General features: G+C 43.0%; 8 protein-coding genes and 2 long non-coding RNA genes across 37 annotated transcripts; 5 read left to right on the top strand and 5 right to left on the bottom strand.

Moving 5' to 3' along the window:
- Positions 1 to 71,081: 71,081 nt before the first annotated feature.
- LOC146766405 (uncharacterized) lies at positions 71,082 to 159,694 on the bottom strand. 2 transcript variants are annotated; one of them, XR_014957848.1, is made up of 3 exons: positions 159,418 to 159,694; positions 146,215 to 151,667; positions 71,082 to 86,359 (listed from the first exon to the last, which is right to left on the bottom strand). It is a non-coding gene; the product is annotated as an uncharacterized LOC146766405 (long non-coding RNA). The 2 variants fall into 2 exon arrangements; XR_014957847.1 differs by lacking the exon at positions 71,082 to 86,359 and adding an exon at positions 111,250 to 122,865.
- On the top strand, positions 158,923 to 179,185 carry VSTM2B (V-set and transmembrane domain containing 2B). Its single transcript, XM_031505856.3, has 5 exons — positions 158,923 to 159,454; positions 160,077 to 160,261; positions 161,814 to 161,843; positions 162,688 to 163,096; positions 178,488 to 179,185. The coding sequence occupies exons 1-5, from the start codon at positions 159,382 to 159,384 to the stop codon at positions 178,574 to 178,576; spliced, it is 786 nt and encodes a 261-aa protein (XP_031361716.1). The 5' UTR covers positions 158,923 to 159,381; the 3' UTR covers positions 178,577 to 179,185.
- A 17,446-nt stretch (positions 179,186 to 196,631) lies between these two features.
- Positions 196,632 to 201,186, top strand: POP4 (POP4 ribonuclease P/MRP subunit). Of its 3 annotated transcripts, none has more exons than XM_085589529.1 (7): positions 196,632 to 197,234; positions 198,115 to 198,162; positions 198,547 to 198,770; positions 199,405 to 199,482; positions 199,705 to 199,766; positions 200,094 to 200,195; positions 200,595 to 201,186. In XM_085589529.1, exons 1-7 carry the CDS (start codon positions 196,647 to 196,649, stop codon positions 200,729 to 200,731), a joined length of 1,239 nt encoding a protein of 412 aa, XP_085445655.1. In that variant the 5' UTR covers positions 196,632 to 196,646; the 3' UTR covers positions 200,732 to 201,186. The 3 variants fall into 3 exon arrangements, with proteins under 3 accessions (XP_085445655.1, XP_085445656.1, XP_077642433.1); XM_077786307.2 differs by having other exon boundaries at positions 197,195 to 197,234; positions 198,110 to 198,162; XM_085589530.1 differs by lacking the exon at positions 198,115 to 198,162.
- A 140-nt stretch (positions 201,187 to 201,326) lies between these two features.
- On the bottom strand, positions 201,327 to 216,284 carry LOC146766404 (uncharacterized). Its single transcript, XR_014957849.1, has 3 exons — positions 212,733 to 216,284; positions 209,932 to 210,073; positions 201,327 to 202,242 (listed from the first exon to the last, which is right to left on the bottom strand). It is a non-coding gene; the product is annotated as an uncharacterized LOC146766404 (long non-coding RNA).
- Positions 216,285 to 217,535: 1,251 nt separating this feature from the next.
- On the top strand, positions 217,536 to 225,026 carry LOC110476258 (pleckstrin homology domain-containing family F member 1). 6 transcript variants are annotated; one of them, XM_085589505.1, is made up of 3 exons: positions 219,882 to 220,021; positions 220,841 to 220,886; positions 222,743 to 225,026. In XM_085589505.1, the coding sequence occupies exon 3, from the start codon at positions 222,755 to 222,757 to the stop codon at positions 223,574 to 223,576; it is 822 nt and encodes a 273-aa protein (XP_085445631.1). In that variant the 5' UTR covers positions 219,882 to 220,021; positions 220,841 to 220,886; positions 222,743 to 222,754; the 3' UTR covers positions 223,577 to 225,026. The 6 variants fall into 6 exon arrangements, with proteins under 6 accessions (XP_021396743.1, XP_085445633.1, XP_085445632.1 ...); XM_021541068.3 differs by lacking the exons at positions 219,882 to 220,021; positions 220,841 to 220,886 and adding an exon at positions 217,536 to 217,608; XM_085589507.1 differs by lacking the exons at positions 219,882 to 220,021; positions 220,841 to 220,886 and adding an exon at positions 217,647 to 217,779.
- On the top strand, positions 219,883 to 247,396 carry LOC144247084 (pleckstrin homology domain-containing family F member 1-like). The gene is made up of 3 exons (XM_085589509.1): positions 219,883 to 220,021; positions 245,906 to 246,008; positions 246,593 to 247,396. The coding sequence occupies exons 2-3, from the start codon at positions 245,991 to 245,993 to the stop codon at positions 247,181 to 247,183; spliced, it is 609 nt and encodes a 202-aa protein (XP_085445635.1). The 5' UTR covers positions 219,883 to 220,021; positions 245,906 to 245,990; the 3' UTR covers positions 247,184 to 247,396.
- Positions 237,024 to 266,314, bottom strand: LOC144247096 (protein C19orf12 homolog). Of its 8 annotated transcripts, none has more exons than XM_085589520.1 (6): positions 265,965 to 266,314; positions 265,621 to 265,677; positions 254,298 to 255,250; positions 243,095 to 243,226; positions 240,423 to 240,605; positions 237,024 to 238,096 (listed from the first exon to the last, which is right to left on the bottom strand). In XM_085589520.1, exons 4-6 carry the CDS (start codon positions 243,111 to 243,113, stop codon positions 237,834 to 237,836), a joined length of 465 nt encoding a protein of 154 aa, XP_085445646.1. In that variant the 5' UTR covers positions 243,114 to 243,226; positions 254,298 to 255,250; positions 265,621 to 265,677; positions 265,965 to 266,314; the 3' UTR covers positions 237,024 to 237,833. The 8 variants fall into 8 exon arrangements, with proteins under 8 accessions (XP_085445646.1, XP_085445648.1, XP_085445647.1 ...); XM_085589522.1 differs by having other exon boundaries at positions 266,286 to 266,314; XM_085589521.1 differs by lacking the exon at positions 265,621 to 265,677.
- On the bottom strand, positions 247,400 to 254,227 carry LOC110484713 (protein C19orf12 homolog). 2 transcript variants are annotated; one of them, XM_085589528.1, is made up of 3 exons: positions 253,957 to 254,227; positions 250,653 to 250,866; positions 247,400 to 248,325 (listed from the first exon to the last, which is right to left on the bottom strand). In XM_085589528.1, exons 2-3 carry the CDS (start codon positions 250,810 to 250,812, stop codon positions 248,063 to 248,065), a joined length of 423 nt encoding a protein of 140 aa, XP_085445654.1. In that variant the 5' UTR covers positions 250,813 to 250,866; positions 253,957 to 254,227; the 3' UTR covers positions 247,400 to 248,062. The 2 variants fall into 2 exon arrangements, with proteins under 2 accessions (XP_085445654.1, XP_031361718.3); XM_031505858.3 differs by having other exon boundaries at positions 250,653 to 250,848; positions 253,957 to 254,219.
- On the top strand, positions 256,789 to 258,155 carry PLEKHF1 (pleckstrin homology and FYVE domain containing 1). The gene is given in 2 exon segments (XM_077786440.2): positions 256,789 to 256,893; positions 257,478 to 258,155. Coding segments are annotated over 2 exon segments (681 nt in total). The 5' UTR covers positions 256,789 to 256,875; the 3' UTR covers positions 258,141 to 258,155.
- On the bottom strand, positions 258,268 to 266,314 carry C11H19orf12 (chromosome 11 C19orf12 homolog). 12 transcript variants are annotated; one of them, XM_085589512.1, is made up of 6 exons: positions 265,965 to 266,314; positions 265,621 to 265,677; positions 264,666 to 264,693; positions 264,265 to 264,571; positions 260,533 to 260,709; positions 258,268 to 259,351 (listed from the first exon to the last, which is right to left on the bottom strand). In XM_085589512.1, the coding sequence occupies exons 4-6, from the start codon at positions 264,293 to 264,295 to the stop codon at positions 259,089 to 259,091; spliced, it is 471 nt and encodes a 156-aa protein (XP_085445638.1). In that variant the 5' UTR covers positions 264,296 to 264,571; positions 264,666 to 264,693; positions 265,621 to 265,677; positions 265,965 to 266,314; the 3' UTR covers positions 258,268 to 259,088. The 12 variants fall into 12 exon arrangements, with proteins under 12 accessions (XP_085445638.1, XP_085445643.1, XP_085445640.1 ...); XM_085589517.1 differs by lacking the exon at positions 265,621 to 265,677 and having other exon boundaries at positions 264,265 to 264,372; positions 264,488 to 264,571; XM_085589514.1 differs by having other exon boundaries at positions 266,286 to 266,314.
- Positions 266,315 to 287,375: the final 21,061 nt, after the last annotated feature.

The following is a 287,375-nucleotide window of genomic DNA, read 5'->3' as shown; positions in this document are numbered from 1 at the left end:
AAATCCATTTACAGCTTTTCTTTTACATAACAGTTGCAGTGCCCTTAAGAGCCCCTGGTTGTTTCCATATTCTCTTCTCCAGTTGTCCTGCAGTATAGCTGCAATGAAAAGCCTGTTTATGGAGAGCTGCTGCTCTGCAGAGTGTCTCTCAGCAAACCTTACAGGTCAAAAGCATGTGTTTGTCATCTTTGGAAGGATTCTCAGATAATAATACAGAGGTTGTACTTCTTTCAGTACAAGAGTTATTAATCTAAGTGCAGGTGCCTTTTACAGCATCAGTCTTGCTGTAAGCACTTGGATGAAGACAAAAACAGTGAGTGGGGATGGATTTAACTTGTAATTGCCATATCCCTGATTGGCACAGTCTGTGTCTGGGGAGATGCTCATCCCTGTGCTCAGTGCCCTCCCTGATGAGGGATGGGCAGCACCCTCTGCACAGCTGGGATGCATTCCTGGGCTGTCTCTCTGTGTTAGCTCAGCTCCTGTGACTCCTTCACATTCAATCTCTTTTTTCTTTACCTGTGTGCCCAGTGACCAGATTGTTGCATACAACAACAATCTCATATCTAATGTGCTTAGAGACCTTCTCTTTGTTCAGATCTGCCATTTCCTCATCAGTGCTGTGCCTGCCCCTCTTGCTGAGATTCACGCTTGGTTCCCCCTGTTCAGCAGGCTGGGGGACTCCATGTGGTTTTTTCCTTATTCTGCTCTGATCCTACACCAAAGAGAAGCTTGTTTAATATCTCCTCCATCTTAACCCCTATTCACTGGCAGACCTGTTGATGCAGTTTCCCCTTGTGTCTTTTCCACCCTGATCAGCCATTTGTTTATCCCTAAGCACTTTCAAATGCTGTCATCTCTGCTAATATTTTTTTTATCACCTTCCCCAAAGGAAATTGCAAAACCTATTAAATTGTCTTCTGTCATCAGTAATTTTGTTTATACTACTGAGCTCAACATGATCTTAAAGCAGAGAACTGGAGTCAAGCCTTACACGGGTAAGTGCAGCAAAGGAAACTCTCAGATAATAGAGAATATTTGGCCTGGCAGCTGGTCAGCAAAAACAGATCTGAATATGTGGACAAAATGCAGTTCTGTTAACAAAATTGTGGGGAAAATGAGCTATTTTTAGTTTGGGATGTCTTAAATGGAATTTTGCATCTAACATGAGAGAGGGACATTGTTTTTTGTGGGATTTTTGAGCATTCAGCTAGGGCATGGATGCAATCCTGAGTTTCACCCTTTATGACAGACATACAAAAATGAGAGAAATATGGAAGGAAAAAATAGAAATGAGAAGTTCAGCAGATCTAACCTCTGAGGGAAGGTTGAGGAAATTAGATTATTTTGCTCTAGGAAAAAAGTCTGAAGAAAACCACAGTAATAAATATCTAATCTGTAAAAGATGCTACAAAGAGGACTGATTTCTTTGTTTCTGTATTCTCTGAGGCTAGAACAAGAAGTAATCAGCTTTAATTGTAGGAAAGAAGATACAACACAGGTATTTGAAAACTCCAAACTTTGCCACTGTAAAAAGAGTGGAGCAGGAGAAACAGGCACCTGGGTGTGTGATAGGGCATCCCTAGAGAGTTTTTCTTAAGGAACTATTAAGAAAACATCTGTCAGGGGTTGTCTTGGGTATTCTTGCTTTTCAATAGCACAGGAGATGGAGCAGATGATTTATGGAGATTTTTGTCAGACTATTTGTATGTTCCTGCCATAGACTGTAGCCTCTCATTTTTACTGTGTTTTGATTGCTATAATACAAAATTGAAATAGTTCAACCGAACTCTTCCATGAGCTGTAATAAGATCTCACAATGAGAAATGTGGTGGATATTGCAGGAAATTCATTTTATGTGCCATAGAGCAGGTGTTGTACATCTTAGAACAGGGGCTATTGTGTCTTGTAATAATGGCATTATGAGTTTGGGAGCTCTCCCAAAGTGGTGTTTCCCACACTTGCTGGTTTGTCAGGCTACTGCTTTTTTTTTTTCTTCCCTAGAAGTCCAGCCTGAATATATTTCTTTTTATAACAGTGTAAAAGTACTTGTTGTACTCCTCTGGGAAATGGATTTGCCCCCGCCACCAGAGACCCCTGTAGCTGTAACCATGTTAGTTTAACCTTTCCTTCCTTTCTTGACCTAATTGGCTGAGAGCCAATTATCTTTTCCTGAGCAGGAGGCTAGATAAGGCTCTGTTCTTCCTTGTTCGTGCTCTTTCCCATCTGGAAACATTTGAGAATAAATGTCTTGGACTACATCAGGGGTTAGAGCCTCTTTTGGAATCTCCTGCCTTGCCCCTGAAATATTCCCCCAAAGCCCTCTCAGATCTGGACTAGTCTAGTAACTCTGGGGGGCTGCAGGGTAAATATTTCAGTACTTTTGCCATTTCAGCTTGTTCTATCTACTCCAGAAAGGAGAGAGGCAGAGGAGACAAAACAATCAGTAAAACAAGCCCCAATGCAGTTTTAAATGCAAAAAAGTGACATTCAAAGACATTTTCAACCTTTTTTTGAGGTCAAAAGGCTCCTGTTAGATTATCTCATTTGGCTTTGGCTTGCTTTAGTTTATTAGCAATATTAATACAGGTGCCAAAATAGTTTCTGGTGATGACACAGAAATATGTTTGTATTCAAGAGCCAGCATATCTTCACATGCCACCTGAGGCTGTTGTGTGTGTGCTCCTGTGGATATGCACACATTCTTATTGAGGCATTTATTTGCATCAGTGAGATATTGGCTCTTCTCTATCGTTAACAATTCTATTCCATTTGTACAGTTCTCTTGCTTTCTGAGCACATTCCTGAGTATTTACCAGAGTGCAGGTTGCTGGGAAGCAAACCTTTCATATTGTGTTAAGAAATGTATGATCAAGTTTGCAAATGTAACAGTTTAATAATTGTTTTAATACATTTTATTTGATGGAATAGATAATTTTCTAAAGCCTTGGTTTAGGTTTTCCTTAAAGTGCATTTCCACAGCATTTAAACTTTGTGAACCTGCAACTTCAACTTCTTGTGAGCACTTCATATTTAACGTATCTCACCTGTAGATAAATGACAGCTTTCATCCTGATGAAATATATGAATATATTTCTCACCAATTAGAAAATACTTGCTATAGAGACTGAGAAGTTATTGGAACAGTCACTACTGATGGCTATGTAGGAGGAAAGTTCATAAAAACCTCCAAGTAAATAATTTGTCCCTTTTTAGGAGACTTTAATATGATACAATAATTATGAAATTTTATATTATTTTCTTGGAGTTTATATGTGGTTTTTTTTAATCAGCTGCCTTTTTTCTTATTACATAAGGAAGTAGGAACACCTTTTTCTTGAGTTGTGTAAACTTAACACCATGCCCCCTTCCTCAGACTGATGGGTGATTTCTAATACAATTAAAAATAGTTCCTTAGAATTCTGATGTAACAGGATAATTAAGCATGTGCTGAAATCTCAAATGACATTATAAAACAAATTTGAGCACTGAAGAATGGAGGTATTTCAATGGCTGTTAACTGTTTAATATGAATAGATCAAAAGACAATTCCACTATTAATTCCTTATTTATTTCACAAGCATTCTCAAAGTACATTTGATAAATATTCCTGTCCTGAGGTCTTTGCAGGAGTCATGTCAAGTTTGCAGAGTCAAGGCCTGAATAGTGTCATTGTTACATACCAAAGCAGCCTCTTGTTATCAATCTTTTTTCAACTCTTTGTGAGTTTATTGTTTTCAACAACTGAAAAGGGGTGGATTAGCACAGAGAAGCCAAAATAGATCACCATGAATTGCAGGAATTCTGCCTGGACCCTGTGAGTCTTTCTAGCACAAATAGGATTTTTTTTCAGAATCTTATTATGACTTTATAGTCAAGTTTGGAGTGTTTGGAGTGGCTCTGTTAAAGAGCCTTGAAATGAGGTGCTGTGAGAAGGGACTTTGATTGGAAAGGTAGAGAGCAGTGAAATCCACCTGAGCAGTGACTCGTGGGTACCACTATATTATCAAAGGAATAGAATTAGTACAGCCCAGAAGAAAAGGGAGTGCACAGTATGACAATAGCCCCAGGCACATCTGAGAGGAATTAGTAAAATGAAATTATGTGCAGTACACAGTGCAGACACTATGGACAGTAATGGGAGAAAACAGAAGAGAGAAAACAGGTGTAAAAGCAGCAGCAAACATTCTGCAAAGACACCAGTTAGGCACTTGGGAACTGCTGTTTGTTGTGCATGGGCATGGTCAGCTACCACGGCAAGTTACTCAAGGAACACGGATTTTCCAAAAGCAGCAAAGCCACCCCATGAAAGTAATGCTGTGCTTTGCCTTCACAATTGCCATTAGAGGTTAGGAATGAAAATAAGTGGGAAAAACAGCAGAGTACCAAGAAAAAGGGTACTGAAGGCATGGATGTTGCCTGTAACAACAAATGAGAAAAACAAATGTGCTGCATATAACACAATACAGAGAAGTATTCTGGATTTGTGAATGACTTGAGCTGGGAGGAGTTTTGTGACTTATAACTAAGCTGGAAAAGTTTCAAATCTCAGCTCTGTGAAACTGCAGTCAAAATCTGCAGTACCTACTCAGATAAATTGCCATAGTTTTCTTTATTCTAAGACTTTCAGCTTCTACAGATAGGATCTTCCAAAAGCAGCAAAGCCACCCTGCAGTAGTAGGATGACTCACTCCAACTGCTATTACCAAGGAACAAGTTGCTCAATTACATTATGTGACATCACATCTACTACTTAATATTTTCCCCTAAAGCTTCCTCTGGCCTTTGTTATATCACTGTTCTTCTGTTCCTAATGTGGAAATAAAATGTGATGTGTGAGTTTGTGCCTTATTTCCTCTTGTTCTCTGGTACTTATTCCTCGAGAAGCTCTTTAAAACAACTGGCCATCACTGCAGGTTCTGCAGGCAGTGCTCTCTGCAGCCCCTGGGTTCTTTCATTCAAACCTTGTTTTAGGCCATATGTATCCTAATTTTACTGGACTGAAAATGTTTAGTAGACATTTATCCACATCAAAGCAGAAGCTGGTGTATTTATTTTGGAGTTCATAATCATGATTGAAGATAATAATTATCTAGAGCTTATTTCTACATTCAGCAATACTGAATTATTCTACCCTTCTAGCCAAAGCCATTTCAGGACCGAGCAGGAGTGCAGAGTATAATTTACAAGTTGTGCTGAGGTAAAATGAGACATTCCTGTTAAGTCATGCTCCCCAGATTTTACAAGACCTATAATTTAAGTGCTGTAGATGCTGTTGCCTGCCTGTGTTTGACAAGAAAGTCAGAGTTGGTGGACATTGATTTGCCACTGGGAACTGAAACCATTAATTGAAGCCGTGGCTGCAAATCCATTTCTTAGCTCTGCTTCGTGGATCCTGACTTAACAGTTTTTGCTACAATCAAAAATTCATTCATGCAAATACACCTTTTGTGATCAAAGTAATCAATTTTTCTGGCTTGTAGTTGACAGCCTCAGGATTCTAAAGAGGCATCCACGTGTCACTGAATTCTCCAAAGGAGCCAAGTGCTCCCAGGGTGGGATTTGTGCTCCTGGGTCTGCAGGGATATGACACCAAAGCAAACCTGAGCATGAAGTACTCAAAATGCTGCCAGCTCTGACATGGTGTGAGATAAGACACTTGAATATAGATCTTTGAAATGAACATATTGGGTTTGGGGTGTTTGTTTGTTTTCTGGTTTATAACCACTCTATATTGAGTGTACCAGAGAAGCTGTAAACACAATAGTGAGGATTATTTTTTTGTCTGTTTGTTTGTTTTTGTACTTGCAGACTTGAGCTCTGGAAACTTTGTCTAGTTCTTTCAGAGTTTTATTTTTTTCATCTTTTACTTCTTGTGGTGGAGGGAAAGAAAGCATTTACTCAGGAAAGGTTTGAAGAGGAGGCTTTTAATCTAATACATGTAAAGTACAGTGAAACACTGCTAATGGAAGCCTCGTGAATAGATATATTTTTATTAGTTGGTATTTGGGGAATTATCTGAACATCCCAGTAAAAAATCTTTTATCACTTATTGATAGCACTAGCACTGATGTAAATCAGAAATATCTGTGCTGCCAGGTTCACATTGGCCTAATTGAGATTAGCAAATAGCCTTCCCCATCCCTACAGTTCCTGTGGGTGAATAAATATACAACTTTAATGCTACATTAACTGACAAGTGCATGAGATTCTTTATGTTTTGCTGTTGTCTTTTCTTAGCCTTATTGTACTGAGGTGTCTCAAAAGCTTAGTTCAGCTTTGGGATGTTGGAAGCTGCAGGTTTTTGTGACTCATGATGTTTTAAGTCTGTGTAAAATTCATAGGTGTAAATAAAGTGAGTGTAAAATTCATAGGTGAAAAATTAAGAGGATCTTTGGGAGATATTAGGGTAAAATGTTTATTCTTGGTCCTCTTTTTACTCCACATGTTGGTCTGCACATATCCTATAGTTTTAGTGAAAATCTCAATGAAGCTGCTGTTAGGATTTTAAGAGTCATTGTTTGGCTAAAATAGTTTAATTTATGGACAGAAAGGAATTGGAGGAGAAAAACTCTAGCCCTTATTATATAGAACTCTGCAATAAATGTGTACCCTAAATTTTCATAATTAAGGAAATTTCTCATAATTTCTGATCATTAAGCAATGGTGTAATGCCCTTGGTCCTGATATTTTCTCAAACTAGTAAATTATAGATAATTGGGGTTAGAAAAGGGCCATAAAATATATAGGCTGATGTAAATGTCCTATTTATAATATAGACTATCTTGCATAACTGTGGGGTCTCAGGTTGATTTTTTAGCTTTATAGTAATTAACAGAGATAAAATAAACTTGCATGTCCTTGGTTAAGACCAAGAGCAGTGTTAAATACTACAATGACAACAGCATGTGCCTAATTTCTCAGCATTCCCTTCAGAAGAAATCTCTAAGCCTGTTGTACTGTTAATTAGCAAAGCCATATTACTTTGCTGAACTGCAGTCACAATTTTCATTTAATAGTTTTCACTGTAAAGTCTCCATAATTGCTTATCATTGCTCACACACGTGTGGGTACAGCTGATACAGCACTGGCTGAAGGAGAGGAAAAGATGCCCTCAGTGTGAGGAAGCCACTGAACCATGTTAAACCATTGTGGGAATAACTCTTATTTTCATGACTTTTGCACATGTAACGCTGAACCATGAAACTCTATTCAGATAGATTTGTCTGGTTTAATACACCAGCACTGTAACTTTGTTAAGGTCAATTGCAGGAGACTTTTGCCTTTTCGTTTGCTGCCTTGGAGGGCATGCTTTGGTTTTCATTTGTCTTTGTCAAGTTACAGCATTTTATCTTGTTTAACATTAGCATCAGGAATGCCATATCTGGTGGATGTTTTTTTTTTTCCTGAAAAGCATCAAATATATTACTTGAAGTTCTCAGATGTTAGCTGGAGTGGCAGAAGTATTGCTTTATTCACGTTTCCTGGGGTTCCAAAGCTTAAAAGAAATCAGTGTGTTATATAGATGCTGAAAATAGAACAGTTTAAGAAATTATGAAATCCTGAAAATGGCATTTCTGAGCCTTCTTAATATCACAAATAACAGAATATCATAAAATCAGTGTAACTGAAAACAAAACACAAGTTTGGAAGTAGGGAAGTTTTCATAGGGATTTACCCTTTAAATAATTTATTTTCTTGACCTTTGTAAGAAAGGAGTTAAAATCCTTCAATCAAGGACTGTTCTTCTTTGTTAGGGTTGGTATTCTGGATTTTTAGGTATCCAGTGTGGATCACTTAGAATGTGTGGAAAAAGAGAACATCTGAGGGTCACAGCAGCGTGACCGTAGGTCATGGAGTTCTCCAGAGCCAGTTTTTTTTGGGTGAATTTTCCTACACCAATCATTCTTTTTGTATGTTCACTGTGTATATTGATTGTTTTTGAATTCACATTGAAATTAGGCAATTTTTTGTAAAACCCTTAAAATCCATGCATGAAATTAATTTCAAAAGGAAATTCTGCAAATGGTTTCTGACCTGCTCTCTTCTTTCTTCATTTAATATTTATATTGTGTGTGCAATAAATGCTATGCAGTGCTTTCCAGGAACTTCAGTGTCTGGCCTGCTTCCAGCATGTTTTCTCTAGCCAATGTTCTGGAATAGCTGGTGACTATTTACCTGTATAAGTGATTAAAAACATTCTCATTACAAGTGAAGCTTAACGAGGTTGTTCCTTGTGATCCAGGGCAACACGTTCCTCATCGGTGTTCTTTAATAACTTATCTATTTCTCCTTCTCTTCCATTTCTTTTCTCTTCAGGCCATTTTCTGACTCTGCTGACCACGTTAATCTCCAGTAGTACCCAAGGGGTTTTGCTTGTCTGCTCCTTTGGCACAGTCCTAAATTAGCTCTGTTCACATTTGTTCAGGATATAGCACTGAACATACACTATAGTATGGAATCGGACAATCTCTGCTCTTCTCTTGGATTATTAATATTCCAAGCTAGTCTTTCCTGTGACTGGTGATTTCAAATCAGAACATTTGTTGGCATGATATTAGTTTTTTCTTCCTTGCTACCAAAGCACAGAACATTTTGTCAGCCAAGGCAGCAGTTTGACTCTGCTCATCCTGCCCTGACAGATAGAAGTGTTAGATTCCATTTTCCTCAGCAAAGCACAGGCTAAACAAATAATTCAATTCCCATATTGATGCTGGGCCCCTTCCACATTTTATCCAGGCTGGGCAGATGTAACTTTTTAAAGATAACTCAGTGGAGCTTTTTGTTTGTTTTGGTTCTGCTTTTATTCCTTCCCAGTGCACTCTTGTGAGCACATCATTTGGAAGATGATGGTGGTTACTTATTACCACATTTAAATTAAATCCCCAGTCATGTTTCTTCAGGGTTTCATGCCATCATACTTGCAGTCATACCTGATGAATTCCAGTCCTCAACTCCTGGAAAAAAACCTCTGGGTAGCCAAATATGCAAGGATGGACTTGCTCACTCACTGACAGGTTGGGGATTTATTGAGCTACTGTCCTGTACATCCCATCACTGTAAGAAATTGGACTGAATGTTGAAATAGTTCATCTCTAGGTTGGGTTTTGTTTTGTTTTGTTTTGTTTTCTGCTTACTGTTCCTGTTCTTTCCCATCCCACAAAGATTCAATGATGCAGCAACTATCAGGAGACTCTACAGTATTGAATAGGGGAAAAAAATGTTTATGTGCCTGTAGGTCCACAGTGTGCCAGAATTTAGTTTTTTCAGAGAAAAAGCATCCATATTTATGTTTCAGGATGATATTTTACTATGTATGGTTGAAATGCTAAGTTGAAATGTAGGTTTCTTTCAGCATGTTCTCTTTTTCTCTAAGGAATGGTGGAATGATTAGAACTAGAGAAACTACTGAAGGACTCCTTGTGACAGCTTTTTAATGCAACAATGAATGCTTGTTTGTTCAATGTTGCTTTCAATTCCAGTCTCTCATTCATAAAGGAAGAGAGAACAAAAACTAGAAGACAAAAATCTAATTAATCTAAGAGTATTGAATGCTTGTTAAAATTCACCTGTCCCAGGATGTCCATTTATCATGATTATGACTGAACAACCAAGCTAGGAAAGGTGCTGCTTCTTCATTTGATGCAAAATCATGATTTATTACCCTGTTTTTTAGTAATGGTTAAATCTAATGAACGTTTCTGCATGACAAATCATTTGTCTTCAGAGTAAAATTAGACATGTTATTCTTTCATGTAGAACATTACACAGCAATTCATGGGATACAGAAATCTTGTATCACTAAATTATTACCAAGGCACTGGGTGCATATATAAAGAGCCTGTGGGCATTAATGTTTTAATGTGATATAGTCTCCCTTTTGTAAAGTTATGTAAATATTTTCATTTGACTGAATCAGTTTGAAAACTACATTTTCCTTCATGCTTATAAATTATTTGTCATAGATCTGAAAAATACATATCTTGATGAATAATGGTCTCCTCTGTCCATTCACTATATGTACATATAGAAGTAGTATGTTCAATTTTTATTTAGTGGATTCTATATTTAATAATGGTACTTCCTAACTGAACAGTGCAGCTACTATTTTTTCTTTTTTTTTTCTTTTTTTTTTCTTTTTTTTCTTTTCGGAGGAGATATTTTAATATTACTGCTGCTCATTTGCTTCCAGACTGCTCTTTATAGAGATCCTCCTGAGTAATTTTACAGTACAGGCAGCTGTCAGGTTGGGGTCTTGATGCTGCTCCTTTAACTGAAGCTCCAAGGATTTCATAAAGGATAATCATTCTTTAAATGTTCTAGTAGCAAAAAGATGATGTAAATTATTCCACAGACTTCTGTGAAAGTCTGCCTGCTTTATTATTCTACCACTGCTGTAGCACCATATGTTTCAACCTGCTTCTAGGCTCTTTGAGTCATCAGAAAAACTTCAGGCAGACAGTGTTCTAATTAAACCTAAAAAAACCTTAAAATTTGCTGGAAATGGAGCCAAATTGATGATTGTGAGATTAGATTTTGCTAGAACTGGGGCTTACAGTAGACCTCATGCTTCAAATCTTTGTACTCCCCCTGTGCACAGTGATTTATTGTTAGCACCATACATTTAAATAAGCACTATAAGGGTAGAGTTAGCAGGTCAGCCCTGGGTTCTGTTTTACTGAGTGCTGTACCACAAGAGGGTCCCTGAACCCCTGAGAAGCTGCTCAGAGTCTCTCTTAGTGGTCTTGGAGAGCAGAGAGTGCAGGAATCAGGGCTGGTTCTGGATGGGGAAGGGGACGGTGCTGCAGGGCTCTTAGCTCCACCTGAGAAGCAACATCTGTGAAATGAAGCAGTTAACCTCACAGGAGATTAAATTAAAAAAAAGTACTTTCTGTACTTTCAGTATTTTTCAGCATTTGGTATTATTTCATATATATATATATATATATATATATATATATATTCAACATTCTGTGAATTGATATAATTATTTTCCATTAGTCTCAGGTCAAGAGCTTAGAAACCCAGTGAAAGTGCAGTAATACTTTTTTGTTCTTTGAAGCTATTGAATTAATTTGGTTAACACATTCCAGTCTTTGCAGTCAACAAGGTGGTGATTTTAAATGGAAATTGGGAATATTATGCCACTATTTCATTGTTAGTGCTTGATTGAAAGTCCCAATTATGGCAAAATTCATAATAAAACATGAAAACAAAACGGCAGCTGAAATGAGAGGCTGGAAAGATAGATGAAAAGTAGGTAAAATAATTAGCTGTCTCACAGTTGATGTGGTAAAAAAGCATCTCAGAATAACAAATAGCCACTACTGAAAGCAATCCATTATGTGCAAGGAAAGGTAAGACAATTACTAAGTAATAGTTGTTGCAGCATCCCTCACAGTTTGGATATAAACATGATTTTAGTGTCTGCATCTGTTACAGAGGGATGTTTTCCTGCTGGAATGCACCAACTTCTCCCAAACCCATTTTTCCCCCCTATTTTCCCTCTTTTTACCTAGGAGGTAACCTGGTGCTTCATCTTAATTAACTGTGTTGTTTCAATTCTTTGGAGATACAAATGCCTTTGTCAGACCAGGTGGTGACATCTGCATTAGCCTACTTTAAATCTCTGTACAGAAACAAACTTAGCTGCTCCTTCCCCCTTGGCTTGATATTGTGCATGTTGCAGCATGAATTGTTCTGTCCACTGAACATTCATATTTTATACCACAAAACATTATGATGCAGGGACAGAATACTCAACCTTTCACATCTGCTGATGTTTCCCCTATGTTCATTCCTTTTAGGAAAGTAAAAAAACATCCCAGGATAGATGAAATGTCAGTATACTCTCTGTTACCTGAGAGAGGCTGAAATTTTGGGCTGTGCTTTTCCTCTCCAGTGCAGGGAACAGGGAGGGATAACAGCCAGTGCTTCTGGAGGCTGTGTTTTAGGACAAGCTATTGTATTTTAAGGCAATTAAAAAAAAAATGCCCAACCAAACCCAGCCTTCCAGCTTTGAAAATAATAATTAATCATTCTTTTATTTATTTTTTCTTAAAGTTTATTTTTTTATTAAACAGTGCCTGAGAAACAGTGCCTGAGCCTTTTTGCCCTCAGTAGCAGTTTTTAGCTGTGACATCTTGTTGAATTTACAGGGAAGATATGGAAGGCATGGTATTAATAAGAGAAATAATCTATACCTCATAGCAAACATGGTTCTAGAAGAGATTTGAAAGCCTCTATGCTCTCTCTGTAGCAATGGTCAAGTGTATGTACTTAGAATTTTTTGGCCCTTGGATGAGTGGTTGAAGCATTAATTTTGCTTTTCATCTGATCCTCTGTGGGTACTTTGTTATCCCATAGGTGCAGAAGTTTCCTGTAGAGATCTTCTGTCAGTGGTGATGGGAGTGCACACAATAGTGCAGGTCAGTATTTCCATGACTAAAGCCTTTTTTTCCTTTTTAGCTATAGATAGTTTCTGTTTGTGACCACAAAATTCACGCAGCAGTACAGAATTGCATTTGAGATGTTTCAGCACTTTGCATTTCCCGTCCTGAGTGAGCTCTGGTTATTTTTTTCAGCATAAGTCATAAGTAGGAAATGATGTTACACTGTGTAAGAGTAGGGAAATTTGGAATTCATAGACTTCTAGTTTGTAACAAATATGCCTAGCAGGACTGGACCACTCCTCTGATTGCTGATAACTTCCTGCCCTTCTGAAGAACATCTTGGCTTAGTGTCACAGCTGTGGGCAATCTTCTGAGCAGACAGTGTGAGTTTTCTGAGCAAAAAGGTGAAAATATTGCAAAATACACTTTTTAGATTCTCAGGTTAAGAGCTCATTTTCAGACATGATGGAATTTTATTTCCAAACTGTGGAGGTGAATGACTGTTGGATTTGCCTGTGGGAGGAAAATTTTATAGTTTCTTGTATTTGTTATCTAGACACCAGGTTCAGTTATGACTTCTGAAGAAGGAAACTCAAGGTTTAGTACAAAAACTGGAAGAGACAGTAATACACAAGGTTTTGGTTTTGATGTTGGTTGCATCAACAGGGGAAAAATTAATTATGTATTTCATAAGATTTGAAGATGTGACCAATAAATCATCACCTCCTAAAAGGCTTCCCTGTTTTTAACTGAACTATTTATCAGAGTAGGTAAAGCCTTTGGGACAAGAGAAGGTCACTTGCTTCTCTGTAAAATGCAGGGATGGGTAAACAGTTCTGAGAAGTGATAATGTGCCTGTCTGTTTGCTGTCTGTTTTTCCTGGAGTCACAAAGGATGTGGAGCTCCCAGGGGATTCCAGAGCACCTCCTGCTGCTGTGTGAGAGATCCTCTGTGTTGGCATCCTCCTCTCCTTTCACAGGGAGATCCTGTGTGTTTGCCATGCTTATGTGGACTTTCACATTGTAATTTGAATATTTTTACACAGTTTTATTTTAAATAGAAAGAAAAGCATCACTGGAAGTAGATGATGGAACAGACATTTCAAGCAAAGTCCCCTAAGCATAGAACAGGCAACAGAAAGATTAGAGATTTCTCCAAAACAAAGTAATCTCCAAGAATCCTCCTTGTTCCTTAAGAGCCCACCATATTAACTCAACAAAACTTAACCCTTAAGCAGGGTATCATTTCTCTGTTTTCAGGAGTTCAGATCCTCTTTCCCCCTCCCTTAGTGCCCTTTTGATATTGAATAACATTTGCAAACTTCGAAGGGGACAAAGTGTCACTTTTCAGAATTCTGACAGGATACCTCAGTGGTCACTCAGTAGAGCAATGCCCTAAAGGCATGTCTCAAAATCCCACATTTTGATTTACATTCCCAGGAAACAGATTGAAAAAAAAAAAATATACAAAATATTCTGTGTATGTGCTCATGTAAATGAACAAACTCTTCTGAAAATAGTGGTGTGTCACAGGGGGAAAAATGAGATGATGAGAGAAAAATTAGGCTAAGCTGTGTTTTAAAACTGAAATGCATATCTTGATACATGTCAGAAACCAGTCTTAACTTTTATGTGGTATTTTATCAGAACTCTGGATTTGGTGTTTTCATTCTGCCACAGAGATCCCTAGCTTGTAGAGGAATTTATCTAAGAGGATTTGGGGCTTACAATTCAGGCCTAAAGCTATGCTTGTCCATCAATAGACTGTCACTATCTCTGCACTTCTAGTTCTGCAGAAGTTAACCAGTTAATTAGCTGGGTTTTTTAAGGGTTCAGGGGGTCTTGTGCTATTTTTATTGGTCTCTCTGCTTAAAAGTAATAAAATGTTGTAAAAGAGTTTTAGAAATGGTAATGTTTTGATAGATAGGGCATCTAAAACAGCAATACTAATTTGTATTTTCCCTATTTGCTGAGAACTTGAATTAAATTTTTGTCTCATAATCATTTAATATGCTGAGTTTTAAACATTCACAGCTCAATTCTCCCTCCTGCACCCAAGGTTGCCAATGTTATATTTTTCCAAATTGAGTTCTATATCTTTTTAGTTTAATGACAGTGGGTTTTGATCTCTGATCTCATGCAATTTTATGGATTTCTTCCACTGATACTCTGTAAAATACTGCTTATTTATTCATATTGAGGCTGCATGCTTTACTTCCATAGATTCCTTTTCCTTTCTTTTCTGGCTTTTCTTTGGGGCTGCATTATCACTGATTGAATACATGCCAGGCGTGGCTCAGAAGGGTGCAGGCAGCTCCACTGCACAGCTCAGTGCTTCAGTGTGCTGCAGAATTTGTGTTGGTGCAGCTGTGCATTGTCAAAGTTCACTCCAAAGGTCAGCATTTGGTGTGAGTGAGTGAGAAATCTTCATCCACCCCCGAATTCAGGACAGTCACAGTCCAGGCTGAAATTCCAGCCCTCCCAGCCCCTCGGGTTCTAAAGGACCCTGCTGGGCAGGCTGGCCCAAGCATCCCCTCAGCACAGAGGTAACCCTGGTGCTTGCTGTACATTTGTGATTTTCATACACAACTGCTTTTTGAAGACAAGTAGAATGCTTTATAGTAAGAGATTTATAGAGGCTGAAGATGCTTTATAGAGACAGATTTTCTTCCTCTCCATTTTGTCCTCGTTATCAACACTTCCCTGGTAGTGATTCACAAATGCATTAAAACGTCTTTATCCAAACCTGATGCATAGCCACCAAAAATGAGACTCAAATGAAATTTTTCAAAACTGTGTATAGTAAGCAAGAAAAACATCTTGTTAAAAATGTGTATGTTTATTTACCAGTTAGCCTTAGACACCGTGATGTAGAAGAGCTTTCATTTACTAGGCTTAGTTGCTTTGTCAATGCTGCTTCATTTAGCTGAATTCTTCCTAGTGAAAAATGGGTAATGGCACATTACAATTTAGTCTTATTATTTTTCTGGTATGAAGAGGGAAAGGAACAATGTCCTAAATGCAAATACCAAAGACCTTGCCTCGATGACAACTACTTTCTATTAAATGCATTAGATTCAAAGCAATAAATTAAAAGGCTTATTGAAATTCTAAGCATTATTTACATTCTCGTTTTACCTTAATCTATGAAATGGGCTCACTCTTGATAAAGCTCCAAGAAATTTTTAGTGCCTGCCTGTTGCTATTGCAAGTGGTTTGGCCCTTTATTTTATTTTACTGCTCTGAATTGAGTAGCATTGCTGAGGAGCACTTTCTTTTCATCCTCTCTCCCTTACTACTTCCTTTGGCTGCATCAATGGATGGAAACTCTAATTTTATGATGGATGCAGCCTCAAAATGGGATCTCATATTAAGACTCAGAATAGGGGGAGAACTGTGTGGGTGCTGCCTTTTCCTTTCTTTCCTCAGGCTGTTGCAAGTCAGAACAGTCAGACTCATGGGTTAAGACAGGGTATTGTGCAGCTGGGTTGTAATACAAATATGCAGAGGAGCTGGAAACATTATGGTGCAAAAGAAATTAATACTTCTTTATATATTTAATATATTTGAGAAGATGAGTAGGAATGCTATAGGGAACCATTAGCAGGGAAACTCCCGTTAAATCAACTTTGCTTCTGAGCTTCTGATATACAAAAAGATCATGTTACCTGTTACAAGAGCAAATACTTAAATTCTTTAGATTTCATGATTGTTGTATAGATTAAAAATGCAGGGTAGTATCGACATGGCAATTCCTCACTTAGATGGTTTCTGTTAGGGTTAAAGACATTTTGCAACTCAGGATCTGTACTGTTTCTGAATATATAAATTATTTTTTTCTCACTGCATATCATGTAGCACATTTGTCTGACTCAGTGCAGGTAAATCTAATGAAACACTCCTTACAAATTAACCCAGGGAGTGCTTTTATAAATTGTATTATGAACTTGCACTCCACCTGTGCTGTAATAGGCTGCGAAAATGTTGCAGATTGACCGAATGATGGACCTCGCTGGTCTTTCTGCTTTTCTTACACACGGAAGCTTTGACTCCCATCTCTCAGTTACTGAAGTGCTACTCAAAGGTGCTACTTTCATGACTCATAAAATGAGTAACAGCTGCAGCCTTCAGCAGCATATTAGCAGCTCATTCTGTGACCCTGGGTCCAATAATTGCTCTGCCCAATGCATCACTGAAAATAAAGTATTGGAAGAACGGCCATTATTAGCTGAGGATTCCTCCTCTTAACCATCCTTCATGTGCAAACTTTCACCATCTTCTGTTTTCATAAAAGGAATCAGCAAGACTGGTGCTCAGAATTGCTCACTCCAAGTTTGGAGGTTCTTCCAAGGCTAAATGAACTGCATCAAGCTCACTTGGAAATTGGAGTTTTCCTTTTGCCAGGTAAAATTCAGTCCCAGGTCCTGCTCCTGTCAAGTGCAGTTAAAGGAACAGAACATCTCCTTGCTCTGTCAGCGTGAGGCTTCTCTTCTGCTTAGTGCTCCAAGGGCAGATTTCCAGTGGATCCCTGCCAGTTCTCTGGCTTTGCATGGAAGACTTGCAAATGTTCTGATTCAAACATCTAATTGCCCTTCTTGGAGCTACAGCATCCTTACAGTGATTAGCTGAGCAGGTCAATATCTCCCTTCTAGAACTGACATGCCCGATATTGGGTGGTTGAAATTTCCAAACAGTTAATTAAAAGATACTGCTGAAATCTCATCCAGTAGCTGAAAACAACTTTATGTCCTGTAAGAGGCACTGGTGGATTAACCTGGTAATTTCAGTAAGTTTTATAAATATGGTAGCAAGCATGCAGCATATGACTGCTGTGTAATAATGAGATTTGGGCATATTTTTTTTCTCAAAATATAGTGCCCTTGGGGAAAAAAAATACTAAAGGCATCTCTAGCAACTAATTTTTAATTTCCACAAAGATCCAGCTGTGATGGGATCATTTGGGCATGATGCAGGCACTAGCATCTTTCATCTGGCTGTGTGAACATGGAAAACCTTGCTCAGGGCATATAAACCCTCAAGCAATGTTGTTCTTTGATGGAGATGAAATCCTATTCTAAAAGGATTAATGGAAAGCTGGTCTGGCATCTCTGCTGGATCTCTTAAATGCTGAAGAAGAGGATCTGATTTGGAAGATCTTTATTCACACTATCTTGCACATCACAGTCTGGAATAAAAAAGTGTGTGTTCTAACCTACTTTGTAACTGCCTCTGGTGTGGATTGTGTTTCCAAGCTCCCATTCCCAGGCAGTGGTCACAGCTCCATGGCCACAATCCAGGGCTGCTGTTTCTTGTAGAACTGAAGCTGCAGTTGTGGAGTCATTTCACCTGGAAAACAGGTAAAATGGAAACTTTCTCCCCTGATGGCATTTTATCAAGTTGCTGTGGATGTTATCATCCTTCAGCTGTTTGACTTAGTAGAAATCAATGATAAGTTCATATCCTCAGCTGGAAAAAAATAAATCAATTAATAGCCAAAAAAGGGCAAAATCAATACAATGTATAAAACAGTGTTGGTCTAATTAAAATGTCCTGTGCACCTCAAAATTACTTAATGCTTAAAACTACTGAACAGCAATTCCCAGTCTGCCAGAGGAAGAAAAAAACAATGACTAAAAAATGCAGACTCCCATCATTTGCAATGCCAATTTTAAAAGGAGCTTCCTTTTCGATTAGGAGTTGAGAACATGTAACCACAGTGAGCTTCAGAGTTTGCCTTTCCCGAAGTGTTTAGCCCAAATCCTGCTGACCTTTGTTTCAGTGTTTCCCTCTGTGTGAGGCCTTCTTGAACAATTATCCTGATATGTCAGTCTAGAGCAGGTTTTCCATTCATTTTGCTCAGCCTTCATTTCCAGCCTGCTGTTTATCTTCCTTCAGAGCACACCTATTTAAATGTTGCTTTTATAACAAAACCCTGCTTCCTCAGATATGCTCTAGAATAGCCCTGGGCAGTGATGCAGAATTTGGAGCTGATACTTCCTCACACCTCTTTGTTTTACTTGTGAGGAAGACACCTCTGGATTTTATCTCTGTTCTCTTAACTCTTAATTTAGAATTGTTCATACTGATAACTCTGGATATTTTGTGAGAAAAGGAAAAATAAGGTAGCAAATATGAAAAAAGGAGTCAAGCAGTAATGCAGTGATTATCATTAGTGTCCACTGTACTGTTCTGATGGTAACAAATGAAATGATGCCATAAATGTAGCTGTGCTGTAGGATATATTATTTTATTATTTTTTCCCTTTGTGTTCATTGTTGAGAAAACAGTGTGTCAAAGTCGGTGTTTCTTCCATCTTCTGCCTGCTAAGGTAAACAGTAACACTAAATAAATTTTGCATCAGCTGGGCTGTTCTACCTGGTTTAGATTTGATTTGTTTTTCCTGAAGTACACTTATAGTGATAGCTTCAGGAAAAGACTAATGGATGAGTTATCTCAATGTATAAGTGACTTTTATCAGCATGGTTATTCTTATTTTGATAGAACATCTTTTCCACTCTTTAGTTTGCAGGAAGATAAGCAAATTGCTACAGTTTTCTAGCATGGACAAGAGCTCCGTTTGGCAAGTTCTAACATGAGTGAGATTCCTAAAACAGACAGCTATTACCAAATGAAATTTAGTAAGGCTAAAAAAAGGAACTCAAAGTGAGATGCAAAGTCGTTACCCTGCCATGGTTTTAAAATGGGTGGGATTTGTTTTAAGTTCCTTTTAGGCTCTGGTCTAAGAAAAATTCACTACGAGAGGAAATAATTAGACACTACTTCATTGAAATGTCTGCCTGGACAGATTTGCCCATTCTGTGGTGACATGAGAATTGGAAATGTTATGATCTAATAGCACTATTGCTGCTTCTCTGTAGGTATCAGTGTGGTGGAGGTTTGGTGGAAATGTTCTGCCAGGCCAAGTGTGCACTGGTGGTTCAGGGCAGTCAGATGGAAGTGAAAAATACAATTTTAAATCCTTACACCAAATCAGTGATCCCTGATAGTCAGAGGTGGCACAGCTGACTGTTCTGGTCAGAGTACACCTCATTCCTTCCTGCTCAGCACACTTCTGCCCTGGCTCACCAAAGAGTGACTTCAGATTGGTAGCCCCATAATGTACAATACATTGTTATTATTACAGCATTCAACAGTTAATATTGATTGAAGTAAATATTTGATACTACAATAATGGTGTTATATCATCCTGTAATATCTGTATTAAATTCACTGCTTTTCTGATTACACTGAAAACTGGTTTTCATTTTAGGAGTTAAGACCCACTGAGTTAGCATATGATCCCCAAGTCACTTGAGTTGATCTGAATTATTTGGTTTATTTTGGCAGTGATAACATATGCAGATGTAGGTTTGTTTTTTGGATTTTTTTAGGGTTTTGTTTTGTTTTTGTTGTTTTTTGTTGTGTTGGGTGTTTTTTTTTTCGTTTAGTGTTTTATTTTCAGTATTGCAAACCAAATAACCACATCCAGTTACAGAATCTGCTTATAAGTGACTATTACTCTTCTAGTCTTCAAACACTTGTTGATAATTGCTAGCAAAGGGGACTATTTAAGGCACTGTGGAAAACAAAAAGCAAATAAACACAATAAAAATATGCAAGTAAAAATTAATGTCTCTCCTTTGATACTGTAGACTAAGAAGTCCATCTGGTCTGTAATTGGTAATAATTCAGACTACCTAGTTCAGCTTTTGGTAGGGTTTTGGGATAATTTTATGTTGTTTTGTTTGTTTTCTGAACAAAAGAAAAAAAGTATTCTGAATGTGTCAGGGCTTTCACAGGATGGGACAGATGGATTCTCAGGGTTGAGTATCTGGGGGCTGTAGCAAAAGGCTTGTGTCTACATGACAAGAGCAGAGCATTTATCAGAATATTGGTGCTCTGGGATCAGTAATTTTACCTGAGTAACACAGGAGAGTGATGGGGAGGATTTCTGTGACGTCCTTTCTCTTTTTTTTTTTTTTTTTGACTGTGCAAAGAGGTGTGCAGGCTGTAAAGATGATAGTTTCATTCTATTCCTATTAATGCTTCTCCAGCTCCTAAAGGCTCTTCTTTTCAATATATTAAACATATTTATTCCTTTAATTTTCCCTTAGTTTATTAGAAACCTTTTTCTTTCATGATAAATGCATTAGTGTTGCTGTGTGGGGCCCTCTGCTCTCCCAGCTAAGCTGTGCCTGCTTGGTCCAGTTTCCAGCCCAGCAAATGCAGCAGCAAAAGCACAGCTTTTTCACCCAGCTGGGAAATGGGTAAATGCACTTATCCAGAAAGTGGCAGCACTGATCTTTGCAAAAAGTTGTGAGCATCATGAATGCAGAGCTGTAGCATGTGTGTGTTTCTCATTTTGTCTTTCAAAAACTTCAAGTAGATTATTGAGTGGGTTCCTGAAAATCATTGAGGTATTGTCTCTTTTTGATATTCATTGAAATGCATTAATCACTGGTTTTTGGGGAGCCCTATTTTCCTGGTTAGTATGTTTACACATATTTCCCATTCCCTTCTTTCAGGGATTGCAACTTTATCAGTGTAATTATGTACTTGCAGAATAGCACAGAAAGTTTCAGTGGGGTAAAACATTCCTGTCAAGAGCAAGGCTGTGTTGTTTACTTATAAAAATTAGACTATTGACAGTGTTAATAGTGTTTAAAGTAGACATTTAGAGATGCCACTGTTTGTGTGGAAATGTTTTATAATTAATTGGAAGTACACTTGAGGAAAGCTAAGCTGATGGGATCATAACCATAAGGCTGGTTTGTTGTCCTGATTGGTACATTGTGTGTCTAATTGTTTGTTGATCTGGCGTGGCTCACAGATGCATTTAATGATTCCCACTTGGGTTGCCTCGGTTTGCATTGATCTTCCCAGACACATGGGAGCCTGAAATGTGAAGGATGTGGTTTAGTTAGGCTACAGTTTTATTAATGTAGCTCATCTGGGAGCTCTTCAGCAATAACTTCTAAAGCACAGGTCACGATGGCTTGTGTTGCTGCCAGCTGGGAGAAGTTTGCATTTGCCTCCCCAGGCTTGGGCTGGGCACCTGCTGCAGCCCCATGTGTGAGGATTAAAGTGCTTGAGGTCCCTTAGTGTGGTAAGTAAGTACATTTACTAATGTTAGATTATATCCTTATACTTTACTTTCTAGCTCTTTCTCAGCTGTCTCTTAATTAGTGATCTGCACTGTGCAGCTGATGGAGGGGAATCAGTTATTGATTTATTTGTCCTTCCCAAGGTTTCTGGACTGCTAATAGTTAATAGCTTTTACAAAATCAGTTCCTTGAGGAGCAGGAACTTGCTCCAAAAGGGCTCAAATCAGATATGATTATGGCAAGTAGTCACTGATTTTCATTGATGCTTTTCTTGTCTCTAATTTACAGATCTTTTGGTTCTGTACCTCTGTTAAGGGCTGAGTTCTCCACTGCAATATTTCAGATCAGTTTATAGTCAGTATTATAGAAAGGGCCCATGTCTGTCACCAGTGTTTGTGTGAGAGTTCATACAGTACTCCCACCCACCTATCCAAATAATCCCTTCATCTGCCTGCTTTTCACTACTGGAAATTTTAAAAGGGGCAGAAGTGGCCTCGGTGCCATCCTATTTTGTCATTCTTCTGTTCTGAACTGCAGTGAAATGAAATCAGACTTGTGGGTCTTCTGTACCCAGCCACACCTGCTCAGTGCTGATGCCACCTTGTGAGGAGTTCCTGTGCTCCAGGAGGAAAAAAGCAAAGATTAGCAGGAGCAGGCATGTGTGAACAGCAAGTGTTTAGTTGTTTTGTTTCTCTGATGGAGATTGGTTTGGAAAAATTGTGTTGTGGTCCTACCCATGGCTCCTGGCTTGCTATGCATGTGTTTTTTTTGGTTGGTGGTTTTTTTTTTTTTTTTTTTTTTTGTTTTGTTTTGGTTTTTTTTTTTTTCCTTTTTAAAACATTTAAGAAGTTAAGATACTGTCTGGTTGCCTTTTCCCTCTCCAGGACTCATGGACACAGGGGTGGCAGGTCTGGCTCTCCCTCCCTGGTGTGAGCAGCTGTCCTGCACAGCAGCTGTAAATCTTTCTGGGCAGGTTGTGCTTGGTTTGATGGATGTGACCTGTCCTGCAGCACTGCCAGTGACTAAGTAATTCAGCACAGGAGCTGTGACTGTTCTGATCATGGGGAATGGGGAAAGCTGAAGGCTGTAAGGTCCACACAGCACTGCAGGATGCAGAAGAGCCAGTGATTGCTGAGCATTGCTGCTTCCCTGCCCTCGTGCCCTGCAGCCATTCTTGTCATCCCAGCAGTTAAATCCTACTCAGTTTTTCCTCTTAATCCAGATATAGCCCAAAGCCCTGCCTTTGAGGCAGGAGGAGTGTGGTTTAGGATCCATTTTTAACATGTGCTATGGTATTCTGTTTTTCTGGATGCACAGCAGCTTGAACAGGTTTCATTTCAGGAAAACACAAAGTTTTTGACATGATATTTTAAATTATTACATATTCCCATTGAGTGTAGCAATTCCTGGTTGTTCTATTTCTTCCAGAAGGATGCTGTTGGTGACTTTTAAATTTATTTATATTGAACTATGTAAACTTGTATAGCTGGAAAACATATTGCCTTAGATGGATTCTGTGTTCAGTTCTGAGGCAGGTCTTCTTATGTGAGCATGGGGAGGTATTTCGATGAAAGGCACATCTGATGTCTGGATATGTCTATAAAGCATATGAAAGATGGTGCAAATAGATGGTTACTTCTTCATAAGCACAAAAGCTTTGCCACTAATCCTTCTATTTTTACAGTACCAAAAGCAACACTGTAGATTGGTTTTAGCATTTATATGCTGTTATTATACAAATGTTTAGGAAAGCAAATTGGATTACCTAATTATGAAGGTAAGTTTAAACCAGTCCTGGTTCTTCTGCTGTGCTTCCAAATTCTGTTGTCTCTGTAACTTTGGCTTGGTAGAAGCATAATTTGCATGCTAACTTGTTTAGTGCAGTGCTGCTGCTTGTTGTAGTGTGTATGGTTAATTAGGAATCTGGAATTGTATGCAGCTAATGCCTTGTTTGTTCTCAGCTGGCCTGTGCTTGCATAAACTGCTACAAAATGCTGCACAAGCACAATTCCTTTGGAATTAGGTTATAGTTAAATTGTAAATAATTTAGTCTTTTAGCCTTTTTGAGATAAAGATCTCCAGCTGTGAATTTGTAGGTGACAAGCATCCCATTGGAAAGACAGGGGGGAGTTTCTTCTCTGTAATTTAAAAAACAAATAAATAAATGCTATGAATAAAAATTATCATAAGGAAATCCTGCACTGCTCTACTTTGGTTTTATTCTTTGTCTACTTGTATTAAAAGGTTTTGCTTTGTAATAAATAGTAGTGAAATTATGGCTGCTGTTGCATATGTTTGCAATGTGTCAGGAACATTTCTGGAGTCATAATTATTTTTTCAGAGAGCACCAATATTGTTAGCAGTCATAAGGAGCAGTGAGACATGATCTCTCACAAACAGCTTTGCTCTGTTGCAGTTTTCCCATTTAATGATGTAACAGTTTGGTGAGCAGCTTGCTGCATTAAATAATTTTCCCTTTAGACCCCTTTGTTGCTCTGTGGCCTTTGTTAGCTTTGGTAGGTTTTAAGAGCATCTTCTACAAGTGTAGACTGAATAATTTCCAACTAGAGCAGCCAGTTTCTGATGTCTTTGAATCTGTTTTGCCTTGCTCTGGGAAACTGGTGGATTTAATTTGGGGAATGTGTATGTGTGTCATTGTCCCACATGACTGTTGTAGTCTGTCAAAAATTTCCTTAACCGTGCTTTAACCCACTATCTATATTAAAAGGCAAATAACTTTTGAATTATGAAAGTGTTGTTTCAAGGGAAGAAATTCTGCCTTTCACAGAAAGGGGAATGAAGAGCTAAAGAGAAAATACAGCCAGACTCCTCTTGGAGATGTGCAGGAAAAGGAGAAGAGACAAAAGACACAAGTTTCAGTGAGAGCAGTTTAAAGGAGATGTCAGCAAAAAGTTCTGCACACTGAGCGTGGTCAAGCACAGCCAGTGGCTGCAGTGCAGCTTCCTGCAATCTTGGGGGACTGGGAAAGGCCCTTATCCCTTCCTGATCTCAAATCTGGCCCTCCTAGAAGGGCCCTCTTGTGTGGGACAGGGCTGGGTAACTCTGGTTTGTTTTGGGACGCAGCTGATGGCTCCTCTCAGCCAATGGATGGAAGTGGTGCATGAGCCAAAGTCCTGGTCCGAGCTGTCGCCTCTCTCTCTTTGGACACAGCTGTTAACAGCCCTTCCCTTGGTGCAATAAGATAATCTAGAAGACAATTGTGAGAAGCAAATAAGGCATCTCATGATTAACCTGTATTGTACCACACTGCAGGCCTCTGACTGTAGTTGCTCAGTTCAGTCTTTGCAAAGACAACATTAGATTTTCAGCTATAAGCACTGATATCCTATCTAGAGATCTGCTTTGACATGGAAGGGAAAAAAATATATAGATTTTTTTTTTTCCTCTTAGCTGGCTTTGTCATTTGGTTGGTTTTCTTTTTAATTGAAATGGAAATTTTGTTGTCAGAGAGCCTGAAGCATATGAATTCTCAAGTCTTATTTCTAATAGAAGTATTTAGGTAGTGAGAAATAATTTTGAATAGTAGGGTTTTTCAAAAGTACCTGAAGAAAAATTTAGACTATTAGCGTTTTAGATTTCTGGAATACTCCCCTAAAAGCACACTAAAAATACCCTTTATGCATCTGCATTAAAGTCCTAGCAAATATGTGCTTTTATTGGTGATATAATAATGCAAAAATGGTCTTAAGACTTAGCAAACATAAATTAATAAAAATGTACTGTACCCAGAAATCTATAAGCACTATGAAGTATTTAACATATGTCTGTGAATGTTCCTCTTAAAATGATGGGATCTTATTGATCATCTTGGTGTTGAAAGAGACGCTTGTGCATCATAAATATTGAAAATACTTGTACGTTGGAAACAATGCAGATTTTTTGCCATTAGACATGTACATATAAAACCTGCTCTTCTTAGGCCCAGCTGAGGAAGCAGTGGGCTCAGTGCAGGCACATTTTTGTGCATGGAACAGACGAAAGAACCCAGACCCAGATTTTCAGGTGTCTGGAGACCAAGGACAAAAGGCTCATCATTACCTTAAATCTAAAGCAGCAACAAAAATAGAACAAATTGGTTCAGGGGATGGGGAGAGATGATGTCTGGCTAAGGAATGGAGTGGAGGGAATTATAGAGGCACCCATGAGAACACACTTCAAATAAGCTTGGGGAGCAAGCAGACATTATTTGGTCTGCAGCTGTACACGCTACATGACTGAGCAATTAACTATCAGTCACTGACTTTTACAGATTGGAAGTAAAGCAGGATATATTTTTATCTAAAAAGTGGTAAGAGTTGACAGCAGCAGCAGCCTAACTGTGTAAGCATATTTAGGGAAATCCATTTTTCAGAAAATAGAAGCAATTGTCTAAAAAAAATAAAAGGAAAAGAAAGAAAAGAAAAGTTAGGCTGTGTTGTTTAGAATTTCAGCTTCTTCAAAGTCCCAGATGCTGTTTATTGAGGCTTAAACCCAGGTTCAACTCTTTATTTAAGGTCAAAAGTTGATCATCATTAAAGATGGAAGTGGTAAAGTCTGGAGATTTGTTTGAGCCTAACCCGACTGAAAACTCTTGAGTCTCTTCAGTGATGTGTGATCTCAGTAATACAACTGTGCAGCAAAATAGGCAACAAAAGAATATGAATACTAAATAAACCTAAGATGAGCCAGAGTTACAGTAATACTTTACAGTTAGTTTGTATTTCCCTATTTTAGGGCTCAGAAAGCCATACAGTCATATTAAATGATATGAGTTTTCTCTTTTGGAAGGATTTGTAAGAGGAAATTCTTCAATCATTAAAATTGGCTCAGAAGATTTTGTCCAAGATTTATTTAGTAATTAAATCTGGCAGCTTGGATTCAAATTTCAAATCTCATTTGTAGAGGGTTATTGTAACATACAGTAAAAAGCTCTTTAAAATTTATAGCTGAAGATGTTATTTTTTTTCCATTCATATGATATTTCACAACAGTTCTCCCCTTCATTTGATAGTTTTTTTAATAGCAAGGTCTCTGAATGGTAGATATTTATTCTAATGCACTAACTTTATTTAAAAGATAGTGAAAAGCTCTTATCTTCTCCCCAGAGACTGGGTTTCTTTCTACTGTAGATGTGTTTTTTCTTGAATGCTAAAACAGTTGAAATCTTTCCAAATATCAAACTGGCACCTGGACCAAGAGAGGAGTGGAAACTGATGCTGGGGCTCTTCTTGTAGGTTGAAATTCAACAGTAAATCTGGCTGGCTGTGCAAACAGTTAATTTCTGTGTGGTTTCTGCTTTTGAAAGAGATTGTGTGTGGGAAGATGTGATGGGTTACCTTACTACTTGCTGTAAAATTTAAGATCTTTTCAGAGAGGTGTCATAGACCTCACTAGAGATATTTTATTGGGAAGAATTAAATATAAAACAGCTCTAAGGTAATAAGTAACATTTTTGTTGTCAAATTACTTTTATTCATTTAATATTCAATATTTACAACAATGATTTGAAGTAGCTGAACTGATTTGGGGCCCTGAGATTTGAATCTTTTTAAATGTTCATATGTCAGACTATTGTATTATCTTGAGACTTATTTCCAAAGCAATTGCTGGAACACTTTATTTGCAGTGACTGGATGTGTGCTCTGTATATTCATTCCAACAGCCCCATTAGAACTTGTTCACCACACTGCACTTCCCTCCTTTGGAAATGTAGCTTTAAGAACTGAGTATTTTGTATTGTAACCATCCCTTAATGGAATGTAATGGATCTGGAGTCATTTGGGGTTTGATGAGTGCTAGCAGCAGACACCTGTGTGAAACTCCATGGCAGATAAAGCATCATCTTTAATTTGGACTTCCTCAAAGTTCATGTGTAAAGGAATATAGAGGAAACAAGTGATGTCATTTAATGCTAGTCACCTTTGTGGTTTCCTCAGCTACCAAAGAGCAGGAAAACTAGTTTCAGGGAAAAGAAAGCCCTGGGGCAGTGATAGATTAAAAGCCATGACTGATCAGCTCTGTGCTGTGCCTGGCTGGGGTGGAAGATGCTGCTCTGTGCAGGGTCTGGCCAGGGGAGCACCAAAGGCTGCTCTCTTCTGTTTGCTTCAGTGCTTTGGTTTATTGTAATTTAAGATAATCTTGCACAGATTCTTCTGCCTCTGCAGGCTGTGGCAGGAATTCTGCTTCTGAAATTGCTGTGACATGCTGATGACCAGAGGACACTCCTAGAGGACTGGAACAAACATAATCCCTTAATGTGCAGGAGAGGAAGTGGCTTCAGCCAGAGCTTCTGCACAGACAGGTACGTGTACCTTGTACAGACAGGTACATTTCTAAAGATTCCATCACGCAGAAGAGATGATGCAGGTTGGAGCTGTTTTTAAATAATCAGTACACATTCTTTTTCTAATGTTTCTGTAAACACAGCAGGGAGCAATGCCATCCTATTAGCCTCAGGCCAAAGAAACTGTTTTACAGCAGTACCTGGCTGCCTGGACAGTGACTGTAAAACAGAGGTAAAAACACTTGATATTGTGCTCTGTGAATACGAAGCCTTAATCCTGTGTTAGGGTGAAACAATTTTTGCAAATACTTAAAAGTAGAGGAAATTACAAGTTTAAGTGTCTATTCATTCTAGTTTTAGAAGGCTTTAGATTTGTTGACTTCTCTAATATGTGCTGGGGGTATATAATGCTTCTGGGCCCAGAATGTGATGCTGTTTCACACAAGCTGGAGTTGAGAAACCCTGTGGTTTTTGTATGTCAGTGCTTCAGTTTCCCCTGTGGATTCCTCATATCACACTAGAAATTCTGGTTGTCTGACAGTTTATCTCAGGATGAAAAAGATAAAAAAGGTCTAAGTACTTGTCTCCCTTCGTGCTAAGTCTGTGTTTGTTCAGTTTTGTTTCTTGAGAAACTTGAGGTCTCATTTGCATGCCATGAATTAGGAGAAAATTGAAATGCTGGAATAATGGAAACTAGTGGAATACAATGATGGAAAATGTGCTGTTTGCAGACTCTGAGCAAGCATGATGTGACAGCACAATCAATCTGGAGTCCAAATGGACAGAATCCAGGGGACAGCCACAAAAACCCCCACAAATCTGGAAAAATAATTGACAAACATTGACAGTTGTGTCCCCTCAGTTTGCTCTTAGTGATTGCCCAGGGAAGGGATTCCATCCTCCTTCTTTAGACAGGGGAGATAATGTTGGTTTAACTTTGGAGTGCTGGGAAATATTCCCTGATCTGGAGCAGGGTCCTGGCCTGTCTGAGGTTGTGTCAGGGGTGCAGCAGATCTGCTCCTGCCCCCTGGGCATCCACATTCCAGCATGGGGGAAAGCTGTGAGGGATGGAGGGAGGAGAATGCAGAGCTGGTGGTGACCACTGCTGTCCTTCTGCCTGGGTATTCCATGGGAAAGAAGACACAGGTGGGAAAAATCACCAGAGAGCCCTGGTTCAACTGACTGGGGCTTTTAGATCCTGTGGAAATAAGAAAAAGATGCAAAGCTTTTTATATCTGAGATTTCAGCTGAAGGTCATTACTTGTCCTCAGTCATTAGAGAATACTACAGTCACAGTACACTTGAAAAAAAAACCTAAAATGCAACAAGTCCTCAGTTTTCAACTTAATATTTTATTTGGTTGGGTAATCTCGATTCTTTTAAGTTCCCTGCAATGTGGAACCCTAAAATCTGAGATTCTGAAATCTGAATAAAAAATTAGCTGTGTTGGTAATGGTACAGTGAGAAAGTTTCTCCAAAGTGCCTTTCACTGGAGTCAACTTTTAAAGCCTCAGCCTGTTTTTTCTGATTTTGCATTATGCAATTCACTTAATAGGATTGTTAAGGGATTTTTTTTTTAAAAATGGCTGGTTTTGGTTTTTTCTTGCACAGTTCTCACAGGCAATAAATTGATGCTATTGCCTAATATAATGGATGCAGGAAAGAGATTGGGAGCTAGAAAACCTGATAAATTAAAATTTGTGAGAATATGGTAACCTGTGAAAGACAGTAACAGCAAGAAAAGTTGATGTTTACCTCAGAAACAGTAGCACAGAAGTATTATATTTTATAGTGGTTTTTATTCTTGTCCATCTGTGTCTGTGTTGAAAAATCATGTAAGAATTCATCAACTTGCTTTCTGTCAGCTTGACTTGTTCCTTTTGACCTGAGCTGAGCTGTGTGGCTGGAATTGTAGGACTTGAATTACAGCCTCAAAGACTGTAGGTTCAATAATAGTCATTTTCTGAAGTGCTTTAGAAAAACATTCCATATTGTTCATACAGCTTAATTGTTCTAAAGTTGTGTAGTTCAAAGCTATTGTTTGTTTTCTCTGCCAGAAGTTCAAAATGTGGTGTGGGGTTAGTGGGGGTGGTGTTGATTACCTTGAACACAGAAACAAACCCAATGCTAACATATTCCTTTTTAAGTGTAGTTGTGTCTGTGGTGTGAAATGCTTTGGATAGTACATTTTAAATTTATATTTATTATAAATTGAGGATTTGAGAAAGTATTTACCTAATTCTTTCTACCCTTCTACCAAGAGAAATGAACTAAAAATGAAATTAAAATCTCCAAGAGAAAAAAAAAAAACAACAACACTGTAAAAATATTTCAGAAAGGTACTTAATTATTGCATCCCAATAACATCTTCAAGTTTTGAATTTGGACTGTCAAACATCAGTGTTTTGGGACTGTCAAACTTAGCTGTGACAATGTGCTGGGGTTTTTTATTGGGTTTTATTGCTTAGACAATTAAACAATCATTTTATCCCAACCATTTTGCCCCAAAGTTTTTTTCTGGCAGGTGAGATGAGATAATTGATTCCACGTGAACTTATGGAGGAAGGAAGAAACCAAAAGCAAGGTTTCAGTACGAGGTAGTCAGGAGTTTGTGTGTGTATTGATCAGTGTGAAGATATCCACATGCATTCAGCAGTTATTTTGTTTGCTATCTTTGTCAAGTGAATGGGATTTGCCTGCTCAGTAATTCATCCCAGCAGTGATGCAGGGTGATGGGAGGTGGATGAGGCTGCATGAGATCTTTTATCGGGAGAGAAAAGAATCAGCATTCAGTGAATAAACAGCAACAAATTCATGGCAGCATCCAGACAGCTGCTGTTGTGCTTCTAGTCTTCCCCAGATGTGAGAGAGAACTGTAAGCAGCATTCTTCTCATTCATAATTAGTCATGTAAGTACAAATTAGTTACAATAACTATCTGCTGTAAAGCCTACCATAATTATTGCCAAAAATGGAACAAATGTTTCAGAAAACAAAGCTCTGCACTGGAAGCAAAGCTAGCCCAAATGTCTCTTGTCAGATTTTGGTTTTGCTTACATCAGCAAGAGCAAGGCCAGCAAACTTAATAAATCAGTAATTCCTGACTAATATCAGGAATTAGTTATGCAGACATAGCGGATAAATTATTTTTATAAATTTATTCTTGATTTTAATCCAGTCATTGATATGGAAACAGTTGAGTTTTGCTTATCATCTGGGCAAATGATTCTTAAGAAAAAAATTAGAACATTCAAAGAACTCTCCAAGAAAGTGCTCAACTTCCCCAAGCTCTTGGAAACTGTAGCTCGATGTTCCCCTTACCTATTGGCAACTATTGTCACTCTTTCTGTCACTATTTCTGTGACTATTGGCAACTGCCAGTATTAGGTTTTATTTCTGAGTCTTCTGAACTCTGATTTTTGTTGCATTGTGTGGATCTGCTTTCCACAGAGAGTTCAACACAAGGTTCTTGTAGTGGGGCAGATATCAGAGTGTCCTTAGAAGCTCTTTCACAGAAAACCAAGGAGACCACAAACAAATCAGCTTCTTTATCTGTCAATGCTTTAGTGAAAAACCCAAACCAAACAAATGAACAAACAAAAAACCAACAAGCACTCAGTTGTGCCCTGTCCTGGTGAGCCTCCCTTGCTGATAGTGTTTGTTAAATTCTCTGCTTGCATCAATGTTAGCTTACAGCTCTGGAAAACTGAATGTGCTAGAGCATCACAGACTCTTCCAGCTACTTAGAAGTAACATGACTTTGCTATTTTCCTGTCATAACAAGATACAGAGATCGGGAAAAAGTCAGAATTTTGTTGTTTTGAATTAGGTTCCTTGATTATATTTTATCAATTTGCGTGCATACAAGCATATCAATTTACGTTCAAAGTACCTGACAAGTCCCAAAGACCACAAAAATCTCTGAGACTTGATCTCTTTGAGTTGCTAGTACAGATATACAGTTAGGTTCTTATTTTGTTTATTAGTTTTATTCTTGTGGGCTCTTCAGTAGCAGAGACCCATTCCAAAATGAAATGTGTAAGATTGATGCTTAAGATATTTTCAGTTTTATGTTTTCATGCCTTGCAGTTTTTAACTTTTTCTCTTTTGATGCCTAACAGGCATCCTTAAAAAACCTACAAGTTTCTATGAGCAACTGGGTTATTTCACTGAAGATGATTTCATGTAGGGTTTAATTGCTGCAGAATCTTAGGCAGACTTCCTGATTAAACTCTCATCATATTTGATATCAGAGCTTCCTGCATCAGATATCTGCTTTGTCAGGTCTGAGTAGGCTCATCTAAGCTTCTCTGGCAACAGGCAAATGTACAGAGAAATCCAGCTTAAGGCAGAAATCTGGAGCAATTGCACCTACAAACCTGAGTTCAGCTGAGGGATGAAGTGTTTCCTGACATAATTTCCCAGAAATCATGTAAATACAAGGCTGGAAGAGGTCTGAAGCACTTACCTCACCTGTGTCATCTTTAATAGGTACTTACCCAATATCTTCTTAAAATCTCCAACCTCTGAGAGCACCCAGCCCACCTTTCCCTGCCCCACTGTCCCTGCAGCTCCCTTTTGCAGAACTGGATTCATTTGCTCCTCACAGAAGTGGTCTTAGAAAACATCTCCCCTTTTCTTCTGCAGCAATCCTTCATGGATTCGAAGCACAACACTCATCTGCTCTGCTCCTTTCTGTGTTCAGCTCTCCTACTTTTTCCTTGTGACTCACATTTTCAGCCTGCTCATCTTATTGCTCTCATCTGCATTTTTTTTTCTGGTTGGGTCCCATCTTTTTATTTTTCTCCCAGAAACTGAACTCCGAGGAGCTGTCTGGCTTCTTTTTTTTTGTTGAGGGTCACATGTACAGGTAATTGAAAACAGTGAGAGCAATATTTCTGACCCCTTGAGTTATTTTGTTGTGAAAATGCTGACTGTGAGTGCAAAGGGATTAATTGGTTACCAATTTGGAATTCCTAAAGTTTGTGTTTGTGGTGTTGTTTTTGTCTGGTTGGATTTTTGTTTGTTAGGAATTCTTAATTTTTGTTTTGTATTTAAAAATAAAATTGTCTGTATCTATATGTCAAATGCAAGATTGTGCAAAACCAAGAAATAAAATACGGTGCTCTTTTAGTTAATAAGGTAACCCTTTTTCAGATTAGTTGTCTTTCAAACCATGCTGCAGGATTTTAGGATAAAACTTCCAACAAGAAATTCCCTGACAGGAAGGTCCAATTATTTTGTATTGTAACTAAAAATTGCTCAGAGTAGCACTTTTGTTGCAATGCCAAATACCTGATAGAGACCCAAAAAAAAAAAAAAAAAAAAAAAAAAAAAAAAAAAAAAAGCCAGTGGAAAAGCTTTTCGAATATTCCCTCACAGGTTTAGTGAGCTCACAACACAGTTTCTAGGCAAAGCCATATTCTGCTTTCAGTACAGGCTGCAGCTGAGATTTATGGATGCATTATGTAGAACTTAGGATAGAATTGTGGGAAATTATCTATTTCCATTAACATCATTGAATTTACTCAGTGCCATTAAATTGGTGCCTCTCCTTTGGAGTGATGCTCAGTAGAACTTTAGCTGCCTCTGCTTCTTCTGGGAGAGGTTCTGTGAGGAAAAGCTGACTGTGGGTTAGCTGGATTATGAGGAAACATTGACTGATGTCATTTATGTGCATCAATACTCATTGGAAACCAAAAAATGCACAAATGTGCCTTGAAATGGTGCACAGCATCGAGACAGTCTTTTGGCAGTGATACAATGAGATATTAAAAGGAATTATTGTACCTGAGGTGTGGGGATTTATGGCATCCCTTTGTACAGGCAATCTAAATGTTAATTGGTAACTATAACAGTTTTCATCTTTTATCTTGAAGCTTAGCATTAGCTATGTTGTCTTCCCTTGCTTTGCAGTTTTAGTTGCTTTGGTTTATGATTAAATACCTTGGATGTGAAGTTCCATAATATTTTGGTCTCTTAAACCACAGAAGCAATAAACTTGTCAAATTATCCACTAAACCCAATGCAAACACAGCACAACATTATTCATCATTTGTAATACCTGGAAATAGCCATTTGCCCAAAGCTTCCAGAGGCAATTGCTAATTTCAAGATCCAAACCAAATGCCATGAGTCTGCAGCCTTTTGGATTGTCTTCCTTCACATTTTCCTCTCTTTATTGCTCTTTGTTCCTTTCACGTTGGCTCTCCAGGATGGAGCTGCAGCCCTGCAGGGATGATGCAGCCTCTGAGCCTCCCATTTGCAGAGGCAGGTCCCAGAAGAGCACCCAAGGACATTCTGTGTGACATTACAGACAGAGGCTCAACCCCAGGGCCTGAGGGGATGCAGGGCTGTATTTCAAGAGAAAAAGAATTGTAGGGAAGAACAGGGCAAGGATGGTAATGATAAGAAGTCAGTTAGTGGTAGAGAAATTGTTCTAAGAGCCTCTTTTTTTTTTCAAATCCCACATTAATGAATATGTCAGGTTGTGTTTCCCACCTAATAGGGTGCTGCAGGATTTTATATGTGTAAAGAGAGTATCATCAACATTTTGCTAATAAAAAGGAAGAGACTCTCTCAGAGGTGATGTTATAGAAGTTAGACATAGTAGAGATGTGATGGGTCTGGAAAATTGCTTGTGTCAGAGGCTGGAATGTCAGGCAGCTGGTGATGATCTTGGGAGCCCAAGAATTTGGGGAATAGAAGTAAGACAGAAGAGATCAGTCACCATGTTTGGGCTCAGCAATAGCCTATATTGAATGAAGAGGAAAATGTGCTAGATAAATTCAGATTGAGGAGGGTGTGAGATGGGAGGCACTGTAGGAACAGATATAGAAGTAGAAGCCTATTCTCCAAAGTTCCTTTATGAAGGAATCGGAGGTGAAGTCAAAAAGGGCTTAAAATCTAAATGAAGTCTTCAACACCCTTACCCCATTCTTTTTCATTAGCTCCACAACTAATGAATTTGTTACCAACCCTCGAGTGTCATTCCAGGGCTGATAACCATGGCACAGCAGTGGCCAGTGAACTGACAGACCAGCTCTGCCTTTGCTGATATTTTTTGCTTTCTGAGGTTGTTTTGTTTGTTTCTTTATTGATTTCCTATATGAAACAATTTGAATGTTTCCCTCTCAGAGAAAACTGGAGCTGTTTGAGTCACTCCCCACACTTCACTTCATTCTGGCAAGTCCCTCAGGGATGTTGTGGCACAAATGGTGCCGTGTACAGGCAGCAGCTCCTGTCCCCAGGTGTGTGTGCAGCAGCAGGGGCATCTCCATGACTGAAGTAATCCGATTTCACTGCCTGAGTTGTCAGCAGCTGCAGTGGATTCTAAAAACTCTGCATCTCCAGACTCAGGCTGCTGCTGCCTGGTGTTAAAACATAAGTGACTTATTGCCAATCTAGCTCCTGGACAGGAGCAAACTGCCAAACTACTTTTCATAGAGGTTTTCTTATGTGCTACCTCTCTATCTTTTCTGCTTTCTGTAAGAGGAGGAAGCTAATTTTGCCTGTGTGCATCTCACTTTAGATTTTCTTTTCCCTGTCTTTCAACGTCTTCTGTTAGCCCAAGAGCTGCACAGACTCCCTGTCTTCCACAAACTGCAGCAAAATGGCTTAGGAAGGGCTAGAAATGGCAACAGATAACCTGAAAAAAAGGTGGAATCTTTAATTCTATTTATGTATTTCTTATTAAAATATCATGTCTGAAAACAAAGCCAGAATGTCTTGGCATTGATTTATGTTTATGCTAGAAGTATATAATGTTGATTGAATTGAATATTTTTGACAGAGGAGAAGCAGCAGCATGAAAATGTTGAGGGTGAATTCATGTTTTCCAGTCTGTTTTCCTTTCCATTTGAAGTTACCCATCCTGGCACTTCTTTCATTTTTCACCAAAAAAAAAAAAAAAAAAAAAAAAAAAAAAAAAAAAGCAGACCTGGGGATGATTTATCAACTCACTTCTGTATTTTTTTTTTTTTTTTAATGTAGGTCATTGAACTAAAGAAAAGTGCCTCTTAGGGAAAGCTTTTCTTTTTACCAACTAACACCACAGCAGGGCCACTTTTGTCCTTCCAGTTTTGTTACTGGCTGGGTGCTGTCCCTGCTGGAGGGGACACAGTGAGAGCTCAAAGCTGGAGAGTCCAAGTGAGGAGCTGGCAGTGACTGCAGCAGGGAGCATTCAGGGCAGGTGTCTGTGCACTGTAGAAAATCTCACATGGGAGTGGCCCAGGGTTTTTGCAGAGCAGAGCAGTGCAGTGAATGCCACTCCCTGGGAGAAACCTGTTTCCTAGGCATAGTAAAATTCATTCTCTCTCGAGTAACAAAAATCATAGGAAAACCTCATCAGCCTGCCAGCTTTTATGGCTTGATCTTAAACAGTGCACTGACAAGATACAGGCATGTGACTCCTGTAATGCTAATACAGAATTGTTTGATTTGTTTATTTTTTTTTTTTATTTCTATCTCAGTTTCAGCCCTGAGAGCTCTGTGTGAGCCAGGTGGGTGGCTGGATACACTCTGAGCATAACTTTGTTTCCTTGAGTGCCTATTTCAATAACCACCACTGTATATGGGATGTCAACAGACAGAGGAGGCGGGTGGCTGATTAGAATTAATTACCTGGGGACTCAGAATGTCATGTTTAAGTTCCTCTCACTTAAACCAAAAGAAACATAAACAAGAGCCTAAAGTGGTATTATTTGTTTCCAATTGCATCCTGAATCTGTGCTCAGAACCAAAACTGTTACAGCTGTTTTCCCTCGTCCAAAGAATGCCACAAGATCTTGTTTATAAGTTAGTTTAATTTATCAGACTAGGATCTTTGAAACTTGTCATTATAATTTTTTTTTAAATAACCATCATGCTTTTCCAGTTTATATTTTGTGAAAACCAGATTGAGAGTTTCTAGAACTAAGTTAGTGGAAGACTTTCCCTGATTTGAAGCAAAGAGGTTGTAAACACATTGTTGGTATAGAAAGTGAAGAATTTCTTGAAGGGCCATGGATGGTTCAGTTTTGAGTACTGGATTTACGAAGGGGTGAAGATAAACGGGATCAGGAAGGGGAGGGATAGGGAGGGGAAAAAGGTCCTCTGAATTCTGAAGTTTTATCCTAAATTTGGGAAATAAATGCACTTACAGGTCCTGACAAGTTAGCATTTTCTAAAGCAAGAACATTTAGGAAAATCTAATATAGTTCAGTGTTTAACAGCATAAACTCTTCATCCTCTGACTTTTTTTGTTTGTTTTAATTCTACTCAAATTTGCACAAAACTGGGGTCTTTTTTTTTTTCCTTTGTAGTTCAGTTAATCTTCAGCATAATATTTATCCCATTTGTGTTAAGTGGTTGGTGGTTGCTATGTAAATTAACATATTGTATAAGGTTGTAACTTCAGCAGGAGTATAGAGACTCAAAAAAAAATTCTAAACACTATCTTAATTTTTATGTAAATTTTGTGTTAAACAATATTGAAGAAAGGAATGAGGAAAATGAGGACTTGAGATTTTTTTTTTTCCTTTTCTCACGAAGGTGTTGTCCACCTGAACTTCAGCAAGGCCTTTGGTGCTGTCCCACAGCACATTCCTGAAAAGCTGCAGCCCATGGCTGGGCCAGGAGCGCTCTGTGCTGGGCTCAGAACTGGCTGCAGGGCAGGCCCAGAGAGTGGTGGTGAGGGTGCTGCACCCAGCTGGGGACAGGCACCAGTGGTGTCCCCCAGGGCTCTGTGCTGGGCCAGCTCTGTTCCAGGTTTTTATTGACCACATGGATGAGGGGGCTGAGTCCACGACCAGTAAATCTGCAGACGACACTAAGATGGGATTGTGTGTTGATCTTTTGGAAGGTAGGAGAGCTCTGCAGAGAGACCTGGATGGATGGGCAGAGTTCAATAGGATGAAGTTTTATAAGTCCACATGCTGAGTCCTGCCCATTGGCCACAACAACCCCTGCAGCGCTACCGACTGGGGACAGAGTGGTTGGCAGTGCCCAGGCAGAAAGGGACCTGGAGGTCCTGGTCAACAGCCAGCTGAACACGAGCCAGCAGTGTGCCCAGGTGGCCAGGAAGGCCAATGGCTCCTGGCCTGGATCAGGAATGGTGTGGCCAGCAGGAGCAGGGAGGTCTTTGGTACTGGTGAGGTCACACCTCGAGTGCTGTGTCCTGTTCTGGCCCCTCAGTTTAGGAAGGACATTGAGATGCTTGAACATGTCCAGAGAAGGCAACAAGGCTGGCGAGAGGCTTGGAACACAAGTGCTGTGAGGAACAACTGAGGGAGCTGGGGTTGATTAGTCTGGAGAAAAGGAGACTCAGGGGTGACCTTATCACTCTACAGCTCCCTGAAAGGTGGTTGTGCTCAGGTGGGGTTGGGCTCTTTCTCCAGGCAGCACTGACAGAACCAGAGGACAGAGTCTCAAGCTGTGCCAGGGGAAGTTTAGGTTTGACATTGGGAGAAAATTCTTCACTGAGTGACTGCACGCTGGAATCATCTTGTGCCCAGGGAGGTGGTGGAGTCGCCAACCCTGGACATGTTTAAAAAAGCCTGAACGTGGCACTCAGTGCCATGGTTTAGTTGATGAGGAGGTGATAGATCATAGGTTGGACTTGATGATCTCAAAGGTCTTTTCCAACCTAGTTCACTCTGTGATTCTGTGAATAAAACCTGTATTCTCATATATATGCACAGACAGAAGTTTTCGGTTGCTTTCTTCCTCCTTAAATCAAATTTTCTTTTTTTCTCTTGTTATGCAAATAAGAATGGGAAAGCATTTAGCCTGCAATAGGCACTGTGTAAGCATCTTGACTTCAGTCCCAGAGCACTCTTTATAGATAAAATGTACAAAATTAGGAGTAGTATTACATACTGGAGTGTATCAGAGTCAAGTAATAATGCTTCAAATTGAATTAAGTCACTGATGTTTTGATATTAAGTAATTTTTGTATGACTGGTAACTTTGTTCAGTGCCCTTCCTTTTCTTTTTGCATGACATTTTGCAAATAAAACTGTAGAGATCTAATTATACAGCAGCTCTAATAAAATACCAGTCTCCATGCAATTTCTTTCCTCCCAACTTTAATCAGAAGCCACACAATGAAAATCCCTAAGAAAGGCAAATCCTTCCAAGTATGGGTTATGCTTGTGAACTCTCAACTGTTTTGGAGGTTTTGAGGTCAGTAACAGTTATGTGGGAAAAATTTTAAAAAGAAAACAAAAGGAAATTGATTTTAAAAGGAAATTATATTTTTGCTAAACCAACTTTGTACAAATGTCTCTTGAATTTGGCATTTATTTAAAAATTTATTTTTTAAATTGTTTGCTTAAAATTGCATTTTTAAACATTATTTTGAAATTACAATAAGCAAGAAAGTGGGTTATCTTTTATTAAGCACTTATGGACTCTTTGAGAAAGTGCTAAGTAATACCTACCTGCTTTTATCTTGTCCAGATTCACATTGAAAACAGATGCTGAACTTTATAAAATAACAAGAAAAATCCAAGTTTCAATAACTCATCAGTACTTCTTGTGTTTGGTTACTCTTAGAGGAGAGATTTATCAGAGACTTGCAAAACTTCAAATGATGAGTACAGTAACCACTGTAACTTTCATTTTTCAGACATGTTCTGATAATTATGTTTTTTAAAATATGTACTTATTCTCTTATGGAAAACCATACCTGCAGCAGGTTGTGTGCATTCTCTTCACCACCCTGGTGTGTGCATCTCCCTGTGGAGACCTGAGATTTCTTTAAGGGACTGTTTAAGGACCTGTGGCTTTTTTAGCAGTTAGAGGAACTCAGTCAATACCTCTTAGCTCCTGAACATTTGTGAAACATCTGTGAAATGCGTCTGAAAAGGGAGTAGAACAAGTATCTAAAATGTTCTCTAAAGATATGGAGAAGATATACTTCAAAATGATACTGTAATGCAGAACTCACTGTTTGGTTGGTTTTTTTTTTTTTTTTGGGGGGGGGGGGTGGAATGTAAGAGAAGTCAGTTCTTCTATATGTTGTCAAGCTGCATAAAAATAGACTTTCAAGTGTATTTGACCTGAATCACAAGTTGCAGTGTTTGTGTAACAGCGTGTTGCAGTGTGCCTCTAAATTGCAGAAGTAATGTTTGAACTGCCTTCAGATGTTCTGAGTGGTGTGTCAGAGAGGCAGACGTGGCATCTACAGGGAAATTTTTGCCTGCTTTTCAGAGGGCAAAACAGGGCCCGAAAGTACCTAGAAAACATTTAAGACACAGATGTATTGTCAAACTGGAACAGAATCTGTCATTTTTGTGGGGAGCTTGCTTTATTTAGAGGACTGGAGGAATGACAATTTATATTTTTGAGCTTTGGCCTTGTTCAATTTGAGATAGCAAAGCTATCAGCTCCTGGAAAAGCGTGGTTCTAGCAGGACATGCCAGAGTGTCAGCTCATCTTGCTTTGCAAAGACAGGGGTCTGCTAAGGAAGGCAGGAGCCTCCCCTGAAATGGAAGGGGGAATAGACGCCCTCCCTCCAAATTGTTATAAATTTGAAATTAAGGGGCTCTCAGGCAAAAATATGGGAGCAGGAATAACAGTTCTTTATTAGGGAAGAAAATAAAAAGATAAAATAAACAATGCAGTGAACCAAAACAACAATGACAGAGTCAGAATACAACTTCACACTCTGTTGGTCAGGGTGTTGGCAGTGGTGCAATTGGGAATTATGGCTGCAACCCTCCTGGAGTGTCAGGTGTGGTTCTGTTGGAGCCGTGATCCTGTAGAAAATGGTGCAGTCTTCCTGCAGTGAAAGAGGCAGCTGTTCCTCTGGGAAATCCAGTGCAGAAAAAGCCATGCTGGTGTTCCAGAAACTCAAGATTATATCCAGGTAGGAATGCTTGGCTCCTCCCTCTGGGCAGAGCATCTCACAGTGGGATGTTACAGTTCTTATCAGTCACACAGTGGCATTCAATGGCCCATTATCAGCAGATGGCTCCCTGGGGGAGAGGAGTGGTTTGTGGAAGAGATAAAGAAAACCGCCCAATTAACAGAAGATAACGGCCACACCTCCAACAGATGGCAACTGAATACATCTTGCCTTGCAATCTAGGACACAGCTCTAATGCCACCACACTGCAGCTGGCAGGGACAGCAGAGATGGATGAGTGTCTTGGCTGGCAGGCACAGCTCGCCTCAGAAAAAGGCTGGCACGCCCAGGGGTGGCTGCAGGCAGACTGATGGGGACGGTCACCAAACTGCAGCACAGGACTCTGCTCTTCAGTGAGCCAGCAGCTTGAACTGGGATCTGAAATACAACATTGAGAATAAACACCTTGTGTCCTATTGCAGCAAAAAGCTGCAGGATCCAGGCATGCAGGGGAGTGTTCTCAGCCTGTTTTCTGGCCCTGTAGAGAGAAGTTTAGGGAAGTCTCTGTTCTGCTGACCCAAGCATTGAGGCAGCTGTACTTTGCCTCCAGTAGTGACTGAACGCTGGGTTTGCTGCACAAAGTTGTCTTAAATATCCTGTGGGAAAACAAAAGGCAGACTTTAAATCTTCTGCCCCTCTCATCTGGCTGGTGACACGTAACTTCAGTGCAAAGTGAGTGGGGACCTCTGTGCATCAGGTGCAGGGAAGCTGCCACACATTCAGCTGTGGAGCTGTGTTTTAGCAGCAGTGTTTTAGCAGAATATAATAAATTGCTTTACCGTGTGAGCAGCAGCCTCAGCAGAGGTGATGGTTCCAGGGAATAGTGATGTGTTTCAAGAATTGTGTCAGAGAAAATTATTAATGTTTCCTAATGACCCTATTCTCATGCAGGATTTGCAAGAAGATCTGTAATACTAGCAGTGTTGAACAGTACTAGTAGTTAACTCTTTTTTGGCCATTATTTTTCTTCTTATTACTTTAAGAAGTTCATTAATACCATATTTTTCCTTTCATATTTGAGACGGGATTAGCCATTGTCCAGGCAGTCCAGAAAAAACCTGTATGTCAGAAAAAATATTTCATGTACAAATACATTCTTGCCTTTCTCTTCAGCACTTGTACACCTGTATGCATATTCATTGTAATTAAAAAAAAAAAAAAAAAAAAAAAACTAAAATAAAAAAGTGAAACATGTTACATGGTCATACAGGGGCTTTTTGAAGAATGTCTGTTCTTACATAAGCCACAAACTTGACCTCTCTTGTGCCTCTAAATCTAATAAGTACAAGGAGAAAGAGCAAAACTTTTTGTTTTACTGCTTCAACAAAATAATGGTCTATGTGAGCATCCTTGTAATGTGGGAGAAATAATCTTTACAACAACAGTTTTATTTTATCTTAACATTGCATACAAAAGAAGTATATAGCTAGTGTATGATTACTCATTAGTTAATGATTTAAATCTGTGTTCCATAATGATATCCTTTGGGGATCCAACAGGTTTCAGCTTGTTTCCTTTTCAAAAATCTGTGTTTTCCTTGAGATTCTCTGAATCACTGTTGAGCTTCCTTTGGTACTTGCACATAAACCATGATCCCAGTAGTAAGTTGTGCTCATCATATTCTCTTCAGAACTTATTCCTGCCCCAGGAAACGTGATTAGCCAGAGCAGGTTGGGTAACTGACCCTGCAGATGCCATTCAGCCATAAGGAGCTGTGCTTTACATTTTGCAGTCACAGAGGATCTTGTGTCAGCCTCTTCCTTTAGTTTGTTGCTCATTATCAGTTTCTCCTTGTTGTCACAAAGAAATATCTGTGCTTTAGGAGTTTGGCACTAGATAGCTTATTTTAATGAGGTTATTAAACCTACCTTGGCTTTATCTGCATCTGGCAATTCCTTTTTCTGCTATGTATTAGGAAAACACTCTTAGTCAATTTATTATTGATATTAATTTTTAATGTTTGCTGTAATATGTGCTGGGTAGTGTTATGAACTGTTTCTGTAACCTCAGGAATTACTTAGGGGGTGCTTCAGCAGTTCCCTGCTGCTGGCACGTGGGCTCCTGCTCTGGTTGTGCCCCAGCCCCTGTCACCTGCAGCCCTGTGCCCTGGGTGCAGTGCTGAGCTCCTGGGCTGGAGCCAGCCTGGCAGAGAGAAGAGGAACCATGAGCAGTCTGACAGCTCAGGTGTGTGGAGTTAAGGAGAAGGAGGCAAAATACACTAAGTGCAGGTCATGGAACTGGCTTCAGAAAGGGGTTTGTGTGTAAGGGAAAACAAGGTTCATGTTTGCACTGAAATTTGATGAAAAATTAATTTTCAATTTTCCTCATCTCCCAGAGATGTTTCGTGGTGGTTTCCTGCAGGGTGAACAAATACATTAGTCCATGTGATCTCAAAGCAGGCTTCTTCTGTTTGGTAATCTCTGTGCTCACACGTTGTAATCTTTAAAAGTGGGAAATGTACTGGCTTTTCTGCATTCATTAGAATACTCTCAGATCCAAATCTTGTATCACTTTTTTTTTTTTTTTTGCATTGATGTGTTATTTATTCTGTTTAATTTAACACAATGAAATAACTTATGTGCTACATGAAAGCCCATCTCTTTTCCAGTTACTCAAAAAAAAAAAAAAACGGAAAATTAGCTGTTGAATATTTCTCCTAGTGTACAGAGCCCTTTTAATTCCATTAACAATGCATGATTATGGAAGTAAAATGGCACAGCCAGTGAATCCTGGTTGTAGATAAAAATAGATCAAGGAAGTTGTCCTTTTGATGTGTTGAAACAGAAGAACCTGCTCCAATAAGGTTTCCTTCTAAATCACAGAGCCTGTGCTTTGCCATAGGTCTCAAGACAGGGGCCCAGCTTCCAAAAATCCAGCTTTTTCCTTTTAATAATCAAATCTGCATCAATAAGAACCTCCAACAGAGTGCTCAGAGATCCATGGCTCTGCTAATGTGTTATGAAAATGAAGCAGACTCTTCTAAATAGAATACAGGTGTTCACCCAGAGTGCTGTCAAACTCTGTTACTGAGGGTAATGGGCTTCCCAATGAAAATGACAGTGGCACAAGGATCATATTCCCATTTTTATTCCAGCCATCATGGAAAGGCCCATGGCTGTAAATCAGTTAAGATGGCTCTTGGGGTTGAGATTTTCCAGGGCCAGAGTCCACCAGAGCAATAAATGTCATGTCTTCGTTAATAAATATCAAATGCTTCTTATGTAACCCTGAAAACAGTTCAATTCCCAAATGAAAATTTGAATTTGCATCAGGTGTAACCAGTATGAGCCATGTTTGATCTCCTAGGAAAGGAAAGCAGCATTTATAGCCTGCATTCCTCATACTAGTGAGGATCCCTTGTGTGAGGGGGAGATGTAGAATCAGGTTTGATGTAAGGAAACAAATAATCTGTACACTGCATAAAAGTGAAATGGGTTCCATTGTCCATGCTCCAGGCACAGAGCACAGTGCAAGTGCAGTGTGTTTCCAACACACACGGATGAAAGGATGCCTAATGACAAGCCAAAAATGCCCAAATGTTTGCCAGCAGTCCTTAATCAGCACTGTGGATGTGATTGACCATTCAATAGGGAGTTAATTTCTCAGTGACCATCTCCCTTCTATTTCTGGGCCAAAATCTTAAAAACAGCAAGATGAAGGCCATTTTAAGGTCACTGGAATTTCAGAGGAAGGGACTAAGATAGGAGAGAATTCCACCTCTTTCTCCACTCTAAAAGATGAAGAATGTGAAATTTTTGAGGCCCATGTGCACTTTTCATGTGCTTATGTTCAAAATTCACCTGTGCCTCATCTCTGCAGGTGTCGAATTCTCTTTTTCTTTTGAGTTGGCTCTAAAATAATTTCAGAAATGACACCCTTCTATGCCATCTTCCTCATTTTTCCTCAGCTCCTACCTTAAGAACTTGAAATAGCAGTAAGATTGCTAAAAGGGAGGTGAAAACTTTTCTTTCTGGTGCCATCTGCTATCTGGTTATGTCTCATTTTGACTCCATCAAAATTAATATGGTGTGTAACTTTATTGGTAGCCATAAAAGAAATCACATTAGTTAAATACAACAAACATGGACCATTAAGAGATTATAATGTCTGGTAGACCCAAGATTCAGTACATCTAAGCAAAATAGCTGCTCCTATCTTGTGCACTGAGAAATGTTTTAAAGATTATCTGTAGTGTAATTCAGGGTTGTTTTCCCCCCACTTCATGCCCCCCTTCTTGTTGCCTTTGTAGTTGGACAAGTTGTCAAATACAAGAAAAAAATGGTCAACATAATGGCTGCAGAGAGGGACAAAACTGCTGTGGCATTAACTACTTGTGTAAAAAAGAAATCATGTTGATAAAGTAAACTTGAACTTCCTTTCTTGCTGACACCCTCTGTGTTGTATTTTATTCCATTCTTGTTTTAGGGTAGCCTAAAGATGGCTGTGATTTAAAATATTTTCAAGTTAATTGCACAGAATGCACATGATGCATAAATATACACTTACCCCTTGAAACTAGGTTCACTTGCCATATGCCTCCTGGTTTATAGTTGAAGTGCTGTTTTCTTCATTGAATTTCTCTGTGTTTGGTGACCTCAGCAGACTGTTAAAATGCTGCTAAAATTCACTTATTTGTCATCAAGTGAAGGGGAAGTGATTCAAAAGCAAGTTTTGCAAGGTATAATTTGTCTTCATAAGCTGAATTTTGTTCTTTATATAAATTGCTTCATTCATACACTGAAGAATAGATTTTTATAAAATGAATTTAAAAGTTGATTTATTTACACAGATAAGACAATATCTAAAGATATAAAATTGGCAAAATAGTACAGATATAGTACAAACATATGGATGTTGCAGTATAATTATAAAGCAAAATCTATAGAAAAATTAAGGTGATATATTTGTTTGTTATTATTGTGAAGACTTGGAGGTATTTCAATGCTCTTTCTGTCCTGGGATAAAAATGACTGCTTGAATTTATATCTGTAGAAAATGTTCACTTCATTCTGTATAAAATTACTGTGGGTTGTGTGTGTCTCAGAGGGGCCTGGCATCTTGGTGATGCTCTGCATCTGATGGTGGGACACATGAAATTTCTTATTTATAGTCTGCTTTTTAAATTTGAAGGATTTTTTGTGCACTATATATCTTTTTATGGCACAGAATACCTTGGAGGAGTATCTGTGGCTCCACAGTTCACTTCTGGATGTTTAATAACAGCAAACAATAAAATTTATTTAGTGATGGTGAAACAGAGGAACAGAAATTCCTGCGAGGGCTCAGTTCTGATACATTTACTCAGCTGAAGTTGCAGGAAATAAGTAGCAATGAAATATGAGTAAAACACTATGACTAAACAAACGTGCGAGTTGTTTCAATCTCTGAATCTCTGACTTCCTTTGGGCTATTGAGAGACCTTAAAATCCCAAAAGATCTTGGATTTCAGATGGAAATGGATTAGCAAGGTGCAATTCTTATGAATAGTTGGTATGGAAAAAAACCGAGCGCCGTTTTCCAGTCATTTTTCTGAAACAACGTTCATATTTGGTCCTTGAGCTGTTGGAAATTTTCAGGAGAGATGAGCAGAGCACAGATCTGTGCTGGGTATTCCCAGCACAGCCAGGGGCAGAAATCCCCACTGCTGCTGCAGGCTGTGCACAGCCCCTGCTCTGTGCTGGGCTCCACGTGCAGTCCAGATTTCTGCCCTCTGCACACACCCAGCTTAGCTTAAAAAGTGTGCATTTCATTGCTTATTTGCTAGCTGATGTTTATAACTTAACAGGCTTTTTGTGTGTCCCTTATAACTCAGCTGGGTTTAGAAATATTTAGTGTAGTGGTCAGGAAGTGAATTTCTATGTAAAAATTCTCCCATGGAGAGTAGTGGAATTGTAATCCAAAAAAACAAGAATTCTGTCAAGTAACAAGGTTTGTAATAAGTAACAAGATTTGGGATCTTTGAACTGCAACAAGTAGGGTGTTTGAAACTATTTCATGAAAAGTGAGGAATATTGGAAAGGAGTTAGTAACTGTGAGGTAGAGATAATGAATGTTGGATGATTTACGTACTGTGGGACCAGACTGATGGGATGACGTGGATTTAGTGGCTGGACACTTATGCAGGATTTAGGACATCTGAACTGGCATCCTTGCTTCATATTTCTTGACTAGCAATTCCCTCCCTGAGCTTGCAATTGATTTCTGAGAACAGCTTCTTCCTGAGGATGAGAATTTGCTGTAATAAAGTTCTAGTTTTGCTGTTAGCATTTGGTAATTGAGGAAAAAGTATTTAATTGTATCAACTCTGATGTGAACACAGGGATATCTTTTAGGAAAAAAAAAAAAAACAAACACAATCAATCAAAAGATTTTCAGCAATTAGCCCAAGTAGGAAACTGGAGATCTGAATGAGTCTTAGCTTTCAAAGAAATTGTCATGTGAGGCTTTCAAGTGTTTTACTGATGGCTTTTTCTCCTGTATTACCTGTGTAATTTGAGGCTTTTATTCTCTGTGGGTTTTGATCAAGAATTTTCATAAAATTTGTCTATGATCTTTCATGCAAATAAATATGAATGCATAGTTTTAGTTCTAATAGCCTGAAAAAATTAAAGGATTAAAAATAAAAAAGATATATACAGAAAAACAGACTTCCTAAGCTCACTCTCATCTTATGCAATAAAATACTCTTACCTAGGGCTGCTGGAAGGAGAGCCTTTTTATTATCACTTTATGTATCCTGTTCAAAGATAAAATTTCTGATGAGTTTCACTTTTGAATAATTAATGAAATACACATTTTCCTTAATGTTTGCACTGTTTCCTCCTTAGCAAAAATTATTGGGATGCCAAAAATAAAGTTTTCTATATTTGTGTTGAGCAACATAATTTCATTTCTTATTGGTCCTGCCCTGGTCATCAGGATAATTTTGGAAGGTACATCTCAAACCTTCTTTTCTGCAGCACTGGGTCTAAATTTGAACTTGATCTGCAGGGTTCTATGCAAGGGCTGGGCACTGCTACCCAGGCAGGATTTGGTGGTGGTGTCATTTTTTATAAATTATTTTTATTTCTTTCACACTGCCAAGGTGTTATTGCTAAGAAGCCAAAAGCAAAGCACACTCATAATATTTGTTTTTTCATATCTGGGCTGGGGGGAAAGGCAAAATATCTAAATGGGGATTAAAAAATCTGCTGTGGAAAAAGTGAATTCCCTAATTCCATGTTAAAGGTTGGCAGGAGAGGGCTGCTGTCTCACCCCCTGGCTCATGAGCAGCTCTGCTGAGGATCAGCCCAGGCCACCTGCCCAAGAGCCTGGAAGGAATCGGGTCAGGACAGAGATATTTCTGGTGCTGCTTCCCATAATTTCTCTGTAGAGAATTGTTTAACTCAAATCATTGTTACAGGCACAGATGAATGGAAAATGTAAAGGAAATAAATGTGTCAAATCTGTGGTTGCTGGTTTCACCCAGTTGAACTGTAGCACTGTTGGTTCTCTGCTGCCTCTGTTTCACTTGAGATGAATATGCAGCTGAAAGAGGAGATACTCCAAATCGTGCTGAGGGTTAATCTCTCACAGCCCAAAGAAATTTCCTAAGCTGACCCTCATCTGTGCTTTTGGAAATAAAGGAATCATTTGGCCAACGCTCTCTCCATTTGCAATTAAGCATGCTGGCAGCTCTCCAGTGGGAGCTCTGTAGGCAGGAATATTTAGCAGCACAGAGGATATAATTTCCATACACTGACCCAGGCTGTTGCCAGATGGAGTAGAGGGCTGTGGAATGAAAGTAAATCTACAAATATTTTTGTGAGCAAAGGAAACCACTTCTGATTTTGGGTAGGAGTGTGATAGTGAGATAAGGAAAGAAGCACAGATTTCTTCATTATTTTCAGGGGGTTTCTACCCTTTTGTTTTCATTTGTCTCATTTGTTTTCATCTTATCTTGAAAAAGAGACTACAAAGCTTCTTGCAAACTCTATTAAGTTTCACTTTGTGCCGAACTGTGGAGTGACAAGCAGCATGCTGCTCCATGCCAGCAGCTGGGAGTGCTGCTCTGAGCCCAGGAAGGGGGGAGCACCTGGGGAAACTGCAGCTCTTGGCGGATTCTGCTGGAAGTCCTGCCAGGCTCTGGTTCCAGTAGTGCTGCTGGGCAGAGGGGCTGCCAGGCTGGCCCGCCCAGCCCGCTCCTGTTCCTGCTGCCCAGCAGGGTCCTGCCCGCAGCGCGCTGTTCGTGCTCGCCAAGGGCAGAGGTGGCCTAGGGCTCAGCTTCTCCATTCTCCACTAAACCAGCCTCATGCCGTGGCTGTCATGTCGACAGATGACATTTAGCTTTGATTGTTTATGGTTTGTAATATTTTGGAGCCCAGATTTGATGGCGTAGGTTTGAAAAGTGATGAAGACTTCAAAAGAACGAGGCTTCAGCATTGAGCTGCTCACACCACGGGGAGGGCTGGGCAGGGAGGGTGAGCCTGGGTGTAGATGGCAACAAACTAGATGGGGGTTTCTTCTAGAAATTGGTTTTGTTGCTAAAACTAAAATCACTTCAGACAGATCTTGGCTGCACAAAGATTGCTGCATGTCTGTTTATAGTAATCATTTTTTAAAACTAATTAATCATCCAGTCAGGGATTTTTTGGGATGCTTAAGAATTGTCTTGTTTGAGCAGATTTTTCCTTGTCCATATTTAAAATAATCTAACTACCATATAGAAGCTGTTTTTAAAGCTGTAAGTCAGAGAACATAGTATGCATTACTTTCTTACTACAAGTTTCATCTGCGCATTTGTACTTTTGTAAGGTCACCAGGCTTTGATCTTTTTTCTGCTAAGCACCGTCTCCTTGCAATAATGAGTGTCTTGCTATAAGAGGATTTCAGCTGGACAGATGTACCTTAATGTCTTGCAGCAGGATTTACTGTTTTATAAGACTGATTCTGCATTATTGTGTTCATGGTTGGAATGTGGCAAATACTCAGGTTAAAGGAGCAGTGCTTGTGGCAAGGAAACCGGGACCTGTACAAATGCAGAGATCCTTGTACTACAAACAAAATACTTTAATTAAGTTCAGCTCTATAATTAACTGTTTTACTCAAACAAGCCTATGCTGTACTTCAGAAATAACAAATTTCAAGCAGGCTGGCTGAATCCTATTGTGCAGAAGCATAACTGCGATATTGTTCTAATTAAGTGCTGTGTTTGAAACTCTTAGTAATTGTTTATAGTTAAGTTTCTGAAATTTCCATTGTGCAAGTGGCTTTCCAGTACACATTGTGGAGAAAAATAATTTTGATGAAAGCTCCAATCTGTGACTTCCATACACAGTTTTATGAACAAGCCATCTGTTGGCCACAGGTGGTTTTTGGGAAGTGTTAAGACAGTTTCAGATGCCCAAGATCCTGTAGTGGAGAAACTCTGCCTGGAAGGCTTCATGTGCCCCAAGGGGGATGCCCTTGACCCTGCCCTGCCCTGTGGCAATCAATACAGTCTGGTAAAGAGGGATGATTGCACTTGGTAGAATTCCTGTCTATAAATTATTTTAGCCACATAGAGAATTATAAATCTGTTAGTGTACAGAGAGCAAATATTCAAAAAAATTATAGAAACAGGCTTATTCCTTATTCTTTTAGGGTTTCATGTGTTGGCTAAATCAAATTTATTTCACTGCCATCAAATCTTCTTGTCTGAATTTTTATATTATGGGGTTTTTACTGCTTTTAACTTGGTAGAATCATCCTAGTTGGGATTGAGCCCTACAGGATGTAGCTGCTCTTTAGTAGGTTCCTCAATGTCTCATTCACAGCTTTAGTTGTTCTAACTCAGCCTTACTTTGGCTGTTGTTTATTGCTGTCCTTGTTGTGCATCTCCTGGAAAAGCTGCTTTTTGCTTCAATGCTCAGCATTTCAGCAAGATGATGCTTTTGTTGGAAAATTAAGCACAGAGGGTATGGGAAAGATCCCAAGCAGTATAAAGTTTTCTGTTTCAGTGGCAGACTTCCAACTTATGTAAATGCTTACCTTCCTTTTTCCTAGCACATATAACTGGGGAGGGGGGTTGTTGACACTTTCACATGGGGAAAGATTGGCACAGAAGTTGAATGTTGGAGTTGAGAGCAATCCTTTTGTTCTTGCTTCTCAAAGACTCCTTCCTAATGCCTGTAATGTTCTTATGCTTTTGCAAATTTGCTTGTCTGAAGTACTGCTGCAAATTAATTTCTTTATCTAATTCTTTTTTATTTCCTTCTGAATGCTATTGGGGAATAAAATCAAATGTATACAATGTGCACCAAATGGGATTGCCTCTTCCTTTAAGGTCTAGTTATTGTAGACATTTGCTCTTGCTGTGCAGAAAAATAATGTTAACAGCTGCTTAATCTAGTTAGAAATGCATCTTGCTGTGTATTAAAAATTACTTCCACTTATCTTTTCTAGTGGTATAATTTGTTAAATCACATTTTAAAAACTGAAACAGTATAAATGTAGCCTTGTTCAATCTTTTTATGTGTTAACATACAGAGGGTGAGCATTTAAAAGGCCTTTGAGTATATGACAATTAAAATAGACACCTAAGAAATATCCACCTCCTAGGCACTAGAGTACTCCCAGAAATTTTACCCAAAGGGTGTGTAGTGGTGCTAGATTATTTCAATTAAAAAAAAAAAAAAAAAAAAAAAAAAGAAAGAAAGAAAAGAAATAATTCTGCTTCTTTTCAAATGGGATTTGCTATTTCTGGAAACTATTAAATGTTCAAATCGAGGACCCACCCTTTATAAATTAATGCAGCACAGAAGAGTAATTAAATTTGGTAATCTCATTAAAGCTTTTAATGGAATTGATCATTTCAGGGAGTTTTTTCTGGTTATTGGGATTTCTGAACAAAAGAGTCACTATTGGATTATTACTGCTCTTTTCCAGTAGCAGTTTATTTTCAGCTCCCAGGCAAGACAGCCATTCTGGGACCTCAGTTTGTTTCTGCTGAGGATGGGACCAGCATGCCATTCCCCCAGGAGATGAGAATCTCACTTGTAGTGTTCTCCCCTAGACTCTTGGCCATAAGTTACATAATTTTTTTCTAAAGCTGATTACAATCTTAGATATCTATTTTGAAAATGGTTGTTCATTAAAGAAAAAGGAAAAGCAGTAATGTTTTACTTTTTGTAACTGTATTTAGTGAAATGCAAATTATTTGTTCAAATCTACCTGATTTGATTCTCCAGTAAAGGATGCCTTGAAGGTTTCAGCAGTATATGGTTACTGTGAAATAAATAATTTTTCTTTTATTTTTTTTTCATTTAGAAACTGTTAAAATTGTACTGGTGCAGTATAATGAAACTGCAGTGTATCTATAAAATTGCTGTACTTACTTTTACAGAACTCTGCTCATTGTTTTTCAGTTTTAAACAAACCAATGTAAAGGGCAAGAATAACACTGAGCAATTCTGTTTACTATATTAGTGAGTCCTACACTGTGGATGTATTTATTTTCATTATTTGTGTATGCATATGTATTTAAACCTATTGCCTTGTTTTGATTAGCCCTTTCCCTGTGACATTCATGTCTTTTCATCCTCTCAACCTGAGAAATTCCACTAATTAATCTCTTTCTACATGTCCTTCTGTACCTTTCCTGCTCAGTGCTATCCATTCCTGAGAAAATCTGTACAGATGTGAGAGACAAGAACAGCATTGACTATTGAGGGTGAATGTTGATAGATGTAAAGGAAGTGAGAATACAGTGTAAATCCTTGTATATTCAGTATAAATCCTTGCTTTAAGAGGTAGAAATACGATTTGTGGACATGTAGCCAGTTTTCTTGCCATCCTGTACAATTTTGGTTCATCTACAGGTTAGAATCAGGACTGCAGGGTGAGTTTGCTTTCTGCATAGAACTAGAACAGTGACCAGGTGAATAGAACAGCACAGCAGAGAGAACCACTGTTTCCACGCCTAGAACAGCCCTTTTCAATTGTAGAAAAATAATCCTGTGCCCTCCTGTCTGTACATCCCTGCCCTCCCCTCCATCCTCATCCCAGCTGAAGGGGAGCCAGTGCTCTGCAGGCAGCAATGCCACTGCAGACACAGACTAAAGTTTGTTCTCAGGTATTAATTCTGTCTCAGCTTCTCTTGAGAGAGCAGATATCATGGTGGGCTTTGTGTAATTACAAAAATTTTCAACAATATTTACTGTTTTCATAGAGAAATGTACTGTAAGAACTTTTTTTTACATAAAATGACAATTAATGTCAGGCAAAAGTTTTTCATTTGTGCCTTACATTTAAAGTGAATCTTCAGAAACAAATTGTGGGGTTGCTTCAGACCTTTGTGAATGTTTTCTGTTAAAGATAACATTTGTTTTAATTTTACTGCGGAAAGATTTGTTGTAAGAAATGTTTATGAAAAGATTGATAGAGCCCATTTCAGAACCACCTGAAGGGGACTCGGACAGCTGATTTACAGGTACCAACTTCCAGGCTTTGTAAAATAAAAGAGTGAGGAAGACCAGAGCAGGAAGGAGGGAAGGCTCCTGCAGGTTTTCAGCTCCTTCTCTGCTGTGAGTGCCAATCCTCTCAAGCTTCATGTAGGAGACAACCAGATGCCAGTGCAAATGCTGACTGGCTTCCTTTTATGTTCCGTGGCTGGGGCAGAGGAGAGAGCCCAGCTCCTGCCCTGTGGAGATGGCTCAGTGTGCAAAGCAAAGGAGCTGCCGTGGGCACTCCTCTGCCTCCTGCTCCAGCACAAACCCCACAGGCTGTGAGATGCATCCTGGTGACACAAGCTGAGCTGATACTCCCTTCCTCATCCAAGATTCAGTCAGTGACAGCAAGGGGAAAAGATGGGGAAAAGATGCCTCTGACTCTGCAGTGCAAGGAGGGTGCTCACTGAAATTGCCCAAGTAAACCCACAGCACTGGGTCTGAACACTTGTAAATAGGGAGTCAGTTTTAACATCATGGCCACCTGCTTAATCATTTCTCTACTATCTCAAAATTCTCATTAAACTATTTTCAATATCATCACCATGATTAAAGTGCTAAAATACTCCAAGAGCTACTAAAATGGCATTAAACTTAATCTTAGCTTTGCTAATTATCAGTCTTATTCCTATGAAAGAAGAATATAGTTGACTTTGTGTTAATCTCTTTTATCAGGCAATACCAGTACTAGAATGAAAAAGGAAAATAATCCTGGTTTGAAAATAAATTAAGCAAAAAGGGAGATGAATTCTTGCAAGGTTTCCCCTGACAGCTGATTTTCATGTGTGTCTGGTGACTTCAGAAGATTGAAACATCGAAGGAAGGAGAGTCCACTGGTGAGAATTAGGACTCAGCCTCTTATGCTTTGACCTCAGTAATGCCCAAGGAACAGGGTTTCTATGTGCCTGAGGAAATATATAATTCTATCACTAATTTCTTTAAGTGAAACAATTTTTTTAAGATTTCTGGCTTCAGACTGTACTAAAACAGCTGCACTTTCTTGAGGAATGCTGTGGTATAACTGCAGTTTATCATCTTACAACAGAACTTCCTTACATGTAAAGCATTCCAAAATTACTCTGGAGGACTCTGAGTCTAATGAAGACTTATGTCTCTGTTAAGAAAGGCTTACCAACATAAAAGTTTGCCAACTAAGGGCTGGGCACTTGGGAAATCAGATAATGGACTTCATTATTTTTCTAAGAGGGTCAAACCAAAATATTTATTGTTCGAGGTACCACCACGTCCTCCTAAAAATAGGTCCCTCTGTTCTGGACTACGAGCTGCAGGCTGTGCCTTGCCAGCAATGTGAAAACAGGCTGGGTGGAGAGGGCATGGTTTATCTGAAAGGTGTCTGTAAATATTTCCATGTACAAGGGACAGTGGCAGTATAACAGAATACCTGTGAGATTATTTACTGAGAGAGGATTTACAAGAGTGTGTAGTGATAGGACAAGGTTGGGGAATGGCTTCAGACTGAGAGAGAGTAGGTTTGGGTCAGAGGTGAGGAAGAAGTTCTCGATGGTGGGGATGGCCTGGTACAGGTGTCCCATAGAAGCTGTGGCTGCCCCATCCCTGCAAGTGTCCAAGGCTGGAGAGAGCTCTGAGTAACCTGCTCTGGTGGAAGTCCCTGCCCAGGGAGAGGGATTGGAAATAAATGATCTTTAAGGTCCCTTCCAATCCAAACCATTCTATGATTATATGACTGCCTACAAAAAGCTACAGGATTATGCCTTGCCTTGTTTCATGTTGGCTGTTCATGCTGTGTGGAAGTGCATCTCATTTTCCTCCTGAATTACTTCTGGGATGCTTTGTGGACCTGTGCAAGAGACGAGGAGTCCTACAGGAGTACAGATGGGGATTTCCATACTGGGAAGCATGGTGCCATCATTTGAGATGGATTATGCAGTAGGCTTGTGTCTGAGAAAGGACTGGGGGGTGCTGGGATCAGCCTCCAGGTGAGCTGCTGATGGCTCTGGGCATTGCTCAGAGTATCCAGCTGATTACAAAGCCAGTTTAAAATGCAAAGAGAATAGAAACCATTCCTCAGTAGCATTAATTAGTGAATCAGAGTGGTCACTGTCAGTCTGCCCCACATGCCTCGTGTAACACGCAGCAGATTGTGGCATGTGGGGTTTTCATTGCTGCAATTTCTCCCCTCCCCAGGGCCTCAAGCACTTGCACTGGCTTTGATGTAAGGTATTGGCAGATGTTTTTGGATGTGCTGTAATATCCTGCATACGTGAGCTAACCATTTGGGTTTTCCAAATGGGCTTCATTTGCCTACTCAAAGCTGAATTTAGCTGAAATTCCCTGGATTCTTGGTGTTTGAGCATGGAGTCTGAGCTTCAGAAGGGAATTTTTTTTTCAAGGTATTTGATAAAATTAAGACCTTCTTTAATTCTTGAGGTTCTGTTTCCAGTGCTGCAATTCTAAAGCTGATATGGATTAGATTTGAGGTTCTTTTGTTTGAATTTGAGCAAGTAAATTTTCATGAGAAGTATTTTGTATGCTGCTTTTTACCTTATAGCACAAACAGTACTGATAAATGGCAAGTTTTGGCAGCTTTATGTAAAAAAGAGAATTTAATATCTATTTTTGATTATAAACTGTCCAAAATATTTTCTGTAAGCTAAATGTTGACTTAAGGTTTTCAGACCTTTCAGACCTATTTCAAAACAATTGCAAATGAAAACCTATCTTTTATGAGTCTTAACCTATAATGTTAAAATATTTTGGCATTTTCAGAAAGACAGAGCTTCAGAAGTTTTCAGATTATCTTACAGAAACCAGAATCATTCTCAATAGTACTTTTAAAAAACATGTTTTCATGCAATCCACAGTTGATATTAAGAACCATGCTTAAAGAAAAAATGTATTCTTTCAAAATTTAACACCTGAAATCTTTAAATGAAATGGGGAGCAGGTGATTCTTCCTTAATATCTTGCTGTACTGAGGACATTTCCAGCACCAGAGAGCACCTGCTCCTCCTGCTAAGGAGTGTGTGCATCTTTGTGTAGCTGGGCTTGTGCACCCTCTGATCATCACTGTCATCCTTGTTCTCAAAAACAGCCTGCTCTTCAGTGGACTGTGGGGACCTGTAAAAGTCACACATTTTTCAGGACAAATTAGGATTTGTTACTTAGCAGCTTTTGTGTGTATGTGTTGAATAAATAGCACATTGTTTTTATGACAAAATCTCTTTGCATATAGCTTAGAGTGGAAACTTGACATTGTGGCTTTAACGGTGCCAAAATAAATGTCTGGTAAATTAGCACAAATAAATGTTCTTGTGGTTTACTGTCTATGGGGAAAATTGGTTTTCACTTGAAAATGTTGGAGCTAGCAAATTGGGAATATTAATTTATCCCTGCTCATGCTCACAGGCATTTTATTCTCAGGTGTTTAGCACTTGTGATCAAAATGCCAGTCCTGCTTGGCCTCATCATAATTTGAAGTGAGAGTGTCCCCGGGCAGACCCCGTGTGGGTATTTGAAACCAGGCTGGAGCAGATGCAACTTTGGCTGACAGGAGGTGGCTCTGGGTCCCTCCTGGTCACACATCTGGATTTTCCAGTCCCCATGGACTGAGGGTCAGGGAGGATCCCTTTGGGACCTCCTAGATCTGGGCTGCAGAGAAGTGTGTGACGTCCCCTGCACGTGGGGTCAGCTGGCACTGCTGACACAAACCAGCAGGGATTCCAAGGCTTTGTCCTTGATGTCACCTCCTTTCTGAGCCCACAGCTCATGAATGGTACCAAAGTCAGCAGTGCTGCCTCAAGAGCTTGGGTGGAAAGCTAAGGCAAGAGCATCATAGCTCTAGGCCAGAAGGCACTTTATACATTCACAGCCAGAAATCATAAAGCCCAGGTCACACTGTTACTGGATTTGTCCAAAGCTAAGGGAAAGAAATAAATCTTGGAAGAAGCTGTTAAGGATTAATTTTGAAAAAGGTCAGCTCCTCAACATTTTCTGGATTCCAGAAGTACTTGTTCATTCAGTTGCAATGCTGTTGGCAGTTTAAAATATGGGTTTGGACTTGATGGGGATGGGGGTAATCTATTAATCAGCACTTCATCATTTACAGCTGCTTATCTTCTCTTTTCTGTAATTCTTCTTTTTAGCTGGACATCAGCATTGTCTACGTACTTTATATCATCCATCAGGAGGAATGAATGAAGTACACAGCAATATATCAGTTTGACTAAGCTCAATAAAGCAAGAGAGAAGCAGAAAATTATTGCAATAATCTTAAATCTTTAATGATAGAGGATTTAAATATATATCATTTTCTTTACTCATTACTGTAGTGATAAAGCCCTGCTCTACCACATAGTCCTAATTTGACATAGAAAGTTTCTTCTTATTCTATTAGGTAAAAACTACCCCTTCCCCTTTTCTAAAAAAAAAAAAAAACAACAAAAAACCAAAAAGCCTTTTGGTACAAATGGTGTCTGAACTGTTTAATACCACAGTTCAAATAGATTTGGCCAATACTTCTGGATTCTATATAAAAAAATAAATTGAGCTTTGGAAGGAATTAACTTCAATCCAACTGTGCCTCTTTCCTGTGTGTTTGACAACCAAAAAAATAAAGTATGTTAAGTTTTCAATGAGAGAGATTCAGCTGTTCCAAAGAATGAATGGCACTCATTTTTGTCTTGGTTAAAAATACTTGCAGATGTTTCATTAATAAACTGTAGTGTCCTCCTATGAGAAGAGATTAAATTTGATGGGAATGCAGGAAATGTTCTTGCTGCTATTTGCATGAAAGTTTTCCCAGCTTTGGCAGAGCTACAGGAAGCACAGAGCTTATTGGGCTTGGCCAACAAATGTTGAAATGTTCTGAGGATTCTGTGGCTGCCTGGTGAGCTCTGCCCCAGGGCTGGGGAAGGAGCTGAGCTCCCCCAGCACATCTGTCCTGGGACTGGGCTGGGACTAGACTGGACCTTAAAGCAAAACCAGAGATGCTCTTCCTGTCCTTGCTGCCATAAGAATGGGGAAAATCAGGGGAGAGAGGAGACAGAGAAGGATGGGGGGGATGTGAGAGTTGCAGTCTGGTGAGGCTGGAGTGGACTGGAGCTGACAGCTGGGACAGAGCAGGAGTGAAGACAACACTGCAAGACCCTGGGGAGGATGAGGGGAATGGAGGAGGGCTGTGAACAGGAGCAGGTGTTGGTGGTGGCTGCCCCACCAGAACTGGGGCAAAACCACAGATTTCTCTGCTGTCAGTGCTAATGGGTTCCCAGGAAATTTACAGGGATTTTCTAAGTTTATATCCCTTTGCTTGCTTTACACAATAATGTGCATTCAACTCTGCCTGTCAAACTTTGAGCATTAATATAAGGTTGGATCAAGAAGTGTTGCAGGGAACTGAAAGAACAGGTTCAGATTAATTTATTGTTTTCCTCCATTTCTCTTAGTCTAGGACATCTCTGCAAAAAAAAAAAAATATATATATATCAAGATTAAGCTTGTGAGACTTGACTTTGCAAGTTCAGAATTGTTGAAATTACCTGTACAGTGATGGATGGGGTTACACAGTAGAACCACAGTAATGTTTTGGCAGCCCATTTGCCAAATCTTGCAAGAGGCAAACTCAGAACACACTGCCTCAATCAGTGAGAAACTTTCCAAGTTGAGAGCAATCCATGCAATGAAAAACAAGCTCTTTTGGTGCAGAGGACAAAATATGAAGTCATTGCTTTTAATTAAACTGTTCTGAGTGAGACTGAACTTTGCAACTTCAAAGCATGTGTAATTGATGGATTTAGTGCTTTATATGTATCTCCATAGTCCCAAAAATTCTGGTCACGTTTTAGGTAAGTGGTGGTCATGAAAGCAATTTATGGATTAACATGGATTAAAGGGAGGTTCTTTCAAAGGAGTATTTCAGCAGTAAGAATGATAGGCCTAAATGGCACTTGTTGTAAAGTTTCTAAAAACTGCACTTGCTGCTGTGGACTAGACTTATAATCAAAGCTGTGATTTAAATTTTCCTTAATAACTTCATGTTATAACTTTTCCTTTCTGTGCCCTCTAAATTACTTTGTCTATTCTAGATAAATGGATCTCATCAAGAGTGAAAAGGACATCTTTTGTGAAGCATCAAATCTTTCTTGCTGGAATCTAGATTTATTAACTTCACATTATGAAGTTAATAAATGTTGTCCCTCTCTCCCTTCAGAGGCCTTTAAAGAGAGAATGGACTGAACACTTAAAGGTTTAGAACATTTATGTGTAATGAGGAGGCCTTAAAAATGAATTGCATCTTTATCCTTAGGGGTTGACACCTAATATTTGGGAAAAGCACCTTCTAAAGAGTTTGCTGGTGTTGGTTGTTTTTTTCTTTTTTGTCGTTTGAAGAAATCAATTTGTGGCCTTCTAATCTGTTCTCTCAGACATTCTGTATTTATTAAGATGTTCAACTCTCTTCAGCCTCCAAATGCAGAATTAATGAAATGAATAGTTTTACAGTGCCAATCTAACCATAATTATAGAAGAATTTGTTACTGGTGTTGCAGCTTTGAGCTGCACAGCACCTTACAGGGATCATTCCCAGCAGTACAAAAGGATGCAGAGCAATCCAGCAGCCCAGACTGTGTAGCACAGGCACACACAAGAGACAGAAGAATGGCACAAACACTGATGTACAGATTTCAGAGGCAATGTCATCCCTTTGTGCTCCTGAAGATGCCTCCGGAAAAACTGGGTGATCTTTTTAAGTGCTGGAGATGTCTGCTGATAACTACTATTCCAGCAAAGGACAAGCTTTCAGTTATCATCTGTAGTTATTCAACCTATAGAACACACTTCCTTACATATGCAACCTATTTTTGATCATAGCAGATTTTTATTTAGAACATTTAAGATATACTACAAACATTTGGACCCAAGAATGAGATTTATTTCTTACAAAGATGTAAGTATCTATGTGAAAAAGCACTCAAAAATCTGGAAACATCAATGTTCTATTTGTTGAAGAGGTACAATTCCAACAAAAGCAACATACCTTTGATTTGCATGAATAAGAACAATTTTTTCCTCTGTGAGCATTCTTTTGAAGAACCTAACCAAAGTACTTGTGACTTTCTCTGAAAGCTATAGTTAGCACTAATTTATCTAAAAGTATGTAATGAAGAATATTTTATCCAGCTGTAAGTATGTGATGATGAATTAGTGGGAATATATAGCCATTTGTTATGCTTATATAGCAGCTCATAGCTGTAATAATCCTGGATCACTTCACTCTTCTCTGTGAATTAGGCAATATTAATATCCATTTTTGTCAATGGAGATTGAGAGACAGAGGGACAGAGAGCTCTTACCATCTGCTCTTAATGGAGGCTTAAACTCTCATCTCTCTCCACCCATGCAGATAAACTCAGGAAACTTTAGAGATACTTTATTTTTAAAGTTCACGTATCTCCTAGGACCACGTTGCCACAGGTTTGAACTTTTGAGCAGAATACCTTTGTTTTGGATCACACCTAGAGGAAAGGCAGTGCTACAAGGTCTCCCAGATAATTTCCATAATTTCAGCCTAAGGGAATCAGAATCACAGGATGGTCTTGATTGGAGGGGACCTTAAAGATCATCTCATTCCAGCCCCTGCCATGGGCAGGACACCTCCTGCTGGCATTCAGGAGCACACATAATCACAGGATATGATTATCTGCAGGTTCTTTTATTGAGAGCTCTGGGAATCAGGGGTCCAGACCCAAATCTGACTCCGACGTGGCTTTCGAGCTGAACATATTTTATATTCTATCATTACATAACTTACATATTAATTATTAAACTTATATTTTTCTATTGTATACATTGAATTTATTCAAGCACAAGTTTCTGAGTTTCTCGTGATCCTTCTTAGGCCCCTGACCACAGTTTCTCATGATTATTCTTACGATTAAACAGTAATTAAATATAATTACTAAACAATCATCACATCTAACAATTATATCATTTATCATGTACTAGCTACACAGGTGCAGTTCTAGCAAGGTACAAGGCCTTCATGTACCTAGGGTATTTATTTTTTTTCAGGGTCTACTAAGCTTAATTTTCCTTTTAATCCTAAATCCCCATGATTTTAAAACCCTTTTACTATCACTTCCGCCATCCCAGATTGTTCAGAGCCCTGTCCAGCCTGGCCTTGGACACTGCCAGGGATGGGGCAGCCACAGCTGCTCTGGGCAACCTGTGCCCAGGACTCATCACCCTCCCAGGGAAGAATTTATTCCTACCAGCTAATCTAAAGCTGCTCCCTGTCACTTTGAAATCATTCCAATTGAATTCAGTAACACCGTGACTGAAGCACCCTGGAAGGTGAAGCAGTGTGGGGGGCTTTGCTGTGGGCATGCCTGTATGCAGATTTACCTGATCTGGGTTCCTGTGCCTGGTTACCCAAGCTGTAAAGCCTGAACTTCAATGATTTGCCTGAAGCTACCTGACAATTCAGTTGTGTAGCAAATAATTTAAATTGCTATCTCCAAAGTCAGTACTCCCCATTCCTTCTGAGCAGCTGATGCAGTGCTCAGGAGCTGTCTGAGGCAGCAGGTTGGTGCTTTAACTCTGCCTGAGCTCCCCAGGGCTCTTTGGAGTGTGACAGTTCCAGCATGGTGCCTCTTTCCAGGCAATTTGCAGCTGCTGTGGAGCAGCGTGAGAGCTGCAGCTGTGCCACTTCCAGCCCAGCACTGCCAGGCATTCGCCTCTGCAGCCCCGAGGTCTTATGGACTGAGGAGAGGGATAGGGGAGAATTCTTTTCCTCTTCTTGGTTCTCCATATCCTTTTATACATATGGAAAAGTGTTTATTTATATGAAAAAAATACCCCAAAAACCAAAACAACCAAGTATCTGCCAAGGTCATCAGCGATTCTTTTTCCTCTCTCTTTAATTCTGTTATTTGGATCCATTTTCTGATAGCACTGTCTTATCTTATGTTAAGAGAAATCCTCATCTTACTACAGTACCTGCACTGAGTTCAAACATGCCAGGTTTTTATGAGTGCCTTTCTTTCATTTTGATATTATTGTTAATGCACTTTATTAAGAAATCTATAGAGCTCACAACACACTATTTCACAACATATTCCTAATCTTCTCCATAAAACTCACTCTGTGCATGTTTATCTTCTGGTAATTCAAACTTGCTTTCCTTTTCCAACTGTGTGTTTTTTGAATTACCATAATCTTGATTCAAATCTACTTGGTTATCAGTTGACACAAACAGGTTTATTGAAGTGGTTTATTCTCTCTGACAGATCTCATATTTAGTAACACATTTCACTTCTGCCTTATTGACCAAAAATTCCTTTTGTCATGCAGCTTTTTCTTCTAGTTTTCAGACCTTGTTTCTCAAATGATAGAACAGTTCATTTTATATGATTTGTAAGCAGAATCTCTTATGTTCTAACTTAGTTATAGGGGATACCCCAAAATTCCCTTCTAAACCAATCAGTATTTTCTGAGTAATAAATAGATCATTCAGTGTTGCTGTAAATGAATTTTCCCTCTCCTGAAGGTTTACAGGACTCTGCTATGACATTTTCTATTTGCTTTTAAGTATCAAGAAAACATCTACACTTTTTAAGACATACATTTTAGACCTGACTTCCCAATCAAGTATTTAGAAAGGCACTATATATAATATCTGAAATATCTACATCATCTGCAACATCTGTGTTCTATACAGATATGATGATAAAAAAAGCCAGAAATGAATCTTACCTGGACAAAGCTAAAGATAAGTAGCAACATTTCTGCAGCTATAATGAACTATGCATTTTTGTTCCTCATTCCCAGTGGAGCCTGCTTTTGCTTATTTAACTTATCCATATATTTATGTAAGAATGTATTGGTAAAATTGGCAGAAAGTGTTAATTTGTGAACGTGTGTTTATACAGATATGTATAAGTCATCTTGCGTGCTACAATACAGAAAATTAGGGTTAAATAACTTATACTGAATGCTGTTTCAGTAAAGATTTTGATTATTTTTTAATGTGAATTATGCCCTGATGTCCTCCAAACACAAAATATGATGTTCTTCTTGTTACCCTAATTAGAGTTTCCACATGCAAGTTAAGGGTCTGGTGTCAGTGTAACTCTGGTGCTGTGTTGTAAAGTTGCTGGCATGATGAGAGATCTGGAGAAATGTGCCTTCTACGTAACATCTCATAGTGAAAAACAGTTTCCACTCACTGTTTGAGGCACCTGCAGGCTTTGGCTGACTCCACAGAGCTCACCTGCACGCCATGAGACATCCATTAGATGTGGTAGTTTGTCTTTCTTTCCATGCCCTCCCAGTTGATGTAAATTGCTATGGCTGATAAAACACCAATAGTTTGGGATGTCTCACCCTAAAAGAGCCTCAGGTTGGGTGCTCTAAGAAGTGGTTTTGGGGAGTGGTTGTGATTGTTCTCCATAAATGGACTGAATGGAAAGTAGAAATGTTATTTGAGTCAATAGGCTGCATTGGCACCAGAACTGAAATAAACATTTCAAAAATGAATTAATTCCATAGTGGCAAGGTCACTAAACACTAGAGTGAAGAGGTTCTGGAGCAACTTTCCATTTAGGTAGTGGGAACAAGAAACCAAATTACTTCTAAGATGGAACTTTCTCACTTATGAAGCGTTTGTATTATGTGGTTGCCTTTGAGAACTGGGAATTGTGTTTTATGACCCAAGAGGTCCTTTCTCTTACTTCCTCTGCATATGCAAGGAAAATAGATAAAGCTTCTTGTGTGCTTCACCAGGTGCAAAATCCTTTCTGTAATAACCCTAGGAACTTAGCTGGAAATAATTAGTAGAATTGCCAGTTATAATCTGAAGATAGATAAAGCTGCAGTGACTCAAGGAGCAATGTGCAAAATCTCTTCCTCTCTAGATTTGGGTGGCTGAATTGTATATGATGCACTTCTTTGAAAGGGTAGTTGCTATTAAAGCAATTTTCTTTATGTCCTTTGCTTGCATTTACAACAGCACATCGTGTATGGAACCACGCGTTCCCTCTTCTATTGTGCTTCTGTTGTATCTCTGTGCATTTTTAGCTGCCCATCCAATGCTTCTGTGCTGTATATTTAAATAATTGGCAGTAGAAACTGCTGGCATTTACTTAATATCCAGAAGTAAGCTGTACAGTATTTCCTTCTCTAAGAAAACATGAACTCCCTGCTGCTGCAGCCATCAATGGTTCCCAAGTGACCTTCTGATCCTCAATTCCTGGATCATCCCTAGGATTCTGGGGCTGCTGCCTGGATTTCTGACCAGATCAGGCCAAACAGAGCAACACTGCTGGAAATCCAAATATTCCCTACAAGGCATCATCTAAATACTAACCACAAATCACAGGTCTGTATGCTGTGCTGCAAATCCTGTGATTCGGCATGTCAAAAAGCAACTATTAAGCTTCCAAATTGGGATAAAATAATCACAGGAAAATAGGCAGATCTGTCAAGTTGTTAAAAGATAATGCTGAAATATGCAACAATCTGCTCAGCAATAAGGCTGTCAAAGATGGTAAATATTAGTCTAGGAAATGGGAAAATAGACTTTTTTTACATTAGTGCTTGTGAAAATAACTTGGTTTTGACTTTGCATTTTAATATTTGCATCTTTAACCAACACTGAAAGGTTAGAGCCAAAAAATATGGATAAAGAAATTATGTTAAAAAGAAATACAAAACATAAACAAAAGAAAAAAACCCAAAAACCCTAAATCCAGGCTGCATGACCTTGCAGAAGAAAAATACAAAACAATGGTTCATATAAAAACTAAATTTACTTAGGCAAATTCAGTTGTTTAAACAAATCTTTAAGGCTCATTTACAGTACAAAATCCTAATGGCCCTAGAGACTTGAGAAGGAGAAATGGAAAGTTTTAGTTTCTTTTTGCAACATTGCAAAGTCACCTTTTCCATTATCAATTGCTAGAAATCTCCCCAGTGCACTTAGTGACCTAAAAGATAATAAAAATACTGGCTTGTGATGGTAAAGGGTCACTGGTCACAGGACACTTGGATAATTCCATACTCAAACTGTGCACAATATGCAAACACAAACTCTGTGTGTTCCATTCCTTAGGATCATGAGGTACTCCTCTGGAAAAATGATGTCTCTGCTTTTGTTGTTGCTGTTAATGGATCAGTGTCACAAATGAACATTAATGGTGTAGCATGGCTTCGGAGTGCAAGAAGGTGTTTTCAATCCACTGCAGGTGTCCACATTCCTCAACATTTTAGACATATAGCTTAGATAGGAAGGAACTTATTGTCCCCTTTAACTCCTCCAAGATCATGAAAAAGCGATGCACTTAACTATGCAGTGCTCTGCTGCCACTGTGCAGAGCAGAGAAATGAAGCTTGGAGGATGGGATGTAGGTGTAGCTGCTTGTGCTTGAGTTAAGGTTTGTTTCTGCTGAGCTGAGCTTTGTCAAACTGAAGTAGGCTTGGCTGCTGTGGGATGAATTTGAGACTTTGTCAGCAGAAATAATTGAGCTTCTTCTTGCAGGAGAATTATATTCTTAATTGTTGTCTGGAATGCTCTCACACTTCTGTGTTCAGAGCAGACATTTTGTCTAGAGGGTTGTTCTGTCAGTGGGGGTGAGCCTTTGTTGTTATTCTCTTGAGAATCCAGCTAAGTCTAGTCATGTCACTGAGTTTGATATTAATTGCATGTGCCTCATTAGAGGCTGAACGGGTGAGAAGACATCACTTTTCCTGGGCCTGCCCTGGCTCAGGGATTCATCCAGAGCCACAGCTGCTCTGTGCTCTGGGTAAGGCATCCTGACTTTGGGCAGTGCTGCACTGCTCTAGTGCTTCTGCTGGGATACTGTTGTAGGGTGACTCCCAAAGCCTAATAAAGAGCAAGGTCTGGAGCTCAGGACAGACACTTGGACAAAGGATGCTGGAAGCTGAAATAAGGAGTACTGAGGTGAGGAGTGACTTACAGTGGCTGGAGGAAGACTTGGCAAGGGAGTGCCTATGGGCTTAATCAAGCAAGATCCATAAGCACTGGAGTGGCTGGTGGATGCGTGGAGTAGCAGCAGCTCTGGGATCAGAGTACTTAGGGCTCCTGTCTCTGAGATTTACCCAGCCCATGATATTCCCAGGGCTGCAAAAAAGGATGCACTCATAGAAATATGCATGCACAGTGCTGCAATGTCTGCTTGAAGAAGCCAGATTAAGCTTAACTGGACTTGACTTTGCAAACTAAATAATCCTTTACAATATTGTTTTGCATGCAAGAGAGATATGTAAGCCTAGTTTCCACTGGATTTCTGGGTGGTTCAGTGCAGATGACTTATTTAAATGGTGCTCATTCACTGCACCCTCCAGTGAGCCCCCAGCCAGAGCAGTTTGTCCTTCTGCCTCTTACCAGCCACACTGTGCTGCAAGCTGGTATCCCTGCTGTAAATATGTTTAACGTGGTAGATGTGGTGGTAATGTGAGCTCCTGAATTTCTTTGTGTGTGTTTGTGGCAAACAGCTCTGCTGGTGTATGGCATTCTCAGTCTGTAGCAGATGTCCACCTATGTACCCTCTACAGATGCTGCTGACAGCTTAACAACTGATGTAGTCTAAAGATAATTAAATATTAAGTCTTGAATAGGCTCTAGTATCCTATCAGTAATTGAACTACGATAATATATTTGCCAATGTTTACTGCTGTGTGCTAAGCCAGATGCATTTCATCATTTTGATCCTTTTCACACAGCTTTTCTCCTATAATGCAGCCTCCTGTAAGCAGTTGTGCTAAGTAGCAGCCCTACATACTTTCCATCTGGCTTTGCCATGAGAACAAGCTACATGCAGTAAATGCATCTCTGTTCTGAAAACAAGGCAGAGCAGCTGCAGACACATTCTGTAGTCACCTATTGGGAAAAATCTGTCCAAGGTATTAATAATTCCTTTAAGGTTTCATGACTACTACTTACTGTCCTCCCTCCTCTCCTTCTCCAATGTGTTTCCTATCCCTGACTCTTTTCCCTTGCATCCTCTATGTAGTTATATTTATTGTTGCAAGATGGTATGATACTGCATGGTTTCCTGAAATTGTTCCACACTAAAACCTATGGCTCTGCTTTTACCAGAACCATACAAATATTGCAATGTGTCAGTTTTAGGGCCCCACCCAAGTTGTTCTCATGACTGCCTTGCTGGGGGAAAAGGTCAAGAGGAAGGCAATGATGCCTTTGCAATTTCTAGCTCTGTCTCTTGTCCTGGTTATGATAAAGAGCTGTGGCTCTGGATTTGCCTGATGGTAGTTAGTTAGCATGGAACTAAGGGCAGTGAGAGCAGCAGGAGCACCAGCAACCTGTGCCTTGGCCCCTTTTGGGAAGATGAGCCCCACAAGTACCTCAGGCTTTTCAGGGATCACCTCAGCACACTGTCTAGCACTCAAACACAAGATGTGACCTGCTGTGTTCAAATTCCTGCAGCACAGCAATAACCAAGTGGAGAAAGTAATTTTCATTTCCTTGCTTGTAGCACCATGGCCCTGCATTATGGCTGTGGTGCTTTGTGCTAGGGTGTTTCACCAGCTCTGTCTCAAGCATGGAGTGAATCTCTGCTGCAGCTGACAGTCCAGTCTCTTGCTACAAGAGTGCTCAGCAAAGCAGTCTCTTTCAGGAGAAAAAGAATTGTCAGCCAAAGATGTAAATGCAGGGTGCATGACAGAGAGCTAGATACAGAATATCATCTAAAATCTGTGGGCTTTTTCTTTTCATTTTTTGTCATTTTTGCCTTAAGGGGCAGAGCTCAGTTCTGCTGGTTCTTTGCCCCGCCCACTGGACAGCAGTGTCCAATAGTGTGCATTCATTATTCACTCTAAATTGAAAAGTTATTCTAATTAGACAGTGCTGTAATCCTCCTGCTGCTTTGGATCAGATGTCTTGTAGTGTAAACAAAAACCCATCAGACTTGAAGAAGTGGGTCAGATCAAGAGACATCACAGTGCATTATAGCCTAATCCAGTGGAATTGGTTCTAAAATGGTGGCTCTTGGTGGGGGAAGAGGACACTGGGCTGCAGCCTACACTGTCAAAAGGTCACTGCATTGGAAGACTAAAAATTGTTTCTTGATGTCATGAGGTTTTTTTTATTTTAGGGCATGTGATGCATTTACACAAGGAACTCCATGTCTTTCATGTGCCTCGCCCGTCAGTACTGCACAAAAAATTGAGTGAAATATCCTTTCAAAAGTCCATTTGCAGAGCAATGAAATGAAACCATCTTAATCCTACAGTATGTAAAAGTGTATAAATTTGGCAGTGACACATGGATGTATAATTGTACAGCTTATGTACTGCATTAATGAGGTATAAAACTTGCCTCAGAAATGCAGCTATGCAGTGCCTTTCATTCCACAAATCCATCAGAACAGCAGATCAATGATGAAAGCATGTTCTTTCCACAGTATTTGGAAGACATTTCTTAAGCATTAGCAGCAGCCGTCTCATGGTTCAGAGTCACTGTGAGGCCTGGGAGTGCTGCATTTGCCCTACCTGGACTTACTCACCTGAACTGTTAGCTGGTGCAATTTGATATTTCTGTCAAATGTCAGACTGCCCCACTGGAAGGACCGAAAGGAAGTCGGGTGCAGGCTTTGCTGTCTCCACATTTGTGGTTTGGAAGGAATAGGAAGGAGGTGCTGGAACAGGCAGGAGCACAGGGAAGCCCAAAGCACCCAAAGAGAACAGAAAAGTGCAGTGGTTCTGTTCTGCTGGCGGTGAGAATTCTGAGAAGAGTGACCTGCAGGGCTGCAGGCTGATTGCACAGCTCAGCTCTGGAGCTGGGGGATCCCTTTGCACACTCTGTTACAGCCCCACGAGGATGGGAGACAGTGAACAGCCCAGGGCTGGCGAGAGATGCATTCTTCTGCAGACAGCTGGGGCTCAAAGCTGAGGGAAACCAGCCACATCCACCTGGAGATTTACAGAGGTAACTGGGGGCATGCACAGCTCTCACTGAAGCTCAGAACTGTGGATAGACGAGCAGACCAGTAAGAAAAACTCAGAGTTGTAATAAGTTTGAAAATTAACTTTGCATGTTGCCTGAGTAGTTTATGAAAAAAAAAAAAAAGCCAAAACCAAAACAAACAAAAACTAAACCAAAAAAGCTCCAAAATAGAAACAAAAAAACTCCACCAAATGCTCCCCACCTCCTTGTTGCATTTCTTATTAAGTAACTTCAACCAAATTTTATTTGTACAGTTGTTAATGGCTTACCTAAATGCCGTGGAATGCCTTTCCAAAGCTGATCAGGGTTTTATTTTGCACTTGATCAGAGTGAAGTAGGTAATCTAAGCCTTTTCATTTCTGGGTACTCATCTGTGCTGAAGAGAGATCTGTTAATTATAGCCTTCCCTCAACATGGATTTTCTTTTTTCTGTGTGTATGTGAGTGGAATCAGTGTTTTAACAAAGCAACCAAGTAAGTCCATGTTAGATGCTCTGTGGCAGCGCTGGCTTTGCAGACACAGAATGCAAACCTGTTGCTTTTTCTGCTGAGGAGGAAGGCTCATCCCTTCTGTAGATGAGTTGAAGAGAAGAGCAGTTTCACACCTGATTTGCCAGTGTTCTAAGTCCTGTCTGATGTTGAGAAACCTGGTATTGTTTTTCCAAGCTGCATATTGAGAGAATGGATTGCAGAGGTTATATCAGCTGAGGATATCAGTATGATTAAACATACTGTATATAAGCTTTTGCATTGTCTTTTTGCCCTCCAGGAAACATGTGAGATATAAGAGAATTCAGGAATGCCATAAATGACCCCATTTTCAAATGGGTCCTGAGTAAAACTTTTAGTTCAAATACTTATCTAGGAGCATATCACTGCATTGTCATTATCAATATTATCTGTCTTTTAAGCAGGCAATGATTATAACTGTAAAGAGATGATGTGCAGATGTTACCTATAAAAAGGGAATAAAAGAGGAAATTTGAACATTCCTATCATTAAAAATCTCAAAAAAAACCCAGTGGTGATCAAACTAGAGGGACCAAAAGAAGTTTGTCTTAGCACAAATAAAAGCAGAACTATACAAAAGATTTGTAAGCATCTGCTCAAAATAATGGGAGACTTGGAAAGGAGATTGAAGTGATAGAAAAAGCAGGTGAAAAGTAATGCATGGATGATCCTACAATTGCCTATAAGATTTAATAGTTTATCACTATAATAACTTTTCCACAATGGACTAACAAAAACCAAGTTGAGAACTTTACTGATGTAATTAGAGAAAGTGATCGAAACATTGTAAAACCCTGTTATAACAACATGGAGTTTAGATTAATGAGTTAACTAGCTTTTGCACATTTTCAGATAGTGTACTTAAACCAAACTCTATAAAAACCCCCAGATTTTATGAGTAATCCTAGTAACAAGCAGTGCATGTTACTAGGTGGTGTTATGGTATTTGTATATAAAAAGATGTATTTTCCGTTCCTGTGCAAGTTCTTCAAATGCTAAAATTTATTATTTACACATTCCTTGGTTTATGTATTAGAATTTTACCCTTTTGACAACTCACATGAAATCTCTCACTGTAAGTGCTTGGCCATATTTCTTCGTTTTTAATTTCACTAAAATGATTCCATTGTTTATGTCAAGAGGATTAAAGAAAATCTTATTGCACTGCTCATTTTTTCCCTTATGGCTGGATTACTGAGAGAAGTCATCACCTTTAGGCAAAAGTGTATGCAGTGTTTTCTTGAACACTAGGGTCATGTCTTTTGGCTTGAAAATTCAAATTAATTTAATTTCAGGTCATGTCAAATTTAACACTGAGAACGGCAGTACAATACATGAGAGAAATACATGGAGCCTAACTGAAACACAGGGACCTCAGTGATGAATTATGGTTACATCCTTGCAGATAATCAGATCATGGTCAGCAAGCAATAACATTAATTCTTGCCATCTTGGTATACAATATATGATGTATATTGTAATAAAATACAACCTATATAAACATAAGATTTTTTGTTTTACTGTAAGGATAATCAAATAATAGAACAGGTTCCCTGGAAAGTCCCCATGCATAGAGTTAATCAAGTATCATTTGGGCACAGCTCTGAGCAACCTCACACAATTTAGATTTCCACAGGTCCTGTCTCAGCCTTTCCTTGATTTTATATTTGCAAGATTCTTGCTGTGATTTTGGCAGACTGAGACTTTCCATTCCCTGTAGTGCATTTTTATGGCAAAGTTTCAAGTCCAGTATAGGTTGTGGTGGAAAGGCTGACAAAACCTTTCCTACAATGGTACAAATGTGTCACTATTATATATAGCAATAACATGGAATAAGGTCTAGAATTAGGGATTGATCTACAACTCCTGCATGACAAAGCATTAGGAATGCTTTGTAATTAGCAATTATCAGTAGGAGTCTCCTACAATTTTCTACATCATATAGCTCTTTAATATCTGCTTTGAATTTCCTCTTAAATTAGCAGAACATCTATTTAATATAGAACATCTGTTTCATAATGTACTTGATATCATTTTCTTATGCTTTCAAAATGTATGAAAAGAACCAGCTGCACCTACTTTGATTTTTGTGATTCTATTGCATTTTATTATCTGTACAGGGATGAATTTTTGGAGAGAATGTCCTATGCAGTGTATCAGTTATTTCAAACTCTAATGAAGCTTAATTTTTGAACTTAGAGGCTTCTTTTGGTTTTGGTGGTGTTTTTTTTTTGCTTTTCCTCCTTCTCTTTAATGCTACACTTGTTGAGGTTTGGAGCAGGAAACTGTTTCAGAGGCAGATGTTCAAACCTGGTTTTCCCCTTCCCTTCCCTTCCCACTTGGGATGTGGTGCTGCATTTGAAGAATAAGGGGGAAAGATGTTCTTGTTCCTCTATATTTTATTCTGGGGGTGGTTAAATTTCTGCACTGACAAAGTGCCTGAGTGTTATAGAATGGACATAATTCTGCAAGCTGCAGTGCACTCATTTGCTATTAATTTTATCAGCAGCTGGGACCACTCAGCTCTTTGAAGCCAAGTTCTGCAAAGCCTGTTGGAAACCTTTCTGGAGGAGGGGAGGTGTTGTAAGGAATCTAACCTGTTTGCTCTCTTTAACTCAGTGACAGGCAAGTGGTCACAACAGGGAGTTGGAAAAGGACTGAATAGAAAAGGAAAGGCTCCTTGATTTAGGATTGCAAAACCAAACTTGTCCTCCTTGTAGATAGCTGAGAATTTAGTCTTCAAACAAAGGAAAAACATCTGACTCTGAAAACTGGAACCAGGAATCTGGCACAATCTGTGCCCATCAGTACAAAAATAACTTTCTGGTTATAGGGCTTCTTAATACTGTACTCCTTGGCATTATATTGTTATTAAGAGTTCACCTCCTGGAGTCATCACCCCAATTTCCTGCACAACAGGCTTTTTACCAAATACATATATTGAGAGTAAGTGTCACTTTACTTTTGCTGTTCAGGTTGGCAATTAAGCAGCACTCTTGGGGGCAGATGTGTCTGTGTGTGTGTTTATATATATCACATATCTATTCTCACCATGTAATATATATTTTTATATGACAGACAAAACACACACTTGCCTCTTTCTTTTTTTCAGTGAAATGCATGCATATTTGCAATCTATATTTAAATATTTCCTATTTTTGTTGGGTCCCCCTTGATCCCTATCAGTGTTGAATAATTTACTTCATCATTAAATCAATCTATTTAGGTTGATTTTTTAAAGTTTATGTATTTATATATTTTAGTAGTCTCTGACAAGGAAGCTTGCCAGTGCATTTTTATTAATGTCAGGCTGAAAATGGAAGTGATTTTAATATATGTTTTATGTTTTAATTGTGTGTAATTTATGAAATTTAAATTTAAAAATAAAAAGAAAAAAACAGCTTAGGAGGTAAATAAGGATAAGACTCTGTGGTAACTGTAAAATTAATCCCAAAATGCATCTTCTTTCTGATGAGGTTTGTAAGTAAAAGAAATGCCACTGCCAGTGCATCATGTTTCATTGGCTGAGGCACTAAGTGGGAAACTTCTGATAAAAGCCAAAGGGACTCTTTTTTTTTTTGCTTCCTGATTAGTAGAGAAAAACACCTTTAATTTTCTTTGCAGCTATCTGCTCCTAAATTTTAGTGCCAGGTATTGTAACAATCTGTTACATTGGTTCAAGAATATTTATCAGATTATTTAAATTGAACTGCACTTTCTAGGTGAAATCCTGAAGAATAATCTGTGATATCCCAATCGCTTGTGAGTGCAGAGTAAAAACCAGCTGGGCAATAGTGTTCCTCTCCAGTCTTTCAGGTTTTCTGTAGTGCAGCTCAGCAGTGGTTGAGGATTTAGTGCTCTCTAGATTGTCTGAGTTCTTATCAGCATGTCTGATAAATTACCCACTATATATATGCGTGAAAATTTGCAGTATCTCTGCAAATGACAGGAATATCAGAAGTGACAGATAATTTATTTGGTATGGTTGTTAACTGGACATGAAGTCACTATGAGCAATAACCAGAGCAGTTTCTTGTCTCTGACAGTGAAATACTGGCTTTAAACCTCATGAGCCTTCAAGGTTTCTGCCTATAATGCTCTGCAAAAACTAATTGTTTAATATTCTGTGGGACCCCTGGCAGCTGTGCTGGTCTGGTACAAAGTTGAGTTTTCTTTTATTCTCCATTGATTTCTGAACCTGTGTGATGGTGCAGAGTGGGGCTGAACAATTCCATGTGCTGGACTGCCCATATGAAGAAAGCCATTCCCACTGATGCCTTGTGAAGGCTGGCCTGAAACAGAGGCTGGACAGAGTTAAAGAATAAAGCAGGGATTGATTAAAAGGATTTCCTCCATGGATCCAACTTGGGCAGCACAAGAGCCCAGCCAGGGCTGCACCCAAGATGAACCAAAATGGTCACAAAATGCACGACTGGTCACAAGGTCTCTCACTTTTATAAGTTCTGCTCCACTTGCACTTTGGAGTTCATTGTCTCATTCCAGCTTCAGCCCATCAGTCCCACCCTGCTTGTTTTTCTCTCTCCAGCCAACGCTGTTTGTGCTCTTGGGCTGAGATTTGGGTCATTTGTCCTTGGTCCCCAGCTAGAGCAGGAATTGTTTTGTCTCCCTGCTCTGTGAAGAGAGCTCAGCATCCCCTCATGTGAAGCTCAGACTAACGCAGTGTACACATTAAAGCAGTACAGAATCTGAAAAATATAAAAGCTAAAACCTGAGGCATCACCCCTGGGTGCCCTCAGAGCAGCAAGAGGCTCCTGCTCTGGGCTGATGTGGCCACTGGAGAGATTCCCCTGAGCATTCCCAGCTTCCTCTGGTCCCGGCTGCAGCCCCTGGCTCACATCTGCTCCCGTGTGCTGTGTGAAACCAGTGGTAAAGGGGAAATTTTTGCAGCTGGTGGTGTTTGTGCACATTTAAGAAGTCCTTTTAAGCCGTGTCACTGCTGCACCACTGTCATTTGGCTGAAGAATTGTTAGTTCTTTTCAGTTCTTCACGTTGTCTACTGAAGTTGGAACCTGCTTCCTCACATTTAAAGGTGCTTTGAATGCTCTTGGAGAGCTAGCATGCCTGCTAGAGATGGCTGAGCTACTGTTGATGAGATACAGAGTGATATGCCCATGTAATTGATACATAAAAAATCAGAAGCAACATGCAGAAGCCCACTTGGAATGGATATTGGCTTGCTTTTTGACAAGGGTTTATATTTGCCTTCTACTTCACTGTTACAATTAAAATATTCGTTACTGTCAAATATACTTTCTTTGCAAATAGCAATTGAATTCTCTCTGGGGCAGTGAGGAACTTTGTTCTTTAAAGTCCAGCAAAGCTTGCACTTTTGGGGCCCTGTAAGCCTGGAGAAAAAACATTGTCATTCAGAAGTCAATTCTGCTCACCCATTAGGAAAGCACATTCACACTAATGGCTCTACAGTCAATCAGTGACAAAGACCTACAGGAAAATGTGCTTGTTTCACTGTTCACTGATCTTGCAATTTGATCAATATTATTTTGAATGAATCTTTTTTTTATTTCATCTGTAACATCTCTTTTTACAGCCAGACTGAGTGTGCACCATAAAACTGTATTGCAGATATTGCTAAAAGAACCAGCCATGTCTTTTACAGGTCGGAGTCAACTTAGAGGCTCAACTTATTTCAGCCACATGGTTTTATCTGTTTCCAAATGAGCTCCTATTATTCTGTGCTACCCTGAGGGAGTAATAATAGTGATCTCTTTGCTGACTCTGAGCTGTTGCTGTTCTCTCTAGCAGAATTTCTCGCCATGTACCACAGCTTTCTGTTTGTTTCCAAAGTGTTAGGGAAGCTATAATGCTTTTAAATTTTGCTGTTGTGTTCACAGAGTTTAAAAAAATAGACATATGACTCTGAGCTGAACTTTTACCTGTTGCAGGTGGCCTGTGCCTGTGGTTTTGAGGTGCATACCCTGTGGTCCCAGTGCAGGACCAGGGGCAGGGATCTCCCTGCAGAGCCTGTGCAGTCTGTGCAGAGGATGGTTTGATTTCCTGTGCCCACCTGTCTCTGGCTGGCTGAAGGGGTGGTTCAGTCCATGGGATCTGTGTGCATGCCACTCAGTTGCTTCTGTAAAGAAAAGCTTTTCCCACTGTTTCATTTTCTCTCTGCTTTTCACCACTGCGGCTAAACACAAACTAGATTTTCAAGGAAAGGGTAAGAATTTTAAATGAAAATACCTATAAATCTGTGTGTCAATTGTGTAAACAAGGAGCACAGTGGAGATCAGAGGCTTGTAGCAGAGCAGTTTTCTTATTTTCAGTGTCTTGCATTTCATGGATGCATGGCTTCCTGTAAGCTATGTATTAACAGCAACAAGAACATTTCTGCCCCAGGGAGGAAATTAGTGGATCTCTTTTACTGAGATTTCAGTTGAGGAGGAGTGCCAGAGATGACCAGATAATCCAGTTCAGATCTTACTCTTCTGCTATAATGAAATGGTTTGTAAGGTGTGGGTTTAGAGTGGGTCAAGTTAAGTACGGCACAGAGGAAACCATGTCTAGAAGATGCTCGAGAGCAATGTGAAAAGTGATTGACTAATTGATGCCTTCAACAGCTGAGAAAGTGGCACAGGGAAAGGTGACTGTTACAGCACAAGCATTAGTAGAGGCTACAGAAATATCTGGATATTGGCACAAACAGTTTTGTAGGGATTTTATAACAAAGAGGAAATCAGTTTCTGCAACACTGGGATCAAGATATGTCCACAAGCCACATACTCTGAAAGAGAGAGAAGAATTGCTGTTAGTTGTAAGCAGAATGCAAAACTGAAGCAATCTCTATAAAACGTGGTTAATACAGTTCTAATTGGAGAAAAAAAAAGTAAAAACCAAACCAAAACAGAACCAAAAAATTTGTGAGATTTCTGATGCATAAAGAGTAAGAGAATGATACAGTCTGGGCAAGCAGGATGGGAAAAATTGGCTGGATTTGACTCTTCTGGTCCAGAATTTTTCACTGACTTGCTGCATGGTTTTCCTGTCTGTAAAATGGTGTAGAATTGATGCCTATCTTCTGAGGGGCTATAGTATCTTAGCCTAGCAAATTCAATACATTCGTATGCTTAATGGCAAGCATAAGTAACTTCTCACTACTACATGTAAATAACTTATCAGAGGTGCCAGTAGGTTGTATCTGCTAAAATGTGTCTATTCCTTCCTGGGGTCGTGGCCAAAATGTTCAGGATCCAATTGACCCATAGCAGAACTAACTTCTACATTCAGATGCTATAAATAGCAGAATTATGGAAGAGTAAGAGCATAATTCTGAGAGAATTAAGCCAAATCATTAGAATAATTCTTGTGTGCTACTCTTCATTAACTACAGACAATCATCAGAAGGGCCATTTTTTTAATCTAACACAGATTGTGATGTATCTGCATTTTATAAAATATATCAGTGGGTTTTCAACAGAGATGTCCTGATTTTTTTTTTTATTTTCTCAGTCTCCTAGCAATGCAATTCCATTATAAACAGCAAGTATAATGAATGGAAAGTCATTTGTTTGAAAAGCATTTAATAAAATAAATGGTAGAACTATATTTGTAGTTCATATAACTGCTTACCATTGGTAGAGCCAAAAGTGCAATTTTTTTAATGTATAATTTTTTTTTGCATATAGGTTATATTTACTTTTTTTAATCACATAGGAGAGTGAAAGCAAACTTTGCAAAACCACAGACAAGATGCTCAACCATTTATAGACTTGCATTGTCAGCACACTCTGTTTTGCAGTCAATATTACTTGTCTCCTACACTTGAAGACAGAGCCTTGGTTCTTCTCCCTCTTTTGTTCCCAATCTGCTGAGATATTTGCACATATAAATACACTGGTATCTGATTAAAAATTATAGCATGAAATTTAAGAATAAAGTAAGTGTCCCTAACATGTCAATAAAATTAAATAACATCCTTCCCCTTCTAGATTTTCTTAAGCCCAGGATTTCCTGTGTTCTTTCAGCAGTGCTTTTAATGGGCTTTGAGTTCATCATGTTATATTGCACTGGGGATAATCTCCATATGGTGAAGATCTTGCCAGCCCTACCAGAAGGGCATTGCTATTCCTCAGTAGCTTGGATATTTTAGAATAGTGGGCAATGAATTTTAAAAATTACAACCATAATCAAGTCCCTGCTTCCAAAATGATGAACTTTTTCACAATTAAGGGCATTGCTTGCAGTGTATCATCATTTTTGAAGCTATTTTCAGCTATTACTCTCTTTGTCAAAATGAATCCTCCAGGGGATAATGTATTAAATGAGGGTGAAAATGGGCACCTTCAGCCTGAGTGTGCTGGAATTAAATTCATAACACATTACCACAATTGTAAAGATATCGCTGAAGAAGTTTTTATCATTTTGTATTTGAGGAGTACTTAAAAAAGTATAATTGAACCAACAACCATGGTATGATTTTAGGAATATATGAGAACCAAAGGTCTGATTTCATTCATCCAAAAGGATTCTACCCAAATCCCTGAAGGCCTAATGGAATAATGTCTGCCCAAATCATGCCATATCATCATGTTATAATGAGCCATAAACTATTCATAATGTTTTTTGTGGAGGGGAAGCCTCTTCAAACTTCAGGGATTTGTACCAGTATTTAGAAAAGTGCATTTTTAAAAAAATTGATACTTGGAATGGTTGCAGTGTTTTCCACATTTATCTTCCATTTCATTCATTTGTGCCATAGTGTTAACTTGATGATACTAGTGAGGTGTTCATAGTCTGACTCAAATATCTGTAGCTTGTTACTAAATGTTTACTCTTGTGATGACAAAGGCAGTCTTGGCATGAGCTACAGCTCTGGAGATCCTCAGGGAAGTTCCTGTCACCCTGCCAGGTGGGAGGGAGGTGGCGCATGGGGTCCAAAAAGCCCCTAATCCAACCACTTGAGAAAGGGAAAAAGATAAAACACTACCCAAAAAAAGAAGTGTTAAAGCTCTGCTCTGTGCTCACACATGGATGTGAGATTTTACACTAACAAGCAGCTCCATGGGCTGGAGGGAGAAGTGGGAGAAGGGAGAAGGGCTCAACCTGGCCTCCCTGTGCAGGGGGTCCAGGCTGGCCTCCCTAAGCCCTGCCTTGAAAACAGTCTAAGTACTGTGTAGTTCTCAGGATAAACCCCAAATTTTAAAGTTTTACTGTAGTTTCATATTTTAGTCAATAAAGGTGAACAGTATTATGACACTCCACAGGCATATTTTTTCAGCTTGTGGAATCTTTCCCTATAATGGTGTACATGAAAATACATTTCTTTGGCAGGCAATGAAAAGCATGGATAAAAAGAGGACTTCAGAACACCTACTGAGCAACCAGAAATCTCCCTTAGACTTTTTAACAGGGCTGTAATTTTACAATCTATGATATTAAAATGGAGTTTGGAAACTGTAGTATTTCTATGGGGAATGTCAGAATGGTAAAAGAAAAATGCTATGCTGAGAACCAAGAATTATCTCAGCTTTCTCAGTTTGGATCCAACTAAATCTATCAAGATAAGTGACAGGTGATTTATACTAACAAGGAATTGTCTGAGAGGAAAAGAGAACTGAAAGAGAATTGAATTGAGATAGACATGAGTGAGGAGAACAAGACACTTGAATTTCTCAGATGTGTCTAAGCATGTCATTGTATAGACAAGAGCTAAGGGAGCAAAAAGAAATCACTGATCAAGCACAGAGGCAACTACCAAACAGAAACCAGAAAAAAACCAAAACCTCTGGAGAAACTAATTTGAGTATTCTGGACAAAACTAGATAATGAGGAATGTACCTTAACACCAGTTTATTCCACCGACAGCCTTAAAATGTCACCTGTGTATTCACTAAAAGCATTTATCATCATACTTTTAAATGACAGCTAATGAAACTGCAGCTGGTGCAAGAGGAGCACGGCTGGCAGAGGGGCTGGAGCAGCACATCACTGGTGCTGTGTGGCCCCACTGAACTGAGCAGCCCAGCAGCTCTGAGCTCACACTGCCACTCTCTTCCCATATTTCTTGCCCTGTCCTTTTTTTGGGGGGTGGCAATGCTTACAGCATGCACGGTCTGGAGCACAGAACCCTTCCTGAGGGAAAATGCCAACATTGCCATAGATTTGATTTTTAACTTCTGCTGTTGCAAGAGGAGGTTTTATCCCGAGAAGAGCCTGCGGAGCTAATGGCTCAGGCCCCAGGAGAGCAGGAGCAGCTTCCCAGGGCTCCTGCAGGAGGGGGAGAACAGAGCAGAGGGGAGCCCATGGAGGCAGAATGGAGCTGCTGCAGCTCCACTGGGGCTGTCACCCTGGGAAAGGCATGGGCTGAGGGGACAGCCAGGCAGGGACGAGGCCACCTGGCCACCTACTGCCCCCAGGACAGCGAAGGGACAAAGGGACAGGGCAGTGTCCTTGGGCGAGCTCAGGGCTCTCAGCTGAGCTCACGGGGGTCAGGGGCTTTAGGCACGGGCTTGTCAACCTGAAGTGCACCAGGAAGGGGGATCTAACAATGAGATTTCCTTAGGTTTTCACACTTCCATTTATGAAAGGCAATGAATATTCTGCTTGTTGAGAGGTTAAATATAAAAGCTCGTCTCTGGTGCAGCTGCCATTATTCTGTTGCAGTGTACCTTTCTCTTTCTTGAAGTGAAAAATTCATTACTTCAGACCAACTGTTCCTTTTTTCCTTCTTAACCATTTTAAAAATAATCTTTGAAATTCTAGAATAAAAAGCTGGAAAGAAGTGTCAAAGCTGAACAGATCCAGCTCCTACACTGTGGTTCCAGCTTGCATAATTAGATCTTCTAGACTTAATTAAATCTTCTTTTAGTGCTGTTCAGACCTGTCTTCAGCTTTCCATTTGGTAATATAATAAACCTGTATCACTGTTTAATTACATCAACTATGTTGGTTGGCTGAGCTGAAATCAGGCTGCTTACTTGAACACACAGCATTTGAGAGAGCAAGCATTTATCCTCATTTTCTTCACTGCATGCTTCGATGTGTGTAGTGTTCACCTGTGCCTGTCTGTTCATTGTGTCTAAGTAATTGTTGCAGTTTAAGATCCATTTAATTATAACTTGTTATATTTATTTTATTAGTAAGTCAAAAGAGTATCTATTTCTTCAGTCAGTACAATGAATTCTTTTTATGGTAACAAGGGAAATTCTCTTTTCAGTAATGATGGCTACATTCTGGTAATTTATGTAGCCTAATTGGAATATTTCTTGTCGCAGTCTTTAAAAATAACTTTTTGGGTGCATTGCCAGTGCATTCTAATGCCAGTTACTCATACAATTTGTCTTATTGATGCCACTCTTCTGTGCCTCTATGAGTATTAAAAATTCTGACTGTCATTATATAGATGCTGTTAAATGTTAAAACCATCTGGGAATGTCTCAATCGATTAGTCTTGTGCAAACATTAGGTGCAGAACAACAGCAGTGAATTCCATCTTCAGCTTATGCTGTAACTACAAATGCTTTAGTCCTTAGGAAACTTCCTGAATTTTTTAAATGTTTAAAGTGATTATAAGGAAAGCTGACAGGTTTAGGTCTAGAAGTTGGTGCAAGTATCTATTTAACATTCATACTTAGGAAGTCTGTCTAAGAAATAGCAGTATTATGCAATTTGTACCCTTCTGCATTGCTTATTGTATCAAGGGTATGTTTTGCAAGTTGGAAAGGAAAGAGAAATCCATTTACTGCCTGGGTAGTTCCATTTTGTGTTTACATGTAGTTTACAGGGAAGGAAATGCATTTTTCTTCCCTCTGGAAGAGCTGACTCTCATATCCATTTGCAGGCTGTATGTTATCTGCTGAAGCTGGGAGACAGTAAATACTGCCTATGAAGTGTAGTTTCTATACTGAACTACAATAAATACTCAGATTCTGATGTTTTCCAAGGATTCCACTTAACTGAAGCATAGCAAGCAGCAGCTTGCTTCACACTCAGTTTCCCAACAGATTGTTTTCTTTTGAAGCTAATAATTTATCAGGGTGAGCATCTTCCTAATTCTCACCCAGAGGGGCTGGAGGTGTCTGGGCAGGGAAACAGCTGCACTCAGCACATGCTGCAGGGCTGCAAAGCTGGGGGACACCAGGGCACAGGGCAGCCAGGAGAGGGCTGTGCTTCCTTGCACTGCTGTCCCACCCTGCCATGCATGTCCCCAGACACAGGGGTCCTGCCTGGGCACAGCTGAGCCATATTTGGCTTCACGTGGTCATTCCTGATACATTTTTGGGGTTTGGTTTGTTCATTTTTGAGGGATGTCACTGAAAGCACTTCTTTGCTCCGGGTATTCTGTAGTCACTGAGGACCTTTATCCAGTTTGCCTTCAGACACTGAGACACATAAATGTCCCTTTATGGACAATAGGTCTTTTCTTCCCCAGTGGATTGTATTTATCAGTGTGCCACAAAGTCTGCACCAGCAGTGGGAGTGGGACCCTGTCCCAGTGTGCTCCTTCAGACCCCTCTTGGATCTGCCCCTGGCAGGTCCTTGGGGCCAAAGAGCTTCAGGGCTCACAGAGCACTCAGCATTCCACTGACAGCCTGTGCATTGTGTTCCCTCAGCTCTGCTGAGCCTGGCTTTGCTTCTGCCCAAACCAAACAGGAGGGGCAAACTGAAAAACTACATTTTCAAGTATGGCCATTTAAAGGCACTCTCTGTAGATTTTGCTCTAAGCACACGGAACAAAACCAGGTGGCTTTGAGTGGAGAGTTCGTGTCTCTTGACTTGCTGACTAGAAGACCAACTATTGTATTAGCCTTTTCTAATCTTTTTTCCCCTTCCCCCTTTCCCTTAATTTCAACCAAAAGTATAATCTATTTCCAATCAAGAACAGTGGGGCAAACCCCATAAATTACTGCTCCATCTGTGGCTGCCCCTGCTGATCCCTGAGTTGAGGAGCTGCTGGGGTGGGAGGCTGTGGCTCCACTTTGTGGAGGCAAGGATGGAGGAGGTTTGCTGCCAGGAGAGAAGGGATGTGCCAGCACAAAACCTGAAATGGCCCTTGAAAATAGCAGCATCTGCTGGAGTCATCAGGATTTATTTTTCTTAAAGGTGGAATGTTGCTTGCCATGACTCCAGCTCTGTTTCATTGACTGCAGCCCCTGTTTCAGGGGCTCAAAAGCACATTCCTGTGTTTGACCTGGCTCTGCCACTGTCTGTGACAAAATTAGAGAATGTAGTTGGAAATTATAGGCACAAATAATCTGCAGAGATCAAAAAAAAAAGTCCCTATACCACTGCATATTGTTGCTATCAAAACTGTGGATCACAGTGACTCTAAAAGAATTTGAATCAGCTTGTAACTTTATTTTTTAGTCTTATCTACTATTGTCTGCTGAAGAAATTACAGGGAAGCTCTGATAACACACACATGTACATGTAGCTTGAGCAAAGATCAAGGTAACTGCTGACTATTTGGCTGGCAATTATTCAAGCCTTAGGATACCATTTGCTTGAAAATACACACAAGGGAGAAATGAAAAAAAACCATAATAAATTATTAATTTTAAGGAAATTAATATGCTAGCTGCAAAAAATAATCACTCTGAAATGCAAATATGGCTAGAATAGTTTAGTTAGATATGTTATTTATGGAAGTATATGTTGTCATAAAAGTTTGCTTTGGATACACAGCTGCTTCTACTTTAATTCTACATGAATTAGGTAAATACAAATTGTGTTATTTCCTACAAACATTTTAGACTCTAATTTTATTTTTATTTTGACCTGAATGCTTTTTCTGTTTATATTTGTAATTCTCCAAGGTACAGCTATACAAATACAGTATTTGCTTATTGCTGAGAAGGAAACCTTTAAATATTTAACAAAATCATGTTATGCTTGCAGAAACAAAACATAAAAATTTTTGTAACTCAAAATGCTGAATAATGTGTTTTTAAGGAATGTGTGATGAATTATACCTTTTTCTCACATGTATATGCTTTGAGTATAATGGCCCTTTGCACCTCATTTATGCTACAGACTATAGGTAAATCAAGTCACTTTATTATTTTAATTTTCTTCTTTCTCAATGACTTCTCTGTGTTTAAAATGCTTGCCATTAAAAACTTGCATTTCAAACCATCCAGGCAATTATCTTTGACAAATTTTAGAACATAAATACTTACTTAGAACAACGTAAGGGTGTTTCTAATCATTAGAATTTATTGCACTAATAATCTTGTTCTGTGGGAGATGCCAGTGGGTGTCCCAGGGTGGCTCCTGTCAGTTCTGGAGGAACTCTGTGCCACTGGAAATAGGTGCAGCCTTCAAATGTGCCACCTTGTGACCCTTGCCTCCACAGAGACAGCAGCAAGACCCTTTTCAGATAAATTAGATATTTTGAAACCTGAGGGTAACCTTTTTTGCATCATTGGTAGATAAAGAAGCTACTGTTGGGTGGTAGTTTTATAGATTGTTGTCATCTGTGTAACAAACTAGCTGATGGTAATTAATTTGATCAGTGTTCTTTGGGAAAAGAGTATTCACCCATCTTTTATTTGTTTGAAATCTGGCTATTAGAATGGGAGAACTGGTTAAAGGTGTTTTGAGTCATGGGCTTTTCTTCAGACATATCAAAGTAAAAATGCAAATACCACAAAACTGAAGCCAGAAAAGGGAAGTTTTTCACAGCAGTGCTCTCAGAACTTGATCTTCTGGCAGTTCACCTGTAGATCTGTTTAACTTCTTGGCACAGGACTTGTTGGAGGGTTCTGGGTGGTTGGTGTTTCATTTGTTACCATGGAAATCACAGACACATAAAGGGCTCCTAGAGCATCTGAATTGGGTGGATTGACAATTAATCTGACTGAAAGCAAAAGAAATATTTCTTTTATTGCATAAGAAAGATACCATGTGTTTATAAACCTCCAACTTAGTACAAGGAGCCTTATTGAGTAATTTTCTTTGTTAAAATTCTGTGTGCTTTGATTGTGATGCTTATCTAAACCACTGTTTCTCCAGCTGTGGGGTGTCCCACTTCTTGAAGACTACAGAAGAATGCCAAAAGAACTGGAAATGAGCAGAAAAAGCTTTAAAGTGTTCAAAATAATCTACCAGCTATCTCAGAGTTTGCAGGCAGATGGAAATAGAGCTAAAAGTGAGGTTTATTTTCAATATGTCTGAGAAATACTGATGGAAGGAATTCTTAAGCAGCTCCTTTCCTCTTTATATTCAGATTGTTAAACAAGGATATTTGAACTTCTTTCTGTGCATGGAAAAACACAGAGGGAATGTGATGGATATTTCTATTTTAATTTGAAAGACTATAGTATATCAGGGGAACATGTGGGAAAGAAATATTATGAAAGTGTGTAATCTATTTTAAGCTAACCTACTGTAGTAAGTGAAAATGAGTGGAAAAATAATCGTGGCAGTCTCTGAATCACTTTAACACCAACACTGACTCACATGTTTTGAAATTGCATATTCTGCCTCATCCACATTCTGCCTCCTTGTTTGTCTGTAGCTGTACTGAATGTTTGCACCTATTGATGCAGATGATGGTACTGCCACTTTTACCTTTCAGTAATGTTCCCTTTCAAGCTGTGGTTGTGTTGATCCTTTGCTAAAATTCCTTCCTTTGGAATATTTAATACAGGAGATGCCAAATACTTGCCATTTTGCCTATGTTTCATTTCCCTGGGCTTATCCCATTTTGTTCTTGCAGGTAAATAATTCTGTGAATTATTGGGGGTGCAGGGGAAAACTGATGTTAATAAAATGCAAAATTTAGCCTTCCTTTGCTTTGAGCTACTGTTTTTTCATTTTAATTACATTTGTGGCAGACTTCTAGTTAAAATGAATATTCTTTTCTCTTATTTTGTGACAATCTCAGTAATTGCTTTTCTGGATTTGTGCTTTGGAAAGTTCTGTGTTTGGGTTTCTTTCTCTCACTGCCTCCTTCATAAGTTTCTGGTGCTCCTGGCTTCATCAGTGATAAATTTCTACCTACAATGTGTTTGAATCTGTCACTTCTGGCTCATTCATTGTCTTTTTTTATTGGGAATGAGGGACACACAAAGTGAACATTTTTGGGTGTCTGAGAAGACAGAAATCTGCACTTTAGTACAGTTAGCCTTTAAAAAAATCTGGGGGTGGAGGGGCAGGAGAGAGGGATTACTCTGGAAAGCCTCACAGATTATACATCTGCCCCTGTAATTCAAACTGGGATTTAACACAAAACTGGTGAAGTTGATTGAGTAACTTAATAGTGGCAGAATAATCTCCCTTTTTCACTGAAATGTGTCTTAGAAACCCTCCCTCACTAACCATCCCTTTCTCTTCAAATGTTTGAATGCTGCTTGCTGTACTTGCCAAATATAAAATTAAACACCTGCATGGTTGTTATGCACAGCTGCATCCATCTGCTGAGCATGCCACTTGCCATTTGCTTTGATTAAGAGCAGGTTAAGAGACTTTAATTAAATGAAGTCCATAATAGAGTGAAACATCCACCTCTGCAGCCTCTTGCCTTGATTATATGTTTCTCTGCTTTTCTCCTTGAAAAAGACAAGCTATTGACTCCAGAAGGGACAAAATTTAATGATAACAATAGATAAAGATTTTTCAGTTTAAATATAGAGCACACTGAGGCTGAAACATTGGCTGGGATTCTGTGAAGCCCTGGTTCTTTCTGAAAGGTGTGGGATGGGGCTGGCAAACTTCTTTGGAGAGGCAGATGCTGTCTGCTGGTTCTGCTGCCATCATGTACCATTGTCATATTGTACTGTCCCTAAAAAGACAAGAGAAAAGAGATACCTGGGTGAAACACAGCCCCCAGCCCTTTTTGTGATGTTCAGTATGGACACATGAACCCATCTGTTCTTTGTCTTAGCAGGTATCCCAAGACATAAATGAATATTTATTTTGGTTATGAAAGAAGACTTTTTATTTGGTTGGTTTTGGTTGGGTTTTTTGGTTTTGTTTTTTTTTGTTTGTTTGTTTTTGTTTTGTTTTGGGTTTTTTTTTTTTTTTTTTTTTTTTTGGTTGTTGTTGTTTTGGTTTTTTACTTTTCCTGAAACCATGGTTATCTGTGAGTAGAATAGGGAATATGTTAGGAATTATTCCATAGAAAAACACATAAACCAAGAAAATATTTCCTAGAACTCTGTCATAATAAGCACATTTCCCTTTGGATACAAAACAGCATTGCAGAGTTACAGCTCTAAATGGCTCTTGAGGGCACTGAGGAGAATGACCCCAGACCCATCCCAAATAAACATTAGAGCACCCAATCAGAACTTGCTCCTGAGTCACAAACTTTTTTCCTTCTAATTACTGTGACTCATTAGATTTGCATCTTAATGAGAATTAGCTATGTTGAAGTCAACAGTGATGAAATGCATGCAATAATTGCTGGGTACATTTAATACAGATATTCTGGTGTAGCACCTTTAGCCTGAGAGCAGCCATGCTGTGCACTTTGCAGTAAGAGGAGCAATCAGTGATACATTTAAACAAAGACAAAATTTATATTATGTGTGTATGTGGTTATGAAATCAGAGTGAGATATGGGGGCATGTAGTCTAGCTACCTGTCAACAGTCTGAATTTTACAAATGAAAAGAGAATGACAAATTAGTGACAATAATCTTCAAGTGATTCAGTTTGGTTCCTGGTGGTCGTTTTTCTTGAAGGGAAGCCCAGAGTACCTCTCTGGAATGAAACTGTGGAACTTATAAGCAACTGTTACTACACACTTCTGTTATTCAAAAAAATGTAAAATAAATTATTCTGGATTGCACCAGAAAATTGCTGAAAAGTAGTCATGGGTGAAATGAAACTTCAGTTGTTGTTTTGCTTGTTTGGGAAATACTAGGGAACATCTGTAGCTAAAAGGTATGTCCAGAGTAATTTTCTGGCTTTTTCGGTGCTGTTCATCCCATTTCTAAAGGCAATAAAGTGGAATAAAGAACTTCAGAAGGGCATTTAAACAGAACAAAATTGAACCTTTGCATTGAGACTGTACTTGGAAAAAAAAAAGGGTACAACATATTAATAGGAAAAAACCTTACCAGGATTAGAGAGAAAAGACAGACTTGCTTTTCACTCAAATGGCAGTTTTTGAATTAATGATCATGTTAAGAGAATATGTAACTTTAGATCTGAAATGCATTTATTTTTACCTCTTTGTCTTACAATATTTACTTTCCAACTTAGCTTGAGTGTCTTCTGAGCCTTTTTCCTTATTTTCCTCACATTTTCATATACAGGCCTAGCAGACATAAGGGACAAGTGAAAGTAGGAAAGAGCAGGTTTCAAAAGAATCCTCCTCTAGAACACAGGCAATTTACTGAGACCTCTAGCATTTTTATATCTATTAAAATTTTATCTAACCAGATCTTCTGCAGAAGTTTGGGACTGATATTGGGTGTATGAGAGATTGCTTTGTTCAAATCCTGCAATGAGCAATATAAAGAATGTCAGAATTTTTTTACAAGCATTATCTGTGGAGGTTGTAAATGAGCCTTTCCTAGGTAAGTCTTGATATCTTCCTAGAGTTTTAAACTGCAGTAAGGCTGTAATAAATGCTGTCTTTCTAACCTTCTCAGCTTATTGAAATAGTGCTTTTCTGAATGCATAATGTTTTTAACATTGATTGACATTTGGGAATGTGTGGCTTTGTCTCAAGATTCAATAAAAAATTAATTTTTTTTTTAAATCTTATGTCATAACCAAAAGAAAAGAGGAGGGTTTTTTCTCACTATTCATTTATGGCTTGGGATACCTGCTAAGACAAAGAACAGATAGGTTTATGTGTCCATTCTGGACAGCACAAAATGGGGTGAGGGCTGTGTTTCACCCAGGTATGTCTTTTCTTAAAAACACAGGGAATATGTGAGTATTCCCAGGTCTCATTCTGACTGGAAATTTTATCTTGGACATGAAAATATTTATATGCAAGATGACCCAGATTTATGGCCTTGTAAGAATGTGGTTTCAATAAATCTGCCTTTTCCAATGAAAGCATTTTGCCACAATCTTCTGTCGAGAGCCAGAGGATCTGGGCATGTTCCACTGCTGAGCAGCAAATTCAGAGCCACAGCCTGTGTTCAGCAGGAGCCCCACTGGATACACTCCCAGTACCTGGCCAGAGAGTTGGTTTTCTGGTGCAGCAGGAAGCCTCTCTGCATGGTTCCCTGGCTGGAAATATGCAACAAGGGTCCAAAATCCTGTGGGAGCATTTCAGGTTGTTGTTTGCCAGGTTCTCGGCCACCTTGCTGAAAGGCAAAGCTGATCCCTGAGTGGTGCCTCCATCCCCAGCCTGAGACACACCTTACCCCTGTGGCTCCTCTCAGGAAGGACTTTAGATCTGCCTCAAGGCAGATGGGGATGGCCATGGTCATTGTTTAGCACTTGCTGTGTACTTCAGCTTTCTCAGTAATTCAGAGAGAAAACTTCCACTGCCACCGCAAATGGCAACAACTATCAACAAAACCATTTATAAAAAAATGACACCAGGATATCAATCAAGTTGACAAGTTTTACAAAACTGACCTTTGTAAGCCAGAGAGAACTAGGTAGAAGTCACTTTGCATTCTGAATAATACCCATAAAGAGCAGAGCAGGTACTGCAGGCACTTTAACAGTGTGGGCACAAATGATCTGTGGTGAGATTTAGATGATAACAAGAAAAGTCTGTCTGTTCTATCTGGCCCTACAGCTCTATAGGCTGACCTCAGAACTGAGGTTTAAAAAGAATCTGTAACATTAGCACCAAATAATGTTGTGATGTTTGAATGTGTTCTTTGAAATAACATTGGAAGTTTATAGCACTCTATAGGGATTTCATATTATTTAGCATCAAAGATTATTAAAATAGAATTATAGGAAAAACCCAAAGGTTATGAGTGAGCCAGAGTCTGAATTTGCTGCTTTATCTTACTCCCAACCAGTAGCAAAATGCTGCCTTGGATTTTTGTTGGTTTAAATGCTTTTAAAAACAGCATTAATGATCCAGGTTAGGGAGGAAATCAGACCAGAATTTATCATAAGGTGCTGGTAGGACCCTGCCTAGCTAGGACCAGCAAGAGCGAGTTAATTAGACCATGTCCAGGGCTGATGATGTGAAACTGCAGACTGCAGCTGGGAGTTTATGCAATTCATCATCAGTTAACACAGTTGTACTGAGCTGCAGATAGAATCCAGAGCTGTGCTTGGCTGACTGAATTGGACTGACTTGAACCTGGAAGGAGCAGTTCAGTGAAGACAAGCTCCAGAAGAAGAGTGCTTAGTGTTTAGCCCAGTCCTTCTACCTCTATACTGTTTCCCAATGGATCCTTTCTACCTCAAATCAACTTTATTTCAATTGATAACCTACTGACCAAAAATAACTGATTTACCTGGTTCTCTGCATCTCACTGTGGTTTGCCAAAATTATTTTGAAATTTGATTTTTTTTCTGACAAGTCTATTGATAAAAAAAGCAAGCAGACTCAACAGCATGTATGTCCTCTAGCAAAACAAAAGTGCACATCTTCAGTATAGGAGGAAAATAAAGAAAAGGGGAATGTGGGGCAGCAATTGGACAGAAACTGTTATTCCAGGTATTTTTGCCTTAGTACTGTGGTTCAGCAAATCATCTGAGGCTCTCTAAACCATCTTCTGCTTGTGTTCTGAGATCTGCAGGTCCAGAATTATCTGATATGTACCTCTGGCTTGCTGTGAGCAGTCTTAATTCTGTTTAAAGTGTTAGCTGTCTCTGATAATAAGTTACTATACAGGCCACCAAAGAACTGACACCTCTTGTAAATGGAGACAGCAGGAATGCAGCTTTTGTCACTCCTGCTCCATCTGGGGACATGTGGTCCCATCACCTCTAGGCCAAACTGATGATTCACTTGTATCCACTGTAACTACATCTGTAGATCTGTAGAGATTTGTCTTTTCCTTATGGGATTTTTTTTTTTTTTTAAGGAAGGGATAAATAAGGTCTGTGTACTAAAGGATTCAAATCAAGTTGTCCACACCCAGCTCCCGGCCTGTTTCTGGCCTGCCATGGTCTGAGTGCAGAATAGAACTCCTTTCACAGGAGCACAATGTGGTTGGCAAAATTTCCCACAAGAGACTTCTTCAAAGTCAATCCCAGCGTAAGCAGGAAGGGGAGAGCACAGGAGATGGGGCAGGAGCTGGGTTTGCAGCCTTGCTGTCACCTGCCCATACTGTGTTCATTGCCAGGAATGAAGGTGAATTCAAATTATTTGTCACTCCACTGCTGCCAGCTCTTTCCTGTTGGGCTGCCAGAGCTACACCTTGTGTTGTGTGGTGCTGTGTGAAGATTCACTAGAACAAGAGCACTAGAACAGACTCTGTTCAGGGACATTGTCTGCCCATTTTTGCCTGCCTATATCTTTTTCATTCAAGGTTTGCATCAGAAAATATTTGGAGCTGACATAAAAAGAGGTGAAGAATTTCAAACTCAGTTTTGCTGAGAAAAATGCCATCAGAGTTTTTTTTAATAAACAGATAATGTCAGTTCCCCTCCCCAGAGCAAAGACACACAGTGTCAATAAAAACAATTACTGGGTTGTAATTTAATTTGAAAGGCTACTGGCAGACAAACAGGCAAGCAGTTTAGCAAGATTGATGTAAATGGTGGATTATTTAGGATAGATATGGATCCAGTCTACAACCAGGAGACTGCTTCTGTGTGTCTCACGTAGGTATTGAGAAAGATTTGAGTTAGAGAAAGTGACATTTGTTTTTCTCAAATGTCTCTGTTTATAAAGCCTGCAGTTGAATTGAAATAGGGCCTGGATCCAAAACTAGTAATAGTAAATCGTTTTCCCGAACTAAATTCAAACCCTGAGTTCTTCTAATCTCTATCAAGTTTTGCCCTTAACTTTGCTTTGAAATGTCTGATGTAGGAACTCTAATTTAATTATGCGTAACAATCAGTTGTAACAACACTATTACTTCTTCAAAGCATGATAACCCAGGTTTGCTGAGAGATTATAAAGTGGGATACTCTCTTATTCCAATAAACTTTACAAATTGCTTTAAATAGCTTGCCTTAAGGCAAACATGCAAAGGTGAAAGTTTCTGCAAAGCCTATAGTGCTTTCCCAATGTTATTCTTTCATTGAACTCGGCAGTAGTTACAGTGTGTAGATATGTGATCAGTTTTCTTTGAAGCAGTTCAATGAACATAAAAGTTTTGTTCTGAGCCTTAAAGGGCAGTAAAGTTTATGGCATATCATGCAGCCAGCTTTCTTCCTAACAGCAGCCTAATAAACCTAATTTTTTAAAATGAAGTGCTTTTACAGATGATGCAGGTGTAAACACAGAGCACAGATTGTGGCTTAGTTCCCAAAATGTACAGGTTAGCCCCACACACCAAACAATTCACACAGACTGTGTTTCTGCAGTTCCTGGCTATTAAGCATATGGGCATTTGTATTTCTTTCAAACTAATTTGATACAGATCATTTTGGGCAGGCTGTGTTCAGGGGGAGTGGTGATCTTGAAACTTTATCCTTGGGTATGTTGAAATCTGGAGAGCTGGGACATAAATCACGGAAGTGCTTGCATGGATTCTGGGTTCTTACTTTGTCTGCAGGGCACAGATTAGGCTGGGGCATGGAGATGCAGCTATCACTGTTTCAAAGTGACCTCTTTACTACGACTGAGTTTCCCTTTAAAAATGGAGTCTAAAGGCTTTGCAGTTGAAGAAATCAGGGTGAATTTGCTGTGAATTGATGGCATGCCATCTTTTCTGCTCCACATACTTCTTCATGCAGTCTCTGTGGTCATGGTTAAAGACATTCCCTGTCCCCTGCCTCTCCCAAATGAAATAGTTATAAGTGATGGAGAGATGTCAGCTAAACCTGAAGGCAACCTGCTATGGTGGTGTGGAGAGCCACAAGCTGCCTTATTTATCCTGGCACAACGTTAATCAGCTGTCCTGCACAATCAGTTAGGAGTCACCCTTGGTAACAATTTAATTCTCCCTGTGGAAGGGGGAGGGAGAGGATGATGGATATTTATAGTTCCCCTTGTGACCTCTCATTTAGTGCCACCACGAGAAGGCAGGAGCTGCCTTCAGCACCAGCACCACTGCAGGTGTCCTGAACACACTGACTGGAACGGGCTAATGAGGAGCCTCCATGGACCCAATTCATTAATTATAACATAAATAACTCACTTACTGCAACTTTCTCAGCTTCCAGGGCATCCTTTTCTTTACATTGAATATATAGCTATGCATATATCTGCATTTCCCTCTTCTCTGCTTCCTGCTGAGAATATAGCCATGAAGTGGGAAACAATGGTTTTGAAAAAACAATCACTTTTCTGAATTACAGCTGTGGGTTCAGTTTATCTTTAAGAGGTGGTGATGTTGCAGGCCAGTTCTTAATATGAACAAAATTATACCTGCTATTCATAGAGAAAAAGGCTTCCACGTGGGATTAGTCAAAGGGAAACAGAAATAAGTACATGAGAGGGAAAAACAGAAATAGTCAACCAGGTTAGCAGAAAATCTTGGACATGCATAAAAAAGCAGATCTAAAGGCACATGGAAAAGGGGTGGGTGTCTGTAATATCAGCAGCATCTGGGGCAGAAATGAGAGCAGTGGTGGTAGCCGGGGCAGGAGCAGATGCTGAAATAGCACCAGCAGTGAAATCTCCTCTTGCTGCACACCCAAACCACACATTCAGGGGTGGCTTAATGGACTGTGAGAAAGCAAACAGACCATTATGGTCCATTGTACAAATATGTGTTGGGATAAATTGTGCTGTGCAGAACAGGACTTGCTGTGTGTTTTCAGCAGCCCTGGAGCCAGGCCATTCAAGAGCAGCAGCCTCTCAGCAGAGGGGCCTCTTTTCCTCTCTGAAAGAGGCAGCAATTAAGGTTTTTGTAATCAAACCACTCCAAAATTTCCAGATAAACTATTCAGGTTTTTATTCATTATTTGTTAGCTTAGTTGAGTTTTTGGTTTGGGTTTTTCTTGGTTTTTTTTTTTTGTTTGTTTGTTTTTGGGGGGTTTTTTGGGTTTTTTTTTATGTGAAAGTACTTTGGATACCAAATGTGTCTTTCTTAAAGGATGAATATACTCCTTAATAAATTTCCTGGACTCCAGGAAGACTTTCACAATTTCTCTTCCTTTTCCTTTAAAAATTTTGCAGCAGTCCCTTAGCTATTGCAGGTACATGTTCTCCCTTTGAATTACCTTGCACTGCAGCAACTTGTAACAGCAGAGAGCCATCCTCTTACCCCCTGGAGCTGCCCAAGTGTTTATCTGTGTTTGAAAAATGGTACTTTAATCCTTAATTAAAAATTAGTAACTAGTTATGTCAGCTGACTTTGCAATGGATTTGGATTAGGACTGTGCACATGCAGAATCATTAGATTTCCCATCCAGTCCTTAAAAGTGCTCACAAAATTGAGAATCTCAATTTGTTGTCTTTATTGGAAATATATATATATATATATATATCCAAGCCTCTTGTTGCCTTTGAGCATAAAAAGACAAGAGGGTACTCTATGAATAGACTGTGTGAAATATAATTTGTTTTAAAGAAGTTTTTGAAGAGGAGTGGGGACTTGGTTGAGCAGATTTTGAAGCGAAGCGTTGCGCTGGGGAGCTGCCAGGCTGCAGCAGCAGGCGCTGGCTCAGAGCTGTGTGTGCCCAGCTTCACCAGGCTGTGCATCCTGGTGGTCAGAGCTGTGTGTCTGTGCTCTGGGCATCTCCCAGCACCTCCTCCCACTGGCCAGGCTCTGACCTCCCAGGTGAGTGTGTCTATGAGTTTCTACCCACAAATATAACCCAAAAATGTCCAAATGATTAATTGTAATCATCGAGAAATTCCCCCCCCCGTGCAAAATTGTCTGATGCTGCCTTTAACCTTGGAGCTAAATTTTAGATCTAAATTCTAATTTCTAGGATACTTAGGATTAAAATGGAGACATTGACACAGCAGAATCACCACCATAGAGAGAGAAAGTCACACACTTTATTGTAACAGCTCTTGATTGCCTAGCAAAGAAATGCATAATGAATAAACATTATTTTAAAGGGCTTGATAGCACAATGAATTTTTCAGTGGGAGAAACAGAAGACAGAGTATTTAAAAATACATGAGTTTCATATTTGATTATAAGTCAAGAAACAGCAGAAAGAACCAAGAAAATTGATAGCAATGGCAGCAGGCACCAAGCTTTCAGACTGGAATTAATGAGGTTATTCATAATAGAGAGGGAGTGACATAGTGATTAGTTAATTACTGTGCAGAAACATACAATTAATGCAGAACTGGAATTAGTATACAATGAACTAAAATGCCACATAATGCAAACAACAAAACTGAGAAAGAAACCTTGATTGTTGATGGAAATTGTTGTAACAGGAAAAGTCTGTTGAAGTCACAATAGTTTAGCTATGAACATGTTGCACTTGTGTGATGTGGTGCCAGCCTGTTAACAGGAATGCTGCCATGGAGAGTGGAGGGTGCACCAATTACAGACTCTGCATGTGGGAGCAAACGAGATTGTAGGACCAGGGGGCTGCCCAGGCAGACTGATAAAAGCTTGTGTGCATTGTAACAGGAATCTCCTACAACTTTTGGTCAAACTGGTAGATACTCAGCCTGGCTGGTGCATCAGCTGTGCTGCCATTGCTGCAGGGGCTGCTGAGGCAGAGGGCAGAGCTGTTGCTGCCGTAGATCCTGCAGCAGAAGCACTCCCACACGGTTCCATGGGTGCAGGGTGGCTGTTGGAGACACATTTAGCAGCTTGCAGGAGTGCAGGGGTGAGGGATGGTTTTGCACAGGGCTGTTCTGTCTGATCTCTGTGCACCATAAAGAACAAGGGCAGCTCTGGGTCAGGAGCAAATGGAGTTTCCCAAGCCAGTCCCTTTTCCTTCTGAGGGAGTGGGGGATTAGAAAAGGTTCAGTTGTGTAAGGGAAGAAAATATCTCAAACTACACCACACCATAACTTAGAGCTGCTCTGGGTCTGCTCTAAGCTGTGTCAATGAAAAAAGCCTTTTCATTTTCTCTCTTTCTCCCCTATTTATCTCTCTGCCTGTCTTCTATCTAACAGCACTCTCGGTACAGCTGCTGCCCAGGCTGCACACTCCAGCTGCATGGGAGCTGCAGGGACTGTGCTCCAGCTCCCAGCAGCCTGACAGAAGGCTGCAAAACCTTGGTCTGCAGCATCCTGCATTTGGCAGAGCATTTCTGCAGCAATTCAGAGTTTGAAAGTGTGCATGTTTTTAGCTTAGATTGCAGAAAACTGAGATGATAGCATTGAAAGATAAAATTTATTCTCTTTTCCATTTAGCAATGTAAATAAGAGTGTTATTTTAGAAATAAGGTCTGATTTCTAGTCTAAGTAATTAAAAAGCTGAAGTGGAAAAGTAATTTACAGTAGTGTTGTATATAAAGGTATCTTTAAGGAAATTAGGTGAAAGAAAAATTTGAATAGGAACATTTTTCAGAAGGTGATTTGTACATAGCAATGTATAGTTACGATCACTGGTTTATCTTATTGTATATTTTTTTACAGTCTAACATGTATTACACTGGTGATAGTTTAGTTCATCTGCATTTGAAAGTCACTGGTAGTGCATTTTCCTGGGACACAGAACTGCACCCTTTACCTTTTTACTTCAGATGAGTTATGAAGATAAATTAATGAATAGCAACAACTTTTTTTAAAAAACTGCTTAGTCAAGTATTGTGCCACTTTTATGTCAATACAAAAATATCAGTGTTATAGGAATCTAAAAATGTAAATGCTTCTGGACAGAAACAGGAAAAACAATTAGCTGTGATAAATTCAAGTCTCTGACTGAAAGAAAATTTTAATCTTAGTAAATGGTCAAGAGTTAGCAAAAGGAAAGAAAAAGAACTCATAGGACTCTTCTATGATGGGCCCAATTCAACAGAGAATGCAAGCATTTCAGTTTAGTTTCTCAGAAAGACTCTGCCAGACAAGTGAAGCTCTCTGAAAGCGATTCATTATGTCCCCAGAAGCTGTAGGACAGGCACTAATTTTTTCCAGGTAATTTCTGAAGACCCTTTTCAATAGTGGTGTGTGAGAAGGTTCACATTTACTGAGTGCTTAAATCTGACCTTGTATGTTGAGGGCAGAACTCACTAAATTGAATCTCCTGGCCCTGGAGGTGCCGACTCGTGGGAAGTGAGGCTGTGTGTGACTGCTGGAGTGCTGGGCCTTCCTTTCCCTGTAAGCTGTCATAAAATAAAACTTTTCCACAAAGATTTCAACAAAACAAATTCTTCAGAAATATCCAAATTCACATTGTGTAACTCAATCTGCCTTTACCAAATTAGAAGAGAATTCAAGTTTATACAGCCTTATCTCAGGTTTCTTTCTTTTTGTTCTATCCCTCTCTCAACTGCTGTTCCACTGAGAAATTAACTCAGCCTTTCAGTCAGAGGGAGAGCCAGGCTGGGAATTACAGGAAACCTCTGTTACTAGGAAAGGTATTAGTTTATAATAAAGTGTTGATCCTTGAAATGTCATTTTCCTGTTTGAATACAGTAAAATAAACAGCACCAGAAAACCAAGTACTCGATTCGATTAAATGGTTCGTTTGTTAATAGTTGCAGTATTCTAAGCAACAAAAATAACTGTACTCGTAGAAGTTCTTGCAGCAGTATTTTCATCACATGATCATGGTTTCTCACAGGTGTTAGGTGGGTATGAACTTTCTGATCTCTGTGCTGTAGCTGAGGAGGAGGAGGGAAATGTCCTGGTGATTTTCAGACCCAGGCTTCTCCCCTCACCCATAAAGCAAATTATTTACTTCAAACTATTCTCCAAGATGCTTGTGCTCACAGATGTAAAGCAGATCATGCTGCTCATCTTCACAGCAGCTCTCTCTCTACCTGGCCTTTCCCTGGAGCTCTTCTGTGTGTGTCACTGATGGAGTCTGTGGAAACCAGGGCTGTTCATCTCCTCTCCCTCTGGGTACTTTTATTTACATTACAATGCCAGCATCAGCCCTTACTGAGTGTGGGAAGAACTGCTTTTCTGAGATAGGGGCAATCTAAGGTAGAAATGGATTTGATTCAGTGTTTGCAGCCAGGAAAGTAAAATCTGGATCTGTTAAACACACCTGTGCAATAATGCTGACTTATATAAAGTCCGTGAGTTTTTTTTAATTAATTTCTTCCAAATATATTGCTCTTGACCATTTGCTCCCAAACACTGATGGTGTTTTCCCTCTATAGTAAAACATTAACAGTAATGACAAATCTCAAAAGCTGGGATTTTTTTTTTTTTGCTATTTTTGCTATTTCCATGGTTGAGTTTCAGCTAAGACCAAATCCCCTAAGAAAGTTAAAGGCTAATTTCAGAGATCTTGAGTCCAGGATTTACTAACACTGTCACAAGAAGCAAGTGGTGTTTCAGGCTGCAAAAGAAATTGTCCTTTACAAAACATGTGACAATTTTTTTCTTTGGTAACATCATCCTGTGTCACCTTGAAAAATTTCCTGGGCTCCATTCTGAGGAAAAAAAATATTTTATCCTAATGGCAAACTAAAAGTAAATTGCTGCAGAGAGTGAGTAGGGAAGGCTTCTGCTGCAGTCTAAGAAGAAAGGCATTATTTTACATCACCACAGATGCCTTTTTTGGTACAGCAAAGACCTGCATCATAAATACAAAATGGTCTGAAAGGTTTGAAACTTTTCACGCCACAAAATGCATTATGCAGCTCCATCAAACATAAGTAAAGGCTGTGCTTTTTCCCACTTTGTACAGGTAGGGATAGAAGCTGGAGTTTACCTCACAAGGAACATTTTCTTCTGTCTGATGTGAAGATTTAGTTCCTTCTGGAAATGCAAAATGTGCAGGTAGATTTAGAAAGGTTCAACATATTAAAGGTTCTTAATGCAACAGGTGCTGGATATGTATTTGACTGGGTAGGCAGCAAAACTGCAGTTACTGAGGCAGTGGATATTTGTTTGGGGGGCAGAAAAATTAACAGTCGGTGTCATTAGCCCTGTCAGAAAACCAGCCCCTTGCTAGCACTCACTCTTACTGGTATTTTAATTGCAAGTATGAAGGGCACTTATTTATAATCCTTTATCTGCTATTTTCATCTTTCATCTTTAATTTCATTCTGAAATTAAACTCAAACAAACAAAAACAACAAACAGCTATTAAAAAGCCAAAGAGCAGTTCCCTCATTTTTTCCCAAAACATTAAACACTAGGAAAGCCTTCACCTTGCACCAGGGTGGATGGTAAATGCTGCCAAAGCTTCATGAAAACCTCAGAAAACCCAGTGTGGTGTTTCTACTGTGTTTTGCCAGGCTGAGTCTGAAAGTCCTGTATTGAATCCCCTGAGTTGTGGAATGACAAAAACATCATCAAGGGATGCCTGGCAGTGCACAGCCTCAGCAGGCAGGGGCAGAGCAGCATGTCAGGGCTGCCCCTGCTCTACCCCCACTGCCACCCTCATGCCAGGGATGAATCCAGCAAGGGAGGAAAGGGTCCTGTGCTTCAGGCACAGATCCTGCCTCACCTGAAGGATTATCTGCTGTTAGAGCAAATGCAAACCAAAATCAGCCCTGTGAATAAGCAGTCAAGAAAGTTTTACATACACATCAAATGGTTATTCAAATAACTTCTAGATGTAGGAAAGCTCTCAATAGAGAGCTATGTTTAGAAATGAGTTTTGGTAGAATGTATAAATATATTTAATGTTTAAATATATAAATATAAATAATATTTTTGTACAAAAATACCATTTCAGGGTTATTGCATACAGGGGTTTGTAAGTGAGTATTTTGATACTGTTACTGTCATATGTGGGGGAACTGAGTGAAATAGGAAGGAAATATTCACATTCTTGGAGGCTAAAACCAAGGTGCAGCTACAGGCCAGTCTACGGCGTCCCCTTACAGCAATGGGGGATGTAATGGAAAAACACAGGTTTGTTCAACATATAGCAAAAAAAAAAATAAGGTAGTAAAAAGTTGAGAAGTATTAAATGACATTTACACCAGAGGTTTGTCTTGCAAGGTCCTGTACTGTTTTAGAAAATTTTTTCAAGGTTTTTTCCTTTTACTTCCCTCAGTTTTTCTCCATTTCTAAATGTACCTATTGTATCCATTGTTTTTAGAGTGCCCAAAAACTTAACATTTTGGTGCCAGGTCTGACAGCAATCAGATACCATACCCTGCCATTCATTTTTCTACAGGTTCTGTTTTATTTTACAATGCCAGAGGAACACAGAACAAGTTTTCTATCAGTTGTAATTTTTCTCTCTCCTTGATGTGTGAAGGTTGTATACCTCTCAGGGTACTTTAAAATGCCTTCAACATTTTTTCTGGATAATTCTATTTCAGAATGCTTGTTCACATTCTCCCCACAAGTTTGTCTTAATATCTGATATTTTTCAAAGATTGGAAAGCAGCATTACACAGTGAAAGCAGCTGACACATTTGATTTCTCTCTCTCCATCTCTCAGCAGAGGAGGTGGCATTTGTCATCCCTGGGCAGAGCAGCTGTTACAGAGCTTTAAGGTGAATTGTCTGTGTTCCCAGCCCCTCAGAACAGCATTTTGGTCAACCTTTTCCTTAAACTGTTTATTGCAGAGTCCTGTCTATGCTGAGCTGAACAGAGGGACACTTTTCCTGCCTTGCAGCAGTGGAGCCTCTCTGGCACTGTTGCCAAGCAGGGCTTTTCCATTGATTCCAGGGGGCTCTGGTCACATCTCTGCACTGAGCTCCAGCTCACTTTCTCCCAGCAAACAGCTACTGCATTTGCTGTATTTAGGAGGATGATTTTTAACCTGGATGATCTCCTCCACTCTAAAGCTTGGTGAGAATTTTTTCTGGTGTTTCTGGTTTCCACTCTGAGGTGCTTGTATCTGCTGCTGGCAGACACAAAACCTCATCTCCTGCAGTCTCAAATAAGATTTTTTTTTTCTTGTGTTTTGGGGAGAGGAATAGGAAGGTGTGGTCCTGTGCTTTTGACTCCAGTATTCTTTTATTGCTCCAGGCCATCTGTGCACTGAAGCATGACTTTGTATTACGAACTGGATTAAAATGCAGTGCTCTTCTCTTGGGTTTGATATTGTTTCACTATCTTTTGTCTTCTTTATTCCTGCCTTTTTTTGATTTCCAGACTACTGAACTGTATTTCTTGTGCAGTACCAGATTTTTCTGTTTCATCAATAGCACTTTTTCTGTTTCATCAATAGCACTTTAAGGTCGCTTTCAGTGAAATTAAATTATAAAATAGGTGATGCTTTATTATGCTACAGATGCTACTATATGGTGGATATTTTTAACATCTAAACTTAAAAATTCAACAGTATGCCCTGAAATATTTTTCAATTCCCTTGAAATTAAAAACTCTTCATTTGGCTAAGTCAGATCTGACACATGAGCATGAAGTTCATCATGCAAGATGAACTTTTCTTACTCATATGAAAATGCAGTGTCTTTATCAGGAAATTCCTAAACTGACACCACTCTCAAGCAAGTGAGCAGCATCGTGGTAGAGCCAAAGGCTGATCACATGGAAATCAGTTCTCTTTACTGATTTCAGTTGTTTTTTGGGGTGGATCTAGACCAGCTATTACATATTTTTCCATAATGTAATTTTTTCTTTGCCCTTTTGTTGTCATCCTTCTGCTGATTTTCCATCTTCTTTGGTGTGGCTAGAGCAGATGTACTGATTTTCACCTATTCACAGAAAATTGAAGGAATGAGGGGGGGTTTCTGAGGAACTTTGGCTTCTCCATAGGCCATGGGATGGATCTGGCTTACTGTGGGGCCAAATAAATTCTTGTATGCAAGCAATGGTCATCCATGACAGACTCTAGGCAGATTAAGTAATAAAAAGTTGTGGTAAAAAAGCCACAATGATGAAAGTTCTTGAGACTGTTGGCCAATTTCCACAGCAAAAAGTGATGCAAATTTATGCAGAAATGCCATTAGTTCAAGCCTTTGCTCTAGACCCAAGGTGGGAAGGTTTCAGCAGGTTTGAGATCACTTGCTGGGGAGGAGAATCGTTTCAGGTCCCCAGGCTGCACTCGGGGTCCCTCTTTCACCAGACAGCCTCAGGCAGGACTGAGCCATGGCCTGGAGGCCTCTCCTGCACATCCCATCGCCTCCCAGAAAGGCTCTTCTCTCCTCAATGCCACAGAATGTTTCCCCTCCAGCTTTATGGTGCCGATTTTGCTCCCCAAACTGCTCAGAACTCAAGTGAAAATGGAAGCAAGGAGCAGCAGGAGGTGCTTTTGGGAGTTTGCAGCTCTGTGCTTATCTGCCTGAACGTGCCTCCCCTGGCTCTGGGCAGGTGAAGCCGAGTCCCACCGAGTCTTCTCCTTTACCCAAAACTGTCACTGAACCGCTCGCCTTTAAAGACTGGCGACTGCTAAAATATCTGTACTCTTTGCAAGCTGGAGACACAGAGAGGTTTCCTGGCTGCTCTGCATAAGCCAGCGTCTCTGCAGCACATAAAAAGCCTCTGTGAGCCCTCACAAAGGGCCAGTGCCTCAGCTGAGGCCCAGTGCCTCGGCTGGAGCTCTGCCAGCCTCCACCAGCCCTGAACCTTTCTTCTTGTGTTTTCTAAAGAAACTATTGGGAAAACACTTCTGAAATCCAATGAACAAAGTTCAGTCAATAAAAAAGTGAGGGGGAAAAAAAAAATCATGTGCAGCAATTGAATGAATGAAATTGAATTCAGAGGTGACTGACTGGTGCTGGTTGATACATTTTTCTGTCTGATGTTACTGATTTGGCAAAATGGGAGCATTTCCCAAAAATGCATAAGGTTTTATCAGAATGCTGTGGGAAATCATTGGAACCTTATGTGTCAAATATTTTGTTTCAACTATTATTCAATGAAGATTGAAAAATCCTTCTGGACACAAAGCAGTTTGATTCTCCTTAAAGAAAGTATTCTGGAAACTGATTTTGCTTCAGATTGTGACATTTTAACTTGTTACTCAAATCTGACATAAAAATAAATGCCAAAATTCCCAGTAAAAAGGTGATTTAACACAATTTTAATAAGAGCTGTTTTACTGAGAAGTATTGCTGTTGAGGACTGTAATAGACATTGTTACTTTTAGAAGGGGTGTGTATTACAAGTGAAGTCCTCACAAGTTCTTAATAGAAAGTGATAAAATATTAAATAGCACAGCATTTAAAGCCACTGTGTCATTTTCATCTGCCTGTGTTTAACTACGATGAGTTTCAGAAGCTCTAAGTGCAGAACACAGATATCTGCTAGGATCAGGAGCAGATCATTGGCATAAACTTACCTGGCTTTTCTTAACAAACTTCTAGATGAAATGTAAGAATGCAATAGACAACACAGAGGCAGAAGAAAGGGGATGTCTAAGTCTGCTAAGAGCTGGGACAGCAAGAGTGATTGCTTGCTTAAGAACCTTCTACTGACAACATTAATGAGGGTTATTATTTGGAGTATTCAACACTTGAGTTTCTGTATTTTCGTGCTGCTTCCCCACAGATTGTTTTTTCTGTTGGCAAACAATTGAGGGAGGAGATAATGCATTACCTCTGCAGAATTATTGATGCCAGAAATTTGATCCATCCTCTGAGATGGGCTCTGCTGGTAAGGCAGGTATATTTAGAGATCTTATAGTGGGCAGGATGAGTTGGGTTTTTTTCTTTGAATAATGTAAACCATTTGTCTTCTTTTCAGCCTCTGGAGAGAATATTTTCTGTAACTTAAAAAAAAGCAATAAAAATACTTATCTGAGAAGCACTCTGCACTTGGAAGTGTGTGAAGTTCTCCTTGCACCAAAGCTTCTTTGGAGTTGTTCCCTAAAAAAACTGCAGGAATGGGCTTTCCACTAAGAATAAGGATAAGTCCAAAGTTCACTTTCATGACCCAAGTTGGGGATTTATTCCTCTACTCTGTATTGATAAAAAGTCTCTTCTGTTTCAAATTAAATATATTTGTATTCACAGTGGTGTTTCTGAGCTCCCAACTCATAAGGATATTTGCATGCTGAAGTGGAGCTGCTTTAGTTCTAATTCCCCTCATTTCACATATTTTTTAGTTGTAAGAGGTAAAAGACTTTATTAGATCAGAAGATCATTATTGAGAGGAAGGAGCTTAATATTCTCCCTCTTGTTTACTACGTACAGCGTGGTGGGAGGATGAAAGTCAATCCCTAGCCATTCTTCCTCCTTTCAGAGAGGGAAGAGTCACAGAAACATCATTTGCGTTTGTAAACCCAACTGAAAAAAGTAGGTGAAGCATCAGATTCTTTCACGTACTGAAATTTTCCTGATCAGTTTGTTTTGTGTCTTTTTATTCAGGAGCACCTAACTGTGCATGGCTTGGTGTGCACAGGACATGAAGTGCAACACCTGCACCTGCAGACCCACCATGGTGCCACTGATGCTGAGTCTGTTCCCGTTCTGTGCTGTTGGTGTTGGTGCCAAGGGGTGTTTGAGAAGCTGCTGCTTTCTCTGAGCAGCACAAAGACCACAGGAAACCTGTGGGGCTTTTTCTTCTGGTAAAACTCTCTGAGCTCTGCTGTTCTGGAGCCCTACACACGCTGTTGGCGTTCCAGACTTGCAGCTTTGCCTGTTCAGGCAGGATTTTCTGAGAACATGTGGGTCAGTGTCATCTTTGTCACCCTGTGGTTAGGGCAGGAGGGGTGTTACTCATTTTGCTGTGCTTTCTGTGTCCTCTTATAGCAACTGCAGGAAATTCTGGGCTGCAGTAATCCCTTTCCTTTGTCAAAATTCACTAATCCTAATCAGTTACAGACATGATTTTACAACCCAGAATGTCAGAGTATTCCAAAATTATGCTGCACAGATCTTTTTTAATGCAAGTCTCAAAGCCCATCATAACTTGGGGAAAGATGACTACCTCTATATAAATACATATTTTCTTTTTATATTTATTAATTTATGGAGTTGATTTTATATGTATGTATCTCTAATGATTATGCAAGGAATATAACTCCCAAATGCTTCTTTCTTTTTTTTTTTAATTTAGAAGGATGAGTCAGAATTTCCTGAAAAGTAAAAATAGGCCATAAAGTCTATACTTATTCTGAATATTAAAACATTTGAGGAATATGACAGAACTGAAGATTTGCCTTGCATACCTCTCTCCAAAACTCCTTGATAGATATGGTACTATGCAGGTCTCAGATTCAGTCAAAGAGAGAAAGGGAGAGTTTCTATCCAGGCAGAAGCCTGGGGAAGAGTTGGAAAAGAATGTAAATAATTCTTTATCTCTCTTGTTATTCACATTGTTTATAGCTAAGTTCTATCACTGTGTGTCAAGCACTGTGCACCAATGGTTGAGTTGTTTTCACTTCAGGACCAATGGAGTTGGTCCTCACTGAGCTCTGAATAAAAGAGCAATGCATTTTGAATAAATGGGAGTTTTACTCTCACAGCCTTCTGAATCAGAGTCCTCTCATTCCCGTCCTGCCTCGACAGCGACAGTACTAGATTAAAAAAAATATTAGTGACCCGTATTTGTCTCAAATGCCTGCACTTAGATTCCACTGATGCCCTCAGTTGACAAACTCTTTAGGGATTGTGCAAAAATCACACTCAGTAGCCCTTTGCCTCTGATGCCCTGTACACATCCTAATCCCAGGTTTAGCTGTGGTCCAGTTGGCCACATTTAGCCCTGAACAAAAGCAAGCAGAGCCCCTGTGACATCAGGGCAAGCTTCAATTCTCAAAGGCTTCCTGCATTCCAGCAGCTGTCAAGTTCCTCTGTCACCCTTATATCTTAAACTCAACCCTAGACTGGGTTTGCAAACCACATTGAGACTTTTATAACTCGTTGAAAACTTGTTTGCAGTTGCGTCAGAGGCACTCTTTTGTTCCCCAGGACAAACAGGGCTGTTTTTAGTGATCCGCCCCACTGAATTCAGTGCAGCTGACCCCCCACGTTCACAGGGAGGACTGTGCTCATTTTTCAGCCACCCAGAAGACACTCCTGTTTCTCCTGCAGGCTGTGCTTGGTTCTCCTGTGGGTTATTGAAGATGCATTTCCAGCAGAGTGTGCTGGAGGAGCCCTGCAGCTCCTTGCCTTGCACCGAGCCCTGCGGGGAGAGGGGACAGCTCCTGCGTAGCTGCAGGGACAGCCTGCAGATCGTTCTGCAGGGGCTCTGAAGTTTTGTCCCTGTGCTTCAATTCTGAACTGGTGAAAGTCTCAGGGAGTTGTTAAAGACTCCTTTTGGTTTTGGTGTGTCAAATTGCCTTCCATAAAATACACACTGGTTGGCAAATGCAGTAAAATCCCAGGTGTTGGACCTGTGTGTCTGTGCAGGAGCAGCAGTGAAACCTCAGTAGCACAAGAATATTACTAATGTTGTAATTGTACCTCTCTGTGCCATTTAGCTTTTCCTTGGGTTTAGGTTTTTTTTTTTTTTTTTTTTTTCCCTTGTCTGGCTTTTACTGTCACCTGATTTGATTTTGTGTCTCTTTTATAATACACATGAACTACCTTTGTCACTTAATTGCAATATAAAATATTAAGGGAAAAACTCCTGTAATACAAGAAGGTGGACTCAGGAACAGACTACAATAAGGAAAGAGTGGTGTGACAACATGGTTACCTTTTTGACTTAAATAAGATCTCCTTATTTCTGTGAAATCATAATGTAGCCAGGGTAAATATTAGTTTTATAACTGATTGACATCCAGATTAGGCTTTCCACAGTGCTTTGTCTCAGCCAGTGACAGCAGCATAACATTCCCCAGGCATTCAAGCTGTGTGGTGTACCAGGGGCTTTACAAGAGAGCTCTCTGGTGAGAAGCTTGCCCTATTCCTGGGTCTCTTTTCACAGCAAATGTGACCCATTCATTACTGCAAATGGCTCTGGGAGGGCTGTGTGCTCCAGGGAGTAAAGAGTAGGGCTTTGGCAACAAACTGCTGAATGCAGATTTCTGTGCTGATTTGTTCTGTAGGTCATTGTTCATGGGAAGCTGTTAACTAGGATTTTATTTTGGCTTTTTGAAAAAAACAACCAAACAAACCTGCATTTTATACCTTTTTTTATGTCAAGAGAGTTATCTCAGTCTGCCTTCAATTTTCTTGTACTCCAGTTTTGTCCTTGACTCTTCCTTCAACTTGGGAACTGTTACTAGATTTTGAGTAGTCCTGTATTTTATATCCAGTAAAGCCTATCCATCTTTGCTTTATTTTCTGCCAGCAAATGCCCCTTTTTCTAGATGCTTTTGTGGCTAAGTGAAAACTATTAACAAAGCAGTTCTAATATGAGCAGAGGTTTCTGTTGATCTTACCTCAACTAGCATGGGCTTCAAACAAGAACCTGAGAGGTCTCTTTTGAGACTTGTCATTTTTGATGCTTCTTGCTACTTAAATCAATCTTGAAGAAGCCCTCAGCAAAGATTTATGTATGTTGAGGTTTTATGATGATCTCTTATCACAGGAGGATGAATGGGATGGGACAGAAAAGTCCATGTGGAAGTTGCTGCACAATTTCAGTGTGATAATCTGCCCTCTGCTAGTTAGCTCTGGGCTGTTCCTTACTCTGGCAATTTCCACTGTCCATCAGGGCTCTCCAGGGGCATTATTAAAGGGGTAGAGAAGCTGTAGCTCTTTCTCTTGGCAGAGTAAATCAATTCCCATGACTTATGTCAGATAAACCCATTTCAAATGTGAAACTGCTATGAAATACTCTTGGCAGCCTCAATATATGTTAAAGTGTTTGACTCCAGGTGAGTCCAAGGGGTGTATGCTCCACGTGGATGCTCTCTGGGAAATAACCTCTGCTTTTGAAATGCACATTATGTGTCAAAAATAACATTTTGGTGGTACAGAGCAGTTTAAAACTGTTGACTTAAGTGCTTCTCATAGGAATTCAGGGGACTGCAACCATTCCCAAAAAGGCTGTGCTTTCATAATCAAATCAATACATTTAGGTAGTCAAATTAGAACAATTGCAATGTTCATTGAAAGAAATAAAAATTTAATAAAAAGAAGGCAGCAATTTTGGTTTGCTTTGCTATTAAGCAGACAGTCCAACCTCTCGCTGACAGGGAAAAAAACCCCACAATTTCACTGCAAAAGAACTTATTTAATTCCAAAGCGATGAAATGTCATTGCTGGGAAAATGCAGAAGAGATTGCACAGGACAGCCTGGGGATGGCTTGTGCATCCAGTGGTCCCAGGTGTCCCTCTCCATTTTCCAGCATCACAGCAGAGCTCACGGAGGGCAGCAGGAATCATGACATCTGTGTCGGGGTGGATGCAGCCAGTGCAGCTGACAGGCAGGGCACTCTGCAGCCCTGCAGCCAGGCAGGGCCCTTTGAACAGTCCTGGGCTGAGCCGGGGCTGCTCAGGGCCCCCCACTCAATAGGCTGGCTGGTTGTTAAGTTCAGCTGCAGACATGCTTTGATTGAAATGTGTCAGCCCGGAGCTGAGAGCTGCCCAAGTTTGTGGCTGACACAGACCATCTCACATTAATCAGCTTTTTGGCAAGGGCACTGATCCCTCTGCCTCAGCAGATTGCCCAAGGGGACCAGGCCATTCCTCTGAGCTGCTGCAAACACAGAGCCCTGTAAACACTCAGGCTGTGGCCTCCCTGCTCTCTCTTCTAAGGACAGCAAAATGAAATAGCTGCCTCCCTTCCTTTGTGCTCCTGTGTGGGCACTGATCATTAATGCTCTGGCTTTTCTGGGCCCGTGTTTAATGTCTCATTGCAGCTTTTGTGCTGCACAATGTGGTTGTTTCAGGCAATTGATGCAGGAATGCCAGAGCAAGCTTTTGTACATGCTTCTCTAGGCTGCCTGTCTGCTACCCAGGATAAATTTGTAATCAGGTTGGGTCACAGCTGAATCTTGGCCTCTCTTGCTATGGATTGTCCCAGACTGTTTCCCCTGAATGTGAATTCAGGTCGTTCTAGACTCAGTTCTTGTGCCAAAGGTTAAACAAAGTAGAGGATGCCACCAGCACAGAGACTTGCTCCTCCAGCCTGGGAAATGCTTCTGGTGTGAGGAGCCAGGGGAGAGCTGATGATCAGACATAAAGGGCAGCTGCCACCCTGTCCTCTTTGCCACCTTTTAGAATAAATACACACATTCTTCAGGCACATTAAGTAATAGTTCTAAATTTTTTCAAAGCACATCTACTGTTATTGTTAAAGCCAAAAGCACTGAGACCCCCTGACATGAACTGACACTACCAAGTAAGGCAACTCTTATTTCTCACAAAGCCAAAATACATTTTCAGATGTTGTGAGTGTTCAAACAAGCCACAGCTGAGATGGGAAAGGGCTTCCTTTCCTCTACTTTTCAGGATCAGAACTGAACATTTACCAGTGACACAGATTTAGATGGTTGGCTTTGGATGTCTCTCACTAAATTTCCTGTGATGCAGCAATCTTCTTTTTGCAGCTCTTCTGCATGTCTCTGGTTGGCACTGCATTTGTTCTCTACCATTTGGAAGAGCAGAGACCATACCATCACCCAAGGAAGTTCTAGCATCATTATAAAGGATAAAAAATAAGTCACAAAACTTTATCAGAAAAGTATAATATCCAACAACCTTCTGAAACACAATGAGAATCTGAGGCTTTGAGAATCTTCTCTTGCTTGCTCTGATTATTGGCTTAATTATAGTTATTTAAGCAATCTCAGAAAAAGATGCAGACCTATACAAATTGGCAGGAAACAGTGGAATTACATCAATAAAAATCTGAAACAGTTCTTGAATGGACCAAAAATTTTTGCAGTAGTTAAGAAACTAAGTTCTTCATTCATTATTAAATCCAGCTGTGGCATATAAAGAAACAGATTGATGGCATCTAACCAGTAAAATAAACACCCATTTTTCATGGCAGTTGTGGATTGATGCACCATGAAATCTTCTAATAGTCCAGATCTAAAGGCACAGAACCATAAATTGTTCTATTGACACGTCTAGTAGCAGTTTTACAGATGCACTTAAACTGCCGCAAGTAAAATTTTAATTGCCTAATTTTGTGGAAATTATGGACCCAGATCCAGACATCTACATCTGCAGGATGGTGTTTGGAAAAAAAAAAAAAGAACTTATAATTCATGTGTAAGATTGAGAGCAGTGTGAATTTGAGTGCACTGCAGCTCCTAAGCCAACAACATTACAAATCATTGAAATTCTTGGGAGTGAAGACTGGAGAGCCTGGAGAAAAGATTTCTGAGGGAGTGACTGGGGAATTACAGTTTGATCTTCCTTGGTTTGCTTGAAGTCCTGGCTGAATAACTTTGCATCCATGGTCATGCCTTTAGGCACTGATGGTGTATGTTTCCTGCCAAAATTGATCAGAGGTAGAGGGAACCTCCTCCCAGATGGATGTCTAGAAATTCATTTCCCTGGCTGTATGGGGATTTTACAAAGCAATTGTTCTGTTGACTTGTGTAATAGTGATTTCCAATAATTCATAATCCATTGTACATGGAAATCAACTGCTTCACTTCAGACAGTTAATTAAGGTTGCAAAGAAACACTCACCCTTTTAGATAGCTTTGTTTTCTTTTCCTTGCTCCCCCTTCTCCCCACTAAGTCCTTTTGATTTATACTACCACATTTCAAAACACTTGCTACATTTAGCAGCTTTGTGCAGTCCCCTTGTGTGGGGCTCCTCTGAACCCATATGGACACTCAAAGGTCACATTGGGAATGTTTTCTCCAACACTTAGACCTAAATGTGTTTATTTTCTAGGGCATCCACTAGAACAGCTTTTCCTTGGAGGAGTCTCTGGTTATTTGTGCTTGAAGCAAAAGTTAGTGAAAAGTCTATTGACCCTTTAAGACACCAATATTCAGCTATTTGCTTGTTGTTCTTTACTTGATAAATTACTAATTTAGGGTGAAATCATACTCTTTAGTGGCTCCCTGTTCATAAATCACAATCTGACATTTTTTCTCTAGGGGAAGATTGCTGTTTGCAGTATGCTCTGCCACCAGAACAGATGACAATATTAGTTTATCAGGAGAAACCTATATTTTAAAAATAAATCTTGATACAATAAATTCCCAGCTCTCTGTATTGCTGCTTGAATGTTTTTATTGCTGCATTGTCTCTGTGATCTTGAGCTCAGAAACCTTTGTAGAGAAAGCAGAGAAATCCAAAATGGAATTTATGATCAAAGGGACAGAAAAGGGAAATCAGTGTTTCAATTTGACAATAGTTTGACAGCCTACACAGGTATTATAGCAGTTACTCATGCTGATGAGAAATCACTCACCATTTTCAATGAAGTAGCATTTAATCAAGAATAAGATCTTACTAAAACTAGAATCCAGCATTTTTAAGAATCTGGGAAGCTTTTCCTGTTTTAAATTGCCTCCACAAAATTTAAGACTAGATGTTTTTGTGTTTTAAGCCCTTGACTGTTCCAGAACTGGAATTTTCTATTGTAGATTGGTGTTGGGCCTTTCTAATGAGCACACAAGGCACTCTGAACTGGCCTGAGCTCCCTGCACACATAACCAGCAGGAAGAGTGAGACAGGGAAATTGTAGAACTGTAGGGTTTTTCCTCTGTCTCTTAGATGACAGAAATGGCAGTTTCCATTTCAAGCCCTTTTGCTTGCCCCAGGCTGCCCAGCCTAGGTTCTGCTGCTGACATGAGGACCAGCAGCCCAGCCTGGGCTCTCGCTGGGCTGCTGGTGTCTGCTCCCTGTGCTGGGCTCCAGGGGACACCAGGGCTCTGGGCAGGCACAGAGGGGACCTGGCTGAACCTCTGGCTGTGCTGTGGGGCCTTGCCTCCTGTTTCTCCAGGATAAAACAGGAGCAGTGTGAGAAGCAGTACCCAGGGCTTCCTTTTGATCAAGGTGTGTTTGTTCTTCTTAGTGCTTTGGAGAACGTTGGAAAGGTATGACTAAAAAGTAGGAGGGAAGGAGAAGGGCAGGAGAGGATGCTCAAACTTAGTTCTGCTCCTGGCACCAGCTACTTCTGTGCCCTCTCCTGCCCTTGCTGCCCTTCCCCTATCTGCCCACCAGTGCCAGAGCTCCTACTCACACATCCCTACTCTGGTATGCAGGTGTGTCTTCTCTGTGTCCATCAGGTTTGGGGACACGTGGCCCAGGCTCCTCACACTCCCTGTGCTCCTGGCCTGGGACTGGCAGGGACTCAGCAGCCACAGCAGCAGCCCTAGGCTGCTCAGCCTTGCTAAACACATTTTAAAAAGCAAACCCCACTGGTTCTTTTGTATTCCAGTAGAGTGCTGCTGGTATAAGAACACTGCTCCCATGGGTCTGGAAATGTCTTTACATCCTTAATGTGTCTCTACTTCAGAGAAAACAGGCATGTGCAATTAATTCTTATACGTATGCTACTTGAGCCTATTTGAAATTGTGTGTGTATATGTGCAATTAATTCCCATTCTTCAGAAGTGAGAGAGTGTGGGAGGTTTTTTCCCTTTTTCTTTTCTTGCAGTGGCAGGGAAGGATTCAAACTTAAGGGTTTGGTTTTTTTTCTCCCAGTTCTGTGCTGTCACTTCCAGACCATGCTGCTTGGGAAAGTATAGTCCTCATACCTCAAGTAATAAAAAGTGAGTGATCAAGAAAGCTGTGTTTTAATGATTATCAGTATGCAGCAAAATCAAGGAAAATTCAACAGCAATCTCTGATTTAGTTCTTAATGAATTTAGGATAATTCACTTTTTTCTGGGAGAGCAATGGTCTTTCTGAAGGATGCTGTCATGATAGAAGCAATAAGAAATGGTTCTGTTGGTACTAAGGCTTGTTCTTCAGTGCAAGTTGCCTCCTGAAATTAGTTTGTAGTGTACTTAATGTACACCGAGTTTAGCTCTCTCTGTGGTGCCTCTGTAAAATGTTCCTTTGGGTAAGAACTTAAGTGCATAGCTTTAGGGTTTCCAAATTTTATTCACCATCTAGAACCCGCTCCAGTGTTCAAGCAGGCAGGGCTATGACCTCTGCTAAAAGAGCAAAAGAGGAGAAGGAAGAGCAAGTGACAGACTCTTAGTGCAGTATCTTTAACTTCGCATCCAAAAATAATTTTACCTCCTCAGAAACAAGGTTAATGCACACAGGCAGTTTGTTACAATTCCTGCTCTTTTCTATTCATGATGTAACTCATAAAAATGTCTTGCACCATTTATGTGGAGTCTGTTGTACTTGACATAAAAAGGTGGAAAGAAGTTGTTTCATGGAGGCTGTAGCATGGTCCTCTGGGAGTCATGAAACTCAATTTTCCCTGACTATAATTAATATCTTTCCCATTATGGACTCAGGGATGATCCATGTAGACTGAGTTGGCAGCAAACTAATCACCAGGAGAGACACAGGGCTGGGAGAGTCGTATGCTGGATAAGCATTTAGAAAATGAACTTGAGGGAAGATCCGAGAGAGGCTTTATGGCTGTGCCCTGCCATCTCCACAAACGAAAGGGAGCCTCTCCCTGGCCTCCAGCAGTTGCTATGTAGTGCAGGGGGTCATTTCAGCAGCACCTTTATCAAGTTCTGATTGCACACAAGGGGCCAAAACCATTCCTTGATGCAATCCCCCTCACTTTGCTGAAAGAGCACTGTAGCTGAATTTGGTTCACACTTGCTGTGAATTGCAGCCTTTTACCAGAGATACAGAAATTAAAAGGAGAGGTCAGCACAACATTTTCCATCCCCCATGAAATAGTTTTTCTCAATAATTATGGGCCATGACATTTCTCACCAGGTAGCTGTGCCTGTCAGATGTAATGCAGGCCAAAGCTGTTGAGACCACAGTGTCACCAGGGAGCAGCATGGCCTCGAGCAGCCAGCTATTTCAGGGAGTGCTTTTAACTCCAAGTGCCCAAATGGGCCAGATGTGGTCTGCATTCTCTTTGTGTGACACTGTGGGGTGACAAAACAGTGCCTGGCCTTTGTGTGAAGCCTAGATGAGCAGACTCATATGACAGAGTAGCTCCAGGGAGGAGACACTGCTTGTTCAACTACCAGAAGCCTGAGGATGTCAAAACCATCTTTTATTCTTAACCATTGGAACATGGCTACGGCAGCAAAAGGCTTCCATGGATTGAGAGTTTCTGCCACTATGAATTGAACCTCTGGGGCTTTTTCTTTTATTTGCCAGTTGGCCTCTCTCCTCATGGACTAACCATGGCAGCCACTCTCCCAGCATCAGCACAGGGCTGGATGCTCCTCTCCAGATCTGAGTGCAGTGGAACAGCACTGCACCTGTCAGGCTGGGTCTCCTCTGCTGTCCCTTGGACAAGTCCTGCTTATCAGTTTCCACTTTTATCACCATTTTCTGCTCAGGGACAAAACCTCCTTTTATGTTCCAACAAAAAATGTTCTCTAAAGTGATTTCTGACTTATGTCTGATGTCTTCTGCTATTAGACTTGGTTTTTTATATTATAGAAATTCTTTTCTATGGTATTCTGGATGAACCAGTTCAGATTTTTTCAGGAATTTCACCTTGACATCTCTGAGCAGGCACATAGGAGTGTGTGATGAGCTTGGTGTAGTTAATATGGAAATATCCCCAAACCCTGAGAGTCATTTCAATAATAAGCAACATATTTACTGGTGGAGTGAGAAACCAAAGCCTTCTCTGTGTTTCCTGAGCAAGCCTCTGAAATGTTTTCATGCAGTGAAGGAGACTGAGCTGTGACTGAGGCAGTGAGCAGCCTGAAGGAGCCTGTGCTGTGATTTTAGCTCTGCTGGAGGAGCCATGAGCTCGTCACACAACGGCAGCTTTGGGAGGGATGGAGCTGTGAGGCCAAAGAGGGCAGGAACCTGGCATGGAAATGTGTGGAATTCCTTTCATTACAGCCACATTTCCCTTCTGTGGGTTCATTTTCTGGCTGCTACAGGCAATGAATCTATGAAGTGTCACAACCATCTCAGAGTGGCACAGGATACCAAACATTCACACCTCCCATCCAAGCCAGGGAGAGTTCAGCATGTTTTAATTCTGACAGGCTTCACAAATCAGGACCAAGTCCTTCATTTACCAGTTACCTGCACTTGTCTGACGGTGATCAAGTCCACTGGTGTTATCCTATTTGTATAGGTCAACAGCATTAATTGCTTTTCCTGAGTCTTGTATATTGAGCATGCAAAGCGTGGACTGTCTTGCCAAGAATAGAGGCAGAGGCAAATTACAGACTGCTTATGTTGGGGTAATCATAAGATGCTTCCAGGTAATTTTAATAAATTAGTTGTTCAAGTCGCTCAGATAGCACTAAATTAATATGTCTAGAGCAATGTGCTGCATTTTCTATCAATCTTTTTTTTTTATTCTTCTTAATTACATTTCCTCCACTTTAGCTATTGCCTTCTAGCTGTGGAACCACTATACTTTAGCTGCAGTTGGTACAAAGATTAGAATACAAACAGTGCATTTAGCTCTCAGCAGGGGGCTGAGCTTAAAAATGGTTCTGTGAGTGAGTGCACAACAATGTTAAATGTGGAGTGTACCACAGATTGAGGAGCAGTTCAGAGAATCCTGTTCAGCTAATGCATGAGGAACATACCCAGGGCTACAGAGTGTGCAGAGACACTAGAAAAGACAGCCCTGAATACCTAGTGGGCTATTTTTGTGTAGATAATGGAGGCACTTGGCTTTTACTAAACATCAGAGATGAAAATTTTTAATAAAATAGGTTACTTTAGACCTAGCAGAGGCTTCCCTTCTCTGCACAGTGGTATTATCTAAGTCCTTGAAGCTAAAGAAGCCATGGGAAATGTCACTTGCATCTTCAAAGGCCATTTTTTCCCTTTCTCTGCTGCTGATATGTCAAGAGCAATTCTAGTGAAGTCCAACCAGTTAGACTGGCAAAGAACCAGTCCAGGTCACCTCTTCAGAATACAAGGCCCTGATCCTGCAAATCTGCCCTGCCTTCCTTCACAGGCAGCTTCTGACACTCTGTGCAAGTTTATGAGTTACCTGCACTTTGCTCTTTGGCAAATGCTCTCCAATAACACCTCTCCAGAACTTTCAGCATGTTTTAGCACTGGAAGGTGGGATTTCAGCCTAGTGACACAGGAGGTTAGCAGAGAGTGCTGAACCATATTGAACCATATCACAGCTTCATTAGCTTCTTCTTACTTCTGGAGACAATGAATTGGCAGAGCATATGCAGAGAGATTTGGAAAAAAACCTGGGAATTTAGTGCAGAAACTCTGGCTTACAGCCATGGCTCATCCAACCCTGAGGTTGGAATAGATTTTCCTTGGGTGTACTCCAAAGGGAGGGGAATATCTGATGTACTGGCAGGGGGGATGTAAAAGCACAAAAATTGCAAAATTGGCACAAATCTGCTGAAGATATGAGTGAGAAAATCATTCTTAACTGGCACCAATAAAATCTTTGTGATGGAATAGCTATATTTAGATTTCTTCCTGTTTCTTCATGCATTTTCTGGGTGTAGTGTTTTTCCCTTTCTTTTTCCAAATCTGTGAATTTTTACATGATTTCACTAATAATGTCGACACTAGGCTAGTGCATCCTTTAAGACAAAACCTACATGTTGGCTGGGCTCCAGGAAGCCTAGTTGTTATTGTTTATGCATGATGCCAGCCACAGGGTTGCCTTGGCAGTAAGGTCCAGCCCTAGAGCCTGGACTGTTTGTGTTTTCTAATTCACTATGTATTTCCATATATCCTGTTGGGCAGTTTGTATCTAGCAGAATTGTTTTGTTCATATGTTTTAATATTCTAGCTGAAGGTAAGACAGGCAATCAAGTTGCAGCAGTCTCTGTCCTTAAGAGAGTCCTGTTTACCAGTGCTTCACTTGCACCTGTTTAATTTGAGTGTTGTCATTTGGGTTGCATGATGGATGTTTAGGGGAAACACCAACTTAGTTTTAGCCAAAGTTCATCTTGAGTTGAGGGATTTTGATACTTTTCCTCTTGCATTTTATCTTTTTTTTTTTTTCCAGTGTATCACTCTGAAATATGTATGAGTGCTTCCAATTATGATTTCTGGCCATCTGTGCAGTCTAGTGGGGATTTTATAGGCTACTTCTAGTAAAATTTCTCATTTCTTATCCATTTTCTGAAGGACTAAACTTGTACAGGAGATACATGAGGAATGCCCTTGAGATTCTGCAGTGCTGAAGAGAAGAGCACATAGAGAACAATGCAACCAAACAAAAGCTTAAGAGCCACTGGAACATCCTTGGATACTTGATAAAGCTGAACACACTTTCCTTTAAAGCAAGGCAATGTGTGCCTAATATTAAAGTGAAGTAGACTGCTCAAAAAGTGGATACAGGTTATCAAGACAAATATTTTAAAAGCAAGATCTGCTTTATTGGGAAAGCCTCTCAAGAGAGGGAGTGGAAGATTCTTCACACAGCTCTTTGCAAAACGAGATTGGTCAAAAGTAATCAGTCTTGGCTCAGTGCTACACTAACCAGGTAATAGAAGACAGCCTCAGGTCTTTTCCATGTCTAATTATTATGCTTCCATGAATATTCTTCAAATTCAGGTCACTCAAATCATTAGGTGCTGATCACAGATGAACATTTCCTAGCCTGATTTGAATTTTGTCATACATGCTCAAAGGTTTTAGGAATTGTGGATGAAAATTTAGGATTTGTGGAAGGAAGAGCTGAACTAACTGCATTTTATTGAAGATCAAAGGCCAGCAATTGTCCAATGTGCCTGAAGCTCTAAGAAACACAAGTTTCACACAAGTGAATTTCCCCTAAATGAATTGTTGGTGCTCAATCTTGAAACAATGGTTCCAATCTTCTGATTTTAAAGTTTCTAAATGTTCTGTTCACAAGTTATTCTTATAGAATTTCTCATGCTAAGCAAAAATAAACAAACTGTTCCCACAGGCACAGTATTTACAGCTCAGCATACTAGTTGTTTCATGGGGAGAGATGAAATTAATAGATCTGTTGTTAAACTACCCCAGCAGACTGCAAAGGGGAAGTTTCAAGCAGAGTCACATTTGCAGTGCAGTGTTCCTAAGAACAGAGAGACTAGTTTAGTTTTGAACATGCTAGCATCCCATTTCAAGAAACACACTGCTTCTCGAGGATAAGGTTAAGCATTTCTGGTATTTGTATAACATTTATCCCCTAGGAGAACACTGTTAGTATAAAATTCTCTTTTGTGTGCTTTTTGTTCTGTTCCTGACTGGCTGTGGGCTATGGTAATTCCATGGTGATGATAAAATGTGTGTGTTATCCTACTGCAGTTTGGTTTCCATTTCTCATTGTTGTATGTAGCATCCAAAACAATTTTTGTACCCGTTTGCTGTGGCAGCTAATTTTTAATTTCTTCCTAGCTGGCTTCTATTGTAAGAACAAATTCCACTACAAGAAAAAGCTGGGGTTTTGTGCTTCTGGTCCAGCCAAAACCATCTTACAATTTAGTCCTGCTAGCACAGCCTCAAAGGCTCTTTACATTTACAGTGAGACCCTTGTAGGCAGAGCATAAGAGCAGCTTATATAAAATAGAAATATCCAGGGGGCTTTAGGATATGCTTTGAAAGGATCTTGAAATTTTAGTTTTGCTGTTGATCTCAGAAGTCTCTAGTAATGAATACAAAGAATTTGTGGCAACCTGGTCACGCACCCAAGTCCGAATGTATCTCAGAAAGTACACTTCTGAGATAAAAGTACCAAGTCCTGCAGTCTTGGTTAAAGCCCCATGGATGAGGAAAAGCTGTGTAGAAAGTATGGTTGTGAAGCTAAACATTCACCAAAACATGACCTTCAGAGTTTTGGTGTTGAAACTCCGCTCATGAGGCAGAGAGAGGTTGTGAAAGCAGAAGAGGATGAAAAGCCTCTTGGCTGTTAGGCTGTGTGCGGCTGGCTGAGAGCCTCCTGAACACCCCTGCCATGTTCCCTTCCTCACCCTCTTCCTCTGCATTCCACACAAACGTGCCAGCCTGTATTTTCATTTAGAATAATAATCCATGAAATACCACAGGTACCTGCTGAGCCCAGCTATCTTGTCTGTGACCCTCCCAGGCCATCATTCACTCCAGTCCTTCACAGCTTGCCAGAGCTTTCGTTCTGATTTTGTGACAGAGTTCATGGCTTCATTTCAGGCATGTGAGACCTCCCCAGGGCTGCCTGACTCATCCTTGGACGGGCTGAAAAGCAGCAGCCAGGTCCCAGCTAGCCTGGCCAGAGCTCTGACAGCTGACAATTCAAGATTGCATTAGGCAGCAGTGGTGCCCCTGCAGAGCCAGCTGATGTCACACGCTGAGCTGCTGCCACAAACTGAAAGGGTGCTTTGCAAAATTGCACTCTGGAAATGGGTGGTGGTGATGCCTTGGGACTGCAAAAGCCCAGAGTCCTCTCTCAGGCCCAGCAGTGAGAAATGTCACAGGATCTTGAACGATGATCTGAGCTTCAAAAACTAATACAAAACCCATGCCGGGTCCATTTTTTAAAACTACTTGAAGCGTCATGTATCAAAGTAACTGGAAGCTAAGCTGAGGGAAAACCTTTTGTTTTTTGCTAAGCAAATTCATTGCAGCTTAACTGGGAAAAGTTCACAGGAACATTTTTCAGTGCGAGACTGTTGCCTAAATTTGTCACATTTCATGAATGTGCTGTCAAGATGAAAAATGTCACCAAGAAATCAGCTACAGAAATTCAGGGACATGGGAATTGGGTAGTTTTGGGGGTTTTATTCCATGGGAGAAAGAGCCGTGGTTTTCCTGCTTCTGAGGTTTGTGTCTGCTTCTTCATAGTTTGAATTGAAAGTAGCAGGAACAGCTCAGTCAGGCCTGGAGTCAGGCAGTGTGGGTGCTGCTCTGGCTGTGGGAGTGAAAGGGTTTCTTTTATTTAATTATCTGTCTGTGCCTACCACCTAATATGTTAAGCTCACTGTACTCCCAGTAGTTTCTAGGGATGATGGAAATCTGGTTTAAAGTTAGTGGTGTTCTTTGGTACTTACCTCATGTTCAGTGTTTGTCTTTGGTAATTTAGCCACAAAAGAGCTTGGAAATTCATGAAATTAAAGGGAATTTCATACTGACCTTCAGTGACAACTCGGGTCTGCTCTAAAGTCCTTCCCAGGGAAAAGCAGCTATAAATTAGAAAGCCCTATAGAATCCACTAAAGGGAATTCTGAGCATTTTTCCCTACCCCTGAAACTTCCCTATAAACCTAAGTATCCTGAAACCCTCATACATGTGTTCTCTTTGGCAAGGCCCACTGAAAGAGACCAAGATTTATTTTAGCTGAGTTAAAAATGAAAATAAGCATGTATGTGTTTGAAATTACTGGTGATTGTAAGAAATAAGCAGGTTACTCTGCCAGGCTTAGATCTGTAGGATCAGGTTATATATTCATGTGTAGCTATTGGCATACTTTGCTTTTTTACTGAAAGACCATGTTCCAGTGTGGACCTCTGCTGTCACTGTCAGAGGCAGATCAGAGGACCCCTCAGTGTAGAAGCTGAAGAGCAGATCCTATCAGGGAAGAGAAATCTGGCCATTTTAACAGGGACTTTGATCTGAGGGGAGGCAGCTGTGTTCTGTAAATTGTCTCTGAAAAAACATCAGAAGTGTATTCTCCAATTATTCACTGAGCAGAACTTTTCCTATTGCAGTAGCTATCATGTCTGTGACATAAAGCTGTGAGAGAGTCATGTTATAAAGTTCAAGCATCCAATTTATATTAATTTTTTCAGATTTGTTTCCTCTACCTTCTGATTAAAATGTGTAGCCACTGTGATAGAGGTGCCCTGCTGGAGCTTCTTCTTTCATATGAAGGCACCGATAATGTCAAGAAAACAAATGGAAGAGAAAAGCTGTCTGATTGAAAGTAAATACTTAGAGCAGTTTCAGCAGTCCTTTGGGTGGGAGCTAATATAAAGTTGCTTAGTAAATCAGTAAACAAGTTAAAATGTGCACAAAAAAGATAAAGAAGTAGAATGCCATCTGAAATGAAGGGCTCCCAGGAAATAAATCAAGCAATCAAATATGTGAGGAGCTGGGCAGAATCTTAATCCTCTGTGCTGCAGAAGGCACAGACAACTCTACTCTCACACTTCTGCATCTCTGAAGTTATTGGTCTTAATTGTAAATACTTTGTAGTTCTGCCAAAACTTACTTAACCTTTCTGGCCAGTGTGCCTTGATGACAGACTTCTCTGTGGAGGATTGAAGAGAATTTGAATGATTGCCATTAGCACTGTACCACTAACTACTACAAGGCTCATGCCTATGTTTGATATTTATGTGTTTTGGATAGATGAAGATAATGATAATTAAGTTTTTTCAGAGATGCACTTTTCCAAAGTTTAAAAAATGTATTTATTTCAACTAAACAGGTAAAACTGCAATAAAGTTATGTCTCTAATAGAACTTAGAATCTAAAAAGGCAAGAAATCTGTAGCTTAGTTTCTGTGGAAACTGAGCACTTAGAAACCCACTGTGCACCTTTAGAAATCTGTAATAATGCTTAAGCTGCTATTGCCCCATTTTTTACACTCCTAGCAGAGTCTCATAGTTTGGATTGGGTTTATATATCTTTTGGGTTCGGGAGACATGTAGTGAGTCTTACTTAAAGTGTTTGAAGCTAGATGCTATTTCTTTTTTTATATTTATTGTACTAGAATATTCTTTCATGAATAGTTAAAGTATTAAGGGGGAAAAGTGTTTCACAGTCATGTGCTTCTGATGTGTTTGCACACAGGTTGATGGCCACTTTGAGGAAATCCACCTTCAGTACCATGGCACTGTTTCACCTGGCTCCAATGGATCTATCCAGATCGAGGGAAGTTCAGGTTTTAAATGGATGACCCAGGTGTCTTGTTTGAAAACTTACAGACAGCAGTGTTTACCAACAGCTGTTTAAGATACAGGATTTTTGCTTAGAAACTAGGACAGATCAGGAAAACAAAATTAAAGAACAAGCTGGTTTTACTTAGTTCATGCTGAGCAGGACAGGCTTTCCTCTGGAATTAGAGGGAAGGTCTGGGCCAATTTGCAACCTTCTGGGGCTCACCTGCTCACTGGGAAGTTGCAGAGGTGAATGCTCCCAACAGAAATGTGCTGCTCTGGAAGGCTGGGAACGTTTGCCCTGGTGGTATCTCGTTAGACTAACAGAGTGTGGCATCCCATCCCTGTGTCCTGTGAGCAGACACCAGCTTCAGGAGCTGCTGGCAGCCTGCAGCAGCCAGGCAGCCCCACTGCTGCCTTGTCACAGAGGCTGTGCTGCAGCATGCAAGTCCTGTGGTTTGGATTTGATCATTGAAAATCTTCCTCTGTAAACCAGTGTAGGTGTCCATTTCCTCCCTGGTGCCTTGGCAGAATCTGGGTGTTTTGTCTTTTCTTTACTGTCAGTGTACTTTGTGTATCTTTTGCACCACTAGCAGAAGCAAAAGTGCCCAGCAGCTTGTCAAGAAATGCTTCCCTTTGCTGTCTGCCATGCTGAGCAGCCCCAAGGGGCAGTGCCAGTCCCCGTGTGTGCTGTTCTTGGTCAGCTCTGGATCCAGCCTTGGTGGTGATCAGTGACCCCTGCACTCATCATATGCATCAGGAACCTTTTCTAAACCAGCGACTCAAACTTCTGTCCAGCTCTACATGGAGCAGGCAGTGTGTCTGAGCAATTCTGCCTGCTTAGCCCTTTGGTGAAGACAAGAATAAATGAAACTTGGCCTTTCAGTCAGCCATAACCACGTTCTGTTGGGTGGTCAGCAGGACTAGGGACTGTGGCCAATGCCTTTAACCACTCATCTAAACCAATTTGCTCTCTATCTCAAATGTTCCATGATTTGAAAGCTTTTTGAACAAAGAATAAGTTTACAAAATACGCCCTCTCTAAATGAGTTTAACAAAGCTCTCACAAAAGGCAGAATTTGTGATGCAGTCATATTTTCTAAGACATTGTGGCTTTGTACATAAAACTGTGTAAGGAATTTAAATCTTCCTGAATTGAACTGCACTTGAAAATGTTATAATTGCAAATGTTCTTTTTTCCAGAGTTAGGAAAAGGAATTCTTACCACTTGCTGTCCTTTTTATTCTTGTTGTATTTCAACAGCATCAGGTATCTAGATTATGTCTTAAAACTGTGTATAGATTATAAAGGTGAAATGCACGTTCAACAAGTCCAGCTTTCAGAGAAGAAATTAGTATAGGACTGGGTTGGTTTTTTTTTTCTCTGGGATTAATCACAGATCATGACGTTGTCTGTCTCAGGCCTTGAAAATTCATTCCACACATAGGTATATTTTTTAATATTGAGCATGAAGATGTGACTACGGCAGTTAATCTTTTAGTTTATGTTCTGTTTAGTCTTGCTGCACACCAGTGTCATTGGATCACATTATTTTGTTTCCTTTTCTTTCCCTTCTTCATTACTGAAAATGAATGGGAAAATAAAATTAAATTAATATTTGTGCTTACTGCAAGCCACATCTTTCCTCCTCATATCATGCAGTTCCAAATTATGTTACTGGCATTTAATGAACTGGAAGTATTCAAGATAATAATTTGATTCTGTTAATAAGGTGAATATAATTTTGGCATAGAATAGCTAATACTACATGTAAGCAAAAAGCTGACAGGCTGTGGATTGTTTATGAAGCAAGTTTTGAAATTCTGTCTTAAGACTGCATGTTTATTCAAGAAAAAATGGTAAAATGGTTTGCCTTTCCTTTCCTTTCCTTTCCTTTCCTTTCCTTTCCTTTCCTTTCCTTTCCTTTCCTTTCCTTTCCTTTCCTTTCCTTTCCTTTCCTTTCCTTTCCTTTCCTTTCCTTTCCTTTCCTTTCCTTTCCTTTCCTTTCCTTTCCTTTCCTTTCCTTTCCTTTCCTTTCCTTTCCTTTCCTTTCCTTTCCTTTCCTTTCCTTTCCTTTCCTTTTCTTCTTTTCTTTCTTTTCTTTTCATGATATCAATCACAGCCTACCTGTTAGGCATAGCTTAATCAACAATCACATAATGAGATCAAATATGCTTGGTCAGAAAAATCTGTTTGTGCCTGCTGTTGCTTCTGCCTGGAGCTCTGGGCAAGTTATATAGTACACTTCTATTTCAATAGCCCCTGAGCTTCAACATATCTACATTTTCATCAGGTATTAGCCAACACACTTGCTAAAATCTTGCAAGAATTTAGTAAACATAAATGGAAAAAGAAAATCTATTTCTAGCAAAGTATTGGTATGTTTAAATCAACAACAATTTTCTGAACATGTATTTTTGGGAATGGAAATTAATCTTAAAATATAATTTTTTTTTAAGTACATAGTGTTTTATGAATTGTCATTAATTTCTGCTTTCCTTACAGATGTGTTCTGGCATAAAACCTCAGCTTGTTAACATGTCCATCTTGTAATGGGAGAGACAGTTCTGTTTGGTAGTAACTTCTCTATTTTCATCCCACGATTTCAGAATGAATGCCAGTTCCATGGACCTGGATAATCACCTGGATAATCCCCTCTGCTCCAGGCCTTCCTTTCCCTGATATGCAGGGCGACACAGAATTTGGGGGGTTTGCTGTTGTCAGGCTTTGATCCCCACCTTTCTGATGACACACTTAATCCCCCTGTTACTTTAATGAGCTTTTAATTGTGTGTCCTGCCTCGCCTGCTCTGCCCTGCCCAGTCTGCTCTGGGCTGAGCTCAGTTTGGCCCCAGTGCCAGGGGAGGTGGCAGAGATTGTCACGATTGTCACCTCCGGCAGGAGCAGGCACCAGGGAGCTGCTGTGCCTGTTGCACCTTGGGCACTTTGTTTGCTGTCACTGCAGCTTAGCCTCCTGTTTTAGGTCTTTAGAAAGGGTGGTGTGTTTAGCATTGATCAGATTAACGTGACAAAATTAATAAAGTGCTTTAATACACAGGGTGAAGAGACTGAAGGGAATTGAAATTAGGGAGACAGAAGAACAAAGGCACTTCTTAAATGAACATTTTTAGCAGGAGCTTAACATTATAAAGATTAGTAGGAATTAATTTGCATATATAATGCAGTGTACAGAACACAATTCAAACTGACTACCAATTCTACAAACACTATTATTGTAAAAGAAGAGCTACATAAAATGGGCATATCTGTTTTCTTGCCCTGGCCTAGCAGGCATGCTTGACTTAAAGGTACAGCAAGTGGTAGTAATTTCCAGATGTTCTTGTGTCATGTGCCTTTGTCTTGGACTGCACAGGCACAGCCATCCTGTGTGCTGGCTCTAGTGTGAGTACTCTGATTTTATAGCAGATCAAAGTTATAAGTAATGATAACACCAATAATCAATATTTATAATAATGTTGAGCCAAAAAAAAAAATTATAGTCTGCTGGTTGATGTCTTAAGGAATTAAGGACAAAAAAGCCTCAGGAAGAATCAAGTAAGAACAGAAGTTTTATGCAATGTCCCCCTGTCCTCACAGGATGCTCCAAGACCTCTGCGCTGGCGTAATCTGCCTTGTTACCTTGGGTGAGGGGCTGCATAAAGATGTCTTACAAAAAGCAGTAGAAGGGAAGCTGGACACAGTCTCAGGAAGTTTCTGACCGAACAAGGTGGCTCACACGGCAAGAGGAGTGCAAATGTGTCCTCAGGACAGCTTGTTAGGAGCCAGGCTGCAATAAAGGGCTGCTTTGTGGCTGCTCTCTGTGTCAGCTAATGACTGGTGGGAGTTTTGGGACAGTAAACAGATTTTATCCCAGGGCTCAGATAACAGTATACAGATAACAGATAACATGAAGCACTGATCAGTGGCAGTGAAGTGTCTACAGAGATATTTGGTATGTGGAAAGATTCTAGTTTAGACAGGTGAAGGCTGCTGCACCTATTTGGAGTTACTGAGTGTTTCCTTTCCAAATGCATTTATTGCTCTGCAATGCAGTTTGGGGTTTATAGAGAAAAGCTTCTTTGAGCAAAATTTCCTTTTGTATCATCAGAATGAACATGTCCCCAAGGCCAGGAGTCCCTTGTCTTCAGCTTCCGTGTACAACAGCACTGGGGAGTGGTGCTACTTCACACTTGGATGGAATAGCTGGGGCCTCAGTTTTAGTTTTTTTGTTGCATTATTTGTCATCTTAGAGCACATCTGTGCATTCTGCAGGTAGCATGCTGCCCTCAGCCATGTTCTGCTCTGGAATAAGGAGTCCGCCAAAATCCAGGCAAATACAGTGTCAGTGGATTGATCCAAGCTGGATCACACCATTAAAAGGGTAGCCTGTCATTTACAAAATAGGTTTGAGATTGGTTTATTTGCTGCAGCTGGAAACCTTCATTTCATTACACAAATTATTTCTCTGAAAGCTGCTAAGAAGGATTGTGGTCTATAATTAGAATAATACCCCACAGGATTACGTTCACAAATGTAATTATATAATCATTTAGAACTAAATTGTGCCATGAAACTACAGGGTTTTTAAAATGGTACTAGCATGTCTGGAGGGTTCTTTTTAAGATTTTATGTTATAATGCAGTTGCCACAGGCCAATTAGAAAGACTTCCATTTCAGCTGAGAGCTCCTCCCTCCTACTCCTATCAATAGTTTGAGATTAATCAAGATTCGAGTTTGTATTCAAATGCCTGCTGTGATTTAGAACCAGTGAGTGGCACTGGGACCAGGTGCAGGTGATTTGCTTGCAGTGTTTAAGGTGCAGTGGTGTAAGCTGGAGTGTGTCTGTCAGAAGCCCACAGAGGAAGGCTGCTCAACACAGGCTCCTTTGGTGCTTCAGTGCCGTTCAGAAGGAGACCATGAGAAGATGGGGTGGTTCTTTGAGGCAGGAGTATCACAGGTCTGTGTCAGGGTGAGCTGTTTGTGGCCATAGGGGAGGTGATTCCTCTGTGCCCAGAGCCAGCCTGGCTGCCCAGCCTCACTCGAGGACGTGCTGCAGGTGTTCTGGTGGGGTGGTGCAGCTGCACTGTCCCTGTCCTCCTTGCAGCTGTGCCCAGGACAGCTTTTGGATCCACTGTGATGGGAATAGGAATGCACTGATCCCTTTGCATACCTGAACCTGTGAGAATGTGTCAACGCAGCTCATGGGCGAACATTGACACAAAACTATTTCACACTAAATTAGTTTTGCTGCCTGAAATGAATCATAAATACAAAATAAAGAAGTTTTGCTTTTCTTTTTCACATTTGCAGAGCCCTTTTTACTAGCACTTTTATTAACACTGTTGATATGGCAAGTTGAATCCTCTTTTACCTCGGTTTTCTCACTCAGTGCCTTGTCTGCTGCACAGACAAAAGTGTACCAGAAGGTTTGTTTGGTGCAGTAAAGCTGCAGAAATAGGAGCAGTACATTGCCCTGTTTTATTAGGAATTCATCCACTGTCCTTTCAGGTTGCAAGCCCCTGGTTAGTGAGTCAATGGGCAATAGCAGGGTAAACTAATGAGGTTCTACAATATTTGCAACCTGCAAAAGGCAAATATTTCACAGAGCTCTCCAATTATCTCTGGTAGCCTTGTACACTTCTAATGAGCACAAGGTAATCAGCCTATCTCTTCACTGTATTAACAAGAGCCACTTAAAATTCTCCAGGATTCCTGTGGAGAACTGATATATGGACCCAAATGGATAAATAAAGAGGTCATGCAATTACCACTTCAAGGACTTCAAGGGCTGCCATATTATTCCCAGGGCTGGCTGTCTCTGCCTGTGGTGTGTTTTGTTGATGCCTTTATTGTATGCAAACTAAAGAGACAGTGATTTTGGAATTGCAAGGGTGCTTTAGCAGCAGCTTAATCTGGCTGCTGTGAGCCTACAAAAATCATTCTCCTCCAAGACAGCATCTCCTAACAAGGTGTTCAGCTGCCAGCTCACAGCTCAAGCAGTGCAGCTGGGAAAGAAACAGGATGTCAGAAAATACAAACCTGAAAACACCAGCAGTTGCTAGCTGGCTTTTAGCATCCCATCCCTCATCAGGGACAGCAGGAGGCTCTCGGGAAGCAGCCAGCAAGGCACCATGGCCACCTGCTTTGGGAGGGAGTCTCCCTTCCACAGCCTCCCACAGAAAGGAGTGTCCAGGACAAGACCTGAAGCTGTGGAAATAGGAGCACAACAGAAGTGTGTGGAGTGGTGGGAAGAGCTGGATGTGCTCTTGTTTACCATGTACCTTAACACCCTGGAGACTAAAGATGAAGAATACACATTAAATGTTAAATGCTTCTGATCAGCAACAGTAGCTATATTTGATATCTTTTAAAATAAGGACAGGAAAAAATGTTGCTCAAATAGATTTTTCCTGTGAGATTGGAATGTACAGAAATTTTTTAATACTCAACAGAAACTTGGAAAGAGAATTTGTGAACATTCTCCATTCCAAAAGTCTGTCATAGTGAAACCCATTTATAATTAGAGCTTTACAGCAAAAAAAAAAAAAAAAAAAAAAAAAAAAAATCAGTCATTTAAAAATGTGAACTTTCTAATTCCCTAATCTGCAGCTGTGCTGAATTCAAACATGCACTTTTGGATGCTCAGGAGATTGGTACTGAGGTATTTTCTTCCACTTTTAGTACCCCTGGACTTAAAGTTACACCACATGGTTGTAAATCCTTACAACTCATATCACATGGGTTTGGAGCACACCTCAGTTTAGGGTTTTTCTCTGTTGTTCCTGTAAGAGAATCAAAATTGCACAGCTGAGGTTTTAGGTAGTGCCCTTGTCTTGAGCCAGGAGGCTGGAGGGACACATCCCTCCTGCTCCACAGCCCTTCAGTGCCTGCTGTGAGGTGTGGGTGGCACTGCAGATCTCACTGGGCAAACACCTGCACCCCAACACAGCCCAGTCCCTCTCTGTGTCCCTGCTGGCTGAGTGGAGCCCTGAGGGCTTCAGTCCTCACACAGCACCCAGAATATCAAAAGTCTGTCTAAAGTGCAAGTAAAAAGCTTCATGCAGCAATGCAGCAGCTCCAGGATTTGCTGCTGAGAAAGCTGAAAGCCCAGAAAGAGCTGGGAGTGTCATGAGGCACCAGCTCAGAGGGCTGCCAGTGGAGCCAGCAAGGGCAGCAATCTGGGGAGAATAAGGAGAAGAATAAGTATTAAAATGAGTGAAGTGTTGTGCCTGTGTATAAAAGCTGGGTTGTAATCTTGTGATGCCTTTTCCTTTGGCTTATGATGGCATTAGGCTCTCCAAAGGTTTATTATGTGCAGCTGGATGTACATCAGCCTATTTATTAGTCATCACAAGGTTGTTGACATTATTTCCACAGTGCTTTTACATTAAGAGCTTACTGAAATGATATATTTGTTAGGGTACCAAAGTAATTTCCTCATATCAGGACAGCTTAGAAATACAGGGACCTAAGCTGTTGCTGTAATGAATTTTCTGCCTCTCACAGGGATATTTATCCAATCTGTTCTGTAAACAGAGAAATTAGTTCAGACTTGTGCAAACGCTTTAATTACACTTAACTGGATTAATGGCTCTGCTCTGAGGAAATGTTGTTTCCTTAGACAGAACAGTCTGACCAGGTCAGAGATGTATTTTTAAATCCAGCCTGCTGCCTCTGGCCAGGCCTGTGGGAGCTGGGCTGCTGGTGAAGCACTCACTGGACCCCAGCAATGGGATGTGAGGATCTGTGACATGAAGGACTGTTGGATTTGGAGTTTGTGACAACCCCTCTCTTCAAGATCACTTCTTTTAGATAGTTTCCTCTTGGAACCTCCAATTTGTGTCTGTTTCACAGCCCCTTTCTTTCCATGTGAGTGAACGACTGGCTCAAAGGTTTTATGGCGAATATTTGTTTATCAATTACCTAAAGGTGAATGCAGCAAATCATGTTAAAGCTTCCAGTCTGCTTTCCTTGACTATATTGTGTTAGCTTGAGCAGCTTGCTCTGTAATTCAGTAACTTTTGGAGGAATGACAGCTGCTTTGTTGCTTTATTGGCTTCTGCATCCCTTTAGAGCAACCTCAGCCATGTCCTGAGTGAAAGCAGCAAAACTCCAGGCAGCCCTTCCCAGGCACAGCTCCCTGCATCTCCCAAAAACACTCTTTGGCCCTGAGAAGGATTGGATTTCTAATCCCACCTTGACCTTGTCCTCTCATTAAATTGCTGCAGCCAGTTTCCTGCTCCATGTGCTCCTTTCAGAGTTGTATTGAAGCATTTCTATGTCATTTTTCACCTCAGTGAGAGAGGGGTGAAGGTCCCAAAACAGAGCCTGGACCAAGGAGAAACATCTCTAAATGTTTGCTTGTGTTCAGCCCCAGGGGCTCAGCATCCCCAGGCCTCCCTGTGCCCTGCTCTGAGTGTGTGCCTGGGAAACCTTGGGGGAAGGTGCTGCTCAGTGCTGGCACTGAGCCCCAGGAGTGAAGGAGCTGCCTCCTTTCTTACTGCATCAAAGCGAAACCTGATGTGTGGCCCAAGGCCTCGTGGACATAAGGCAAAATGACACCTTGAAATTCCACTTTCTCACCTTCTCAGGGGTCTGTGCAGAAATTCCTGTGCTTTCCACAGATGTGCAAAATGTCAGCGCTGTCACTTCTGCTGTTTCTAGAGGTTCTGGAATTTACTTGTCAAATGGCAATGCTCAGCTTCCCTTCCCCACTCCTGCAGTGCTGCAGGTCCCAATCCCTCAGCCCCTTGGCCATTAGAGGCTTGGCTAAAGCTCTAAAGCTTGGCTTCCACTTTACTTGCCACTGTCCAAAACAGAAATCCCAGAAAGCTGTGGAGTTTCCCTGGAGTTCCTGAGACCAGAATTCTTTCTCAGCCACAGCTGCAGTAGGAAAGTCTTCATGGCATATTCCAGCAGTGTCTTTGAAATGTTTTCTAATTACCTGTTTCTGATAAAAACATGTTTGCTATAAATATTACATACACAGGTAGATTTCAGGCAAAGCAAATATCATTTTAGTATACCCACACACTTCCATACAAAAATGAATGTTGACTTTGATCACTATAAAGAAGAAAACAAAAAATTACACTTTTCTTTTTCTCAATGTTGGAAAGATACTGTTGCTAAAAGGACATCTGTGCGCTCTGTTCTATAGGTTTGAAATAGCTCTTTACAGAAAACAGGGAAAGGATTGTCAGATCCTTCCAGAAAGGAATTCAGCTACAATTTGAGTGTGGCATGGCACTGAACACCTCACCTTACCTTGCAGGCAGAGCTGGGCTAAACAGGATCCCTAAATTCAGCACGTGTCAATTCCCTGTAATTTAGAGTTTGCTGCAAGTTGGCCCAGTGTCTTTTTTGATTTAAAATATTCCTGATTTGCAGTGGTTCACCTCAGGAGAGGGAGTCTTCCCCAGCCTTCTAATATTAACAGTGAGTGGAAATGCCATCAGCATTTATCTTTTAAACTTTGCTGAATACATTACACTGCAGATTTCATTGCTCCTTCTGCAGAAGCAGAGGGAAGGAATTGTGTTAAACACTCAGTGGCTGTGCCAGGAGGCTCTCGCTGCTCCAGGAGCAGCTGTCCCCACGAGCAGAAGAATCCCCACTGTCCCTGCAGTGCCCTGTGTGGCTGGAGAGATGGGCAGTGCTGGCAGGATGCCCAGGGCACCTCTGTGTGTGAGCTGTGCCCCCGGGCTCGCACCACATGCTGGCAAAAGGCTCAGCTGTGCTTCCTAAAGCTCTTCGTGCAGTATTTGGAACAGGCTGGGTGGGGGTTTTGGCCAGGGGAACAGTGGCAGAATTTGGTTATTTCCCAGCCAGCACAGGAGCACAGCCCTGCTGCCTGGGGCACAGAGAGCAGCTTTGTCCATCACAGAACTGACTGGAAGGGGGCTCCTCCTTTCCTTTGTGTTCCCCAAAACAGGAGCAGCTCAGCACAAGTCAGGGGAGCTGCCCTGGCACTGACTGGTCAGAGCAGGAGTGTTTGGAACTCATCAGCTTTGCTGCTTCTCCTGGAGCTGGTGGTCAGGGAAGGCTTACAAGCAAAACCTTGTTTCAGACAAGCAGAGAATTCTCAGAGAATTTCACTTATTTGGCTTTAGAAAATGTAATCACTTGTGTTATTATCATAAAACAATTATCTGGAAGGTTTTGCCAGTTTCTAGTGAACTACTGAAAGCTATACCTAAAAATTGTGTTAGTGAGAAATAACACACACACACACAAAATAAAAGCCACTGCTCTCCATTTGCAGAGGCAGCAACAGAAAAAGCTAAATATCAGTTTTCATAGCAAAATTGCTATTTGTTGGTGAATCAGTTTCATGCATATAAAGAGTGCTTGGGGATTCTGCTCCAATGCATGTTTATTTATGAAATGAAAAGGAAGCAGAATTTTTGAGTAGTCCCATGATACAACCCAGAGCTGAAATGTAAAGATAGAATGCAAAAGCCAGTGATGCTAATAATAGAAATGCAAGGTCTCTGAGGGTGAGCATGATCTGTGGGGAATGCCAGGGCTGTTGCAATCAGGAAAGAAAGGATTCTTCTGCTTCACTTCTTCCTAAAAATTCAGGAAAGCTTTTAGTTTGTTTTAAACTTGTGTTTCACAAAATCTGGTGGCAATCATGCCCTGAAGGAGTAGTGCAGAAGCAAACTATAAACACAGCAGCTCTAGAGTCTGAGGGCAGAGTGAACAGCCAGCTTTTGTGACATTCAAGGGAGAAGATTTATTCCCTCTAGGTTGGCTTTGACCTTGCCAGCCTGCACAGGGCTGAGGGGGACCCTCTGCTACCTCTAAGGTAGAATGCTATGACTTCTAACTGCTGACATGAGCAGTGAGAGCATCCTGCACCTCAGCAGCAAACAGGCACAAACACAGTGAAGGTCCCCACAAAGTGCGTTTCACCCTCCCTCATCCCCTCACTCCTGGACTAAGATCCTTTGGTCATATTTATTTCAAATTCCAGTGGTGTGTGCCAGTGCACTCTCCCATCATGCAGCTTTGCCACTGGCATTGTTTCTGTGTTTGCTTGTTCTCTCTGGCAGAATTTAATACCTTTTTTAAATTTCGTTTTCTCCCCTTTCCCCTCTGTCCCTGTTAGTTCTTCAAGCAGTCTGCCATGTCTCTCCTCCAAAAGTGGTCTAAGCACCTTAGCACACTAAGCCTGCATGGATGGCTGCTCCTGTTTCACCCAGTGGAGGCAGAGATGATAGGGCCCCTCTTCCCAATCCTATTAGCTCCTCATGCTTTTCTCACAGACAGCAGGCAATGCTGGTGAGTTGGCCATGAACTGTGTTGTGTAGGACAACCCTACAGCCATGATTTAACACTATCATTCAGCAGATATAAGCCACTAAAGCTTTCAGCAAACTTGTAAGGCTTAACCCAAAGCACTTGGAAACAAGATAAAAGCTTAAGCATTTCCTCATCTCCCATTGGAGCCAGAGATCCGTGTGTACTGACCTTTCATATTGCTGGAATCAGTGTGCACTGAAAATCCCTCTGTAATTTAGCGCTCCAAGGAGAGCAGCCTGACTCATCTCTGAGACACTTTGTCTGCCACTCAGAGTCCAGAGCAGCTAAGTGAATAAATAAAAACACCTAATGAAAATAGCATCCTAGTCAAGGAAAGCATATTTGATCCACCTGATTATTTGGTTCACAAAATACAGGAACTGAGGAACTGTGAAGCAGCTCTCAGTTATACAGGTCTGCCATTCACCAGTTCCTGCAGTTGCTTCAGTCACACTGGGGTAAGGAGAAATGTGCTGTGTGGGTTTGTGAATATTTCACAGCAATTATTTCCATTCTGTGGGCACCTCTGGAGGGTGTTGGAGCTGACTTTGTTGGAAGATGTTGTGCTGTTGTTCCACCATGGAATCCTGGCTGTGTAAAGTGGCATCGCTCTTGCCTTGGCCCTTTTGCCAGGGTTACAGCTGTATTCCTGTCCTGAGAGAAAATTAAGGAAGGTCTCACCATCTTTACAACAGATGGTATGTTACTAAATAAGGGGTTTTAAATAAACCTTGGATGGTTTTGGTTCTCTTGCCCATATCCTCACTGAGCACTAAATTTTCTGCCTAATTGGGGCTGTACATCTCTGTCTAAGCAGGACTAGTAAAACAGTCTAAAATTGTTTAAAATATCTGCAAGTGTCCCAATGATGTGTCTTTGTGCATTTACTGAAGTGGAGCCTCAGTGAGAGATAGAAAATCTTTTGAATTAGTCACCTTCCATGTAGGAGGGAATGCACTGGCTGATTATATTGTTCTTTTTATCAGGGTATGACCCCTGGTGAGAGAAGCAGGAGCTGGGCCAGACCGGGCTGTTCTCTGACTCTCACTGAGCAAACTGCACTGCATCCAGAATCAGTGTACAGTGCTTCTGGCACTGGAGTGTCTGCAAGGGCCTGGGAACAGCAGGGCAGAAAATATGGAATGATTTCCCATTACATAGGCAGTGGCAGGCTCAGCAGCCAGCTCTGTCTGTATACCTAGAACTTTCACTTACTCTCCAGATTAAATCACTTTTGGTAGCAGCATCTTTGATAATCTCTTGCCTAGAAGTCCTTGGCTTTTCTAGCAGGGGAAATATATTGGGCTAGTCAGGTTGTCTTCTGTGATACCTGTCAGTTTAAATTGCATGACCTTTTAGTGAGCTCTGAACCTCAACTGTCAAAGTCAATTTAATCATGTGTCTTTGCAAGGCTTCACAATTCCAGAGTTCTTTCAGCTCAGAAAACTAATTGAAAAAAGTTGGCAAATACTTCACTAAAGAGTAAGTTAACTTGGAGGAGAAATATATCTTCTTTTGCATGGAGTTCCCTATGTTGTTCAACTTAACTTCAGATGAGTTCTGCTGAAAATATTCACCCCTAAGGCAGCCCTTTATCTTTTCTAGCTCTGCATTTGACTGGTTCTCAGAGACCAAGATCTGTGGAAAGCAATTAAATTAAATCTTTTTTCCTAATTGGACTGGATCTGTGCAGTTGTTGTCCATTTCCTTCAGACATCTCAACATAGAAGAAACTATTTCCCCCTGCACATCAAGTCTCCTATTTTCTGTCACAGCACCAATAACTGTATTCCACCTCCTCATTCTGGCAGCTCTCGTTTGCATTTTCTAAACTATGGCATTCTCCAGATTTGTAGTTCTGAGGAGAGATGACCCCTCCGTGTTGACTTTTGTGTAAGACCTTCAAAAAGCCTCTTCAGGTCTGGTTTTAGTTAGCATAGCCATGTCTCACACTTCTCTGGGGGTTGTGATTTGTTGCCAGCTGTAGTGCTGGCAACAGGAGGCTGCTGCCATTCCTGCTTGGGCACAGCCCCAGCTGCTGCTCTCTGCTCTTCCCACCCCGAGGGGAGGCTTGCTTCAGCTCCTCCATGGCAAACACACACCTGCCTCAACTCAGGGGTGGCAGAAGTGGGGACAAGGAATTTGCAGTGTCCTATGATCCAACAGCAGCCACTGCAGTGTAGAAGTGCCAGGGAAGGTGCAACCTCACAGGATCATGGAATTGATGAGGTGGGAGAAGAGCCCTGAGACCCGTGAGTCCAACCTATGACCAAACACCTCCATGCCAACCCGACCACATCCAGTCTTTCCTCAACTATCCCAGCAACAGTGACTCCACCACCTCCCTGGGCAGTCCATTCCAGTGTCTAATCACCCTTTCTTTAAATAAATTCTTCCCGATGTCCAACCTAAGTGTCCCCTGTCCACCATGTGTCCTATCTTGTCTTGACAGGACAAGAGACTGTGTCCTCTTGTCCTGTCACTGGTCCACTGGTTTCAGGGAGTTGTAAACTTGTTTTTCTCCCTTTCACCACTCCAGCTTTCCCAGGGAATCCTCCTGCCCTACCTCCAGTCTGAGCTGCCAGTCCCAGTACAGTCACTCAGAGTCCCTGCACACTTACCAAAGGTGATTGGTGCAATTTAAGTTTACTGAAACTGAGACAAGAAAAGTGTAGACACCAGCTGTGAATGGTATCACCAGCCCAACCAGTGCCCCTGGAAATGCTTATGAATTCATTTGCCACCCTCAGAAGTCAGAAAATTTCCAGCTCTCAATAAAGATACTGTGGTATGTCTCAGGACCACATGTTGCCTTTGTTACAGGATGAGCACGCTACTGGATATGAAAAAGTGTTCAGAGAACACATTTTAAAATCAGGGCAGAAAGATGGCTGTTTAAATCAACCTTTCAAGAAAAATAAAGATCCCCACTTACAAGAGTTCTAAAGCCTAGGAACCCAAATGTATGTTGTGAAGGAAAATTAGAGGCAGAGGCAATCAACAAAGTTCTCGAAGAAAACTTTTAAAGCTGAGAAAAAAGCTGTTCTCAGCATCTACTGCAGAGTGGCCTTATTAGCTTTGAGGCTGGGCACTCCAAGGGACAAGAGGCTTATCCATCCTGCTCAGTGTTGACAGTGCTGTTGGTATTCCTGCCCTGACCAAAGACTTATCTCCTCCCTTATGGAATGACCCAACTCTGCCTAAAGCAGGAGGGAGCCAAGGCAAGGCCAGGCTGGAAAGCCCATGTCCATGATGAGTTTTCCTAGGTTTTGAATCTTCTTTTTCCATTGCAGAGCAGAGAAGAGCCTGATAATTTAGAGAACAGTGCACAGGAATATATCAAAGGAAAGCAGTGACACTTCACCTGCTGAGGAGGCCTGGAAGAGAAAATACACTCAATGTATATAATCCAACCTCAATTTCCAACTTGTCTCTCTAGGGAAGGAAGGACCCAAGAATATAAATCCACTCATAATGCAATCTGAATTTTGGAGTCCTTGTTTCATAATTTATCAGATCCCATTTTGACTTGCAAGAAGTGTCCACGTGGTGAGACTGGGAGAGCTGCAGCTGCATTGGTGAGCAGTACTTGTGATTTTACTCCATCAGAATCACTCAGGAGCTGCTCAGCAAAATGAATAAGAAAAGGTCTGGTGTAATTGACAGTAAAAGGCCTCTGAATTTAGTTACTCCTGCTTTTCCTTTTAAAGTTTCTGATTAGAGTGTAATGGCTGCTCAGTAGCAGTCTGCAACAAAACTGCCATTTTTCCTCATCTATGTATTTTTGGTTTTTTGATGCCAGTAGGAGCAGCTCAGTAACTTCGTGGACTCGGTGCTGCATAGGTCCCTTGTAATTAAGCTGTTATCTCTGAATTCCTAGTGCTTATTTGACTTCAGCACAAAATATGGCTGTTGACTTAGAATTCATTGATAGCAACAAACAGGCTGAGGTTATAATTTATCAACTGTGTTCACTGGGCACAGGAATTGTCTCGACTGATGGATTTCATACAAAGTTCAGGAGCCAAATGCACAACAGGCAGTGCTCCAGGCAGGTGGCACATCTCCATGCTAGTGCAAATGCCCCCAAAAGCTTGGATTCAATTAAAGGGGCTGCAGCACAGCAGGGAAGGAGGAAAACACGTCAGGCTGGGAGAGACATTGAAACTCTGGCAATTCACCATGCCCTTATAACATATGCACTTCTGTGAATTTCAGGCAAAGCACAGTAAAAGTTTCTTTCGTTACAGAGGCATTCAAGCAGAATGAAAAAGAAGATAAATTGTCTTTTAGAAAGGAGGGAGGGTTTCCAATATTCCTAGCAACCTTTATAGTTTTATGTCAAGCAGTAGTGGAGGGGGGGAGGAGTTGTCTTCTAAGGGATCTTTCCTTAAAGGATATGATAGATGATTAAGGTGCACAGAAAGCTTCAATAGTATATATGTGAAAAGTTCCCCCGGCAAGGGCTCATTGTAAAACAAATGTGCTGCTTTAAGGATAATGGCATGGTATTATTTATGTAGACAGTTCCAGCAGTTCCCAAAGAGAAGTAAATGCTGTAATCATACCCATAAAGGCCTGCCTGCTTGCTTGCACATTATTTGGCATTAATTTTAGTACAGGATAATTATCAAAGGAACATTTGGATTTATTATCTGTAAAGGCAATTTGAAGTGACGTATGAATTCAATACAGTAAGTGTTCTTCTCTCAGCAGTGTGAATCCAAAATAGAGTCGTCGTCTTTCACCCACTAAGTCAAGCTGTGCCTGGGCATATGGAGATTTTCATAATATATTCTATTCAAGAATCAGATAGCAGTAAATATTTGTGAAAGTGATAATCAGCAACTGTTTCTGAGGGCAGGAACAACGTACTGTAAGATTTTGAAATGAATCCCTACAGTTAGTGCTCCTCAAGGTCTTTTGGGCAGGGAAGGAGGCAGGAGAGTGAGGTGTTAAAACACTGAGAGAAGGGATGCAAGATAGAGCCTGAGTTAACACTTCTCACTACGATGATCACCTGCAGTGAAATGTTCACCTAAAATTTCAGCGCTGCCATTTTTCAGCTTCTAAAAGTAAATGGCTTAGGAAATGGTACAAGCCATCTGTACTGCTGCAGCCAGTAGGTTTTATTGGGCTATTTTTGTTCTCACTGGACTAAACTCTGCTCCTGGCTTGCTAGACAACTGAGAAAAGAAGTGTCCTTTTCTATCTGCCCAAGCCAAGTAATTTATTTTGCTCTTCAGGCTTGAAATCTGCTTTATGCCCTCACATCTTCAAGTCTTGACAGTGCTGTAATGGGCATTGTACAGTGCTAAGCAGAAAAGCCATGTTCAAGAACCAATTCAGATCCCCCTGCTTTTGATCCTTTTTGATCAGAGTAAGCCAGCAGAAATGTGACTTCCCTTTGCTCCGTGCTCCAGGGTTTGCTGGTGCTTGCCCAGGGAGCCGTGTCACTGAGTAAATACTGCAGGCATTTCCCAGTGCCTTTCAGGGGAGTTTTCAGCAGTTTCTTCTCTTTCAGTGATCCCCTGGTGTCTGGGAAGAGCTCTTGGAGACAGCCACTCTGGTCTTTCTCCTGTCACTGTCATGCTTATGAGTCTGGCTGGTTTGGAGCAAGACCTGATAATCTTCTCTCTGTGGATCTGCTTTATTTAGTTAGTTATTTGTGTATTTATATAATAGGAGTCATAGATAGTCTGGGCTGGCAAACATTGCCCCAACAGGGTGAAAAGTGCCTGCACAAATAGAAAGGACGGTGCTGAGCAAATCAAAACTGGCAAGTTCTCAGGACTCAAACTCCATTTTGGACTTTTTCTAGTAAAAAATTGGTTTTAAAACCCACAGGGCATTAAAACTTTGTAAGTAGGAGGATGACAGTGTAGCAGTTCTGAACAGTAATGATCAGTACTGCCAGCCATGAACTCTACTTTGCAGATTTTCTCCTGGATGTGGAAATACAGGCAGGAAAATACAGCAACCCGAACAAAAATCTTTGTTTCCTATCTCAAAGTAATTGATTAGAGCACAAACCTTGAAATTGGAGAGTTATGGTGCTCACAATTCTGAAAGCAGACATAACAAAGTCATTTGGTAGAGGATTGGTTAAGTAATTTATCCCTTCTCTCTGTTCATGGTTTCCTTATAATCAGTGAAGCATTCCTCAAGTGACTGAAAAGAGGCTGTTCTGTCAGGAGCAAGATATTGATGTCAGTCCCTAAAAACCAGAGCCAACACGTGGATTTGGCAGAGCCAGCACAGAGGACATGGTGACCACAAAAGGGAAAGGGGCTGAGGGCAGTTTGCAGAGAGGGGAGGGAAAGCTGGTACTTGCTGGGATGGAGATCCAGGAGCAATAGGAAAGCTTAAGAGGGACAGTTCAGGCAAAGAGAGATAGAGAATGGCACTGTCAGGGGGGAGGACAGGAGTCACGGCACCATAAAAAAAGAAAGAAGTAGACCAGATTTCCATGTGGTCACACGGTGCTGTGACCAATCTGATTTTCACCAGGTGAGAATCCATCTCACCCTCTCCAAAGGGGCTGCTGGACTGTCTGGCTGAAAAATGTCCTGGCACTCTGTGAGCAGCTGTGGCCCTGATGCAGAAGGTACAGGGGGGTGTCCAGGCACCAGCACCATGCTGGAGGTCAGAATTAGATGATCATAATTTTCCCCTCTGGCTTTAAAATCTATTAACAGCTATTTTATGACGCTGGTCATTTATCATCGCACCGCAGACTGCAAGACCAGGACCACCATGATATACTTCATAGATAATTTATTTCCATTAGTTCACAGCTAAACTTAATTTAAAAGAATTTCTAAAAAATTGATTATAAGGGAGAAAGCCTAGAGACTTCCCAGTGTATAACTATTTTGGGGAGGGGGTGGGGGAAGGATTTTTAGAGCTATGAGTGGGATGTAGATGTCTGACCCTTGGTTGTGCTCCACATTTTAGTTGTACCTTAAATTTTACCAGTAAGTAATTCTAATGATGTAGGGAAATGTTGGCATTGTTTTTCCACTTGTGTACATTACAGTAATTTTTTTTTCCTGAGAACTTAATCTTCTGTTTTAAATTAAGTCAAATAATCTTGTCACTATAAAAATAATTACCATAATTTTCTGAAAAGAGCATAGGAAATAAAAGATTTTTTTAACCTCCCCCAAACTCACGCTTTTCTTTCCAGCATTAATGATTAAAACAGTGTTAGATTTAAAGCTCCAATGAAGATTAAAGCACAGGAATGACCACCTTTGTATTTTGAACGTATCTGCTGTTGTTGATGCTGCTAATAGGTTCCACAGGCAGAAGTACTAATTGGTCTAAGACCAGATAAAACTAGACTTACTTTCTTTCTTTCTTAGGCAGACACTAAAAAAATTTAAAAAAAAATAAGAGAACAAAAGAACAAAATCTCTGGGTTTTTTTTGGAATAAGAACCCAGAGATAAGGAATCAGCTCCTCCAGGTCTCATCATTACTGAATGTGCTCCCCTAATTTCTGTCATCAGCCCACCTCTGTCTCCTCCAGCCCAGGCTGCCCAACCCCAGCACAGAAATGGTCCCAGTGGGAGAGGAAGCAATGACCCTTAATCAGTAATATCCCTTTGCATCTCTTAGGAGGAGTAGCACTATTTTTAGAAGTTTTCTTTGTAAGAATTACTTCTTTTCTTGTGTTCTTCAGCACAGATCTATTAACCAAATGTACTTTACTGTTAGATGTATGACCACTACAAACTACAAACTGCACTAACATTACAAGGTTCCTGATTGCTGACACACACAGAGCCAGGGTTTAAATCTGTGTTGGAGGAAGCTCTATACTCCCTGTGCATTTTCTGCATTAGGACCCTAAGCCCTTAATGGAGCTTCCCAGTGGAATTCCCAAAAGGGAGCAGGTAAAGCTGAAATGGCTGGGACTGGCACCAGCCCTGGCTGTAGACAGGGCTGCTCTCAGATTAGGCAGGGCCTGAGTGCTGAGTTAAATCAGGACAGCAGGAAATGACCCAGTATTTGTAGAATGCATTTTGAGTTGTGAAGTTTATTTTCTCCTGTAAACTCTTTTGTTTTCCAGTGTTAAATTACAAGTTACTAATTACAAGTTACTAATCATAGCAGCAGTTCCACAACAGTCCTCAGAAGCATCCTGAGCCCAGCTGGCTTTGCTCACACAGTCCTTGCTGCCTTGCCCTGTCCAAGGGCTGAAGGGAACAGGTTCCACAAAGACTCAACACGTGCCTGTTCCTTTCCAGTGGCAGTGGCTGGATTTATTCCCCAGCTGTGGCTGGTGATGTTTCCAAAACCCTCTGTGCAGCTCTGGGATTTGTTTGTTTGTTTACAGCAGCAGCTTCAACAAGAAGAGAGAGCAGGAAGCATCACAGAGCTGATGTAAAGAGAGCAAGAGTCTTTTGTAATTCCTTGTAGCTCTTTCAAGTACATCCGTTTGTTTGACACTGATGCTGTTATGTATTTTAACCAAATACACATGAACAAAGGAGCCAGTCCTGGAGCCTTTGCTTATTCAGTGTTTCAGGAAAGACTTCCAGATGTTCCTTATAGATGTTTAAAATCTTTTCATGTAAATTTTGATTGTACCTCTAAAATGAGGGAGTGTAGCTCCTTGCCAGAATCTGAAGCCTGATCTGGAGGAGAAAGTTAAATGAACATATTGATGTCAGCTACTGGAAGCTCTCCTGAGATATTCTGACACTCAGGGAAGGATGACAGCTTTGTCCTCCAGTTTTGAGATACTCCTAAGCCTTGTCCTGCAAATTTGGTCAAGTGAGGGATTGAGTGAGAGTATTCACATTGTTTATGTGGAGAAAAGTCTCTAAATGTGGAAGTAAATGTCCCTCTTTCTCCTGCCATCATCTAGCATCTCCCATGATTTTCTGTTTGTGTAATATCACTAATGCGCTGTTCTGACACCTTTTGATATTGTTCCAATCCATCCCAAACTCTAAATATTATGCTTGTGCATGTGTTTTACTCCTTTATTTTATAAATAGATGTACACAAATGAATCCTGACTCTGGGCCTAATACCCGATTTACACAGATGCAGATTGGTTATTATGCCTTTAATTTGCAAGCATAGTTGATATAATTAAAGATGTTTCTGCTTTTTAGCCACACAATTGCATATGGCGTTTTAGAAAGAATGATACTCCTGAAGGATTTTTCCCCACTAATGAACATAATGATTGAACATCAGGTACAGAACCATTCTGCAGGCAAGTGTGATATTCCAGTAAAATCTCACATAGGTTGGTAGTTGCATGGTCTGGAAATATCATTATTACCAAACAGACCTGATTTTTGCTGACTGTCCTGATGTACTGCCCTTTCTTCTGGGTGATGGAGGGGAATGTACAGGAGCACAAATATATGATAGTTCATAAATATAACACTCCTCACTTAAATGATCTTTTCAAAAAGTAAGAACTTTCTAAAAATGCTTCAATGTCATATAATCTATTTCACTCAGTAAAAGCAGAAACAGCTTAAAAATCTCAATAATTTTTTGTAGAATATTCCCGAGCAAGTCATTTGTATGCTGGATTTCCACTTGATGCAATATGAAACCACAGAGATACCTTATCATACTCCAAAGGCTGACATTATAAGACACTACTGGAAATATTGCAGAGCTTTGCATAGCAGAGGACATTCAGCCAAGCAGCTGCTGAAAGTCCTGTGTTCTTAAACACAAACATCTTTGCTGCTTCAATATTATTACTTCAGAAGACCAGGACCTAGCCCATAATATTTATATCATTTTAAGTGTCACGGGGAAAAAAATCCAAAATGAAAAGGAAAAAAAACAAAGCAGGGGTGAAGGGGTGGGGAGAAAAAACAATCTAGCTGGGAAAGCTCCAGGGACTCAGTTCTTGCATACTGACATTTTCACCACAGTGAAAGCTTCTTTTAATACAGGGCTGTGGAAACAAACAGAGGGATGTCTCTGCTCTGGAGAAATTGGAGCTGGTGTGATCGAGCCCATCTTCTCTCTCACCCCAGCACAGCCCCTGCACAGGCTGGCAAAGGCAGAGTCCCAGCACGGCAGGTGGGTGGCACTGGGTGGCACCGTGCCTGTCAAAGCAGCTGTGATGAAAACCCAGGGCTAATCTTCAAAAGCAGCTGGGTTTGATGCAAGGTGAGGGCTGGTTTTGAGTTTTTGTCTTTCTGTTTTGTCTAAAACTTGAAATTTAAATTGTGGCTTCCTTAGGGAAGGCTGCACTTTCAGATACCTCTTGTTTTCAAGTAAGATCTCAAGCTTTTATGCCTGGTTTTCCTGAAGCCTTTGGAAGTGGATATGATTTTCCCATGGAACCAGAAATAGTGTTTACGTAGGTTTTAAAATAATTGGTTTTAAAACATCTCCCAGTGGCTAAATCCTTTGCTTGCAGATGATAAGGAAACATTTTTTTTTGCTGGATGTTTACTGCTGTTTTCCTGGCTTTGTGAATCTAAGCTTTAATTTTTCTTCCCATTTGTGCTTATGTCCAAAGGTGTTAAAGTTGAACTATTGTAAAATTAATTGCATCAGGAAACACAGTGTTATTTTTCTCCCATATCTGATGTTCATATTGTAGCTAAGGGAGGGAAGGAGATGGAAGGGGAGGTTTCTGAATGTTGTAGCAGACAAGCTGCTTGTTTCCTTCACTGATAAAGAGAGTGATTCCTTCAAAGTGGAGTAGAAAGATGGCTTGGGGCTTTGGCTGTGAATAACATCACACGCAGCTGCACCAGGAGCAGAGTCAATATCATGCTTTGTGGCCTCTGAGTGTCTGGGAATGAATGCTTTATGGGCACGTTTAGAGCAGGCTGAACCACATCTAAACCAGCAAGAGTTTCATATTCTGAAAGCTCCAACCTTTGCAGAAAGCCTTATATATTCTATACTAATAAGAACTGTAGTAAAAAATTACTCTGAAGATTTACAGTGACACATAAACACATACAGATGCTAATGTGTGTAAGGAGCAGGGGAAGAGAGGAGGCAGATTTAGAAGTGAATGCAGGAAGGAAAAACTAAACACAGTTGGACTGTTGTGGCCAGAAAATGAATTAGTACTGCATTTCTCTGCCAAGCACAGAATATCCATCTCATTTTTAATTTTTTCCTGAGCCGTGGATATAGAGCTAAATAGATGTGATAAAAGGTCAGGGGTTTTAAACTCCACACTGAAACAATAAAAAAGATGGGACTAATTGTCCTGAGACCTTTTGCAGCTCATAGGAAGGACAAAGACAATTTTGGTGCCTTGATCCTGTTTCATGGAGTTTAGGGAAGTATTGCCCTCACCTTGTCCTTCAGAGGAAGAGATTTATTCCTCACCTGGACATTTACAAACTCTCTGCTCAAATACTTCCCAGGCAGCCAGGAAGTTACAATGATACTACTAAACTTGGTGTGCTTTTCAAATCTCCCCATCTTAATTATCAGAGTCTCCAAAGATTTATTTGTCTCTTGGGACTTGCTGTTTTCTCAAAATCTAATGAAACCCATTCCTCTGCAAGTAATGACATAACTATGGGGGGGAAATAAAATAAAATAAAATAAAATAAAATAAAATAAAATAAAATAAAATAAAATAAATAAAATAAAATAAAATAAAATAAAATAAAATAAAATAAAAATAAAATAAATAATAAAATAAAATCATAAACTATGCTGTAAAAAAAGTAAAGGGTCAAAGCCCACATAAATTTCTGAGACTAGAAGAATTGACCCTCTCTGCAGGCAGATCCACCCCCACCTGCAGAGAAAGCATAATCTGGTTCTTCCTCTTGCTTGTTGAGGGCCCCAGCTCTCCTTGCCCTGGTGCCCTGTGGGAATCCAGGGCTTTCTTCTGGCTGCCCTGGCAGGCCTGGGACCCTGGCAGGGGTCAGGAACCCCCCTGGACAGAGCCCCCAGAGACACTGTCTGTGATCTCTGTCCATGGAAAAGAGTTTTCAATTTTACAGGATTAATTATAAGCTCTGAGTGTTTGATATAAGTAATAATTAAGTGTGGCACGGGTGCAAAAGTAAAATTTTAGGATTCTAGATTAGGGGTCCAAAGGGGAAAATATGGAGGAAATTGGGTGTGTCTTGTCCTTTTTCTCCTTCTTCATGCCCTCCATGTTTCACTGTGGTGTTGGCATTGTTCTGTTGGTTTAGGCTGGGGACACACTGTCCAACGTAGGTGACAGATATTGGCACGTTATTGTAAATCCAGCCCAGGGAGTTTCTGGTATTTAATGTTTGTAACATCCCACTGAGGGCAGAGCCCCACACGCTGCCCTGCAGGACAGAGCTGGGCAGGGCAGCAGAACATGTTAGAGATAAACAGAATAAACAACCTGGAAACCAGCACAGACCAATTATGGCTTCTGCTTTGGCAGCGGGGCTGACAGAGACTTTCTACAATCTGGGGATCATCAATACCTCAGATTCTGACAGTGCCCATCTCAGAGGGTGTCTCCTGCCTGGGCAGTGCCTGTCTCACTTGCCCATGAGCTTTCCCTGCTCTCCAGCTTTGTGCTGCCTCCCCAGGGGCTTTCTGCCCTCCCACTGCCCTGCTCCTGCTGCCCGTGCCAGCTCAGAGCTGGCAGCGCATGGGGACAGACCTGGCGCCCTGTGCCACCTCCCTGCCCCTGGCGCAGCTCTGCTGTCCCTGGGCTGCAGCCCTGGTGTGCTGCCAAGGCAGGCTCTGTGTCAGCTCCATGGCAGCACACAGGGCTTGTTCTGCTCCAGACTACTCCTAATAAATGTGATTTATGAGGGCTTCTTTTCCCAAGATGGCTTTGAAGAAATGATGTTGATATCTATATCTATCACATATAAAAAGCAGAGTGGGGTGGTTTTTTGTTTCATTTTTGTTTGACTTTTTTTTCCGTAATATCAGATATCTCTAGAACAAGTACAGATTTTCTCCTTTTTTTTTTTTTTTTTTTTTTTTCTGTTTTTAAAATGTAGTCTTATTCCCTGGATTAAATTTCAACATTACCATACAACATTTCACTTATCCTGTGTAGTGTTGCAGTGGTGAATACTGAGATGAAGCTACAGAAGTCTGAAATCAAGAAGTTTTTTATCTGTTTTAGAATTGCTCAAAGTCATTCTAAAGTTAGGAATAAAGAAGGTATATTCTCGAGAAAAAGAGCAGACATTCACCACAGTTTGTTTATTCTTCTTTGTTTGCAAAATAGTCCTCCTTTCACCTTAATAAATAGAAGAATTAATGAAAGCTTTTTTTGGCACCCTGACTATTACTTTTATATAGCCATCAAAAGGAAATGTGAACAGGATTGACAATTTCATTTATCTTTGTGATAGAAATGCAAAGTAAAGAATTTGTAGCAAGTTCTGTGCACATCATAATAAAAGGGCAGCAAGAAACCCTTTTCCAGCCAGTGCAATTTATTTACCTCTTTTCAAAATCAACTCCTCATTGTGTGCCTACAAATCTGCCTGCTCTGAATACGCATTCAAAGAGAAAGAAAACAGGGCAACTTTCAAAAGGATATTACATAGGAAATTGCAAAAAGTACTTTGTAATTAGTTGGAAGTTTTCTCAAATTGGACAGTGTGTTTTTGTGCATTTCAATAAGGTATAAAAATGCACTCAGCTGATTACCAGGAAAAAGGGGAGCCAGTGTGAGACAAGCAAGGTCCATTCCTCAGCAGCACCAGTGAGCAGTGTCCATCCCCAGGAAAGATGCAAAGGCTCTCATCTGCAGAGGATGAAGAACAGAGGAAATGATGACCTTGAGGCAGAACTGATTCATGTTTGCTGTGATTAGATACTGCTGTGTGAAAAGGAGCATAAGATGAAGGAGCTGAAATTAAGACTTTGAAGTTCTCCTTCTCCATCACAGAGGCTTTTCCCTTTCCATTCCCTGAGGATGGAGATTGTTAGCTGTGTGCTGTGGGTGATCCCAAACAATCAAAACCACTGCTTAAAACCATACAATTTTGGTATAACAACTTGGAAGAAATGACCTAAATCTGTCTGCCCCCACCTGCTGTGTCCCACCTGCTCAGGTACAGTGGGTGTGTTGGCCCTCACTGCTGCAGGCAGGGACTGCAGCTCCACACGAGCATCCCTGTGCATTCCTGACTCATCCTAAGCTGGAAGGAGGCCCTAGTGGGAGTTAGCCAATATCTGGAGCCCTGAAAGCCATTTCCTGCTAAGAAGGTTGGGGAAAGGAGCCATTCAATTCTGTGAGCAATTCCAGCAGTTCCCAATGAGAACAAATGTCATTTATGTAAAATATACTAAGGGTTTGTTACAGGAATGGAAGAAAAATTTACTTCTTGGGTTGAGGAGTAAGGCATCAACCAAAGTTCTAGAAATAATGAATTATGAAAACAAGTGAGGCAAGTTTTTCAAACACAAATGCTACAGTGCCCATCAGGCACCTGCCACAGAATTCCAGATAATCAGCCATGAGAGACGACTTAACAATGAGCAGCTGGGGGGAAATAACAGACTCTCCATGCCACTCCAAGCTGGTATTTCTGCAAGGTTCTAATCAAAGAATGGACCCCCACCATTGCTGTTTCACTAAACCAAAGGTTTATGTGGCTCTTTGTCCTGGAGATTAGGTACAGTCTCTTCACAGAGATTGTTAAACTAACTCATAAAACCACCAGTCCAAAAACAGGGATAAAACCAAAACCATTGCTGAATCCAAGGAACATGACATTCAGTTTGGCAGCATGGGCATCAGGAACACCTTCTTCCTTTTCTCTGTCTCTAAACACCAAAAATCATATGTGGAAAAAAATAATTCTTCAGTAGAAACAACTCTGTGTTTCATGTGCTTTCTCTGCTTGGCATTTCATTGAATTTGCAAAAATCTGACAAATCTAACCAACCATTAAAGTGTATAATAACAGTGATAACTAAAAAGCATGCTTTGAGGGAGCATACACAAGCAAATGCAGATGATGAAGAAACGTAAGTAGAATTTCTAATTCATGATGAAGAGATTGAATCATTTGGTCAGACAGTTTTAGTAATTCATCATTTATTCATTAACTTGTACTGCAGCATACTTCTATTTATTTTGAGTGCAATTACAAAGTACAGTTGCACAGAATGTAGGCAGAGATCTAGATAAAGGATAGTTTTAGGACAGTTGCTATCCTAGATTTGTAAGCAGACATTTCTATAATTAATAGTGGATTCACCACGTCAAAAACATTCACTTCTGTAAAATGGCCTCATATATTATCAAAGTTATACTAAAACCTATCAATAACTTTGGAGAATTTTTATAAATTGTAGGCTAATATATTTGTAGACTAAAAGGTGAATCATCAGGGTTTTCAACAAATTTAACTTTTTAAATAAGACCTTTTCCACAGCCTATAATTTTTAATCATGTATCTATAGAAATTCATGCTATGGTATTTACATTTCATAAACTACAAAAAAAAAAGGTTGTTTTCAGTGTGTGTAGAATATTTGTCAAATTCTCAGTGCAATACAACTCAATAGCATAGAAAGCTGTAGCCCATGAGCTTGCTCAATATTTTTGGAAGCAGGTCTCTGTCAAAAGTGCTACTTGTTTTTTCTACCTGAGTAAGCCCCTAGTTCAATCAGATGAGCATTTTAGTCTTAGCTAAAAGTCTACCATTAGCCAAGGAGTTTGGAAAGCTATCAGCTATTTCTCAGGAAAAGGTCAAAGATAACTGCCATAACTGCCAGCAGCTGTGGCTGGATGTATAGGTTAATCCAAGTACACCAAAACAACAAAAAGGATCTTGGAAGAAAAACAAAGTACGTATGACAGTATCTTAAAAACATAAATCTTTACAGTAGTCACATTAGACGAGAAGCCTGCCTTTTAGCCTGCTATTTTAATCATCTCTGGTTATTAATTTAACCCTGAAAAGGTGAGATATTTTGGAGGCTTCATGACAGCAGTGCTAAGGAGGCCACCCTGGCCTCGCTGCCTGTGTCCTTTTAGCCATAATTGCCAATTTCAGACCTCTGATTTCCACAGATCTGCTTTTGACTTGATGGTATCATGTTGACAGAGAACCTACAGACAACAGAAGAGCTTCCTAATGCAAAAAAATATTGCTTGTTTTTATCAGAATTTTCAATAACCGTGCGATTCACTGCCATGAACTTCACCATAGTCTAATCAGCCAACCAGTCCTGCCTATTAGACTTGGCTTTTCTAATCCACAAAACAAGGCCATGAAGTTGGACTTTAAAAGACACATTTCATGAAAAGGAAAGGTTTGTAGAAAATCATAAGCAGCAGTGAGGAATCATCACCCATAAGAGAAGAGGATACTCTGTGAAGCAGATAATGTAATCCTGGTAATCATGATAAAATGAAGCACAGTGAGGTTATGATTTGAAATCCAATCCAGAAGTTTCCCTTCAAAGCTTTCTTTGAAACTCTGTGGATAGTGTTTATAGCAGAAGCCACGTGCGTCGTACAAGAAGAAAACTCAGGAAACATTTTCATGGGGGTTTTGGCTTTAGAGTACATTTTGGCGAGGTGCTGGCTTTTGGGAGCTGGCCTCAGTGGCACAGCCGCCCTCTCCAGCACGGGGTGTCCCCAGAGGGGTGCTCTTGTCCCCGAGCGGGGCGGGCGAGGCGCTCAGCCCCGTGTCCCTGCGAGGGCCGCAGCCTCATGCCCGGAGCCAAGCGCTGCTGACACCCGTCCCCGTTTGTCACCACGGGCATCTGGCCACAGGGCTCCTTCCGAGGTGTACAGCACGGCCAGAGAGGCTGCACTGCTGGGGAGAGGCAATAAAAACAGGTAAGTGGAAAGCATCACACGCCGAGCGTTCGTACACGGAATAACGCTGGGAAAAAGACTGAACCTCCACATTCGGGGGTTTAACTTGGGAGCACGGAATAGGCTGCGAATGCACACCCAGCTCCAAGGAAAACACTGCTTTTGCTGGGATAGAAAACTCAGTCGGTGCTTAGATTTGTCCTCACAGTGTCCATCTGCTAGCAGTATTGTGGCTGAATCCATTCTGGTTATCATTACAGTTAACATCTTCATAACTTCTTCTCAGCTTCCTCCTGAAACCTGGACTCCACAGCAGCCAAAACTAGTGAGTGGTGGCACGATCACAGCTGAATCCAAAGAGCTCTAACACACAACACATATTGTAGTCAACTTTCTACAGGATTATGGGGATTATCTCCTAAAAAAAGATCAAAATAAGGCAGACCTTCTGAACAATGGAAATCTCTAACTAGCAGTATGGTCAATTTATTTAAACAAATGTCTATTTTTACGTAATGGATTAATCTCAGATTAGTGAAGTGAAAGCCATAATATTAAAACATCTGTAACCATCTGAATTCTAGAACTTTTATGAAGTTGTAACTGTCTGTTTCAAATACCTTTCTGCTCATGAAACCTTTATCTTCCCCCTGTGGCTGCAATGCACTGAAGGCAGGTGAGGCTCTGAGCAGGCTCTGCTCCTGGGCTGGGCAGGACCCCCCTGGGCACAGCTGGGCTGGAGCTGCAGCCCCCCAGCACTGCAGGCTGCCCTGCAAAGCCTCACAAAAGTCACCCACACAGCCCAAGTCCCAGAAACCAAATGAATTCCCAGCAGGATGTGGAGCCTGTCCTTCCCAATTCGGCAAGATACCTGCCTGCACGCTGGAATGGCTGCCTGCAGTGAGCTGCACATTCTGCTCAACATTTGGCACTGTGTAGAGGGTCTAAGTCAGAGCAAAGTCACATCCAAGCATCAGGACTCTCACCCAGAAAAGTGAGCAGGAAGGGAGAAACATGTTTATGTGTCTGAGTTTTGGTATCCCCGACAGGAGAGCTTTATGGAGGAGCACCTGCAGTCAGACTCATGTTTATCCCTAACAGCAGCCACTGTGAACAAGTGTGTGCTGCCGTTTTTTTCTAAAAGTCTGCAAATATAACTATTTGTCCATTAAACTCTTTGTTAGAACCATTTGCTCACCTCTAAAGTTTCATTTAATGAAGACATTTTGTCTCAGACTCTTCCAGGATGCTTTTGTAGATTAATCGCTGGGACTTGCGTATTTCTGCAGTGGTCATTGTTTTCCTTGAATCCATCTTCCCATATGTTAAATGCCTCTTCTGAGTATTGGGCTGTGTCTACAGCCAGTGTTTTCCTCCCACCCTTTTCACACCTAACAAACTCCTGTCTGATGAAAATTATTAATTACCACTGTGTAATGCACAGCTTCTAATCCACACCTACCAAAGGAGCTGCTAAGGTTAGGTTTTGGTGATTCTTACTAGAATTTGTACAAAAGAATGATCTGTCAGAAGTTAACCAGTTCAGATCTTGGGATAAGGGAAGTGAGAAATAATTATTTTTAATTTCATTTCCCTGAGAACACTGAGAAAAAAACATCAGAGTCTCCACATGGATGTGGAATGAAGAAAATCTGCCTTTTAGTTTCCATATTCGTTCCTTTTTTTATGGCATTATCTCCCCAAGTCTTCTAGTGCCACAAACTCTTTGGAGAATGGGGAGAGGCTCTCTTCCTGAATGTTTTTGATTCTTTGGGGCTAAGCAACTCCTTCTTCTTTGGAAAAAATTCCTTTAGGGCCATGGGCTGCAGAAAAATTACCCATGAGAAAATGTATTCTGGCCAGGAGTGGGTTCCAGCCTTGCTAGCCACAAGCTGAAGGGCATCCCTCACATCTCAGTTTCCCAGGTTGTGGCTGGAGCTCTGAACCCAGCCTCACAACTGAGTGCCAGCATCTGCCTGATACAGCCCCACTGACCGGTTCCTCTCATTTGGGGGAATAATCAGTTCTGTTTTCTGGATGGATTTTTCTTCAGCCTGAGTCCTTCCTCCCATAAAATATTGATGTGTCAACAGGCATTTCCAAACTTCCCCAGTGTCACCTCCCAGCCCAGCACTTACTCCTACACATCCATCAGCCATGCAGCTCTGTAACCACAGCGAGCACTGAGGACACAGCAGCAAGTAATTGATCCTGCTTGGAGCAAAGAGTCACTCCAGGTCTCTCAGTCCTTCTGAAGCAGGTAAGGGCTTGGATCACCAGCAGAATGAAGAGGTACATGGTCAGTGGGAGGGTTATCTGCAAACTGAACAGCACAAAGCACTCATCCTGTCCCATTCCCTTCTCCTTACCACAAACACACAAATGCACAAATGCACAAACGCACAAATGCACAAATGCACAAATGCGAAATGCACAAATGCACGCTGTGGTGGGGTGGGGGGGAGCCCCTCTCAGCCAGGCTGCTCCATCCAGGCTTTCTCACACAGCCACAGCTGCTGAGAGGAATGAGAACAGAACGGGGAATCGGGGCCAAATTTTATTTCTTTTTCATATTAAAAAAAGGTAATATAAATGATTAAGTCAGAGCATCTGATTCATCCGTACAGCATGAGGTCAGGTGTTTCACTTGATAAACGAAGACATTGACTTATTAGCTCAGTTCTGGCAGAATTATTAAGAGCGTGTTTACATTCAAGCTCATTAAGAGAGACATCTGAAACCAGAAGCATCCAAAATTAATGGATTCTTTTTGAGACTGTTGGCTTCAATGGGTTGTGTTGCATTATTTTATCAAGTGTATAGGTTTTTGTGGTTTAGGCAGAGAGCAGCTGCAGACAGTTCCTTAAAAAATGTAAATGTATTCTTAATCTTTAAAGGAAAATTAATTGAATACCTACAAGCTTTTCTGTGCATCAGTCGACATATTTGCACCCAATATGATTTCCCATGTTGTATGTGTTTTATGTGTACTGTGAGATTCTTGTTTTACGTGAACTTTTCCTTGCACTCTGGTCTTTTGTGCTCTAGTATTAATTGGAAAGACAAGATTTCTGTACATTTCCTGATTACACTGATTTAACAAAGGTCATGAATTTGGCTTTACCAACTCACCAGATTCACACTGTCAACACCTGTTCCCTTGGTGTCTCACTCACCCATGATTCAAAGACATGGTACATTGATGTGCTATGGACTTAAACCCCAGACTGCCAGATGCAGTAACCCACATACATTTGGAGTATTCCCTTATATTCTCACAGCTCAAGTGCCATTTATAAAGGTATTTAATATAGAAAATCTTATAAACCATTTAAAGCACCACAATTTTGAATACTATATATCTATATAGAGACACTATGTCTCTCTCTATATTTTATCTACATAAAATAAAATGTATTGTGTGCTAAACAGATTTTAAAGCAGTTGGTGCTGGTGAGCACAGGAAGATTGCCCCTGTACCTGGGTGAGGCCAGGAATCAGAGGCCATCACGCTGCAGAGGATGCTGCAAGTCCTGCTGACTCAGCTTGCTCCCTGCCTTCTGCAGGAGCAGATTCCTCTCACCCACAGTGCTCAGCTCTGAGCCCCCCAGCAGCCACATCAGGAAACCTAATTCAATCACGTTTAAACTAAAGCTTTTCTACCAGCTTTAGCTTCTGCTTGACCAGAGGGATGCAGGAGATTAATCTCTAATGGTAACTGGTTTCCTTCCAATTGTTTATCAAGTATTTATTATTAAAAAAAAAAAAAAAAAAAAAAGGAAAGGAAAATAAGTCATGTATCCTAAACAAATGAAACTCACTTCTGCACCTCTACTAATCAGGCTTTATTTGCTTAGTATCTGTGATGTAGCAGCAATTATACTAATTCTCCAGTCACTCGTTGAATCTCTCTCAAAGAACTGGATAGATGTGACTTGAATTTCTAATCCTTTAGATTTTTTAGCTTTGTACTAGTGGAAAGCCCAGCATGATGTGATCCTGACAATACAAATAATGTACAGGAAAGACGAAACAATCTCAGCTTTTTAAAAAAGTAAAGCAACCTCCTTGGATTTACACATGGGAGAACATATATTTTTCTTTATAATATTGCACAGAAGATACATCTCCTCCCCCTTTACAGTTGGAGACTGTTGAGACATTTATATTGCAGGTCACAGAAACACTTCCAGAACTGAGATGCCTAAGTGTCTAAGAGTTTGCTGCAGATCCTGTCTGATCTGTTGGTTGCTTACATGGATTTCTTTCCTTATGAGGTGCTGGGAGTTCTGAGAACAAATATATGTTGGTTTTCTATGTGGGAGATGTTATGAGTATCTGTGAGCAGAGTGGGAAATACAAGGTATTCCCAAACTCAGAGGTGTTCTCTCCTGGACTTAGATATGGTGATCTAATATAATTTCTAATGATCTTGGTATAATTAAACATTTTACTCCCAGGAAGTAACCACAGTGTGTAGGTAGAGACATTTCAGTGTTAAAAAAAATCACCTACATTCTGTTGGACACTGCTGGGACATCTTCTCATAGTCACATAGTCAGAGCTTCTCGTGGTAATGTGGAATTTTGGCTGCTACCTTCTATTTAGTATACTTCTCCAAAGCAGAGTATTTTTTCTAATTCCCAAGACTGAGCTGAGTTGGATTTTATTCCACTCTCTGCCTCTGGGTGATCCACCTCATTCAAGCTCTTCCCAATAAATTTGCTCAATCCCTTTCATATGCAGGGGTTGCACTGAGCAGTGGAGGAGCAGCAGCTCCCATCTGCTGCAGGCTGAGCTGCCAAATGCCAGCCCCATGTGCTGATGGACCTGACAGATGACAATTTTTATGTTTTCTTCTCATGCCATCTTATACTGGTGTCTGTTGGGCACCCAGCATCATGTCTTTTGTTAAAACAGGCTATATGCTATAAATTTCAGATACATTTTACAGTGTGGAATAACCTGGGTTTCTGACTGTCTTTGATTTTGTTGCAAGCATGGTGTACTAGAATGTGAGATTTTGTTGCATTATTATGAGTATGTTGTCCTCTCTTTCCATATGTTTCTGCACAAGTGTCTCATCCTGTTAGATCACTTAACTAAGAATGTCAGATAAGAAAGCAAAAGTAGAAACTAAAGTTAATTAAAAATGTGTTTGCTGCATAAAGTGAGAAGTATACCTGGCCAGAATACAGAAACATGTTTTCTACCTAAATCAGTTTCATGGAAAGTGAAATGGAATTTTGTGGTGGAAATGTCACTTGTGCAGAGTAGGGATAAATAAACCAAAGAGGTAGCACGGTCTGCCAGTTTTAACCCTGAATTTCCTCATACGACTCCAATCAGTTCTTTCTCAGATACTGTGTTAGACTCCTGACTATCACCTGGATCTTGGAAAAACTTCAAGGCAGTGCAATCTCTGCTTGGAGATGGGAAATAGGAAATTTGTAGTGTATCTTGAAAACAATCCAGCCCTTTGAACTTGCAGTTTTTATGACCTTTTACAAACTCTTTCCAGGAACACAAATATGGTGTTCATATTTGATCAGGCCCAAAACACAGCTTGTTTTGGGCATGATCAGGACTGGAATAATGAGGGGTGGGGAGAAGGCAGAAACAAGGCAATTATAACTCTTGATTAGATGTTAAACCAGTGACATTTTAAAGGCAACCAGGGTGGCAGTTGCCAGCCTGTTTTTATGAGCTGCTCTGAGATAGAAGCTCCACAGTGAAGGTCAGTGTGCTGGAAGCAGAGATGTGAACATTTTAGCATCTCTCTACTTTTGCTTTTTTGTGTCTATTTATATCCAATATTCTTTTCTGTCCCTCACCTATTTTCTACAGAAAATGCAGTTTGCAGAAACCCCTCAGCATGCCATCAGCACACTCGGGTACCAGGGAGGCACCCCGAGCCCCAGAGTGTGCTGGAACCACTTGTGTGAGCTGTGAGTGACAGCACTGTCTGCTCCAACCCTCCATGTCCACAGGGGTCATGTGCAAAAGCATTTACTTTCTGTAACTAGAAGCAAAATTGGCTCCTCTGACTACAAAAACATGTCAGTCTAATGAGAAAAATGAGAAGAAAAAAACCTGACAAAAATCTAATAGAGTGTTGAACAGGACTTATTTCTGCCAGAGGATTTAGGGGAGAGATGAACATTACTTAAATATGGTAGGAATACCATGTCACATCAAGAATGTTACAGTGTTTTTACCCCAGCTCCAAGTATGTCTCATCCCACATGCTTTGTGTGTGCAAATTTGGATGGTTTTGCATCTTTCTTCTTTCCAAAGGTAATCTGCACTGCCCTAATTTCTGAGTGGATTAACTCCAAACAGGAGAGAAAGCTCCTCAAGCAGCCATTAGAAAATATTTTGGTCATTCAAATAGAGGAGCTACTAGTCATTTAAAAGTATTACAGGGAGAATTTACAGACATTCTTCAATGTAATCAGCTACACAGTGCTGGAACCACTTAGGGGATTTCATGGGTTCCTGTAAAACACAGTCCAACAACATCAAAAGAGGTGTGCCACTACCAGCCCTGTGAGTGACAGTGTCTGTCTAAAGCACCAGGAATTCATCCAGTGCTCAGCATCCATCCCCTCCCGGGGTCAGTGCTGCTCCTGCATTTCATACCAGGGGGATTTGGGTTAGTACTGGGGTATGACAATGGGACCCAGAGATGACAGTCCCCTCAGGAGGAACTCTGCGGGCTCCATCCAATGGTCCCTTCAGACTCCTCCTGGCTTACCTGGAAAGGTGCTCAGGAGTCAGGAAGGGCTCAGAGCTTTCCCTGCCACCATCCCCTCGAGGATGGCCTAGGAATGAAGCCACTTGTACAAAGTGATGGAGTACTGTTACACAACAAATGCTCCTGTACTTGGGTTTATCCTACATTAGAGGGATTTTCTAGTAAAATCTGATTTGGAAGTGGAATACTATGGAAATGCCATAGGATTTCTCCATAAAAACAACCAACTTCACTTTGCCCAAGTGTAAAATATTGTTACCTATCTGCCATACAGACAGCTGCAGCGAAAAAAAATAAGGTCATCAACTAAACACTAAAGCTGTTACTTTAAGCACCTGAATAGTTTCCCTGATTTCTGAGAATTGCTGGATGATGCTGCAGAATCAGCAACTACAAAGTGAGCTTCTCCCTATGACATTCCTCCCATTCATCACCTGTCTGGGGTAAGAGTGCAGGCAGGTGAGAGCTTTTGCTGTAGAATCCCTTTTGCTAGCAGGATTGAATCAATAAATGACTTCAAATGTTGTTATGATCCTAAGACCAAGATGATTTGCACAGGGTACTTGCCAATGAGCATAGAGCACCACAGTCCCTCATTATAGTTTTAGCAGAACAGGAGAACATAAACAAGAGTCTTGGATTAGTCTAACTTAAGACTGTAAAAAACATGCTCTTGTGTTTCTTATTCCTTACTTTAATTGAACACCAAGATATCAGCACTTCAGTGTCAGCTGCTACACATAAAATCAAACTTGGAGGGTAGTAAATACAGCAGAACTGAAGGTTTAGTGTTATATATTGAGAGAACCATTCAAGATAGAATTGTCTTAACCAACACTACTACTGCATTTATGCATTTGCCTCTCCTTTCCATTTTTATTACGTATTTTTATCTCTAAGAACCAAAACTCACTTAACATAAACTCGGTATTTTCACCTTCCTAGCTGTTGTAAATTTTCACTATGTTGCAATCTCAGAGGAAGTTTTTAAGCACCAATTTTAATAAAAACTTGAGTAAAAGTGTTTAAAACATTATTTGGCACTAGTCATTTGATATAAAAATTACTTGGTTTGATCCTATTTATCCAAGAGGAGCTTTCTAATCAATCCTTGTGCAGAGGGCACAAAGTTGTGGAATTGCCTCTCTAGCAGAAGACCAACTTAACCCTTTCCTGGGATTGGACTGGAAGACTTGTGCTGCTGAGCAGGGTGGCTGCTGGATTTACTTCCTCAGGTGTGTCTGTCCTGATGGCCTTTCCCTGCCTTCTTCATGTCCTGGGTGGAGCACTTTGTGGGGACTGGCACAGCGACAATAAACCCCCCTTGCAGTGACAGGTGGCCCGAGGCCACGTGTGAAAAAAGAAATAATGCTGGATGAAGCACACTGAGCTTTTGGGTGAAAAAGCAAAGTGTCAGCAATTATAACACTATTTAATTAAGTGGTGTTTACTAGTTATTACAATAAGTTTCTATGATTGATGGGAGCTAACTCCACCTGCCTGGGGAACTGGGCCCTGCCTGGGGCAGGATTTAGCCTCCCAGTAACCAATCTGGAGAAAGGCAAGTTGCTCTTCAGGCAAATTGTCATAGACCTGCCTGAGGACTGTCACAGGATTTAAGTCACAGTAAGATCAGTAGGAATGGCTGAAAGTGCTCTGAAGAAAAAATTTTCCAGCAAGAAATATTGATTTGATGCAGTTTGGGTATTCTTCAGGACTGTGTGAATTTTACTGGAACTTCCCGATGGAAACCTTGCAAAGGTGGGTTTTCCTAGCAGGGAGCCAGCAGCTGGCAGGGTCCAACCTCCACCAGAGATTTTTCTGATGGGACATGGATGTTGTTGGGGAGCTAGAGACTAGATCAAAGCTGGTCTGATTTAGTTATTCAAAAAGAGAATGTTCCCAAATATTTTGTTCCATAGAAATGTTCATGTATCCAGCTAACACATCATGCATCTTTTTTACGGTATAGAATGAAACCATTAAAATGATAAAGGAAATTTTCTGCACATCTTAAAACACACCTTCCAGGCCATCACAGTGATTAAATAAAGTTGTGGCTGAACAACATGGTGACTTTTAATGGAATTTCCAGGAGGGTGGGGAGAAGGGCGAATATTTTAGAAATGTACCTCAAATTTATTAAAATACAGCTCCCTCACATTAGTTGCCGGAAAAATCAAATTCTGCTTATGATTTATACTTACTGCAATGACTTTACTGATGACTTTTCACGCTTCTATTTTTTAATTGGGATATTAGCCTGAGAAACAGCTGATCCATGGAAACGTTTTCTCGTTGTGATGCTGTTTTCTAAATCAATAGGAGTGGGTTTTGTTGTGGGGTTTTTTGTTGTTTATGGGTTTTTTGGGGGTTTTGTTGTTGTTGTTTTTGGTTTTTTTGTTGTTGTTGTTTTTGTTTGGGTTTTTTTTTTCCCTTAATGTATTTTAACAAGTAACAAACGCAGTGAGTTCGGCAGCCTGACAGCAGCCGAGCAATCCGCCGCGGGCACGCAGCCCGGGAGGAGCCCCGGGCGGGGATGGGGATGCCGCGGACAGCAGCGGCTTTATTGCTCAGGTGCTTCGCAGGTACTTCCAGCGCCAGCCGGGGCTTGAGCGGAGCGGGCCGGGCGGCGAGCGAGCCCGAGCGGCTCCGCGGGTCCCGGGGCGGCGCCGGGCGGGGCCTGGCGCGGGGGGCGGTGCGGGGCGCGGGCGGGGGCCGGGCCCGCGGGGCAGCGGCGGCCGGGGCCGCGCATCCATCGGATCCCTCGGATCCGCGGCCGGGCGGGGAGAGGCGGGCTCGGCTGCCGCCGCGCCGCCGCGCAGGGGCAGGGCCGCGGCGGGCGCACGGCGGGCGCTGCCCGGGCGCAGCAGGGCAGGGGAGGCTCGGCCCCGCCGCCGCCGCCTCGCTGGACCGCGCGGCCAGCTCCGGGCGCGGAGCGCTCCGTGGGATGGGGCTCGGAGAGGCGCCCCGCGTCGCCTGCTCGCTCCCGGGCTGCGGGAGCCCCCACGCAGCGCAGGGCAGTTGAATCCCGCCCGCGGTGGAGAGAAGGAGCGGGACGCGATTTTATTGCTGCGTTCCCAGAAACGTCGCTTCCACCCGCCAGCGAGTTTGAGCAGCCGGCTGTGGATTTTATATTTGCTTCTCCGCAAACCGAGGTTAGCCGGGAGGCTTTGGCTTTTTGGGAAGGAGCCCTGCCCCGACCCGCTGTGTGCGATGGATTGAGGCGTGCCCGGCTGCGCCCCCAGCCAGGTCCCCGCCCGCAGCCCACATAGATGCGATGGAAAGTCGGGGGCTGTTCTGCACCCTTTGTTACCTGGTGTTCAACGCTCCTCTGCTGTTCATTGTGACCGGTGAGTAGAGAACTTCGGCCTCTTCCCGCGGCGATGCGCCGCTCCGGGCGCAACTTGCTGGCGGGAGGCTGCGGGGCCGTCGGGGCTGCGGGGCCGCCCGTCCGCGGCCGAGCTGCAGCCGCCCCGCTGCTCGCAGGCCCGGCCTCCCCGGCGCGTTCCCAGCGCGGGGCTGGGGGCAGGGAGCTGCCCGGGCGGCCCTGGCAGAACAAGGTGGCACTGTTGGGCCGCAGCTGCCGGCAGCGCGCAGCGGAACGGAGCGGGGCGCGGCGGGCGCGCAGCCCGGGACAGTCCCCGCGCCGCTCGGCGGGAGGGGACACTGGGACACCGCTGGCCCTGTATCGAGCCGAGGGCTTTCTTAGAAGGACCAGGAGGTTTTTAAGTCCTCTTCAAACTTTCCACTGAAGCCGCGGCTGCAGGGTGACGGGAGCCGGCTCGGCCCTGCCCCGGGTGCGCAGTCCTGGGTGCTCAGCTTACCCTGTGGTCCCTGGGCTCCAGGAAACCTGTGTCGCGGTCAGCGCTTAGCTCTTGAGCTGAAGCAGCTCACGCTACACTGAAAAGGACTGATCTTGTCTTGTAATCTCTCTCGTTAACCAGCCCTTGTAACTCTATCTTCCCCTCCCAGCTACCTTTACTGAAGTTCCCAAAGATGTGACTGTTAGGGAGGGAGATGATATTGAGATGCCTTGTGCTTTCCGAGCCAGCGGATCCACCTCTTACTCCTTGGAAATCCAGTGGTGGTACCTTAAAGAACCAGCCAGAGAACTTGCACACGAATTAGCCATCAGTGTCCCCGGCAGCAGGAGCAAGGTAATACATTGCTATGGAGATACATCTCTTCATCAAATGCAACATGCTTAGGTGGCGATGAGAATAAACTCAGCATTCCCAGAGTGCTTCCTCTGCCCAGTGCCAGCCACCAGTAGAAAGCATCAGTGTGCCCAGGCCCTCTGAGGAATGCAGGAGTACAGGGCATGCACTTCATGTCAGGAAAAACATCAGTGCTTTAAGGACTGTAAACAGAAAATGATAAATGCTCCGCTGCAAAATCAGCAATGAGGTCCCAAGAAAAGCTGTTGTATGAAGTGTTGACAAGCAAAAAACAGTGCTTCTGTGGACTGAGCTGGGAATCACTGTAAAAGGTGGGAGAGCCTCTGCTTACTGATAGTGCAGAGAAAGGCACGAGGGATACACCTCTGTTGATACATTAACATGGTATCAGCCTGCATCTACAAAGGTACAGTTATTTGTATACACCCACACTTGTGTCCATATCTGAAGCTCAGCAAGATGTTTCCAGTCAGATGCAGCAATTAAAATGCATGAAGCAGAGTTAAAGCTTGCGTGCCTTTTGCCCTCCCCCTAGGAAGCCTCTTGGTCTGAGGGTAGGCTTTAGTCTAAATTCTTCAGCTGCATTTCCCCAGCATAAGCCAATTCATTCTACGCCCCTCCCCACCAGAGCAAAGACAACTCGCAGGTGCCAGACGGGGCTGTACAAGGAGTGGGGTGAAGCAGGACTTCGAGGCTGTGTTGCCCTACTGTGCAGGACATGTCATCCTCTCCAGCCCCTGGCCTCTGTGCCAGCAGGGTGGCCCGCGGCAGCCTCTGTGCCCGTGCCAGCTCCCTTCTCTGTGGCACGCTTGTTTTCCTGCAGAGCTCAAATAGAGATGCAAAGCATATAGACACTGAGCTAATGCGATGCCGCCTAGCTGGGGAAAGTGTAAGTCAGTTGTCAGACTGGGAAATAAATCGCTTGGATTTAAATGTCTTCTTTAACCTTATATAAAAACTGTGAGCTGCTTTTACAATAAATGATGACAGAGCAAGCCTGGAGAATGATGACCGTCTCCCTGAGAGGCGTATCAGTGAGGTCTGAGGCATCACTTAGGTTTACAGTGGTTGGCTGGAGACAAAAACATAACCAAATATGAAACCTGCTGCATGATACCTGCTCCCAGGCTGTTTCAGGACTGAAGCTCTGCCCTGAGCCATGCAGGATCCAGCCTGCTCAAGCCCTTCCCTGCTGTGCTGCTGGTGAAGCATCTTCCCCGGTGTTTGTCAGTGACTGTGAGCAGCAGAGCATGCAACAAGCATTTCTTCGGCTGCTGCTCTCACCCTTGGGGAAGGCAGTGCTTCTGTGGGCAGCGTGGGAACTTTATCAAAACAGTCCCCCTGGCTGAGCACTGGTTTGCTGCCTTCCCCATCACCTGGGGAACTGCCCTGTGCCACACAGGCTGTGTGAACGGCAAGCAGAGAAAGTTGCATCTATCCATGTCCTGTCCTTCCACCAGGGTGGGAATATGAGCATCCTGTTGATGTGCTGGCAGCGCTGAATCTAACTGCCCTTTTTCTGTTCTTGTAGGTAGCAAATAAGGATGCAACCAAAATCAGCGTAAGTGCAGCTCGAGATGGTGCACATCCCTCCTCCCACGCATATGGGATTTACTGCATGCCCCCCTTTCTTCCTGGCACACGAATGCAGCTGGTCTCAGTGGCAGCCGCGCTCCTGCAGCACGGCAGGAGTGTGGCACGTTTCCCCTCCTCAGTGTGCCGTGGCTCAAGACACTGTTAGCATCTGTTGCTGGTTTTGCAGCCACGTCTCATTCCTCGCAAATCCAGAGGAGGTGACGCTTGCCTTACAGCCCTTCCTTAGCCACTTTGGAAAATCAGAAGAGAATCTTGCCTTCTGCAACCCCCAGTCGCCTGAGGCGACCCCCTTCTCTGGCTGTCCTGCAGGAAACACGCTCCTTTTCCTTTGGAGCGGCCCGGGTGCCGCTGCCCCTCTCCGCGGTGCTGAGGACACGGGGGAGCTCCTTGAACCCGGGGAGGGGACCCTGCGACCAGCCGGGCTCGGCTCGCTGCAGCGGGCGGGGGTGACCCTGGGGCTGCACTTTCCCCGGGGGAGTTCGGGCGGTTCGTGAGGTCTGGGGGCTGCCCGAGCCTGGGACCGTCCGAGGGGCGAGGGAACACGCGGGGAGCCGGTGGCAGAGCGCTGGTGGGTGACAGGTGGGAGGTGGCGTGGGAACGATGGGGACGGGCTGGTTGTGGACAGCGCCCGCGAGGTGGGGCTTCAGCGGCGAGGTGCGGGGCTCGGTGTCCGCTGCTCGGGGCTCGGTGTCCGCTGCTCGGGGGAGCCAGCCGCGGTTCCGTGCCCCGGCAGCGGAGGGCACGGCGCGGGGCCGGGCCGGCCGCTGCCGCCGCTGAGGCCGTGCCGGCCGTGCGCTCCTCTCTTGCAGACGGTCCGCGTCCAGGGCAACGACATCTCGCACCGGCTGCGCCTGTCGGGCGTGCGGCGGCAGGACGAGGGCGTCTACCAGTGCCGCGTGTCGGACTACAGCGACGACGAGACGCAGGAGCACAAGGCTCAGGCGCTGCTGCGCGTCCTGTCCCGCTTCGCCCCGCCCGACGTGCAGGCGGCCGAGGCGGTGTCGCACATCCAGAGCGGGGCGGCCCCGCGCCGCCACGGCCCCGCCGCCCGCCCCACGCCGCCGCCCGGCCCCGCCAAGCGCCCGCCGCCGCCGCCGGCCCCCGCCCCGGGCGGCACCGCCCCGAGCACCGCCACCGCCGCCACGGCCGCCGCCGCCGCCTCCTCGGCCTCGCCGCCGCCCGGGCAGGCCGCCATCCTCCGCCAGCAGCACGGGTCAGGTAGGGCGGGGCCGGGGGAGCCCCGTTCCCGCACGCACCGAGCCCCGCACTGCCGCCCGCCCGCGGGCCGGGCACTGTCACCCCGCTCCGGGGGGACGCGCCGCGGCGCTGAAACTCAGCAATGTGACAAAGTGACAAAGCGCGCTTAGGTTGTCCCAAAGGCCGGGACTGTGCCTTGCCCCGCCTGGACAGGAGTGAACACGGGCACGGGGCTGGCGCGATGGGTCCGAGCTCGGGGCTGGCACCTGCATCCCTTTGTAGATGCAATGGGAGGCCCCACGTTCAGAACTCCCTTCCAGCTTTTCGGGTGCAGTGTTTGAAACAGTAGCTGCAGCCTCGAGTGAAACACCATGGATGTGCTGCAGAGAATTTAGATTTGCAGAGATTTAGATCAGCAAGTGGCTTACAGGGCTGGTTGTCCCTGGCAGATGTGAGGCCTGTGCAGAGCAGGATGCAGATTCAGAAGGGAAATGTCAATTGCTGTGTAATGAGCTCCACATCTGAATTAATTACAGGATAAAAATTGGAGATACAGTGCTCTATAATGTTTTCCAAATGTAAACACCATGCTAATACTGATTGTCTAACAGTTAATACTGCATTAAGTTATTAATGCCACATTACCATGTTGTGGTCTGCCAGAGAAGGCAGTTATAAACCCTTATTTATCCAATGACAGGAATGTCTGGGACAAAGAACATAGTCTTAAATCTGCATTGCAAAAGTGCTTCAAGCTTCAGAGGTGTGGTGCTGCTCTGGCTCCCCTCTCAGCCACTGTCACTTAGCTAATGTTGAACAAATGTCCCTGCCAAGTTATCTGTGGAAAAGGGAAAAAAAATTATGCCACTAACTGTGCAGGGAAGGCCTGAGCTCCCCTCTCTGCTGCGTCTCTTCTGACGCAGATTCATAATCTTCACGCAGGGAAGTTCACACTTCTTCCTGATACCTCTTCACACTTTCTGGGCAAGCAGTTGCAGGTTTTGGCTCACGGTAGTGGAAATCATTCCCATATGGGTCACTGTGACCTGCTGGTGCTGTGCAGGTACTGTGTTTTATCTGGCTACTACCTTTTCCTGTTTTCTGAATAATTTAGTTTCTTTCTTCTGTAGAAATACATGTGAAAGTTAGATTTTGCTCTTTATCATTCCCAAGACTGAGCTGGTTGTTCATTGCTGTCTAGTGGTAGATAAAGGTGACAATTCCTGAGGTCTAACTAAAGGTGCTTGTGGGCATTTAAAGAAGTTTATTTTGCTTTTGCTGAATCCACTGACCCCCAAGAAATTAAACCAGACACTGTAATGCTCATGATGTATTATGTTTTGTTTGGAAATATCTGCTTTTCTCCTGGGACCCCAGGGCTGGGGGTTGTTCTTATATTTCCTTTCCACTCCATGAGTGTGAGAATTCTTGCGGTGTTTTCCATGCTGACAGTAGAGGCTGGGTTTAGGACTTGCAGTGCTGTGCACCCTGCCTGCTGAACCCAGAGCTTATGTGGTGTATGTGGACTGAAACCAGGACGTTGGAAGTGCAGCGGGCTCAGTTCCACGTCAACAGATGGATGCGAGCGTGTGCCGCCAAGACAGCATGTCACATATGCCTGTTAGGGCAAGACCTCCTGCCCAGATCAGCTAAACTGCTGTCTGTCCTGATTTTTTACATGTCTGTGGTTTGGGATATGGCACTTCTGCATCATTTCTAGGCTGCATTAAATTCTGAAAATAAACTGGTAGCATTGTGGCCAGCACAGGAGGTAATGGAATGATTTAAATCAGTGAATCAGGTAGCAGAACACTGTAAAACATCTAGTGGGGGTCTCCAGGTGAAGACTGATGCTGAGGGCTACAAAACTGGCTAAACAAAAATCTGGTGCTGTGAGCTCCCTGCTGGGCACACTGGTCTCTGTGAACAGTGCCACTCTGTGGCAGCTCCAATGCTGGAGAAAGCCAAGTCAGGCTGTTCCTGTTCCTGTACTGACTTAATAAGGTGTAAACCAGCACCTGCTTTTGTCCCCATAAGAGGGAGGTAATTAATCGTGTATTTTGGTATGGTCCTCTTGTAGAAATAATGCCTTTTCACTCTGCTTGAATCAAGATCTCCCTGAATAACAGGCTTCTCCCTGGTTTGTTGTAATTTCTGTACCTTTGGTAGTTTGGATCTGCCTGTAATTACAAATCAATAGAACATCAATCACAGCATGGCTTTGGAGATTTGCAGCTGAGGGACTTGACCTTCAAAAATTCCTGATTTGGGTACCTTCTGGACCAGAACTGCCTGAGTCTTGTTATGATAAGGTGTCTCTTTGGTTGCTTCTGTGAAGCAGATTGCTGCTGTCCCAGTCCCCACCTCCTGGGTACTTTAGAAAGACTGTCTGGGCCAGGGATTTGATCTGAAGCAGAGAGACAGCTTGGTGTAGTGGCAAGAAATCTTCCCTAGACATGAATGTTGCATAGAGACCTGGATAAAATATTAATATGCTAGTCAGTGTGATGAGGGCTTGCAGGAGTATCACCTGCTTTTGTGAGGAAAGGGAAGACTGGGGTCTGCAGTGCTGCCAATTGGGTTGGATAAGCACTGAACTTTCTTCAAAATGTGCTAAAAGAAAATGACATCTTAGACCTTCAGAGCTTCCCATTTGTATGTTAAAGTGGTGTTCTTTAGAGCTAGGTACAGTCATTGTTGTTCTCCATAAAGAATGCAGTTGCTTTATAGGAAATGGGGGGTTTCCCTTTTATTTGCTTCTGGGAACTAGAAACCCTGTTTTGAGTCCACCCCCAAGGCAGTGTTGTAACTGGTTGTCCACACAGTAGAGCCAAGAAATCCAACTAAGTCTTTGTTCACGTGGTGTTTAAGACTGCAGGAGCTAGCCTTGTGTTGCTGTATGAGTTATATCTGCATAGCAGCGTAATACATATGCCTCATTATCCTATTTGGAGCTCCATAACACATACAGATAAGTACTTGCACCAAATCTGTGTGTAATAATTGAATAGTCTAATACATTTACAGTATTTAGCATTTTTAAGTCTCTTCATTTTACACAGGGATATTTCCTCTGTATAAAAGCAGAAATGTGGTTGAACAATGGATTTGCTATCAGCGATTAAGAAACATCCTCATTTAAGAAACTGGAGAGCTCTGCCTAAGAGCTGATGGCATGGCACTAGCTACAGTGTCCTGCATGAATTGGCCTCTAATCCTATTTTCCTGGCAATAGAAATCTTCCCAATACTTTCAGTGTAGTAAGAGAGGGCCTCTATGTACTTGGATTCCAATAAACATGATTATAGATCAAATGCTACATTGAGATGTGCCTGCAGGGCTCTTGCTGACTTCAGCTGCTTGCCCCAGTCATGCACCATGGAGAAGTGTGATTCTTTACATCTTCTAAGTGAACTGAAACATGAATTTATTAGGATAAATGTGTCTGTTACTGAGATTATTTAAAGAGACGAGAGTCTCATCTGACAAACTGGGTATAAATAGAAAATCCATTGTTTTAAACACCATCAGAAATGGTATTTGCCTGAAGTCTGTGTCAGCATTATGGTATATAAGGCAATAGATCCAGTATAACTGAAAAATTGACCAATATGCCACAAATATTAGCTACTTAAACTGAATTTTATCTGTGATGTTTAAGCAACCATATAAAAACTTGGTGCTGTGGTCTTCATGGAAGCCTAGAAAATGGGATTTGGGCTGTGAGGAGACAAGGATCTGCTGGCAAGACCACTTTTAACACTATTGGAGAAGCAGTCATCCATGTGGTTCTAAATGAAATAATACCGAGCGTTTAGTTTAAATGCTTGTACACAAATGGAATCTTACACTGTAGGAAAAAATGGGGGTGAGCAAGTGAAAGTGTGCACAGTTGTTTCTGTGTTGTCACAGTTGTTACTGTTTGGAAGTGCCCCTGGTTTTTGCTGGGTGGAGTAGGAGGATGCAGGAGCATCGCTGAGTGAAACACATGGTATCTCTGTCCCAGAAAGTTTGCAGTCCAAGTGTTTGAGATAGATAAATGACACAAGAACAATAACTGACTTTGTTGAGTTGTGTGACAGCTGTGAAACTAAATATGAAAACTTAATTTCAGACCTTCCAAATTTAAGTCCAGTGCCTTAGTTGTGAGGCTAACTTTGTCATCTGATGGTGCAGTAATAAACAAGGATCTTCATCCTGACCTCCTGGGAGGGAAATTGACTGTATTATATCCTACCAAATGGTCTCCAAAATGAGTGTCTGTGTATTGGCTCGGGGGCAATTTTTAGTTTAACTTCTGAGCAGAATGTAGATCAGACATTGCAGCTTCCAAATTCCCTTTTATTTGTTTGATCTGCAGCCTCAAAGCTCAGAAGTGAAAGCTTTGAACAAAATAAACAAAGATGGGAGTGTGAAACAAGAAGCTCTAGGAGGAACACAGGCTCATGTGTTGTGCACAGATGAAGTGGTCATCACAAGGAAGAACATAAATCTTCACTCTGTGCTTGTCCCTCCCCTCCTGAAAGCCTTTTATGTCTGAGGCAGAAGGAGCTCTGCTCCTGGGCTGCCTGGCCGAGACAAAGCACCGTGTGCCAGCCCTGCAGCCCTGTGCCCGTGGTGCCCAGCGGAGCAGGGCAGGCACAGCCAGGCACCTTGAGGCACGTGGGGACTCGGATCTCACTGTGCCCTGGGAGCTGCTCCCAGACAGCAGGGAAGGAGCACAGGGATTTATTGGGCAGAGCTGGGGCTGGGCAGGGGGACTCCCTTTGGAGGGGCTGGGGCTGGGTTCCGACTAACTTTGGAGGGAGGGTTTGAGTTCAGGGCTCTCCTGCCTTTGTCAGAGCTTTAATGACTCTCCGCTAGTTTGAGACACAGCCTGTGGAGCTCGTTTATGTTTGATAGATGAACATTACAGGAAATAGCAAGAAAGGAAGGTCTGCGAGGCTGCTCGGCTCAGGCTCCCTGCCTTTCCCACTCAGTGATGTCAGGGTCTATGCCACTTCTCCTGTGCTTTTTATGAGACCATGTATGAGCTCAATTCTGATGTTACTTGTAGTTAAATGCAACCTGGGTCACATCACATTTTCCTTTACATTAAATAAAGTAGCAGGACGGAGGCCATAACTGAATTATCAGGCTGACCTCCTAAATGTCACTGGATAATAAACATGCAAAAAGAATTCTCATTAAATACACATCACTAGCAGTTTAATATCTAGGCAAATTAGACTGCTTTGGGGACAAGTGAGGTCAAATATCTTCCTTTGTGTCTGTGTAATATGGATTAATTTTCAAACTGGACAAAAGCACTAACTGCTGTACTGTGTCACCTCATTATCTAGGGCAGAAACAAGCTGTGCCTGGGTGTTTTTGTACTGTGGAAATGCAATTTATTTGAGTAACCTCCTTTCAGTGGTTCTTGCTTGCTCCCCAGAGGACGGACAAAACCATACTAACCTATTCTACTCCAGCCTGTTCAGTGCCCTTGAAGAAATTCAAATATTATTTGAATTTCTTTGATATCTTTAAGTTATAGGTAAATAAAATCTTCTAAAAATATTACTGAACACACTAAATGAAGGGGGTATTACAGGTATTTTTAGTGAATACTGAAGCTGTATCAAATATTGGTCTAGATTTCTAGATCAGATTGATACATTAGTGAGTGAGAATTAGAAACTTATATGAAGAAAGGCTCAGTGCACCCGCATGTGCTTTTGGATGAGCAAACAGCATTTGGGACAGGAATATACACTATACATGTATACATGTACATGATTTCAATAGATACTTTGCAAAACAGAGTCTTAGTTTGCAGAACCAATTAACTTTGTATCTTTTATGAGACACGGTAATTGTTACACACTCCGCACCTCTGCTATACTGGTGCAGCTTTGCTGATGTAAACTTTATGCAGCTTTACTGATGCTTGAACTGTGCTGTCGATTTATATAGGTCCCTAACAGTTTAAATCTTAGCAGTAGTGGCACAAAGAAATGCCCAGACAGCCTTACTGGTACTGGTTTTGAGAAGGCTTTTAGTAGTGTGGGCTGCGGTTGGAGAGCAAACACGGAGTAGCCTCTGCCAGGAAATAAATCTTACACTAGTCCTGTGTAGGTGTTTCTTTTTTACTTAAGAGAACCTGACAGCACTGTGCTAGCAATAAAAGGAGGTTGCTTTGGATTTTGATTTAGCTTTGCTAAAGCAGTAAGAATGCTGTCAGGCTCACTATTGCTGTTTACTATGTGTTTTTTAAAATTAGATAATGGTAGAGCAGTCCCATATGTCAATAATAAACAGTTCAAGTAGGTTTGTATTGGAAAAAATGGGGTTGTCAGCAGAATGGTATTATTTGTCACAACAGCGGCTAACAACCAAGCACTTTATATTGCTAGGCTGTTATCAGCTGGGAGGCAATTTTATTAGCTGGAAAGAAGAGCAGTTTGGCAGAGCAGCAGCCGTGCTCAGCAGAGGGGTCTGTGTGAGCCAGCACGAGGTTGTGCCAGGCTCACACGGGGAGGAGGGAGCTGTGCTCACAGGGCAGAGCACCCCAAGCTCTCCCCACAGCTGCTGCTCTCACCCTGTGGCTGCGAGCAGGACACCCCTGTGTCAGCAGGGAGAGGCTCTGACTTCCAAAGCAGGCAGAGCACAGGGAGGTCTCTCACGGACATGGTCTGCTCCTGTTTTGTTACCGTGCTGCTGGAGGGGTTCAGGAGACATGGCAATGTATCACCTGAGGACATGGGTTAGTGATAGACAGTGTGGTGGTGCTGAGTTTATGGCCGGGCTTGGTGATCTTAGAGCTCCTTTCCAACCTCACCAATTCTGAATAATTAGAATCAAACTGAATAATTAGAATTACTTTACTGCTTTATAATTTTTAAAATTGGCGTGCTAATCTGAATTCCGCTCACACTGAGGAGCTGGAGATTTCACATGTACAGAGGGTATTGAGGAATGTCCCATGTCCACAGTTTTGTCAAATATCCCCTTTCTACCTTATTCTGCAAAGCTTGGCCTCCCTTACATCTAGGGCACAGCAAAGTCTTTAGTTAACTAACATCTAGCAAATGGAAATTTGGAGGATCTCTGTGTTTGTGGGTCAGTCCCAAAATGCCACTGTTTACAGCAAAAAGGTGATCCTTTCTTTATGGAAATGACAGGCTCTGCTTTTTTTTTCCCCAGGCACATGCTCTCAGTACAGCCATTTTTCATGTGTCATCATACATTCTGCTAACGCACTTAGCTCTGTTCTTTAGGTATGGACAGGGTAGGGTTATTAAAAAAAAAAAATCCTTAATCTGCACTTGCATCTGCTTAAGTTTAGTAATTCTGATTGGAGTGATAATTACAACTACATTGGCAGCTTGTTCGTAATCCTGATCAAGTCAAAAATACTCTGAAGACAGTGAAGTGAGAACCACAGTGTCATCGTCTTTATTTCTGGGTTGCAAATATTTACAACTTGTATCAATTACAGAATGTGAAACCTGTGGTTCAGTCCAGGGCACTCTTATTGTCAGTCTTTTCATAAAGTTCCTATGGAATTGTGTGAACATATCTAGCTTGCCTGCTTTTCTGCAATATGACTTTTTAGTCCTCCTACTTATAATGAAAAACCTGAGAATATACCCCAAATTTGCTTCAAAGCTCAGTAGCTGAAACCAGCTGCCAGTATTTTTCATTTCCTTGTGCTCTGGGCAGTTTGAGTTGTGCTTTTGCTGCTTGTGTGTATGGATATGCTCTGGAATTGCTCACGCAATAGTACAGAAGAAGGAAGTGTAGAACTGGCTGCTTATTTACCACTTCAGCTACCGCTCATTCAGTTACTTATTTTTCTCTCTATTTTAGTTTAGAATTCATTTTCCACCAAATTTCATTACAAAGAATTTTGTATCTCTCGTTATTTAACTTTCAGGGAATGAATTAACAGTTCTTGGCTTTGTTAAGTTAATTTTAGATCGTGGAACTGCAGAAAATTCTGGAAATTAAAAAAAATTCATAGGTGCATGGTTTGAGTGTCTTAATAAGATGTTTGTCAAGGAGACATCATCTCATTTATACCAAAGAAGAAATCTATTTATGTGAGGGTAATACAAAGTAGAGACCAGCTGCAGGTCTTAAAAGAGGAAAGTTACTGGCTTATTTAAAGGCAAACCAATGGAAAGTATTTGAACTGTATAATTTATATAGAATGAATTACTCATTTTAAGCATTCAGGATGCATTTCTTTTCTCTATTGACACCGTCTAGAGCAGTGTTTCCTTTTGGAGCTCATTATAAATTACTCCTGGTGTTGTCTGGAAGTTACTCTTTAATTTCTCCCGAGTGGGTATTTGGCGTGGTTGAGTGGTTTGTTTGGCTCTCTGCAGGGCAGAGGAGATCCCAAGGGCAGCCCCCAAGGGCCTGGCTCCCTGGGCTCAGCTGCTGGGCTGCCTGTGGGCACTGCCTGCCCTCAGCACACAGTGTTCACAGGCACGCGTGGTGTTGGAAGCAGCAGAGGGAGGCTTTGGTAAGTGCTGATTGTTCCCAACACTTTTGGCTGCTACAGAAGGGAAGTGGGGATATTGAGGGAAAATCCTTCCCATATTGTGTTACCCCTATTTCTTGTAACTTTAGTAGGAGATAGTTTATTGCCAGTGTGTTGGCAATGAAACTGCATATTTCTCTGGGAACCTAACAAACAGAAATATTTCAGTATAAATACAGGAGTATTTCTTGCTCCATAGCAGATAAGCATTTCCCTGCATCCATCAAATGCATTAGTTCAGCAACTCCTTTGTTTGTGATAGCTGTTAATACAAAAGTGTTGTGCCTTGCAGACCTGCAGCAGCTGTGGAATGGTCAGATCAATTGTCCATTTAATCCTGTACTTTATGTCTAATGATGTCCTTATGATCCAGGAGAGGGAAGAGCCTCTGTAGAGGGTAAGGGAGCACTTGGCTGGTCTGTGTACCATGAGCATGTTTGGCAGGGATTGCCAGCACTAGCATTTTAAAGAAAATTTGGCTTTAATGATTCTCAGTTAAAATGAGCTCTGTTGAGACCAAAATCCATCTCAGTAGTTGCAGGTATCTTAAGAAACACATCCCCCACTCCTCTGCCAATGCCTGTGTCTGTCCTGTCCCACAGGCACTCAACATTGACTTCCAGCAGAGCACTGCAGTGCTTCAGAAAATCAATACTGCAGAAGGAATATTTTTCTTCTCTTAGCTTCTTATCAGAACCAAACTTTTATTTCTGCATCATTTCCTTGCATGACTACACTTCTCTCTCATTTCCAACCAATTTATTTGTTTTCTAATCTGTAGCCTTACTGCTACCATGTTAAAACACTAAAGTCTAAAACACCAAACCACTAAAACACCAGTTTTCTGTCCTAGGTGAACTTTTTGAATTATCACATCAAGAACAATCAAAATTAAGGACCAGGCTTCTAAAAGGAATTGGCTTTTTCTCAAATACACATATTTATTTCTCTACCTATTCAGGAAGTTTGCAGCTTCTGTAGAGTTATCAAGCCTTAAATCCTGCCTCACCTCATTGTTTTCAGGTGAGTTTAGTCCAGCACATAAATAGATACAGGTGTGGGCAAGTAAATTAGTGTAATTTAGTGTCCTCTTTTCAGGACTGCAAAATGCTTGAAATGCAAATGGAATCTTATTTGAAATATTAAAACCTGTTAGAGTTTCCAAAACCAGGACAGGAGGCTTTCAGTAACTCTTGTAATATGGGGTTTTGGCAATTCACCTCTAAATATAGGCCTCAGTATTGCAGTGGATACTTTGAGAGAGAAGGTGGAGAAACAGTGGAACTCAGGTGTATTTGGTAATACCTAAAATGATGACAGAATTCTACAAAACTCAGGCCAAAGCTTCTGGCCAGTAAAATTGCTTTCAGCTTCCTGGAGAGTTTGTGTGTGGCTCTGGTGTGGGGATAAAGAAGTGAAATGTGGGCACTGTCATCAAGGGTGTGGAGAGCAATGCTGGTAGTTTCACCTGGCCGTGTGAGAAGATTTACTCCTGACCTTAAAAACCTTGATGTCATGGATGAAGGAACAAAGCAGAATCACAAGCTTCTACCTACATGGTTGTGAAGAAATAAAAACATATGCTGACTTCTGTGAGGCATTTTCTTGAGATGAGTTATAGAAAGCTGTTCCAAAACTTGGCGAATCATAAATAAAAACGGTAGTGGATAGAAAACCAATTTTGTCATCATGCCTTCTAGGCAGGTTCAGTGGCGAGCAGATCCCATGCAGTTGCTCATAAATATGTGGGAAGTCACCACTGCTGAAATTAGCTCCACCAAAAGGCAGCTGAGGAGCTGTTTCTGGTTGTGCCTGGGCAGGATGATCCAGAGCCAGCCAAAAGCCAGGAGCAACGGGGACACCATGGTTCAATGGTTTTTCCTGTTGTACCAGTGCTTCTTGGAACAACAATACCTCCTGTTCCATGCAGTGCTCCAGGGTTGAGCTCACAGGGTCTGCTAAAATCAGCACAGGCTCTGCATGCACTTCTGTACAGCATCCTGGAGAATTAGCTCTTGGGGAGGAGTGGGAATTTTAAGGCATTAGGTGCAAAAAAAAGATTAAAAAAAAGCAAAAATGCAGTGTGTGTATTGTGCTGGAAGTACTTAAGAGTGGAATACTTAAGAGTAGAGTTTATGAGATCTTGTCTCAAACTGTGGAATAATTCTAATGAGGTATAGCTTATTATCTCTTTGGTTCAGTAAGTGTATAGTGACTTTAGTAATTTCAATTAAAAACTTCTAAGAACATCTTAGGTCTGAAGTTGGGGAAATTAAATTCAATGCAAATGCTCCAAATGTATGTCAGTAAGTGAGAATCTGTTTCATCTAGGAGGTTATTGTTTGTAATGATCCTTGACTAGCAACCCATGTAAAACTCCATTTTTTCCATAGATAGCAGAATAAGAATGTGTATCAAGTGCAGTCTATAGTTTCTGGACTGAGAGAACAGATCAATCTATATGGTCACCTCTTAATGAAATGCCAGGTTTGAGGGCTTTAATTGGGCATTGTTGTGTAAGGAAATAGGCCAAGGCTAACAGGTCACTGCATAAAAGGCAGTACAGAGAAATGTCTCGTGACACTGCCAGCCGGGGCCCCAGCTCCATCATCAATAGGCAGTCAGATTTTAGGTGTTATCTCATCTTTCAAGGAAAATAGGCTACTGATGTCTTTCAGCTTTTTATTATATGGGCCACTGCATTTTACCACCATCTCAGAAAGAGACATCAAAGGACTTTTCAGATTCTTTCTAGTAAGAAAAATAGGTGACTGCTGGAAACTGTTGGTTTTGACCATTAGTTAAATATAGCTTGTAAAAGAATCATCCCATTTTTTCTGGGTGTCACAAGTCACTTGGTTAATTAATGTTTGTTTTCAATTGAACTGTTTTAAGTCAAACTGTTACTAATTCTGGCATGAAAAAGATATTAAATAGAAAATTGCAGTAAAGCACTATTATGTCATAAATCCCAAAGAACGATGAGTGATGCCAGAGAGCAATTCACCATACACGAAGAGAACAATTTGTTCTTGTTCTGCATGGTGGTAGACTTTCCCTTTTGGCCATGAGCATATAAATATTTTAAAAGCAAAGTTGTAAGTCTGTATAGTGATAAATAAGCTTGCAGAACATCAAATGAATATTCAAAATATCAGTGAAATGTTTTCTCGCAAGTGTCTGTAGTTTGCAAGTAACTGTGCACTCCTGATTTAGGGTGCCTGGAGAAGAACCCTCTGTTCTCACACCTGGGTCAATCATGTGTCCAGATCCTCATGCTCAAGCCCATTTTATTTGTTTATTTACATCTACAGAAGCAGCAACTTATTAACTAAAAGTCACTACTTTTACTTCCACTACTGCAGTAACAGCAGAATCGAGGACACTAAGTTCAGTTTGTTGTTGAAATTATTTTTCTGGTCTGCTTATATTTAGAGGGAGAAGAATTCTGAGGTTCTGTGTGTCCAATACTGCTTGAAGTTGTAGAGCAGAACAGCACTGAATCAGTATGAAAAAAGAAGCTTGTATGTGGTGTTCAGCAAGAAAAATAGCTTTCAAATAGTTTTTTAAAAATGTGTTTCATTTAACTGCTGAGATCCTATTAACAGAGTCTGAACTCACATTCTGCCATCAGAGAAGATGGAGAATATAGGTGGAAAACAACAGTAGTTTCTACAAAAGGAAAAGACAAAATTTGGACTACTGAATTCACAGTTCTGCATTGAAATTTAAACTAAAACTAGTATATAAGGGTAAAACCAACATAGGAATGCTTTTGCTAAGTAGGCACACAGGTGCTGCAAGGAGTTGAGACTAATTCTGCTTTCCCTTCAAAGCAGAAATGATCCTAAGCTGGTGTTCCTGGCAGCCCTTCAGCACCATAGCTGTAAGGACACTTGAGATTCAAGAGCCCATTTCTCCAGGTTGAGTTTCTCAGTGTTTCCAGGGGAATTCCCCCTCACAAAAGCACATCTTGCTGTCTGAGCAACTGGCAGGATCTCAGACTCAAGCCCTGTTCATTGAAAGCAGGGAAAGAATGGGTTCTCAGCACCCTCAGGTTTGATCATAATAAATATCTAAGTGCTGGGCAGGTGTGGAATTGGCATGAACTTGGCACCACTGAGCTGTGTGCAGCTGCCAGGAGTGTGAGCTGCTGCTGGGCTGCCCCTGCCATCCCCAGGCTCAGGGGACAGTGACAGCACATGGGGACTGTCCTGGACTGGCCTCTTGCAGCTGTGCCATGTCCAAGAAGAGAGGACTTCCCTGCACACACTTCTAGTGTCTTTTTGCAATGAGTTGCAACTCCTTTAGCTGCTGGAGTTAATTGTGTTTGTTAATGATTTTTCAGCTTTCAAAACAAAAATCCTGTATTCATCTTAATACCTTGCTGTTGCTGTGCAGGCAGTCCTGAGCATGTGTTTGTGCATGCAGGGATTTAATTAAAGCCTTAATAACTAAATAATCACCACACAGTCTGGGCATCTGTGAGATAGCACTGTGGGGACATTTCTTGAGTTCCTCAATTGCACACCACATTTCTGTGTACTATTTTTGATGCTGGGTAATCGTGCTCCAGCATTGCTGGTGAGGTGTGTATAGATTATGAGGCAGCTGGAGCAGCGAGCCCAAGAGCAGTGTTTTGCTCAGGCACTGTTTGAGGCATTTCCTTTGATCATGCACAGCTGGGAGACACTCACATGTCCTAGAGACCAAGACTAAAGTATTCACATTATGGTGCCTGAAGTGAGTTTCATAAACAGAAGTGCCCTGATTACTTTTCCAGAGATACAGAAAACTTATTTTTAAAGTTTTCATGCTTTGCAAAGTGTCTCTCGCAGTCTGGGTGGCACTCAGTGTTTTGGGCATTGGTCGCTCCTGTAGGTTGGGTGTTCAGCAGAGGAGGCCTCTTCCCAGGTGCCCCTCTGCACTTCAGCTGCAGGGCAAATTCCCACTGGACTCCTGCTTTTGTCCCACATCCATCACATCCATCCCGTGCTGGTGAAGCTGCACACGCTGGTGTCCCCAGGGGCAGCTGCTGTGGCCCAGCCTGGCCTTGTCTGTGTGGGCTGAGCCAAGCTCAGGGAGTGCCAGGAACCCGTGTCCTGCCCTGCAGCAGTGATGGGAATGGGGCTGCTCCAGGGAACGGGACTGCTTCAAGGGAATGGAGTTGCTTCAGAGAACGGGGCTGCTCCAGGGAACAGGGCTGCTCCAGGGAATGGAGCTGCTCCAGGGAATGGGGCTGCTCCAGGGAATGGGGCTGCTCCAAGGGAATGGAGCTACTCCAGGGAATGGGGCTACTCCAGGGAATAGGGCTGCTCCAAGGGAATGGAGCTGCTCCAGGGAATGGAGCTGCTCCAGGGAATGGGGATGCTCCAGGGAACGGGGCTGCTCCAGGGAATGGAGCTGCTCCAGGGAATGGAGCTGCTCCAGGGAATGGGGCTGCTCCAGGGAATGGGGCTGCTCCAAGGGAATGGAGCTACTCCAGGGAATGGGGCTGCTCCAGGGAATGGGGCTACTCCAGGGAATAGGGCTGCTCCAGGGAATGGAACTGCTCCAGGGAACGGGGCTGCTCCAGGGAATGGGGCTGCTCCAGGGAATGGGGCTGCTCCAGGGAATGGGGCTACTCCAGGGAATAGGGCTGCTCCAGGGAATGGAACTGCTCCAGGGAACGGGGCTGCTCCAGGGAATGGGGCTGCTCCAGGGAATGGGGCTGCTCCAGGGAATGGGGCTACTCCAGGGAATAGGGCTGCTCCAGGGAATGGAACTGCTCCAGGGAACGGGGCTGCTCCAAGGGAATGGAGCTGCTCCAGGGAATGGGGCTGCTCCAGGGAATGGGGCTACTCCAGGGAATAGGGCTGCTCCAGGGAATGGAGCTGCTCCAGGGAATGGGGCTGCTCCAAGGGAATGGAGCTGCTCCAGGGAATAGGGCTGCTCCAGGGAATGGGGCTACTCCAGGGAATGGGGCTGTGCTGCCTTTGCCCTTGCCCTTCCCTTGCCCTGCCCTTGCCCTTGCCAGCAGCACAGCAATGGCCATCCCAGGGCTGGCACAGCAGAGCCTCATGCCTGTGTGTCCTGCTCTCTTGGCCGAGTGTGGCCCCACAGCTCATCCCTCCCATGCCAGGGAGAGGGGCCACACCACAGTGCACACAGCAAATACCTTTTTGCATCTTTCCAGCACACGTCGCTGGAAAATAAAAAAACGGGGCGAGTACCTGGGTGTGTGTGGGTGTGAGGCAGGGATGGCAGCTGCAGCATGGAGTGGCTGCCACGCCTCTGGGAGCAATCTCGGGTGTCCTGCCCCGTGAGTTAGCTCATCGCTCTCCTTGGGACACACTGACGGGAACAGATGTGTTCCACACCTGACCTCTGCTTGTCTATAGCTCCTGAGCACATTTTTAATTTAAAATTCTGCTCTTTCCTATAAAAGGTAAAGAAGATGTCAAGGTCTTGCTGTTCCCATTCCAAATGAAATGGGTTCATGTCCTGTTAATCAAGAAGTACAGACGCAGCATTTGTCATTTCCCTTTAAAGTAATGGGTGGTTGATACCTGTCATTTCTCAAGAAACTATATACCAGATTATGGTGTATTTATAGAAATCTCAATTGCTGGTAACTTGGCTGAAGCCAAGTTTAGGCATACCATTAGTAACACATAATGAAATGACCTAAGTGGAGTCAGATTTGGGAGGGGGAGGAAAAAGCTATTTGAGTTAGATAGCTTGAGGATGCTGTTTTACTATTAAAATTAAGCTTCTGACCCCTGGCACTGAAGTGATAAAAATGAATCTTCCTATATTTCTCTTCTGCATTTAATCTTCTATATTGGAAAAGATAAAAAAAAAATCAAATCTCCTTCTCTCCCTTGTCTCTTTCTTTTCTAGGTACAGGACCTATTTATGCTACAGACCCACTCCTATACATGTCCCTGTTAATACTGCATAAGCTTGTACATTTATTAGTAAACCACTGACGGACTGCTCCCTTCACTCCTCCTCAGCCAAACAGAAAGGAACCTATTTAATAACAAACAAAACCCCTACAAAGAAATCCCTACCGTTTTAAAGATGGACAGAAAGAGACTGAAAGAAGCATGATAAATTCTACATGGGGGGAAAAACATATTTTTGGGGATGCCACAAGAAAGTAAACCATATAGAATAATGCATCTAGTTTCCAGACTCTATGGTGTAAAGCCCTGCTCTGTGCATGGCACTTATGATTTCTCTATTTTAATGTACTATTTTTTTCTTTTCTAAACTTTTCCTCTGACTCTTCATTTTGCACGAACTGTTGAGCAGTTATCTTTATGACAATATGTAAAGATGTTGGGTCAAACCCTTCCTAAGAAAGGAAATATTTTTAGTAGATTATTGTGTTTAGGTCTTTTTGGATTTCCTTTTTCTTTTTTAATTAAATTATTTCTTTTGGAGACATTAAAAAGATACATCTTACCATAATTAATATTCACTGTCAATAATATTTATTTTTAAATGAAGATTGGAAACAAGGTAAGACATTTGTTTATAAACTGTATTGTATATTGCTGAATAACAGTTGAATAAAAAGATTTTGAAATAAAGTTTTTACAGATGTGTGTGCTTTCCCTGTGTCCTGAATGTCCCTGAGAAGGCTTGATGGCTACGTGCCTTCCCTACCTTGTCACAGCAGAGAGACTTGAGGAAAGGTGCAGTACAAACAAAATAAAATTGAAAGCAGTTATTTTTCAGGCAACCTCACCTGATGGCAAAGCCCACAGCAGAACGTGCAGGCAGCCAGTCCCAGGCTGCAGCTGCCTTTTCCTTGGTGCCACCAGTTATCTCTGGGCAGTCAGGGCAAGGTCTGGTAGATGGACAGTGGGACAATATGTGGCATTCAATGTAAATTGCTTTGGTTTGCCCCAGGCCTCTCTGAAAAAAATGTGAATCAAGCAGTGGAAAATCAAAATAAAACATCCTGGAATGTTGTGTAACCTAGTTCCAAGATTCGTTTAAAATATATTCAGATTTCTTTAAATGCCTAATTTTGTCGTTTTTCTTATCCAGGTGAGCTTCCTCTAAAGAAGCTTTTTTACAGTGAGTAGAGTAGTTATGTTTCTGTTGCAAAATGCTTGTTTTTCAAATGAGCCAGTAAGATGACTTGGTAAAGAAACATGACCTGCATTAGCTGAATTTAGTGAACTGCCTTGAAAATTCCTATGCCTGACTATGACTCTTAAACCTGTCATTTTTGTGGCATTTTGGAGAAGAGTTTCCTTGTGTGAAAGGCAGAGTGACAGCTCCAGTGGCAGCAGGACTGTGCCTGCAGGAGCTGCAGAGCAAACACAGAACGTGGCACTGCCTCACCTCGCACCTGAGTCCTGTCCTAGGAGGAGGGCAGGAAGGGATTGCCATTTTCCCAGGTGCTCAGGATTTCCTTTTTCTAGGGCTGCCAGTGACAGCCAGGGGTTTGTGCCACTTGCACTCCCTGGGTTGGAGACCAAGCAGATCTGTGTTTGATACATGTACTGCACTGTGGTGGTAAAAGCCTCTTGCACTGGGGCAAACTCACCATGGGGTCCAAAGGGGATAAAATCTTCACAGGAATGTTCATCCCATTACTGCCAGCTGTAGGACTGGGGAGCAATCCACAATCCTCCCACAAAAAGCTGAACTGCTCTTTGGAAGAACGAGGAGGAGGTTGTTGGCAGCCTGGAGGTGCATCAGAGCATGAGACACTGAAGAACACAGTCCTTGGCTTCCACGCACACAGGGAGGGCTTTTAAACCTGGAAAGGAAACAGGTGGGAAAAAGATTTGCATGCTGGACCATGTCTAAACAAATACCAGCATTCCTGTGTGGGAATTTGCTCAAGGACAGTTAGTCCAGCAGAGTCTGCGTGGATCCTGCAATGTCAGGAGAGCTCTAACCCTTCCACCAAGGGCTGGTCACACAAGTAAAACTTGTATTTGGACTGGGGGTCCTCTGGCCAGCTCTTCATCACTGCTGCTGCTTTCTCAAGGGCAGAGAATATTTCTCAGGGCCTCAACTTCCTCAACTTTTTTCTAAGGGAGTGAACTAAAATTTTTCCACAAGAGGAAGAAGAAAATCTGCCTAAATTGATTAAAATAAATATCTGAGTCTTGAAGCAGTGAAGCATGTCTGTCTAAGAGTAGTTATGCTTCTATTTCAACTTCAGCCCTACCCCAGCTGGTCTCCAAGTAAACAGGTATCTGCTTTGCTCTGATATTTTTGTTCCATCAGAGTGCATTGTCTCTTAAATTACAGACTGTGTGGTTTGGAGGAAATATATCAATCATCTTGAGTTTGTCCTTCCCTTTCTTTTGTAGCCTGTTACCTGCAAAGGGATGTGGCAGCAAGTTTTGTGTGCAATGACAGGAGCAGAATTGCCAAGGTCTTTTAGACTTTAATTACATTAAAGGTGAAAAAATATTAAATCTGCAACTAAAAGTAACTTTCTTTATCCTTTCTGAGATCAGAATTAACTGTGCCACAGTAGGATAACAATTCTTATATTCCAATTCACCATAAAACCTCAGAAATACTAAACAATAATCTGAGGATTTGATGAAAAGATCTCTTCTAGCAAGAGCAAAAGGCATCTTTTCTTTCCAGTGAAGACCTGTACACCTGTAGACTTGAGAGAGAACTCATTCCCAGTGCACAGGGTACCTTCAACAAGTGAGATTGCCTTGCTTTACTTTTACCTTCATCTTCACTATATGAAGGTAAGTATTGCCTTTAAAAAATGTGCAAAATGTGTCCTTCAGGTTTTGGGACCATGGTTTCCACATTCAGGCTTGCTTTTTGTTTGCAAAGTATACAGCCTGTAATTGGCCCCATATTCCTGTAGTGGAGGAAAAATAAGTGGCTAAGGAGGAGACAGCAGCTTTCAGTACAGTATTTAGTCTTTAAAAGGCACTTAAAGGAATGAGAAATGTTTTGAAGAGAAATTGTAAAGAATTTGGAGCCTTATTGCTGTGTGTTGGTAACTTCTGCTAAAACATCTGTCCTTTGAGAGTGTTCTTTCTTCTGAAAAGGGCAACTGCCTCACTTCTGCTGATTGCATTTACAAAGGGCGAAGCGAGGTTTTGCCCTACCCTTAATGGACAGAGGCTAGTGGCAAATCTTGCTCTTTCATAAATCTCAGCATTGCTCGTGGTGTCCGCTGTCAGAATCGATTAGGAGTAAGTGCCTGTGCTGCAGAGCCGTGGGAGGCTGGGGTGGCTCTGCAGTGCCACACGGAGCCGGGCACAGGCTCCCCCAGCACCGCGGCAGCCCCGGCTCCTGCTCTGGGGACAGCCCAGGCTCCTCCACAGCCAGCAAGCAGGGAAGCACGAGGGATGGCTGCTGGGGGCCAGAGCTGAGTCATCTGTAATATAATCATAAGGAAACACACATTTTTCCTGAGAGAAAATCAATAGAACTTTGCACTTTTCCTTGTAATAATTCCAGTGTGCGCCATCAGCTGCAGCTCGCTCACAGTTATACTGCCATAAATTCACTGCGAGTTAATGGATTTCCACAAAATCGAATGGATTTACAGCAGTGTAACAGAGCTGGTGCTAGAGCCACGCACATGTAAAAATACATGGAACAAAAAGTAGTTTGATAGCACACAGGTGACCTTCAAAGTGCCAAGACCTAGTGAGTAAAAAACAAAATTACCCAGTTTGTAGTGTGCTCCTTTTCTGGCAAAGTTCCCAAGGAAAATGGAGCCTGCAGTGCTGAAAGCCTTGCGGAGTGTGGCAAGAGGGCCAGACCCACTGAAGGGAAGATGGGTGAATGAGCAGCTTCACGCTGTGATGGAGAGTGCAAAAGACTGTCTGAACATGTCATTTGTCATTTCCTGCATAAAACATTTTGGAGCTTAGTCTGGCTTAGAATTAGTAAGTAAGTAAATAATGTGCTCCCAAACTTGTGTGTCAAAACTAGGTTGGTTAATGTATGAGCTGCCTCCGTTGCATTTGTTACTCCACAGCAAATTTCATGCTTAGCCAGAGGCTGGCAAAGTTCATTTATTCATTATCCCCAAACTTTGGGCAGTTATTATTCAAACGCCCCTAGTACATCTATTTAATAAGAAGAGAACAGAAAATTGATGGGATCAGAAATGTTAAAGTCTTAATTAATGCTTTTAGCAAAGACTGATTGGAGGGGGGTTGTAGTGAGAATATTAATGCGCAGCAAGCGTGTCTGGCTGGTGTCAGCGGGCAGGGGGAGGGCTCTGCCAGCTCTGCCCAGGGAGCTCTGCCCCTGCAGCCCTGAGCTCTGCACCTCTGGGGCATCCCTGCATCACCCCGGGGCTCTGCGCCTCCAGCCCGGGGACCACCAGTGCTGCAGGCCTTGGGGAGCACTGAAATACCAACCTGTGCAAATCCCTGATGCTAATGGGTTTAAATGGTAAAACACCCACTTAGAGCGGACTAAAGGTGGAGGATTCTTTCTTTTCTGCTGTTTCTGGGCTTTTGTGGCAGTTCTGTGCAGTTCTGCAGATCCTGTGCTGCAATGGGGGCTGCTGGACAACTGGGGCCTTTGCTGTGGGCACACGGGGACCATGTTTGGGTTTTACTCGTGCAGGAGCAGCTGCAATTATTCCACAGGAAAATTAACAGGCCTTGGAACAACGGGAACAAGATGAAGGTTTGAAGAATCCCAGCAAGGCAGGCCGTAAGGAAGCCCTGCAGCAGCTGTGTGTGGCAGGGATGGGCAGGAGGGAGGAAGGGCGGCATGGGGTTGTTGCTGAGTTTAAACCAAGTTTATAAAACCCAGCTACCTCTGCCAAGTAGAGATGGATAGTATTATAAATGAAGCCAATCAGGAAAAAAATGTGCTTCATATCCATAACAATGACAATCCAAAATTCAGAACTGAACAAGGTGGCTTTTTTAAAGGATCTGTGCTACTGCCAACAAGTGGATTGAAATCCCCTATTTCTCCTCTGGTGACTGCCCACCGTTGAATTATAGCAATTATGGACATTGCAAGTAAAACACAGTTACATTAAAGGGTTGAATCAAAGAGGACTGTGATGCAGAGTTAGTTAATGGATTTCCCTATTTGTTGCATATAGATTTCCTTTCCTGTTATTATTGAACTGGTTCTTAAATCTCATATGGAAAATCATCTGTACTGTAATGCAAACTAAATTACCAAGATCTTCATAAATAATTCAAAAATGTTTACAGGTCAATTGAAGATTGCACTTTTCTAACAGGAAATTTTTGGGATTTACTCTAAGGAAGATGGGAAAGGGGGTGTTAATTTTTTTCTATTTCATTACCGTATCTTTCAAAAACTTTCATTCATCTCTGTGTTAGTCTTATCCTTGAAATAGGAAGCAACAATTTAAGTCTTTGGGAGTATTATACAGAAAGAAAAAACAGATGACCACAGAAATGGGCTCTCATTTTTTTTATTTTCTTTTAATTTTGCTTGGAAATCTGTAGTAATTGATTTATTTTAATAAACTAAAATAGGAATTCTTCATTACTAAATATTTTTCAGGGTTTGAAATTGCTCTGACAATCCAGTGAGTATTGTGACTCATTTTGGGTTTTAGGGTGATCAACATAGTACCTAGGCAGGTTGTGATATTTAGGCTGGCAGTCAAAGTCAACTGTTTGGCAAAAATTAGTAGCATATTTCTGATTTCCAAGTGTTGTGTTTTTATAATAGGTTTTAATGAAACTTTTTTTTTTTTTTGACAGAGTCTGTCTGTATTAGCAGTCTATGTTAAACATGAGCTTTAGCTCTAAATTTCCATGGCAGAGCCTCTTTTTAATGCCTATGCTGTACTTTATTTACTTACTGTTCTGGACTGTTGCATTTCAGTGCTTCCAGAGTTGTCAGAGTTGATCCAAGTGATGGACACCTGTCAGTATGTCATTAACCAACTGTCTTTGCAGTTTTACAAATGTGTCACCAGCCCCACAGGGAGTGTCTGTGCTCTTAGGCTGGGTGTGAGGAAGGCCGGTGCCAGGACTCTGACACCCTCTTGGCTTTGCCTCATCCTTCCCTCAGGAGAGCAGTGTGGTGGTGGCTGTGACCCAGAGAGGAGCAGCTTGGCCAGATCTTAGCCAAGGATCTGAGCACTAAATTCCCCCTTGGGAATGAACGTGCCCTTTCCTGTCATCAGGCAGCCCTGGGCTGGGGCTCAGTCTATGCTCTGAGAATCAGAGTCAGTTCTCTGGAGCCTATGGAGCATCACCAACATGGTGCTGAGGACTCTTGATTTGTCTTTCTTTTCCGGAATTCCCCGCAAAGCACTGAAAGCAGGATGGAGGGGCTGTATTACCAGGCTGCCAGGCACGGCCAGTGCAGCTCAGGAAAGCTCCTGCCCAGCATCCCAGGGCACAGCTCAGCCTCACACTCTGGTCTGGCAGGACAGGCACTACTGCTCTCACTGCTCTGAGCAGGCAGGGACAGTGAGAGCACAAGGAAAAGCCACCCATCGCTTCCTGAAGGGACCCTCAAGTGCCTCAAGATTTAAAAGTCTGTTTTCCTTGGATAGTCATCCTGTGTCTGTGGCAGGAATTTGGATGCTGCTGACACACCGCAGTGCTATCCTGAATTTACAGTGCCCTGGGAAGCCAGCAGTGCCTACCTACCCAGTGTGTCTCACTGTGACTGAGCCAAGCAGTGCCTGAGCTCCAGAGCTGCCCTTGCTTGGGAATGTTGATAAACCTTTGGACAAAGACACAGTGTGCACATCTAAACCCAAGTCAAGCCAAGGAATAACCGTGCTGAGTGATGATCTAAGCTGAACCACATCTGTTGGTGATACCTGGTACCCTAAGGGGGATGCAGCACTTGAGCAAGTGCACCAGAGAAGCCTAAAGAAAACAAAATCAAATGAGACAGTGAAAATTTACAGTTTGATTAAGGAAACATCAGTTACTTTATGGTCTTTACCAAACACACTTGTGTTTGTTATTCATTTATGCTAATTCAGTGCAAGACAGTAAAAGTACAATCATTCAGTGCTACAAATAATGATAATAGTGTAGTCCATTTACAGAGTGCCTGGATATAATTTCAACTTTTATAGTATAGTGTTAGGAAAGTCTAAAGTTAGTTAAATGCACAGCAAGGTGCTAATTTGCAATCCTGGTTAGAATGAACCTCCATTTATGTTTAAGTCACTGATAATGACTTTGCACCCAAGCTAGCCAAGAACCACGCAGCCAGACTCGTTATGACATCCTTTAATAATTAATAACCCTGGCATTTCAGTCTCCAGAGAAGCAAGCAGGGTTTGACAAGACAAGACCCAAACTGAGTACCTATTAGTGCTTCAATCCTGGGGGAATCTGGATGTGGCCACCCTGCAGTTCCCCAGCATTAGTGAGAGACAGAAGGTGGCTCTGCCTCAGGACCGGGGCTGCAGCCCCAGCACAGCCACACCAGGCTCCTGTCAGAATGGCAGCTGTTACATGAGTTCACAACGAGACTGAATAAAAAGAACTAAATCCAGCTTGCCACAGTGTCAAATGCGAGCAGTTGAACTTTTTGCTGTATTTTTTAAGAACATAAACTCCCTTTATGAACCCAAGTTAATTATTTAATGGCCTAGAGAGGTCCTACACTACTTAATGCTAGACTAAAGCATTTCACTAATGAAAAACATCTCAAAAGCAAACGCGAAGAGCTTTGCTGGGTTCAGATGGTGTTTGTCAACCTGCTTGTAAATGTGTGTGGAAAAGTCAACCCAGTTTAGGCTCATTACCCCGGGTAATTCAAACCTCGCCACAGCGGTTCTTTTGGAGCACAGCAGCACCAGAGAAAGCGCCGCTCACGTTCAGGGCCATGAAAATGCCATGTGCCCACATTTGCCTTCATTCGGTGCTCCTCTCGGGAAAGCATCGGCCCAGTTTGTTGTTTAGAGGCGGGAGTGCAGCACGGTGGTGGGGCGGGGAGCCTGGGGGACATTTAGCGGGGACAAAGCTCACCTGCTCTGGGGCTCGGGACCACGACACGCCTGCAGCACGGGCAATGTGCTCAGCGAGTGCTGCGGTCACGCTGAAGCCATTTAGTTTTATTTTTGCAACACTTAGCATTCCCAAAACAGCCGGATGGAGCTCAAGGACACAGGTAAATAAGCAGGAACATTATGATTTGACACAGCTCGAAGTTTCACGCTGCTCTAAAACAAGCTTTTCCCAGTGGAAAAAAAGGGTGTGTGTGTTTTTTTTTTTCTTTCACGTGCTGAACCAAGAAGCAAAATAAGGTGTTTTCCCACCTAAATGAAGTGATAACGGGTTTTGTCATGCATCCCTAGCTAATTGGGGTGTGATGAAGTGCATAATTCCAAAGCCATCTAGCCCGAGGGCTTAAAGGAAAGCTTAACCGTGCCTGCACAGCGGAGTGGAGATAGCTGTGTGGCAAGTGCCTATCGGGAGGCTGCAGGCTGTCCAACCAGCCTGACACGGGGCACTATCTGATTGCAGCTCCAATTCTGCCCAGTCCTGCTGCTGGCTTCAGCACTTACTCGATGGCCAATAAGGCATTAAAGAGTCACAATGTACAGCTTATTTCAGGAGGAAATATTTTAACAGCACAGGGGACTGTCATGCATGCATTAAGAAAACCAGGACACAGCATACCAAATTAAGTTCAGCTACGGTGAAATAATTGTAACAGAGCAATGCTGACCCCAGCTACTGAATGGTGAGACCTGGCTTTTGCTGCACAGGTGAGATTAGGTTTTTCTGGTTTGCTTTCCTCTCTGTCTCCTTGCATATATAAATCACACATATAGTGCATATTCACAGAAATACAGCATTATTTAATATTCAGATGTTTGAGATAAAACCCCAATATCTTAGAGAGAGAACTGTCCTTCAAACTCTGCAGCACAAACTACGGTCTCACAGAAATACAAACTGCAAGAGGAAAGTAGCCCCTACTGTGCAACTCTTTCACTTTGTTAGACTGCAATATATTTTCTTATTTTTCATGTGTCTGATTCGTGTAACCCTGCCAGTATGCAAAGATGGTTGTTGACAGTTTCTTTGTTTTGCTTTTATTATAATGTAATTTATGGGATGCTGAAAGTCTGCAAGTACTTGTACTTGACTGACATTTCTCTGAGAGTCAAAAGATTGCTCTCTATACTGACTGAGATTAAAATGAGTAGACTGCGTATAGCTGTATCCTGCTTTGAAAGTGCAGGATTGGAAGGCTTCCATTAAATTGTTATTTTCAGTTATTATTAGCTCCTAAATCAGTTAATATAACTCCTTTCCCATAATGAATGCACAGCACTGTAAACCTAAATGTCATATTTTCTATTGATCTATTTCCACAACCTGTTTAGTGAAATAATTAAAATGATTTACAAGGCTGACCCAATATCTTAGTGGTTTAGTAAATCACGCTGCCGTGCGGGAGGCTCAGCTGGTTTTAAAGCACAGCTCGTGGCAGCAGCAGGACCCGGAGCGGAGCTGCTGTGCCGCACCTGGAGAGGCTCTGGAAACGCCTCCTCCACACTCGGAGAACGAGGGCTCCAGCGGCTCTGCTCAGTCATCACCTCTGGCCAAAGATGGGGAATGCCTTGGTGCTTCCCAGCCCGAGCAGAATCTGCGTTGCAGGGAATGTATCTGCACTGGCAACTGGAACATCCCCGTTTTCTACCCCCACAACTGACTCTGTATATCTGGGTGGGACAAAAAACAGCTGTGGAGTCTGGTATTTTTACATGCATAACAATGAGGGAAATTATTATTTCTACCTTCTTTTTATTTTGTTTGTTTGTTTTAATTAATAAGAAGAGGACAACACACAAAACACAACATCTGTGTTTAAAAGCCAGGGTTATGGAAGGGCTCAGTACAATTCAGTAGTGTCAAGACAAAGACATATTAAAGCATGCCTCACAGTCCCTTAAAATCCCTGTAAGTCAGTCCTCAGGGGATAGGAGGGTTTCATTAAGATGATCTCCTTGGCACAGGAGCCCTCCTGTAATGACATGAGCTCTCCTGACTCCTCCATGTCACCCAGCTCACCCAGAAGTGATGCTGGTAGGACCACCAGAATATTCTTGGGTTTGTTCCCAGCTCAACCTCCCAGTGTTATGGAAACACTGAGAACCCTTGGAGCAGGGGCAGAAGGACAGTACAGCAGTGCCTGGGAGGAGACACAGCAGCCAGACTGTGTTCAAGAGTGGCAAGAGCCAACTAAAAGTACCATTCAAAAGTGGGTAACAACTATCCTTCTCATGAAGAGTGTGGAACAGCTGCAGTCTGGAACAAAAGGGATCGACGTGACTTCCATGGCATCAGGTCAATAGATGTTAAGCAAGGAATGTGCAGCCAGGGCCAGCCCTTGTGGGGTCCCTCAGGGTCCTACTCTGGCCAGCCATGCAGGGAGGATGTCCCTTAGGGGATACATGTGGGCAGGAAGGACACAGACCTCCATCCTGGAAAGACAGAGTCCCACAACTCTGAAATCAGCATTTGAGACACCACTTACAATGCCTCTATTTGCAATCCCTGAACAAGCCTCTACCTTGCTTTCAGCATCTAGTACATTTTTTTTTAGTTCTATTATTTTACATAATTACACAGAGAAAAGAAAAAACATCCAATAAAAAAACTTTAAAATTTGAAGAGAGTTGTTGGATACACTTTGCAGCAGACGTCATTATCTTCCTTCCCTGACCCTGACCCACAACCATTTCTATTTTGCTTTAAATGATCCGCAATTTTACAGTATGTATTCAGCTGGAACTATTCTTTTTGTTAAATAAACTTTATCCTTGTTCTGGCTGCTCTGGGCTCTGAAAAGAAACAGTTCTTCCTTGTGACTGTTCCAAAATGTAGGTCTGAAAATCAAAAAAAAAAAAAAGAAGTGTTGGTAAATGGGCTGTAATCATACTGAAGGGCAACTGAGTATTCCTCCTCTAAGGCAGAAGAAAATAAAGGAAAATCTGCTTTGCTTCTGCTGCTTCAATGCTGATAATTTCACAGATCAGAGTGCTTTTTTTAGACAGAAGCCTGCTGTGCTGCAGTGTGTGTTTCGAGCTGAGATACCGTAGTCAAGCCCTTAATGCCACACTTGGATGTGTAAATCAGGGCCTCATTTCGTGTCCCCAGCAGCACCTGGTGCTGCCGCAGCGAAGGGCCCTGGCAGACACCAGCACAGGCACCGGCAGCTCCAGACTCACAGGAACCCGAGTGTGCACTGGGAGCAGCACGTCTGTCCTAGCTGTGCTCCTGGGAGCTGCAGGGTCTTACATCAGAGCTCAGTGCCTGGGACAAATAGCACTGAAGTGATGCAAGGTTCAAAAGTGACCTCAGAGAGGGACAGAAACACACAAACACCCACCTCCTGAGGGCACAGCAGGGCCACAGCCCCCTCACTGCCCTCTGCCACAGGAGAACATCTCCCCTGCTTCAGTGTCTGCCCGGCCTCAGAGTAGGCTTTCTTCCAGAACAGGACAACCACGAACCAGAAGGAGCTGGGCAGCTCTGTGCTCAGTGTGTGCCACATGGCCAAAGCTGACGGGTCCTGAGCAGTGACTTGCTCACTGCCCCAAGCCTGCATGGCACACACAGCTCTGTGGTGATTACTACCAGCTCCGCTGAAGATTACCAGCTCTTGGTGATTACCATTTCTTGGGGATTACCAGTGTGCTTTTACATACAAATCTGTCCTTCCCTGCAGCTCCTCTGTACACTTGCCAGAGCATCCATCCTTGAGCTTGCAGTAGTCCCAAAAACCCACTGTTCTTCCTGTAGCCGGATCCACCCCTGCAGCACTCCTCATTTCACACTCTCGTAACTCAGAAATCCTTTAAACCACAGCAAGACAGAGTGACTCGAGCTACCTGCTAACTAGGCCTCTGTACTTACTGAGCTGTGGCAAAGCCAAGGAGCCCCTGGCAGCTGTCTGCAAGAGTGCTTTGGGTCAGGTATAAGCCTGTGATGAGTTAACTCTGTTTAGAGAATGTACTTAAATTAAACATTTTCTCTCTCCCATTTTCACACACTGTTCTGTTTTTAACAAGTATAAGGTGCTTAATAATCTCTACCACTGGTAAGATGAAAGCTCTCCTCCTCCCATCCTTGCCATTTTGTCCCACTGCAAAATGTATAAATTAATCCCATGCTAAAATTAACATACATTGCTGAGGCAAATGAATTGGCATCTTCATGTGTATCTATTAGCTTCCAGCATTTCCTGAGAGGGCTTTCATTTAATTACCAGCCTGACAGCCTAAGTCACTCCTGACTGCAGCCACATTTATTACTTTTATCTCCTTGGACACCTGCCTCTCTCCATGGTTTATCAGATTTCTACTGAAGAGAGGGACAGAATATTTTCTATTGCACCACGTTATTGTTTCTTTAAAAGGCACTTACTAAAGCACTGACCTCAAACGGGGTTGTTTTGGTTAGCTTAGCATGGGCTTTTTTATTTTTCAATTATCAAAGGACTGCTGTAGCGTTAACCCTCTCACTGCCCCACCACACTCCGGCAGTCCCAAAGAAATGGGATTACAGACAGGGAGCTGAAAGCCTCATTGCCAGCTCTGGGCAAGGAGCTGACCAGTGCACATAAGGACCCTGCCAGCAGTGGCAGTCCAAGCCCTCAGGTGCTGTGACTGCTTTTCACACTCTCATGGATGAAAACTTCAGGAGTCCTGAGCACAGCTCAGTGCCCTCCACTATAGTCCAGTGAGGAGGATTTAGCTGAATTTCCCTTGGTGGTTTGGGTCACACATTATACAGTCACTGATGCCTCTATAATTTGTTGATAAAACACCAATGCCGAAAACCAGGAACATTATAAAAGTAGTGCTGCCTCCATGCATTACCAGCATGGTGCCAGCAGCGTTATGGGTTAGCAGCACCCTGTTTGAGCATTCACCACTCCACATCAGCTGGGAATCTCAACTCTCCCCTAAGATCGCCTCAGGGAGCAGCTCAGGACACTGCTAGTTCAGGTGCTGACTGTGCCAATGGGGGTCATTCGGCCCAGTCTCAACAGACAAATAGCTCCCACTTGTTTTCCTCTGTGTCACTCTACCTGAGAGACACAGGTCCCCTGGGCAGGACTCATGAGCTGGCATGCTGTGACAGACACTTTCAAACCAGCGGGACCTGAAGCTGAGTGCTGCGGAGGAGCCCTTCAGTGTGTATTCAGCAGCTGCATCCTTTGGAGGTGCACAAGCAGACTTGCTGTGTTAAAAGGAATGGCTCACTCCTAACAGCCTCAGCACACTGCCTCCAAAGAGTCTGGCAGGAACAGGACTTTGCTGAGAATGATGCTTTTGAGAAGGATGCCTCATTATAGAGGAAAAATGAGAAGTTCATATCTGTTCAGTTAATGAACCTTCTCAGCTTCCCTGGGGTTTCACAGCAGTTGTAACTCCAGCCACGGTGGCTGTTTGGCAGGGAGCAGCTGCTGGCTGGGAGCTGTGCAGAGACAGCCGAGCTGGGGACACTGCCCAGGGTGGCTGGAGCCTCCCGCTCCCACCTGGGTCACGGTGTCAGAGACAGTGCCCATGGTCCCAGCTCAGCCCCTGGGCTGCTCCCACCTGGGTCACGGTGTCAGAGACAGTGCCCATGGTCCCAGCTCAGCCCCTGGGCTGCTCCCACCTGGGTCACGGTGTCAGAGACAGTGCCCATGGTCCCAGCTCAGCCCCTGGGCTGCTCCCACCTGGGTCACGGTGTCAGAGACAGTGCCCATGGTCCCAGCTCAGCCCCTGGGCTGCTCCCACCTGGGTCACAGTGTCAAAGACAGTGCCCATGGTCCCAGCTCAGCCCCTGGGCTGCTCCCACCTGGGTCACGGTGTCAGAGACAGTGCCCATGGTCCCAGCTCAGCCCCTGGGCTGCTCCCACCTGGGTCACGGTGTCAGAGACAGTGCCCATGGTCCCAGCTCAGCCCCTGAGCTGCAGGGTGCCTTCCCCCTGCCTCTGGCCCCAGCACAGGCTGGGAAACACAGCAAAAGATGCTTCAGGGAAACACAAATTATTTTAACATACACCTTTTATTTTCAGTACACCTGAATTATTTTCAAAGTGTACTGAATTATATTAATTTTATCTAGTTTTAACCAAAACCAAATCTATTTTTTGCATCACACCTCCCTATCACACATAAGCCAATGTTAATTAAGTTTTAAAATAGAATATTCAACAAGTTCTAAATGAGACTCAAAGCATAACCAAAGTAATGACTGTGAGACACTGTCATGGAATACTATGAATGCTGGTATTAATTAGTAAATACAAGCTGTTCAGGAGCAGAAGTGGTGCCCGTCATGCTGATGTGTGTTTGGATCATATGTGATCCCAGCATGCAGGGAAAGCAAATGTCAGCTGCCAAAGCCTCAGCTTTCCTGACTGCTCGTTACTGTTTTGGGAAGCAAGTGTTGCTATTTTAGCACTGGTCTGTGCGCCAAGGTATGTAGTTTGCAGGAGTTATCTTCAGGTATTCTAGGGTTGCCCATATTTTAAATATTGTAAGATGGATATGGTTTTTTATATTGATACAAGAATTTATTGGTGTTTAAAAAGTGATCTCCTTAATCTGTGGTGAAATTGAATTCCTTCACAATCCTCTTTGTGAATTCCTCTCGTGAATTCCTTCACAATCCTCTTTTCACTGACACTGTGATGCAGAAGAGGCTGGTAGGTGGAGGAACTGGAGTTCTGTATGATAAACCAAGCTGCAAATGGGCACTTTTCTTCCATAAGAGGACACTATTTGTAAAGTTTTATAATTTACTTTTTACCCTACGACAGTGAACTATATTCCAAATGCACTGTACAGTCTCGGGCTGCCCTCTAGTGTGAGCAGCTGTGGAGACAGGGCACAGCCTGCCAAAAACCTGCCTCCTTTCACTTTGTTTTTTTAAAACCCAGCTATTAAACCATTGGGATTTTCTGAAAACATTTTTGGATTATTATTTGGTTTTGATTTCTGTGCCACTGAGATCTATTTGGATTGTACTTCCCCGTGCTTTCTTGTTTCTGTCAGGCACACACAAGCCAGTCTTTTGTCTGTGCCCTGGAGCAGCAGCTGCAATTCAAGATGAGGAGCCAGGACTGCAAGGAAATAATGACCCTTCAGCTGGGAAGGACGGTTTATCAGCTTGGGGCGGGGGCAGAACACGATGACAAGCTTTGAGTTAAGGGCGAGCTGATAAAGCAGAAAAATTAATGGAAAAATATATGGAAAAGACACATTTGAGGGATACATGGTACTTCAAAAGATGCTGCTCATCAGTCAAACACAGCAATCTAAAATCAGTCAACCGAGGACCTAATGCAAGAGTTTGGGCTTACACACATAAATATTGCAAACCTGCCTCTGGCATACATACCTACACTGACACGAGATGAAGGTTCAGGCTATGCCCACCCACCACCCCCAGACATGACCCTTTGCTGGATGGGTTTTTCCAGGGATCACCAAGGACTGACTCCCTGGGAGGGTCCTGGCTGCACAGCCAGTGCTGGGAGGGAAGAGCTGTGTTGGGAATGGTCAGCCACTGGCCCTAAAAGTGCTGGCACTGAGCTCCCCCAGGCCCAAAGGAGATGTCAGGAGCAGGATGCCAAGTCTGGGTGCCGGCAGGAGCTGTGGGATGGTGGCAGGGCTGGCATGGACTGGATGGATGCTGCTTCAGCACACTCATGGGAAGGGGGTGGGAATTGTATTACCTGGATAGAGGAAATCAGATCAGAGGGCTTTAAATAGAAATTATTTTCACCAGTACAGATGTCCCTAGGGACTAAATTCAGCTGCTAATACAGTTTGGCCAAGAGGAATAAACTATATTGATCTTGAGAGCTCAAATGCTTGCTGAGACAGTCCTTCTAGAGAATTACAGTATTTATTTCCTGCATCACTGTCAGCAAAAGTATAGCAGTGATTACAGCGCAGTGACTTTTTGCACACACCAGTTAACTTCACGCTCATCTCTTGCCTCAGTGCATAATTACTCTTTTTTATTTTTTTAATCCCTGATCTGCTATTCTTGTGTAACACAAACATCTTTAATTATACTGTCTTTGGTCACTTCACATCTCAGGTTTTAGCTTTCTGTGACTGTCACAATAAAGATCATTGTGTAATTGCTCCAGAGCCACCCAGCTCTCCCAGGACCCTGCTGCTCCCCAGCCTGTCCTGCACATGGGTCCTTGCCCATCCAAGCAGTTCAGCAGCCCCAAGAGGCACAGCAATATCCTCCCCTAGGGCACACTGCTAGACTGTGTCCATGAAGGGGGTTTGCATAAGTGTGAGTGGGATGTTATTATTTTTGGAGAGCAATAAATAAAGCCATATAGATTAAATTGGATAAGAAACACCAATGTTGGCACCTATAACATGGTATTAATTATATATATCATGGAACTTTATCACTACAAACCTATTCCAAGGGGATTTACTTTATGTCAAAAGCTTCAAAATTCTAAGATACTAAGATAGGGTGCTGCACATCCCAAAATAATCATTACAGTTTTTTGCTGGCGTATTTCCATATCACTTTACATTCACATCTTACCCATATTTCCTCATTTCTCTGAACCTTCTTTTTCTTATCTGCAAACTGCCTTTGCCTATTCTGTGGTTTCTCAGTTTCTTCACCTATTCTTTGTCATGTTTATTTTATGTGAGCCTCGACTCCTGACAGAGAGCCTTCTTGCCAGGACACACAGTAACGCGCTGAGCTCGCTCCCTCAGACATTATAGCTGAAGATAAATTGGGAAATGAAGATGTAGAGCTGTTGGAAGAAACTGGTTTCCCCAGGCGCCAGTTTAGCCTGGATCATTGGATTTACAACACCAGCACCGACAACACTGATTTGACTATTAATCCCTGAAGTGCCCTAAGAATTGCAGCATAAATCCAGTGAAGGAGCACTCATATGGCCCTAAAGACCCATAGCACTTATCCTGGTACTCCATTCATGAAAATTGATCTTCTCATAGTAGCAATGACAACTCAAGGAGTCCCCGCTTTGTAAAACCAAGAGATCCACTTGCTGTGGTTACATACTTTACTGCCTGGAGGTCTGTGATAAAAAACAGCTGCTGTTCATGTTTATACTCTGCAGACACTGGCCCCTTCTCCTTTACACACAACCAGAGAGATCTACTGTTTCATTCCCTGTTAGGGATCACTTTAGTACCTTTGTGCCCCACAGCAGCACTCCACAAAACCATCATGCTTCCTATACCCTGCCCCTGTAACTCCCTCCCCAAATATCCTTTACCAAGCAGTGCTTAATTATCTGCTAAGCAAATATCACCATGTGAAAAGAATATAAATATTTTCTGTATCTTTGCTTATGCCTGAGCAGAGAACTGCAGGGGTTGGGACTGGGCTGGCAGGAAAAAGAATTGGCCATGCTGGTTTCAAGACACTTCTGTTTTGTAAGTGAGCAGGACTTTGTCCTGTCCCAGAAGGAAAGAGGCCCTGATGTGTCAGAGCATGTAAATCTCACAGCAAGTGGCATCTTCCTGTGTCCTGACCTTGATTGCTAGAAGCAGGAGATTGGTTTTAACTTGATTTTAACCCAAGATCTCATGTTGCCAGGTGTGCAGTTCCAGGACAGCTCTGACACACTGTTAACAACTGAGAGCAGAGCCAGGCACTCCTTGCAGCGGCAGCCAGGGCTGTGGCTGGAGAGGCCATGTAGGACAGGGTGGGACTAGGAAAGAACTTCTCTCCTGTTGTAAATGCAGGCAAACCCAATGGGAAGAAATTACAATGTCTGACTCAGTTCAGAAGGCTGAATGACTTCTTTATTATAACTATGCTAAAATACATTAATATACTATAAAAAGGAAGATACTACAACTACATACCTACTTTTCTAACTACCATATCTAACTAACTCACAACTGGTGACCCTCTCTCGAGAGTCCAGCCACAGGTGCGTTGGATTGGCCATCAGGCTCAAACAATCCTCACCAGAATCCAATCAAGCAATCACCCCATGTAAACAATCCTCCAAACACATTCCTCATGACAAAAACAAGGAGCAGAAATAGAAATTGTTTTCTCTTTCTTTTCCCTGTGCACCTCTATGAAAATTCCTGAGAGAGAGGAATGTGCCAGTGACACTGTCCTGCCAGGAGAGGCGGCAGCGGCGGAACCTCAGCAGGGGCAGCGGCGCAGCGCCGCCACGGCCCGGAGCCGGGGCGGCGGCCGGCTCCAGCGCCACTCCGGGAAACCGGGAGGGGCAGATCTCCTGAACAAAGAGGCAACAGAAGAGGGAGGCGAGAAGGAGAGGTGGCACTGCGAATCCCAGCGGCTGCGGGCTGAGGGGGCAGTGAGGGCGGGCTGCCGACTCTGCCGTTCTGGGGGAGGACGCTGCCATGGCCGTGCTGCCGCAGCGCTCAGCGCCTGTCCGCCACCGCGCCCCACGGGGATTGACAGCGCTTTTAAAAACCTCCCCCGTCACAGGAAACGGAATGGCTGCTGTTCAGTGCCTCCCAGGTCAGAATTTATCAGCGCAAGAGCAGGAAATAGCAGGAAAAAGCCAACTGCTACGGCAGCCGCCCTCACGGCGGGCGGCAACGCCGCCTTGCGGCCAGGTCGGGAAGCGCCGCTGTGCGCACGCGTGTGCGACTCGTCATCGGCCGGCGCCGGCTGCGGCAGGACGCCATGGAGGGTGAGGGGAGAGAGGGGAGAGAGGGGAGAGAGGGGAGAGAGGGGAGAGAGGGGAGAGAGGGGAGAGAGGGGAGAGAGGGGAGAGAGGGGAGAGAGGGGAGAGAGGGGAGAGAGGGGAGAGAGGGGAGAGAGGGGAGAGAGGGGAGAGAGGGGAGAGAGGGGAGAGAGGGGAGAGAGGGCGAGGGATGGAGGGAGCGATGAGCGGGGAGAAGGGAGAGAGAGGGCGAGGGATGGAGGGATCGGTGAGGGGGGAGAAGAGAGAGAGGGCGAGGGATGGATTGAGCGATGAGCGGGGAGAAGGGAGAGAGGGCGAGGGATGGAGGGAGCAGTGCGGGGCGAGGGATGGAGGGCGAGAGATGAGGTCTCGGAGAGCGGTGGAGGGGAGGGATGGAGAGTGAAGGATGAAGAATGAAGGGATGAGGGGAAAGCGGTGGAGGGTGAGGGGACGAGGGGAGAGTGATGGAGGGTGAGGGGATGGAGGGCGGTGCAGTGAGGCCTGGAGGGTGGGCGGTTCGAGGGGAGGGATGGAGGGCGGGCGGTGCAAAGGGAGGGACGGGGGCGGGCATTGCGAGGCGAGGGATGGGGCGGGCGCGGGGGGCGGTGGAGGATGAGGGGCGCAGGGAGGGCGGTGGAGGATGAGGGGCGCAGGGAGGGCGGTGGAGGATGAGGGGCGCAGGGAGGGCGGTGGAGGATGAGGGGCGCAGGGAGGGCGGTGGAGGATGAGGGGCGCGGGGGGCGGTGGAGGATGAGGGGCGCGGGGGGCGGTGGAGGATGAGGGGCGCAGGGAGGGCGGTGGAGGATGAGGGGCGCGGGGGGCGGCGGGGCCAGGGACGGGCTGAGCCCCGCCGCGCTGACCCGCCCCGCCGTGCCCGGCAGGGCAGCTGTACCGCCGGCTGCCACCCGAGGAGAGCGGGGAGCCGCGCCTGCAGGTACGGACCCGCAGCCCCGCCGCGGCACCTGGCCAGTCCCGCTCCTACGCGGCCTCTCAAACCCCGCCGGGCTCCCGCGGGCGGGGGTGGGTTCGGGCCCCGGTTTCCCCTGTATATCCCGCTTGGAACTCGCTGTTTCAAACGAAATGCGAAACGAGGGCTTTTCCTCCAAAACGTGAGTCCGCCAGCGGACCGGAGGCGAGCGCTGGGGTGTACCCACGCTCGGCACTGCCCGCCGGCCTTCGGCATCTCCCTCCACCGGCACTGAGGGGAAATCTCCCATTCCCACGGAGATTTTGCCGACTGGATGAAACCACCGGTCAGCAACAAGTTCTAACTTAATTAACACCTAAAATTTTAAAGCATCCTTTCAACTGTCTTTAGCCCCAGGGCTCAGAAGAAGCCAAGACATTTGTACATGCCTTCCTGAGGCGCAGCATGCCCAAAATGAAAGATGAAGCTATCCAGGATATGCTAAATCGGAAAGCTGTCATTCTGGAGCATTATCCCAAAAAAAAGACCAAGCAAAAGAGGAAGAAGACAAAAGGTTTTACTGCCAAGCAGAGGCGAGAGCTGCGTCTGTTTGAAATTGAACCTGAGCAGCAAAGGTAGGGCTTTAAATATAACTTTGTGTAGTAAAGTGGAACTACATCAAAAGTGTGTAAAAGCAGTAGCAAGTGCATGTGGATAGGAGCCCTGCAGTGTGCAAAGTCAGTCTGAAACACTGCTTGTGGCATTTCAGCATGAGAAAAGAATTCTCTTGTCTGCACAGGTGAAAGATTAATTTCTGTTGAGCTCATTTTGTGTACCTAAATATGACAAGAAATCAAACCCAGTCACAATCCCCTCTGGTTCCAGTTTGTAAAGTTGGACTGTCTGTGACCACAGAGTCAAAGTTCTGCATAAGGTTCTTTGAATTTATTGTGCTGAATGAAGCCCCTACTTTGCTAACAAATTAAGCAGGGAGGTAAAAGAATAGGCAAAAAAGGAGAAATCTCTTCAGTCTTAGCCTGATGCTCTGAAACACATCACTGTTTTAGGTTGGTAGAAAAGAACATGCTTTGTGCTTGTTTTATAAAGTAAACCAGCTGTTTGGAGTGGGTCACATTGCAGGGTAACTTAAGCTTATGTAACTTAAAAATGTCAGACTTAACTCTGTGGAAGTACAGACTACTTCAGCCAATGGACTTTTTTACAACTAAATTTTGTTTAATACTTTTCATTTATCTTTTTTTACTGCAGATATGCCATTTTCCTCCCACTCCACGAGCTTTGGAAACAGTATATCAGAGACCTGTGCCATGGACTCAAACCTGATGCGTATGTTGACATATTTTAAATTTAGTCTGGGTTTTATACAGTAGATACTTCCAATTTTATTGAGTTACTACTTGAAACACTGTGGCTCACTGATAAGCATATTGGTACTATTTTACAGAATCACAGAATTATCATGATTATAATAGTTATGGTGACATTTTGTAAATCTGACAGTTCATTTGATTTTTTTCCCTCCTCTCTGATCCCGTTCTCTTCTTCAAGGCAACCCCATATGATTCAGAGCAAGCTGCTCAAAGCTGATCTCCATGGAGCCATTGTTACAGGTATTTTGTTTGTTTGCTTGTAGAACATCATCTAAAGTTCAGTATTTGATTCTGTAGTTCAGGTGCTTATTTTTATATTCCTTTCAGCTTCGTTAGCTCTAAAATCATGTAGTTGAGATCTTATTTCTCTCCTTAAAAATGCTAATTACTTTACAACTACTCTTGAAAATCATGTTGGTTGCAAAGGTTAACTGCACATTTTACCAGTGATTACTGTAACTACATTAGTTCAGAATATTTAAATGTTTATGTTTGAAAATGTATAAAATCATGAAGCAACAGGAGAAGAGCAGATAAATTTTCTAATACATACTGTTGTTCTTTCAGTTACAAAATCAAAGTGCCCCTCTTATGTTGGGATAACAGGAATCATTCTACAGGAATTTAAACACATCTTCAAAATTATCACTAAAGAGGACAAATTAAAAGGTATACAAGGCATTCTTTTTCAGTTCTTTTCATGACATGAATCATAAAAAAATTCTTGAGCACACTCTTCATTTTGTGCCGCTGCGTACATTGTTTTATATCAGTGCTTTTGGCTCTTTGCACAGAGTGGCAGAGGTTACCACCCTACACATCACAAATGAGCAGTTTTAGAAGATGTAACACTGAACTGTATGCTCCTGCAGGAGAATTAACTTTGGTTATTCCAGTTAAATGTGGAGGCTTGGGTTATTTTTCTTCTCTTGATAAAGTATAAAAACCTTGAAATGTGTCAAGGCTCAAATCTCCGGGTGAATAACATCCCCTGGTATGTCAGGATATTTCCACAACAGGGACTTAAATCAGCACACTTTGCTCAGTTTATGTCCTTTTGCATTTCAGTTGTTCCCAAACTTAACAACGTGTTTAGCTTGGAGCTTGATGGATTCATTTCCTACATCTATGGCAGCAAGTTCCTGCTCAGGGCAAGTGAGCGATCGGCAAAGAAATTCAAGTTGAAAGGAACCATTGACCTGTGATTTCATGGAAACTCAGAAGCATTCACAGAAACGTGTTTTCCTGCAGCTCAAAGAGTAGGTTTTCTGGCAGATGGAAGAAGCAACAGCCATGTGAAATATTTCTAAAGCATTCCTTCTTACTGAAGAATGAGCAGTATCTGCTGTCTTTAAGCAGTTTTCACCAACTGTTAAAATTGGTTATGTCTAGTTTTTTTATTTGTATATAATATTTTGTCTTGTATTACAGTTACATGATTAATATTATCTACCTGATTTCTGTTTCAGTGAAAATTATATTTTGTAACTTTGCAATAAATATTATTGTTGCCTTTTGTATAAATTGGGCTTTAGCTGCCTGTTATATGCTTGCAGTGAGACTGCAGGTCCTGACACATGCTCTTTTAATCATTGTTCCTGGGCCAAGATCAGCATCTTGGCCTGCTGCAGGCACATGCAAATAAATTGTTTCAGTGGCAGGTTTTACCTTGAGCGTGTTGATGTTGTTACGGGTGCCAGGTGTGTACAGTGTTGATGTATACGTGTAACAATGCACAACCACAGCAGGCATGTCCTGCAGGCTGTCTGTGCTCACTAACACCCTGCTGCTGCCAGGGCGAGTCAGGTGTCTGCATCAATAAATACACATTGCCATGGCACGGTGCAGGAAACCCAGCACAGCCCCTAAGAGGGATGCACTTCAAGCTGGAAATTCACAGATGGAAGTGGCCCCCATTCAATCTTGTATTTCAATTACCCACAGAATTGCTTTATGAATATTTAACCTCTGTCCACAGAGCTATTGTGCTTTTTCTGTCCTCAGCCCCTTTTTCATTTTTTACTGTACACTTCATTTTTGATTGCCCAGATTACAATTCCTCATTGACCGGGCAGGTTTGATGTGTCTGGGCGGTGGAAGTGACCCCTGAATTTAGATTGCTTAACATTTTTTAGTTATAAAAGTGTTGTGGAGGCTTTAAGTGTAATTTTCAGGAGTATTTCATCAATTTCACTACCAAATGGAAGACTTGTACCTATGAATTTTTTTTCCCTGTCACCATTCAAGCATTTGTAGCCAGCCAGGGTAATCTCTTTAAAGAGAACACAGCCGTTCCTCACACAATCACACCCCAAAGCTGAGTAAGGGGTTGGGAGGGCAGTCAGAGCTTTTGTCTTACAGTCAGGGCCAGAGCTCATCACCACCTCCCACCCCAGTGCTACACAAACACACACCTGACCCCCAAAGCTCCCACTTCCTTTCCAGACCTGTTGCTGGGAGAGGTCACAGGACTCCCTGGCACGAGCCCTCAGACACAGCACCTTCACCATCCCTGAATGGGGGAATCACAGTGTGGGCAGTACTGGTGTTCAGGAACAGATCCTCTGGAATCAGGAAATGCAAGCAGTTGGTATAGAAAGAAAAATCTTCGTTGCAATTCTGTGAAGTATTGCCCTTGAAATAGAGAAAACAGTGTTCTTCTTGCCAGGGCAGATATATGGGGAAGTAGTAATTTCACACCAATGAGAACTTTTATCTGTGAAGTAAGAACAGTATGTGTTAAAGTTGTTAGACATAAGTTCATATTCTACCTTCCACTCATTGGTCCTTTCAATGTTCTAAAATTAAAACTCAGTGTCCTGTAAGAGGTCAGAAGAAAAACAAAGATGTAGAAATCCTAAATAATGACAGAAACTTTCCTTTCACGACAACAACCTAGTTTTAATTTTGCTCATAGCCTTTAGTGTAACATCTAATTAAGGCATCTGTTAAATGCCTATAATATTAAATTAATAGGGGGAAGCTAATAGAACTTTATTGGCATAGTCCTGTTAATTAACATACAGGGCCGTTCATGGAGGGCTGAAAGAGACATTAATGGGGATGCCGTACAAATTGGAATTAGGCACAATCATGTCTCATTGTGCTGTGAAGGACAGAACATGTTCCACCATATGGACACATAGATGAACACGATACAACCTCCCATAGCTACTGGCACTTGCATTTTTTAAACTATTGCAGCAAGCAGAAGAACAAACACTGCCTGGCAGTGCCCTGGTAAGAGCAAGGCTTTTGATATTTACAGTGAGGAGCCCCGGAGATGTCAAAGAGCTCCCCAGAGTAATCCAGGCTAGTGGCACAGAGAGGTGACAAATGCAGAATAACAAGAGCTGAGCAGCCCAGGATTCAGGATCCTTTCCTGCAGCTGGTAGGTCAGCTGAGAGGCCTTTTTGCAAAGCTCCAGGTGTCCCAAACAGCCCCAGGACTCACTCAGCTGAACCACCCCAGAGCTGGGATCACTGCCCAGCCCCCAAAAATCAGCCTAATCCCACCTGGCTCTGTGTTCACTTTCCCTAGAACTCATTAAACTCAGTGCTTGTGGAGGAACTTCCTTAGAAACCGGGAGAGGTGAAAATGACAGCTCACCAGCCCTCCCCTGCCCATTCACAGCCAATCTCCATCTCTTCATTAGCTGAGACAGTAAATCCTTAATGGATTTAATATTGGGAAATTGGAGAACTAATCACAGCCGTCTCTAATATGCTTCATCCTTCATATGTTCAACTCTGGATTGCACTCAGCAGAGGCTTTTTTGTAATGATTTTTACACCTAAACTCTCACTAACCAGGGAATAACAAACAGCAGTGAGCAACATCTCACTATCTTACACACATTTTTGCTTCCCTATTACTGTGTATGTATATTTATAACTAATATGAACTAAAACAATTGTAAGCAATTCAGTTACTGAATTCTGAACACTTAAGCAAGAATAGAAAAACAAAAATCCTATCATTTCTCTTTGAAACCTCAAAATAATTCATTGTAGGAAATGTTTAAAATTGAAGCCAATTCACATCCAAGAAAACACATGGAAAATTCTCTTTGAGGGGGATTTCCTCTAAAAAATGGGTTAAGACAGCAATACAGTGGAAACCCCAAAAAACTGTCTATGACTGACAAACTCAAATCACTGAAATAACAGCAGCAAGTAGCTGGTATGTATTAAATTCATCCAGTATTTAGAGAAGGGTAAGACAGAGCACAAAATTCTGATCCAGACCATGCTTTCAGGAAACAGCAGCAATATTTTCTCAAAACCTGGGTGGCCCTCAGTCCCTTACCAGAACAGTTCCATGCGCCCATTCCCATTACAAATGATCACCTTTGTTCCTGCTGTTAGACAACCCAAAATCTGAGCAAGCCTGTCATGCTACAGCATTCACCAGCCCGTGGTCCCACATACCAAATCCAATTATACAGCAACAGTGATTCCAGGGAATTTCCCAGAGGTTTGACCTGCTCTTGTCTCATGTGCCCCACCCTTAATTCTGTCACTCCTGTGGTAGCTCCAATTCTAAGTCCCTACAAAGTGGGATGAAAATTAATTATTTTGGTGAGGCAGAAATTTCCCTCAGTGTACTGGTTTAATTAAATCAATGGGCAAACATGAAAAATAGAGGATCTGTAGAACAGAGGATCTGCTGCTGGGAGGAGCAGTTACATCTGGCAAACACGAAGCTCCTGGCTGCAAACAGCACCTAACACTACCTGCACATGGGGTCTGACACCGACCTCTGCTGGATAGGAATTATGGAAAGCTACAGAGAACCCAACATTTGATACTGAATTAAGAGCTCTCCCTGTGAAGAGAGATCTCTGCTGCTTTCTATTATTAGTCAGATAAGGTACAGTACATTATAATCATTGAGAAGAGAAAAGAAGTCTACAATTAGCTAAAATAACATAACTGATAGGAAGAGGTACAGTCTAAACTTTACATTTTCTCCTATCCTGCTCCCCAGCCAAATTTTAGGCTATTCCTTTTTTTAATTTTGCTAAGAACTATTCCTGTATTTCCAAACCATCCTGATTTTAAACATGTTATTTTCATATACTTTCAGGCACTGCCCAATCTTCTACAGGCATCTGAACAGCATGTTAAACATCTGCATACAGGCCTGTTAATAGAAACTTCTTCCTGCTTTATTAGTTAATAAATTCAGCCTTATTTCTTTCAAGCTCCTACTCTCATGGTATATGTCCATTTTACTGAGGAACTAATCTTAAAAGGTACAAAAATATATCATAACAAAGAACAATATTTATAATATTCAAATCAAAGGACTCCGGCTTCACCTCAAAATTTTAAAATCAATAACCTGAACTGAATATAAATGCATAAAGTCTTATATGATTTTTAAGGGCAAAAGAAAGACATCAAAACCAAAACCTCAAGCAGGACTGCACTCACTTTTCTGTGGGTCAGCGTTTCTCAGGTGAGCCTTGTGGCTCCAGGGCCCCAGGTTTATAACAGAATGTGCAGGGAAATGTTCTTGTTGTGTCTGTGTGTCCAGCTGCCATCACTGGCCTCTGACTACAAACTCCTTGGACATTCTCTGGTGTACACACAGTACAGCCCCAAAATAGACTCCACTTTATAGCACCATTACTCTGGGAGGGAGGGAAAAAAAGATTATGCACTTCTTGAAAATGTTAAAATAATTCCATAAATCTGAATAAAATTAATTTTTTTCTTGGTGAAATTGTCTGCAACACTCTGCCATGCATATTCTTCCTCTACAGGATTATTTCAAAATTATGGACTCAGAAATGTTCAGCTGGGTAGTTCTTGGGTGGCTGAGGTGCTCACTGAAGAATTTAAATGATGTAATAGCTATTGAACACCCCATTATATGGCTGCCTAATTAATGTGAATGATAGTTATGTCTTACTCACAGAAGATTATTTTACACGGAGGAAAATCTACTCACTGCCACAGTAGCCATTTCGATAGTTTTTATAGGAGCAGTTGCATTATGGCTTCATTGAGTAAAAGGTAAGTAGCCGTCCTAAATAATGAAGATTGAAGGTTTAATAGTCCCAATAAAGAATCCTGCAGGTTTTTTATTTCAAAAATTAGAGTTTGATTGCAAGCGTATGATAATGAGAGGGAAAAGAGCGCTGGCATGTGGAATCCTTTTGGCTCCTTGGGAACTTCCAGTTCTTCTGTGCAGAAATGCAGACAAATGAGGACAGCAAAACAGAAAATAAGCTGTTCTTTACTTTCCCTACCAGCACATCCAAGCTCCAAGGCTGTCCCTGGGGGAGCATTTCCGTGGATAAGGACATGCTGGGCTGGGCTGCTGGGAAGGCTGACCCTGCACACGGCTGATCACGTACACACAAACAACCTCAAACAGTGTGAAGAGCCCAGATTAGACCCATTTGAATGATGATATGCAGACATAAGCCAGCCTTGCAAACTTGGCTCAGAGTTGCAGCCTATTACAGCAACTCTTTTTTGTGAGGCAATAGTCAAGGGACTTGGCATTTCTGTTACGAGACCCTATTTGCAAGGTTATATATCAGAGATTATAACAGCTATAAAACTTCAAATGAGATTTAGAACTTGGCATGAGCAGCCTCACTTGGGATCTAATATTTTTAAGTAAATCTTTACAGGAAAAGCTAAAAGTTTACTTGTTCCACTTGTTATTTTAGGTCTCCATTGGTACATAATTCTCAATCTAGACTCTTACACTCTCCCCGTTGCAGAACCCAAGTAATCTCTTTTCACAGCTTGCATTTTCAGAATGGCAATTCAAAGATAGGACAATTGATTTGACATTTGTTTCTCCAAACAGCAAACTTTCAGGAAGGGTTTTAAAAGAACTTCTGTTCCAAGGCAGCCACTTATTTTTTTCTTCTTAAGCAATAAAGCACCACATGTGTTTTAGCAAGTAAAAAGTGGCAACAACATTAACCTGAATTATGGTAACAATGACTACAAAACAAGCTGGCTGGGGATTTGCAAATACAATTTCCAGATGTCTGCAAAAGATCTGATTTATCAAACACACTCCGGGTAGGATTTGTACTTCCTAATAAAAGAAGTCTGTAGTATTTATTTAGGGGTAGTGCCAGTGAAAGGTGCTACTCTTGTGACATCTTTCAGAAAGGTGAGCAGATCCCTTTGAATAATCCACAGGATGTGGAGAGAGACACAGACTCTAGAAATTAGAGCTTGGTTTCACCAAAGGATGCACTGAAACAGGATTAAACTGAAGGTGAAATACAGGGAGAGAGGAAAAAAGATTGTAGGAACTGGAGGTAGCCTCAAGAGAAAACCTCAGGTAGGGCCAAGGGGAAGTCCAACGTACCCCAGCCTCAGGGACAGGCTAGAAACACTAAATACCAGCTGTGGAGGTTGCAATGGTATTTTATCAGCACAGCCTGTGGCCATTTAAAATGCTTCCCTCTGTGTTGGGCCTTTAAAGCACCACAGTGAAGAGCAAAGGCTGGTTTCACCTCCAGTTTTGATGCACAGCCTTGCTGCTGAGGCTGTGATGGGAAGCCTTAGCTAGTTCTTACTTTAGGAATGATTTTTGTGCTATGATTCCCTGCCACACAGGAATGCACTCTTTCCAAGCAGGTCTCCACACAACCCTCCCCATGGATAAATGCTGCATGCAAGTAACTCATCACTCAGTGATCTTAGAGAGGCACAAGCACAGGGCCATTACATTTATATTCCCTCATCTTCACTGACACAGTATGGGCTGAAAACTGCTACATGAAGTAGTTTGGACTGAAAACTAGTGCTTAATACAAATAATTTGGAGTCCTTTTATGCTAAGATCACTATCCAGGGGGAAAAAAGAATGTACTTACATATGTACACAGAATAAGCCAAGTAAAACACATGGCCCATAGTTTTAATTTTGCATTTACAGAGCAGTGCCTCCTGTTTGCAATGACTTGCAAACAACAGCTTTAGGACAGCAGCTCAACAAGAACTGAACAGCCTTTTGTTCTGATTCCTTGTGTTGGGTGCTGTTCTGAAGCAGCAAAGATGGGGAAATTCTTTAGGATTATTTAGAAAATCCAAGGTTTACCCAGCAAATGATAACACCTCCTGGTTTTGAACAATGACTTACTCCTGATTAAAGCAAAATTAGTTACTAAGGTGAACAGATTGAGTGCTCAAGCTCAATTAAGCATGCGCAACATGCGCTGCAACAACATTCACTGTTTGGTGAAGTAATAAAACAGCTTTATTTTCTTTTGACTTCTGGCAGTCTGCCTCCAAGAGCCATTCATTCCTGCTTCCACCCAGCTAGCACTTCCACGAGGATGCATCAGGAATTGGAGCTGCTGTGCCAGAGATGTTGTTGCAGAGGGAAACAAAGAACTGTGTCCCACAGCCAGAGCAGGAGAGCAGCAGCTACACAGGCACTGGGAGAGCCCACGCTGGGCAAGCACTGGTTCCACACAGGAGAGCAGGCTCTTGCTTTAGCAGACAGTCTCCCTGGGTGTTAAACATCTAAGAGAATGCTTCCAAAGGCAGTTTGCCCCCAGCAGAATGGTTTGTAGCTTCAGGAAATCTACTCGTAGCTTCGTTCTAGGACACAGGTATTTTAATTTATTGTTAGTATTGTTGCTGCTGGGTTTGTTGTTGCTTTTATAGAAGCTAACATAAAAATGATACAGAAATGTCACCTCTGTCTAGATCCAGAGCAACACACTTTGCTTTGGTACCAGAAGATGGAGCCACATGCTCACAGTTTTAAAGTGGTTTTGTTAGGGTTTTTTTTTTTTGTGGTTATTTTTTTTTCCCTCTTGCACTAGAAAACCCACCCAGGAAGCAGACAGTGCCTAGAAACTGCTCCCTTACCTTACATGAACTCGCTGTTTTAGTGTGTCTGTGTGTACAGCGAATCTGGTGCCTGCCTTACCCTGTGTCAGCTGCCTCGCTCAGATGTTTCCATAACAACTCCATTTTCCTTGCTGCAAATGTATTTTCTGAATTGCCTACCATGTCAAAATGAAATCAGGAAACAGAGCCAAACTAAGCCAGGCATTTCCAACGGCTAAATATTACACTTTTCATTTCCTCAGTGCAAGGATATACTCTTAAAGGGAGTCATAAATATCCCAGAACCATCAACATAAGACTCCTGACTCCTCATTTCAAAAGGCAAAAAAAAAGGCAGATACCAATTTTATTCTGTGTCCTAAAGCTTAGCTATATGTGCTCAGATGGTAGAACAGGCCAGGTCTGTGCTCTGCTAATTCTTCAGCTCTGCTGCAGTCAGAGTAAGGCAGGTATTTCACATGACCAAGGTGTGCCTTTGCCCACCCCAGCAGGCCAATAAACCTCTGGTTCTGTTTCAAAACCTACTTGGAACCCACCCCCACCCCCAAAAAAAATTACAAACAAACAAACAAAAACCCAAAACCAAACAAACACACAAATAAAATAAAATAAAATAAAATAAAATAAAATAAAATAAAATAAAATAAAATAAAATAAAATAAAATAAAATAAAATAAAATAAAATATTTTTTTTTTAAATGCCTAAAAACCAGCCATGGCTGGGCTTCTCTCACTGTCTGGGTTTTTTTGCAGTAGGTTTTGAAGCAGAAGCACCCCTGCCCAGCATCCAGGCTGCAGCAGTGGCTGCTGCTCCTCAGGCAGGGCAGTCAGGGAGCCCTGCTGACCCCCGGCAGCTCCACCCTGAGCAGGACAGGGGGACAGGGCTGGGCAAGTGAGAGCCACTCTGCCAGAGCCTGCCTTAGCCAGGGGCTGTGCTGGTCCCACTGCTGCCAGCCATCTCCACCAGGCACATTAAGATGAAAGGGGCCTTTGTAAAATGACAGACATCTGATGGGAAGAGAAACCCTTCTCTAAAGGTATTAAAGTCCATTAGGGCTTTCCTTTGTTGGCTGCTTGCTCTGGGTCAGCTGTGTGAGCAGCCAGACCTAGAGAGTCAGATCAAAGCAAGATAATGGCATTCCTAATAATGGCAGCAGAGATCTTTCAGGTAAAAATGTTTATTGTTCAAGAACACTGTCAGATCCTTTCATGTCCTTTTCTGACCTGGCAATGTCCCTGGTTAGAACAGAACTGTTTTAAATACACAGGTTTAATTATTCTTTTAGCTGCTCTTTCAGACTGCTCTCAGGCAGCAGAAGCAGGTAACAATTTACTCTCATCCATTTTCTCACTACAATGCTGCAACCTCTTTATAACAAATCCTCCACCATAACATTTAACACCTCTCTAATGGCACATTAAAAATGAAGCAGCAAAACATTCTATCAAAGTGTTCACAAAAAACAACCCTCAGCATTATTTTTTTCAAAATCTAAGCACAGGAGAAAGCACACTGCCTCTATAACCCCAAATGCTGCAGCCTATCAGCAGTAGATACTCACACATTGCTTCCTTGGGGAGCCACCATGTGATAGGGAAAACCAGAAGGATCTGCACAAACACTGAGTGAGGCCCACAGTGGAGAGACTGACAAGTGTCATCCTCTATCCTCAGCTTGTAGATACCACAAGAAAGCTCCAGCACCTGGAACAACCAGAGTAATAGTTACTATTAATTCTCAGCTTTTATTTAAAAATTTATACTTGCAAGATTGTCTCCATTCAATTGAAGGCAACCCAAGAAACAAATCTGAGAAAAATATCATATCAACCCTTTTTTCCCCCCATTTATTTCAGCTGTAGCCAAAAGCCCAGTTACAGCTTTGGCTGCCAGGACCTCTGAGCAGTGGCTCCATCACTCCCTGTATGATTTTCAATAAACATTTAAAAATTTGGCTTTGCTTCCTCTGCCTGTAACATGTGTGAAGAAAAACCCACACCACCAGAAGTTTGTGTCCAAACAGGAGACAGAGGAGCCCTGTAACTTTATCTGAATAAATGGGGAGGTCACAGGGCATTTCCCATGGGGTCTCTCAAATTGTTGGGGGATGCAGCCCCCTCTTTGTCCTAGTTCCTGGCCACATCACCCTCTTCCTTTCCCCACTGAGGCTGATGTCTCTGAAGGTACAGACTCTCTGAATTCTCTACTCCATGCCCCCTGTAATACACACCCCCCTTTATTTTTTCTTTTGTAACAAAACACTATTCATAACTGTTCTTTTTCTGTAAATTCAGGAATTTAACACGGCCTTGGATGAGCAACAGTCAGTGTCAATGAGTAACATTTTCTGGAACTGATGGTTTCTTCCCTCCTTCCCTATCTGCAAGTCCTTGGCCCTATCTACAAGCCTCGTGCTCTCTTTGTAAGGACACATTCATCTTATTCTTTTCACATGGAAACAGCACTCGAGTCCTTGGGGCTAGGAACTCTGCAGAGGTGTCAGGGAGCCCAGGCATTCCTCTACAGAAACTGGAAGGACTTGCACACTCCTGCCATGCACAGTGTGGGTCCCTAGCAGAGCAGGGACCCTGCACAGCTGCAGCAGCTTTCCCAGGGACACCACAGGACTGGAGCCCTCTCAGCCAGAGCCAGCACAGCCGTGAGCACCACCCAAAGTGGGGAAACCCTGCAGCCACCAGGCAGAATCCCTGCCGGATGCAGAGCCCACAAACACGCGTGGGCACCACGAGCAGCCCCAGCCCTGCTCTCTGCTCACAGAGCCCTGGCAGGCCCAGACACCAGGACAGCAGTCCTGGAAATGCTGCCCTGACACGGTGCAAGCTGAGGAAATCTCCAGGAAGAAGCAGAAAAGGCCACAATGGTGACCGACTCCTGCGTCTGCAAGATGGATGAGACTTTGAATTCCTTTGTAAGGGACCAAACATATCACTTAATAAAAACAAGGCATCCTACAATGAACATCTCTTTCCCATATTTATTCCTCTCTAAACACAGCAGTGCACAGATTATAGGAAACGGTTTTACATTTAACTTCAACCCCAAGTGGTAAAGCAGCGGATTGTATCTTACAATGTAAATTTGCATCTACCATCATTTAATGGATGTTTTATACATGCTATGTACTACTGTGTTTTTATGGAAAGGCAAAAAAATTACTTGGGAATTTGTTTTTAATTAAGCAATAAGGCTCAATGGGGTACTGCTATCATGCAATAAAACCACTCCTGGGGTGTTGTGAGGCATTTGGTCCAGATGAGTGCTTCAAATCACCCCCAGATTGTGATTAGATGATTACTCCCTGGAGTTAATATTAGATGGCTCTCTCTAGAGTTGTCTTATTGCTATTATAAAAAGTCTTCAACATGGGGAAACTAAGTAGCTTTTGTGCTTGAAGATGAAGTTTGCAGTTTTGACTGTTGAGTGGCTGTGAGAGCTGTGAGGGTCCCATAAATCACTTCACCTATTTAGCATGCGTGAAAGATCATCTCGGGGCATTTCTTTGACCCAAACAGTTTTATAGTTACTTGGCTTTCTTTTTTTTCCTAGAAGATGGAAGGATATAAACAGCAAACAACTCCAAAATAAAGCATTCCCAAGACAAGGCGCTGAGGAATTCGATTCAGAGATATGTATTACCGGCTTTATCTTTTTGCTGGGAATAATGAATCCTAATCGCTATTATGCTAATTGTATTAATGAAGGCTAATGCATGCAGCAGCGCAAGAGATTCTCCCAAGTTGGGTCCACGAGGAGGTGCATGGCCTGAGGCATTTGTGAGGGCTCCCAAGTTAATGAAATCAAACAACCCAAATGGTACAGAGCCAACCTGCAGTGCCTTCCCCTGCCTCCCCCCAGCTGCTCTTCAGGGGTGATGTTAGAGATGAAATATGTCATTCTGGGAACAGATAAAACAAAAGCAAAAACAAAAGCAAAAACAAAAAGACAAATAAAACCAAAGCATCCTGCATTTCAGTACACCAGTAAGAGAGAAATCTCAGGAAAATGTTAACTCTTCCAAAACTCTCCCAAAAAGGCAGAATGGTACCACCTGGACATGGAAATTTTTGCAGGGTTTGAGCTGAAGTACAGAGCAGAATTCTCAACTCCTCCTTCATTCGGATGTCCCCCAGCAGCAACCACAAACCTCCTATTACACAATATCCCTCTGGTTTCTCAACCAGACAAAAATTTTTACATTTGCAAATTAAGGTGTGATCCTTCATACATTCTCTGTGTCACATCTCATACATCCTGCACTGCCCAGGCAGCAACACAATCTCTAAAAGCCAATAAACCTCTTCTACCCCAGAAGAAATCCCCAATTCCTCATTCAGATCAGCACCTCTGCACTTAGAGATCCAGCATGTCAATGGAAGGGGATCTCAGCCAAGCTGAGGTTTGCTCTCTCTTCGTTTCCAGGATGCCAGCAGAACACCTTGGGAAAAAAGAAAAAAACACACTACCTGGCTGTGTTCCCTCATATTTGAAGATAACAAAAGGAAACAAAGATTTCCCTTTTTGTTCCCCTTTCACAGAGCTCTCTGCACAGGCACTCAATGCATGAACCTTCCCCAGGCAATGGCAGCAGATGCCTTCCTGCACAAAAGACACTGACGTGGGCCAAGGTCCCTTACAAAGAGAAGGTTTTTCCTTTCTGAGCAACGCACACATTCAGCCTGGGTAGCAGTTACAAAGGAAAGAGACCAAAGCATGTTCTTCACACAAATAGAAGCTATATCCATAGGCAAAGCAGGGTTCAGGAATGACACTCTTTTATTTGTCTTTGACTAATCATCAATCAGTCATTTAGATTTTTTTGCATTAACCAGTGATTATCACACTCTTGTTCTCCCATGCTTTTTCCCTATTTAAATATTTGAAATGGCTAATCTACCTCAGTTTAGTTTTTGAAGCACTTGCTCACCAGTTATTTGTTCACCATGATTTATCTTGTGCAATATAGGCACACTGAATGTGAGACCTCTGTTCAGACAGAACAGCAGCAGTAGGAAAGAGTTCAGAAGAACGTGCCCAGAATGTTCCTTCTGGAAGGAAGGCTGAGCTCAGAAGGTGCAGCACTCTCCTACAGCATGCTGAAAAATGCATTCAGTAACTTTTCTAGATACACCTCTTTTTTCCCCACATTAATTTCATACATTTTATTCTAATATTACACCCCTCTCTGCAATGAACACCTGCACCTTATCACAGGCCTGACATTTTATATTCTCTTACCTCAGCTTTTCCTCACCTTCACCTTTTGTATTTCAACTCATCCTGTTTGCATTACTGGGGAACACTACTCAGAGATAAGGGCTGCAGCATGTCAGGGCTCCTGCTTCTTCCTCAGTGTGTGCTCGCCCATCCTGCTCCTCAGGAGAGCTCAGACTTCTGAGCTTCCCCTGGTGTGAGTCCCTGCACTGGGCACATCTTGGGTGCAACCTGGAGACTCATCACGACCAGCTCAGAAATTATTGATCATTATTGGTTATTCAAGACTGAATTCCAACTCTACAGCACTGTACTCATGTGACCCAGGAGCAGGGCTGAGGTGTGAGCAGGGAAGGGTGCAGCAAACACCAAGACAAACTTGTAACTTTAGAATCTGCAAATGTGAGAGGTTTTGTCATCCTTGCACAGAAGAGCTTTTGTAAGGATCACCGAGATTCGTGAGCTGGGACGTGGCCCTGTGGTGAGGCACATGAGGCTGTGAGTCAGGAGCTCTGGGGGATGTTCCTCAGCTCCCAGCTGATTCACTCTGAGCCAGAGCCATTTGCTACTGAAGACAAGAGCAAATCCCCCACTGTTCTGTGTCGGTGACCAAGCACCGTGTGACCAAATGAAACTCTCCAAGAGAGGAACTCCCTGTGAGACGGGTACAAGCCTTCACAGTTATTAGAATTTATGCTGCACTTCAGGATCCTGAGGATAAAGTGCTGCACACAAGCAAAGCACAGCAATGCCTCTGTGAAAAACAAAAGCATGTTGATTGAGCATTGCTTTATGCAAAAAGCAGAGGAGCAAGCAAAGGTTGCTTTCAGGAATACTTTCATCACTTGGACAATCATTTTGCAGCCAGGCTTCCAGAGCTACTCAAGTGGGTAATTCCTGCACGAGGGTTGAGAGATGTCCTAAGGCACAAGCAGCCTCTGAAACAGGCTTGCTGGGCAGCAGCTTTAAGGCATGTGGACCAGTGAGAATTTGGAAAGGGGCACTCTGAAGTTCCACCCTGTACTGACAGAGCTGAGCATGGATGTGATTTCTGCACTGTCAGACTTGGAACAACTCATTTCTAAAGCAGGCAGAGGAAGCTAGTAGGGCTTCAGAGACACAAATCAATCATGGCAATTCACACATTTCTGAAGAGGCTGATAATCAGAATCCCTGAGAGCCAGGCCAGACAAACATTCATCCCCCCACACTCTTGCTCAGGACAGAGGTCACTCATCCCTACAGGTAACCTGGATGATGAACACAAGTTGTCTTATTCCTTTATTAGGTCACAGTATGCCAAGCTCAATTCAATAAAATCTCCGTTGCTAAAAGCTGTGTTATGCACTGATTAAATGCCCTAAGTAGCAAATTAGTTAAAATCACTGTCTATCCTATGATCACAGTGGGTTCCTAGCATCCCAAACTGAATCTAAATATTGAGTTTTATTCAAAAGAATTTTATCGAATGTCTGGGTTGTTTTTTCTTCTTTTCCAAACATGCACTAAACATACACTGAGCTGAGAATTTAACAGATGTTTTTGTTACTATTATAATCTAATCTTTTCCTGTAGGCTGTTGTAGTAATCTTGCCACTAGAAGATAATAAAAAAACATTTTCTCCCCTGCAGAGCTTACCTTTGGCTGACTCAGCTCAGCAGCTGCAGTTTCCTTTACTTGCTTTGAAATTATTGCATCCCAATTGGGCAAGATATTTCTGCTACTGAGAAACAAGTGGCTTTGGAGAAAATGCCAGAGGCAATCAGATAAAGTCTCTTTACCTTGCTCTAGTTGCATTAAAAGCTGGTAATTTGGGCTGCAGCTTTTTCAAGTGGTCCCACAAATGTTTGGTTTTAGAGCCAGGAAAAACAGAGCTCCTGAGCCTGCCTATCAAATAACTCTTAAGATTACTGTTGAAACTCCCAGTTTGTATCTCAGTAAGGAATTCAAAGAAGTACGTAATAGCTTCCAAAACAAACAAACAAAATACCAACAGAAAGCTCTCAGTTGTGACTGCTCAATACTGACTTAAACCCAAAGTGTATCTTGGGGCTTCTCTTCCCTCATGCAACAGTTGTCTGAGCACACCTCCACTTCTGATTGAAGAGGAACAAAGGAAAAAACCTTCAAATCCCAGGTGGTTTGGCCAATCCAGTGCTGCGTTTGGCTGATGTGTTGTCCAGGTGAGCATACTGAAAAACAACAAGAAAAAGAAATTAAAGGGTTATATCTCAGTAATAGAGACTATGAGTAGCATAACATAAGAGCAAATTCAGAATAATTTTAGCATACAGGAGAAAAAAAAACAGTTTCAGAATAATAATATATGGCTGGTTAGATCTGAATTAGTCTGACAGCTAAAACAAACTCTGGCATATTTAGTTCAGTGCTTTGTCTATTTATAGTTTAGAGATATTTACAGTTAGCTCTTGTTTAAAAAGCCCCAGCATTCTGTAGAGAATTAATTTATAAGCTGGGCAGATCTCCTCAGAGTTAGCAGACTGGTCCCAAGGCAGCCAGGACACAGCTGGTACTCCAGCTCAACACAAACCAGCTCCCAGGTGCGAAAACCAGCCTGCGAAGGCAGACCATGCTCCTTCCACCGACAGACCACTCCGCCCCACAGAAAAGGGAGGACTGAAAAGACCCCACAATAAAGCCCTGAGATATATATATATATCACTATATATATATATATATATATATATATATCACTATATATATATATATCGCTATATATATATATACACACACACACACACACACACACATATATATATATACACATATATATATATATCTCACTATATTTTTATATATCACTACATATATATATATCACTATATATGCAGTGATAACCTGAATCTGTTCTCTGTTCAGCCCAGCAGCCTCCCCTCTGTGCTGAGCTTTCTCCCAGGTTTTCAGGGGTTTGGCAGTGACCCGATGGCCACCTCTGTAACCCTCCCTTGTACACTGCTAGGCAGCCACATACTGCACTGAACTTAGTCCATGTCCTCATTTATTTGCTCATCTGACACAAACACAAAGTGTAAAGAAAAAAGGTCTTGTGGAAACTCCCATGACTGCCAAGCACTTTAGCTCTAAAGTGCACCATGAGCGTCCCAGCCCACATTATTATTACCAAAGAAAATGAAAACCTGGGAAAAAAAATATTTATAATACCTTGACAGGGCCATCACTTCCCATTAAAAATAGAAAAGCTATTACAGAAAGTGAGCAAGCACCTGAATTATAGATCAGCACAGGCCTGGGGTTGTGTGACTGCACCTGGCAAGGGCCAGAGCTCGGCTCCCCTGCAGCACCTTCAGCAGTGCTGAGGGACACTCCCAGCCTCTGCCCAGCGACCCCAGCACCCTCCGGCACTGTCTTGCGGGGGGGGTGAGCGGGTGGGAGAGAGGAATGCAAAAGATTTCCCTGACACGCCAATTTCAGTGTTAATAGCTTGTTCTCTACACAAACGTCTGTAAGAATAATCACAAAAGTGGTTAGAAGATGTGATCCAAAGCTTGGGAGGAGGTCTGGTTTCTGTTTTGGACCAGTGTAATGTCTCTATTTATATCCCTCTTAACTGTAAACACTGGGGGTATTTTATCACTGAAACAATCTTTATACAATGTCATCCATGTGCACCATTGTACTCGATGGAATATACTGTGATTAGGGGGTGACGAAACTTGAAACTCAAAACTGCCAGCAAACTAAATGCACTGAGTTACGCCGGGGCGGCCAAGCGGAGAGCGTGCAGGAGGGCGGTGGATGTCGGCAGGGCACACGCGGCTACGGGACACGCGCAGCGCCCCGGGCGCAGACACGGAGCCGACTCTGCCCCGTCTCGGGCGCCCCGGGCGCGCAGCCCCGCCCGGCCCCGGGGCGCCATTGGCCGCGGCGGCGGTGGGCGGGAGCGGCGGCGGGGCCGGCCCTGCCGCGGGCGGGCGGAGCCGCCCGGCGCGGCGCGGCGCGGAGCGCGGCCGGGCCCGGCCGGCAGGTACGGGGCGAGCGGGGCTGCGGCGGGGGCGGCGGGGAGAGCCGGGGCTCCGCTGCCGGAGCGGGGACAGGGGCGGTCTGGGGCTCCGCTCCGCCCGCCGTGGGACACAGCGGCGGCGGGGGGCCGTGCCGGGAGCCCGCGGTGTGCGCTGCTGGAACCGGGGATCCCGCGGTGTGCGCTGCTGGAACCGGGGATCCCGCGGTGTGCGCTTCTTGAACCGGGAAGCCCGCGGTGTGCGCTTCTCGAACCGGGGATCCCGCGGTGTGCGCTTCTTGAACCGGGATCCCGCGGTGTGCGCTGCTGGAACCGGGGATCCCGAGGTGTGCGCTGCTGGAACCGGGGATCCCGCGGTGTACGCTGCTGGAACCGGGGATCCCGCGGTGTGTGCTGCCCGTCCGGGGATCCCGAGGTGTGCGCTTCTCGAACCGGGGATCCCGAGGTGTGCGCTTCTCGAACCGGGGATCCCGAGGTGTGCGCTGCTGGAACCGGGGATCCCGAGGTGTGTGCTTCTCGAACCGGGGATCCCGCGGTGTGTGCTTCTCGAACCGGGGATCCCGTCATGCGTGTGCGGAGCCTGAGGCCCGAACGCCGCTCCAGAGGAGCGGGCGTGTTGGGGTTTTTAGACGGGACTCTTTAAGTTGCCAACTTTGCCCAAGAGCCCGGGCACTGCTCCCGCTGCGGAGCTGTAAGCGGGACCCGCTTGGGCCCTGCGCCTGTTCCAGAGGGAAACGTGAGCTCCCGGGCGCTGGCAGGGACAGGGAATTGTCTCCTCCCTCGGTGGTTCTCCCCTCGGCAGCCGGCCCGTGTCTGTCGCTGTCACGAGTCCGGAGAGCGGCGGATCAGTGCCTCGGGATAAGTGCGGGGACAGAGACGGGGGGGAACGGACGAGTAAGGCTCTGCCTTGAGTTTCGTGGTTTTCCCCCTTCCTCCCTCCATTCCTTCCCTTCTTCGGCTGCTTGGGCGCCTCTGAGCCTGGCTGGCACTTACAAGAGCCACAACTGAGCTCAGGCTGCCAACAGCTGGGTTCGGTAGCATCAGTCTGAGCTCCTCCAAAGCCGCTGCCCGGCCCCTTGCTGTGGCTCTACACTGAGCAGCAGTGGCGAGAAGCTTGGCAGCTCAGTCAGTCCATGTCCCACTGGAACTGGTGACATTCTTAATGGAGTGATATGACCCTAAATGTCCATGTGCTGAATTGGGTTCCTCGTAAGCATGGCAGGAAGGGGGTTTACCAGAGCCTGTCCTCCTTACCCCAGCACTTACAACATGCCGGGAAAGAGGGAGAAGCAAGCTGAAATACCTTCAGGCAGGAAAAGGAGAGGAACCTTTTTCTTCTTGCTCTAAATGCCTGCTCGGGCAGCTGCATCCTACTTGCTGTCCTCGGTGAGCAAGAGCTTATGCCAGCCCTAACTCCAGGAGTTCAGGGAAAGCTGTAGAGAGGTGGGGCTCGGGGCATTTTCTGCTGGCAGCCCTCAGCAGTCAGATCTCAGTGGAATGGACTATCCCACGTGTGGAATGCATGAGGTGTGCAGTGGATACCAAGGCTGTCAGTTCTGCCTGATGGCAGGAACGGAAGGATCAGGTAGAAGAGCTCGCTGCTTCGGTACACCTAAGCCTTAGATACATACAGACTTGAAAAACATACCCCAGACTTGCTGACCCGTGAGCTTAAGTTGAAATGCTGTGCCTGGCAGGCACCAACATGGCTGTTTATAATCACAAGTGAACAAGCGCTCATTGTTAAGTGTTGTGGCGTGCTTACTTCTGGAGTGGAGTGCCAAGTTGTATTTTTTTTTCCTTTGAACATCAGTCATATTCACTGCATAGTATTTGATCACATGCAGAACCAGCAGAACTTGATGAAAAAAACAACCCCAGAATTTGCCATGCCAGAAACTTCTGTGAAAATCAGCAATGCCAGAAAAACACATCTTGCCACCTTAATTTCAGCTGGGTAAGCTGCTGCTGCTGCATGTGGTACATGGGCATATGTAGCACTTGCTAAAAAGCACTGTGACCCTGCTGCCTGATATAGCAAACTTGAGCAAACATGAAAAAACATTTACCAAAATTAATAAAATAGATTAGACTTCATATCCTCACTTTGTTCCAAAGGGAGAGGCTCTCATCTCCCAGGAAAGCAGACCATAGTAGCACTCAGCAGCTATCTTTATTTACCAGATTTACAAAGTGCTTGCATTCCAGAGCCAAACTGTGGATTATTTGCAGTGAGTCACAGTATTAACATGAAATTGGGTTTTATGTTGTCAGTCAAGCTGAGCACTGTGTGGAACTTGGGGCAGGACGGATCTGGCTTGTGGTGGGATGTGAGGAGTCAGCCCCTCTGATGGCTGTTTCAGCCCCCATCTGAACAGGGAGCACACAGAAGCATAGAGTGAGTTGTCCTAGCCTAAAGGTAAGCACTGTAAGTCCCACTCCTACTATTTTTTTTAAATTATGTGTATGTGTTCTTCTCCAGTCACTTATGCCTGAAGGGGAAGAGAGATGGGAGGAAAACATTCTGCTTTTTCATCCCACGAAAACTCCTTCAAGAAATACCCTGGGCTAGAGCAGCCAATAATTTTAGTCTGAGCAGAGATTTTCCCATGACAGAGTTGGCTTTTCTTAGGTTAATTCCTGGTATTTTAACTAGGCAGCAAACCAGAGGGTGGAGGAGAAAGGACATATCTGCAGGTACAAGTCTGATGTGTAATGAGAGTTTACCTTCAGTTTTTTTCACACTAGAGGATTGTGTCCAGCACCTTCTCCTTTTGCTCTATGCAGTAAGTCCAAGAGCTTTCTGTGCAAGGATCCTGGGCAATGCAAGAGCTAAAGCTTTCACAGCAGCAGAGCTTACTCTCCTCTTTGAAAATGAGCTTGGGTTTCTCTGCAGGCAAGGCCTTTATATCTGACAAAATATTTTACTTTCCACTGGAATCTGGTGTGCAGAGATCCCTAGAAATAGAGCCATGTCAGGTACCATGAGTTCTTGAGAGGCTGGGCCATGCTTCTAAACTACATAAAATGAAAGAGGCAGGCTAAGAGCTCCATAACCCAGAAGCATGAGGAAAGGAAACCGGTGGGACTGCTTTGGTTTAGCCCATTTCGTGGTGCTGGTGCCAAATGTTCCTGACAGTATATTATTGCATTCACAGTCCTTGCACACCAAGGATCCCAAGCTGTAATTTGAGTTTTTCCTTTATTATTTGTGTGCTCATCTTGCTCTTTCACACAGGAAATCCTCAGCCAGAGATTTGTGGAGAGACCACATCCCAGGATAGGTGAGGGTCCAGGAAACCCTGGTCAGGGAGTTTGGTACACAGCTGTGCACAACAGTGTGCCCTGCCTGTTTGTTCTTCAGCCTAATTTGTGTATTTATGAGGGAGGAGGTAAGAACATGTGGTGGTTATTGCAGCAGCACATCTCCTCTCCATGCACAGATCCACTGGGCTGGTGGATCCATGCTGGGAATGGAGGCTCTCCCCTCTGATGACAAGTAACAGATCCTTGGCCCAGCTGCTGAATGGCTGTGCCATGGCAGGTGGGTTGGGAGTGGTTTCAGCCCCTGCTGCTGGAGGCAGCCCCTGCATTCCCCCTCTGGCTGCAGCCTGGCCAGAGCACTCAGTAAATGTCAAGTGCACACCCACAAGTGTGGCTGTGCCCAACACTGCCCAGCTCCACCCTGTGCCCTCCAGGCTCTGGGGCCCTGAGCATTCACATCCTTCCCTCCAGTTCCAGGGCACCTCGAGGGAGGCAGCTCTTCAGGAGCACCAGCACTCCGTGCCTCTCTGTGAAAGCTTTTTCTGCAGCCTGGGTCACTCCATTTAGGTCTGCCATGGCCAGAGCTTGTCTTGGCCTCGTGCCTTTTCACCCTAGAGAAGGAAGCTCTGGGAGCTCTGAGGAATTGCCCGCTCTGCCTGCCAGATGGCTCAGCTGAGAGGTGCATGGTGTGCAGCAGCCACTCTGTGGTTCCCCTTCCAGCACTGCAAAGGGGGGACTGGGACTGAGGGGCAAGGGTAGAATGTCCCACACGCACAGGACCTGGCATATTGTCATCCTCCTCTTCCCTCCAGCCTCCTTGGCAGCAGGGGCCCTGGGCAAGGAGCACAGGGATAGCAGTGGAGAGCAGCTGAGCAGGAGTGCTCCCAGGAAACATCAGCAGCAACCAGGGTAACAACACATGGCCCTGTGACCTGCCTTGTGATGGCTGAGCTACCTCTCTGCAGCAGGAAATGACTCTCATTCCCATGGCCTGCTGGCCTTGGGCCAGCACCCTCCAGCCTGCAAGGGCCAATGAGAAAATCCACTCACAGGGAGCACCTCCCTCACTGCAGACTGCCAAGGGCCAGCAGCTGTTTTCGCCTCAGGGCTACCCTTACCTAGGTTTCCTGAGAGAACAAAAACACATCACAATGGCAAACCCCAGATGGTGGGAGAAGGAGGGTGCAGAGGTGTGGCAGAGATGAGTGTGCTGCATTCCACTTCCCCTCCAGCAGAGCTCACTGTCTGCAGAGTGATGTGCCATGCACTTGGAGCACTGTCAGCCAAGGGAAAACAGAGGAAAGGCTTCACTTGTGTGAGTTTATTCACATCATGAAGGCTTTTCTCATTTTTTGTTTTTATCCTTTTTGTCATGCATGGAAGAACAGCAGGAACAAGTCATACCACACATTTTTCTTTTGTGCCTGCCTCAGCTCTGGCCCAAAATGGAGCTGGGGGGGGGCAGTGTGTGTGTCTGAAAGCAATCCCTGAGAAAGCAGGTGTGCAGTCAGAAATGGGAGGCTGGCTCTCAAGACCCTTTTATGCAGATCTAGGGATCTGCATAAAACCAGGTTCAGACCAAGCAGCTTTCTTTTTTAAGGACACACAGGGATAAAAGCAACACCAGAAAGACCTGGCTCTGCCTTCAGGGATTTCCACTGCTGCAAACTGCACCATCCCAGTGCAGCCGGGGCTGTTGCAAAAGGAGGTCAGATAGTTTGAAGATTGTATTTGGACAGGTAACAAACTAAAGCAAGGAGTGAGATTACCTGTAGCCTCAGATTGCATTAGCAGCATCTCACCTGTGCATGCACTGGCTACTCACCTTCTCCCTGGTGCAGTTTCACCACTTGCCTCTTTGTTTTCCTCTCTCCAGAGTGAGCTGGAGATGGTGGACCACCTTGCAAACACGGAGATCAACAGCCAGCGCATTGCTGCTGTGGAAAACTGCTTTGGGGCTTCTGGGCAGCCCTTAGCCTTGCCGGGCAGGGTCCTCCTGGGAGAAGGGATTTTAACCAAAGAATGCCGCAAGAAACCAAAGCCTCGCATATTTTTCCTTTTCAACGACATCCTGGTCTACGGCAGCATCATCATCAACAAAAGGAAGTACAACTCCCAGCACATCATCCCCCTTGAAGATGTCACTCTGGAGACGCTGCCAGACACCTTGCAGATGAAGAACCGCTGGATGATCAAAACCTCCAAGAAGTCCTTTGTGGTTTCCGCAGCCTCCCTGACGGAGAGGAAGGAGTGGATCAGCCACCTGGAGGAGTGCATCAAGCACCTGCTGACCAAGACGGGCCGGCAGCCCTGCAGGGAGCCCGCGGCCCCCTGGATCCCAGACAAGGCCACGGACATCTGCATGCGCTGCACGCAGACCAAGTTCTCCACGCTCACCCGCCGGCACCACTGCCGCAAGTGCGGCTTCGTCGTGTGCGCTGACTGCTCCAGGCAGAGGTTCCTGATGCCCCGGCTGTCCCCCAAGCCCCTGAGGGTCTGCAACCTGTGCTACAGGCAGCTGCTGGCAGAGAAGAAGAAGGAGGCAGAGGCGGATCGGAGGCAGCCGGAGCCGATCCACTCTGCCATCCAGGGCTACGAACCCTCCAGCGGCGATGACAGTGACAAGTCTGACGATGAGAAAGCTGAGCAGTGGCCAGCAGACACAGAGTTTTATACCTCACAGGTATCTTGGTCATCTTTCCACAGCTGACCTCCCTGGGAACTGGTCGTGTTTACCCACTGGGAATCCAACCTCTGGCATCCAATGCATGTCCTTTTTGATGTCTTCTCTGAAGGCCATGCCTAGGATGGTGGATCTTGGCCCCTGTGTGTGGTGTCAGAGCTGAGACAAGGTTTTCCCTCTGAGGTCTAATACAATGTGAGCACAGAGAGAACAGCTCAGTGAAGAGCACTGAGGAGTGGGGCAGCGCCCTGTGGATCAGTCTTGACCAAATGAGCTCACCTTCAGTGCCTTATTCTTTCTCTCTGCTAAAACATTTCTTGTTTGAAATGTTTTGAGATTGGCTCTTGGGAGGAAAAGCAGCATGAAATCCTGGAGTTGAACACATTGGCCTGCCCACTGTGTGTTCCTCTGTCACAGCAAGGGCCACTCTGGATGTCACTTTCCATGAGCATTCTGAGATTCTCACTGCAAGTGTGCCAGGCTGAGGGAATAGCTGCTCATCCCTGCACAGTACTGCCAGCACCGGATTCCGTCTTCTCAAGGTTGGAAACACTAAGAGAATGGTATTTTGAATGCAGGGAGCTTGTGTGGGGCTCAGTGTGAGCAGTGCTAGCAAAGCACTGGAGAATCCAGTCTCTCACATGGAAAGAGGCCATGCCAGTGGTACTGGGCCAGGAGGAGAAAGGAGAGGGGAAAGGGACAGGGAAAATTACAGTGAGCAGTGAAATACGGAGGGAGAGAGGTACTGCCGTTCACTCAATTGAGTGCAGACCCAAATCTCAAACACAGCAGTTATACCAGACTACTAGAAACTTGAAAATCTCAAACCTATCAGGTAAAGACAGCCCAGGGAAGACTTGTTAAAAGTCTGTAAAAATCCAGGAAAAAGCCTCAAATTAAGATCCTGTGAAGTACAGCACTTCAGCTTTCCCTTCCCTCCTGAGCTGCTGCCCAAGGCATCAGATTCTCACTTGTAGGCTCACCTCCTGCCTTATCAGTCTCACTAGTCCAAAGTTAAGATCCTTTATGTACTTCAAGGATGGGAGCCAAAGACTTTACAGTTTACTTGAGATCAACTTTAAAGTTCAAATTCAGTTAGAAATTAACTGTGTTTATTCAAGTATTCTATCATAATGTAGAATGGGAGTAAATATAGAGGAAATCAGACAACAGCAATTGTTTTGCAGCAGACATTTCTACAAACTCCGTTATTACTTCTAGTATATTTTTGTATTGTGTATTTTGTGGTCTGGAAAAGCAACATGTCTGGGAATACACTGCCAATGTTTTAAAATGTTTCCTTACCACAACCTGTTACAAGCAGTGAATTGCTTGGCAGATGGCCATATGTTTTTTTAAATTTCAGTTCAAGATAATTATTCTTACTGTCTTTTATAAACTGCTCCTGTTCCAGTGAATTTGTATCAATTGACTGTGTGTGAATAAAGATATGGCCAAAAGGAAGGAGCCAGGAAAATAGGATAATAAAGCATGTTATTATTGAACAAGGGTCTTAACAAGAGCTGGGATCCAGGCCTAGCCAGCCCAGCTCAAGTGGTGACTCCTCAGCTGAGAGAAGACTGCTCTGGTTTCTGTTTACTGCTGGAAGGTAAGGGCATCAAATCTGATGCCTCCTTTCTATTTATACCATGTTGTTGTCTGACAGGCTTTCCCCAAGTCTCCTGCAATCCCCTGCAATAGTCTGTATTAACTGGAACGGGATTTTTCCGGTGGGGACGCAGCTCAGAGTGGGCCAGCAAACCTTATGACCTAAGCAGATGTTTTTGGGCTTTAAAGCAATAAGTACACTGAGTTCTGTTTTTTCCATCCCTCTCCAGGTTTAGTTCCTAACTCTGCACAGCAGTGATTGTTTTTACAATGCCTCCCACCCACCAGAAGGGTGTACATGCTATGCAAACAGAAAACGACCTTAAAAATAAACAGCCATTAGCTGTTCACAAGCCAAAAATAGCCCAGCTGCTGAATCTGCATCCAGTCAGAAATGTACTGAAGGTTGGAACCTAATCCTTAGTTCTGTTAGAGCTCAGCTTACTTTGCGTGTTCAAAGGTCTTACTACTGCCAGCCCTAAAGACCTATGAACTGCTTTTATGCTCTAATGAGGGACAGGCATGCCTCTAAAGAATGCCTTCTTGGTGAGGAAAAGCTTTTCTTAATCACAACAGCAGTCAGAAAAAAACAAACCACCAAAAACAACCCAGCCCCTTTTTCTGATGCACACTGCTGATGGCTCTTGGGGAAATGCACACATCTTCCACCAACTTGAAGCCCCAAGAAACCAAGCAATTCTTAAATTTTTAATGCCTATGGTAAAAGGATTGTGCCCAGGAAAACATGGGGAAATTTAAATACAGCCTCTCCCCCACTTCCTGAACTTCTGTTGCAGAGCTCAGCACTGGGATTAGAGCCTGGGGCTCCTGGCTTCTGGCCTGCTGAACACATGGGTTTTAAATCACAGGCTCTGTGCTGTTACAGTCCAGCCTGCAGTTTTCCAGCCTGATTCTATCTCCAGTGCATTAATAAGGCATTTCCTGATAATTTGTGCTCTATTTTAGCTAAATAAAGGCCTTACCAGAGATTCATTCCAGCTTGCAGCCCCACGTGGGCAGGAAGAGCAGCAGCTCCAGTGTTCACCTTGGGAAACATCTGCAGGCTGGAGGGTTTGTGGGGTCACAGCTCTTCCTGAAGGGCTCCCAGACATGAACTGTGGGGGTCATGTGCCAGAAGAAGTTCCTTTTCCAACCCCTGCCTGAAGGTGTCACAGCCCAAAGGGCACTGCAGGGTGAGGGTGTCCCCATTGCACACCATCCTCTTCTGCTCTCCAAAGCTGGTTAGAAGGGGAGGAAGAGGATGGCACTGCTGCAGCAGCCAGTCATGAAAACTTAAAAGAAGGTATTAGGGAGATTTGCTCTGCAGATAAACTGAAAGGATCGAAAAGGTTCAAGGAAAGCTGTGTGTTCTGCTGTCCCAAGGCGCAGCTCAGGCACACCCCACCAGCTCCCAGCACGGTGCTGACTCAGCATTCACAAGCACTCAGGAGGGAGAAGTGAGCCAGCTGCTCTAACCAAGTCTTGCTCCCAGTTACTCAAACACTCAGTTTCTATCCAAGCTGGATTTCTGGCTCTGCCACAGCTCACAGCCTCTTCCAACTCACTACTGCTGCTGGGCAGTTTCTCATGTTCCTCACTCTGCCTGGGTTTTTGATTAGGAGGAGGAGCTGAGGAGTACATACAGTCCCAGCTGCTGAGCTGGGACAATCCTGAGCTGTAAAGTGGGGTCTCCTATGAAAAGTAGAGGCTTCTGTTTCTCACCCTTTCTGCTCCAGGCCATGGACCTTTAAGAATGGTGCTGGCAGGAAGATGTTACACTGTTGTACCATCTATGGTGGACAAAAAACAGCTGCAAGAAACCCTTGCCCAAGACCTGTGTGCTGGAGATGGTGTCCAGGGCCCCCAGAGAGGAGCACAGGCAGCACACCAGGGTGTAAAGCACTGCAGGGCAATCCCAGCCAGTCTGTTTTATGTACACAGGCAGGAACAACCCCAGTGCCATGCAGGTGCTTGAGAGGGAGCTTCTCCTGCCTGTGACCTGGTTCATAAAACCACACGCAGCCAATGCTGTGGTCCTTGCTGCAGGTAGGGCAGAGGAGGCAGGCATGGAGGTGCTGTGAAGTGCTGGTGAACCCCCAGCAACACCAAAGCTGGCATTTGACTTCAGTTCCACTGAAGGCCAGAAATGCAAAGAAGCAATGAGCAGGTTTTCTGTAAACCTCTTACGGAGAGGCTCATGGCTCAGAGTGAGCTACACAACCTCCCAGTCTGTTACTGTAGGGAGGGAGAGAAGAAGGAGGAGGGCAGCTAGAGAAAAGGTTTTGCTTTAGCAAAGCTCCAGTGCACAGCACCTTCTGTTGCACACACCCTGGGGCAGAGCATCTTCTGCTGGCTGCCATCCTGCTGCCTGTGATCTGCTGCCCAGACTGCCCCATGCAGCAAGGGATTACTGAGCTTTGGCCAACCTCTCCATTTTTTAAATCATAAACACAATGTGTTTTGGTAACAGCCTATGGAAAAAATGGATTTGAGCAGGAAAAAGCATTAACTCAAGGCCAGACACATCTCTTTCCCTCTAACAGCAACAAGAAAAATATTCACGTTTTTTTTACAGGAAGAGTTCCACATAAGGTAAAACCAGAGCTTCAGTGGCTTCACATAGAAAGGATTTCCAGAGTGCTTTCAGGAGTGGCATCCACAGATGGCTCAAACAGCTCCAATAGTGGGGTGAGAGCCAGAACGAATGCACAACCCAGAGCCACCAGCACCCAGCTCAGCTTCCTGGCTTCCATCAGAGCCTCTGACTTGATGAGTGCTCAGCAGCAAGTTCAGGCAAACTAACCCGAGTCTCTAGATCCTCCCCAAAATGTCCTTGGGCACAGCTGTTTCCTGTTTGATCCCTATGGGTGGTGTTCACAGCCCAGGAGTGTCTCTCCTGCTGCTGCAGGGCTTTGCACACCTGTGGCAGCCCTCTGGGGCTGGCCCGCAGCATGCTGCCCTGCACAGCTCCCTGGGCACAGGGAGCCCCACAGCACCTGCAGGGCTGTCTCCTGTGGGGAGAGGCTGCCTTGAGGGGCTGGCAGGATGCAGCTGCTCTCCCTGACACTCCCATGCACAGCTGTCCGCAGTGCCCAGCGCAGCAGCGATGCCGTGCATTGGCCCTGCTGCACAGGGGCCTCTGCAGCACAGCTCTGCTGGGGCCCAGGGAGGGCGATGCCTCCCCCAGAGCTCAGCAGAGGTGCCTGCTGCCAGGGTGTGAGGCTGCAGCTGCATTTGCTCGCTCACCTGCACCGGGCTGGAGGCAGGTACAGCCCCTGCAGGCTGAGCAGGCCCTGCTGTCTGCGCCGGTCCCACAGGCACTCGGGATGTCACACTGCAGCCATCTGTCTGCAAGGAAGCAGCTCTGATGATGGGAGGCTCTACAAAATCCATTGGCAAAGAGCTGTTAATCTGGGGAGGATGACAAATGGAGCCTGTCACACTTGGCTTCTTTAGGACTTAACAGTACTGCTGCTGCTCCCTATAATACCACATTTGGAGGTGTGTTGCCTCCAGGAAAACGGGATGTGGAATGCAGCTGGTGTAGCCCTGGAGCAGGGGCAGCCCTTTCAGCACACCCTGGAGCCTAAGGACAGCCCTCTGGAGCAGCAGCAAGGAAGCACCCCTCTCACCAGCTGCCATCCTCCCACCAGCTGCCATCCTCCCTCTCTCCTCAGGGACACCCAACAGCCAAAGCCCAGCCACGGCTGTGTCACAGAAGGGATCCAAAAGGATGTGTTTGTTGGTGGAGACCTTACAAGTTAGAGCTCCACAGCGCTTCCCCACTTTTCAGCACCCTCACCCTTCGGGAGAACCACCTGGGCAGAGCAGGAAGAGTGGGGGAGCCCCCAGCACTGGAAATGCGGCTCCCTTGGGAAATGGGGAAAGGGTCCTGTGCTGGGAGCTGGCAGAGGGGCTGGGCATTGCCACAGTCTTTTGACAGGCTGCTCCAGAACAGGTGTGGCTTTAACAGCTCTGTGGAGGCTCATCACCTCCTGTCCAGCTCTGCCTCGCACTCAGAGCACTGGAACCTTCTCCTCCTGCTCATCTTCCCCACCAGAACTTGCCTCTGGAGGCTGGATTTTCCTGGGGCCAGCTCATCCAGCTACACTGGGACAAGGCTGCAGCGGGCAGAGCCTCCCTCCCAGCTGTACCAGCCCTGCACAACAGGCACCTCTGTGAGCTGGAGACTTCCCTGGCTGCATGTTTAGCAATGACAGCAAGACAGGGGAAGAGAAGGAGCTTGTTTAATATATATAAATATATATATATATAGAGAGAGAGAGAGACAGAGAGATACCAGAAAACAAAGCAACACCATGACCAGATCTTTATATAAATTCCACTTTCAAAGGGTGTGAATAAAGATTTCCCTCTTTAAAATTATGGCCTAGTGCTTTGGGTTCTGGAGCCTTGAAGACATTTTCTCTGTGGTGCAAGTAATAAAGGCATTTGGCTTAATTTTTAAGTTGGTATTGCAATTTTGAAACCATGATTGCAACTGATTGCAACTCATAGACCTGGAGAGGTCAGGCCCTCTGCTTAATCACTTGTTTGTACATGGGAAAGCAGTGTGAGAGGAAGGCTCCACTCCTGAGCAGAATAAAAGACACAAAGGCAAATGGGCAGGTCTTCTCTAGCACAGGAAACCCCTTTTGTACAACACAGAAAATGCCACGCTTTTTTCAGAGTGCGATTGCTTTGGCAGTTCTATATTGGGTTTTACTCACAGTAGCACATGTGTTGGCACAGCACTGCAGGAACTGGGAGAACATGAAAGCAGTCTTACTAACCCAGAGCCAGAGTTCACCAGATTCATCCCAAAATCATGAGGGACAGCATTGAAGAGGCACCTACAGAGCAATACTGCTGCTGCTCTAGTCTCCTGTCAGCCTGGTGAGAAACTTGTGGAGGCAGTGGTTGGTGTGACCAGTCCTCACTCTCAGTCTGCCTAATCACTTGCTGAACACATTTTTGTTTTGGCACTTGGAGCATCCTGTGCCAATTAGCTCCACAATTCCCTGTCACAGTGTGTGAACAAGCACTTCCCCTCACCTCTGCCATTTCTGGGGGTGCACCCTGCCTTCTATAGCACAATACTGTTCCTCCTATTAGCTCTGTGCCAGTCACAGCTGTGACAAAATCTCCCCCCGTCAGTGCCTTTTCCAGATGGAACAGTTTCAAGCAGCCCATCTCTCATTACACAGGTACCCTCCCCTACAGTGTTATCCTTCTCTGTATCCTTCCCAGCCCTGCAATGCCCTCTTTGGCTCCAAAAGGACAAACACCAGTGGACCAAGCAGGCTGCACAGACTACCCAAGATGGGGCAGCTACCTGGATTTGTTCAATTACCTAACTACATTAACTTATTGATTTCCTTTCCCATCTGTCCTAACCTTGTTGCCTTCTGACTCACTGCTGAGAACTGAGCTTGTGCTGTCAGAAATCTGTCCAGTGACCTCAAGCCCCTTCCTGGGAGAAAACAGGTCAGCACTGTGTAGTCAGGCTTACCCTCCTGGTGGCACTTACCAACACGCAGGGTTCTGCTGACTGCAGGCTTCTGACAATGTTTGCACTGCTGGCAGGCACTGGGGTGCTGTGTGGAGGTAGCTTTGCTGCCCAGTAAGATTTTGAAATCTTGCAGATAAAGCAGAGCATCCTTTCTATTCCTCGCCGTGGCAGCACAGCACAGTGTGACCTTGTTTTCCTTTGCGACCAGTACACACCAGGACCATGCTGTACCTAGAACACAGCTGCAGCAGCAGCTCAGGGCTGGGGCTCTTGGGCCAAGCCCGGCAGTGGCTGGGATTAACTCAGGAGCTCTGGGACTGCATGCTCTGGGCAGGGCTGGGAGATGGTGCGGCTGGAAACTGAGCTGCTGCAAAACACTGCAACCACATCATCAAACACTTGGCATGTGCAGCTTTCCACGAATATCCGAGCTTCCCAAAGCTAGCCAAAAGACATGGGGCAGCTTTGAAGCTGGCTCTGTTGTTGGGGTGTGAGCAGCCAGTGGTTGGTTAATTGATTTCCTGAGTGCTATCTGCAGACACCATCCAGTTTTGGTCCATTGCATAACAGCACAGCACAGTTACGTTAGGCACAACACAAATACATACCTTTGTCACGAGGCAGCTTAATTAGGTAGCAACAGCAGAGCACTTTGAAAATGTAAAGCACAACAAGAGTGCTCCTTATTATCCTCACTGGTACTTATCATTAGTGGCACGATGTGAAGGCTAATCTTCACCCCAGACTCACCAGGGACGTGCTGCTGCCATTGTCAGCAGCCCCAGTCCCACGGCGCCGGCTTGAGGACATGAAAGTCCAAAATTAGAATTAGACTCAGCGTCAGCACAGGCTCCTGCAGAGTTAAACTTGAGACAGCAGAAAGCCTCAAGCATGCAGGCAGCTGCCAGGCTGTTCACTGTGGTTATGGAGCAAATATTTTTATACACAGATTCCTGGAGAGAATGGCTGGGAAAAAGCATGCAAACCCCTTTTATGGAAGCCAGCAAAATCAGATCCAGGAGCTTTCCCCACCAACACCCTAGTTAGCCTTTTATTACTCACTTTGTTCTTGCACAAGCCATTAATAAACTGCAGTTTGGTCAAAGTCTGCTGCATGAACTGTGTCTCACAGGCACAGAGCAGGCAGCTGATTCCTACTGATACTTCAGCAAGTACTCTGCTACAATCTACTATTTTTTTGGACCATTTTGCCCTATCCCGTTTTGTTGAGTAACCAAGCATCTGCTTTTTCACCCCATCCCTCTCAAGACTGAATATTACATTCAGCTTTTGTGTCTTTTGTATCCTTCACTGCTCTAGAAGTGAGCAAGTTTTTGACTTAGGATTTTGAAAAACTGGTTATGTAGGGCTTAGAATTTACCTGGAAGAGCAAGGTAGAAAAGTGAGATGGCCGACTCATTTTTGCCCAGAAAGAAGAGGATTTGTAGAGCCAGAGATAGCAATCAAAACTCAGAGCTGCCCTGGGCTCCTTTCTTGGAGGAAACTTCCATCAGTATCAAGCAGAATTGTCTGCCAGGGAGAGGACAGAAATGGAGAGTTAGCTGGGTGAGAACAAAAAATTTTAGGAATCTACACCAATATCAGAAGAATGAGTTTACCTACACCCAGGACAGGCTTTACCAATTCATAATGAGAGGCAGGTCTCTCCAGCTGTGAGGGACTGCCAGCACCTGGGGAGGTATAGGTGAGGCTAAGCACACACCTGCACTGGCTCCATGGTCTCTCCCACTGCAAACATTCAGGTCTCTGTAAATGTTCAGGAGCTGATTCTGTATCTCCAATTATTTTGTCTTAACATCTCAGCACAAGGAGCTGCTCAGGGAGCTGCAGCAGGGCCAGGTAAAAATAAGAGCTTCAAAGCTTTTTTGAACGAACCCAAATTACAAAGATTATGCATCATATCTCACTCACTGATACTGAAATAACACACCCTTCATTCTGTCTTCAGATTACATGTACAAAGTAATCTGAGTGCTCTACTCCAAAGCAGCATGTCAGAGCACAGGACAGATTTAATTTCACCCTAATTCATTCCTGCCTACTGAAGCTGAGCAGGGAATAAGGAACACAAAACATTTGCATCCTGCTAGACACTCCTGTACAGGGTCTAATTAGTTAAGGTCAAACATCAGTGTAAATCTTTCACTCCCCTGCCACAAAGAAAGCAGCTACATTTCAAAACTTAGCAGTTTCTTCTTTGTCCTGATTGCTGTGAACCTCTGCTAACATTTATTACATTCCTTCTTTGATGCTCATGTCCTGACTGCAGGATCAGAGATTGGCTACAGAACAGTGCTATCACATTTCTGTAACACATCATTTTCTATTGATAGATTGCAAAATGCTTAACAAAAAGCACATTCAGGATCTAGATGGGAAGTTACTCAAGGTCAGCCAGCAAACGAGCAGAAGAGCAGAGAAGGTGACAGATCCTCTGAGGCCCAGCAGAATGGGTTTGCCTCAAAGTCAGGCTGCTTTCCCTGCTGACAGCTGAAGGCTGAGCTGGGGTGAAAGATGAGCAGTGGCTCAGAGGGAACTGCAAAGGTACAGGTGTCCAGATGCAGTGTCTGTACTGAGTGTTGAAAGCTGCAATGTTCATGTTAAATTCTTCCTGCTGAACAGTCATCCAAAGAAATTAATACCTTCATTTTTGCAGACTTCAGAATAATTTTATATATTTACCTTGTAGGCTCTTCTGGAATTCATAAATCACACTTAATGAGAAGTATTAGCCCACACTTACTGCAATTACATGATGAATGTTTGATTTCTGGCTTACAGCCTGAAAAATACATAGATTTCTGTGATCTCTAGAAAGGTAAAGATGAAACCTCATGTTTTAATTAGGGGCTAATAGCTTTAGTTCACTTCAATGCAAAGGGCTTTGGTTTTTTAAAAGCTTTCTAACCCAGCTGAAAGGCTGCTACTCAATTAGTCTGGAGTTATACATCAGCTGATCAAGCAGTGACAGCCTAAGCTACTGCTTTCTCTGTAAGAGCTTTTACTTGGGGAAAAAAATGGATTGCTTTTACATCCTCTGGCTGCACCAGTGCTGCCAAACTGCTGATGAAGACTGAGCTCAGCAGGTCCTGCCACTGCAGCTACAAACCCTGGGAGCACTGCTGGAGCTGCTGCCACTCTGCAAGGAAAAAAATGGGAACATTTAATCTCCACATGAATCTGCACAGTTTTGAACAGGAGTATTAATTTTGGAATAAGTGATTGGAAATGTGTGTATGTGAAAGAACAATTAACAGAGAGGCCTCTCTGGATAGCAAGGGATGCCATTCCATCCAGGGGAGGATTTGCTCCTGCTGTCCAGCCCCACACTGGTGAGAACACAGCACAGGCAGCTCCTGAACAAGACCCTGCACTGACAGCAGGACAGTCACAGAAGTTTCAGCAAACCACATATGCCATCCTCCTGTCAGCCCAACAGGCCAAGGGGCTCACAGGAAGGCTAGCAGGAGGGCAGCAGCAGTAGGATATGAAAGATATAAAAGAAAGAAAATATTTGTCCAAAAAGGTAGCTAATCGTTGACAATCAAGAAGAACCAGGAGATGAAGTGAGGATTTGACTCACCCTCATGTGCACAAGCAAACCTGGCCACACCACCTGAGCAGGTATGCCATGAGAATATAGCTGTGTAAAATCAAATTGCTTAATGACTTTGAATATTACAATCCCCTTCCAATAACCTTTCAGTGAGTTTTGTAGCCCTAATTTCCCACAAACCAACCAAAGTGAGAAAAAGCGTGCTCATCTCCACTGGGTTGCAATCATCAGAGGGGCGTCATGTGAAAGAAATGTGGACACACACTCTGGGTGTCACTAGCTTTATGCCACGTGTGTTAAACAGAACTGTACCTCAAAAGAGCAGCTATTCTGGCCCACCCAGGCCTCTCAAGCACAGGGTTTCCTCCCTGAAGAGGAGACTGTTGGTGGCAGCAGGTGATGCAGTCATTCCACCACCTGTGCCCCGTGTGCTGGGGCTGTAATTGTGACTGCTGGGACGAGCTCTGCCAGGGCACAGCAGTGTGTAAGCAGGCACAGCACACAGCCCCACACTGCTGGAAGCGGCTGAGAAACAATCAAACACTGACACAGAGCACACCCCACTGTTTCTGTCGCTCAGCTCTGTCACCAGCCGGCTGCTGTCCTCGCCCCTCACGCCACGGCAGCGGATGGGGAGCGGGGTGGGGGTCCCGAGGCCTCCATTGCTGCAGGAGGACGCTCAGCCTCCCTCCAGAAGCGTGCTCGGGCCCAGAGCAGCGCTGCAGGGAAGGACGAGGCCAGGCGCGTGTGTCCCCGACAGGGACAGCCCTGCGGGCACCTGCTGCCCAGCAAAGGCCTCTGCAGCCCTGCAAGGACACGGGCTGGCCTTGCAAAAGCTGCCCACGGAACGCTGATCCCTGATGCTTTCATACTGCCCAAGAGGGGACAAATGCGATGTGAATAGGGCGAGCCAAGAGCCACCTTCCTTTGTGGGGCACAAAGAAATGCAGCCCTCCAGGTAACAAACTCCTCACTGCCTTGCCAGTTCCACTGTGGACAATCTGCCTTTGCAAACAGGCTGCTGCTCAGCTCACAAAATCCATTCGTCCCTCAGAAATTGAGAAGTAAACTGCCCTCCTCTGCCCGATTCTGTATTTTATCACTATAATTAAAAGTGACATGCAGCTGCAGTAAATATTTGTGCTTTCACAGCTCACATATGATAATCACCAAAGAGCCAACTTCTGCAGGGAATGTGTATAAATTCTAGTCTAGGCTGTAGCTGGGCTGATATTTTTAGTCTAATACAAATTCAATAAAGGTGGAAATTTGACAGAGTAAGAGCAAAAAAAGGATGCAGCCTTACTTTTCATAGAAAAAGGTAACTAACTGTGTTACCCAGATACTGAGGCAGCCTTGAGAGGCTGAGTTTAAGAATTAATCTAATTGCCACTAGATGGCACATCTCATTTGCTAGTCCTGAATTCAGGACTGCCTTTTAAAAAAGCATACGTATTCCCTGTTCTTGCTAACAGAACACTTTGTGTTGCTTTATATTCTGAAATCAGAAAGCTTAAAAAAACACAACTTAAAAAAAAAAAACAAACCTTTTAACTAAAAAATACACCATCTGCAAGTCAAAACCTAGCTTGATTCTGTCACATCTACAACCAAACCAGGCTAATAACCAGCATCACAGATGCTTAGCAAAGGCTAAGAGTGTAGTTCTAATTGGCTTACAGTTTCTAAGGGTATAATAAAAGCATTTCAAAGAATACTCTTAGAGTCTCACAGGAGAGCAGGGGACCAGAGTAAAATGATCTGAACTCCATCCATGTCTATTACACTGATACAAGTGATAAAAATCAAATCACTACCTATGTTTGGGCTCATATTTATGAATACCTGTAAAACAGGGGTCATGATATTGATGTCTGAAACCACTGAATCTTGTAAAGGTCTGTTTAAATACTAAATACTACTACAGATGAACCAGAATGCCCATTTTTCCTGTGGCCTGCTTTACAATCACTTGTCAGATCTGTTCATCCTGGGTTTGAACAGCTGAGCACAGGATGTCAACTCCATCCCACTGGATCATTCAAACATCTGCCACTGCTAACAGTGTGTTATTTTCAAAAGATTGAATTTAATTTGTGAAATACCCAGAAAATTACAAACAAAAGTAACTGGATTCCTAAAAAATAGTATTTCAAAAATTTATATAGCTTGTAAAAACATTTCAAAGTAGCAGTGTGTGTAATCTGCCAATAAAAAAGAAACCACATGGATTTCAGGCTTGGCATAATGAAACTCTGACAAAGTTAGGAGTGCCCACTTATCGTTCTTTTTCACCTCCTTCTTACATCAATGAAAAAGTGTTATCAAATGCTGAGAACAATAACTGCCCTGCAATCCACTGAATTTATCACAAGCAAATGCTACCTGCAGAAGTAAATTAATCAAATGCATAAAACAGCAGCTTCAGAGTTTAAAGCTACACCATTTAAAATTAACTTACAAAAACCCCATCACACACACACAGACAGATCTTAATTTTAGGTACAAAAATGAATTTGGCAGAACAGCTTCACTTGCGTCATAACATAAAGAAGGCACACCTGAACATTTTTCTGCCTACAAACCTGTCTTATGAGTGCCCTGAAATCCAATGTCACCAACTGGCTGGGACATTGAGCACCACAGCATTTGGTGCTGACAGTAATAATGCAGCAGGCACATCACCCACCCACCAGCACTGCTGCTGCCCACTGCTGCCTGCCCGAGTTCCTGAAGTGTTCCTGCCATTTAAAGCAACACACAGATCACTGTGAGGCTTCTTATCAACATTTTAATGGAAACAGAGGACCTGCTGTACAGACTCAATCCAGAAATCAAAGCACAAATGACAACCTTAATCCTAGGGCTCATAGAAAACTGGCAGATTCAGCTCCTCATTTTTTTAATGTCACACCCTCCCATTCTACAGCACAGGAACCTGGTGAAAATTGAACTGAAAGTGTTCACAGTTTGTTTTCCTGCTACTTGAAATCTTGTTGAAGTACTTGCTTCACTTCTTACATGAATAGAAAACTCAAGAATTATAATAAAAAAGTGATAAAGTACAGATTCAGTCTTTTGAGTTCACAGTAATGTACTTCCTTAAAAAACTTTCCTTGGCATGGCTAAAACAAACAACAGGTAAAATTCTTCAAATTGGCCTGCTACTTTGGCACCTTACATGTCATTCACAGGGAAAAAAATTAAAGCACTTGAACAAACAAAATCAAGTCTCCTAAATACAACAAAAAGACTTTGAAAATTTTCACAAGTCACGCATTAGCCTAAGAGTAGCATGATTCCCTTCAGCAATTAGAATTAATTCTAATGCACAGCAATCCAACATTACATAGCAAGTCAGTATCAAGTTAATGCAGTAATCCAATACTATCCTTACAAATCCACACAAATCAAAAATCATAACAATAATGATAAAAAATTTAAAACCTCAAATATTCCAAATTACTTAGATCAGCATATATTTATAATTAGCACTTATATATATATATATAGCAATTCTTGCACTGAAGATTTGCAGCAAGTGGAGTAAAATGCATCCCAGCATAAAAATCCTGCTCTGTAGAGCATTAGTTGCCATACTTGACTTTTGCTTTTAGCACTTTGGTAAGGAAATCACCCAGCACTCCTAATACCTGGCCTCTGATAGTAGAATTTGACATTACAAGCTTGACCAGCTGAGCAGCATCAGTCCACTCTAAGTTCTTGACAACATCCAGGGTTTTAGCACAGAGTTTTTGCTTCTCAGCAGCAGGCAATTCCATTAAAATCTGAGGGACTGACTTGAAATCTTCAGAGGTGAGCCATCCAATCAATCCACCAACTGCTCCTCCTAGGAAACACAGGGAATCATTAGTCTTTAACAATAAATGCTCAAGCCTGGAATTCTATCCACAGCCTTCACCCACAATGTTCTCACCTTGATTAGAAAGCAACAGAGAGTTGTCACCTGTGCCTGCTATATCTAGATTTAGCCACAATATTCAAAGCATCAGAAAGGATTTTAAAAACTCTTTACATCAACAGCAATCATAAAGAAACCCTTTATACAATCAACACTAATGGCTTCAAGCTAGAAACCAGAAAGAAAACACGCCCTGGGACACTCTCTTAGGGAAAGCTCTTCTGCTAAATTAAACCTTGCCCGAGGAAAACACCAGAGCAACAACTGCCTGAGCAGTGCCATAATCTCTTGCCAGATACCCCAGACTGGTGAAAGCTTTCTGCTTCTTTGAGAGTCACTCATTGCACTGTCCAACACACCTGAAGCCCACCCCTGCAGGCGCTCACAGACCAATCCCATCAGACACATTCAGGCTTTCATCTACCGCGTGCACACCCCGGCCTCCCCAGTGGACAAGACACACTCGGGTAAGTGGAAGGTCCCAGGCTGCCAGGACAAGAGCAGAGGGATGGATCATCTACAGCTGATGTGCCTGTGGCTGCTGAGAAAGCAGCCCAGCAGCCTCCAGGGCTCCCCTCCAGCAGCAGTGTGAGTGCAGCACAGCAACCCACAGGGCTGCCAGCACTGCCCGGAGCACACAGGGCCTGGGACAGACACAAGGAACCAAGAGGAGAGAGAGACAGAACCCTCACAATGGAGAGGTGGCAGAACTGACCCTGCCACCACAACTGCCAGCCCAGCCACTGCTCCTAAAAAGTCATCTGTGCACTCACAGGGATGCAGTTTTTCATTAGACAAAACTCTTAACTTGCAGCTTTTACTCAGCAATTTTTCCCACGATACCACAGAAATACTTGAAAGCCTACGATGGCTGAATTCATCTTTAAGGGACTTTTATGTGAACATCAATAACTGATTTAGGGGCATTTAATGCAAAAGCCACTGGAAGTACTGATGTCTAAGCTCCCTGCCCATTGAGACAAGACTTGCTACACGATCACACTTTCTCCCCCAAGCAACAAACCCACAGCCCACTCTGCTCAGAGCAGCCAGTCCTTGGGAAGCATGATGACTGCAAGCTGCTCCAGCAATGCTGCACGTGGCAGGTAACTCATCCTCATCCCTGGTGCAAAGCAGCAAGAGGGACAACCCCTGCCACCAGTCCCACACCTATCCAGGCTGTTTGAGCAAGTGAAGGGGCCCTTGATTGTAAATGTCTCTCTAACTGCCCTAAACTTACTTGGCTTATTTACCTCTCCAATTTTAAAAGTTAAATGAGAGGGCAATGATTTAGCTGCACTGTAATTGAGTCATGGCTTTTAGTCTAGACAGGACTTGTTACTCTTATTACAGATGCTTATGATTGTATCCTTTCCCTATGAAGTAATAGGTATACTTGTTCCAGTGCCTTCCTTACGCAGTGGCTGAAGAACATCAAGCTTGAATGGGAGACACTATGAAAGCTTAAACAAACACTTAAAAGGGAAAACACATCCATTAATAACTTCAGTATTTCTCTTCATCTCTCACTCAAGAATGAGGCCACTTACATTATTACCTTCACTTCAGATTTTCAGCTTACAAATGTCTTAGAAAAGCTTAATTTCCTTTCTTTGTTCCTGATAACCTCAGTCATCTATTTGTCAACATTCTGGCTATTCATTAAGTTCTCTACCTGTAACAGGAGTAAATACACAGCTCCACTTTGCATTTTCTGTTATCCCTCCTCACAAATTATTTGCTTGTTTTTGTAACTCAACCTGACAGAGGCACACTGCAATTTGCTCCCAAATCAGGAAGCCTGTGAAATTCCTGCAACTGCTCACAGGACATCCAACTGCTCAACATCCATGGGCCAGGGCCCACATGCCTTCAGCAGCAAGGCAGCTTTCAAACTAGACAATTCTTAATTCCAGAGTTACAGAGTTACAATCCTTTACTACTAGAATTAGGCTTTTCTGTAACTTTCTGCAACAAGAAGAAAAGCAAAGTGACATGGAATAATGAATCCCAGCAGAAAAAAAAAAAAATCCATGTTCATCATGACATGGATATCAGGGACTTTTAAAATACATAAATAAGCATCAATTTTAGTGAGAAATTATCCTGCCCCATTGCTAAGGCTTATCCACCCTCAGCCCCCATCATAGCAGAAAATCTCAACACTGAATGCTCCTTCTCTTCAACCCACACCTCTGCATTTCTTCACTCAGGGATTTATCCACCCTCTTGTTCCGAAACAAAGCATGCTTACCTACAAAAATTCCAGGCGGGCCTCCCAGCAGCCCCCCCAAAAAGGCACCTCCGCCTGCCAGCATTCCTCCTCGTCGAGAATGAGAGAAAGCAGCTTTCATGCCTGTCACTGTGGCAACATGGGTGAGGAGTGTCATCAAATCGTTGACATTGACACTGATCAGCCTCTCAGCATCTCCAAATCCTGCAAAAGATATTCTAAGTTATCCTCTGACCACTGCAACCAAGACTAAAACTCTACCTATGAAATTAATTTGATGGCAACAAAACCCTAGTGTAACAAGATTCTCAGAAGACCACGCAGTGCAGAAAGTGAAGGTCAGTGAAACTGCCAACTTGCAATGAGACTTCTGGCCTCAGGTTGAATAGAAAAAAAAAAAAAGGTTTGATGAAAAAAAATCAGCAATTCTACAGAAAAAAAATGTTTTAGTACATTGCTGTTGGCCTGAGCAATTCCCATGTGTGTCCAACAACACACACACCTCTAGGAAATAGAGCTTCCCTCTACCACACCTAGCTGATTATATTGGACAAATGTGTCAGGGATCTTCTCATTCTCCTAATTTTTACCACAAATCTGTCAATTATTTTCACATATCAGTTCTTCTCCCTGTTTTGTTACATGTTTAAACACTTCCATGCCGATTTCTGAAGGCAGGAGGCTAGATGTAGCAACCAAGAAATGCCTGAGGAAGCGTTGGAGGAGAGACCTGGCACAGGACATTCAGTGCTCAGGTGCTCTGGAGCCAGGCCAGCAGAGATGTAGGGGTGGATGGATAAGGCAGCCAGGACTCAGAGCACAGATGCCAGAAGAGTCTCACAAAGGAGCAAGCAGAGACACAGGACCCCAGCTCGTAAAACGCTGTCACATCTCCTCAGCAAGGGACAGAGCCCTGTCCCTGAGAACAAGCACTCTGAGACCAAAACTTCTCCACCTCATTCACTTGCTGCTGCTGCTCACCACATAAATACTTCCCACTATGCACACCAGCTGAGGAATTGTTTCTAATCATCCCTGAGGCTTCCAGGGATAATTAGAAACAAACAAAAAGTATTCAATAGGATTAAAAATAAAATCACAGACACACAAGTTGCAGACTACTCGCTGCACATGCTATGTTAGCACTGGAGAACAGATGAGCATTTGGGGTTTTTCAGCCCCTAGAAAACCTCATCCCCCAGAGTGTGTGAGCAATTCGATCTCAGCCCAAGCCAAGCAGTTTCACAGTCTCACCTGAACAGATCTCCTCTGTGCAAAGTGAAAGTGGAGTGGTATCACACCATTTGTCATATTAAAAATTAACTACTGCAACAGAGAAAGCTTTTTTTGCACTGAGATGGCTGACTGCAAATCACCCATGTCACTGCAGGATCCAAACACTGCTGACACTGAAGAAAGGTCTGGCTTTTGGGAAGGGACCACATAAACACTATAGCTGCAAAGAGGCACAGCAGGAAATTCATCAAAAGGTTGATTTCTCTCACTCCTCCATTCATTTTTGTACCAGTCTAAAGCAAGCATCCAAGTTCACCATTTCACCACTTTGCTTTTGGGTTCTTGGCAGGCTGATGACACAGCAGGGCTCAGTGGCAGAGCCACACACTCTGCTCCAGAGTCACTTATTATCTCATCCCATTGGGCTCAAGCTCCAAGTCAGGAACAAATGGCTGCTCTGTCTGTCCTACAGCAGTGGGGAAACACCCCAAAATATACTACTGGCACAGCTCCCACTGCCAGCCCCAGGAATGATGGGGAAAGTGACAATTAAGTGTTTGTTTTTACCCTTCTAACAAAAGGTGAGCAGCTTTCCACTGAGAGTGTCAGTCACACCAGCCCCAGGCAGGCTGAAGTGCTGCAGGATTCACTCCCTCCTCTCAGACACTGATTTGGGATTGTGCCTCACCTCTGTGCCATGTCTCAGACTAACCCAAAGTGCTGAAAACAATTGGCATCTCCTCTCTGGGCTGAATTCAGTCAAGGTCTCACATGAAGCCCTCCAGGATGAAGGCTCTGCAGCACAGGTGGGACAACACAAGTTGGGAGAGCTGACAACACAGGGCCCTCACTGATAGGAAGATAATCAGCTTTGCCCCCTCAAACTGAGGGAGTGCTACAATTACCCAAAGCAATAGAATTGTACCAGATATGCAATGATGTTTTATGAGCAGACATGCCTGCAGCTGAAGCAATAGGTTCCAGCACTGGAATATAGCTGGCTGCCCAAAGTCACCAGCATTACCATCCTCCACATGGCCAACACTGCGAGGTGTCCCCATGGTGACATGGCAAAGGTGACACAGGCTCTTGGTTTGCCTTCAGGCTCTTGGCCCACCTGCACAGTTCTTCAGGCTCTAATTCTCCTTCCACCTCCTGCCCTCTCTTCTCCTGCTCTGTTTTCCACTCGTTCAAAGTCGCATAGAGCAATGCCCAGGTGGTAGCCAAATCTGCAGCCACCTGGTCCCCTTTTGGTGCCACATCTCATTATCTTCCCCCAAACTCTTTCCATGCTCTAACACTCAAAGCAGTACTTGCATAACTCTCAAAATCTGGTGACCTTGCCCATAGTGAAAAACAACAAAGGGCATAACCAGAAGTCCCCATACTGTTACTCTTCAACAAAACTTTCCGTGTAGATAAGCCAAGCTGTTCCCCATAATGTCCCAGTGGCTCACCTGTACTCCGGGTGTGCATAGTGGTCAGGCCTGTACCAGTCAGTGTCTCTCTGCTGCTCTCAGCATTACACAAGGCTCAGTCTCCACCCAATTCCCAAGCATCAGGAGCGTCATCAAATGTGGCAGTCAAGTCTGCTATGACACACAGAAGAACACTACACAGCTTTAGAAGGCTTCAAGCATCTGCCTCTACCTCAGCACAGGCTTTTATACCCTTCACCTTACACCCCTTACACCTGTGTGCCCCCTGTTCCCTTTGGTGATTGGCCACTCCACCTGGGCACTCCGTGTCTCATTGCCTCCAATGCTGCTCACCTGTTCTGTGCAGCTGGGGATCATTAGGGATGAGGATTGGCCACAGCCCCACTCCCAATTACCATAAACTCTGTAACTACAACACAGTGCAAAGGTGAGCAACTACCCTTGGTTTCTCTGGATAAATAAAACACTCCTTAGTAACCACATTCAAAGTGCAGTTGATTAAAGTTTAAAAAACAGCCAGGCCATAAGGAAAGTGGTAATCACACTGCTGCCTGGTGGTGTACAAATCTGTGGCAAGCAAATCTGGAACTCATTAATCAGCCTCAAGATAAAGCAGAAACTTACTGGGAATCAAGAAACTGAAAGTAGTTTTTACATACTAAATTACTGACCATTTCATTCCCCACATAACTCCCCCAAAGGAAATTTCCACTCACAAAATTAACATCTATTTGGGCTTCTTTGGCTTGACTGAACAAGGTTCTTGCCATAGCAGAGTGGGTCCTGCTTATTTCTGGATGGGAGCATCACACTCAAACCTCGCAAAGACTTCGCAAAGAGCACTCATTTTCTCTAAACTCTTACAGGTATCTCTATGATCTCCTGTCATATTCACTCTAATTTAAGTCCTGCAGAGAACACTAGTGAACAGAGCAAAGCCCTTCTATCCCTGCACTCTCTATCCCACTTGGAGAAAAATCAGCCTCTTCCCAAATGCCCACACAGGAGACATTCTCACCAGCACCCAGCCTGCCCCACCACTGAGCTGTCCTCACTGCCCCTTACAGCTTCTCCCTGAGGAAAGAGGGAACACCTCTGCCACGTGCAGGGACATGGCACAAAATCCCACCCACACAGCACATTCCAAACCCACCTGGGAAGATACAGAGATATGTCCGACTTGCAGCTCTCTTTATCATGGTGGCCATCATATGGTGACAAACAGGAATGTGAGGTGACAATTTCTTCTGTCTCAACTGTACAGCAATAGCTCTCTATGAACTGCAACCTTTCAGAAGAAATATGAGAACAGCACTGGAGAAAATCCAAACACAAGGTGCTCCCACACTGAGACAGACTAAAGAACACAACTTCACAAACAACAGTGTGCAAGAAGACATCACCTCATTGATTGAACAGGCCAGAAGTCCATCCATTATTTCAATAACAGCTGGTGGACAGACAAGGACTCAAGATATGGAGTCCATCTGCAAAGGAGGGCCATCTCATCACTGGTCCATACACATCCTGTAAGCACGAGCAGCATCTGGCTCCTAAACCAGCACTTCCTCAAAATCATACCTTTTGAGCCTGGCCTGCTGCTGTAGAGATATTGAGCACAGCACACGGTGATGATATCTTCAAATTCTGAACTAAGCCTGAAAGTAAAAGATCTTTACCCTGACTCATTGCAAAAACATAAAAAACAACTCATTAAACATGAATCGGCATCCCAGTGTCTCCAAATCCTGCAAAACAAGTTTTAAATTATCTTTTGACCACTGCAACCAAGACTAAACCTAGCTATAATTGAAATACAAGGGGAGAAAAAAACTTTTGTTAACAGACAAACATGGGGAAAAGTAAATGCTTTCGCTTTTGATTCTGGAATAATCACGGCTTACAGGAAATGCTGAAGGTTAATGGAAATGACAACGAGATCTCAGGTTAAACCAGAAAAAACATGGGTCTATAACAGATTCAGAGTTTCTACAGAAACAAATTCTTCAGTAGATTGCTGTTGAAATGAGCAATTCCCATGTGTGTTCAGCATCACACACAGCTCTGGGAAAAAGACAGAGCTTCACTCTACCACAACTAGCAGATTGTAATGGACAAATATGTCAGGGATCTTCTCATTCTCCGAATTTTTACCACAAATCAGTCAATTATTTTCACATATCAGTTCTCCTCCCTGTTTTGTTACATGTTTAAATACTTCCAAGTTGATTTCTGAAGGCAGCAGGCTGTCTGTAGCAGCTAAGAAATGCCTGAGGAAGCGATGGAGGAAAGACCTGGTACTGAGACCTTCAGAGCTCTGCTGGAATCAGGTGCGCAGAGATCCCTAGAAATAGAGCCATGTCAGGTACCATGAGTTCTTGAGAGGCTGGGCCATGCTTCTAAACTACATAAAATGAAAGAGGCAGGCTAAGAGCTCCATAACCCAGAAGCATGAGGAAAGGAAACCGGTGGGACTGCTTTGGTTTAGCCCATTTCGTGGTGCTGGTGCCAAATGTTCCTGACAGTATATTATTGCATTCACAGTCCTTGCACACCAAGGATCCCAAGCTGTAATTTGAGTTTTTCCTTTATTATTTGTGTGCTCATCTTGCTCTTTCACACAGGAAATCCTCAGCCAGGGATTTGTGGAGAGACCACATCCCAGGATAGGTGAGGGTCCAGGAAAGCCTGGTCAGGGAGTTTGGTACACAGCTGTGCACAACAGTGTGCCCTGCCTGCTTGTTCTTCAGCCTAATTTGTGTATTTATGAGGGAGGAGGTAAGAACATGTGGTGGTTATTGCAGCAGCACATCTCCTCTCCATGCACAGATCCACTGGACTGGAGGATCCATGCTGGGAATGGAGGCTCTCCCCTCTCTGATGACAAGTAACAGACCCTTGGCCCAGCTGCTGCATGGCTGTGCCATGGCAGGTGGGTTGGGAGTGGTTTCAGCCCCTGCTGCTGGAGGCAGCCCCTGCATTCCCCCTCTGGCTGCAGCCTAGCCAGAGCACTCAGTAAATGTCAAGTGCACACCCACAAGTGTGGCTGTGCCCAACACTGCCCAGCTCCACCCTGTGCCCTCCAGGCTCTGGGGCCCTGAGCATTCACATCCTTCCCTCCAGTTCCAGGGCACCCCGAGGGAGGCAGCTCTTCAGGAGCACCAGCACTCCGTGCCTCTCTGTGAAAGCTTTTTCTGCAGCCTGGGTCACTCCATTTAGGTCTGCCATGGCCAGAGCTTGTCTTGGCCTCGTGCCTTTTCACCCTAGAGAAGGAAGCTCTGGGAGAAGAGGTGTGGCAGAGATGAGTGTGCTGCATTCCAGTTCCCCTCCAGCAGAGCTCACTGTTTGCAGAGTGATGTGCCATGCACTTGGAACACTGTCAGCCCAGGGAGAACAGAGGAAAGGCTTCACTTGTGTGAGTTTATTCACATCATGACGGCTTTTTTCATGTTTTGGGCTACTCACCTTCTCCCTGGTGCAGTTTTACCACTTGCCTCTTTGTTTTCCTCTCTCCAGAGTGAGCTGGAGATGGTGGACCACCTTGCAAACACGGAGATCAACAGCCAGCGCATTGCTGCTGTGGAAAACTGCTTTGGGGCTTCTGGGCAGCCCTTAGCCTTGCCGGGCAGGGTCCTCCTGGGAGAAGGGATTTTAACCAAAGAATGCCGCAAGAAACCAAAGCCTCGCATATTTTTCCTTTTCAACGACATCCTGGTCTACGGCAGCATCATCATCAACAAAAGGAAGTACAACTCCCAGCACATCATCCCCCTTGAAGATGTCACTCTGGAGACGCTGCCAGACACCTTGCAGATGAAGAACCGCTGGATGATCAAAACCTCCAAGAAGTCCTTTGTGGTTTCCGCAGCCTCCCTGACGGAGAGGAAGGAGTGGATCAGCCACCTGGAGGAGTGCATCAAGCACCTGCTGACCAAGACGGGCCGGCAGCCCTGCAGGGAGCCCGCGGCCCCCTGGATCCCAGACAAGGCCACGGACATCTGCATGCGCTGCACGCAGACCAAGTTCTCCACGCTCACCCGCCGGCACCACTGCCGCTGCGCTCAACGGCTCCACTTGAGCCTTCACACAAAAAGAAGGCACACCTGAACATTTTTCTGCCTACAAACCTGTCTTATGAGTGCCCTGAAATCCAATGTCACCAACTGGCTGGGACATTGAGCACCACAGCATTTGGTGCTGACAGTAATAATGCAGCAGGCACATCACCCACCCACCAGCACTGCTGCTGCCCACTGCTGCCTGCCCGAGTTCCTGAAGTGTTCCTGCCATTTAAAGCAACACACAGATCACTGTGAGGCTTCCTGTGAACATTTTAATGAAAAGAGAGGACCTGCTGTACAGACTCAATCCAGAAATCAACTCTTGACATCTTGTTGAAGTATTTGCTTCACTTCTTATATGAAAAGATAACTCAGGAATTACAATAAAAAAGAGACAAGCAAAGAACTGATTGAGTCTTTTGAGTTCACAGTAATGTACTTCCTTAAAAAATTTCCATTTGCAAGAGAAAAACAAACAGGTAAAAGTCTTCAAAAAAAACCCCAGCTACTTCAGCACCTTACATGTCATTCACAAGGGAAAAAAAAAAAAAAAAAGGCACCACTTAAAATCACTTAAAAGAATCAGGTCTCCTAAATACAACAAAAGGACTTTGAAAATTTTCACAAGTGACATATTAGCCTAAGAGCAGCATGATTCCCTTCAGCAATTTGAATTAGTCCTAATGCAGAGAAATCCAAAATTTCATAGCCAGTCAGTATCAGTTTAATGCAGTAATCTAATAGTATCCTTACAAAGCCATACAAATCAAAAATAACAATAATGATAAAAATTTTAAAAAACCCAAGTATACATGGATAAGCATATATTTATAATTAGTACTGAAAACTAGTAACTGTTGCACTGAAGATTCACAGAAAGTGGAGTACAATGTATTCCAGCATAAAAATCCTGCTCTGTAGAGGATTAGTTGCCATACCTTACTTTTGCTTTTAGCTCCTTGGTAAGGTAAGTGGTCAACACACCTAAAACCTGCTCCATAAGAGCACGTTTTGATACTACAAGATCAATCAGGTGACGAGAATCAGTCCAATTTAAGTTCATGACAACAGCCATGGTTTTAGCACAGAGTTTTTGCTTCTCAGCAGCAGGCAGTTCCATTAAAATCTGAGGGACTGACTTGAAATCTTCAGAGGTGAGCCATCCAATCAATCCACCAACTGCTCCTCCTAGGAAACACAGGGAATCATTAGTCTTTAACAATAAATGCTCAAGCCTGGAATTCTATCCACAGCCTTCACCCACAATGTTCTCACCTTGATTCGAAAGCAACAGAGAGTTGTCACCTGTGCCTGCTATATCTAGATTTAGCCACAATATTCAAAGCATCAGAAAGGATTTTAAAAACTCTTTACATCAACAGCAATCATAAAGAAACCCTTTATACAATCAACACTAATGGCTTCAAGCTAGAAACCAGAAAGAAAACACGCCCTGGGACACTCTCTTAGGGAAAGCTCTTCTGCTAAATTAAACCTTGCCCAAGGAAAACACCAGAGCAACAACTGCCTGAGCAGTGCCATAATCTCTTGCCAGATACCCCCAGACTGGTGAAAGCTTTCTGCTTCTTTAAGAGTCACTCATTGCACTGTCCAACACACCTGAAGCCCACCCCTGCAGGTGCTCACAGACCAATCCCATCAGACACATTCAGGCTTTCATCTACCACGTGCACACCCCGGCCTCCCCAGTGGACAAGACACACTCGGGTAAGTGGAAGGTCCCAGGCTGCCAGGACAAGAGCAGAGGGATGGATCATCTACAGCTGATGTGCCTGTGGCTGCTGAGAAAGCAGCCCAGCAGCCTCCAGGGCTCCCCTCCAGCAGCAGTGTGAGTGCAGCACAGCAACCCACAGGGCTGCCAGCACTGCCCGGAGCACACAGGGCCTGGGATGGACACAAGGAACCAAGAGGAGAGAGAGAGAGAACCCTCACAATGGAGAGGTGGCAGAACTGACCCTGCCACCACAACTGCCAGCCCAGCCACTGCTCCTAAAAAGTCATCTGTGCACTCACAGGGATGCAGTTTTTCATTAGACAAAACTCTTAACTTGCAGCTTTTACTCAGCAATTTTTCCCACGATACCACAGAAATACTTGAAAGCCTACGATGGCTGAATTCATCTTCAAGGGACTTTTATGTGAACATCAATAACTGATTTAGGGGCACTTAATGAAAAAGCCACTGGAAGTACTGATGTCTAAGCTCCCTGCCCATTGAGACAAGACTTGCTACACGATCACACTTTCTCCCCCAAGCAACAAACCCACAGCCCACTCTGCTCAGAGCAGCCAGTCCTTGGGAAGCATGATGACTGCAAGCTGCTCCAGCAATGCTGCACGTGGCAGGTAACTCATCCTCATCCCTGGTGCAAAGCAGCAAGAGGGACAACCCCTGCCACCAGTCCCACACCTATCCAGGCTGTTTGAGCAAGTGAAGGGGCCCTTGATTGTAAATGTCTCTCTAACTGCCCTAAACTTACTTGGCTTATTTACCTCTCCAATTTTAAAAGTTAAATGAGAGGGCTATGATTTAGCTGCACTGTAATTGAGTCATGGCTTTTAGTTTAGACAGGATTTGTTACTCTTATTACAGATGCTTATGATTGTATCCTTTCCCTATGAAGTAATAGGTATACTTGTTCCAGTGCCTTCCTTACACAGTGGCTGAAGAACATCAAGCTTGAATGGGAGACACTATGAAAGCTTAAACAAACACTTAAAAGGGAAAACACATCCATTAATAACTTCAGTATTTCTCTTCATCTCTCACTCAAGAATGAGGCCACTTACATTATTACCTTCACTTCAGATTTTCAGCTTACAAATTTCTTAGAAAAGCTTAATTTCCTTTCTTTGTTCCTGATAACCTCAGTCATCTATTTGTCAACATTCTGGCTATTCATTAAGTTCTCTACCTGTAACAGGAGTAAATACACAGCTCCACTTTGCATTTTCTGTTATCCCTCCTCACAAATTATTTGCTTGTTTTTGTAACTCAACCTGACAGAGGCACACTGCAATTTGCTCCCAAATCAGGAAGCCTGTGAAATTCCTGCAACTGCTCACAGGACATCCAACTGCTCAACATCCATGGGCCAGGGCCCACATGCCTTCAGCAGCAAGGCAGCTTTCAAACTAGACAATTCTTAATTCCAGAGTTACAGAGGAGAAACAATCCTTTACTACTAGAATTAGGCTTTTCTGTAACTTTCTGCAACAAGAAGAAAAGCAAAGTGACATGGAATAATGAATCCCAGCAGAAAAAAAAATCCATGTTCATCATGACATGGATATCAGGGACTTTTAAAATACATAAATAAGCATCAATTTTAGTGAGAAATTATCCTGCCCCATTGCTAAGGCTTATCCACCCTCAGCCCCCATCATAGCAGAAAATCTCAACACTGAATGCTCCTTCTCTTCAACCCACACCTCTGCATTTCTTCACTCCGGGATTTATCCACCCTCTTGTTCCTAAAGAAAAGCACACTTACCTGCAAGAATTCCAGGTGGGCCTCCCAGCATCCCCCCCAAAACAGCACCTCCGCCTGCCAGCATTGCTCCTCGGCGAGAATGAGTGACAGCAGCTTCCATGCACTTGGCTGCGGCAATGTAGCGGAGCAGCGCCATCACATCATCAACACGGCTCTGCATCCCGGCGTCTCTCTGCCAAAGATGTTCTCAGATGTTCTGCAACCAAGATGAAAACTAGCTACGAAATTACAAAACTAATTTGATGGCAACAAAACCCTAGTGTAACAAGCAACTGCTTTCACTTTTGATGCTGATTAGAAGTTATCTTTTGACTACTGCAATTGTAACTTCTGACCTCTGGTTCGACCAGAAAAAAAAAAAAAAAAAAAAGAGTTACTACAGAAACAAATTCTTCAGTAGATTGCTGTTGGCCTGAGCAATTCCCATGTGTGTCCAAGAACACACACAGCTCTGGGAAAAGGACAGAGCTTCCCTCTACCACATCTAGTAGATTGTAATGGAAAAATGTGTAAGGGATCTTCTCATACTCCCAAATTTTACCAAAAATCTGTCAATTATTTTCACATATCAGTTCTTCTCCCTGTTTTGTTACATGTTTAAACACTTCCATGCCGATTTCTGAAGGCAGGAGGCTAGATGTAGCAACCAAGAAATGCCTGAGGAAGCGTTGGAGGAGAGACCTGGCACAGGACATTCAGTGCTCAGGTGCTCTGGAGCCAGGCCAGCAGAGATGTAGGGGTGGATGGATAAGGCAGCCAGGACTCAGAGCACAGATGCCAGAAGAGTCTCACAAAGGAGCAAGCAGAGACACAGGACCCCAGCTCGTAAAACGCTGTCACATCTCCTCAGCAAGGGACAGAGCCCTGTCCCTGAGAACAAGCACTCTGAGACCAAAACTTCTCCACCTCATTCACTTGCTGCTGCTGCTCACCACATAAATACTTCCCACTATGCACACCAGCTGAGGAATTGTTTCTAATCATCCCTGAGGCTTCCAGGGATAATTAGAAACAAACAAAAAGTATTCAATAGGATTAAAAATAAAATCACAGACACACAAGTTGCAGACTACTCGCTGTACATGTAATGTTAGCACTGGAGAACAGATGAGCATTTGGGGTTTTTCAGCCCCTAGAAAACCTCTTCCCCCAGAGTGTGTGAGCAATTCGATCTCAGCCCAAGCCAAGCAGTTTCACAGTCTCGCCTGAACAGATCTCCTCTGTGCAAAGTGAAAGTGGAGTGGTATCACACCATTTGTCATATTAAAAATTAACTACTGCAACAGAGAAAGCTTTTTTTGCACTGAGATGGCTGACTGCAAATCACCCATGTCACTGCAGGATCCAAACACTGCTGACAGTGAAGAAAGGTCTGGCTTTTGTGAAGGGACCACATAAACACTATAGCTGCAAAGAGGCACAGCAGGAAATTCATCAAATAGTTGATTTCTCTCACTACTCCATTCATTTTTGTACCAGTCTAAAGGAAACATCCAAGTTCACCATTTCACCACTGTTGCTTTTGGGTTCTTGGCAGGCTGATGACACAGCAGTGGCACAGTAGCAGAGTGTGCCTTCTTCATCTCTGGGAACAGAGATCTTCTCTTCCTGGAGGCACAGGGTCTCATCACTCTTCTCTCCTTCTCTGTTCAAACTTCTCATTGGATCACAGCTACTTTAACATCTGCTTACTTTGGCAGGCCTTTGCTCGATATCAAGTTGAATTCTTCATCTCCCCATGCTTTCATGTGTTACAGGGAAACAGAATCTTTTCTCCATAGCTTTACAAGAGGATTTCAGCCCCAAGATCAAGGCATCTCCTCATCCCTCTCATCTGGGACTTAACTTCTTCACTGACCTTGGTGTCTCCAGATTGCTCCTCTACATGCTTACTTCCTTTCACTCGAAGGAGGACTGAATTACTGAAAGATTTAACACCTCACCTAGGACAGATGGCCACCGAACCTACTGCTGGGCTTGTGGAGTGAGCTGTGGCTGGGGCTGTGTCAAGATCGGCTTCATGGCTGGTCTTTGGTTTTCTCTGCATTCAATTCCAGCTGCAGGGCCACTCTGCACGGACTGCAGGGCTGCCTCTGGTCTCAGCCACATGATCTCATGCAGCAGCTGTGCTGCAGGGAGGGAGGGGACCTGGTGGCAAGATGTTAAAAGCCACAGCCCAGCCCTGCTTCGGCCAGGGACCCACAGCCTCCCCATCCATGCCTGGCAGCTGCTGGGACCCGGCCAGGGCACAGCCCAGCGGGCTCCCTGCAGAGGGGCCCGGGTCGGCCTTGTTACCTGTTCCCAGGCGGGAAGGAAGAAAAGGTTCCAGGGTTTCATTAGTTTTTAACATGTCTGTTTCACACAGCTTTCCAGTGGCTGGAAGTTTTGCATCACTTCCTTAAATGCCTCCCATGAAAACTCAGGACAATCTCACATTTCAGATTGCAGATTACACTATCTGCAAAAGATTATATTATTTCTCCTCAAATTAACATCTCTAATCTCCATAGCATATCTGCAGAAGATTATATTATTTATTCCTAAATTAACTTCTCTTCTGTAATCTCCACAGCATACCAGGAAACCCTCATCGATCCATTGCTTTGATCTACACCTTTCTGTACTTCAGGCATCTGGAGTTTCCCTGGACTCCCATATTTCAATTAATGAAAGCAGGTGGGATGTTAGCTCCCAAGCCACCTCCTTCAAAATAAGCAAAGTGCTCAGCCTCACTCTATTTCTTTCCTACCAAATAAGCAAAGTGTGAAATGTCCACTCCTCATATCCAGCACCCTTCTTCATGGGGGTAGAGTGTCATAAGTCATCCAAACTCAGGACCTCAGGTCTGCCTACATTTCTTTCAGGTCCTCAGGCCTGTTTAGATATAACTCCTCTGGATTCTCAGGCTCTTGGTTTGCCTGGTTTGCCTTAAGGCTCTTGGCCCACCTGCTCAGTTCGTCAGGCTCTGATTCTCCTTCCACCTCCTGCTCTCTCTAGTCCTGCTGTCTTTTCCACCCTTGCAAAGTCTCATAGAGCAATGCCCAGGTGGTAGCCAAATCTGCAGCCACCTTGTCCCCTTTGGTACCACATCTCATAGTCTTCCCCCAACCTCTTTCCATGCCCTAACATTAAAAGCAGTACTTGCAGCAGACTCAACATTTGGAGACCTTGCCCATAGTAAAACACGACAAAGGGCATAACCAGAAGTCTCAATGCTGTTACTCTTCAACAAAGCTTTCTGTATAGTTAAGCCAAGCTGTTGCTCACTTGATAACATATTCCCCATAATGTCCCAGTGGCTCACCTGTACTCTGGGTATCCAAATCAATCAGGCCTGTACCAGACAACTCCTCTTGGCTGCTCTCAGTGTTACACAGGTCTCTGTCCCAGCAGCTTCTGGCTCTACAGACCAACAAGAAATTACGACGCTGGGGTCACAAAATGCCACAGTTAACTCAGCCGTGACAGACAAAACCACAACACACAGCTCTAGAAGGCTTCAAGCATCTACCCCTTCCCAGCCTCCTGCACAACCTTTTATACCCTTCACCTTACACCCCTTACACCTGTGTGCCCCCTGTTCCCTTTGGTGATTGGCCACTCCACCTGGGCACTCCGTGTCTCATTGCCTCCAATGCTGCTCACCTGTTCTGTGCAGCTGGAGCTCATTAGGGATGAGGATTGGCCACAGCCCCACTCCCAATTACCACAAACTGTAACTACAACACAGTGCAAAGGTGAGCAACTACCCGTGGTTTCTCTGGATAAATAAAACACTCCTTAGTAACCACATTCAAAGTGCAGTTGATTAAAGTTTAAAAAACAGCCAGGCCATAAGGAAAGTGGTAATCACACTGCTGCCTGGTGGTGTACAAATCTGTGGCAAGCAAATTTGGAACTCATTAATCAGCCTCAAGATAAAGCAGAAACTTACTGGGAATCAAGAAACTGAAAGTAGTTTTTACATACTAAATTACTGACCATTTCATTCCCCACATAACTCCCCCAAAGGAAATTTCCACTCACAAAATTAACATCTATTTGGGCTTCTTTGGCTTGACTGAACAAGGTTCTTGCCATAGCAGAGTGGGTCCTGCTTATTTCTGGATGGGAGCATCACACTCAAACCTCGCAAAGACTTCGCAAAGAGCACTCATTTTCTCTAAACTCTTACAGGTATCTCTATGATCTCCTGTCATATTCACTCTAATTTAAGTCCTGCAGAGAACACTAGTGAACAGAGCAAAGCCCTTCTATCCCTGCACTCTCTATCCCACTTGGAGAAAAATCAGCCTCTTCCCAAATGCCCACACAGGAGACATTCTCACCAGCACCCAGCCTGCCCCACCACTGAGCTGTCCTCACTGCCCCTTACAGCTTCTCCCTGAGGAAAGAGGGAACACCTCTGCCACGTGCAGGGACATGGCACAAAATCCCACCCACACAGCACATTCCAAACCCACCTGGGAAGATACAGAGATATGTCCGACTTGCAGCTCTCTTTATCATGGTGGCCATCATATGGTGACAAACAGGAATGTGAGGTGACAATTTCTTCTGTCTCAACTGTACAGCAATAGCTCTCTATGAACTGCAACCTTTCAGAAGAAATATGAGAACAGCACTGGAGAAAATCCAAACACAAGGTGCTCCCACACTGAGACAGACTAAAGAGCACAACTTCACAAACAACAGTGTGCAAGAAGACATCACCTCATTGATTGAACAGGCCAGAAGTCCATCCATTATTTCAATAACAGCTGGTGGACAGACAGGGACTCAAGCTATTGAGTCCATCTGCAAAGGAGGGCCATCTCATCACTGGTCCATACACATCCTGTAAGCACGAGCAGCATCTGGCTCCTAAACCAGCACTTCCTGAAAATCCTACCTTTTGAGCCTGGCCTGCTGCTGTAGAGATATTGAACACAGCACACGGTGATGGTATCTTCAAATTCTGAACTAAGCCTGAAAATTAAAGTTGTTTTCCCTGACTCATTGCAAAAACATAAAAAACAACTCATTAAACATGAATCGGCATCCCAGTGTCTCCAAATCCTGCAAAACAAGTTTTAAATTATCTTTTGGCCACTGCAACCAAGACTAAACCTAGCTATAATTGAAATACAAGGGGAGAAAAAAACTTTTGTTAACAGACAAATATGGGGAAAAGTAAATGCTTTCGCTTTTGATTCTGGAATAATCACGGCTTACAGGAAATGCTGAAGGTTACTGGAACTGACAACGAGATCTCAGGTTAAACCAGAAAAAACATGGGTCTATAACAGATTCAGAGTTTCTACAGAAACAAATTCTTCAGTAGATTGCTGTTGAAATGAGCAATTCCCATGTGTGTTCAGCATCACACACAGCTCTGGGAAAAAGACAGAGCTTCACTCTACCACAACTAGCAGATTGTAATGGACAAATATGTCAGGGATCTTCTCATTCTCCGAATTTTTACCACAAATAAGTTAATTATTTTCACATATCAGTTCTCCTCCCTGTTTTGTTACATGTTTAAATACTTCCAAGCTGATTTCTGAAGACAGCAGGCTGTCTGCAGCAGCTAAGAAATGCCTAAGGAAGCGATGGAGGAAGACCTGGTACTGAGACCTTCAGTGCTCTGCTGGAATCAGGTGTGCAGAGATCCCTAGAAATAGAGTCATGTCAGGTACCATGAGTTCTTGAGAGGCTGGGCCATGCTTCTAAACTACATAAAATGAAAGAGGCAGGCTAAGAGCTCCATAACCCAGAAGCATGAGGAAAGGAAACCGGTGGGACTGCTTTGGTTTAGCCCATTTCGTGGTGCTGGTGCCAAATGTTCCTGACAGTATATTATTGCATTCACAGTCCTTGCACACCAAGGATCCCAAGCTGTAATTTGAGTTTTTCCTTTATTATTTGTGTGCTCATCTTGCTCTTTCACACAGGAAATCCTCAGCCAGGGATTTGTGGAGAGACCACATCCCAGGATAGGTGAGGGTCCAGGAAAGCCTGGTCAGGGAGTTTGGTACACAGGTGTGCACAACAGTGTGCCCTGCTTGTTTGTTCTTCAGCCTAAGTCCTGTATTAAAGAGGGAGGAGGTAAGAACATGTGGTGGTTATTGCAGCAGCACATCTCCTCTCCATGCACAGATCCACTGGGCTGGTGGATCCACGCTGGGAATGGAGGCTCTCCCCTCTCTGATGACAAGTAACAGATCCTTGGCCCAGATTCTGTATGGCTGTGCCATGGCAGGTGGGTTGGGAGTGGTTTCAGCCCCTGCTGCTGGAGGCAGCCCCTGGATTCCCCCTCTGGCTGCAGCCTGGCCAGAGCACTTAGTAAATGTCAAGTGCACACCCACAAGTGTGGCTGTGCCCAACACTGCCCAGCTCCACCCTGTGCCCTCCAGGCTCTGGGGCCCTGAGCATTCACATCCTTCCCTCCAGTTCCAGGGCACCCCGAGGGAGGCAGCTCTTCAGGAGCACCAGCACTCCGTGCCTCTCCGTGAAAGATTTTTCTGCAGCCTGGGTCACTCCATTTAGGTCTGCCATGGCCAGAGCTTGTCTTGGCCTCGTGCCTTTTCACCCTAGAGAAGGAAGCTCTGGGAGAAGAGGTGTGGCAGAGATGAGTGTGCTGCATTCCAGTTACCCTCCAGCAGAGCTCACTGTTTGCAGAGTGATGTGCCATGCACTTGGAACACTGTCAGCCAAGGGAGAACAGAGGAAAGGCTTCACTTGTGTGAGTTTATTCACATCATGACAGCTTTTTTCATGTTTTGGGCTACTCACCTTCTCCCTGGTGCAGTTTCACCACTTGCCTCTTTGTTTTCCTCTCTCCAGAGTGAGCTGGAGATGGTGGACCACCTTGCAAACACGGAGATCAACAGCCAGCGCATTGCTGCTGTGGAAAACTGCTTTGGGGCTTCTGGGCAGCCCTTAGCCTTGCCGGGCAGGGTCCTCCTGGGAGAAGGGATTTTAACCAAAGAATGCCGCAAGAAACCAAAGCCTCGCATATTTTTCCTTTTCAACGACATCCTGGTCTACGGCAGCATCATCATCAACAAAAGGAAGTACAACTCCCAGCACATCATCCCCCTTGAAGATGTCACTCTGGAGACGCTGCCAGACACCTTGCAGATGAAGAACCGCTGGATGATCAAAACCTCCAAGAAGTCCTTTGTGGTTTCCGCAGCCTCCCTGACGGAGAGGAAGGAGTGGATCAGCCACCTGGAGGAGTGCATCAAGCACCTGCTGACCAAGACGGGCCGGCAGCCCTGCAGGGAGCCCGCGGCCCCCTGGATCCCAGACAAGGCCACGGACATCTGCATGCGCTGCACGCAGACCAAGTTCTCCACGCTCACCCGCCGGCACCACTGCCGCTGCGCTCAACAGCTCCACTTGAGCCTTCACACAAAAAGAAGGCACACCTGAACATTTTTCTGCCTACAAACCTGTCTTATGAGTGCCCTGAAATCCAATGTCACCAACTGGCTGGGACATTGAGCACCACAGCATTTGGTGCTGACAGTAATAATGCAGCAGGCACATCACCCACCCACCAGCACTGCTGCCTGCCCGAGTTCCTGAAGTGTTCCTGCCGTTTAAAGCAACACACAGATCACTGTGAGGCTTCTTGTGAACATTTTAATGAAAAGAGAGGACCTGCTGTACAGACTCAATCCAGAAATCAAAGCTCAAATGACAACCTTAATCCTGGGGCTCATAGAAAACTGGCAGATTCAGCTCCCCATTTTTTTAATGTCACACCCTCCCATTCTACAGCACAGGAGCCTGGTGAAAATTGAACTGAAAGTGTTCAGTTTGTTTTCCTGCTACTTGAAATCTTGTTGAAGTACTTGCTTCACTTCTTACATGAATAGAAAACTCAAGAATTATAAAACAGAAGTGATAAAGTACAGATTGAGTCTTTTGAGTTCACAGTAATGTACTTCCTTAAAAAACTTTCCTTGGCATGGCTAAAACAAACAACAGGTAAAATTCTTCAAATTGGCCTGCTACTTTGGCACCTTACATGTCATTCACAGGGAAAAAAATTAAAGCACTTGAACAAACAAAATCAAGTCTCCTAAATACAACAAAAGGACGTGAGAAAATTTACACAAGTGACACATTAGCCTAAGAGAAGCATGATTCCCTTCAGCAATTTGAATTAATTCTAATGCAGAGCAATCCAACATTTCATAGCAAGTCAGTATCAGGTTAATGCAGTACGCCAATAGTATCTTTACAAAGCCGCATAAAACAAAAATTATAACAACAATGATAAAAATTTTAAAAACCCCAAACACCGAAACCAAAAACCCAAGTTTACCTCGATCAGCATATATTTATAATTAACACTGATAAATAGCATTTGTTTGTTGAAGATTCACAACTTTGGGAGTAAATTGCATTCCAGCATAAAAATCCTGCTCTAATAATCCTAGAGGATTATTCTCCATATTTTAGTTGTGCTTTTAGCTCATTGGTAAGGTAAGTGGTCAGCACTCCTAATACCTTCTCTGTGAGAGCAGAATTGGACATTACAAGAGCAATCAGCTGAGCAGCATCAGTCCAGTCTAAGTTCTTGACAACAGCCATGGCTTCAGCACAGAGTTTTTGCTTCTCAGCAGCAGGCAATTCCATTAAAATCTGAGGGACTGATTTGAACTGTCCAGAAGTGATCCATCCAATCAATCCACCAACTGCTCCTCCTAGGAAACACAGGGAATCATTAGTCTTTAACAATAAATGCTCAAGCCTGGAATTCAATCCACAGCCTTCACCCACAATGTTCTCACCTTGATTAGAAAGCAACAGAGAGTTGTCACCTGTGCTGCTATATCTAGATTTAGTCACAATATTCAAAGCATAAGAAAGGATTTTAAAAACTCTTTACATCAACAGCAATCATAAAGAAACCCTTTATACAATCAACACTAATGGCTTCAAGCTAGAAACCAGAAAGAAAACACTCCCTGGGACACTCTCTTAGGGAAAGCTCTTCTGCTAAATTAAACCTTGCCCAAGGAAAACACCAGAGCAACAACTGCCTGAGCAGTGCCATAATCTCTTGCCAGATACCCCCAGACTGGTGAAAGCTTTCTGCTTCTTTAAGAGTCACTCATTGCACTGTCCAACACACCTGAAGCCCACCCCTGCAGGTGCTCACAGACCAATCCCATCAGACACATTCAGGCTTTCATCTACCGCGTGCACACCCCGGCCTCCCCAGTGGACAAGACACACTCGGGTAAGTGGAAGGTCCCAGGCTGTCAGGACAAGAGCAGAGGGATGGATCATCTACAGCTGATGTGCCTGTGGCTGCTGAGAAAGCAGCCCAGCAGCCTCCAGGGCTCCCCTCCAGCAGCAGTGTGAGTGCAGCACAGCAACCCACAGGGCTGCCAGCACTGCCCGGAGCACACAGGGCCTGGGACGGACACAAGGAACCAAGAGGAGAGAGAGAGAGAGAGAGAGAGAGAGAGAGAGAGAGAGGGAGAACCCTCACAATGGAGAGGTGGCAGAACTGACCCTGCCACCACAACTGAGAGAGAGAGAGAGAGAGAGAGAGGGAGAACCCTCACAATGGAGAGGTGGCAGAACTGACCCTGCCACCACAACTGCCAGCCCAGCCATTGCTCCTAAAAAGTCATCTGTGCACTCACAGGGATGCAGTTTTTCATTAGACAAAACTCTTAACTTGCAGCTTTTACTCAGCAATTTTTCCCACGATACCACAGAAATACTTGAAAGTCTACGATGGCTGAATTCATCTTCAAGGGACTTTTATGTGAACATCAAAAACTGATTTAGGGGCACTTAATGCAAAAGCCACTGGAAGTACTGATGTCTAAGATTTTACCAGCCTCTTGTTCCTAAAGCAAAGCACACTTACCTACAGCTATTCCAGGGGGGCCTCCCAGCATCCCCCCTAAAAATGCTGATGCACCTGTCAGCATTGCTCCCCGGCCGGAATGTGTGACAGCAGCTTTCATGCCCTTCACCGTGGCAACGTGGCTGAGCAGCGTCATCACATCATCAACACGGATCGGCATCCCGGCGTCCCCAAATCCTGCAAAAGATGTTTTAAGTTATCATCTGACCACTGCAACCGAGACTAAACCTAGCCACTAAAAGAATACAATTTGGAAGAACCCCTAGTGTTCAAGGACAAACAAAGAAAATATTAACTACTTTCTCTTTTGATTCTCAGAAGACCAGCCCTTGCACTAAGTGCTGAAGGTCACTGAAATTGCCAACTAGCAGGGAGACTTCTGCTACCAGACCAGAAAAAAAATGGGTTTGTAACAAATTCAGAGTTTCTACAGAATCAAATTCTTCAGTAGATTGCTGTTGGCCTGAGGTTTTTCAGCCCCTAGAAAACCTCTTCTCCCAGAGTGTGTGAGCAATTCGATCTCAGCCCAAGCCAAGCAGTTTCACAGTCTTGCCTGAACAGATCTCCTCTGTGCAAAGTGAAAGTGGAGTGTTATCACACCATTTGTCATATTAAAAATCAACGATTGCAACAGAGAAAGCTTTCTTAGCACTGAGATGGCTGACTGCAAATCACCCATGTCACTGCAGGATCCAAACAATGCTGACACTAAAGAAAGGTCTGGCTTTTGGGAAGGGACCACATAAACTCCACAGCTGCAAAGAGGCACAGCAGGAAATTTCATCTAATAGTTGATTTCTCTCACTCCTCCATTCATTTTTGTACCAGTCTAAAGCAAACATCCAAGTTCACCATTTCACCACTTTGCTTTTCGGTTCTTGGCAGGCTGATGACACAGCAGGGCTCAGTGGCAGAGCCACACACTCTGCTCCAGAGTCACTTATTATCTCATCCCATTGGGCTCAAGCTCCAAGTCAGGAACAAATGGCTGCTCTGTCTGTCCTACAGCAGTGGGGAAACACCCCAAAATATACTACGGGCACAGCTCCCACTGCCAGCCCCAGGAATGATGGGGAAAGTGACAATTAAGTGTTTGTTTTTACCCTTCTAACAAAAGGTGAGCAGCTTTCCACTGAGAGTGTCAGTCACACCAGCCCCAGGCAGGCTGAAGTGCTGCAGGATTCACTCCCTCCTTTCAGACACTGATTTGGGATTGTGCCTCACCTCTGTGCCATGTCTCAGACTAACCCAAAGTGCTGAAAACAATTGGCATCTCCTCTCTGGGCTGAATTCAGTCAAGGTCTCACATGAAGCCCTCCAGGATGAAGGCTCTGCAGCACAGGTGGGACAACACAAGTTGGGAGAGCTGACAACACAGGGCCCTCACTGATAGGAAGATAATCAGCTTTGCCCCCTCAAACTGAGGGAGTGCTACAATTACCCAAAGCAATCGAATTGTACCAGATGTGCAATGATGTTTTATGAGCAGACATGCCTGCAGCTGAAGCAGTAGGTTCCAGCACTGGGATGAAGCTGGCTGCCCAAAGTCACCAGCATTACCATCCTCCACATGGGCAGCAAGGTGTCCCCATGGTCACACAGCAAAGGTGACACAGTGCAAAGGTGACCAGCTACCCTTGGCTCCTCTGGCTAAATAAAACACTCCCTAACAACCACATTCAAAGTGCAATTGACTTAAAGCTAAAAAATAGCCAGGCCATAAGGAGAGTGGTAATCAAACTGGTGCCTGGTGATGGTGTATGAATTTCTGACAAGCAAATTTGGAACTCATGAATCAGCCTCAAAATAAAGCAGAAACATACTGGGATGCAAGAAATTGAAATAAGTTTTTCCATACTAAATTACTGACAATTTTACTCCCCTCAGAACTCCCCCAAAGGAAATCTCCATTCGCAAAATTAACATGTATTTGGGCTTCTTTGGCTTGACTGAACAAGGTTTTTGGCATAGCAGAATGGGTCCTGCTTATTTCTGGACTTCACAAGGTGCACTCATTTTCTCTAAGCTCTAACAGGTATTTCTATGATCTCCTGTCATATTCACTATAACTTACATCCTGCAGAGAATATTAGTGAGCACAATACCTAAGGCACAGCACATACAAGATGGTTTTTTTTTTTTAAAGTGTAATTACAGAGCACTAGTGGGAGCTACTGAAACATAAACCACATCCTAACATGTAAAGTAATCCCCAATTCCTATATTTAGCACACAGAATTATGAATTCCTTGAAAAAATTCAATTTAGTTCCAATTAAGAATCAAGATGATCAACCAGATAATTCTCAGTGAGCAGGTATTTATTCAGCCACACACCACAGGCCATTAAAGGATATTTGGACAATACACTAACAGTTGCAGCACAGAGACACCACAGAAGCCTTTAACCTGCTATTAGGATAAGCAGCCCCTACCAATAAAACAACTTTAGTAACTGTCAGCAGCCAGCTCAGTCAGGAAATCAAACAAAAGGCTTGCAAAAGCTCTGCATCTGCAAACCTCTAACACCTCACACACTGCTACGGTCTGTAAGAAGCCAACTGCAAGAATGTGGAGCACAAAGCTGCATCTGACATCAGCGTACTGGTCAGAATCCAAGCAAGCAGAAGAGGAAGACAGGCCTGCTGCAAAATGCCAGTGGTGCCACAAAGGAGCAAGGATCCTACTCCAGAAGAGCACAGAAGGAGCTGTAACCTTTGTGTGTTAGAGGTCCAATCTCATGGTATTCAAAAATATTTATAAACTCCGATGGTGTAACTGACAAGTAACTTAGTGTGCAATTTGATTCTAGTAACAAATTTTTCCTTACTGAATTCACTCAGACATTAGGAAACATCAGGATTGCAAAATATTGGATCTGGTCTAATGAAGGGATAGAAATATCAACATCCATAAAACTGTGTGCAGCTTTCAAAGGTGCTAAGTCCTCACAGCTCCTAATGACTTCACATGGTTCCAAAAATCTTCAGCACCTCAAGAAAAAAAACAATCCCAAGAGTTCCAGAACATGAAGTTGCTGAGAAACCAAGCTTTGTTTTGCAATGTTTCTGTTTTATTGCAGTTTGATGGCTGCTTTCCTGGTGTCTTTGTGGTCACCCAAATACTGATCCCAAGTCATAGATTCTGTGCTCCAGTTGATGCTCCCTCCCTCACTTCCACCCCAAGGACAGGGGAACAAAGTGAGCAATGTTCCTGCACTCCTAACCAAAGGAATGCTAAGATCACATTACAACATCTCAACCTTGAACGTACAACCAGAAGGTTTTCCCAAGAGCTAAAATGCCATAGAGAGAATGAAACCAACAGTATCATTCCCAACTCACTGAAAGTCCTGCTAAGACAAATAACAGAAGAAGGTTCCCAGGTAACTCAGTGGTGTGAACCCCATTTCAGCTGTTCCCAGGTGAACATTCCCATCTCATCACCCTACTGCCCCCTTCACCAAATGATGGCTTCAGACAAGCAAAAAGCCCTTCTATCCCTGCACTCTCTATCCCACTTGGAGAAAAATCAGCCTCTTCCCAAATGCCCACACAGGAGACATTCTCACCAGCACCCAGCCTGCCCCACCACTGAGCTGTCCTCCCTGCCCCTTACAGCTTCTCCCTGAGGAATGAGGGAACACCTCTGCCACGTGCAGGCACATGGCACAAAATCCCACCCACACAGCACATTCCAAACCCACCTGGGAAGATACAGAGATATGTCCTACCTGCAGCTGTCTTTATCATGGTGGACACCATATGGTGACAAACGGGAATGTGAGGTGACAATTTCTTCTGTCTCAACTGTACAGCAACAGCTCTCTATGAACTGCAACCTTTCAGAAGAAATATGAGAACAGCACTGGAGAAAATCCAAACACAAGGTGCTCCCACACTGAGACAGACTAAAGAACACAACTTCACAAACAACAGTGTGCAAGAAGACATCACCTCATTGATTGAACAGGCCAGAAGTCCATCCATTATTTCAATAACAGCTGGTGGACAGACAGGGACTCAAGCTATTGAGTCCATCTGCAAAGGAGGGCCATCTCATCACTGGTCCATACACATCCTGTAAGCACAAGCAGCATCTGGCTCCTAAACCAGCACTTCCTCAAAATCCTACCTTTTGAGCCTGGTCTCATACTTGGAACCTGCAAAACATGTGGTCTGTCTGACATAAATCTTGACTGACATCAGCAGCCAGTCTATATACTAGTTTTGAACCTGCTCTGCATCTGTAATTTTCTTTTAGTTTGCTAAGAAAGGGTTTACTCCTGCTTCATGGCATAACAGTTAAAATATGCTCACTGCCATTCTCACCTCAGCATTTGGTACTCGTCTTTCTTAACCATGAGCATTCACTATATCTACAAATATTTACTGTATTATGTTACTGACTATATATTTACTTAGATTTTTTTTAGTTTCAACTGTATGAGGATATGGTAAGAAACTCTTGTATTTGCTAGACAACCTGAATTCAATTGAAATGCATAAAAAATTCAATTGAAATGCATAAAAGAACAGTTTTGTAAGAACTGAGACCTTAAGAGCATTGCTCTTCTTCTGTGTATTTATCAAATCATGTAATATAATCAAAGCACTAAATAGGTTTATTTAATACAAGAGGTAACAAATTCACTCATTAGATGAGCAAACTACTTCTAAAGACCTAGAAGCTGATTTTACAAGATTCTTAGATGCCTCAAAATGCCTAAATATTCAAAAGGAATGATCTCATTCCACTGAGATAAAAGGAAATTTGGCACCTAACCTGTCTAGGCACTTAGGATACCCAGCTTACCTGGTCTGCTAAATGACAAAGCATCTGTGAAACACTGGCCATAACTCTTCCTGCCGATGAATTTTTATAGACCTAATTCATTGTCCTTCTAATTATAAACTAAGAGTAAATTTTCCCCCCATTTCTTAGCCAGTTTCTCCATTTTGAAGGCTGTATTCAAAAAAGTTACCGGTTGCTTTCATCAACTAGCTGATACTGAAGGCAATAATGAGACTTTCAGGTAAGAAAGAGAAATGACCTGACAGTCACAAACACAAATAACAGAGCTCTTCACCTGTAGAGGTAGTTAGCACAGCACACGGGGGTGATACCTTCAAAATCCGAACTAAGCCTGAAAATTAAAGATGTTTTCCCTGACTCATTGCAAAATCATAAAACTTAATCTCATTGAAATTAATCAACATGTTCTGAATACTTTAAAATTTATTAAGAATGTTATAACTAAAATAGGCTAAGCATAAAAGGTAATTATAAATCCTTTGAAATAGCCGAAATTTAATTACACTATAGCTATTTCTTTGTTTTCCTGACAATTTCATGTTTACTGTCGCTGAAGCATTGCTCCAGCCGCAATGTGACTTGGAGACATGAGGCATGAGACGCTCATGGAAAACCCACCCAGACCGTCCCGTGTCACTGCTCGGGGTGGCCGTGCCCGCGCAGGAGGGTTGGGCTGCATGATCTCAGCGCTCCCTCCCCACCACAATGACTCGGGGGTTCTGTGCAGCGGCAGTTCCGTGGGGCCTGAGGGTCTTTAGGGCCATCAGCGCCGCGCCGGGCCCCAGCTCCGGGTCCGGCCCGCCGCGGCGGCGCCCCCGCGCTCCCTGCCCGGCCGGCCGCGCCGCCAACCCCGCGGCCCACGGCACTGCCGGGCCCGCGCGGCACGGCACGGCACGGCCCTGCCGCTCCGCTTCCCTCCTCCCCGCCTTCCCCGCCTACCTGCGCCGGCAGCGCCCGGCTCTGCGCCCGGGCAGGAAACGGCCGTGGCGCCGGAGGAGGGGCCGCGGAGCGCCGGGTCCGCCCTCCCGTGTGCCGGCTGCGGAGCTCCGGCCCGGCCCGGCCCGCCCTGCCCTCCCGTGTGCCGGCCGCGGAGCTCCGGCCCGGCCCGGCCCGGCCCGGCCTCCCCTCCCGTGTGCCGGCCGCGGAGCTCCGGCCCGGCCCGGCCCGGCCCGGCCTCCCGTGTGCCGGCCGCGGAGCTCCGGCCCGGCCCGGCCTGCCCTCCCGTGTGCCGGCCGCGGAGCTCCGGCCCGGCCCGGCCCGCCCTGCCCTCCCGTGTGCCGGCCGCGGAGCTCCGGCCCGGCCCGCCCTGCCCTCCCGTGTGCCGGCCGCGGAGCTCCGGCCCGGCCCGCCCTGCCCTCCCGTGTGCCGGCCGCGGAGCTCCGGCCCGGCCCGGCCTGCCCTGCCGTGTGCCGGCCGCGGAGCTCCGGCCCGGCTCGCCCTGCCCTCCCGTGTGCCGGCCGCCGAGCTCCGGCCCGCCCTGCCCTCCCGTGTGCCGGCCGCCGAGCTCCGGCCCGGCCCGGCCCGCCCTGCCCTCCCGTGTGCCGGCCGCCGAGCTCCGGCCCGGCCCGGCCCGCCCTGCCCTCCCGTGTGCCGGCCGCGGAGCTCCGGCCCGGCCCGGCCCGGCCTCCCGTGTGCCGGCCGCGGAGCTCCGGTCCGGCCCGGCCTCCCCTCCCGTGTGCCGGCCGCGGAGCTCCGGCCCGGCCCGGCCCGGCCCGGCCTCCCGTGTGCCGGCCGCGGAGCTCCGGCCCGGCCCGGCCCGGCCTCCCGTGTGCCGGCCGCGGAGCTCCGGCCCGGCCCGCCCTGCCCTCCCGTGTGCCGGCCGCGGAGCTCCGGGCCTGCGTCTCCCGTGCCTGCTCCGCCGCCTCGGCCCGGCCGGGCACGGCTCGATGCGGGCCCGCACACGCTGTGCCGGGCCCAGAGCAGGCAGCGGGGCGGTGAGAGCGATGGAGCCTGGCAGGAAGGGCTGGCAGAGCCGGGGGTGTTCAGCCTGGAGGAGAGGAGCCTCGCGGTGACCTCAGTGCGGCCTTCAGTGCCTGGAGGGAGCTGATGCGGCAAGGCAGTTCAGTAGAGCATGTAGTGACAGCACAAGGGGGAATGGCTTCACACTGTAGGTTTACATTAGAGATTAGTGCTAGGAAATTAATTCATGGTTAATGTCCAAAAAGGAGACGAGTAAATAAAGTTCTGTAGCTTTATTTGAATAAAGGGAGAGGCCATGGAGCATTTCCCATGAGGTCTCCCAAATTGCTACAAGATGCAGAGTCCTTTTTTTCCTAATTTCCTGGTTACATTTCCCCCTCTCTTTCCCTAGTACTTAAGAGCTACAGACTTCCCAACTCGCCCAATACACTATCCTGCTCTTTTTCTGTAAGTCCAGGAATTTAGCACGTTTCTGTTTACCTTCATTGCTTCTTTCACCTGTCAGTATCTGGCTTAATCTACCAGCAGGCCCACAGTTTGTTTGTAAAGACGCCTCCCTCTCATTGCTTTCATTAGGAAGAATTCTTGAATTACAGTGAAGCACTGGAATAGGGAAGGACAGGCATTGTGGTTACCCCATCCTGGAATTATCCAAGGCCAGGCTGGATGGGGCTTGGAGCAGCCAGGGATTGTGGAAGGTGTTTCTGCCCATGGCAGGGGGTTGGAACAAGATGTTCCTCAAGGCCTCCTTCTAAGCCAAACCATTCTCTGATGCTATGATTTTAGGAACATGGTTGTAGAACAAACATCCCAGTCCCATCCTCTGGGATAAAGGAGGAGGAAAGGGGCAGTCTGACACAGAACAGTGTTAGGACATGCCTAGCCCTACTCTGAGAATTTAATCTCAGAATATTTTTGCATGCTTGTCATCCAGGTTTGTTTCAGCCACCAGCTCAGTAAAATGCAGCGTCTTATAGAGCACCAGGAACAATCAAAATGAGCATTAAAACAGCTGTGTCACATATGGCTTCTGAAATACCACACTGGCTCCTAATACCAGTACAGTCTTGGAAAAGTTACTCAAATGTTAAAAATGCTGCCATTTCCTCAAGAATGGTTTAATAACAGAGGTTTTTTGCTTTGTAAACTAAGCCTTCATTATGATTTCATTTCTGATTTAAGATAAAGCACCTCCCATCAGTTCCTTGTTCAGAAATTGAAAATGCAGGATGAGAAAATGAAGGAAAAATACAACTCACAATTTTTGTCCCTTTCCTGCAGCTGCACTGGGGACTTCTTAACCTCCCCATGCTTTATATGATCACATAAAATAACTCTCTGTGTAACAACTCAAAATGTTACAGGTCTACTGATGCTCTTGATTTTTATGATTTGGATATAAAACACAAATGTAATTCCTAAAATGAGCAAAGAGCCTAAATGCCATGAACGTTTTAAAAAGTAACACCCCAAATTCCAGCTGCATGCAGCTTTCCAAGGGGCAAAATTAAAAGCAATGAAGTCTGTCAACCATCCAAGGAGGGAATTTTTATCACTATGCCAAATGGAATCATTACTTCACTACTCCAGCTAAAAATACACACAGGTTATTAGGGCTTCATCACAGGTATTTACTAGGTCTGTTTTTTAGTGCGATAGAAATTACTAAGATCAAAATGTAAGATAACAGTGTAGGGTGTATATCTTTAACGCTGTACATGCTGTTGCAATCGCACTACACTCTTATGCAAACACTGACTCGGCTGCAGTCAGCAGAAATCTGGTTCTTTGCTGGAATCTGGTTCTTTATGGGATTCTGGTTCTTTGAGGGAATCTGGTTCTTTATGGGAAACTGGTTAACAGGAATTATGGTTCTTGCATCCGCTGGGTTAAGATACGATTGTGTCCTCGGTTCCCGGCCAGGATCTGATGGAATCAGCCTGTTCCTCTCCTGGATGAGCACTCACCGATGCTCGTGTACCAGCCCAGCTCTCGCTCGGTGGGCTCGGGCGGGATCCCGGCGTTGTTTCGGGCTTTTCCTCGCCCAGGTCCCGCTGCCCGGCGGCTCCATCTGCCGGCAGCCGCAGCTCGGAGAGCCCGCAGCTCCTCTCATGGATTTGGGAACCCCGGCTCCTCTCACGGATCTGGGAACCCCGGCTCCTCTCACGGATCTGGGAACCCTCAGCTCCTCTCACGGATCTGGGAACCCGCAGCTCCTCTCACGGATCTGGGAACCCCGGCTCCTCTCACGGATCTGGGAACCCGCAGCTCCTCTCACGGATCTGGGAACCCGCAGCTCCTCTCACGGATCTGGGAACCCCGGCTCCTCTCACGGATCTGGGAACCCGCAGCTCCTCTCGGGGATCTGGGAACCCGCAGTTCCTCTCACGGATCTGGGAACCCGCAGCTCCTCTCACGGATCTGGGAACCCGCAGCTCCTCTCGGGGATCTGGGAACCCGCAGCTCCTCTCGGGGATCTGGGAACCCCAGCTCCTCTCACGGATCTGGGAACCCGCAGCTCCTCTCGGGGATCTGGGAACCCCAGCTCCTCTCACGGATCTGGGAACCCGCAGCTCCTCTCACGGATCTGGGAAGCCCGGCTCCTCTCGGGGATCTGGGAACCCCGGCTCCTCTCACGGATCTGGGAACCCGCAGTTCCTCTCACGGATCTGGGAACCCGCAGCTCCTCTCACGGATCTGGGAACCCCGGCTCCTCTCACGGATCTGGGAACCCCGGCTCCTCTCACGGATCTGGGAACCCCGGCTCCTCTCACGGATTTGGGAACCCCGGCTCCTCTCGGGGATCTGGGAACCCGCAGTTCCTCTCACGGATCTGGGAACCCGCAGTTCCTCTCACGGATCTGGGAACCCGCAGCTCCTCTCACGGATCTGGGAAGCCCAGCTCCTCTCACGGATCTGGGAAGCCCAGCTCCTCTCACGGATCTGAACCCCAGCTCCTCTCACGGATCTGGGAACCCGCAGTTCCTCTCACGGATCTGGGAAGCCCAGCTCCTCTCACGGATCTGAACCCCAGCTCCTCTCACGGAACTGGGAACCCGCAGTTCCTCTCACGGATCTGGGAAGCCCAGCTCCTCTCACGGATCTGAACCCCAGCTCCACGCCTGCTTCTCGGGAAGGGTCTCGTGAATATACGCAGGGACAGCTTTGCTCTGGTTACAGATGTTCGTGTGCATTTTAATTCCAGGAGCTGGTGGAGTGAGAGCAGCTCAGGGCAGTCCTGCTGTGCATCCGATCTTGTAAATAATCTCACTGTATTCTCTCTCTAATTAGGGACTGAACATCTCTCTTAGGAGGACAGGCTGAGGGAATGGGGCCAGCTCATCCTAGAGAAGAGACCTCATCCCTGTCTGTCAGTGTCCAAAGGGAGGTGTCAGAGCACGGACCAGGCTCTGCTCCATGGGGCACAGCAATGGAACGAGAGGAACAGGCAGGAACTGATGCCCAGGATGTTCCACCTGAACATGGGGAAGAACTTTCCTGTGCAGTGACTGAGCACTGAACAGATTGCCCACGGAGAGTATGGAGTCTTCCTCATTGGGGACATTCCAAAACAATCCTGGACACAATACCGGGCCATGAGCTCTGAGACAGCCCCTATTTGAACAGGGAGGTGGGGCCACTGCGTTCCCTTCCAACCTGACCCATTCTGTGATTCCCTACTCACTGCAGTGAGCTGGGCTCTTAATAAATACTAGATGTCATTGCTCTTCCCCCATCTCTTTTATCAGCATTGATTCACTATTTCATTTCCTGTATCAGGATGTTTTATGTATTTTTCCTCTTCAAGTTACTAGGATCTCCATGCTTCTAAAAAATCAAGATAAAAACTACATCCCCTTTTACCCCCCAAAAACCTCATTATGTGTCAAAAGCAGGCATCAGAAATCAAGCACAGCAGTGGTGCACTGGCATTCTGGTTTGAAGAACCACCTGGCAGATTTCTGTCAAGGGCTTCCCTAACATACAGCAGAACCCAAAATGACTGCAAGCCCCTTCATTGTGTCCTCAGCTTCATGTCTGCACAGCTTTTGACATATTAAGAGATAGGTCAAGGGGCACCACAAATGATTTCAGCTGCAGGGGGGCTGTTGCCACCAAAACAATGATTCATTCTGGCTTTCAGCTTGTCCTTTAGTACATCTTGAGAAAATGCTCATTAGAAGCATGCTCAGTCTGGAGAAACTGTCCAGACATACCTGATCCTATTATCTGACACACCTATTACCTTCACAGGAAACCCTGACAGATTTTTTTTTTCAAGATGAGACACTTAATCTTGTTGCACAGAAAAAAGGTTGTTTCTTTACATTTAGTTCCATGCTAGAGAATCCCAGAAAACATGAGGATTAGGCAACTGTATGTGACAGAATGAGTTTCATAATTTCATCTAGTTGCACCTTGTTTTTTTCTTAGAATCTTGAAAATTTTTATTATCACAATGGCAAGACAAAGAACAATTCCAAACTTGAGGCGTGTGTGAATAATATTGATCTGTTTGTCTAAGTTTGCAAAGCACCGAAAAATACTCTCAAGTTCTTCCTTTTGTGTTAATGCATTGCTTGGATATGGCTGAGGATGGTTTAATTTACAATGTTAGTTCAAAGCAAAGAGAAAAGAGGAAAAAGGAAGAAATATCATGTGTTCTTCAGAACATATGGTGGAAATGGGCCACAAAGAAAGGGGATGAAGGATGTAACAAAGTAAGTTCCTAATCACATCCCAGTTTAGGAGGGTGTGAGATTCCTGTTGTTTTCCCCCCAAAGGCTGGAAGATCCTGTGCTGCAGTGATGAAAAGCTGCTTTGCTTATCCCTGTCTCTGATGTCTCGGGCTTCAGACAACTTCCATCTCTCCCTAGGTACTCTAATTCCCTGGTATGTGTGCTCTTAGAGGGTCACAGCAATCACAGCAGCTGTTCTGGAAGAGTCTGCCACTTTTGCTTCATATTACAATCATCATTTGAATCTTCCCTTCTTGACAACACAACAATTTTATAACTTCTGAACTCCTCATATTATACCTAGGATTGCCAGGAGAATGGTGAGCCTTCACAGGATCAAACAAGGCACAACTGTATCGAAAAAGAAAATGAATGTGGAAGTAATGCTACAGCACTTAAATCCTTAAACAGAGCTACTTAGTAAGGGAAATCTGCAACTGCAGAATGGCTTTTTAAAAGGAATTAGAAAAGGCAACATTTCTAAAAGCAGGAACATAACTCCAGTTGTCACCTATTAACACTCTTTACCCCGGAGCTGGAAGGTGTAAATAATACAGTAGAAATGACCAAATCACTGCAGGAAGACACAGGTTACTGAGATCCACTACAAGCAAAGCATATGCTTGATGGCAAATCTCTTCCCAATTTCCTACACTAGATATTCATCGGGGTCTGACTTCTAATTGAATGCAAATAAAGAATAACAGGTTTTTGCATATGAAGTGAAGCTATAGAACATCTGCCTCTTCACAGCCTTCCAATGTACCTTATTTGATATTGAGCAAAGAAGAGGTTTGCCTCATCAGCTTGTAAGAAATGGTGAATTTGAAGAACAGTGTGACAGAACTAAATCATTCCACTGCTGCTGTAAAAGGTGTCTCTTTGATCTCCCCATGCACTCCTAGGTGATAAAATGCCAAGTTGGGCAAAATCAGTTTCAATGCCAAAAAGATGGACTACTGGTGCAGAAGGTCACCAAACACTATTAATTGCCTTATATCATCTCAGTCTTGAAAGATGATCCAAAAATATAGGCTGGTGCTGTGGAACAGAGCATACATTGCTAGCTAGCATTATCCAAGCAAGCTGTTAAAGGTACTTTAGGCATGCTCTTACCTGCAAATGGAATAATCTATCTCCTGTTCTTTTAGCCTCTTTTACAGTAGTTATCTATGCTATTTTTTTACTTCCTCAGCAACCTAATTCATTAATTGTGTTTACTGGTATAGTCATTTTGTGACCTTTTCAGAAAAAAGCTACAGCAACCTGAAAAGTCAGTGTCCTGAAATTAGCTTACATGTTTATAGGTTATAGCATGGACGAACACTGACGTAGAAATAAAAACCTCGTTAAAAAATAGCTACACAAAATACCAGAGAGGAGCTAGAAAGATTCCCAGAGAGGAGCTAAAAAAAATCACCATTTCCTACAGACACTCTTGCAGGGTTTGTCTAAAATAGTGCACCTGAGCTTTTGTCAAAACACTAATTAAAGGACATACATAAAATAGACAAATGTTAAAATCAGATCTAAAATGTCTATTGTACATTCAGTTAAGGAATAAAACATCTGAGTATCAAGGATGGATGACATTTGAAGGTGTCTGGAATAACATCAGCAGTACATTTCCATGATTGGTCAGTGGTGTGTGAGATGTGCACTGGTGCTTCTGGAGTCTGAGAACAGTAAGTGTCCAGCTGTGTGTAATTCTGGCCCCCAACACACATTACTTTGGAGCCCAAAGAAGCCGATTTCAGTCCCACCAGAGGCAAGGGTCCTTGGCTGACTTCACTCCCAACCTTACACCTACTCCAGAGGTGCTGAATGAGAGCCCCAGTTTTCCAAAGGAACATAGACTCGTTCTCTCCAGCATTCCGGGATTTGAGTTCTGATAATGTGGCAGGCAGCAGGGAAAGTTGCAGGCAGCTGAGCAGTGGAGTGAAAGAGGCCAGCTTGTACAGATTGTATTACCTGATTTTCCTTTATCATGGTAAATTGGAGGCAAAAAGATGAAAAGGTGAATTTGAATTACTCTCTGCAATGATGGACCAGATTTGAAGCTTCCAGAAGTCACTGCAAATGCTCAAATAAGTTAAAATGGGATTTTTCAGACTCACTGTTTAGCAGATTTCAATACTGTCTCCTGGGTTATTCCTCAGTGTCACATGCAAGCACAAAGTTGTCACCCTTTGGGATCACATAATGCCTATGTGGCTGCAACAGGGTTCTCTGAAGAACTAAGTTAAATTAAGAGTAGGGCATTGTTTATATAACATTTATATTGTCCTCTAACATGAGCTAGACATTGGAAACAAAATGAACTGGAAACTTTGCAAATTACAAAGGGACCTTTTGCGGACTTTCTGCAGCTCTCATCTTGGGGGCCACTGCTTTAAAAATGTCACAAATGACTGTGTCAGGAGTAAAATTATGTGCATGGAAAACCAGTAAAGGGCATAATTTGTAAAGATCAGCTAATGCTGAATGGCTTTATGGACAACAGTGTGTATATACAATCATGAGAGGCAAGCACCGCTGGAGGAGAGGGCATTGCCCAGGCAGGTGACTGAATGCTAGAAAGGGAAAGAACTGGGCAGCTCTTTCTCTACAATATGTTCCAGGAAATTCTTTATTCTTCCCTAAGCAGACAAGCATTAAGTTTTCAAAATCTGTTGGAAAGACTCACTGCAGGATGTGCCAATTCAATCAATACCATGAAAGACTAAAAGGCCAAGACTTTGCTGCAGTTAGAATAAACAATTCCTAAATTTCTGACAAACAGTAGCTGTGTCTCTTTGCTAGTATTTGGGATGTGTATAAAATGTTAAGGGTACACATCCACAGCCAGCATCATTGCTCCTATCAGGCCTCAGAGGTGACAAAAGGAAACACCGAGTCCAAACCTGAGAACAGGGTCTCATGAAAACAAGAAATTATGCAATCTACTGAAGAGATTTTCTTCAGAAAGATCACAGGTCTCATGCTTTAGTCATGGCCTGTTCCTTTGCCAGCAGGTTCACTGCAAGCTAAAGGATTTCTTTCACGTAAGCTGCTCACAGCGACTACCGAAACCTCCAGGATTACAGTGCACAAACAATAGGAGAAAAGCTGCTTCAAAGAATACACCCAGACAATGGAGTTGCCATTATGGTAGCAATGCAAAATATAGACAGGGATTTCAATGAAACGGGTGGTATCTGTATACTTTGGAGGGCTCACGTGTGCCAAATTTGGCAGCATGAGTGTTCATATTGCTTGTTGCTCCACCCCTTGAACAATGAGGCTAAACCCCATATGTGCAGGAGTTGGTAGAGCACAAGCAGTTTTGCTAATCACACTGCATGCAAAAGCAAAAAGACAAAGGAAACTAGTAATGCTTAGACTAGCATTGGGGAAATAATTAAGCATGAATGAAATATTGTATGTGGATTTGAAATGAATGTTCTCGGAAACAATTGTGCTGTTTCAGTTGTGCTGCTCTCCCCCCTAAGTTTCACAAAGTAATTTGCATGTCATTTAAATAAATACCATAAATTATTGCAAACTTTTTGTTTTTATTTACATAAAACAAAATACTCATTTCCATTATTGTTTGGATTACCTGACAAGAGTGGAATGCAGAGGTCTGAGAGGAAACCTGTCTCTCCCTAAAGTATTACAGATTTCTCATGCCTGAGAGAACCAGAAAGCAGGACCCATTCAGCTTTGCCTGACATAGACAAGGAATGTTCTGTACATGAAACAGAGCTATGGGATCAGATCTTCCAGCTGAGCCAAGCTGGAGCTCATATTGCTTTCACTTTCTTTCAGTGTCATCCACACGTCACTTATTTGATTTCACCTCTGATAAATATTTGCCTTCCTTCTTGACTGCTTAATTCTTTGTCAGATTCCTTCTCAAACCTGCTTTCTTCTCTCACCCCATCATGGGATCAACAGTAGCCAATTCAGAACAGTCTTGACAGGGTCTGTGTTTAGACAAATCAGAAGAAAATAAATTACTGAAATATGGAAATCCAGGAAAAACTGAGTGGACAATAACCAAAAAAGTTAGGAAGGTGCACACAACTCTGCAGGATCATTTGGAGCCTGATGGCCACTCAAACTAAATACAGGTACCACCACCTGAGAAACCAAGTGACCTAACATCCTGCAAAAGGAGGAATTTAATACATAGCATAACTTTTAATGTTCTGGCTATAAGAGAGTAAATGATCATTGGTGCTTCTGACCTATGAAATCTGCCTGCACATTTCCTCCATAATGCTTTTATTTACATCTAATTTCTCTCTCCAGTCTAAAAGGGAACCCAAGAGATATTTCTCACTCTTCTCACATAACCTTTGGCTGCTTTTCCCCATGTTGTTAAACATGTCAAACATTATAGATTGCAAGCCAGATGAACTCATTGTACAGATGTTCTTTTCACAGAGGACTAGCCTGTAGTCTCAGTTTCTAAAGCTGTTTTTCACTTTATAAACCTACTTCCTATCTTGGATACAAGGCATTTAGGTATTTACTTTCCTGGACTTTGCTTATTGAAGTCCTAAGATGTGCTTCACCACAAAGGAAATAAAATTGACTGGGTGTAATTTCATGATTTCCAGATATCACTAGGGTGTGCTGTAGATCATGAAATTTCAGTAAAGCATCATTAGCAGGGAAAAATCTAGCTGCTATAATAAATATTTTAAATTAATTACAAACACAGAAGCAGCTCTCCACTGAGTTAAATTCCTCTTAAAACAACATACCCACTCAAGAGAGGTAATGTAACATCTAAACTATTTAAAAGATTTTTGTACACAAGATTGGTCAGCACTCTAGCAGGAAACTAGAGTCAGGCAGATAATCACACACCTAAACTGCATGTACGTAACTAAAATTCAAGCATCCATTCTGGTGGGAATTGATAAAATGAGACTGGAGCCAATATCTATAACAAACCAGGTAACAAGCAATAACACTGTGGAAAACTTTCTCTGAAAAGAAAGAAAAAAGGGCCTATATAAGTCACCAAAACTCACAAAGGTAGTGCAGAGTGAGTTATTTATACAAATTAATATATTAAAAAATTAAAGTTACTTATACAAATTATTTATAATTAACACAGTTATTTATACAAATTGATTAATATAAACAATGGTGCTGAAATTTCCAGTGAGGATACAGTAGGACTGAAGCAAATTCATCACAGGGGACTGCACCTTTTGGGTGTCAGCTCTTAGTACCAGAGGAGGAGGCTGCAGCTTTGGGAGGAAGGAAAGCATCAGCTCCCATCTCTGGGCTACCAGCCCTGCAGGAGCTGAGCACCCTTGTTACAAATTACACCCAGCAGCTGCTCAGCACCTGGGACAAAGCACCTTCCTACTCTTGCACTTCTCACCTTCAGCCTAGGAAAGAAACACCCTGGCACCCCATCCTTCAGCACCACCAGCTCCCAGTGCAGTCAGGAGTGCTGGTGGGATCGTGAACCCAGCACAGTGATGATGCTGAATCAGAAAAGTTTGTAAGCACAGCTAACTTCAAGCATATATTCACAACAAAACTCACAGACTCAAATGCAAATTTAAAAAGAAGCACCTATTAAAACAGTAACAAAATCTTAACTGGTTTACTCCTGAGACCTCAACTATCAAGACACGTCCAGAATGCCATGGTCAATGGTAACAGCAAACATGATTATCAAGCAATGCTTCCAAGTCCCATGAACTGAGTTTGGTAGTCTTACACCATGAACCACATATTCATTCTTAAAACAAATTGTATTGCTATTTGCAGCATCTAGGGAACCCCAATCAGGGCTCTATTGTGTGACAGACTGTACAAACACAGAAAAATAGGATGGCTTTTATAATGAGTACATCACAAGCCCCACTACCATAATTAACATTGATTAGCATCGATGCAAACAGCATGGGAAGACAAAGATTGAGCCAGTTTGGAAGCTGAGGTACTCTCTCACCCTTTAAGGTGGCTCCTTTGGTTCCCAACTGCAGAACAGAGGGGAGGCTGTTCCAGTGGGGAAGGCTGCAGTCCCCAGCACTCCCAGGAGCACATTCTAGGACATGGGATATAAAGAGGCATCTTTGTCACTTACTAATCCCATTTCTATCAGAGGCAAAACCACATGGCAGCACCACCATCAGCTCTGAGAAAAAAGGATGGTTGGCAACATCTGATCTACTCCATGTACTAGAAAAGACCTCAAAAAGCCAAGTTCACTTAAAATGAAATCTCAGAAGAGTGACCTTAATGGACATGGGCCAGCATGTGCCAGCAAAAATGGATAGTGTGAAATCATAGGGTTGAATATGTTGATTGTGTGGATGGAATTATCTGCACTAACCAAACAAGATTCCAGACACAAAACCTTGCTATGACCTCTCCTCTCCCCCAAAATATTTCTACGCTTCTTTTACTGCATAACCTAACAAAATCCAGACACCTGGAATTTTACTCCCACATTCAGCACCATGGAAAATATATCCACAGAAAATATATTCACAGTAGAAATTTTATTCAGTTCCCCATGCCATAACCTAACCTGCAGTCTGCTGTCTCTTCAGACTCACTGCTTGATTCAAGAATTCTCATATGCAATAAACTGAACATGTATGTAAATATTTGCAGGACTAAACTGTAGCCACAATTTCAAATGCAATCAGGATATGTTGTGCTCAACTGTAGTTAGGGTCCAGTGTTTTGCTATTTTTTTGCTGTTCTGGTGAAGTTTCTTAATTTGTTTTTCTTCTAAGCTACTTCCTACAATTTCACTCACAGGGAAATGAAACATAATTCTATAAAGCCTAAAAATAAACTCAGATCTGCTAAAAAATTCATCATTTCACTCCCAGGCTTCCACCAGCTGGGCTTGTCTGCTTTAGGTTTGACACCCCTGAGAGCTACAAGCATGACTTACTAAGATGAGCAAGTTTACATGAGAATGATGAAAAGATCCATTTTTTTAAATCTTTGCTTTGCCAAAATACCATCCAGGGCATTTATTACTTGAAGACATTTATTTCTGGCAATTTCTCACTCCCTTTTAATACCATACTTATATTATTTGCAAATTTGGAGAGGTAATACCCAAATCCATATTCTGCTTTACGTGTACTTCTTTCAGGCTTGCTCATTACATTAAACTATTTAATTCTCAAGGATCTACTAGAGATACAGTGAAGACCCCCTGAACACCAGTTAAGAATAAACCTGTAATGAGAATAAATTACACATGCATATCAATTGCTACAAGTCCTGTAAGGAGTGAGACCTTTCTACATAAACATCTGCTGCAAAATTAAATCTGATACATTAATAAAAGCCCTCTCCACCCAAACCAAACAATGGATGTGTAACAGTTACTCAATCAGTTAAAAGAATAAACCTTTTAAATAAATAAATTTGCGCTTCACCAATTTATGTCACTGTGGTACTTAAGGCAAAACCTTTTAAAGGAATAGATTTACTGTGCACACAGATCTCCACTGGGTATGTGTAATTATGCTAAGGAAAGGCATTACTTTTAAAGTGGATGAATAGCTGATACTTTTTGATTTACTGCTAGAAACAGAAAAATGGTAATGGCATGAAATAAGCATTTGCAAAACCATTTTGGCAGACGGAAAATGTTTGATTTACCTAGGGCATCTATCAGGTTCTATATTTTAGATCAAAGTAGATAAATGGAAAGGCAAATGGATATTTGGAAAAAAAATCTACTGCTTTTCTGTCAGCCCTGCAAGTAAGTTAAATGTTTGAATGAGGAAAATGCCCAAGGCTCTTTGGATGGAAAGAAGTCATGATTCATCACTGCTCTGGCAACTACAGCTTTCTGTATTTACCTGAAAAGGTGACATGGAAGTCATTGTCACTTTCTCATTCTAGGCTTGATTCTGAGAGGTGATTTTAAAGGCAGCTGGTAGAACTCAGCAATTCCACCTGACACTTGAAGAAGACAATGCATACCCTGGGTCGTATTTTCATCTCAACTCCACATTGTTTGGTCTCCTTTCTGGTTTGAATTCCCATTGGTGAAGAAATTACATTCTAGTTAAGGCACACAGATGCAAAATCAAAAGCTACTACCTTCTCAGATCCTTCTGAAATCTGTTCCATAGGAAAGCACCCTGAAGGCAGGGTAAGGCTGACTACACAATTACCTGTAATAAGTCAGGAGGCTGAAGAACCTAAAAAAATCAGCTTCTTCCTATAGCAGAATCCTTCTTAGAGGTTCCCAGTAAAAAGCATGATTTCTGATTGTGCTAGGATCCTGTTCTGAACTCTTCTTATGCTGAAATGCATTCCCAGGAGCTGTGTGGCAGAAGCACTCTGTCCAGCCCTAAAAGCACCACCAGCCCAGTGGTACATGTGCTGCACAGATGGTCTGAACATGCAGAGTTAATCCAAAAGGTTTGGGTTACATCCAATTTGTTGTGCCTGTGAAAATCCACAGGAGGGCACTTGCACAGGACCCCCCCAACCACATCAGATGCAGTGGGAGTGTGCACACCACGAGCAGGGGCACTTCCAGGGAGTGTCAGGTTTGCTCTGCAGGCACGGTAGGATTTGCTCCTGTGCTGGGATTACTTGACATCTGGAAATCCTGACAAACACATAATCCTTGCACATAACCCCTTGACAAAACGTCTGGTGTGGGAAGGACATGTCTGGAGAAATTCAGCGTGTCCCTCTGCCTGCTCCATCAGGAAATGATGGAGAGTAAGGTATGGCCTCTCCAGCTCTCTCCCCAGCATTATGAACATGAGCAGCAAATCCATCAGCTACTTCTGCATGCATTTATTCTGTGAAAGGGCTGGCCAGCTCTTGAAAGGCCAAAGAGCAACCAAAACTCCTATCTTTTGCCTAGACAGGTAAAAAGCCAGCAGGGCTTATAATTACACAGGGAGTTGGCCACTCTCTAGGATGCAAAATAAACAGATATTTGGTCCTGCTGACTTACATGCCTTGTATTTTTAACTCAGTAGCTTATCCCTGACCACTGAAATACTGGAACAGGTTACCCAGAGAGGCTGTAGAAACACCAAACACCATCCTTGCATTTAAAACCTGACAAGATCCTGAGCAGCCTGTTCAGTGGAGCAAACAACCTGTTCACTGAGCAATAGTGAGTGGACTGTGCTTTGAGCTGGTGGTTAGACTAGGTGCTCCTTCCAATGTCCACTGGAGTTCTGTGGTGAAGAACTCTCCCTTCAGTTTTGTAGATGCACTTCCCTGTTAACAAGCAGCTGATTGATCCTACCTCTGCCTTAAGCCATGGCTGTCACTGTGGACAGAGTTCAAAGATGCTGTATTTGTGGAGAGGCCAAATCCTCTGCAGTGATTGACCAAAAATAACCACAAAATATGAAGTTTCACCAACAGGAGACCAAGATGCAGGATGCTGGCCCTCTGCTTCATTCCAATGCCTGTGAGTGCTAAACAGCCCCTATACAAAGGGTTTTACATGCACAGCTCCACAGATGAGCAGAAAGCCAACACATCTGCACACCAGGCTCAGCAAGCAGCACCCAGACCTCTTGTGCCCTTCAATCTCCCCTCCTCTCTCCCCAGGGTTATCTTTAGTGATGTCTCTCTAAAGTAACAATACAGACTTTCACATACATAAACTCCTAAAATCAAAACTCATGACTGTAAGGCCACCAAAGGCAGGATGCTTGTACACCCATAAGTCAATGTACCTCTGCTAGCCGAAGATTTGTGCACATCCAGAGCTAGCTGGAAATTCTATACTTTGTCTGTAGAAAAAGCTTCCATGCAAGGAACAAAATAAGTCTTAAAATATTGAGCCAGAAGTAAGGCCAGACCATATTTCTCCTCCTGTAATAAATCAGCACTATATGTATATATTAAATTCAATCCCTCGATGTGTCCAGTTTCAGTAATAAAAACTTAGTGAGCAGGGCAAAAGTTATTGGGTAGAGATCAATATTCTTCCTTGTTGTCCTTGATTGGCAATAATGTGATGCTTTCTCCTTGACTGTAAGAGGTGCTTTTGTGATTTGGGAGCATAAAGAAATTCTGCACTTGACAGATTTATACAGTAGGAATACGCTAATGTCCTTTGACCCGCTTAAGAATAAATATGACCTACCAAATTGTCATTTTTATGGGTATTTACAACTGAGGCACTTTGTAAACCTTAGAACTAATATTTCCCAAAGGAAATCTGTGCTCTCCAATCTTGATAAATTATTGAAAAATACAAGCCACTACCAGCCCTACAAATTTTCTCTTCTCTTTCTCCTATATTTGGTTCCATAAAAGTTGTCAAAGCAGACTGGACCACTGATCTATTTCACCAGGTATGCTGCTGCAGCCATGGTTAGTGATTCAGAGGAATTCTATAAAATTTTTGGCTATTTGGTAAAGGTACTGCAAAAAAAAAAAAAAAAATCCTAAAACTTGAAGGTTTTCAGTGCATGACTAAAATATTAGTTATAGAATTCTTTAAACTCTCAAATTACTGTCAGAAGAATATTACAAACTATAATTTCCACAGCCCAAATGCCACCAGCTGCATTTGCTCTCATAAATGCTTCAGCTGATAAATAACACAAGGAGTAGAATAAACCAGCCCAATTCACCCAGATGCCAGTGCTCACAGCCTTGTGGGTGTAGTGCAGATATTCCTTAAATTAAATTGTTGCTAACCAGCATCCCTAGCTCCTTAACTCTGCTGGCCAAGTGACCACAAGCCTTCACTTTATTGCTGTATCTCAGCTCCCACTTCACCTCACCTCCCCACCCACTTGCCACACAATTTTTTCCGCCAGATTTATATTGTCCCTGCCCTTAAAGGTTTCAGAAAAGGCAAACTAATTTCCTACAGAGATAGGAACTAGTGAGCTGAGGACCTCTGCCCTTCAGAATCCTCCTCTGAAGAGAAAGATGACAGTCCATGACTCTCTCAATAGCTTGGTCTTAAGGAAAGAGCAGTTTTTGACACAAAACTTGTGTCATGCACACCAGAGTTATGAAAGCTATTTCCTTTTATCCTATTTGCCATCTGGAAACTGGCAAAGAGACAGCACTGCTCAGGACAATATCTAAGACATGAGGCTTACAGAAGCTTCTCGTTCCACCTCTTGGTTATATCCCTGCACAACAGTACAGAAGCTCTCAAAGACTTTCAACACACCAGATTTTGAGTAAAGCATCATGACGTGGCACTCAGCTCTACTTTTACTCCATTTCTAAGGGCAGCTGCTTTTCTGTTTTTCTTTGCGCATCTGTGGACAACAAAATCTTTTCTCTCTCACAAGAATGTCTTCATTAAGTCAGTTTCTGCCTTCAGCTTATTCTTGTGCATACTATAATCTGTGTATATGCACAAGAAAGGCTTGAGAAGCAGACTGAAAAAACAGGAAGCTGGAATAAACAATGAGGCAGGAACTGTGGGAAACTTAAGCATCTTTTCTTGCCCTTATTGTGCTGCCTTTCTTTTCATTTTTGTTACTGCTGAATTTAGGATTCCTCCTACATTTGTATGAAACATGATTTCAATATTCTTTGTTTTGTGACCTCTTTCTGAAGCAACATGACATAGCACATCTAATACAGTGACCAGGCACAAAGTCAAACAACTCTGAGTTCAACTACTATCCTGAACACTGGGTTTCATATCAGATTTGCCAACTTTACATAACATTTTTTTATGCTTAATGTTGTACAGTGAGTAATAGAAAGGTCTTAAATATCCACCAATTCAGCAGCTCCTACTCTCTACACTGAATATTCCATCTCCCTTTGCACAGGTGGTAGGATAGAGGGGGAAATTGCATTTTAATGTACAAACCACCCAGTAATCCATGCACCAAACAGCATCTCTGTCCCATTCATGAATGTCCCTCATTCATTCATCACTCATTTTTAAAGGAATGACATCCTTTTAAAAAATAAATTATGAAACAATAACATTTGCTGGCTGACACTGAATTTACTTCATAAAACAAGGAAAGTTTGAAGAATTTTCAAATTCTCCAAAGAAAGAAAGAGAGGAGTTAAACATAGATAGAGAGTAGTAGTTTCAGCCCAAATCAACAAAATCCCTTTTTAGCACCTTGAAAAATACCTATTTAATGATCAAATTTTTTAATCAAGATAATTGCCCTTACACATCTTTTCCTATCCTTAAGTGTTTAACAAGAAACATCTTAGGCTCTCCTTAGCTCTACTACTTCTAAAGCTTCTAACTGTAAGCAAAGAATCGGATTATGTTGTGAATTGCAACCCTTTTCCCTCATGTTAAAGCTTTCCTGTTTGCATTGCAGAAAGACTTTTTCCTACCTTTAATTTTCTGTGCTTTTAAAGATTAGAATAAGAAAGCATCTACTACTCTCAACATTTCACTAGAGATCACCTGGCCTTTTAGTTTGGCTGCACCAGGGGAGGTTTAGGTTGGATATTAGGAAAAACATCTTCAGTGCAGAGGTGGTCAATTCTACTACACACCATGGCATTTCAGCCCACCCAAACAATATCTCAGCCCAGTTCTCCACCCTGTCTGAAAAATATATCCATTGAGTCACAGAGATAAGCTCTGAAAATGCACAAGAAAAAAGCCACATTCAATTCTATTCCTAAACTAACTTCCTCAGCACAGCAAACACTGCCTGGATGTCAGGCAAAATAAGTGAAGGTTTAACTTAAGTCACCTTTAAAGGCTGCTGCTAAGAAGACACTAAATAAAATCTTGTAAGTTTACATATTTTCAGCACCAAAATAGAAAGAAAGATGGGTTTTTACTTAAATCCACCCGAATACTTGTTTTATGGATGGAATGAGAGTTTATGATTTAAACCTCTATTATTAGCACTGCATTTTATTTATCTGTAATTTCATGAAAGACTCCATTTTGTTATTTATCTTTCCTGGTCCAAAGGTGCTACTGAATCTTCATATAAAATAATTTTCCTATACAAATGGACACTTACATTCTCTGCTGGTTCATAGGTTAACAGCAGGCTCCACCTCCGACATCTGTATGGGCAATTACTATTATATTTTCACAACCTATTGTTATTTTTCTTTCTGCTCAGCACAGAACAGACACAAGTAAGAACAGTAACTATGCAAGAGCAAAACCTGAGAGAAAGAAGAGATCCAACAAGAAATGGAGGCCACTATCTGACATTTTAAAAGGGCAAATCGAAAGCAATCAACACCCAACAAAACGCTCAGTGTAAGATGAGGTGATAGCTTACGATATACTTAGGGTGGTGTAATGAGGCTAACAAGTGCTGTGTGTTTTAATGTAAATTAACACAAGATAATCTCTTCACATATTTAAGTGATGCACTTCAAGTTAATTAATACATATTTAATAGAAGTCTTCTTGAACAGCTGTTATTTACTTCTGGAGTTTCTACACATTAGCACTGGCTGCTTTGTTCTACTCTGAAGTTGTTCATGCTCCAAAGTACTTTAACAACTTGGGATGTATAAAAATTGAACAGTCTTCCCAAAAAGAGTCAGCCTTTCTGACAACTTAATATTTTCACGTTAAATATTCAAACACTTGCTGAACAAAAGGTCAAATTCTACTTACAGCATCTGTGTGAAACAGGCAAGCAGATGCTTAATGCTGCTAGACAAATACTTTTGGCACAAAGAATGATACAGAGCTGGTGATCAGTCACATTTTCAGGCTTGAAAATCAGCTCTCCTTTACTTCTGTTCCCTAAATTCTGCACTTACCTTTCATATGTAACAACACAGGCCCAAATTATGACCTGTTCCTTCCACAAGTGCTGGTGTTCCTTACACAGTGCTGTGCTACATGAAATCCTGGCAGTGAAAGTGCTGTCTACAGTATTCACTGCATTTTTATGAGTATTACGCCAACTCATTGAGGCTTCTGTCTTAAACAATACTGCCTTTAGACCTTGCATACACCACTGAGGAAGTTCTCACCCCCTCCTTCTATTCAGATGAGAACCCATTTGAATTTAGGCACTTCTGAGTTTTTAGGATGTGAGTAAGTAGGAACCAATTCAGGAAACACACTGGCAAACACAAAATTCTTATACTCACAGTGGTAAATGTGACTTTTGACGACAGACACCAGTTTCTTTGACAACAACTATCACCACTGAACAATCCTTATCAGTGCATCTGTTGTAGTTTTCAGCTGACTGAAGATTTTTATTCTTGTGGCACTAGAGCACCAGTGCTCATTACTTGCATGTCAGCCTTTCAAACTCACAGGTTTACTGAAAATAACTTCCAAAGCTGGTAACAATTGTATTAGTGCATAGCTATTGGGACAGCCTTCACTACATCTTCTGTGCAATGCTGTATGGAAACATACTCAAAACAATCCTAAATGCACAAAGATCAAACACATATACTGATTTAAGCAGACTGATATTACTAGTATCTAAGTGAATTTATTTCACTTTAATATGGTGTTTTTCACAATACAGAGGATATAAAATAACATTTATTACTCAGGCTAAATACTGTAAGACTAGATCAGATCATTGCTTTACCTGGCAAAGATGGTGTGGCTGTGTGGAATACAAATTCAAAAAGTATCTTCATGATCCTTAAATAATTTTGCACTGCCTCTACCAGCAGCCTGGAGAGCTGCAGATGCAAGGACTGAGGAAGATGACCTCAGTTCTCCCTTCCCCACTCCCAGAGTGTGGCTGGTACAAGCTGGGTGAGGTTCCAGCTCAAATCAGTCTCCTGAGCCCTGTAAGGCCACAGGGATGGGGTTGGGATAGAACTGTTGGTTCTGAGGGAAGCACCACCATAAGGATTGAAAGTGCCTGTGTAAATGTGCACTTTGACAAAGCAGTGCCAGCCACGACAAACAGGCACCTGAAAGGATTTCTGTGCATTGGAGCTGTGTCAGCGCATGTAGGAGAAAAAGGAAGAAAAGCCATGGCTGCCACAGGACCTAATGAACATCTTTTCCAGCAGGGCAACACACCAGAGAGATTTAATTCCTTTTGATGGGAGTCATGTAGGAAACAGACCCGTGCAGAAAAAAGAAACTCAAGAAGACAATATTATACTGTGACGTTCTGGAATCAGCCATACTGTGATGTTCTGGAATCACCATTGTGTTAACAAAACTAAGTATCTTGAAAAATCTTTTTCTCTTTGGAAGGAGGATGTATCTTGTTCAGAGAAGCATGGGTGCTCTGCCAGCTGCCACAAAACCCATGTTTGTATAATTTCTTTGATATCCACAATTTAACCTTCATTGGCATCAGCACAAACCTGATGTATACACATGAAGGAAAAAGAGATCACAAAGGACAAACTGAGCTCCCAGTACCAAGGAATGAAAACAAACACCCACATTTTGTGCAGCCATGACATAACAGGCATTCCT

This window comes from Lonchura striata, chromosome 11, assembly GCF_050655825.1.
Source record: "Lonchura striata isolate lonStrDom1 chromosome 11, ASM5065582v1, whole genome shotgun sequence".
Taxonomy (NCBI): domain Eukaryota; kingdom Metazoa; phylum Chordata; class Aves; order Passeriformes; family Estrildidae; genus Lonchura; species Lonchura striata.
Note: the sequence above shows the minus strand (reverse complement) of the source record. Positions and strands in the feature narration are given on the sequence as shown.

Excerpts from the sequence above, each read along its gene's own strand:
- VSTM2B (XM_031505856.3), top strand. The coding sequence starts at position 159,382 with ATGGAAAGTCGGGGGCTGTTCTGCACCCTTTGTTACCTGGTGTTCAAC. Across the intron at positions 160,262-161,813 it reads TCCCCGGCAGCAGGAGCAAG|GTAGCAAATAAGGATGCAAC; the intron begins GTAATACATTGC and ends CTGTTCTTGTAG. Across the intron at positions 163,097-178,487 it reads CCGCCAGCAGCACGGGTCAG|GTACAGGACCTATTTATGCT; the intron begins GTAGGGCGGGGC and ends TTTCTTTTCTAG.
- POP4 (XM_085589529.1), top strand. The coding sequence starts at position 196,647 with ATGAAAATTCCTGAGAGAGAGGAATGTGCCAGTGACACTGTCCTGCCA. Across the intron at positions 198,163-198,546 it reads GCGGGGAGCCGCGCCTGCAG|CCCCAGGGCTCAGAAGAAGC; the intron begins GTACGGACCCGC and ends AACTGTCTTTAG. Across the intron at positions 199,483-199,704 it reads CATGGACTCAAACCTGATGC|GCAACCCCATATGATTCAGA; the intron begins GTATGTTGACAT and ends CTCTTCTTCAAG.
- LOC144247096 (XM_085589520.1), bottom strand. Across the intron at positions 238,097-240,422 it reads CCCGCCTGGAATTTTTGTAG|GAGGAGCAGTTGGTGGATTG; the intron begins GTAAGCATGCTT and ends TGTGTTTCCTAG.
- LOC110484713 (XM_085589528.1), bottom strand. The coding sequence starts at position 250,812 with ATGCAGAGCCGTGTTGATGATGTGATGGCGCTGCTCCGCTACATTGCC. Across the intron at positions 248,326-250,652 it reads CCCACCTGGAATTCTTGCAG|GAGGAGCAGTTGGTGGATTG; the intron begins GTAAGTGTGCTT and ends TGTGTTTCCTAG.
- C11H19orf12 (XM_085589510.1), bottom strand. The coding sequence starts at position 264,295 with ATGGTGTCCACCATGATAAAGACAGCTGCAG. Across the intron at positions 260,710-264,264 it reads CATGATAAAGACAGCTGCAG|GATTTGGGGACGCCGGGATG; the intron begins GTAGGACATATC and ends CATCTTTTGCAG. Across the intron at positions 259,352-260,532 it reads CCCCCCTGGAATAGCTGTAG|GAGGAGCAGTTGGTGGATTG; the intron begins GTAAGTGTGCTT and ends TGTGTTTCCTAG.